The sequence below is a fragment of the Pongo abelii genome, chromosome X, assembly GCF_028885655.2.
Source record: "Pongo abelii isolate AG06213 chromosome X, NHGRI_mPonAbe1-v2.0_pri, whole genome shotgun sequence".
Taxonomy (NCBI): Eukaryota; Metazoa; Chordata; class Mammalia; order Primates; family Hominidae; genus Pongo; species Pongo abelii.
In genome coordinates this window covers 138,246,363-138,511,484 of record NC_072008.2, presented here as the reverse complement: position 1 = coordinate 138,511,484, position 265,122 = coordinate 138,246,363, and the positions used below count along the sequence as shown (strand labels likewise).

At 37.6% G+C, this 265,122-nt stretch overlaps 1 protein-coding gene across 10 annotated transcripts; it reads left to right on the top strand.

Moving 5' to 3' along the window:
- The first annotated feature begins 41,393 nt into the window (after positions 1 to 41,393).
- On the top strand, positions 41,394 to 163,942 carry MBNL3 (muscleblind like splicing regulator 3). 10 transcript variants are annotated; one of them, XM_054545071.2, is made up of 11 exons: positions 41,998 to 42,574; positions 54,745 to 54,842; positions 95,978 to 96,857; positions 130,042 to 130,206; positions 143,719 to 143,910; positions 144,973 to 145,209; positions 149,200 to 149,350; positions 151,342 to 151,377; positions 153,755 to 153,849; positions 154,595 to 154,668; positions 156,361 to 163,942. In XM_054545071.2, the coding sequence occupies exons 3-10, from the start codon at positions 96,681 to 96,683 to the stop codon at positions 154,649 to 154,651; spliced, it is 1,110 nt and encodes a 369-aa protein (XP_054401046.1). In that variant the 5' UTR covers positions 41,998 to 42,574; positions 54,745 to 54,842; positions 95,978 to 96,680; the 3' UTR covers positions 154,652 to 154,668; positions 156,361 to 163,942. The 10 variants fall into 10 exon arrangements, with proteins under 10 accessions (XP_054401048.1, XP_054401052.1, XP_054401047.1 ...); XM_054545072.1 differs by lacking the exons at positions 41,998 to 42,574; positions 54,745 to 54,842 and adding an exon at positions 41,400 to 41,610; XM_054545070.2 differs by lacking the exon at positions 54,745 to 54,842.
- Positions 163,943 to 265,122: the final 101,180 nt, after the last annotated feature.

Genomic DNA, 265,122 nt, shown 5'->3' with positions numbered 1-265,122 from the left:
GACACAGTAAGGTCAGTTGACAACACATTGATTTAGTGAATCAATTTTGAACTTGCATTATTGGATCTATCCATAATTTTAATCCTTTACTTGGTTCACATCTACTCAGCTATGACACAAGCAGAAATGTAAACCAGTGACCATTTTACTTGAAGCACCTGGAATAATGGAAAAGAATACTGGATTTGGGTTTTAGTCGCAACCTCTTTAGTGATATAGGCAATTCACAGTTTCTCTGGGCTTCAGTTTCTCCCTCTAATAAAAAAATGAAGGTAGAGAGAACTTCTGAAATGATGGACTAAGCAGCTCAACAGATGCTCTTTCTAGCAAAACAATCATTGAGATGCTGAAAATTATATAAAACAATCATTTAACATGAATATTGTCCTAAGGGCATACAGCAAATGGAGAAACATTCACTCAAGTAAATTTACTAAATTTTGGTGAGAACAATGAAAGTCTTATCTACTCCTCCCAGCTTCATGTTATGGAAGCTCCCTGTCTGGGGCTATGATTTCACACCAAGAGGGTCAGGATGCTGATGTTTCTTATTACCCCAGCACCATGTTGCAGAAGGACTATTCTAGGCAGGGATGGCCAAGATAACTGGGTCTCCGACCAAGCCCCCTTGCCTTGTAGGATGGAAGCTCTACCCCAGGTGTGGCAAGCCAAGAATCCTGACCTGAATTATCTCTGCCCCAGGTTGCTCTTAGGGTGCAAATTCCACACCAGGAGGGGAAAGCTAAGAAGACCAGGGGTTTCCACCTTCCCTCCTGTACCAATCTCATAGAGTGTGTTTGTCACTCCAAAAAACTTGGTCCCTGGCCCTAGTTCTAGGCCAGTGTCATAGGGATTCATCCCAGGGAGAAAGTCAGGCCATAAGGGTGAAGAGCTCCACAGACTAAATATGAAACAGAGTATGAAAAACTCCATGCCTAAGAGTGTTATAGAAAACAGTGGCAATCTTGGTGGAGACCAGTTAAGAAGAAGTTGGTAACTCTATGACATGAGCAAAGTAGCCGAGCATCCGGAAGTTTAATAGAGAGAATCAGAGAAAGAGATAGTTAAGAAGAACCCTCCTAGCATCACAGTCAAATCTGTTGGGCTGGGAAAGCTGCGAGCATGTGATAGGTTGTACTCACTCAGGAGCAATCGGAACAGACCATGATGAAGACCTGAAAGCATTCCCCAAGCCACACACAGATCTCTCAACATAGAATGGAAGCCTCACTGGCATAAGGGGCTTAAACACACCTCTGACCAAATGCTAAACAATAAGCTGCTCTAACCCAAGAGCAACTCCCAAGAAACCAGGCCTAAAAATAATATCACAGTCATCCCTAGAAATCTATAAGACTAGGGGCATACCCAAGGCTGTGCTGTCTTAGGAACTGAGTGGAAACTTCTAAACTACTAGTTCCTGGCTGAATGTGGAGCCAAAAAATATAAACTTCCTGACAGATCACCATGACAGAAAGTCAACAAAGGAACAATGGACTTAAACTACACTCTAGAACAAAAGGACCTAAAAGATATTTATAGAACATTCTACCCAAGAAATGCAGAATATACATTCTGTTCATCAGTACATGGAATATTTTCCAAGATTGACCGTATGATAGGCCACAAAACAAGTCTCAATAAATTTAAGAAAATCAAAATATTATCAAGTATCTTCTCAGACCACAATGGAATAAAACTAGAAATTACTCCAAAATGAATCCCCAAAACTACACAAATACAAGGAAATTAAACAATCTACTCCTGAATGATTTTTGTGTTATCAATGATACCAAGATGGAAATTAAATATTTCTTTAAAATGAATGACAATAGACACAAGTTATTAAAACCGCTGAGATACAGCAAAAGCAGTGCTAAGAGGAAAGTTTATAGTGCTAAATGCCTACATCAAAAGGTCTTAAAGATTACAAATCTACAATCTAATGTCACACCTCAAGGAACTAGAGAAACAAGAACAAACTAAACCTGAACTTTAGCAGAACAAAAGAAATAACAAATACCAGAGCAGAACTAAATGAAATTGAAACAAGCAAGCAAAAAATACAAAAGATCAATGAAACAAAAAGCTTGTTCTTTGAAAACATAAACAAAATTGGTATACCATTAGGTAGATTCACCAAGATAAGCAAAGAGAAGATTCGAATAAACTCAATTAGAAATGAAACTGGAGACATTACAACCTACACAACAGGGCTTGTTTGAGACTGCTATGAACACCTCTATGTACATAAACTAGAAAACCTAGAGGAAATGGATAAATTCCTGGAAATACACAACCCTCCTATATGAAATCAGGAAGAAACAGAAATTCTGAACACACCAATAACAAGCAGTGAGATTGAATGGGTAATAATAATTTTTTTAAAAAGCCAAGGGCCAGATGGTTTCACAGCTGAAGTCTACCAGACGTTCAAAGAAGAATTGAAACCAATTCTACTGAAACTATTCCAAAACGTTGAGAAAAAGGGATTGCTCCCTAAATCATTCTATGAAGTCAGTATCACCCTGATACCAAAACCAGGAAAGGACTTAACAAAAAAAAGAAAGCTACAGATCAATATCCTTGATGAACATAGATGCAAAAATTCTCAACAAAATGCTAGCTAGCTGGATCCAACAGCATATGAAAAAGATAATATGCCATTATCAATTTTGTTTCATCCCAGGGATGCAGGGATGGTTTAACATACACAAGTCAAAAAATGTGATGCATCACATAAACAGAATTAAAAACAAAAACCATATAATCATCTCAATACATGCAGAAAAAGCATTTACTAAAATCCAGCATCCCTTTATGACAAAACAAACTAGGCATAGAAAGGACTTACCTCAAATTAAGAAAAGCCATATATGACAAACCCACAGCCAACATCAAACTGAATCGGGACAAGTTGAAAGCATTCCCCTTGAGAAACGGAACAATACAAGAATGCTCACTTTCATCACTTCTATTCAACATAATACCAGAAGTTCTAGCCAGAGCAATCAGGCAAGAGAAAGAAATAAAGGGGCATCCAAATCGGAAAAAAAGGAAGTCAAACTATCACTGTTCGCTGATGATATGATCGTATACCTAGATAACCATAAAGACTCTTCCAAAAGACTCCCAGATTTGATAAATAAATTCAATAAACTCTCGGGTTACAAAATCAAGGTAAACAAATCGATGGCACCATTATACAGCACCAATGATCAAGCTGAGAATCAAATAAAGAACTCAATCTCTTCTACAACTGCAAAACAAATAAAATATCTAGGAATATACTTAACCAAGGAGATGAAAGTTCTATAGAAGAGGAACTACAAAACACTGCTGAAAAAAAATCATACACGATACAAACAAATGGAAACACATCCTATGCTCATGGATTGCAATAATCAATATTATGAAAATGACCATACTCCCCAAAGCAATCTACAGATTCAATGCAATTCTGTTCAAAATACCAACATTGTTTTTCACAGAATTAGAAAAAAAAAATCCTAAAATTCATATGGAACCAAAAAAGAGCCCAAATTGCCAAATCAATCTTAAGCACAAAGAATAAATCTAGAGGCAGCACATTATTGGACATCAAGTTATACTACAAGGTTATAGTTACCAAAATAGCATGGTTCTGGTGGGAAAAAAAAAGTAGGCACATAGACCAATAGAACACAATAGAGAACCCCAAAATGAAGGCAAATACTTACAACTAACTGATCTTTGACAAAGCATACAAAAGCATAAATTGAGGAAAGTACACTCTATTTAATAAATGGTGCTGGGAAAACTGGCTAGTCACAAGTAGAAGAATGAAACTGGATCTCTGTCTCTCACCTTATAGAAAAGTTAACTCAAGGTGGATCAAAGACTTAAATCTAAGACATGAAACCATAAAAATACTAGAAGATAACATTGTAAAAACTCTTCTGGACATTGGCTTAGGCAAAGAATTCATGACTGACACCCCCAAAGCACATGCAACAGAAACAAAAATAAATAAATGGGACCGGATTAAATTAAATAGTTTCTGCACAGCAAAAGAAATAATCATCAGAGTAAACAGACAATCCACAGAATGGGAGAAAATATTTTCAAACTATGCATCTGAAAAAGGACTAGTATCCAGAATCTACAAGGAACTGAAACAAATCAGCAAGGAAAAAACAAAAAAACAAAAAAAACTAATAATCCCATCAAAAGTGGGCAAAGGACAGGAACAGACTTTTCTCAAAAGGAGATATTCAAGTGGACAGTAAACATATGAAAAATGCTTAACATCACTAATCATCAGGAAAATGCAAATTAAACCACAATGATATACCACCTTATTCTTGCAAAAAATCCCATTATTAAAAAGTAAAAACACAATAGATGTTGGCATGGATATGGTGAAAGAGGAATACTTATACACTGCTGGTGGGAATGTAAGTTAGTACAACCTCTATGGAAAACAGTATGGAAATTTCTTAAAGAACTAAAAGTAAATCTACCATTCAATTCAGCAGTCTCACTACTGGTTGTCTACCCAAAGGAAAATAAGTCATTATATCAAAGAGACACATGCACATGTATGTTTATTGCAGCACAATTTACAATTGCAAGGATATAGAACCAACCATTAAGTGCCCATTAACCAAAATGGATAAAGAAAATGTGATATATATACATCATGTAATAGTACTCAGTCATAAAAAGGACTGTAATAATGTCTTTTGCAGCAACTGGGATGAAACTCGAGGCCATTATTCTGAGTGAAGTAACTCAGGAATGGAAAACCAAATACTGTATGCTTCCATTTATAAGTGGAAGCTAAGCTGTGAGTATGCAAAGCATACATACAGAGTGATATAATGGACTTTGGAGACTCATAATGGGGAGGTTGGGAAGGGGTATGTGGGATTAAAAAAATACATATTGGATACAACGTACACTACTCAGGTGACAGGTGCACTAAAAACTCAGAATTTGCCCCTATATAATTCACCCTTGCAACCAAAAGCCACTTGTACACCAAAAGCTATTGAAATAACAAAATACTAAAAATAGAAGTTAAAAAATAAAAGTATAATTCAAATTTTAAAAAAATCACCAGAGGAATTCAACAGTAGGTTTGAGGTGGAGAAAAAAGAATCATTAAACTTGAACATAGATCAATAGTGCTTATGCAACTGAAGAACAGAGGGAAAAAAAGATGAAAAACAGATACTCAGAGAAATGTGAGACATCATTTCAGCCCACCAAACTGCTGTTATGTGTTGTGTTCGTCTGTGTTTTAACCATTTTCTTGCTGCTTTTATTTTATTCTGGTTATTCCTTTAAAACTTATGATGAAAATATAGTTACATTTCCTAATTTTCTAAAAGAGAAATGGTTAAAACACTGGTGCTTTTTAACAGGCTTAGAAGAGAAAGTATCGATAACTTTGTTACTTGTAGCCATGATTGCCTCATATATTTGCCAATTTGTCAACTAAAGGAGGAATCCACTGTGAGAAGAGCTAAACTGTAGATTTCTGAAGCTAGCATTTGATGGAAAATTTGCCAAAATTTAGTTCCTATTTTAAAATTTTAGGTAAGTCAGAAACTTAATTTTCACAGTATTTCTTATAAATTGCAATAGTTATTATGTATCTATTGGCACCTTTCCAGAAGTTATTTATCAATTATTTACCACTGAGAAAATAATAATAATCTAGACTTAACTGAAGAAAACAAAAGGAAAAGCATAAGAGGAGCAAATTATTTCTAGACTCCCCCTAAATCACTGCAGAGTCCTATTTTACTAGTGTGTGAGAGTACCAGTTGTGTTAAAATAGTCCTATTTTACTAGTGTGTGAGAGTACCAGTTGTGTTAAAGGCAGGCTGCCTAACAGCTCAGCCTCTCAAATTACTGACCAACGGATGGTCATTTTCAGAAATGGAACTGGAAACAAAATGGAAAACATTATGCTCCATTTCTTGTGTATAATCATTATCCAGTGTTACACGTAGACCACTATGTCCAGGTCTGGGGAAGATTCAGAAAAAGAAGAAATATTAGAGGGCGTCTTCATAATTTTACATAAGGGAAGTAGCAGAATGATATACAAAAGAGAAAAGTCTCCTTCAATGTGAGAAGAAAAGAGAAGGTATAAACATTTATATAAACCCAAGAAAGGCACTATGTTAAGTTGTATGGAGAGGGTTACCATTAAATTGTCACCAAATCCTGGAATATTCTAGGATCCTGTTCTAATGACTCCTCTTGAATCCTGGAGAAGGTGTTAGAATACATAAATTAAGATGTAGTAGCCAAATAAATGACAATCTGCATAGCATAGTGGTTAAGAATACAAACTCTAGAGTCAGACTGTCTGAGCTAAAAGCCTGGATTTACCACAAACTAGTTATACGATGTTGGGCAAGTTATCCTTCCTGAACTTCAGATGTCTTGTCTATAAAATGGGGACAGTAATAGTACCTACCTCAATAGGGTTGCTACAAAGATTAAATGAATTAATATTGCTGCACAATAAGAACTATAAAAGTGCTTGTAGAATTTTAAAAAATTTATACGAATGGTGATTTCACTTTTTCAGAGAACTTTAGGGCTCACATGTCACTTTTATAAGCATTAGCTCATTCAATCCTCCCACACACCCAGTGTGTGTGCATAATTAACCCAATTTTAGAGATGAATAAACTGATTTCTAAGTATTAATAATGATAACAATAGCTAAGGTGTATTAGGCATCTATATTGTATCCAACATTGTGTTAAGCCCTTACACAATTTTCTTTTTTTTTGTTTTTAAGTTTCATATTTTAGTTAATAGTGCTCATCAAACTGAATATTGATAAGCAGAGTGATGAGATGTATAAGGCAGATGGGAAGAAAACATGGAATTAGAGTTTTTAAATCCACAGGATATCATGATAAAGGGTTTTAAGCAGATACTTCGTAACTAGTGCCGTACTAATTTAGTTAGAAATTAAATCATGTTTTGGAATTGAAAGCCAAAGGCAAAAAGAGCTCTCCTGTGCTGAATGGCACTGCCCGAGTACAGGAATGGAAGGAGCATTCACTGCAGGAGGCCTCAGCACATCACTCGGTGGTGATGAAGCCACACAGCCAGTCAGGTATGGAGGAGGGCCCCCCCCCTGCCAGCATCAGGACCAGACCTCTGGGCATGGCTGATCCCAGTACTGGAATCTGAAGTGATGACAGGGACTTTCACCTCTGCTGGTTTGAAGTCTCTAACAATTTTCTTTTTAATGTGATATATAATATCTCTGTGAAGTAAGGACTTTCTTGCATACGTATATGTAACATACTTATATAATACAGATATATTATTACATATATACATATTAACATAAATACTATTCATTTGCGTATTATTATACAGATCGAACATCTGGAATTTGAAAATCTGAAATCCAACATGCTCTGAAATCCAAAACTTTTTGAGAACCAACACGACATTCAAAGGAAATGCTCATTGGAGCATGCTGGATTTTGGTTATTTTTATTTAAGACCCTGAACTTGTATAATGCAAATATTCCAAAATCAAGTTATAAATCTGAAGCACTTCTGGTCTCAAGCTTTTCAGATAAGGGATACTTAACCTGTATCTATCTTGGGGGACTACTTGAGAATAAATCATAGACATGATGCCCTTTTATCCCTAAATACTTTTGTGTGTATTTTCTGTAAACAAAGAAATTATCTGACATAACCACAGTCCAATGATCAAAACTGATAAATTACCATTGGTGCAATATTATTTCTCTACTCTACAGACTTCATTCAGATTTTTCTAATTGTCCCAGTAATGTCTTATATAGCAAATGAAATACAGAAACATGTGGTACATTCAATTGTCATATTTAGTTAGTCTCCCTTAACCTAAAATACAGTCTTTCTTTGTGTTTCAAGACACTGAAATTTCTGACGGTATCAACTAGTTATAGCATATCCCTCAGTTTTAGTTTGTCTGAGGTTTACTCATGATTATATTCAGGTTATACATTTTTTGTCAAGAATAACCCTCAAGTGACATTGGGTTCTTTGAGCATCGTATCAGGAGGCACATGATGGCCATTGGTGTCACTACTGGTGATGTTAATTTTGATCCTTGTTTAAAGTGATATCAGGGTTTTCTCATTGTGAAGTAGCTATTTTTCCCCTTTGTAATTAATAAGCTTCTTATGGGGGAGATATTTGGAAACTATATAAATATTCTGCTATTCCTCAAAATTCTACACACTAGATTTAGTAGATTCTTGCCAGAAACAATTATTACTATAATGGTTGCAAAATGATAAACTTCTAATTTCATAATTGCTTCTACATTTATTAGCTGGGTTTCTATTCCAAGAAGGACCTTTCCCTTCTACTTTTATTCCTTATTTATTACATCAGTGTGGACTCATGGATTTTTATTTTATTTTATGAGATAAAGTCCTTTACTATCATTTATTTAGAAGCTTAATTTGTTGCTGGGCATGGTGGCTCATGTCTGCAATCCCAGAGACTTGGGAGGCTAAAGTAGGAGGATTCTTGAGGCCAGGAGTTTGAGACAAGCCTCAGCAACATAGCAAGACCATGCCTCTAAAAATATAAAAATAAAAAATTAGCCTGGCATAATGGTATTCACCTGTAGTCCCAGTGCTATTCAGGAGGCTGATTTGAGAGGATGGCTTGGGCCCAGGAATTCGAGGTTGCAGTGAGCTATGATTGTGCCACTGTACTCCAGCCTGTTTAAAAAAAAAAAGAAAAGAAAAGAAGAAAAAGAAGCTCAAATTGTCCCTGATTTGGCCAAGTGGGTGCCCCTTAAAGCTGCCTCCTGCTTCATTTTGACATGCCCCCATCAAGCTTTGAACAGTTTCTTACTTTCTGGCATAGCAGGATATTCCAGATTCATCTCGTTCTTTTCCTGCCGCAGCCTTGCATTCAGCCATTTCTTCAAGGAGCCTTGATTCCTTTGAGTTTTTAGAAACCAAGATCTGAGTGCTAGGTGTGCCCATTGTTTCTTGGGTGTCATTGCTTTTAGACTCTCTCAGCTAGCAAAGAAAAAATTATATATATATATATATATCCATATACGCCAATATTTATTTACATATCTATCTCTAGGCTATATTTAAATCCATGATTTCACACTAATGCCTCCAAGTTCAGTCCAACACTACAGGATTTATTCTATTTTTTTTTCATCTTCCATATTTATAACTCCCTTCTCTGACAATAAGAAACCTAGCTTCCTTTATCCACAGTATATTTACTTATTTGGTCAATCCTAGGATACACAAAAAGTAATTTCAGTATCGCTCACCCACCCCTCTGAGAAATAAAAGCCTACAAAGTAGAGGTCAATATTGTTTTAGAGTTCTTTTTGTCTTTAGCCCCAAGGTCGTATTGTCCAAATGCTATGTTCAAAGGTTATTTGAGGGCGAGAAGAGTGACAGCCCAGCAGCCCAGCTTTGCAAAGTCTCTGGACGCAAAGGAAGAGCCCAAGAGGAGATCTGCGAGGTTCTCAGTTAAGCCTGCCCCTGCAAAAGTTGAAACAAAGCCAATAAATAAATAAATAAATAAATAAATAAATAAATAAAAAGCAGCAGGAAAGGATAAATCCTCAGAAAAAAGTGCAAACAAAAGGGAAAAGGGGAACAAAGGGCAAACAGGCTGCATAGGCTAACCGAGAAACTAAAGATTTACCTGCAGAACACCGAGAGCTAAAATGGAGGAGCATGTAGCCTCTGATGACGCAGGAAAGAAAGAAACCAAGTCTGGTTAATATGGAATAATTTTTATCAACTATTTTGAAGATGTAAGCTTTTTAGTAGCTCTAGACACATTTTTAAGAAGACAGGAATGCTACTTCATTTGCTGAGTGGAAATGGTTTTAAGAGGTGAAACCATTTGCTGGTAATTATTATTATTGTTATTATTATTATTAGGTACAATGAGAAAATAGTGAGACATTGAATTGTAGAAGGCATTCACTGCCTTGGGTACCAATTTAATATCCCATAGACTGGAGGTAGGCAGTTTTTGTATCCTGTAATACAAAGCATACTAAATGGCAACTTGGAGTCACAGTCATACATTTAATATGTCTTAAACACTTAAAATTACTTCTATTCTCATGTTGTTTTTCAGTAGGATTGTTTCTTAAAGAAAACCTCTCCCTGACCTCGGCTCTCCCTGTCAGAATTGTGTGCACTCGGTAATATATTTGATTGTGGTAGTTCAGATTTCCTAATTACTTTCTTATGTGCTGTGAAAGGTTGAAAATCTGTGTATGCTGGGCGCGGTGGCTCACGCCTGTAATCCCAGCACTTTGGGAGGCCGAGACGGGCGGATCACGAGGGCAGGAGATCGAGACCATCCTGGCTAACACAGTGAAACCCTGTCTCTACTAAAAATACAAAAAAATTAGCCGGGCGTGGTGGCAGGCACCTGTAGTCCCAGCTACTCGGGAGGCTGAGGCAGGAGAATGGCGTGAACTTGGGAGGCAGAGCTTGCAGTGAGCCGAGATTGCGCCACTGCACTCCAGCCTGGGCGAGACTCCATCTCAAAAAAAAAAAAAAGAAAGAAAAAAAGAAAATCTGTCTATGTAGTAGGTATTATATTGAATTTTGACTTAGTGGGACTTATAATGTAATACGTTTTTAAGCATTTGAAGTTATTGATAGTTGATATCCTCTTAGGAAAAATTGGCCTCTAAATGTCGAACTTGGAAATCATTGAAAAAACTATTTAGCCTCTAAATTTTAAACTGGAAAGTCACTGAAATAACTATTTAGGACAGAATTACAACTACCTAGCTTTTTAGATTTCAGTACATACATTGAAATTGGAAAAAAATTGTTCATAATGTCTGTATACTAATCTTGAAAACAACCAATAAAATCTCAAGTATGAAAGAAAAAAGTTATTTAAATTAGTTCTCTTTTTTCACTTTTCACTGTATTTATGTTATCCGTTTTAAGGTAAAGTTTAGTTCATTTGTTCTGTTTGTGTTCCATTTTAGTGTTTTCCCAACCTTTGTTGATTTTATTGATTTTCTTTTTTTGAGTATGTGAAACATTACCACAGTTCCAAAAGTTAGAAATGTTTAAAAAGTAATACTCAGAGAAATTTCAGATCCTCTACATTCTTATCTATCTTTTCCACCCTGTTCCCGCTCACATCTATAGGAAACAGATCTCATTAGTATCTAGTTTATACTTCTTGCATGTTTTATTTTTGCACAAATAAATAGATGCATGAAATTTTCTCATTTGCCCTTCTTAAACAAAATGTAGCACACTGCCTATGCAGTTTTGCACTTTGCTTTTGTTTCACCCAGCATTATAACCTGGAAATCACTCCACATCAGTTCATAGAGATCTTCCACATTCTTTTTTTAAAAATTATTTTTCATGACTGTATGCACATACTGTACTTTATTAAACCAATACAATATTTTGCAATTACAAAGAATACTGCAATGAATAACCTTGTGCAGATCTATTTTTGTCTTGGTGGAGGTGAATCTTCAGGGTAAAGTGGGATTACTACATCAAAAAGTAAATGCATGTGTAAGGTTTGTTTAGTATTGCCAAATTTCCCTTCACACAAGTTGTACAAATTTGTGTTCCAACCAGCAATGCATGAAAGTGACTGTTTACCTATAGCTTCACCAACCGATTTGTTTATTGTACTTTTTAGTCTTTACCAGTCTGATACATGAGAAATGGGCTCTCAGTGTACTTTTACTTTTATCCTGATCATTAGGAAAATTAAATATCACTTAATATATTTGAGGGCCATTTAAATTTTTGTGAATTGTTTATTAATGTCATTTACTTGTTTTGTATCAGGTTTTGGTCTTTTCTCTCAATTCTTAGGAGTTGTTTATATGTTAGCGATATCAGCCCTTTATTTATGATATATGTTGCAACTATTTTCTCCTAATTGTTTTGAATCTTGTTATGGTGTTACTTTTTTACATACATAAGTTTTTTTTAATGTAGTCAAATGTATCAATCTTTTCTTTTATTTCCTCTGCATTTTGGACCATAGTTAGAAATCTTTTCCCTATGCCCCAGTTAAGGATGAATTCATGTTTTTTTCTAGGACTTGTTTGCCTGCTTTTTTTTACATTGAGAGTCCTTATACACATATAATTTATCCTTATGCACAGTATAAAAATTGATCTCATTTTATCTTTTTCTAAATGGTTAACCAATTTTCTCAGATTCATTTATTAAAATTTTCATTTTTGTTGATAAGATGTCTCTTGAACTTCATTACATTGATGAAGATACTGAGGCTTAGAAAAGTTAAGCAATTTACCCAATGCCACATGGCTGATGGAGTAAGAGATGGCCCTCTCTGAGAAAGTGACATTCAAACTAGAACCTGAAAGGTGGGAAGGCTACTGCTATGTGAATATTTGAGGGACAGAACAGCCCAAGCAGGGGTGACAGCAAGTGCCAAGACTCTAAGGCAAGAACAAAATTGGCCAATACAGAAGAATAGTGTGGCTGAAAAGTGGTGAGTATGGAGAGAGGGTAGGAAATGATGAAGAGGTAGGGGAGATATAAACCATGAAAAGCCTTGGTGAGGATTTTGATTTTACTGTAAGTGCCATGAGGAATTTCTAGAAGATGTTTAAAGACACAAGTAGTGAGCTTTAATTTATGTTTTTAAATTACTAGTGTTGGCAGCCATTTGAAGAATGGAGTAAGGGTATACGACTTCTTAGCTCCTTAACGACAATTTAGAGCTAATAGCATGGTGAAGGCCTTAGAATTTCTAAGATTGGCTGGGTGCAGTGGCTCATGCTTGTAATCCCAGCACTTTGGGAAGCCAAGGCGGGTGGATGGCCTGAGCTCAGGGGTTCGAGACCAGCCTGGCCAACATAGTGAAACCCTGTCTCTACTAAAAATACAAAAATTAGCCGGGCATGGTGGCACATGCCTGTAATCCCAGCTACTCGGGAGGCGGAGGCAGGTGAGTCACTTGAACCCGAGAGTCGGATGTTGCAGTGAACCGAGATCGTGCCATTGCACTCCAGCCTGGGCGACAGAACAAGACTCCATCTCAAGAAAAAAAAAAAAAGTACATGACTGATAACGGAGATCAATTATGAACCTGCTGCAGAAGTCCAGGAGAGAGTTGGTGTCGTTTGCACTAGTATGGTAGCAGTAGAGGCAGAGAGAAATGGACAGATTTAGTAATCATCTAATGTAGTAAAATCTGGGGCAATAGAGAGCTTTGCCTTGGCAAATAGTGCATTATGCCCCACCATTTCTTCTAGCTGCAGTGGAACTGAATCCTAGAGTTATAGGAAGACAAACTGAAGACACTAGAACTATAAGAAATTTATTTTAGCTTCAAGTAGAAAATGGTAAATCCATACAATCATGTTCATGTTTGACACTTCATAATTTATGAAAATAAAATATGCTTAGCCTTCATTTAAGCAACATGAATATTAATTCACAGAATATAAGAAATATGAGGCTGGGTAAGCACTAGGATTCAACCAACAGCAAGTATCTCCAATAGTGATGTCAAGAGAATTTTAAGGAGAAAGCAGCAGTATCTTTTCATGATACTGTTTCAGAAGATTACGACTTGCCCCCAGACATTCCAGATTTCTCCATTTGCTGTTCTGGATGGAATGCTCATGAATATATCACTCCAGCCTGGATTTCTCTGAGCTCCAAACTCATATGTCTAACTGACTTCTTGGTGTCTTCACTTATATATCAAGGAGGCACCTTAAAACTACTATGATCACAATTGACATTATCTCTCCTTTCACACTTTGACCCTCTCAATCTTTTTTTCTCCCTCATTTGTACCTCCACCCATCCACCCATCAAGTAAAGCCAGAAACGTGGATATCATCTTTGATTCCTCTCTTTCCTTCAGCACCACCCCATCCAATCCTTCAGTAAATCCTCTAGTCTCTACCTTTAAAGTAGAACTTGAACCCTTTCACTTTTCTCTGCTACTACTGCCATAATCCTAGGCAATTCCATAATAATCTTTGGCCTGGACTTCTACAAAATCTCTTAATTAATCTGCCTATACCCAGCCATCTCTCTCCACCATCAATTCTATGCATTGACATAAGACATAAAATATATAAGACATAAATCTGAAAATGTATGTAAGATTGGACCACTCACCTACTTAAAATCCTTCAAAACTTTCCTATTACCGTTAGAACAGGGTTTCTCACCTCAGCAATACTGGTATTTCTTTATTGTGGGGAGGAGGGGCTGTCCTGTGCCCTATAAGATGCTTAGCAGCATCTCTGGCCTTTATCCACTACAGTAGCAGCCCACCCCAAGTTGTGACTATCAAAAATGTTTCTAGGCATTGCCAAATGTCCCTTTGGGGAGGTGGGGGAGCAAAATTACTACTCATTCATAACCACTAAATTAGAATAAACCCCAATATCTTACCATGGGCTATATAACCTTTCAAGAGCTGAACTCTGCTCACCTCTCTGATTTTAGTGTGTATCGTATCTCACTACACTCACTATATTCCAGCCACAGTAACCGTCTTTTTGTTCTGGGAATGTGCTCTAGCCTCAGGGTTTTTTCCTTTGCTTAGGCTAATCCCTCTTTTTGGAATGCTCTCCACAAACATGTCCCTGCCTCATACCACATTTGCTTATTTGACGTTTGTTCACTATTCAGATTTTAACTCAGTGAAATATTACTTGATTTCCTAGACCACTGAATTTCCCCATATGTACAATCTCAGGTACAGGTACACTTCCTTCCCTGGGCCATGTCAATGATGGATCACAATTGTATTTCCAGCACAGACTCTAGGGTTGGGTTCCTAGGTTCTAAACCCAGCTCCACCACATATTAGCTATGTGACTTTGGACAAGTCACTTGATTTATTGAAGACTTATTTTCCTCTTCTGTGAAAAAGGGGCCTTACTTCATTGGATTATTTTGAGGAATAAATGAATTACCTAATGGAAATTTTTTTACCAGCATACATACCTATCACATAATAATAACTCAATAAATGCTAGTTACTACTACTTCTGCTGTTGCTGCTGCCACTACTACTACTACCACTACTACTACTAGTACTACTACTACTACTATTACCAATTATTGTTATATTTGTATCAAGACAATGTGACCTTAGGTGGAAATTCAGCCATAGCTTTCCAATTATTTCCTTTTTGGCCCAAGAGGAGCAGCACTTTTCCCTTTAAAATATATGAACAGATTGTTCTTTTTGCTGATTTGATTTTTTTTCACCTTTAAGGGGTTATTTGAATGTTCTACTGTGAAGAGCAAAATAATAATATTCAGCCAATTCTGCATGGTCCTTTCTTGGTAAATAAACTGGTTTCTGCATTAGTCCATTTTCATGCTGCTGACAGATATACCTGAGACTGGGCAATTAACAAAAGAAAGAAGTTTAATGGAGTTACAGTTCCATGTGGCTGGGAAGGCCTCACAATCATGGCAGAAGGTGAAAGGCACATCTCACGTGGCAGAAGACAAGAGAAGAGAGCTCGTGCAGGGAAATTCCAGTTTTTAAAACAATCAGATCTTGTGAGACGCATTCAGTATCACCAGAACAGTACAGGAAAGACCCAACCCCATAATTCAATCACCTCCTACCAGGTTCCTCCCGCGACATGTGGGAATTGTGGGAGTTACAATTCAAGACGAGATTCGTGTGCGGCCAAACCGTACCAATTTCTTAGGTGTAACTTCTGATACTTAATGACTTTTCTCAGTGCTTGCCTACCTGCTGAACAGAAGAAAACAATTATGTAATGCTCACATAATCTCCTATTGCTTTTTAAACTCTTATTTTAAGTCATTTTAAACTGTCATTTTAATTATTATTATTTTAATCTTGAAAAGAAGAGGGTCTGCAGTAGACAGAATAAACACCCCCCTCCTCAAATATCTCCATGTCCTAATCCTCAGAACCTATGAGTATGTTGCCTTCCATGGCAAAAAAAAAAAAAAGACTTTGAAGATATGATTCAGTTGAGAATCTTGAGATGGGGAAATTATCCTGAATTATCCAGGTAGGTGCAACCACAGGGGTCCTTTTAAAGAGGGAAGGCAGTGTAAATACAGAAGGGGAGAGAGAGATTTGAAGCTACTCCACTGATTTTGAAGATGAATAAGGGGACCAGGAGGCAAGGAATTTAGTTGGTCTCTAGAAGCTGGAAAAGGCAGGAAACAGATTTCTTCCCTAGAGCTCCCACAAGGAACCAGTCCCAGGATGAAAGCAAGAATGAGGGGGAAAAAACAAGATTTCCTTGTTAACTCACTATTTTTACTTTTTTGTATTTATTGATATATAATTCACATACAATAAAATTCACCATTTTGAAGTGTACAGTTCAGTGGTTTTCATTATCTTAACAAGATTCCACAATCATTACTGTTATGTAATTCTAGAATATTTTCATCTCCCCAAAAAGAAACCCCATATTCATTAGCAGTCACAAACCATTTTCCCTCCTCCTACCCCTGGCAACCACTAATTTTTCTGTTTCCTAGGATTTGCTTATTATTCACATTTTATATTATTAGACTTATACAAAATGTGGTCTTTTGTGTCTGATTCTTTCACTTATAATTTCATAAGTTTAATCCATGTAACATATATCAGTACTTCTTTCATTTTATGGCTGAATAATATTCCATTGTATGGATAGTCCACATTTTGTTTCTCCACCACCAATTAAAGAGTGTTTGGGTTATTTCCACTTTGGGATATTTTTAAGAATAATGCTGCTATGAATATTGTGTGGGTAGAAGTTTTCCTTTCTCTTGGGTATATGCTATATACCTAGGAGTGGAATTAAGTCATATGGTAACTCTGTGTTTAACTTTTTCAGGAACTACTAGATTGTATTCCAAAGTAGCTGCACCATTTTATTCCCACTAGCTGTATATGAGGGTTCCAGTTTCTCCACATTCTAATGAACACTTGCTATTGTCTGTCTTTTTTATTGTACCCATCCTAATGAGTATGAAGTGATATTTTAATTGTGGCTTACATTTTCCTTATGGCCAATGATGCTGAACAACTTTTCATGACTATTTGTATATGTTCTTTGGAGAAATGTCTCCAAATGTCTGTTGCCAATTTTTAACTGAATTATTTGCCTTTTTGTTGTTAAGAGGTTTTAGTTCCTTATATAGTCTAGATATTAGACCCTTATTAGCTGTATGATTTCCATATTATTAGATATTTGCATATTATTAGATATATGATTTGCTATATGATTATGATTAGGTACAGGAATTGCATCACATAGATATGTGATATCTCTCATATATGCATATATGATTTTCATATTATTAGATATATGATTTGCATTTTCTTCCATTCTATAGGTTGTCTTTTTACTTTCATGACAGTGTCTTAAGAAGTGCAAAAGCTTCTAATTTTGATAAGGTAAAATTTTGCTATTTTTTCCTTGGGTGCTCATGCTTTAGGTGTCATATCTAAGAAACCATCGCTCAACCAAATTTCACCAAGATTTACACTTATGTTTTCTTCTAAGAGTTTTGTAACTTTAGCCGTTAAATACAGACCTTCGATCCATTTTGTGTTTTTAGTTAATTCTTGTATATGGTGAGAGATAAGGGCTCAACTTCATTCATGTGTGGATTTCTAGCTGTCCCAGAAAGATTACTTAAAAAGATTATTCATTCTCCCATTGAATTGAGTTAGCATCCTCGTCAAAAGACAATTTACCATTAATGTATAAGTTTACTTCTGAACACTCAATTCTATTCCATTGATCTATTTTTATGCCAGTACAAGATAGCCTTGATTACTGTAGCTATGTACTAACTTCTGAAATAGGAAGGTGTGAGACCTTCAACTTTAATCTTACGTTTCAGGATTGATCTGTCTTTTCTGTCACTCTTGTATTTCCATAGGACTTTTAGGATAAACTTGTCAATTTCTGCAATAAAAGGAAGCTGGGATTTTGTTAAACATCACATTGAATCTATAGATCTATTTGGGGAATGTTGCCATTTAACAATATTAAGTCGTTCTGTCTATGAAAATAGTGGGGTCTTTCCATTTTTTTTTTTTTTTTGCACCCATGCTGTTTATTGCTAAATGTAATAGTCTGATCGTGACGCTGAAAAAAAAATAATATATTTGTGTTCTGAGTAATGGAAAAATAAGGGACCAAGGAAATTGGAACATTATCATATCACAATGTGGATGCATACATTTTGGCTTAAGATATGTTAGTCACCATTTTTTAATTTAGGTTTTCTTTCATTCCTCTCAATGATTTTTTTCTTTAATTTTCAAGGTATACATTTTGCTTTTGTTAAATGTATTATTAGTGTAATTTCTTTTGAATCTATTTTCAATTGAATTGCTTTCTTAATATAACTTTCAGACTGTACATTGACAATATATCTAAATACAAGTGGTTATTTTTCCAATACAATATTATGTATTTAAGTGATACCAAGGGAGCTGTCTTTCCTCACACTATATATGTTCTATTACAGACTTCAAGGTAAGCCCTACTTCATGAGTATCTTTGGCCTTGGATAACATCTATGACATATTACCAAGTTATATTGTTCATACATATATTAATTGAATGACAAATAAGTGCCATGTACCGAGACTGAATACACGTATAGAAAAACTCATGGTGTCTACCCTCCAGGAGTAACATAAAGAGACTAGAAACACATAATGTGATATATTTTATGAGAAATTTGTCAAGATAATACAAAATATTGATTCATTACATATTACAATTAATTTTTGCATATTAATCTTGTATCCTACAAACGTGGTGAGCTCATTTACAAGTTCTAATAGTTTTCTTCTGAATTCCACAGTATTTTCTTATATAAGATCATACCATCTGCAAATATGGTTTTACTTCTTCCTTTCCAGTCTGGATGCATTTTACATCATTTTCTTACCTAATTGCTCTTGCTGGCACCTCCAGTACAATGTTGAATAGAAGCAGTGAGAGGCATCCTTATCTTGTGCCTGATATTACGGGGTAAGCTTTAAGTATTTCACCATTCAATATGATACTAACTGTGAGTTTCTCATAGCTGCCCTTTATCAGCATGAGAAGATTCCTTTCTATTCCTAGTTTATTGAGTATGTTTACATGAAAGAACATTGAATTTCATCAAATGCTTTTTCTGAATATATTGAGAGGATCATGTAAGTTTTCCCTTTATTCTATTAATATGGTATCTTACATTAATTGATTCTTTCATGTTGAAGCAACCTTGCATTACTGGAATAAGTCTTACTTAGTCATAGAATATAACATTTTTACATGCTGCTGTATTTTGTTTGCTAGTATTTTGTTGAGGACATTTACATCTATATTAAGAAGAGATATTACTCTATAGTTTGTTTCTTGTGATGCCTTTGTCCGACTTTGTTATCCGGGTAATACTGGCTTCATAGAATGAAATGATAAGTACACTCTCCCCTTTGAGGTTTTGGAAGAGTTTGTGAAGTATTGGTGTTAATTCTTTTTTTTTTCAGATGACTTGCATTTTACTGCTACACAATAATTATACATATTTATGGGGTTCATGTGATATTTTGATAGATGCATGCAATTTGTAATAATCAAATCAGGGCAATTGAAACATTCATCACCTCAAACATTTTTTTTGTGTGTGAGTCCATTCCAAGTATTTTTTTCTAGGTACTTTAAAATATACAGTAAATTATTGATGACTATAGTCTTTCTACTATGCTACTGAAAACTAAAACTTATTCTTTCTATCTAATTGTATTTTGTACCCATCAACGAACCTCTCTTCATCTTTCTCCCCACTCTAACCTCTGGTGAATACCATTCTGTTTTCCATGTCTATGAGATCAACGTTTTTAGCTTCCACATATGAGGGAGAACATGCGATATTTGTCTGTCTGCATCTGGCTTATTTCAGTTACATATCCTCCAGGCTCATCCGTGTCTTGCAAATGACGGATTTTATTATTTTTATGGCTGAATATTATTTCATTGTGTATATATACCACAGTTTTAAAAATCCATTTATCCATTGATGGACACTTAGGTTGATTTCATATCTTGGTTATTGTGTATAGTGCTGTGATAAACATGGGAGTGCAGATACATTCAATATACTGATTGCCTTTCTTTTGGATATATACCCAGCAGTGCAATTGCTGAATCATATGGTAACTCTACCTTTAGTTTTTCTTAGGAACCTCCATACTGTTTTTCACAATGGCCATGCTAATTTACATTTCCACCAACAGTGTATGAGAGTTTCTCTTTCTCAACATCCTCGCCAGCATCTGCTATTTTTTGTCTTTTTGATAATGGCCATTTTAACTGAAGTGAAATGCTATCTCATTGTGGTGTTGATTAGCATTTCACTGATGATTAGTGGTGTTGAGCATTTTTCATATACCTGTTGACTTTTTCTATTTCTTCTTTTGAGAAATGTCTGTTCACATCATTTGCCCATTTTAAAATTGGATTATTTTTTCTTTTTGCTGTTGAATTGCTTGAGTTCCTTATATATTGTGGTTATTAATCCCTTGTTAGATAGCCTGAAAATATTTTTTTCCCATTCTGTGGGTTGTCTCTTCAATTTGTTGTTTCCATGGCTGTGCAAAAGTGTTTTAGCTTGATGTGATCCCATTTGTCCATTTTTGTTTCTGTTGCCTCTGCTTTTAAAGTCTTACACTCAAAATCTGCCTACACCAATGTCCTGAAAAATTTTCCAATGTTTTCTTTCAGTAGTTTAATAGTTTCAGGTCTTACATTGGTCTTTAATCCACTTTGATTTGATTTTTATATATGGTAAGAGATAGGAATCTAGTTTCATTCTTCTGTGTATGGATAGCCAGTTATTCCAGCACCATTTATTGAAGACAGTCCTTTCCCCAATGTATGTTCTTGGTGCCCTTGTCAAAAATGAGTTGGCTGTAAATGAGTGGATTTATTTCTGGGTTCTCTATCATGTTCCATTGGTATGTGTGTCTTGTTTTTATGTATCATGCTGTTTTTGTTATTAAGGCTTTTTCTTTTTAGGCACTCAATGAAGATTCTTCTTATTAATATCAACAATAACGTGGATGCTTTATTCATTAAGCATCTATTATTTATGTGCCAGGGACTGTGCTGGCTTCTACATAAATTGCTGGGATTCCACACATATCTTTTCATGTCTAGAAGTCATGGAAAACTCCTTTACAAATAACTGCTTAATTAGGGCTTTGTGAATGAATGTGGATTACTGCTCTCATTTAATAGAGAGCAGAGACTTGCTCTGTGTCTGGGACAGGTCTTGTACAGGTGAGGGTGCCAGGGAAGAGTCAACCAGTGGCCCTAATTTGGTGATAGTTTCTATTTCCTTCTTCCCTCAATAAAACTCAGTTTCTTGAGTTTTCTCTGCTTTTTTGATACTTCATCTGTTGGCACTGTCAGGGAACATCTGGTATCTCAGAACTATAAGCATCATATGTACCCCTCACGTATATAAAACTCTTATGTACTCAAAACAATTAAAATTTAAAAAATCATTAGCATTCTTCCTCTCTCTGAATCATACTAACTTTGAGACTAATAGTAGGTTTTTATTTTTTTAATTTTTTTTTTTTTACTTTTAATTTTGTGGCTACATAGTAGGTGTATGTATTTATGGGATACACGAGATGTTTTGATACAGTCATGCAATGTGACATAATCACATCATGGAGAATGGGGTATCCATCCCCTCAAGCATTTATCCCTTGTTTTACAAACAATCCAATTACACTGTTTAGTTATTTTGAAATGTAAAATTAAGTTATTATTGACTGCAATCACCCTGTTGTGTTATCAAAATATAGCTTCAATGTATATTTTAAAACAAGATAGTATGATGCATCCAACTTTGTTTTTTTGTTCAGAGTTGCTTTGGCTATTGGGGTCTTTTGTGATTTCTAGGTATTTTGTTGTAGCTATTGTAAGTGGGATTGCTTTCTTGATTTCTTCTTTAAGATTGTTCACTCTTGGCATATAGAAATGCTACTGATTTTTGTATGTTTATTTTGTACGAGATTGATATGAATTATTCCTTAAACATGGGCGATTTCACCAGTGAAGCCATTTGGGGCTGGGCTTCTCTTTGTGGTATTTTTTTTATTACTAATTTGATTTATTTACTTGATATAATAATGTGTATTCATATTCTCTATTTTATCTTGAGTCAGTTTCTGTAGTTTGTGTCTTTTATGTATTTTTCTATTTCATCTATGTTACGTAAATTGTTGGCATACAATTTTTCATTGTATCCCCTTATAATCCTTTTTATTTCTTTAAAGTTAGTATTAATATCCAGCTTATAATGCTGATTTCAGTAATATGAGTCTTCTGTTTTTCTTCTTGGACAGTCTAGCTAAAAGTCTGTCAATTTTCTTTGTAATTGCAAAGAGCCAATTTTGAGTTTTGTTGGTTTTTTATATTATTTTCCTATTATCCATTGTATTAATTTCTGCTCTAATTTTTAATATATTATTCCATCTGTGTGCTTTGGGTTTAGTTTGCTCTTCCTTTTTAGTTTCTTAAGTTGAAAGGTTAGGTTACTTACTTTAGGTCTCTCTTTTTAAAAATAAAGATGTTTATGCTACAAATTTCCCTTTAAGCTCAGCTTTTGCTGCATTCCATAACTTTTTGTTTGTTGTACTTTCATTTACATTCATCTCAGGATACTTTTTCTTATGATTTCTTCATTCACTCATTATTTATTTAGTAATATGCTGTTTAATTTTTCATATATGTAGTTTTCCCAAATTTCCTTCTGTTATTGATTTCTATGTTCATTCCATTCCATTGTGGTCAGAGAACATACTCGCATGATTTCAATCATTTTTAATTTATCGAGTCTTGTTTTATATTTTAGTGTATGGTTTGTCCTGGAGAATGTTCCATGTGTGCTCGAGAAGATGTTCCATGTATTAGGCTGGTGCAAATCACTTTTGCACCAACCTATATTTTGCTGTTGTTGAGTGGCATGTTCTGTAGATGTCTTTCAAGTCTAGTTTGTTTACAGTGCTGTTAAAGTCTTCTGTTTCATTGTTGACTATCCATTATTATTCTGTTGATCTAACATAGTTATTCTATCCATTATGCCAGTGGGGTATTGAAAGCTCCTGCTGTTACTACTGAACTACCCATTTCTCACTTTAATTCTCTTAGTTTTGTTTTATGCATTTTTGGCTTTATTGTTAGGTGCACATATGTTTATAGTTGTCATATCTTCCTGAGGAATTGATCCATTTATCATTATGAAATGTCCCTTTTTTTCTTAGGAACAATTTTTTTTTTCTTAAAGGCTGTTTTGTCTGATTTTAGTGTAGTCATTTCAGCTCTCGTTTTGTTATCATTTGTGTGGTATACCTTTTTCCAGAACTCTGGAAATTATCCAAAGTTTTGTAGCAGTCCAGAGCTTTAAAAAAGTTAATCCTGAGAAATATTGTCAGTTTTTAAAATTGATTTTAAGAATAAAATTTCAGAGGTCTACTCTGCAATTTTTACTGATTTCATTGTTTGACTCATTCTTTTAGGACATTTAAGAGTTTTCCTAAGTATCTCGTTTTGAGAGACTTTTGTTACTGAGTTTTGATATGATTGCATTGTGACGAGAACATATTCAATCTGAGTAACTTTATTTTGTTAATTGATGGAAGTTTTTCTTTTAACTTGGAATTTTAGAATTAGAATAAACTATAATTAACTGAAGTTTAAATAAATGGCCTTTTAAATTTCATTCCTTGCTGAAAATATTTCATATATGTATGAAATATATAAATATATAAAAATATTTCATATATATGAAGTATATAAATATATATAAATATTTCATATATATATATAAATCAACTTTCATGGACCACTCAGGACATAGACACTAATGGATGCAAGAGAATATTTCTGTACTGGTTGAGGATTTTGCAGCGTTTAAGGGCCATCATTCAAATACAGGCTTTGGTGTCAAACTGGTCTGGATTCAAATATCAGTCCCATTACCACCATGTGACCTTGGACAAGTGACTTAATTTCATGTCCTTGGACAATTTAACATCACTAATCTTCCGTTTTGTCATCTATAGAATTAAAATATATTACAACTTTTACATGATTGTTGTCAGGTTTAAAAAAAATGACAGAGATCTAGAATGGCTGGAATGGAAGACATATGAAGGAATAGGGTGTAAAACATTAGCTGGGGCCAGATAAAAAAGAGATGAGCATGTGGAAAGTGCCTCATAAATCTTTATTCTTTTCCCTATTTCTTTATATAGCTATCACAGGAAAATTGCAGAAAACTGAGCTTATTGGGAAACTAAGACACACCAAATTGGCTGACTTTCACTTACATTTTGTTTTTGGTTTTGTTTGTTTGTTTCTTTGTTTTTAGTAGAGACAGGGTTTTGGCCAGGCTGGTCTCAAACTCCTGACCTCAAATGATCCGCCCACCTTGCCTCCCAAAGTGCTGCGATTGCAGGCATGAGCTACCGTGCCCAGCCACTTTATTGTTATTTTCTTCTCTCTGAAGGGTAATGACAACAACATTCCAGTAAGGTGAGACTTCTAGTTGGTTGAGTTCCAATTAATTGAGGTTTTTATCTATTATCAATAACTGGGAGGTGACTTTAAATGAGAAAAAACCTTGTGACTCTCTAAGTATGTAATTTTGAATGGAAAAGTGTTAAGACTAATCACTTACTCAAGGGTCTGTGAGAAATTCTTATTTAGCTTTTTATTTTGAGGGTCTCGAGTGGCATCAAGTATTACATTTCTAAAAGGAAATCCACCCAGTAAAATTTTGTTCAAGTGAACTCAAATTAAGCTTCCCAATTAATTCACTTAGTTTTCCTTTGATAAGTGTGTTTTGTGTTGAAATACTTGTATAAAAAGAATAACAAATATTAAGTTAATTTAGAGTAATTAGCAAAATGGTTCTTCCTTTGTTGGGTTTAAATGTGGTCCAATCTTTGAGGATTTAATCTTTTCTAGTAGGATCATTTGGTATTAAGATAGGGAAAAGTGAATCATTAGTAAAATTCAAGCCACTACATTCTGCTTTTAAATCTGTGTTCACCTTTCTACTCTTGTAATCTAAGCTCAACTGTTCATTCCTTTTATCTCCATCCTCTTCAAATCTTCTTCATGTTTTCCTTATAGATTAAAAGATGGGAATTTAAAGCACTAGTTTTATGTAGTGTGTAGATGTGTATAAATGCCTATATTTGTTTACGTACATACACATACACCTTATTCTTGAATGTGCACCTCGGGGTCTACAGAAGATATCCACATATCTCGATTGTTTATCACAACAGCCTTTTGAAGTCAGAGTTTGTAATACCCATTGTTAGAAATGGGGAAGTCTAGATTTTTTAATCCACTTTAAACTAAATTTTCTCCCCCCATACACACAATATTTAAATAACATTTCATAATTTAAATATAAATTAGTGCTGTCCCTTTTAGGGCTATACACTTACTTCAGTTTGGTTAATGACCCTCTTCTTTGGAAACTATCTTCTGAGCCCATTCTTACGACTCTCAGTGGTGCAAAAGTTTGGTCTCCTGAGAGTGGGTTTAATTTTTGGAAAGGACACCTTCTCTGGAAGCGAAGTCTAATGCAGTAGGGGGGCGACATTGGATCAAACTGAACAATGCTGTTTGTGTTCACTGACTAGGTGTGGATCTGAAGAAATGACTGTGCTTTTCTTTTACGACTCAGATACTGGCTCTAAAGACATTTCCCCAAGAGGAGTTCCAAAATGTGAAGTACTGGCAGTGAAAAGGCTACTTTTCAAAGACAAAGGTTACTTGGATGTTTCAAGTGCTGAGAGTTTCCTTCAAAGTAGTCTCATTGCGTTTTAGGCAAGCAGTGGTCATTACACAGTAGATCAGCTTGTTCCCTAATGATTTAAGTATAACTTCACTTTCACTGACCTCACCTTCTGTAAAACAAAGTCTTGAAGCACTTAGCAAGAGTCACTTATTTTTAAAAACCCTAGGCCTCGCTTAAATCACACTTGTTCCCTTCAGGCCCTCAGTAGGCATCACCCTAGAATCAAAGTGAAGAATGATTTGGATGTCCTGCTGATGTAGGAACCATCTTAGTGAAGAGAATTGCCTCTGTTGATTGGATTGAGGAATCCTAAAAGCTGGATAACTTATTCCAAATCTTTCAAATGTAAAGAGCTTGGATGCATGTGGGTTTTACTGCTCTGAAAGGAACTGTGACTCAGGTTAGGATTGAGAAACAAATGTAATCAGTGGCATTCAACATCCTTTTTATTCCGGGAGGTCACAATGTTAAAGAGACTTAAGACAAGGATCCCATAACTGAAGCATGCTGAGAAATACATAATAGGATTCAGGAGAAATCATCCTCAGGAGTGCTAAGAAATAATTACAGTTCTGTGGTGCCTTTCTTCTTTGCCACTGACATGCAGCCAACTCTTGGTGGCAGAGCATGCAGCCCACTTCCACACAGCACACTGCATAGCACAAGTGGAAAGAAGAGTAGGAAAACTTTCATTGCCTTCCCAATGTTTAGCCAAATTTTTATACTCCTGTGAAAAGACCCTGATGCTTCTCATTGTAATGCTTTGTCTGGAAAGAGCAAGTATCTGGTAATTGACCTTGGTTAGGGTTCTTGGAAGCTACAAACACAGGGCTGCCAACTTTGAATTTTTCCATTGCATTGTGCAATGGCATAGTCAGGGGGTTCTGTCCTTGGACGATTATGCAGTAGAGGAGCACACAAGTAATTCTTCAAGAATGTTCACTTGTGAATAGAGTTTGCTGCTGTGGCATATGCTTCCTTTAGAGACAAGGAGCACCGGCAGAGGAATGGTGCTGGCTACAGAGGGTGACCCTTAATGCATATTTTGACTTTTGATTTTTACAGCCAAGGCTGGACTGTTCCTTTTGGACTTTGATCTAAGCCTTAGTCATTCATTACACATTGTTATGAACCATCGGTTTTAATTACACTGCCTTTCTTTATACTCTCCTCCTTGGTCTGCCTTCCTAGGTCCATTAGAAACATTGTTTCATAGAAGCACTATTGAGAGAAAACAACAGTGCTTCCATATTTCCATATTTCCCTTCTTATGTGCCCCTTCTCTCTCTCTCTCTTTCTCTCTCTCACTCTCCCTCCCCTTTCCTATTTAGTGAAGCACCTGCATTACTCATATGTGAATGTTGGCCCTTTTATATTTCACAGAATAGCAGAAAGAAAAAACAATGACAATTTTGAAAAATGTACTACTTAAGTACACTCCATTTTTTAAAGTTGCTTTTTTCTCTGACCTATGTAAAATGTAAAGGTCTAAGCAGTATTATAGTCACACTCCCATTTAACTGTCACTCAAGCAATCAGAGCCTTCAAGCAACTGGCAGAAGTTGCAACTGCATGTGCAATCTGGGGAATCCTACACTGACAAGAAGGCCTGCACTCCAAAGCTGCCTGCCTAAGTCTTCAGACACATGGGGAAAGATGCTGAAGTTGCCTAGCAGTACTTCACATATGCTAATTGCAGCCATCAATGATTGTGGAAAGAGGGGACTCTGTGGCTAAGATTGGCTCCTTATGGCATATAATCAATTTGAGTGCATCTGGGGAAAAGGATGCAGGTTTGTATAAAAAGGGTTGTATTTACTAAGGAAATACCGTATCATATATGAGCTGTTTTTAATGAGCTGAAAAGAATTATTTTTATAATAAACAGTGACACAGTCTGGTGGAGAAATGCAAATGTCAATTTTTTTTTTTTTGCCTTAGAAAAGAGGAAAATAGATCTCATCATAGGATGAAGAAGACAAAGATGAGTAAAAATTGGGGGAGAGAGTGTACAAAATACAAGACATTTAAACCACTCATCTATAATTTCTCCAGTTCTTCTGAATCATTCTGTTATCTGTGCCTGAACCTATACAAACTGTGGTTTGAAGCACTGCTCCAGCCTGTAGTTTAGAAGTCTCAGAAGATATCTAGTCCAACTCATTTCACTCATGTATTCATTTATGCCTTCCTTCCTTCATTTATTCATCAAACATGTTTGAGTGCTCACTGCATTCGAGGTGATAGTAATACAAATATAAGTAAGATATAGTCCATGCTCTGAAAGAGTTCAAGGCCTATTGGAATAGTGCATTAGCAGACAGACTGGAAAGTGGAGAGGCTGAGTTGTGTTCAACACATAGTGGGAGCACAAAGGGGAGGATGATCACTTTTGCCAAAGTAAGTTAAAAAAAAATCATAATAGGGCCGGGTGCGGTGACTCATGCCTGTAATCCCAGCACTTTGGGAGGTCGGGGCAGGTGGATCACCTGAGGTTAGGAGTTCGAGACCAACCTGGCCAACATGGTGAAACCCCCATCTCTACTAAAAATACAAAAATCAGCCGGGTGTGGTGGCGCACACCTGTAGTCCCAGCTACTCGGAAGGCTGACGTAGGAGAATCACTTGAACCCAGAGGCAGAGGTTGCAGTGAGCCGAGATCATGCCACTGCATTCTGGCCTGGGCAACAAAGTGAGATCCTGTCTCAAAAAAAAAATCATAATAATTCACAGACCAGGTAACATCATTACTGATGAAGAAAATGAGGTCTGCAGAGGGAAAGTGAGCTGCCTAAAGTCTGTGTGGGAGGCAGAATTGGATACCACCTTGCCATTGCTATAAAGGCCTTTAGTATCACACCTCAGTACAGTAATAACAGGCCAGTCTTGCCCCCATAAATAGCAAAGGAAACCTGAACCATTTACTTAAAGAATTCCACAGAAACAAAATTATATTCTCCTATGGGACAAGGGAGGTTAGAGAGAATGATTAGAAAGATTTAGTGTTCCCTCCCTTTCCCTCCTCCTCTGGCTTATTCTGCTCAGCCAGAACCACCCAAAACAGCCTGGACTTTGGGTCCTCACGAGACTTTTTCCTAGTGGGTTGTTACCAGGACTGATGGTTTGTCTACAAGAGTGACGTCTTGGGGTTGGTAAAGGGCTGTATTTCTAATCATTTGTAACTAAGAGGTTAGATCAGTTAGCACATGTGTTATCCTCATTCAGGAGTGAAGGGAAGTCCACACTGCTGGGGCAGCCTTGCCAGTGAGCAGTTTTATTGCATAAAGAAAGAAGAATCTCCCTTTCTCCCCCATTAATCTGAATCTCATTTTCTAATAAGTCCACCTTCTGGAAATGTTACTGGAGATACTTACATGACCACCTTCAGGGGACTTCTTTATTAAGTCATAATCAGAGGGTTTTATTTGATAAGATTTGAACATGAAGAGAAACAGTAACAACAGACCAAATCTGGCAATCTGTCTTTATTATTATTTGTTAACAGTAAAGACAAGGATAAGGAATTATGATGTCACCTCTTTCCTTGATTATTTTAAGCATATTTGTGATAGAGGCCTACAACCCTTTTTGAGTTAAGATGTGTATATCAGAGGGAGTAAGATGATGAATGAGTTATCTAAGAATATGCAATAAATCGGTAATGCTAGAGGCAATGATACTGACTCTCAAGCTAGGATTTAACTTCTTTTGGGTCCCATTACAATCAGAAAGTAAATGTGTGCTATGTGTAAAATATGCAAAGGAATATTGTACCACAAAATTTTTACATGCTGTCATTTAAATGGGAATGTTAGCTACACAAAATGAAAGATTATAATAATGTTAATGGGTTTTTTTCTTCTTAGGCTTTATTCATTTATTTGGAAAACATATAGGGTTACACAGTTCTAAAACTTATAAAAGTTCTAAATTCATTCATCTTCATAACTACCTTTTGAGGTAGATACCATTATTATCCCCAATGTACATACAGATGTCAAACTGGTTTATTTTAAATTCGAATTTGTTAATAAAGGGAAGAAGCAGTTACACATTAACTTCCCATTATTATTCAAATTGAGGAGACCCACTTTTTTTTTCTTCGAAAGAAAATGATTAAGGCAAATTGCTAATTTCCATTTTTTCAGAGAAATCAATATTTACGGTATGCCCGTTATCCTGCCTTATCCTCAACCTCACCCTTCTCTTCATCAATGAAAATGTACTATTACTGGCTTTTGGAAGAACACAGTAACTACGGTATAATTACACGCTATCTCTCAGGAGCAAAGCAGACTTCGGGTCTGAATGTTATTTACAGCCCCACGTTTTCCTTCCCAAGACTTCTGCTGTCTTCTAGCTAATTTTAGCTGTGTGAAGGAGGAAGACTGATGGATCCAATTGCCAAAGCAGACAGAGTGTGGACATGCAGTGCCAGGTTCATGCCGTAACTGGTGATCACACCTCAGTAGAACCTTGCAACAGTTCTTGTAATCCCAGCTGGGCCTCGCCTGAGCAGAGACAGCAATTACGTGTAGTGGCTTTCAGATGTAAACAAATGTTCATGGGGAACTAACTTATAATCAGCCAAGTCATTTCATTTATGGCTTACATCAAATTGGAATGAAAGGCTCTGATCAGGGAAATCGAGCACATTCATTTACTATCTCAGCAAGTGTTTTTAGAACTTATGTACAATTCTTTCCCTTTAGGGATATGACTATTCAGTGTATTTAAGGCTTGAAAGCACTTTAGAAATAGAGTGTATCTTAAAAATAACTCTATACCTCCTTTTGTACTTAGCTCCAGTATACCAATGTACATTTGGCCATTTTCCATTACTGTTATTTATTATGACTCAGTGCCATATGCCTGGGAAGGGATAACATAGAAAATTATGTTTTTACAGGAATGTTGGTGGTGCCATGTTGTTTCTTTGTTTCTCAGTCTCTGTCTTTGTTTCTCTTTCTTTTATTAACTATGCTTCAGCAAATGCTTTAAAATGATGGTAGCTGAGAGAATTGCTTAGAAAATACAAAAACCATACTAAAACTTTATATAGAATGAGTTAAAAACCAGAATGTCTATTTCTTTCAGCCATTGGTTAGGTATGAAACAAAAACTGTTAAAATGCATGGGCAGATGTGGAAAATGTGAGTACATAAGACCAAATGATTCCAGAACTCTATGCCCTGCCATATACATTTCTTTCTCCTGGTTCTTGGAATCAGTACTGCCTCGCTATTTTCTTGAATACTATATGCTGCCTCTCTGCTCAGATCTACCCTTGCTTCTGCAGTGCCCATGACTATGCTCCAGCCATTTAGCAAGTACTCAAAACTTTAAGATCACTCAGTGTTTGAACTCAATACACAGAAGAAATGCTAGGTACTTTGGAAAGTGAAAATAAGCAAGTGAACTCCTCAAGAAGAGGTGTATGAACTAGTTTGAAAAACAAGATAATGTGCAGGAAGAATTCAAATCATTAGGCAAGCAGTCTGAAACTGGATATGAAGCAGGGAATCAAAGTAGGCGTGGACTGGGTAAGTTTCCTGGGGGATACAGGACTTCAAGGAGTCCTTGAAGAGAAGTCAAACTTGAGGTTTATGGAGGAGGTAGGAATTGTGCTAGGACTGAAGCATTTGGACCTGGGCTCAAGTCCTGCCTCCTTCTCATAATGGCTGTATAACCTTGGGAAGATTATTTTATTTACCACACACTTATACAACACTCCATATGTGGCAGGCACTGTTCTAAGTGCTTTGTAAATAGTAACTCACTTAAGCTTTATAATAATTCTATAAAGCAGGTACTATTATTATCCTCATTTTCCTCTAAGAGGAAACTAAGCAACAGAGAGGTTAACTAACTTGCCCAGGATCACATAGCTAATAAGTGACAGAGCAGGAGCCAAACCCAGGCAGCTAAGTCTACATTTAGCTACTATACTATGCTGCAAATTTCACAGCTTTTCTATTAGTTTTCCATTTATTGAACAAATAGAGGCAGGAATTCATTTGGGTCCTGTTGTGAAGAGTACATGTGATAAGGTCAGTGAAAGTGCCTGGTATAAAGAAGGCACTGGATAAAAAGCTGTTTTTCTCTTTCTCTCTTTTTTTTTTTCCTTTCTCTTGAAAACTCAGCTTTCTCCTGGTTCTTGGAATCAGTCCTGTCTTGCTATTTTCTTGAACACTATATGCTGCCTCTCTGCTCAGATCTCCTATCCTTGCTTCTGCAGTGCCCATGAATATGCTCCAGCCATTTTGTGAGTACTTTGTTTTTTTTTCCTTTTATTTGTTAATTGACTTATAACAATTGTAACTATTTCTGGGGTACATAGTGATGTTTCAATACACATATTGTACAGGATTGGATCAGGGTAATTAGCATATTCATCATCTTGAACATTTATCATTTACTTGTGTTGGGGACATTCAATATCCTCCTTCTAGGTATTTGTGAGTGCTTTCTTAGTACATGTTAAGTTCCCAGCCACAGGTGCCTACCTCACCCTATGGAGCGGGCCAACCTCTAAATTATAGCCCCTTCTAGTCAGTAGTTACTGAGCCAGACCTAGCTGTGTTCCACACAGGACATCCCTGTCCTGTCTTGGGGAGGGATGTGGAGGCATCTGTCTCTGTAGGCACTTATTCACTCAGTAGGTACTTAATACATATCTGTTGATTGTGTGTCTGGCCCTGTGCTAGGTGGTGTATGATACACATGAAAATAGGGAAATGAAAAACAATACAGGACAAAGGGAGTAGGAAAGACAGTAGGGCTGAGGAAGCTCTATGCTCCATCCGGGAGACCATGCAGCCCCTGGCTTTGCCCAGCTTTAGTCCCCAGTAGCCCTTAGGCTGCCTCCCAATGCTCTTTCCCTCTTATTTCCCTCCCAGCATCATTTAGCCATCCTTCGTCTGCTGGCTTCAGGGTCCAACTTCCAGAAGCTAAGTAATCTGATAAAAGTAATCTCTGCTAAAGTGTTCATCCAGCTAACAGGTTGATGTGTTATTCTTCCCAGGCAATTTGTTCATTTTGAGAGGGGTTTTTTGAAGACATTAAGGCATGATGGCAGGAAATTTTAGGTCTCATTGCAACCTAGAGAGGAAGAGAGTGCCCCCGCATGACCCAGGCTTTCAGGATTAGCCTCAGTCTGGTTTCTATGGCCATTTGCAAAATCTTCCTGGTGCCAAAGGCACTTCACTGTCTTATGGCTTTTACTATGCCTCAACCAAGTTTGGATCAAAGAGAAAATACATGATCCTTCTGTTTTTTTGTATTTGGAACACGTTTTCTTGGACTCATGAAGAAAATTCTCCTGATCGCAAGAGAAGCTGAGGAATGGGCTATTTGTACCTGGATAAAAATAGGCGGTACTCATGATCTGGTAGGCAGCCTTCTAAGTGCTTGACATATGTGATCTCATTTAATTCCCACTGCAAACCCCATGAAGTAAATACTATCATTATCTCACTTTTTGAACAAAGAACTGAGGCAGAGAGGGTAAGTAAGTTGTTCAAGGTCACACTGCTACCAAGTGAACTCATGAAGTGTAGCTCCAGGATCTATGCCCTTAATCACTATCCTATCTCTATCAGTGTCTCAGGTTCAAGTCTCCTTTTCCTTCATAGAATCAGCAGATAGATCAGACACAATTGGCTCATAGAGACTCATCATTAAGGCACACACTGTAATCCCATAGCAGGGGTATTGCAGCCATGCCCCATGTTTGGCAGAGCAGAAACAGGCCACTGACCTGGCACTCTGACCTTGCTCATAGGAGCTTAAGCTACTCTGAGGTTGATATCACCCTCTTCCCTTCTATGCTGCACAAGGTTGACAAAGGACTGCCTCTCAAGCCCTCCTTCTCCCACTCCATTCTATCCCAAAAAAGGAAGGAATGCTCAGCCCTGGGGGTTGCTCTGTAAGTTTGACAAAGAACAGCTGAAGTGTGACTAATCCTATTTTCTAAAAGTAAAAGGATGATTCCCCAAACTAACCTTCCAGTATGACTAGAGGTAAGCCAATCTCTTCTCAAGCTAACGTGCACACTATGCCTCCAAAGCTGCAATACCTTCCACATTCTCTCACTAATGGATCACTTACTGTGTGTTAGGTACTGTGTTAAATGCTTTCAAAACCTTGCCATATATTAATCCTACAATATATACTTCAAAAAGGTACTAGTATTATCTTCATTTTATTTGTGAGGAAGCTGAGAGAGAATAACTTGCCCAAGGTCACTGTACTACCTACCAATAGCGATATTTTTTAGCTTCTTGCCCATTCTCTGCATTTGTGCATTGCCATTCAGTTTCATCTCAGGTTCCATGATTAAAGGCACCCATTCATACTGATACTACATTCACAATATCTTGAATGCAAAATACGAGATCATAATTATTGCATCAACATATCTCATGAGAGTTAAAAGCATGTTTTAGCATAATTAAGAGGTAGATAGTTGAAAACTCAAAAATTGGCATAGCAGAGTTTCCCGTACATACAAATATAAATCTTTCATGTTTATGTTCATTGCTCTTCCTGTGATGATAAATCTAATGGAATTATGATATGTAGTACTTTCCACTTGACATAGTTTAGGGCCTTGAAGAAGCTTTTGATTTGGCCTTGCCCATGCATAAATAATTAAAAGACAATTCAATTTGAGTGCCCTTTATAACAGAATTTAAAAATAATGAATTCAGCTCATTCACTTTAAAAATGAACAAAAGCAATGTTTTATTCAACAGATAAAACAAATAAAATACATTCCTGTTCCACATTTTAACCATTCCAAGAACAGAGGCAGAAAAAAAAGCTAAGAAGGATAAAAGGGGGAAAAAAGGCGTAGTAAAAGGGGTGATAGAAGAAAAAAAGAAATACAGTTTGAACAGGGAGAAATGAAGAAAGAGACAAAGTGCCAGAAAAAATATTCATAGAGGGTAAAATAACAGATGTTGACAGATGCAGAGGAAGAGAAAAAGAAATGGCGCAAGGTGAAATAAATAGAAGTAGTTCATTTGAAATAGAGGTCTGATTCTCCCATTGAATTATTTATTTCTCCAATTCAGTAATGTTTTGTTAGACAGAATGCCAAAATAATAAAATAAATAAAATAATATCCCCGTTTTAACTTTTTAAAAAAGCAAATGAATATGCCTGGATGCAATCAAAGTGAAAAATATAATTTTGCATTTTAATCTTTTATTAACATTATTTTATGCAATTTTCTGGGTTTTTTATTACATAATTCAAATCATTTTATTGAATTAGTATATAGTAAATAGCTTAAGCATTCTATTATTTTTTAATATTTAGGTTATTTTAAGGATTATTTTTGTGTTCAAACTAAGGTTGCTTTTTTTCTTCATTCGAATTATTGGTTTAGGATAATTTGCAGGATTAGAATCCCTGGGCCCAAGACTATGAACATTTTTATAATTCTTGACTCTTTTTGCAATGCTATTAGCAACTTGAATAAATCTTTTCTTCCAGAGCCTGTATAGTATTGGGTTTTGTAAACTATTAGTTTGGGCAATTGAATTAGTATCAAATGGTGCCTCCTACTTTGAACTATATATATTTCTTTTAGCGTGATGATGTTCTTTGACCATTTGTCCCTTGGGATCTTGGGGATCTTCTAGATTTGTAGTATTTCTGAATACACTTTAGATGGTATTAATTTATCTCTGACCATCCTAAGCATTTCCACCATTTAATCTGTTTTGATCCTGATTTTACATTGTTGTTTTATGTTGTACTCTCTGACCAGTCTTCGTAATGTTTTCTATTACTTCAAAACTTAAAAAAATCCCCATAGTTGATTTAAACAGTCTAGTCTCATGGTTAGTCTGTTCCTTCTAGTTTTTAAATTTTTCTTTAAATATTTAAGTTTTTAGCTTATGTAGAAAGAATTGTTATATATGGTAAGAGATAAAAGCTTATGTTAATTCCTCTCCATATCCATGACCAGTTACCTCACGTGAATTTATTAAATAATGAGTGTTTTCCCCATTGTTTAGTTATGCTTTGTACATCAAACATTCAATTCTTACATTTACTAGGGCTTTTCCCTGGTCTCAAGGTCCCATTTACTGATTTTTTTATTTGCATCAGAATTCTGCTATTTTAACTAGTGTTAGCTTATAATACATTCTAGTATTTGGGAATTGTTTTAGACTTTTGCTTTTCTAGGACAGTCATGTACAATTGTTATTGTATCATTTTTGAGATAATGGATATCTTCATGTGAATTGTCTACATTTATAAATCGACCTGTGAAGAAATGTCATGTTCATACTGTTGGTCATTACATTTAGAAACACAGTATGACTTTACATTTATTCAAATTTTTCTTTATTTCTGCCATTAAGGTTTTATATTATTTCTTTTTCTCACAACTCTTCTGTATATTGACTTATTTCCAAATATTTTAATGATTTTGCTTTTTATTTTTGTTTTGAGACAAGGTCTTGCTCTGTTACCCAGGCTGAAATGCAGCGTTGCAATGATGGCTCACTGCAGCCTCGAGAACTCTAGTAATGTCTAATCTCTTTCAGTTAATTCTGTGGATTTTCTAGGTATACAGCAATATTGTCTAAACATTTTCTATCTTTGATTTTTAGAGTATTGAAAATACTCTGTATGATATTATAATGGTAGATAATGTCATTATACGTTTGTCCAAACTCTTAGAATTTTTAACACCAACAGTGAATTCTAATGTAAACTGTTGGTTGAATGATAATTATGTGTCAATGTAGGCTCATCAATTGGATGTTAATAACTGGAGATGTTGTGCATGTGTTGGGGCCAGGCTATATGAGAAATCTCTTCACCTTTCAATTGGACTGTGGACCTAAAACTGATTTAAAAAAATAGTCTTGATTTAAAAATTCTCCATAGTTTCTTCCTTTCCAATATTTATTTCTAATCTATTTTTATATCTTATAGCCAAATCAAAGATTCGTCAGAAACACTAGACTTATAAATGATTAAAACACTTATTTTAGTCCAGCTTTTTGGAAAATAATGTTTTATCAATAGGTAGGTGGTTAGTTCTTTGTTTTTTGAGTACACATTTTTTATTATGTCAGAGACATAGTTCACTATTCCTGATGTTAACCGTAAACAGGAATTACATTTTATTAAATGCCTTTTTTGGCATTTATTAGGATAATCATATATTTTTCAATATATTGATAGTTGTTGAAATTATCTTTACATTTCTTGGATAAACAATACTTGATCAAGACAAAGCTATTTTAATATATGTCTGTATTGTATTCGTATAATTTTTGTTCAAATGCCCACATCAATGAGAGGCAGTGTGGCATACTAGATGGAGCAAGTGTTTGAGTTTAAATCCAACTGGACCTCACAGTAGCTTTACTCAGTACTGTGCAGTAGTTAAAACATGAGCCCTGTCATCAGAGAAAAATAGTGTAGAATCCTAGCTCTGCTACCTAATAACTTTTTTACTTTGAGCAAGCCTCAGTTTTCTTGTTTTTATGGGGACATAAAAATAATTACCTTATAAGGATTGTTATGAGAATTAAATGAGTTAATTTGTGAAAAATACTTAGTACAGTGCCTAGAGTAGTTCTACATTAAATGGTTACTGTTACAATTATCGTATTCCTAAGTGGGAATAGGGCTTACTTTTCTTTTTTATATCATGCTTCCATTTTTGAATTATTCTTACCTTTTTGTATCATTTTATCTGTATCATTCTTAGCACATTTCCCTCTGAGGGCAATTTTAAGAAATATACCATACTTTTCAATAATCAAGGATAATTTGTATAATATGTTCTAAAAAGGCTTGGAAGAGAATTCACCTTGTAAATCCATCAGGCCCAGGTGTGCTTTGAAGGATTTTTTAAAAAATATTTGTCCTGTTTCCTTCTGTATTTATTAGAATATGTCCAAATAATTCTGACAATTTTGTCCATGTGAAAAAAAAACACTGAGTTTCAGAAATTTTCTTTGCAACCTGAGAGTTGTTGATCAATTTATCATCTATGCTTGCAATTTGTTTCTGCATTCAACTAGTTACTAAATTGCCTTATAGTTTCTTCTGTAAGAATACAGTCTATAACATTTTACAGAGGGGTTACCTTGGGAGCCAACATTTACTTGATTGTTTAAACCCTTTTAACAACCAGATTCTGCTTTCTTCCCGTTTATTTAGTAGGAACCTTTGTGTTGAACCCCAAAGTCCAAATTCCCAACTCTGAATGAAAAAGACTCTTCAGGAATGAATGAATAATCAGTGTCTTTAGCTCTTGAACCACCCTTAAACGGCCAGAGGCCTCTGTATGGAATGACCACAAATACTGCTGTGGGGCTGGAGTCTGTGGAGCCATCGCTAGAACACAGCAGTAGCAAATAATACTCTTGTTGATAGGCTAGTGAGAATAATTCCACAAGTTCAAAACAGAAAAACATGTTTGACCTTTTGTCCATAGCACGGCCTTGCATGTATGTCCAATAGTACACGTTGACTGTCTGCTTCAAAGAATAATAAATGAGTTATGTGGCTTAGCAGAGGAGTAAAAGGATAATTCTGATCGAATATGTTGAAAGTTCAAAAACTTCTCAAGACCCTGGTTCGCTCATATATGCGTGAGTTTAACTTTTCACCTATGCGACATCTTTAAAAACACAGCAACATTTGTTTGGTGGTGGAGTACAATAATCCTTTCATTATTAAACCATCACACAACTTTTAGAATTCTTTCCTACATCAAAGTTAATTATATTTATTGGAAAACATGCTACTTGAGAGGTTACTACATCCTTACCCAGAATCCTAGCCTTACATTTGTGTAAGTGTCCATCTCAAGCGTTAAGACATAGAGCAGAGAAAGCATGTCCCCTAGGTTTGTTGAAATGTTTGCTTACACACCTGCATTTGACTGGGTAGGAGACAAGGACGGGACTTTCTTCTTCTTCTTCTCCTTTTTCCCTTCTTCTTCTTCTTCTTCTATTATTATTATTACTATTATTATTATTATTTGAGACAGAGTCTCACTCTGTTGCCCCAGCTGGAGTGCAGTGGCATGATCTCAGGCTCAAGCGATCCTCCTGCCTCAGCCTCCTGAGTAACTGGGACTACAGGTGCGTGCCACCATGCCCAGCTAATTTTTGTATTTTTAGTAGAGATGGGGTTTCACCATGTTGGTGAGGCTGGTCTGGAACTCCTGACCTCAAGTGATCCACCCACCTTGGCCTCCCAAAGTGCTGGGATTACAGGCGTGAGCCACTCCACCCAGCCAGGGACTTAATTTTTCAATCCGAGTTGCAAGACACTGACTTTTGAAGATCCATCAGGACAGTGGTTCTCAGGTGATCTCAAAACGCAATGGGGGAACAGGTATATGTATTCTGAGACTATAATGTACATATATTATTGTAAGAATTCATCTTGCATATCAGTCAGTACACGACCCTATTTTTCCTGGGTCGTGCCACCAATTATGCCTAAAGAGAAGAACAGAAGAGAAAATGTTGGCTAGCTCTAACTACTCTACTAAAATGGAAAGAAAGTAATTCCAAGGTAAGTCCTCCCCAGAGAGCAAATGGGCCTTTTTAAAATGCCGAGGGGAGGGAATAGCAATTTCTTAGGGCCTTTGACAACATTCCCCAGTGGCCTGGTGGCATGGAAATTTGCCTAGCTTCATTTGTGGAGGTCATGCCACCCTGGATAAAAGGAAGGCAGTTTACCAGGCTAAAATTTGTTTATAAGGTTTCTTTCCCCTCCAGTGTGGGAAAGAGAGAATAATAAAGTCTCATTTGCAAATTTCACTGGCCAGAAATTAAAAGCAAGAGACAATGTTGAAGCTATAGTATCCCCAAAAATAGCAAATTGACCTATTTATGCCTTAAATTTAAGACAAAACAATTATTTCAGCAGTTCAATAAGATTGAGCCAGTTTTTGTGTTATTAGCAAAACCCCGAATGTCCCACAGGAGATGTGGCTTGCAATGGTGGACAGAGGTAAGAGAACTGGTGTTGACCCAAGTTACGTTTAATAATAAAGACTCCTTTGTTGACTCACTGTGATAACAGTTCCTCATTTGTTAGATCATTGGGTATAAAGTTATGTAACTCAGCCATGCCCTTCTCTCTAGCTGACTGTGGTAGCCAACACTGCCTACTTTTTGCTGTGGTAGATCTTGGGACTGCCAAACCCACTTCCTGTATGTCAGACACATTTGACTTTTACAGCAGTTCAGGCAGTTCGGCAAATTTGAAGGAAGGTGGGAAGAGGTGGTTAGGAAAGAGTCTTTTCCCCCTTTTCTCAAATAACTAGAAACTCCTACTCTCTTGACTTATGCTAGGTTTCTACCCAGTATAACAAAGTATCGGACACCATCCCTGCGCATTGTCCCAATGACTTTCACGATACTTGCCAAAACCATCCGGGGTTTTCTCAATTATTTGAAGGGCAGTTTGTACCCAGTCTTCTCCCAACCATTACCATCCTACTTTATTATCTTGCACTTAACAAACAGATCGATTTCTTGCCTAAAATTAGCTGGAGAATTCTATTTGGATCAGTCCATCAGAATTAAAAAGTATAATTAGCCTGAGAATTCACTCCACTTTTCAACCTAACTGCTGCTTAAATATCTCCTGCAATGTTTTGCACTTTGTGCAGAGCATGTACAACTCTGTCTCTGGGTGAAGTAGTTGATTACAGGAAAGCAGCCATGAATTGCTATGAGCTTGTCACTGACGATCCTGCATATGTGTGCGTTATCAACTACAATTGTCTTCGTAAAATTAAATAAAAGCACGCATTTATTATTGTGGGGCTCCAATTAAGGGACAGCTGGTGCTCCTATTACACTTGCATTAAATCGAAACTTGTAATTTCCCTGTGCAGATGCACACTTTTTAATCAAGATATAAAATTGCATTTGCTTTGTCCATTTTCCAAAGTATCTGGAACCTTACCTCAGGGTTCCTCTTATCCTGCAAACTCCGTGGAAGAAGGGGAACAGATTGCACTGATCAGCATTTCCCTGTCTGAAATTATTAGAGGGAAATAAACGATTGGGGCATTTATGAAAGATAAAACCCCCAAGAAGGCAGCTGGTGAGTATGAATGTATTTATTTAGCCTGTAGCGAGTGGACTTATTTATCGACTAAGATCAATTTTGAAAGGACCCATTTCGCCTCACCTGTCTGGGAAGTGTCTATGAGCGTCCCGCTGTGAACCACACTGCCTTTGTCACTGGCACTTCAGTTTGCCAGAAACTTTGCACCCCTACCCCAACCTCGCCTCTGGGGATGTGTGCCTGCTTCGTTTGTTTTCGCTTTTGTAAAATCTGAGCGTTATGATTTGTCCCCCTTTCCCTTCCTAATGAAATGACAAAGGGTCTGTGCAGCGGGGGCTGGGCCGCTGGGTTTGGGGGCGAGGCGCCACACCCCCTGAGAATAAAGCCCGCGCTGCACTCTCGGAGAACCAGGCACGAGTGAGCGAACCACACAAAGAATATATTTCGCGACGAAACAGCGCCCTACAGGAAGAAAGTGCCCGCACTCCGAGCGTGAGCCGCAGCGCGACTTTTTGGCGCTCTTCGGGAGCAGTGAGAGAGAGGCGGAGGCCAGAAAGTCCGGGGTGGGCGCGTGAGCCGGGGCGGCCCTTGGCCGCATTCCCGCCCGTCCCGCAGCGGCGCGCGGAGCCAGGTGAGGTTGGCGGCGGCGCCGCACTACCTGGCCGGGCGGGGCGGGGCCGGGCGGCCGCGTGCGCCGCTTCCGAGTCCGGCGCTCCGGATGCCCGCGCGCGGCTCCGCTGGCCCGCGGAGTTTCGCGGGAGTTTCCGTTTTGGCGCCTAAAGCCCCTCGCTGGCGCCGTTTCCCTCCGCGTGCCGCGTCTGTCCGGCGCGGGACGCACGGAGGCGCGGCCACGGCCCGGGCTGCCTGGGGTCGGCGGGGCTGCGCGAGGGGACGTCTGGCGTCCGGCGGAGGGCACTGGCCTGGGAGGAGGGCTCGCCTTTGGCAAAGGCCGGGCGGGGTTGGGACCGGGGTTGCTATGGTAGCTGCGAGCCCGGGCTGGAGCCCCACGCCCGCCCTCCGCGAGGGAGCTGGGGCGCTCCGAGGTGTGCTCCGAGTGGACTGAACCAAGAGCCTGGGAGGAGCGGGTAGGGCTGGCGCGTGGCCTTGTCCCCTCCTCCCACAGCCCGCCGGCCGGCCCCGGGAAGGGGCCCCGAGGAGCCCAGAAAAGAAAGTATTCTGGCCCCTGGAACCGAAAGGAGTCTTGCAAAAAGCACGAAGGGGTCAAGGGGGCAGAAGGGAGAGGGGGAACCGTCGCCTCCTTCCGAGAGTCCGCGTGCGCGTGTCTGTAGACTTGACATTTTATACCCCAGAGCGGCCGACTTGGAGCCGGGTTGCAAGTCCCAGCCCTGAAGTTCTGGAGGTGGGGCGGGCTTTAATTTGCTTATATCTAATGATTTCAGGAACCTCGCTTTAAAATGGCGGCATTCAGTATGCACCCCTGCTAAAGGCTCTCCCGGCACCGGGGCCACCTCGCGCAGCACTGCTTTTGCTTCTGCCGCTAACAGATGGCATGTGCCGCTGTCGCTGCCACTGCCCCTTCTGCTGCCGCTGAGAGCAGGGCCCCTTAGCCTCTGGGTTTGCGCTAGCAGCGTAAGGTAAGGCTGGAGATGAATTGGGATTTGTAAGAGAGGCTGCCTTCCTAGGACGCCGAGGAAATAATGGCTTTTAAACTTCATTTTACAAAATAGCAAACAGAAGGAAAAGTCATCCTGCAACTTTGTTGCGATTTTAGAGCTTTGATCATTTTCCTTCTCCTTTCCTCCTCCTCCTTTTTCTTCTTCTTTCTCTTCCTCCTCCTCTTACTTCCTTCCTTTCTTTTTTTCTACTTTCTTCTTTTTAATTTAAAGGAACTTTTTGCATGGCATATCATCAGCAAATGCTTTTTAACAACTAATTTCCCCATTTTCACGCGATATCGTGAGCAGTGCCACAGCTTCCTTGCAGAACCTTGTCTCTTCCTGCCCTGAGTCAACACATTTGGGCAGCTCGCTTTTACTACTGGGGTTTGAAGGGCATGAGAGTACATTTTAGGAGACTATTAAAAAGGGAACTTTAGTTTTTAACACTCACACAATAAGCTTTTATGGTAAGAAAACGAAATTAAACCCAGAAGAGTAATGAAAGTTGACATTTAAGTGATTCTTTGTTGTAGTTTCGTAATTAGGGTAATAGACCTACTGTGTGTTTTTCTGAGCACTCTTAGATAGCTAGCTAGCTAGCTAGCTAGCTAGCTAGATAGATGATAGATAAAACAGATAAATTAATTGTGGCTCTAATTAAAGTAATATGTTTTAAAGGAGTTATTTTCTCCTAGATGTTCTTACGTCGTTTGTAAATTGAGCTGGGATCCCCACAGCCTCTCTGTATTTGTGGGTAGACTTCATGGGAAAGAATCAATTAAAACAAAACTTGCAAGATTTAATTTTGAAATGATTGGTACTTTTTTTATTAAGCGGACTCCCTGCTTTAGTGAATAAACGTTTGGGTGATTACTGATATAATGTTTGAAAACAGATTGTTGGTATGTGGGAATGACTAAACATCCATGCTTGATACAATTTATCTGAATTTTGTTTTGTTTTGTTTCCCCCTCCAATGAAAGGTAAATAGATAATGAGGCTTATCAGACACCTTGGATTTTTCCTGATTATATTCCCATCTTCTCCTTGGCCCATGAAAATCTAATCCTGAATGTTTAACTACTTTTTAAAATAATTTTTAACTTGTTTCTAATGTGCGATACTTTTGGGGGATGCTTTCATATTTACCAACACTTCTTCAAATATAGCCTAAAATGGGCTTCTGCCCACAGCTCAGCTGATAATATTCTATCGCTGTTCACTCCTTCTCCCAAAGCAGTAGAAACTACTTGGTTGGCAGACGCTCTGCTACTAAATTTAGCAAGTGTGTGGAAAGGGAGAAAAATATTGTTTTGCCCTTATTAAAGCATGGTGCAGTTTTCTGCCCAGGTGCTATAGTCTATCTAGAAACAAACAATCAAACTGTTTACAATGGAATTACTATACAAAAAATTTTCAGCAGTTTTTCATATTATTATTGAAAGAAGTATGGGGGCAATTCATTGCTTCATGTCTAAAATGAGAGTTCCTGCAGGTAGAGCAATAAACACTTGCATTTTGGTAAAGGGAGGATGAGAAAAAGCAACTTCTCCCATTTTTAGTGATTATGGACTTAGATCCCAGTTCAGTACTGTTTGCTTCCGGATGTGCTACCTTGCTGCTAAAAGACCGGACCAAATGCATCCTTAAAAAAAAAAAAAAGAAGAAAGAAAGAAAAGTGAAAATACTAAACCTTGAGGCCAGACTAGACAAGCTACACTGGTGTCAGAGAAATTAGGAGGAAATTTTGCCAGTTAACATTCTGCTGCCTCATGCAGTGATGAGATTGGAGACCTTATATGAAAACATAAGTGAAGGAGTTTGTAAAAAAAAAAAAATGTTTTGAGAGATAATTGATATAGTGCTGGGCTAGAGGTGGTGACTGCATGTTTTGCTCTACTTCTAAGAGCTACTTCATTTCTCTAATTTCCTTTGCTACTTTAAGCAATCGTAATGACTCCCAGGACTATTATAAAGTACCTTTTTTTCCCTCAACTGTCCACTTCAGGCATTTCACAACAGCTGCTTTTTATGATTATGAGCTGGTAGCAAAGTACCTTTGGTATTCTCTTGCACCACCCTCTACCTAGATAATGCTTTGCACAAACTAGGTGCTTAATAAATGTTATATTAAAAAGAAAAATGAATAGCTTATAAACTCACAGCGGAATAGATTTTGGGTACAGCTTTTAATTTAAACGGAAGGCATTTTTGTGCACTCACAAGAACCTAAACATTCAAAGAAGATTAGAATGTACATTCCCCCTAGTTGTCTGCATTGTATTTGCTTCTAAAGGGTTCTCTTGCCTCTCATTGTACTTCCAGGCACTTGTATACTTCATGCTTTTGACCAGTAGGTGTATTATTATCTCTCCAGCTTCACTGTGATACTTCCCAGTATCACAGCAGCTTGGGAATAAAAAAGGTTTTGTCTTTTGAGTGATTGTATAGTACCACACATACTGGAACAGTGACAGTCTCTTGACTGTTGTGCAGATGTTGACAGTATAGTTAGTACAGTTTTGTTCTCCACCCAGCTGCCTTTATGTGTGAGGGAGGAGGGGAGGGAATGGAGTGAGAAGCTCTAAAATGATGAAGATTTATATTGACAACATTTTACTTTTATTCTGCTTATAGTACAATAAATTCAGGAAGGTGGCAGAATTTTTCTGTTTTCAAATAAATAATGTTGCCTGATAGGCTTACAAACAGGGATTGGGGCATAGCTGACAGTACATAAGTTATAGTACATTTTTGACAAGTAATTTCATCCTGTAATTAAAGTTAGATAATGGTCACTGCCATGTTAACACTATCAAGTGTCTGTAAGAGCATGAAGGCTACACTCACCTTTACTTCATCAAGGTCCTTCCATGCTGGTGAGTTTTCTTACGACATTGTCTACTAGGCAAAACAGATGGATTTTTCCTCATTCAAATGTATGTGATATCAAGAACATAGAAATCAGAAGTTGTGTTTGTGGGGTTTTTCTGCCTTTCTCTAGGTGTGATATAGCTCTCACTTCAAATATAGAAAGAAAACCCGAGCCTCAGCTAAAATGAGATGGACACTTTTCCTGAAAGAGAAGAAACTGTGTCTGGGAGCAAGTTGTTTAATTGTCAATTAACCAACCAGCAAACAAACATAAATTATAACTGAAAGAAAGCAATTAGATCTTTAATAATGTGGGCTTTTAGGTCTTAAGGATACCAGATGGTTCCATGACATTCTGTTCTTCCTAAATGGTTATCTATTGCCTCAAGATAGCCAAATGACAGTGTTGGAAAGACAACTTTGAGAATTAGGATAAATAAGGTATCAGTTGTCTTAATGGATGTTAACAACATCCACATGACCTGAAAGGGATAAGAAAATATTTTTTCAGACCATTGTAGTAAAAATGCATTATTAACTCATCATTTAGATCTGCTTGGTATTAGATTGAGTGACGTTGTTTTTAAAAGATTGATGGAGAAAACTATCCAATCTGGGAAGTAGGACCTTATCATTTTTATTTGAGAAATAACGGGACTTCCAAATTGCCTGGGCACACAAACACACGTACATGAGTGTGCAAATTAGTGGTCAATTCAAAACAATGTATACAGATGTGCATTGCTTTCTCACTGGAAGATTATAGAAAAATATCTGTTTTTACAGCATTCCTCCAATTCTAAGAATGAAATAAAAAAAGTTCACTGTAAACTATAATAAATATTTGATATAGTGATGTCGCTCTGAGGCTCAGGAAAAGAGCCAGGGCTCTGAATGTTCAACTCCAGGCAGTTAACTTTCAGGAAAAAAAAAAAAAAAAAAGATGCTTTGCTCAGAACTCAAGAGGAAGCAAGAATAAAAGGAGGCTTGATTTAAGTGTGTGTGTGTGTGTGTGTGTGTGTGTGTGTGTGTGTGTGTTCTCCCTTTGTATGCATATGGTGATTTTCAGGAAGCGCAAGCATAGGACTCAATTTGACATGCTTCCTAAAATATTATGTCAACTCTCAAGTTTTACTTGCATCAGCATTAAGTTGGCTCATGAGGAAAAGGAATGATTTGTTTTCTGATTTGAGGCAGGAGTTTTTTTTGTGCCCAGACAGTGAGTGAACTTGAAGGGCTTAGAAATAAAGGGCCTCCCATTGAGAAAAGGCAACCTGGACAGAAATGCAGGGGATTGGCAGTAGAGACTAGAGGTCATTTGATCTCTTTAAGCCATGGGAGCATCCTGGAGTCTGATAGTTGGCTGGATTTTGTTTTCCATTTAGGATCATTCAAATTAGCTTAAAATTGTCCACATTGGATTCTTGAATCCTGAGCTTCTTGGCATTGCCTTCAACTGGTGTGGAAAATTGAGAAAGGTTTCTTCAGGCTTACTCAGGTTTCCTTGAATGTACCAGTAACTATTCATTAAGCAGAGGTTATTGGGTCTCTTTACCTCATATCCCTAATGCCTGGTAAATAGTAGGTTCTCAGTAAAAGTTTGTTAAATAAATGAAAGACTAGATTAATCTTTCTAACTTGTTTTTGCATGTTACGAACATTCTTCCATGTAGCATTATTTCTGTTTTTTATTGACAAAAGAAAAATCAACACCAATAAGCAGACTTAACACTAGATTGAATGACTGTTCTGCTAGAGGCCACAGTAGCAACTCAAGTCCAGGGAGATGCAAGCAATGCCAGCTTTGGGGCTGAGACCTTGAGGACTAGCCTGAAAGCCAGCTGCTACTTTTCTTTCACCTGTAGTTGCATTTAGAATACCTCCCCCACATCCCAGGGATATCAGTCTTCATTACAAAGAAATGTTTACATAGAAACTGTTCTTTAACTGTTTCACCAGATTAAAAATAAAAAAAAATGAGAAATACTGTGACTCTGATGCCTCCTGTCATGTATAGTTTAGGAAGTGATGAAGTTACAGACAAAATCCAAAAAGGACACTGGGAGCTGTCTCATTTTCAGTCAGATGTTGATTGCCTATTTAGAGGCTGGATTTGCATAGGTTTTTACTTACCAAGATACAGGTATGAATAGCGCCTCTTTTTATTGTGTCCAGAAAGCAAAGTCCACACAGTAGAAGAGACAAGAGCTGTCATTTCAGATCCACCACAGTCATCTTTTGTGTCCAGAGGATAATCAGTCTTTAGGTTCAGCGCTTGCAATTTCTCCTTATGTGGCAGTACAAAGTAACCAAACAGGAGGTTATGTTGGAGAGTGGCATGGGAGGAGTGGTCTGTTAGCAAAATGAGAGAGTGAAAGAACCAGAGAGCTTACATTTCACCTTTTGTTTTGTAGTACTCAGCTTCTATGCAGGAAAGCAAAACAACACAAAACAAAAGCACCCTGTAGAATATTAACTGGACATGTATCTCATGAAATAATTCCTCACTTAATTTACCAATGGGGAAAATGGGATTGTCACAATATATAATATTAAGGTGGTTGCTTTAAGGTTGGATTCATATACTATACACTGGTTTTTCTGAGTTCCATTTAAAATATGTAATGACAAATTCAACAAGACCCATGGCACAGAGGTGGAGATCACATTTAACCTCAGTACCCAAGTGAAGAGTTTGTATTTGTCTTCTGAAAAGTAGGCGCTTGATAATGGCCCAGTTGGGGGTGCTGTTTTGTTAAAGCGTACATTGATATTTTAAAAATTGTTTGCTGTCTGTGATCCATGAGGATCCTGAAGAAAGGATGGGGGCATTTCTTTCAGAAGTGATTTTGAGAAAAAATTAAAATCCCAACTCCTTTATGTCAGCATTTTCCCCCAAGTAATTGGACAACATGAAGAGAAACCTTATTAGCTCACCCAGATATATGAAGTGAAACATAGTACATGTTATAGAGTTACATTTTATATTTAAGGACTTCCAAATAAAATCATTAGGGAGGGACTGGGGTACCATGCCTGTGTAATCTGATATGTTTCATGAATACCTATAGCAGCGGCCTCAGCTGCAGACAGAGGCTGTGTCAATATGCACTCTGCTCGCTTTCTGAAGCCAGGGTCAAGGCCAGACTCAGATTGACAGGCTCCCCAAGGGAGGGCCTTTTTTGAGAAAGACCTTGGATTTTGGCGGGACTTTTTTGTGGTGTACTTTATATGTTTACATTTATTAAATTAACATTGTAATGCAAATGAAAATGTGGGGTCAAAATACATAACCTGATCTGGAGATAGTGTTAAACATCTGCATCTGAGGCAGTTTGTGAATTTGAGGCCTTAGGTAAATGGTCATCACGACATTTAGACATGACATCAGAACCAGGGAGGAGACCAGTATTAGCAGTGAAGGGCTCCATGTCTGCCTCTAAACTTAAGTTCAGGGTAGGTCCCACTCGCCATAGAAGATGAGTTGAAAATCACTGTTACCCATCTAAATGAAGAGGAAGGGCTAAAGCCTGTGGATTGACCAGAGGGAGGATCTGGGAGTTCTTTTTACAAATTTATATGTATATTTTTAATTGACACTTAATAATTGTAATATTTACGGGGTAGAGTGTGATATTTCAATACATGCATACAATATGTAATGATCAAATCAGGTTATTTAGCATATCCATCACCTCAAACATTTGTCATTTCTTTGTGTTGGGAACTTTCAAAATCCTCTCTTCTAGCTATTTGAAAACATAAACTAAATTGTTATTATCGTCACCCCACAGTGCTGTAAAGCACTACAGTTTATTCCTCCTATGTAGCTATAGTTTTGTGTCCATTAACCAGCCTTTGGCTATTCCCCAACCCCCACCCTTCCCAGGCTCTAGTTATCACTGTTTTACTCACTGCTTCTATGAGATCAACTCTTTCAGCTTCCACATATGAGTGAGAACATGCAGTATTTGTATTTCTGTGCCTGGTTTATTTCATGTAACATAATGTCCTCCAGGCTCATCCATGTTTTGGTGGGACTTTTGACTGACTCGCAGGTTGCCCCTCTACCCCATGTTTAATCACCTGGTTTTGCTGGGGAATTCATATAGATACACTGAGATTCAGTGCAGCAACAATACCAGGGCAGAATGCTTTTGCTTTCTTACTGAAACTCCCCCTCCAAAGCTCTTTTGTGATTGAAAAGTTGATAGGCTAGAAAGATGTGTCCTAGGGCTTGGCATTTCACAGTGCTGAAAAAAAGATGAGAGTACCTCCATATTTTGTGAAGAGTGTGATCATCATCATCATATCATCATAAAAGGATCTAAAATGTGATTTGATTTAGAGAACTCTTATACATGCACATACTTTGAACTTGCGCAAGTCATTTTGTGGGATGACGACGATGATGATGATGATGATGATGAGAGAAACTCTAAGAAGCTAGATTTCTGGGATATTGTAGTCTCCAGCTCTGTCATTTACTAATCAGGCACATGAAAATTGTGGTTCTGAATATTTATCCTAAATTAACGGGAAACAGCTAGGCAACCTAAGATCTGATTTTAAATGCTTTTACAAATGTGGGCTTTTATTCCAATATTCATTAAAATGCAGTGGTTCAAGTGACTGAATCTGTAACCTGTGTTAAGTGAATGTTTTTTGGATAAAAGTTACATTTTTCACTTTCAAGCCTAGATCATATAATAGGCCTCCTTGTTGCCTTGTGTCTATCCCCAAAGAAATCTCTGTAATAGTTTTAGCCATCTAAGAAAACAGTTCAGACAGAGGCACTCAGAAACGGTGACAAGCAATGACAGGAAATGCTGGTTGCACTGGGCTCCTTCATAACTTAGTGAGGCCACAGCTGGCTGATTTGCTTGTAACTTCCTGTTTGGGGGCTATTTGAGTCAAAAGTAGCTGTGTTTTCCATATAGAGTTTTTTTTTTTCTTTATTCTGTAAGGCCACAATAAATCTGTCACTGGGCTGCATGTTTTGTATATTTTATGAACTGTATCATGTGGTTTGAGTTTAATTTGGGAGGCAGTGCTTTTACAATCAAGGTCCCTCCCCCCCCACACGTGCAGCTTTGTGGTCTGGGATTGCATGGGCCTTCGAAAGTTTATGGCTTTATTTACACAATAGTGATTGCTGAGGAGGGCATTTCCTGCCAGCTAATGACTGGTTGGAAGGACCAACAGTCCAAATCCATGGAAAGAGGACCATTCATTAAATGCCAGGAAGCAACCAGGCTGCTTTTCTCATGAAGCAGTGGGGAGAAAGTGAAACCACATTCTGCCCTTTGAAGAGCCCAGAGCACCATGGGCAGAGCTGGGTATGGATGTGGTGCCTCCTCATCCATATGGAGAATGGAGCTACTTTTCCTAACAGGGACAAACTACTTCTTTCCCATAGGTTGCCAAATCGGACCTTTGATAGGAGGGCATTTCCTATAGGTCGATGGTCCAATAGAGACTGGCCAAATAAAGTTGAGGGCCCTGAACTTGCCATTAATGTCTGCCAGATAATTCTTAACTCAGAGGTGTTACAGCTACTTGAAAACCTTTAAGATCACATGATTGAGTTTCCTAATTGGTTGAATAACTGATCATTAGTAAAGTGGACAAAAACTTGGAAAGGCATGGAAAGAATGGTTTGTTTTCAGGGTCAGTTTAGCAGGTTACAGATATTTTGCTTTGATCTCCTAATATAATCAAGATAAATAATATACATGAAGAGTGCTTTGCCTTTTGTGGAAGTACCATTGAGGGCTGTAATAGTAATCATTTAACCCATGACATTTCCAGGAAACAGTTTTGTCCTCAGTATAATTCTTGCCTGCTATAAAGCAGCTGAGGTGTGAAGAGTTTGGCATTGATTTAGAGCAAAAACAGAATAAGATCGAGGCTGGGTTCACATCCAGGAATCCCTGACTTCCTGGCCTGCCCTTCACTCCCTTAGCTTCCTAAGCCTTCAATTTGCTAAAAAGTTAAATGTTTATAAAAGACAAACATCTGTTCTGAGTTCTTTGGTAGGTACCTCCATATAAAGGAGGCTATGTGACAGCGCCCCCCACCCCCAACTCCCCTGATGCCACGGCTTGGCTTGGTCCTTTATTTTGAAATTTAAATTTCTTTCATATCTTCCAAATTTGGTGGGGGGATGGCAGGGGTGGGCTGAATCTCTGAAATAGAGGCAATCATTGATGGCCAGACACCTGCATTTCTTCATGGGATTGAGTAATATGTTACATGCAGAACAAACCAAATATTAAGTTTCATTTTTGAGTCTGGCAAATGTCATTACATGCTTTTTAAATATTCAGTAATCCAGGGATTGCTGGTCATTACCAGTTCACAAAAGTGAAAGGGTTTTCTGAAGTTTAAAATGTTCCACAAATAAACCGTATACTCATTACTGTTATTATTATTAGATGATAAACAAAAAAGTGGCTGATGAACGAAAAAATATATATTTCAAAATATGAATTTAATTTTTGAGCATTTTTGAGTTTGAATGTTAAGGTACACTAAAATTTTGAAAGCTCAGATGAAAGACCGTATTCGATTTAGAAACTGGTTTGCACTAAGAACAAACAGCGTTTTTTGTAAGTAGATTGGCCTGAATATTTACAAACATTTATAATTAGCAACACAGCTGTATGTATGTATGTATGGGTTTATTTATTTATTTTTATTTTTGGAGTTGAAGTCTCACTCTTTTGCCCAGGCTAGAGTGCAGTGGTACAATCTCAGCTCACTGCAACCTCTGCCTCCTAGGTTCAAGCGATTCTCCTGCCTCAGCCTCCCAAGTAGCTGGGATTATGGGCACCCACCACCATACCATGCTAATTTTTGTATTTTTAGTAGAGATGGGGTTTCACCATGTTGGCCAGGCTGGTCTTGAACTCCTGCCTCAGGTGATCTGCCTGCCTTGGCCTCCCAAAGTGCTGGGATTACAGGCGTGAGCCACCGTGCCGGGCCTGGACGTTATTATTTTGTTTAGCAAAACCTTTCTTTATAGGTAATCTAAAATACATATTTCAAGCTGGTTCAGGTTCAGTTATCACAATCTGAACTAGCGGTGTCAAAATTAATATGGGTTTACTCTACTGTATTTGGAGCCAACAGCATTACCTTGTGGTATTAGAAAAGCCTATTTATTCTATCATTGTAATTTTCAAGTGGTAGGCAACAACTCATTAGTGCATAATGAAATCCATTTAGTAGGTTGTGACTAGCATTTCTATTAAACAGAATTGCATTAAACAGACAGTAAGAAAATATCAACATGTGTCATGTAGTAAGATTAGATATTTTGGGTGAGACTGTTATTTCAAATCCATGCACATATTACTGAGTTAGGATGTAAAGTGTGTTTCTTACCATTTGTTGCTGTCAGAAAGGTTTAAAAGTCAGTGTTTTAGTGGATGTTATTTCTGTGTCAGAAATATTTTTCCTCTCTTTTTTGAAGGGAAGATGGTCAAGGGATGCTGCGGGCTTTCGTGATAACATACCTAGTGCTGTTGGTTCAGTACCCTGATAGTTATGTGTCTGCTTTTCAAACTGAACAGTAAGATATTGCTATAGATGTGCTATAAGATTTAATGTCCAAGGTATTTTGCCATCCTGAAGGCAGAAACTTTATATATTATGTATTTACTAAGTGGTATTGCTAGAACATTAGGACACTGAAAATAAAACTGTTTGGGAACAAAAGCCAAAAAAGGATGTTTAACAACGACAACAACAACAAAATGACAACTAAAAATCTTGGGACAATTAGGTGTGAGGTGCCTCGAATGGCAAAAGAATTATCCAAAAATTTTAAATGTTGGAAGAAAATCAAGCTCATTTTACTGAGTTAAATATAAGTTAAAGGGCTCAAAAATTGTTTTTGATTTTCATAAATCAAAAATGGTCATAGCAAGAGAGAATGTGTTTGCAAGAAGAAAACAAGCTGATTCATAAATAAATATAAATGTTTATGCTGGAAAAAAACCTGTGGGTGTCTGTTTTTTCTGCGGTGAACAAAGGCACACTTTAAAATGAATTTTAAAATTGTAAATGAGGCATAAGCTGAAAGTCTGTTAAATATACCTAAAATATTAATGGGAATGATTACAGAAATAAAGAAGAAAATAGCCACATAGTCTTTCCAATCACTTTTTTTGTACTAATGAGTATTGAGCCTAGTAGTAGGAAAAAATAAGATTTACTCACATGAACAGATAAGAGATTAACTACTGAATGCAACCCATTAGGAGAAGTCTGGCCTTAGAAGTCTGGCCAATTTGTGCATATTCCTTAGAATTAAATAATTGTCAGGGGGAGGAAAATATTGCCTTCTGGGGGTACTATTGCATCTCCAGTAGGATCATGAGGAGTTTGTCTTCACCCTCACCTCTCCTGCAGTTCCCTCCCGTTGTCATTAAATCTCTTTCTGCCTGGGACATATTGAATTCATTCCCAAAGGTCTCTTCCTGTGGACATCCTTCAGAGCCTTAAAGCACTGTTGCTTCCTCAGCTTTGCGACTTGACATGCAATAAGGCTTTATAGATATTTAAATGTTAAACTGAAGTTACTGCTCTGAAAATGTAATGTCAGCTTCTTATGAGTTAGTGACTAAACTCTGTCATTGTGAGTTTGTATCTCCCTCCTCAGATATAGTACATTTAAAGATTAAGGATAGAAAAAGACTTACACATCTACTGATTGTGTGATTAGCAATCGATTTATGAAATGAGATATAAAACAAATTAAGGACCATAATAAAGGGTTACATCATCACTAACAAAACCCGTTATATACATTATTTTGTTTATGACAATAAAAACTAAAAAATGTTGAAGGGTGAAATTGCATACATGCTCTGATCCTGAGAGTTAAAGGTTTTAATTCTTTCTTATTCTGATGTTAAAGCTTTTTAGAAAGCAGTAATACATATTTTGGGGGGTTATAGGATACCTTTGCCTATAAGCATCTGTTTCACTGTAAACATTTACAGAGTAGTATACAGTCAGTTGAATAAGGTGTGGGGGGTTTGAGTGTGAGTTATTCAGGATTTTCAGCTGTAACAAGCATGTAGTTGACTGTTTTAGGCAAACAAAATCAGTCATTGTTTTGGGTGTCAGCTGCCTTTATCACGTTAGCCTTCTGGGATTTATTTGTTATGGGATGCTTGACAAATTAATAGTGATAAGCAAAAGCTCTGTGAGAGGGAGTGCTCAAGCCAACTAAACACCAACTTATCATTCATTTCATGCAGCATTCTAACTTTCATCAGGCTGTCTGGGAAATATGACGTTTTATGTAATATTACATTTGAAACTTTAAGGTATACACGGAACTCAAGACCTTTGACAGGTGAGTTTGTTTTGTTTATTGTAAGTGGAAATTTCCTTCAGTAGGCAATGAGACTGTCAAGGCAAACTTTCTTGTAGAATGGAGGAGGAGGAAGGAAGGAGAGAAAGAGCTTCATGGTTTCCTAACATTTTGTTTGGGGAATTCCTTATACCACATTCCTCATTTTCATGAAATCCGAAAGAAGGTTGAAATGCTGTATTGCTGTTAGCAGAGTTTTCCCTGAACTAGTAAGTGAGGGAAACCCCTTGTTCCCAAGAATTGCAACAATTAGCACTCTCAGGAAGCCTGCAATGATTTGGACATAAGGAAAACAAAATATATACACCTTCTATGTACTCACAACATTTAAAAAAATAAAAATAAATATAATCATATTGAAAAAAACACTTGATCATCTCGGATCCAGGAGAGGAGCTCTGGCTCATATTATTCCTCGTGTTGGATAATCATTAAAACAGAAGAAAATAAAACCCTCTTGAAATGGCAGGTTTTTTAAGTGAAAATAAGTAGGGTTTCCTTGGATCCCTATAAGGAGACTCTTGTGAAGCACGCATCCAGACTTCTGAGACTTTATACTTTTTGCTTTCTAGAGCAGGAAAGACTTAAGAAATAGGAAGTCAGAAAATACAGTAAAAATCTATGGGTTCTGTGCTGTTAAGGGTCCCTTTCTGATTGCCTTGGTGTGAATAATGGTATAGAATTTAACCATGTAAGATGTTAGAGGCCTGAGACTTCCCTTGACATTTCCTTATGCTGGCAGGCCCAGGCAGTTTGACTTTGGCTCTTGTAGCACTTGGGTGGCAGGAGAAACAGTGTTTACAACCACCTTCACCTCCAGGAATGTATTATACTTTTAAATCAATCTTAGTATCTGTAGGCAGGAGTTTATATATAGGAATAAAATTTGAACCCCCATTTTCACACCCAATAAAAACGTCCTGTAATAGGTGTTTATTCAGAGTCAACTGACATTTATTGAACAATTACTGTGTGCCAGATGCTCTGCTAGGTACTTTCATTTTGTTATGACAGTTTTTTTAAGTTATGAAATATAGTTGGTTCTAGCCAGGCAAATACTGTCTTTGGCATCTAATAGATATCAGGCTAAAAATTGCATCCTCAAGTCCCTGCTCACTTTTTATATAAAACACACCCCCCAACACACAATCATTTCTTCTCTGTCTTGCTTCATCATTTGGGAACCATCTAATGGCCCATGGCCTGCCTCTTCCATCTGTGAAGATATTTATTTCATTATAAATCAAGCCAACACTAATCTGTTACCCGTCTTGATGTAGCAAAAGGCTGCTTTCACTATTTGATGGATGGTGCTACAGTAGGATAGGAGAAACAGAGGAAGAGGCTTGAGAGGTGGATGAAGAGTGAGGGGTCAGGAGTGTGAAATGATGTGGAGTTAAGTGCTAGTGAAAGCCATGTAGAAAAATCTAGAACAAAATTGGATTAAACTTGTCCAGAATGCAGAGAAAATAACAGGGCAAGTCGTTGGAAGTTAATCCCTCACCCCTAGGAGTGGCCAGGACAGCCCAAGTTGAGCAACACAGGAGGATTTTTTTGTTATAGAAGCAAAGGGCAAAGAAAGTCTCTAAAAGGAGGGAGCAATCAACAAATACCATAGGAATTATGTAAGTTGAGGCCACTGGTTTTGGCATTGAAAAGGTTGTTGGTGATTTTTGAGAGCCAAGAAGCTGGTTTCCAGTGGGTTGAGGAGTAAGTAAAAAGTTGGAAAGTGAAAGTGGTAATGATGACTTTTTTCAGATATATGATGATGAAGGATGAGATATGTTGGAACTTAAAAAGGAAATTGCATCAAAGGAAGGAAGGGTTTTCTTATTAGGATAGAGATGACTTAGATGTGCTTACTGGCTGATGAGAAGGAAGCAGAAGAGAATATTGAAAATGTCTGTCAAGCATGGAATATGTTCTGAGTGGCTACCCTACTTGCCCAACATTTCTGTTAATATGCACACTATTAATTGTGCAGTCTGATCAAGTAATTCATGCAGAACTCTGGTGAGCCTGAATTTTCGGTCCTCTTTATTCTTTTTGCCTTTAAGGTAGAGGATTAGGGTTGTCATAAAAGAACTGGGATAGGTGCAACCAAAAACAAAAAAGGAGGAGGGGGAAAGATGGTGGAATTCAGCCAAAATAACAGATAGGATTATTTTTAAATGGCTTCAGAGGCAAGACAGTGCTACTGAAATAGTGAAAATGTGACTGACATCTTTTTACAGCACATGCTCAATGAAAATGAAAGAGAGGGTTGGGGAAAGCTATAAAAATGAGAATTCAAATATAACTATAGAGGATATACTTTTGCTCTGATCTGCCTTTACAGTAGGATTCAGTGTTTTTCATAAATTTGGAAATTTACCATAGACATTACTTCCCTTATATTGCATCTGACAACTTCAGTTTTTCATGGATTTTATATTTCAACTTGTAAAAATAATTTAAAAAAACCCATGTCTGGTTCAATTCCCCTCAATTTAATCACCATCCCCTTTCTCCCATCTAGAAGAATATATTTATTTCCTCTTTTCTTAGAAGCTTATGATTATTGGTAGAAAATATCTCTACCTTCTCTACCTTAAGCTTTGAATTTAATGTCTAGGTTGATTCTAGTCAAACAAAAGGTGTTGCTGCTCTGAGATTCTGCAAATTTCTTTTTACTCTGAAGCGGAAAACGATGCAAATTTTCAATGCAAATACATTGAAAAACTTAAATCTTTGAAGTTATATTGTAGAGATACTAATGATCTAAACCAGCATTTTCAAAACTGTTTATTTTGCCACATGTTCTAGGATAAAAAAGATATATTAGGTGGAATGCCTGAGAATTGAGGTTGAAACAAATACCACATTCTGAGAATTAAATTGCATTAAGGCTACATTCCTAAAAATATATATAAACATATATATATATGGGTTTTTTTGTGTGCGTGTGTGTGTGTGCGTGTGTTTATTCTTCTAAATTTCAGCTCTTAGCTTTTTATGCTGCATTTCAAGTTACTGTGCAAATATTACTTGTTGATAAGAATTTAAGAATACTCTATCAATAGGAATCAAAGTAGATTAACGGCATCTTCATGCCAAGAGAACACATTGCACAAAATCAACAGGACTTTAGATTAAAATATTTCCCCCAATGCTAGAGAAAAATGTTTCTTAAATGCATTTCTAAAATGAATACAGGAATTTTGCTTTTAATTTTTTGTTTATGGTTTCTAGTATACATTCTTTATCATTTTATACTGGAGAAAATAGATTTTTATAGTATCCTATACAGAGAAGCAAATCAAATGGCTTTACATTTAGATTATGGAGGATATGGTTTTACTTTGTTGAAGTAAAAATATTCAGCAGGTTTAAATTCTGAAATAATAGCATGAATGAGCTTATTAAGCCTGTGATCAACGATTTGCAACTGTTTGCTTGATAATTGGAAGGATTGCAAAGGAAGGCAAGTTTATATGGTTGGTTTAAATTAAGGCTATTGTTTTGAGGGAATCAGCCAGCCCTGTAATCAAGTTGTGAACTCAGTGCATCTCTGAACTAATTAATTTAGTGTAATATCCCCTCAAAGTCCATGTTCTGTGTTACCAATTAGCTACACCTCATAGGAATCTTAGTCCCTCTTTCAGGATCTGCTCTCTGGTTTAATATTATGATGATTATTTACTGGATTCAGTTAAGAAATTCAATTTGCAAACAGATCCTTTTTGGGTTTGGATAGTATCAATAATCAACATTCTTAGAATCCTTTTCCTCTGTAAAATAGTATTTTTAACAAGTTTTACACAATGAAATTAAGAGAATTAAAATGGGAAACCTATAGAAAAGGTGTATTTTCCTCAAAAGTTTTTACTGCGTTATCTTTTGGGGGTTATGTGTCTGTATGATTAATATTACAATAAATACCAAAGAAATGACGACTTGTTTGTTGAGCTTAAAGTGGAAAAATTCCAGCAAGGAAGACACAAGTGAGTGATGAGAGAGTATTTCCAAACATATCCCTCTTAAAATGTCTTAAAATGGCTTTTCAGTAAAAAGCCTCCATATCTGCCCAGCTGCATTTTAGTTGAGAGAGAGAAACATTTACTTTAGGATGCTAAGTACCTTGCCTTATTCAAAGATAGAGAAGCCTAGTTTGAAGGACTTGTGATCTTCGAGAGGTATTCACTTCTTCCAATTCAAATTCCAATCAATTTCTCTTGTGTCTGTACATCATCAGAACTCCCTTTTGTCTGAAAGTGTAAGCTCACATTTAGCTCTTTAGCCCCAGTTCCTGGTGCAGCATCAATGTTCCTAAATATCCACATTGACATCCAAACTTTTGTATCCTCTTTTCTTGGCAGGAATTTGATTCTTCTAATACTCAAATTGAAAATTGTTCCCTTAACATGTGTAGAGCAGTTGGCACAAAGGGGAAGGGGGCTAATTTATCTGACTCTAGTCAATAAGCCTACACAATTTCACATGAAAAAAGCAAATCTACAAAATACATGGAGAAAAGTTCAGTATACCAGTTGTGTGTGATGTCTGCAGTTAACCTTCTATAGCATATCAATGCTGGCATCCTCCCAAAGCAATCTTAGCCCAGGAAATCACTATACTTATAATCTTGGAAAATTGCTTCAGCAACAAAATATATTAGATAGCAAGTCTTCTTTTTGTTTGCAAAGTGTATTTACAGACTACATATGTATTATGACTTTATAACAGGGCATCCTAAGTGCTAAATATCTTCCCTTCCCCCCTGCAGCATGTACACACACAAATAAACATAGGAACATCTTTAACTTATATTTAAACCACAGTTATGTAGTAGCTTGCAGTTATATTGTATTTTTATTTACTTTTATTTTACAAAAAGGAGGTCTCACTCTGTGGCCCAGGCTGCAGTGCCAGTGGCACGATCATAGCTCACTGTAGTCTCAAACTCCTGGGGTCAAGCAATCCTCCCACCTCAGCCTCTTGAGTAGCTAGCTGGCACCAGAGGCATGTGCCACCATGCTTGGCTAGTTAAAAATAATTTTTTTTATAGACAGGGTCTGCTGTATTGCCCAGGCTGGTCTTGAACTCCTGGGCTCAAGTGATCCTTCTGCCTCAGCCTCCCAAAGTGTTGGGATTACAGGCGTGAGTCACTGCACCTGGCCCAGTTATATTATAGATGTGTAGCAGTTGTGAAAATTTTTCAATTGTGTTTTCCCTCATAATAACTGACCTAAAATAAATCATTTAATCATATCTTTTTATTTTAATGTAATATTAATTGATAGCCAGTTTTTAGTTTCAGAGTGGGTCTAACTGTAGAACTATCCACTAGGGAGAAAAAATGGAAAATAATTGATATCATATTAAGAAGTGGCGGGAAGAGGTGATGTAATTTTGTACTTTTTTCTAACAGTAACAGCTACTTACTCTGTGCTAGTCTCTGTGGTAAGCACTTTGCACATGTTATCTCATCTAATCCTCACAGCAACCTGTGAATTTAGTGTTCTTATTTATCTCCTTTTTACAGATGGGGAACATGGGGCTCAGAGAGAGGAAGCAGCATGCCAAAGGACATTCTGCTAGTAAACAGTAGCATCAAAACTTGAACTTAATGCTCTAACATTGGTCTATGCCTATAATCCCCATGGTTATATTATGGAAATATAAAAAAAGGTTTGATTGGGAACTTGAGTTTGCTGCTTGTCTCTTCCACAGTGTATTAGCCATCTAGGATTGGGCACTGGATAAAGATAGTGCTGCTTGAATGAAGTAACATCGGGAACCACCAGATGCAACAGACATTACAATTCACTTCCAAATTATAGGATTATAAACTGTTAGAAGTGGAGGGGGGAAAGCATCATTTGATTAATAATACATTTGTACAGAATAAGACTGTTCGGCACAATATTGTCAGTAATAGCAACCCTAAATGTTTCAGACTTTTAAAAGTTGTATTATGGTGGGATTTACTATTATTTACCAGAGGTAGTTCCTGATATTTTTCTAGGAATGTCTCATTTAGGAGACTTTAATGTAAACTGTTAAATGTCTAGAGGAACTATAGCATTTTTGAAATTACAGCTTGATTTTTCCCTGATATTTGGCTCCCTAGGACTTTCCTATTTCACTCTCTTTTTCATCCCCCTTTCAGTTTTTTTGTTTTTGTGGTTTTTTTTTGTTTTTGCATTTGTTATTCATTCAACATACTTCATTGAGCACATATTATGAGTCAGCCATGTTTCTAGGTGCTGAGGATATAACTGATCATGTAAGTAATTAATTTTAGTGTTAATGTAAGTGAATTAGACATTTTTTCTATAAATTGAGCCTCACAAAGCATTACCTTTATTGCCTTAGATGTCCTTCTTTAGCCTAATCATGTTGTTTTAAAATTGTACTGATTTAGTCACAAAGGCGAAAAGTGGAAATAGCCCAAATGTCCACCAACTAATGAACAGGTAAGCAAAACGTGGCATACCCATACAACGGAATAATATTCAGGAATAGAAAGGAATGGAATACATGCTACAACATGGACGAACCTTAAAAACATTGTATTAAATGAAAAAAGGCAGACACAAAAGGCTACCTACGATATGATTCAATTTATATGAAATGTCCAGAAAAGGCGAATTCAGGGACAAGAAAGCAGATTAGTGTTAGTGGCTGCTTAGGGAAGAAGGGGTGGGAGCACAGCCTAAGAGGAATGGGGTTTCTTTGGTGGGGGAGTAAAAGTGTTATAAAATTGACTGTAGTGATGGTTGCAGATATTATTAAATAATACTAAAAATCACTGAATTAATACTTTTTCAAAGGGTGAATTTTATGGTATGTGAATTTTATTGCAATAAAGCTGTTATTAAGAATTGTACTGACTTAGATATGATATATGTTATATTATTCCCATTTTAGAATTACAAATTTAATCAATAGCTAAATTGAGGGGATTGTGGATATATTTTTAAACAGAGGCAATGGATTGGAATAGCTTTGGATTCCACTTATTCTTTGATCTTTATGGGAACAGTCGATTTCTTACCTGAAGACCCACATCAACTATCTCTGTTCTTACAGATGCCTTCCTTTTTGGTCCCACTATTTACTGGGCACTTGGCCATGCTGCCTTACATGTGGACCAAATCATTGCCTTCCCAACATCTAGCACAATGTCTTCCATATGACAGATGCTCACGACTTCCATTGGTTTAACATGTACTTGTTGACAACTTATTTGTATGTAGTATTGAGCCAGACACTGGAGATGAAGATGTGTCCTCAAGGAGCTCACAGTCAGCCAGACAGCTAAGCAGGAGTTACACTACAGTGTGACAAATGTTGAGGTGGAGATGGGCAGACATGTTTGATGGGGATGCTGAAACCCTAAGTATAGTTCTGTGTCTGGATCTAGTTCATTCACTTATCTGATATGCATACCCCATCCACGGTATTCTTCTCTATATTTGAACACATCCAATAACAAGATGCTCACTTTTTACTAACACAGTGAAATTAAATTGCATTTTTCTAATCTACCAAATGCCCATATATTTTGACATCAAATCCATACAGTACAATTACATAGTTTGTAAATAAAACTTAAATAGAGCTGTTAACATTCCTTGGCACCTCCAGAAATGATACTATATTGTAATAGAACTTTGAGTAATCTTTATTATTTTATAGAAAATACTTGGATTTTTAATGTGCCAAAATCTCTGGTAACAAACATGTATAAATTTTAGATTATGTTTATATACTTTTGTGCCCATTAGAGGCAGTACAGAGTGGTGACTGACAGTAAGCATTTTGGAACATGCCTGAATTTGATCCTGGCTCTTCCACTTATCTGCTGCGTAATCTTGAACCAAGTTACTTAGCCTCTCTGTGTCTCAGTTTCCTCATCTGTGAAATGGGTACAGTAATGGAACCTGCCTTACAGGATAGTTATGAGCAGTAAATGAATTAATATATATGAGTATGCTAAAAATAGTGCCTTGCACATGGAAAACACGTGCATATTCTCTGTTGTTATATTTTCAATTCAACTGAAATGCTATGTTTTATTAGTCTGGTCTTCATAAATCATACACACTCACCGTTAAATGACATTCAAGTCATTGGAAATTGAATGTTCCTTTTACAGGGACCTATAGTTTTTGAGTGTTCTCACACCAAAAGCCAACTAGATTTTCTGGTATCTGTACTTGAAAATAAGAGGTCACGGTTGACATTCCTTTCTGCTCCTTTTGCGTGGTCACAGAGTTTTATAATGTCACATGCCTATCTCCTATCAGTTAGCTTGATAAAATCTCTATAGCTCACACATTATTTCATGCCAAAGGATCAGTGCTTTTAAAATGTTTGATGCATAGTTACAAATCCACAGGAAATAAAGCATAAACAGGGTTGGATTTACACTTCTTGACTGCACTGATGCCATTCTGTTTGCCAGTCTTGTGATTTACAAGGGCATTTTATTTTAGTCAGCCAGTAGCATCATTGGCCAATATGCTGTCTAGGGACCACAATTCAGTGGTGACTTGCAGTCTCCCTTGCTGATAAATGTTTTTGGCAGTGTTTGGGAGTTCTGCTTGGTCAAAAATTGACACATACAAAGTAATTTAGAATAATAACAAATTAACATTGAGATTATTGTTTTTGTCTTAGTGCAGATGCAGGTTACTAATAACCTTTCATCTTTCAATATTGCTTCATATTTATTATTTCCGGTACAGTGATGATATATAGTCATTTTCAGGATTAAGCAGAAGTATAAACATTGAAAATGGCCTAAAAGAGGGATGGAGCTAGTTTGGCACAGAAAAACAGAAGCCTGTTGGGACAAGATGCTATACTATGTGCGATTTAGTCTAGGGTTTACAGGAGATTCACTTTGCACTTTTAACCTTTTGGGACCAAGTTGTTAACAATGTCTCATTGCACTTAGATCACAATTTTATCTTTGCCATTAAATGTAAATATATTGCTGTTAAATGTAGACATATTACTGTTGTATCCACAAGAAAGTTTCCTCAGCACCAGTAAGAAAATGAGTTAATGATAGTTCTTATATGTATTATCATTATTAATTTTTAATCAGAACTTCCCTTAAATAAAATGCACAAGTTGGTAAGTTTACAAACTTACCAACAAATAGTCTTTATAACCTGCTGTAATTATCTCTAGAAATTTTAATGTGTTCAGTGACTAATTCTCCAGAGCTTTTACTAAGATAAATAAACAGAAACAGCAATAACCAGTTTCCTTGTATTTCCTAATTATTGGCATGCCTTTTAGTCATATTTTAGACTTAAGGAGGGCTGTGTCTCTCTCTAGGCATGCAAACTATGCTTTCTCCTAGTTGGCTTCCTGGAAAATCTAATCCTCCCTCTTGCTCAATGACTCAAGTCCAACTAAGCTCTTGTATATCGCTTCAGTTTGTGCATATAATGTCAAGGGATTTGAATGTGTGGTAGTAGTCTGATAGTATGCATGTGTATGGCCATATAGTGTTGAATAGTATTGAATATTTATTGAAATACTTCCTTACTGGTTGGTAAATAGATACTGCCTACAGTACCCTTTCCAATGCTCACTCCCTGACAACCCCCCATGATTCAGCAACAAATATGGCAACACTTGGCAGAACACCATCAGTCTTGATTTGCCTGTGACCATGCTATAAGAATTGTTTAACATTTTGAGTGTCATTCCTGGCTCATGGTTTACCATGAGGTCAGCCCCCTGCCTCACCGACCAGGCCATTGGTGCTCTGTGACATTCACAGCCTTTTGCCGAACAGTTTTTCCCAGATTGCTTCCTAAACATCAGCTAGACTTCTGAGAGAAGAGCTGTATCCCATAAAGAAATGGCATACTACTTCCAGACCTCAGCTTCTAACAGACACTATAGATCTCATGAAGTCCAGGCCCTTTTAAAGCATTTAAAACATACTCATAGGGAACCTCCCAAGGCCCTCTCTAAGACCACTCAAGAGCCCATGTCATTTATATTTTAAGACCCAAATCTTAAAGACTCTTGATTCAATACCTTACACAAAGCAATTGTTTGCTACAGTTTATTTGATTGAATGTAACTTTGCAAACCACAGAAATTTAATCAATGTGTTTGTGGGGGAATTAATAGAGGCAGAGGCATAGTGAAGTCATGGCCAATAAATAGCTGCCAGTGAGGAAGAAGATAGACAAACTGTAAAAAGTGGAAATGAAGACACCAAAAACACAGGCATTTGGGGCCGTTTAACAAAGTGCCCAATATATCCTTCAAGGCATTACTAAAGTTTCTTTCTAATGATAACCTAGAATTATCAGAAAAAGCATTACTTTTTTCACTGTCTTATGTCTAAGGGGGAACAACGTTTTACAAATCACTTCAGAAATATTTCCAAAGATTGATTAAAAGAGACAAATATTAATTTATAAGGGTTTTTTGTTTTTTGAAATTTTATTCTTATTGATCTCCTTGCCTGACATTTTTCCAATAAATGAAGTGTTGTAATAAGAACTGTATGTGAACTTAGGGACTTTTGTAGTATATGATGGGTTTGCAATATTAATCAAAATTATTTGTCATATAAATTATCACAGTGAGAAAATTATTTTGGGACCAGTGTCAGCATCGTAAGTAAGTATCTGCTCTCAGTGAAAATACTTCCAAACTCATAGAGTTTGTTTGTGAGGTAAAAGAACACATAATATTAATCTTCTTAGTCTCTTTTTTCAAAGAAATATGATTGAAGAATTATTAGATATCTCAGTGATAACAGTATAAGGGAGCCTGTTCAGGAAATGTCTAAAATGAACTGGTGTCACCATTGAATGTTTACATGTACACCTTTTACTTTTTTATAAATATGCATTTGTATTTGGAGGGAAAATTATTTTTCTGTCATCAATATCATATATGCTTCAAAATATTTGTGCATTATTTAAAAATAGAAATGTGGACTAAAAGAAGAACAAAGATGAAGAACACTAACTTTTTAAGGTTCAATTTACCAGTGTAACTTTTAAAAAATATCAATAATACTTGCTTATCATATGAGGATTTTCAAGTGCTGTGTGAATGTGAATGCTCACAATACCCTGTGCTATAATACAGAGAAGATAATATTATACAGATATAAATGTTACTTGTGTGTGCCAACAACCACATGTATTGTTTCCAGAATCATAGCTTTTAAAGTTAAGTTTAGCTTTGTACCATTCATAGTGTAATGAGCAACAAATATTCCAATTTATTTAAAAGTATTACCACTACCATAACAAAATAAATACATAGCAGCTTACAGCTTACAAGATGTGCCCTAGAGTTTTCTATGTTCAAATGTGCACACACACAGTAATTTACCTGAGGTAAGCTTTTTGATAGCCTGTATATTAGAATCCTATGTATGCTAATATATTTTTGAAAACCTACTATGTGCTTAGCACCAAAAAGTCCATTTTACTTCCCTTTTCTAAAAGTTTTTATTATTTATTTATTTACTTTGAGATGGAGTCCTGCTCTGTCACCCAAGCTGTAGTGCAATGGAGCAATCTCAGCTCACTGCAACCTCTGCCTCCCGGGTTCAAGTGATTCTCCTGCCTCAGCCTCCCAAGTAGCTGGGATAACACATGTATGCCACCATGCCCAGCTAATTTTTATTTCTATTTTTAGTAGAGATGAGGGTTTAACCATGTTGGCCAGGCTGGTCTCGAACTCCTGATCTCAAGTGATCCACGTGCCTTGGCCTCCCAAAGTGCAGGATTACAGGTGTGAGCCACCGCACCCGGCCAGATGGTTTTTAAAACAAGCTCTTCTTACCTCTCCTTAGCATATAAAATGTATTTGGATAGTCAATACAATAAGACATTTGTGTGGTTACATCTTTAGTTGATACAGCACCATTCCACTTACCACTAATGGTCTTGCTGATTTTTCTATTGGCCCGAATAAGCTCGTAAAGAAATGGTATATGGAATTAATGTTTTTTTGGTGTTTTAAGTTTCACTTCTGAGTTCCCACCTAGATGTGAAAACCAAGAGCCCCTTCATTCTTTACTGTTATTTTATCAACCTTTGCAATTGTGAGGAGAAGATATTCTTGATTTTAACTTAGCATCATATTTATTTACATTGTATGATCACATTATTTCTTTTCACTGAGGGCTACTGATAACATTTTCTCAGGTGCATTGAAATATTAAGTAGAACCCAACTGTCTGAAACCCACAGTCGACAGAAGTTTTATTTGTATTTGATTATTAGGAAAAATTTGAATTTACCAAGGATTCAATGTTAAGAAAAGTATAACCACGTTCTTTAGTAATGAGAGAAAGTTTTAATTCCGTTTATGATATGCTGTTTACCAAGACAAAAACAAGGACTTGTATTTTGAAATGGTTTCTATCAAAAGTGGTTTTTAGTAACCACAATTAAAAAAGTAATTCAGTATTTTCATTAAATGAATCTATTTCATATTTCTATTGATTTCCGACAATATTGTGCTTTATCTTTTCATAAAACAGAGGAAGAAAAGCTATTTTTCTCATACATCCATTTTTTATGTTCATAATCTCATGCCACATTATTCTCCCCTAACTCCTTAAAAATTGCAGACAAATTTTTTAGGGACAGTGATGGCTTAACCTTTGTTAACTTTGGCACATACACAGATCATGTTTGTTTGATAGATTATAAATGAGAAATCTATTTATTTCTAAATCTTACACAGTGATAGGAATTGCTATGCAATTGATTCAGTTCTAATAATCTGTATATCTTAAATACCACAGAATGAGAAAAAGCAGTCATTGAAAAGGCGTGGTTTTAGTAATTTCTTAACATTTTATGGGATACATTTTTTTTTTTAATTGTGTGCGAAACTCCTTAACTAGCCACTATGCTTGCAATTCTGTTATCTGCCACTAGGTGGTGCGTGGTTGTAAGTTGTAACCATCTGGGCTTGCCATGTGTGGATAACAATGAGAATAGGTTTATAGTACACAACTGAATTCTATTTTTTAATGAAAATTAATGATTAAAATGGTCAATGTAAATATTCTTTTTGTTTGTTTGTTTTTTGAGACGGGGTATCGCTCTGTCACCCAGGCTGGAGTGCAGTGGTGTGATCTCTGCTCACTGCAAGCTCTGCCCTGCCCGGGTTCAAGTGATTCTCCTGCCTCAGCCTCCGGAGTAGCTGGGACTACAGTCGTGAGCCACCATCCCCAACTAATTTTTGTATTTTTAGTAGGGACGGAGTTTCACCATGTTGGTCAGGCTGGTCTCGAACTCCTGACCTCAGATGATCCACCCACCTCGGCCTCCCAAAGTGCTGAGATTACAGGCATCAGCCACCGTGCCCCGCCTCAATATAAATATTCATTCAGCTTCCAAGTATAGTCAGATTGGTATGCATTTTTAAATAAATGAGAGTGCATAATTATGAGTACTTTTCTTTCACCAAACTTTAAATGTTTTAAATCACCTCATGTGCTTTCTTTAGTTTTTCTTCAAAGGAGAACTTGATTCTTTATGTTATTCAAAATTTTTTGTTTATTAAAAAGCTCTGGGCCCTATGCATATGGACAACTTCCTGTGGCTCTTTGCTTATAGCTTTCTCTTCTGTTGCCCTAGTTAATTGTTTTGCTGCTAGTTCTAAGTGCCCTAAATAACTAAAGTCTGGTTTAGTTGGGTTTCAGGTGAAGTGTTAAGCTCTAGCAATTTTATATAGGAAAGAACTGTGTCACGTACTGAATACAGTGTGTCAGTAGTTTTAGCTCCTTTTTGACCATTGGACATAAGATTCCACACCTATGTCCAAAAATAACAACACACACACACACACATGCATGCACACACACACACATAGTGCAGGTGTACTCACCCCTCCACACACACTGGTTTATAACAGTATAGTATACGTATGTAGACATGTGGCTGTGTCTTTCCTTACTCTCTGAAAAAGTCCTGCAGTGGTCTCTCTTCCACCAACTAGCTTCCAGCTTGTCACTCATTCTAACTTGTGCTTTCTTTTGGACTTTGATGCTTGGATTGGTATAAAAACTAATTTGCATCAAATAGTGAAATTACCTGTGAACTTCTCTAGCAGATTCCCAGCACTTTTACAGTCTGCTTTGCAAAAGGAGGCCAATAGTCTATTTCTACTGAATTTTTGAAAACATTTATTTCAACTTCCCATTCAAATAAATAGAATGGTTTTTAAGTAGAGACATAGTTGCTTTAGTTCTTTGACCACACGTATTATCATGCCATGAAAATTGGGAGTTTAACTGTAAAGAGAAACAGGAGAGAGAGGGAGGGAGAGGGAGAGAGAGATTGAGATAGGGAAAGAGATTGAGATTTAAACTTTCTCCAAAATGTAGAACAAAATATTCAACTCCAGTTATGAGAACTGAGCTCTTGTGTTGGCTCTGTCACCCTTTGTGACTGTGTCATTTATCCTCTGTAGTCCTATTGTCTTCTCTGAAAAATGAGGGAGTTGGCCTACAAAGAGACTTAGACTCCCACACATTAATAATGGGAGACTTTAACACCCCACTGTCAACATTGGACAGATCAACGAGACAGAAAGTCAACAAGGATACTCAGGAATTGAACTCAGCTCTGCATCAAGCAGACCTAATAGACATCTACAGAACTCTCCACCCCAAATCAACAGAATATACATTTTTTTCAGCACCACACCACACCTATTCCAAAATTGACCACATACTTGGAAGTAAAGCTCTCCTCAGCAAATGTAAAAGAACAGAAATTATAACAAACTATCTCTCAGATCACAGTGCAATCAAACTAGAACTCAGGATTAAGAATCTCACTCAAAACCGCTCAACTACATGGAAACTGAACAACCTGCTCCTGAATGACTACTGGGTACATAACAAAATGAAGGCAGAAATAAAGATGTTCTTTGAAACCAATGAGAACCAAGACACAACATACCAGAATCTCTGGGATGCATTCAAAGCAGTGTGTAGAGGGAAATTTATAGCACTAAACACCCACAAGAGAAAGCAGGAAAGATCCAAAATTGCCACCCTAACATCACAATTAAAAGAACTAGAAAAGCAAGAGCAAACACATTCAAAAGCTAGCAGAAGGCAAGAAATAACAAAAATCAGAGCAGAACTGAAGGAAATAGAGACACAAAAAACCCTTCAAAAAATCAATGAATCCAGGAGCTGGTTTTTTGAAAGGATCAACAAAATTGATAGACCGCTAGCAAGATTAATAAAGAAAAAAAGAGAGAAGAATCAAATAGATGCAATAAAAAAATGATAAAGGGGATATCACCACCGATCCCACAGAAATACAAACTACCATCAGAGAATACTACAAACACCTCTACGCAAATAAACTAGAAAATCTAGAAGAAATGGATAAATTCCTCAACACATACACCCTCCCAAGACTAAACCAGGAAGAAGTTGAATCTCTGAATAGACCAATAACAGGAGCTGAAATTGTGGCAATAATCAATAGCTTACCAACCAAAAAAAGTCCAGGACCAGATGGATTCACAGCCGAATTCTACCAGAGGTACAAGGAGGAACTGGTACCATTCCTTCTGAAACTATTCCAATCAATAGAAAAAGAGGGAATCCTCCCTAACTCATTTTATGAGGCCAGCATCATCCTGATACCAAAGCCTGGCAGAGACACAACAAAAAAAGAAAATTTTAGACCAATATCCTTGATGAACATTGATGCAAAAATCCTCGATAAAATACTGGCAAACAGAATCCAGCAGCACATCAAAAAGCTTATCCACCATGATCAAGTGGGCTTCATCCCTGGGATGCAAGGCTGGTTCAATATACGCAAATCAATAAATGTAATCCAGCATATAAACAGAACCAAAGACAAAAACCACATGATTATCTCAATAGATGCAGAAAAGGCCTTTGACAAAATTCAACAACGCTTCATGCTAAAAACTCTCAATAAATTAGGTATTGATGGGACATATCTCAAAATAATAAGAGCTATCTATGACAAACCCACAGCCAATATCATACTGAATGGGCAAAAACTGGAAGCATTCCCTTTGAAAACTGGCACAAGACAAGGATGCCCTCTCTCACCACTTCTATTCAACATAGTGTTGGAAGTTCTGGCCAGGGCAATTAGGCAGGAGAAGGAAATAAAGGGTATTCAATTAGGTAAAGAGGAAGTCAAATTGTCCCTGTTTGCAGATGACATGATTGTATATCTAGAAAACCCCATTGTCTCAGCCCAAAATCTCCTTAAGCTGATAAGCAACTTCAGCAAAGTCTCAGGATATAAAATCAATGTACAAAAATCACAAGCATTCTTATACATCAATAACAGACAAACAGTGAGCCAAATCATGAGTGAACTCCCATTCACAATTGCTTCAAAGAGAATAAAATACCTAGGAATCCAACTTACAAGGGATGTGAAGGACCTCTTCAAGGAGAACTACAAACCACTGCTCAAGGAAATAAAAGAGGATACAAAGAAATGGAAGAACATTCCATGCTCATGGGTAGGAAGAATCAATATCGTGAAAATGGCCATCCTTCCCAAGGTAATTTACAGATTCAGTGCCATCCCCATCAAGCTACCAATGACTTTCTTCACAGAACTGGAAAAAACTAAAGTTCATATGGAACCAAAAAAGAGCCCGCATCGCCAAGTCAATCCTAAGCCAAAAGAACAAAGCTGGAGGCATCACACTACCTGACTTCAAACTATACTACAAGGCTACAGTAACCAAAACAGCATGGTACTGGTACCAAAACAGAGATATAGATCAATGGAACAGAACAGAGCCGTCAGAAATAATGCCACATATCTACAACTATCTGATCTTTGACAAACCTGAGAAAAACAAGCAATGGGGAAAGGATTTCCTATTTAATAAATGGTGCTGGGAAAACTGGCTAGCCATATGTAGAAAGCTGAAACTGGATCCCTTCCTTACACCTTATACAAAAATCAATTCAAGATGGATTAAAGACTTAAATGTTAGACCTAAAACCATAAAAACCCTAGAAGAAAACCTAGGCATTACCATTCAGGACATAGGCATGAGCAAGGACTTCATGTCTAAAACACCAAAAGCAATGGCAACAAAAGCCAAAATTGACAAATGGGATCTAATTAAACTAAAGAGCTTCTGCACAGCAAAAGAAACTACCATCAGAGTGAACAGGCAACCTACAAAATGGGAGAAAATTTTCGCAACCTACTCATCTGACAAAGGGCTAATATCCAGAATCTACAATGAACTCCAACAAATTTACAAGAAAAAAACAAACAACCCCATCAAAAAGTGGGCGAAGGACATGAACAGACACTTCTCAAAAGAAGACATTTATGCAGCCAAAAAACACATGAAAAAATGCTCACCATCACTGGCCATCAGAGAAATGCAAATCAAAACCACAATGAGATACCATCTCACACCAGTTAGAATGGCAATCATTCAAAAGTCAGGAAACAACAGGTGCTGGAGAGGATGTGGAGAAATAGGAACACTTTTACACTGTTGGTGGGACTGTAAACTGGTTCAACCCTTGTGGAAGTCAGTGTGGCGATTCCTCAGGGATCTAGAACTAGAAATACCATTTGATCCAGCCATCCCATTACTGGGTATATACCCAAAGGACTATAAATCATGCTGCTATAAAGACACATGCACACGTATGTTTATTGTGGCACTATTCACAATAGCAAAGACTTGGAACCAACCGAAATGTCCAACAATGATAGACTGGATTAAGAAAATGTGGCACATATACACCATGGAATACTATGCAGCCATAAAAAATGATGAGTTCATGTCCTTTGTAGGGACGTGGATGAAATTGGAAATCATAATTCTCAGTAAACTATCGCAAGAACAAAAAACCAAACACTGCATATTCTCACTCATAGGTGGGAATTGAACAATGAGAACACATGGACACAGGAAGGGGAACATCACACTTCGGGGACTGTTGTGGGGTGGGGGGAGGGGGGAGGGATAGCACTGGGAGATATACCTAATGCTAGATGATGAGTTAGTGGGTGCAGCGCACCAGCATGGCACATGTATACATATGTCACTTACCTGCACATTGCACACATGTACCATAAAACCTAAAGTATAATACTAATAATAATAAAATAAAAATAAAAATAAAAAAAAGAAAACATTTATTTCAACTTCCCATTCAAATAAATAGAATGGTTTTTAAGTAGAGACATAGTTGCTTTAGTTCTTTGACCACACGTATTATCATGCCATGAAAATTGGGAGTTTAACTGTAAAGAGAAACAGGAGAGAGAGGGAGGGAGAGGGAGAGAGAGATTGAGATTGGGAAAGAGATTGAGATTTAAACTTTCTCCAAAATGTAGAACAAAATATTCAACTCCAGTTATGAGAACTGAGCTCTTGTGTTGGCTCTGTCACCCTTTGTGACTGTGTCATTTATCCTCTGTAGTCCTATTGTCTTCTCTGAAAAATGAGGGAGTTGGCCTGTAGATCATCACTGCCCACATTGTGAGTCTGTAACTCAGGCTTTCAAATTAAAGCAAAAATGTGGGGGAATGCATAGTTTCAGGTCTTCTTGCATTCATGATTGAACTACTCAACTTCGTATAAAAAGCACAGATTCCTATGTACAATAGAAATATGTAGGTTCATTATTTTTATTTTTATTTCTTGCATTTTCTGAATCATCTGCTATCAATGTAGTGCTTTGCACTTGGGATATCTTGTTAGATATACCATATTCCCATTCATGCTAAAGGAAAATAGGAACCTTGCAATGATTATTTTTTTGTTTACATAGATACAGTCATTGTGATCTAGAAGAAATACTGCCATTGGATAAGAGAGTGCATTCTAAGAGGGCAAAGCTTGTCATTTTATATTCTTTTTAAATAAAAAGCAAGTGAAATTCAGAACTTAATCATATGATGCCTCTAATAGTTTTGGGGTGTGAGATTATCTCCCCAACTAGATTATAAGCTCATTGAGAGAAGAAACTATCTTGTATGCATTTTGTGTCACCCAAAAACCAAATGCAGTGCTATGTACCTAGAATACAGGTTAGAAATGCACTTCCTCTCTGATACTATAAGTTATTGACTCATGGTATCTTAGCCTTGTGTGATCATTTGGGGGTTTCTAGCCCAACTTCCCAGCCACTGTGACAGAAATCCAGTGAAGAGGAGTGTACCACCCAGAAAAGCATTTCAAAACACTTTTGGAGAGCTCAAGCTGTGAGAAGGCTCTTCACTGTGTTGAGCTAAAGTGTATCTCTCTGTACCTGTTACCTGTAGATATTTCTGGAAAAACAGAAAGCAAGTGAAACATTTGTCTTTATTTTTTTTCTTGTTCATCTGTGTTCATCTCCAGAATTTATCATTTTGTAAGTATTTATATAAGGACCTTGATGGCTTCAGAGCAAATACATAACATCATTTTTTAAAAATTGAGTCATTGCAGCCATAAAAAGGAACAAAATAATGTCTTTTGAAGCCACTTGGATGGAGCTGGAGGCCATGATTCTAAGTGAAGTAACTCAAGAATGCAAAACCAAATACCATATGTTCTTACTTGTAAGTGGGAGCTAAGCTATGAGGACACAAAGACATACAGAGTGATATAATGGATTTTGGGGACTCATGGTGGGAGATTGAGAGGCGAGAGTGAGGGATAAAAGACTACATATTGGGCACATGGTACACTTCTCAGGTAATGGGTGCACCAAAATCTCCGAATTTACCGCTATAGAATTCATCCATGTAACCAAAAACCACTTGTACCTCAAAGGTTGTTGAAATAAAAAGTAATAATAATTTAAAAAATTGAGCCACTATAAAGTAATGGAATGAGGTTTGTCAGATTTCTATTTCTACACTGAATGAGATAAGTTCAGGTGATTTATTTCAGAAGCACTTAATTAGTATTTACTGTGCCAGACAGTATTCTAAGTCCTTTACAAATATTAACTAATTTCAATCTACAAAACAACCCTAGGAGATAGATACTATTACTGCCACCATGTTATAGATGAGGAAACTGAAGTACAGATTATTTAGGTAACTTGCCCAGGGTTTTCAATTAGTCAGTAAGAAGTAGAATGATGATCAAGGCCTTCTGGCTCCAGAATCCTATTCTTAACCACTATGCTGTGCTGGGATAACTGTTACGGGTTTCAAAAAAATCTAGGACATTTAATTTTGTTTCTCTTGTTCTCTTAAGTAAGAACCTAGTTGTTTAAAGTTTCCAATTTTTCATGAGAACTTTACTTATTTAAAAATTAATCTTAAAAGATCTGGAAAAGATACTGCTTTCATTTGTTCTGTTTGTGCCATCTTGAAGCACTCTACCTTTATTTATTTTGATTATATAAAACTTTTGCCTGTTTAATTAATTGACATTGCTACTATCTGGGTAAGTTTTACTATAGTCTCTAAGGATGCTGTTACATCAGCTCTGTTTTCTATCCCTTGGGCAACTGTTAACTTTTTTCCATCTAGGTCCCTTGCACTCTCCCACACTTTATTTAAAGCTTCAACTTGTCTGAAGTCAATCCTAAAACACCAAATAAATAGTATAATTTGCTCATTTTTAACATTTTCTTTGAATTCCTAACAACCCATTTACCATATCTGTCATTAACTAGGATCTTGGCTTTATTGAGTGCCTACCTCACACCAAGCATTTGCACATCTGTCATATGACTTATTCCTGCTAGGAAACTGAGATACTGAGTTTAAATATCTTGACAGAGGTTCAAATTCAGGTCTTTGTGATTCTAAACCTTATTCTGTAGTGTATACAACAACACACTTTCTTCACTTCTGTGGGTCTGGTCTTAGTTTCCTCACCTGCAAAAGGGAAAAAAATATATAAAAAGTAGACTGAGAGCCTATTAAGTGTTAGGCACCAGGCTAGGTTCTGCTCTGAAGGGGTTCACAGAAATAGACAAATTTAATGGGTTCATGGTGACGATGTCTGTTTGAACAGTGTTTTGTTTTGTTTGTTTGTTTTTTTTTTTTTGGTAGTCTTTCTGAAAGTTTTTATTTTACTTCAGAATTGAGCAGCTAAAGTAGCATCTGTGAATCTTGAATCTATCCATGGAGGAGCGGTCGGGATGGTTTAGTAGATGAACATTGAAGCAAAGGCCCCTATTAGGTTGGTACAAAAGTAATTGCTGTTTTTCCCATTACTTTTAACATTTACATTACTGTTTACATCTTTGTCATTTCACAGCTTTCTTTTTTTTATTATTATTATTATTATACTTTAGGTTTTATGGTACATGTACGCAATGTGCAGGTTAGTTACATATGTATACATGTACCATGCTGGTGCGCTGCACCCACTAACTCGTCATCTAGCATTAGGTATATCTCCCAGTGCTATCCCTCCCCCCTCCCCCCACCCCACAACAGTCCCCAAAGTGTGATGTTCCCCTTCTTGTGTCCATGTGTTCTCATTGTTCAATTCCCACCTATGAGTGAGAATATGCGGTGTTTTGAGTACCCATTGATCCCTTTTACTTGGTGTAAATCAAAAGCTGGCTCTCGCGGAATGAGTAGGATTTCTCCCATTCTAAGGAAGCACATTCCATAATCCTATAAGACCTTTAAATATATTTTTAAAAATCAAATTTATGTTGTACTCTTCTTTCTATACACAGGTTTATTAAGTATGTGGCATGGAAATTATAGTTTGTTAGACTATTAAAGTTCATGAGAACAGGAACCATGTCCACTGCCTTGTACTAGTACTTAATATATATTTGGAAAACAAATGAAAGAAAAAATAGTTGTAAATATGCAGACTCTCACACAACTGACAATTTGAAGTTTTGTTTAATAAGTAACTACTATATAGTGCACACCACCTTTATTATTTATACAAATTTCAACTCAGCTAGTATTTATTGAGAATCTAGTATGCCAAGTACTATAGTAGGAGAGGTAATATTCAATTCAAATTAATGTTGTACTTGAATTCAGTCATTGAATCTAGGGGAGTTTTAATAGAATGATTGATAGAAGCCATATTTTAGTACATGCTGGAGTGATTAAGGGTGAAGAAGAGGAGGTATCAGGTAGAAGAAGATATTTCAACCATGAAGGCTTTGGAAGCCTTCCTCTAGAGGGAGGCTGAGTTGAAGTTTAGGAAAGTCACATGGATGTTTGTTGGGGAGACAAAATTACAGCTCAAGTGATAGTGGGAAGAGGCCTGAGAAACATGGTCAAGGGATAGATGGGTTCTGCTGTGGTTTGGATGTGGTTTGTCCCTGCCAAGACTCATCTTCAAATTTAATTGCCAAGGTAATGGTATTGAGAAGCAGTGGGGCCTTTAAGAAGTGTTTATGTCATGGGAATTCCACCCTCACAAATAGATTAATGCAGTTCTAGTAAGACTGGGTTTGTTCTCATGAGAGTATGTTGTTATAAAGTGGGCCAACCACTTTGTCCCCCTTTCTTTCACATGTGTCTACTTGTTCTTCCACTTCCCACTATGAGTTGAAGCAGCACAAAGCCCACGCCAGAAGGACTGCCTAATCTTGGACTTTCCTACCTTCAGAACCATGAGCCGAAATAAATTTATTTTCTTTATAAATTACCCAGTCTCAGATATTCCTTTATAGCAACAGAAGATGGACCAGTTCCTAGTGATGATATGGTTTGGCCTATTCTTCAGTAACCTTGTGGGCCTACACATAAGTTTTTTTTTTTTTTTTTTTTTAATGAAGGGTATATAACATCAGGATTCCTAAAATCATATCACTTATCCACTAAGACATTTTTTGAAATTTGTTTGAAATTTTGAAAATAAAATGCAAACATGAGGGACTGTGGCTTATCCATGTTTGTACCTTCAACATCTAGTTGTGTGGCCCTGAGTTAGTTCTAAGTGTTTGTTTAGCGAATAAATTTATAAAAGGTTAATTATGGATAACTGCTATTGATATACATTGAATAAATGGATATAAGCCATCTACCCTAAAAAAAGGTTTAGAGGCCTACATTTCCCTGCCTGAAGGTAATGAGCTAGACTTGATCTTTCAGAGTTATTTCCAAGTCTAGAATTCTCAAAATTCTTACCCTTTACTGAATGAATCTTATTTGACTTTTGACAAACCTGAAAACATGAGTTGTGTTGTTTCCGTAATTACTAATATGAAAGCTGCTTTGTTGTTTGAGGCTTGAGTATCTTCAGTGGAACAATTGTTTAGTAGTACATGTAATAGATAATACCATCCATATTAGACCCTGGGAATTTCAGCCTAGTTTTATGTCAGTGTGAGTTGAAGAAGTTTGTATTTGCTGAGAACCTTTATGATCTTTTATAGGATTATACTGTTATTTTAAATATAATGAAGGCATTTTGGTTCCCTTTCTGTATATGGAATTATATGGCTGTCAGATTTAATAGTTTAAGCCATTCAGTACTTAGTGACATAGATGATATCTACATCACATGATTCCTACCTACAGTATAGGAATCCATCAGCTTTGATGGACTTTCCCTTCACCTCAGTATAAATGTAAATGCCCTCTTTAAATTACTATTTAAGCCACCACTCCTCCTCCTCCGTCTCCTCCTTTTTCACCTCCTTCTTTTTTGCCTAGCCATTTAAGCTGAGTCGATTTTTGAGATAATTCTTAATCTATAGGTATCTTCTTACTTTCCATATATGTTGGTACTTAACAACATATATGTACAGACTTGCTTGCTTGTTTGACTTCAGTATTTCCCTTGAGTTTTATTTTCAAATCCCTGTTTTATTTGTAGGCTCTTACTCAGATCTTGTCCTGAAAACCTCTTGTGGTGAAATCTTTTTTTAAAAAAATTTGCCTTCTTTTTATGACTTGCACACTCCAGATTTTGATATAGTAAATTTACAAGTTAGCAACAGAGTTGAATTTGTGAAGGTACTGACAATCTTGTTGTAGTATTATAGCTTCCTAGTTTTTTCATAATTTCCAAATCTTGGTTCAGAGATTTCACTTTGATTTGGATAGCCATTTTTTTGTTAGAAAAATTTTATTTTTAGAGCAAGGACCTTCTGTGCCCAAGGGCTTTTATGCTTCCCTTCTGCCAGCTGGTTGCCAGATTTCTGGACCACATGTTCTTTTGAATGATGATTTTAAACCCACTATGTCAAGCAGTTTCTAACTTATTTGCCAGATGTGTATGAAAACATATACCTTCCAAATTATAAGCAATTCAGGATGCTCTGGCTTCCATGGGTAGGGAGTAGTAAGCTTTCTTATTGTAATTTCAGGAATCTAGGGTGGGGGAGATGGGAACTTGGAGATTTTTTATTGGTGTTTATGACTCTTACGATTTCTGAGAAATTTAAATATTGAAAAACTCAATACAATGATTTGGTGACAAGTCTAGAATTAAAATTTGTGAAAGACTGGTTTGGTTTTTAAATGAAATTTTAATGTTGCTCTTTAAAAATATGTACCTCATAGGATATTGGGGATGATTAAATGAGAAAATGAATATAAAATGCCTAGCACAGTGTCTGGCACAGAATAAGAGCTCCATACATGTTAACTATTATTAATATCTATTACTTAATAATCAATAGATTGACCTTGGAAGATACAAATACCTATTAGTTAATAACAAAGATTGGCTTTAGAATACATCATATGATATGCTCAGCAAAGCAAATTTATCTTCCTCATTGTGTTCTAGTGGTTATTTGTGAATCCTAAACTCACTCTTAGAATTCTTACTTAATACAATTCCCAGTATCCCAGTTGATTAGAAATTAATATAGAAAATATTTTGTGTAGACACAGTTTATCCAGACCAGAGGATAACAGGAGAAATGGGCTCACAGAGGTAGACACAGGAAAAAGAGAGGACAAACCAAATTATTTGTTTAACAGAAGAAATGTGCCAGATCTCACGAGTTTTGGCTTGCAACAGACTGTGGCCAGGAGGGTCAGATGGTTACAAACAGGTAAACTAAATCTGATTCTAACAGGTTTTAGAAAGTAGAGAGGATCAGGTAGATTGTGTTAGAAAAGCTGAATCCAAAGTTTGGACAACCTGTAGTAGAGAGGCAATTGAAACAAAGCCATGTGTGCAAAGAAGATGTTCTCTGAAACTGAACAAGGGTGTCACGGCAGTTGTGTTGAAATTAATGGAAGACACAGGCCCACAGAGGTCAATGAATCTTTATAACCTCAGAAGCAAGGGATTGCCTTTCTCCAGGGATTTAAAGCTACAGAAGATGCCCTTCTGGTTTTCAGTAGTGTGAAAATGCCTCCATAGCCAGGAATTAAGTTCCAACATGAATATGAGCTGTCAATAAAACAAACTAAATGAACCGGGACAATTGGGTTAAACTTTTGGGACTCTGCCTACCCATTCTGATCACAGATTGCCAAGATATCAGATAAGATGAAATTACAGCGTGAGCTCTTCATGTGTACACTAAAAATTTTAGGCATTTTATCCAAGTAAATGAATCCTTCTGGGCCTCTGTTCAAGGTTGAAGTAATTAGTAGGTTACTTTGTCCCTCACTGGTTTTGATAACTCTATTATGAGCCCATTTTATTTGGAACATTTTCATATTTGATGTATACTTGATTGTCCAGATCCCTTTTTGATATCCAAAACATGGATTTAAATCGCATGCCTTGCAAAAGTTGGCACAGAAGTTGTTTCCCCATTTATTGAGGCAAATCAGAGTTGAAACTGATAGATTTCATAGCATTGTTTTTATTGAAGATGAGTATTAGATTATGGGGGTAAGGTGTTGCTTTCCAACCTCATGGTATAATTAAACCAATCTCCTTTCCAGCTCCCCTCTACTTTGGGGGTTCTATAATCTTTCTTTTGAGATTTGTTGAGATTGACCTTGGAAGATGGAAGAGAACTATTCCATCTGGGCCAGGAAGATGACTTTATAATGACTGTATTATATTTACACAACTTTCTTTAGTGTTAACAAGGACATTGACTACTTGGCCAACATTCAATTAAAAAATGTTTAAAAGCAAGCATATTTTGCAGTTCCTCTAAATTTTTCCATAAAGAAAGGCCCACAATTTCCAGTAAAGCATAAATCACTTTGGAATATCAAGAGAAAAATGAAAATTTTTATTTTAGAACCTTTTAAAGAAGGATACCCTCAGGCCTGTGTAAAGATTGGGAAATGTAGAGCTTAAGATTCTATCCTGTCTGTGCTCCCAGCATTTCACTCATAACTTTTTACTAAAGCAGCCAACTTTCCAATGAACTCTAGGCATTTGGTTTGTAGATATGTATTTCAGTCGTGTGTGATGTGAATGTGAAATAATGCTTCTAGAAACAGTAAGTTCAGATACAAAGGGTTAGAGCTCTTGTGTATACTTTCCTAGAAAATTCACTTTCCCAGAAAACTCCCTTCAAGGCTACTGGAGGGATTGGCATTGGTCTTTGAAATCAGGGTACATTTGGGACTCTCCCAACATTTTCAGCCACAAAGTTTTTTCTCTTATAAGTGCTCCTGATAAGGAGAGGGTACTTAGTATGGAGATTGAGAATCTGTTGTTTTTATTCATTTGTTTATTTATTTATTTATTTATTTATTTATTTATTTTTTAAGTTTTTTTAAATTATACTTTAAGTTTTAGGGTACATGTGCACAATGTGCAGGTTAGTTACATATGTATACATGTGCCATGCTGGTGTGCTGCACCCATTAACTTGCCATTTAGCATTAGGTATATCTCCTAATGTTATCCCTCCCCCCTCCCCCCACCCCACAACAGTTCCCAGAGTGTGATGTTCCCCTTCCTGTGTCCATGTGTTCTCATTGTTCAATTCCCATCTATGAGTGAGAACATGCGGTGTTTGGTTTTTTGTCCTTGCGATAGTTTACTGAGAATGAGAATCTGAATTTATTGGCTATAACGCCAGTGATGAACTCAGGTAAGGAAGCCCTCACGGGATGCCTATTAGGTATAGTAGTGAATCCCTTTATGACATTATATCACATGGATGCTACCTTAGTTTACCTCTCTGCCAAATAATTATCCTTATGTGACCCTCATGTTTGACTAGAGAATTACTTGAGCTGTTTATAAGTATTTAAAGGATGAATAAACATTTAGTGATAGCTTTTGATATGTGTGTGTGTGTGTGTGTATGTGTATGTGTGTGTGTGTGTGTGTGTGTTGGTATGGGGAGGTGAACAGTGAATGTTCAACCAAATCTTATCAGTGAATATCTTGGCCACCAAAATTTAATTTGATTCAATTCAATATGTACTTTGGGAGAACCATGAACACTCTTTTTTCTTTTTCTTTTTGAGACAGAATTTCCCTCTGTTGCCCAGGCTAGAGTGTAATGGCATGATCTCTGTTCACTGCAACCTCTGCCTCCCAGGCTCAAGCGATTCTCGTGCTTCAGCCTCCTGAGTAGCTGGGATTACAGGCATGTGCCACCATGCCCAGATAATTTTTATATTTTTAGTGAAGACGGGGTTTCACCATGTTGGCCAAGCTGGTCTCGAACTCCTGACCTCAAGTGATCTGCCCGCCTCAGTCTCCCAAAGTGCTAGGATGACAGATGTGAGCCACCATGACCGTCCACATAAACACTTTCAGACCACTGGTTTGAAAGGGGTGCTGGTTAAAGCCCTATAGCAGGAATTTACAGGATGCCATTATACCCAAAAAGTTATTGTTCAAATTTAGTTCCTGGTATGAGCTTATTATTTAGCAAAATGTAACTGGAAAAAACCATCCTAGTTGAAAGTTCAACTACATTTTTAAAAGGAATTTCTATTATAGAGATAAAGATTGAAAAGTATTTGAGTCAGTTCAGAAAATAGGAATGCTGCTATGTGTCCTTAATGACTGGGGTCATTGATAAATGATGGGTAGGTAGCAAAATGCAAACAAGAAGCTGTAATTTTCTGTTTCCCAACCTTTTTATATTGGCCGGTCTTGAAATACTCTCTATCTTGTCCTCACGGAGCCTGTGAAGTAGAGAAAAACACTCTGACCTTTATCTACTTTCGCTTCACCTTTTGTTCTTTCACAGTACGTTGAATGCATGAACTTTACTCTGACTCTGTGCTGTGGGCTCCTTAAGTAAACCAATTTTCCAGGAGCAGATCATTAACATTCTACATTTATGGCCTGTAAAATCCTGCTCTGCTTCAAGTCTATGAGAGAGGCTCCTTCTTCTATAACAAATATATACTCCTTAGGTCACTTTCCAGGTTCTTCGGAAACCACCCACACATTATTTCTCTTCCCCAGTATAAACCTACCATCCTAACCAGCCCATGTATGCTCACCATCCTACACACGCCAGGTGCCCAATCTGATCTTCCAGCCCTTATTCATGCTGCTTCCCTTTTCAGAAATACTATCTGCCTCTCTTGCCTTCATCTAGATTCTTCTCATTCTTTAAGGCCCAGCTCCCCTTTCTTCTTGAAAACTCCTTTGACTACTCCAGATTTAGTGATGTTCTGTTCTCTGAACTGTCATCAGATTTGTTGTTAATGTTACCAAATTTTGTTCTTAATTGTCTGCATTGTTTGCAGACATATCATATATGTTGTTCTTACCTCCCCAACTAAATTAGGGGCTTCTTGAGTGCAGAGGCAGCGCCTTAAGGTTATACTAATTCCCAAGAAGCACGTGATACAGGTCTGTGCAGGTAGTTGGTATACAAAACATATTTGTTGATTGATTGGTATTTTCCTATATTAATATTTTTAAAGGTTTTACTTGCATTGATATTAAATATTTGTTGATTGGATAAAATGAATGATGGAATATATTTCTTTGTTTATTTTCTGCCCCTCTGGCCAGTCCTCACCTGCTACCACTCACTTGAATGTACAAGTCAAAGGACAGGGCTTTTGTGTTGTTCACCTTTGTTTCCCCAGGACCTAGATCAGGGCCTGGGCCATAGTGGATGCCTGATAAATGTCTGCTGAGTGAATTGTCAGCAAAATCACCCCGTATATATTAAATGGAATCAGTATTGGGACCCATTTAGTACTTCATTCATCTCAAATGCTTGAGTATTATAGGATTGGAAGTGCCAAATGTGTCAAGTTCCTGTTGTCTTCAAGTTGAAATCTAGTTTTTGGTGAAAGAAGACCTTTTAATGGCACTGGGATTTCTGTCACATGCACATACGCAAGCACTTAATGAGTGTGATTTAATAACAACTATGTTTAGGATCCAGGTTTTCAGTAGTTTTATATTAAATTGGGCTAGTTTAACATATTTAAGTGGTGGATTCTGGGTGTAGAGCAAGATGGTAGAATAGGAACAGCTTTGGACTGCAGCTCCCAGCGAGATAAACATAGAAGACAGGTGATTTCTGCATTTCCAACTGAGGTACCCAGCTCATCTCACTGGGACTGGTTAGACAGTGGGTGCAGCCCATGGAGGGCAAGCTGAAGCAGAGTGGGGCGTCGTCTCACTCGGGAAGCACAGAGGGTCAGGGAACTCCCTCCCCTAGCCAAGGGAAGCTGTGAGGGACTGTGCTGTGAGGCACAGTGCATTCAGGCCCAGATATTATGCTTTTTCCATGGTCTTTGCAACCCGCAGACCAGGAGATTCCCTTGGGTGCCTACCCCACCAGGGCCCTGGGTTTCAAACACAAAACTGGGCAGCCATTTGGGGAGACACTGAGCTAGCTGCAGGAGTTTTTTTCATACCCCAGTGGCACCTGGAACACCAGTGAGACAGAGCCGTTCACTTCTCTGGAAAGGGGGCTGAAGCCAGGGAGCCAAGTGGTCTAGCTCAGCGGACCCCACCCCTGCAGAGCCCAGCAAGGTAAGATACACTGGCTTGAAATTCTCGCTGCAGGCACAGCAGTCTGAAGTCGACCTGGGATGCTCCAGCTTGGTGAGGGGAGGGGTGTCCACCATTACTGAGGCTTGAGTAGGCAGTTTTTCCCCACAGTGTAAACAAAGCCACCTCAAAGTTCGAACTGTGTGGAGCCCACCATGGCTCAGCAAAGCCACTGTACCCAGGCTGCCTCTCTAGATTCCTCCTCTCCGGGCAGGGCATCTCTGAAAGAAAGGCAGCAGCCCCAGTCAGGGGCTTATAGATAAAACTCCTATCTCCCTGGGACAGAGCACCTGGTGGAAGGGGAGGCTGTGGGCACAGCTTCAACAGACTTAAATGTTCCTGCCTGCTGACTCTGAAGAGAGCAGCAGATCTCCCAGCACAGTGCTTGAGCTCTGCTAAGGGACAGACTGCCTCCTCAAGTGGGGCCCTGACCCCCATGCCTCCTGACTGGGAGAAACCTCCCAGCAGGGGTTGACAGATACCTCATACAAGAGAGCTCTGGCTGGCATCTGGTGGGTGTCACTCTGGGACGAAGCTTCCAGAGGAAGGAGCAGGCAGCACTCTTTGGTGTTCTGCAGTCTCTGCTGGTGATACCCAGGCAAACAGGGACTGAACTGGACCTCCAGTAAACTCCAACAGACATGCAGCAGAGAGGCCTGACTGTTAGAAGGAAAACTAACAAACAGAAAAGAATGGCATCAACATCAACAAAAAGGACATCCACACAAAAACCCCATCCAAAGGTCACCAGCATCAAACACCAAAGGTAGATAAAGCCATGAAGATGAAGAAAAACCAGCACAAAAAGGCTGAAAATTCCAAAAACTAGAACGCCTCTTCTCCTCCAAAGGATCACAACTCACCAGCAAAGGAACAAAACCGGACGAAGAATGAGTTTGACGAATTGACAGAAGTAGGCTTCAGAAGGTGGGTAATAACAAACTCCTCCAAGCTAACGGAGCACGTTCTAACCCAATGCAAGGAAGGTAAGAATCTTGAAAAAAGGTTAGAGGTATTGCTAACTAGAATAACCAGTTTAGAGAAGAACATAAATGATCTGATGGAGCTGAAAAACACAGCACGAGAACTTTGTGAAGCATACAAAAGTATCAATAGCTGAATTGATCAGGCAGAAGAAAGGATATCAGAGATTGAAGATCAACTTAATGAAATAAAGTGTGAAGACAAGATTAGAGAAAAAAGAATGAAAAGAAACGAACAAAGCCCCCAAAGAAATATGGGACTATGTGAAAAGACCAAACTTAAGTTTGATTGGTGTAACTGAAAGTGATGGGGAGAATGGAACCAAGCTGGAAAACACTGTTCAGGATATTATCCAGGAGAACTTCCTCAACCTAGCAAGACAGGCCAACATTCAAATTCAGGAAATACAGAGAACACCACAAAGATACTCCTTAAGAAGACTAACCCCAACACACATAACCGTCAGATTCACCAAGGTTGAAATGAAGGAAAAAATGTTAAGGGCAGCCAAAGAGAAAGGTCGGGTTACCCACAAAGGGAAGCCTATCAGACTAACAGTGGATCTCTCTGCAGAAACCCTACAAGCCAGAAGGGCGGGGGGTGGGGGGAGCAATATTCAGCATTCTTAAAGAAAAAAATTTACAACCCAGAATTTCATATCCAGCCAAACTAAGCTTCATAAATGAAGGAGAAATAAAATCCTTTCCAGACAAGCAAATGCTGAGAGATTTTGTCACCACCTGGCCTCCCTTACAAGAGCTCCTGAAGGAAGCACTAAAATATGGAAAGGAAAAACCGGTACCAGCCACTGCAACAGCATACCAAATTGTAAAGACCCATCGACACTATGAAGAAACTGCATCAACTAATGGGCAAAATAACCAGCTAGCATCATAATGACCATATAAAATTCATACATAACAATATTAACCTTAAATGTAAATGGGCTAAATGCCCTAAATAAAAGACACAGACTGGCAAATTGGATAAAGAGTCAGGACCCATCAGTGTGCTGTATTCAGGAGACCCATCTCATGTGCAGAGACACACATAGGATCAAAATAAAGGAATGGAGGAATATTTACCAAGCAAATGGAAAGCAAAAAAAAAAGAAAAGCAGGGGTTGCAATCCTAGTCTCTGATAAAAGAGATTTTAAACCAACAAAGATCAAAAGAGATAAAGAAGGGCATTACATGATGGTAAAGGGATCAAGGCAACAAGAAGAGCTAACTATCCTAAATATATATACACCCAATAAAGGAGCACCCAGATTCATAAAGCAAGTTCTTAGAGACCTACAAAGAGACTTAGACTCTGACACAATAATAGTGGGAGACTTTAACATCCCACTGTCAATATTAGACAGATCAATGAGACAGAAAATTAACAAGGATATTCAGGACTTGAACTCAGCTCTGGACCAAATGGACCTAATAAACATCTACAGAACTCTCCACCCCAAATCAACAGAATATACATTCTTCTCAGAAACACATCACACTTATGCTAAAATTGACCACATAATTGGAAGTAAAACACTCCTCAGCAAATGCAAAAGAAAGGAAATCATAACAGTCTCTCAGACCACAATGCAATCAAATGAGAACTCAGGATTAAGAAACTCACTCAAAGCTGCACAACTACATGGAAACTGAGCAACCTCCTCCAGAATGACTACAGGATAAATAATGAAATTAAAGCAGACATAAAAAAGTCCTTTGAAACCAATGAGAACAAAGACACAATGTACCAGAATCTCTGGGACACAGCTAAAGCAGTGTTTAGAGGGAAATTTATAGCACTAAATGCCCACAGGAGAAAGTGGGAAAGATCTGAAATTGACACCCTAACATCACAATTACAAGAACTCGAGATGCAAGAGCAAACAAACTCAAAAGCTAGCAGAAGACAAGTAATAACTAAGATCAGAGCAGAACTAAAGGAGCTAGAGACACAAAAAACCCTTCAAAAAAATCAATGAATCTAGGAGCTGGATTTTGAAAAGATTAACAAAAGAGATAGGACACTAGCCAGACTAATAAAGAAGAAAAGGGAGAAGAATCAAATACACACAATAAAAAATGATAAGGGGGATATCACCACCGATCCCACAGAAATACAAACTACCATCAGAGAATACTATAAACACCTCTATGCAAATCAAATAGAAAATCTAGAAGAAATGGATAACTTCCTGGACACATGCACCCTCCCAAGACTAAACCAGGAAGAAGTCGAATCCCTGAATAGACCAATAACAAATTCTGAAATTGAGGCAGTATTTAATAGCCTGCCAACCCCGAAAAGCCCAGGACCAGACGGATTCACAGCCAATATTCTACCAGGGGTACAAAGAGGAGCTGGTACCATTCCTTCTGAAACTATTCCAAACAATAGAAAAAGAGGGACTAATATTCTCAGTAAAATACTGGCAAACCTAATCCAGCAGCACATCAAAAAGCTTATCCACCATGATCAAGTCAGCTTCATCCCTGGGATGCAAGGCTATTTCAACATACACAAATCAATAAACATAATCCATAACATAAACAGAACCGATGACAAAAACCACATGATTATCTCAATAGATGTAGAAAAGGCCTTTGATAAAATTCAACACCACTTCATGCTAAAAACTCTCAATAAACTAGGTATTTATGGAACATATCTCAAAATAATAAGAGTTATTTATGAGAAACGCACAGCCAATATCATACTGAATGGTCAAAAACTGGAAGCATTCCTTTTGAAAACCAGCACAAGACAAGGATGTCCTCTCTCATCACTCCTATTCAACATAGTATTGGAAGTTCTGGCCAGGGCAATCAGGCAAGAGAAAGAAATAAAGTGTATTCAGATAGGAAGAGAGGAAGTTAAATTGTCCCTTTGCAGGTGACGTGATTGTATATTTAGAAAATCCCATCATCTCAGCCCAAAATCCCCTTAAGCTGATAAGCAGCTTCAGCAGAGTCTCAGGATACAAAATCAATGTGCAAAAATCGCAAGCATTCCTATCCACCAATAACAGACAAACAGAGGCAAATCATGAGTGAACTCCCATTCACAATTGCTACAAAGAGAATAAAATACCTAGGAATCGAACTCACAAGGGATGTGAAGGACCTCTTCAAGGAGAACTACAAACCACTGCTCAAGGAAATAAGAGAGGACACAAACAAATGGAAAAACATTCCATGCCCATGGATGGGAAGAATCAATATCATGAAAATGGCCATACTGCCCAAAGTAATTTATAGATTCAATGCTATCCCCATCAAGCTACCAATGACTTTCTTCACAGAATTGGAAAAAACTACTTTAAATTTCATATGGAACCAAAAAAGAACCCGCATAGCCAAGACAATCCCAAACAAAAAGAACAAAGCTGGAGGCATCACGCTACCTGACTTCAAGCTATACTACAAGGTTACAGTAACCAAAACAGCATGGTACTGGTACCAAAACAAATATATAGACCAATGGAACAGAACAGAGGCCTCAGAAATAACACCATACATCTACAAACATCTGATCTTTGACAAACCTGACAAAAACAAGCAATGGGGAAAGGATTCCCTATTTAATAAGTGGTATTGAGAAAACTGGCTAGCCATATGCAGAAAACTGAAACTGGACCCCTTCCTTACACCTTATACAAAAAATAACTCAAGGTGGATTAAAGACTTAAACATAAGACCTATAAAAACCCTAGAAGAAAACCTAGGCAATACCATTCAGGACATAGGCATGGGCAAAAACTTCATGACTAAAACACCAAAAGCAATGGTGACAAAAGCCAAAACTGACAAATGGGAGCTAATTAAAGAGCTTCTGCACAGCAAAAGAAACTCTCATCAGAGTGAACAGGCGACCTACAGAATGGGAGAAAATTTTTGCAATTTATCCATTTGACAAAAGGGCTAATATCCAGAATCTACAAGGAACTTAAACAAATTTACAAGAAAAAACAACCCCATCAAAAGTGGGTGAAGGATATGAACAGACACTTCTCAAAAGAAGACATTTCTGTGATCAACAAACATATGAAAAAACACTCATCCTCACTGGTCATTAGACAAATGCAAATCAAAACCACAATGAGATACCATCTCCAGACACTGGAGAGGATGTGGAGAAATAGGAATGCTTTTTCACTGTTGGTGGGTGTGTAAATTAGTTCAACCATTGTGGAAGACAGTGTGACGATTCCTCAAGGATCTAGAACCAGAAATACCATTTGACCCAGCAATCCCATTACTGGGTATATACCCAAAGTATTATAAATCTTTCTGCTATAAAGACACATGCACATGTATGTTTATTGTAGCACGATTCACAATAGCAACGACTTGGAACCAACCCAAATGCTCATCAATGATAGATTGGATAAAGAAATTGTGGCACATAATACACCATGGAATACTATGCAGCCATAAAAAAGGATGAGTTCACGTCCTTTGCAGGGACATGGATGAAGATGGAAACCATCATTCTCAGCAAACTAACACAGGAACAGAAAACTAAACACTGCATATTCTCACTCATAAGTGGGAGTTGAACAATGAGAACATATGGACACAGGGAGGGGAAGATTACACACCACAGCCTGTTGGAGGGTGGGGAGCTAAGGGAGGGATAGCATTAGGAGAAATACCTAATGTAGATGACGGGTTGATGGGTGCAGCAAACTACCATGGCACGTGTATACCTATGTGACAAACCTGCACGTTCTGCACATGTATCCCAGAACTTAAAGTACAATTAAAAAATAATAATGATAATAAAACTTTAAATGGCATTCATTAGCAAGTTCTTGTACTATTTAAAAATGGACACATCTTTTTTAAAAAGATGTGCCAGTAACATTATTTTATCCATTGCTAAAGTGGTTTTCAAAAGAGACACTGTTGCACCTATTTTTTCCTTTTATGATTACATGTATGAACTGAGTTGGGGTGTTTAATTGTTTTGCAAAATAGAATAAGTTGACTTACCTGCTTTTTGAAAAAAGACATATGGAATTTACTATCCCAGGAGTATTATGAAAAAATGCAGCAAAGCTTTAAAAAAACGTTAATGAAAAAATTCTGTAGGCAAAATATCCTTATTTTTTACAACTATTTTTTTTTTCTGGACAGAAGACTTGGTTTTCCATAGGATGCCTATGAAATCATGGTTTCCATCTGCTGTGCTGAGCACCTCTTATATTCCTTACAGAATGTGTGGTGGTGGACCACTAACAAAAACACGTGAGGGAAATAGAACTTGAAGCAAATTTGAAAACTTGAAGGCTTTTAAATCTTGTCAGCCATCCAATTCAAGCAGTGTATGGCAGGTGTGTCACATATTTGTAGAGCCAAAATAAATGACCACAAGAAATTCAGAAGTAATACAGATGTAAGGAAAGCTTAAAATGGAAAGAAAGAAAACATTGTTTTCATTGTTTACTCAGGGGTTGATAAATGCATTTAAAGGAAGACCTCTTTAGTGATTGGTTTAGGTGCCAAATATCTTTGTGATCTTCTGGACCTGGCACTGGCAGTGTTCTTCTTGTTATGTGCTGGTTTGTGGAGGGAAGGCAAAAGAAAGTAGGAGACAAGGAAAGTATAGGAAAACTGGGGCAAAAGTAGCTGATGGCAGTGGCCTTGCAAACAGCTCTAGACAAGTTACTGTTTCCATTAGATTAGAAGAAAACATGTCTTTCTTCTCGTTTTACTTTCAAGATAACTTCCATGAGAAAAAATGTGAATTCTTAAAAATAATAAAATCTGCAGTTCTTTTTTTTCAAAGGTTGCACTTAATAGAGAATCTGTTATGTATGTAATTTTAAAATATAAGTTTTTACATTTTCCTTACGTTGTGTCTTGTCTAGGACTCTTATAGATGAGCATCAATTCAAAGTCAAAATTAACTATTTTATTTTCATGGAAGAATACTTATGAAAGGTTTCTTCCTGTGGATCAGAGAGAAATCTCCCCCACCCTTACTCCCACCACCAGTTCGGTTTCATCATACCTATTATTGAGCAAAAACATTCCAAAGATGAACATACTTCCAAAGACACAAACAGAAATCATCTGGGAATTTCATATTTTTATATGATCTTGTTGCTATCAAATGGACAGGAATAGGTCATTCTTTGTGGAGAATGAATGCACTATATATGAAGAATCCTAGATATTGTCATCCCAATTTGAAGGCTAGGATTGTGAGAAAATATTCAACTTCACAGGTCCAATCGATTCACAACTAACAGAGGTGGCCAAAGCTCAGCTAGCCTAGAGGATGCCCAACTGACAAAACTCTTTTCTAGTGTCATACAACAGAAGGGTTAATGTTAAATTACTATTTAATCTTTATAGTTTTCAAAACAAAAAACCTGGGGAATGCTACTCAAACCCCCAGTGACAAGATAGAGCCAGCAATGCTGAGAAAGACATGATCTCTATGCTCAAGGAGTTTAAATCTAATAAGGGAGAAAAGGTTAAGGGGCCCAGTCAGCAAGCACGAGGAAGAATATGATAGATGCCATAAGAGTAACACAGTATTGTGGTATGGTTAAGTGGGCAGGGGGGACTCTGGAGTCAGGCTGCTTGAGTTTGAACCATGGCTTGATCACCTGCTAGCTTCATGAAGTTGTGCAAGTTAAATTACTCAACCTTTCTCCACCCTCATTTCCTCATCTGTAAAATGAGAACAGTAGTTGCCCTCTCCAAGAGAAATCTGGGGAGCAATAAGTCTCAATGTAATTCCAAGGTATTCCTCTTGATGACTTAACTTCTATGCAGTAGTGTTTGAGTGTGCGTTTAAGAGTATTCTTAAATCATAGTGCTTGGTGTATCATTCATGGTGAGTTAGAGGTTTGTGCTGAAGTCAGAATTCCTAGTGTTTACTTCCAGCTCTTCATAAATTCTAATACTTATTTCATTTCCTTGTACATCAAGTTACTTCTCTATTTAAATGAGCATAGCATGTTCCACGAGAGCAAGGACCTTATCAGTCTTGTTCAGTAACTAGAACAATGCCTGGCACATAGTAGATGCTAGATAAATGTTGGTTGAGCACAACTTACGGAGATTATGAAAATGTTGATACATCAGGCATGAATGTAATTCTGAGAACGAACCATAAGTACTCTACAAAAATGACAGGTTTCTCTTGTTTAAGATTCCCAACAGAGATAAGCAATGCTATCTATGACATTTCTCATCTAGAATCTGTGCATGAGACTTGGAGTCAGAAGATCTTGCCTGGAGTCATGGCTCTACCACCAGGCTTTGTAACTTTGAATAAGTAATTTAACCTCTGTGAGCTTCATTTCAGTCATCAGTGTTTTGGGTTATCACTCATGCTTTAGAATATTTTTGAGAGATCGAAACATCAATGAAATACAAGCACTTGTAAACCTGCAAGTACAATAAAGTACAAATGCACTAAGAAATGGTAACTTTTCATGTTCTGCTTTAGAGGACTATAAATCTTAAGAAGCAGAACTGTATTCCTATTACTTAAGTCTAAGGAAGTGAAGATAAAGCTATATTATCCCCAAAACAAAATTGATCTTAAGAATACAGAGAAAACTGACACTTCTCCCTGTCTTTTATACATAGACAAACAGAGCTGCATGAGAGAACTTCTCCCCATCTTTGCGCTAGCTCCCTTGAGTGTTGCACTTAGTTTCTTCTGAGTCAGCCCCTAAAATAGTTCCAGTCTGAAGGAAGACATGTGGTGGCTAGAACTGCTTTGAAGAATTGGCCAGGGCTTCATCATAGGTTACAGGCCAAAATTTTTAAAAAGAAAAAGAAAAAAGAAAATTCCTTCTTCCCCTATCTCTGAATAAAATGCATGGCCAGAAGCCAATTCTTTTTTGCATTTTTCATTTGTAAAAGTTCAGAATTCACATGTATCATTTATTATGTTTCTATATTTGATGGACCTCTGTAGAAAAAGTCTCCAGACCCTCACTGTTTATGTTTTGAGCAGATCTTATATAGATAGATAGATCTTTTTTTGTCATTTTCCTTCCAAATGTGTTCAGGCAGACTATATGATTGGGTTGTGGGATTAGGTTGGAATATCATACTCTTTCAGAGTACTTTTCATAATACATTAAGTCGGTTACAGTGTGGAAATGAATTTACTCTTGAAATTCAACTTAGTAACACTACTGAGAAAAATCTCTGGCTAAGGAGAAACTCAGAAAGCTTGGAATAGCTAATCCCATCACTAGTCAGGCTGTTTTTGATTGTCATGTCTCTTTAGACTTTTTAAAAAATATATAACAGCTTTATTGGGATGTAATTCACATACTACCCAATTCATCTATTTAAAGTGTACAATTCAGTGAATGGGTTATGGTATTTCAAAAATCATGCAATCATCACCACTATCTAATTCCAGAACATTTTCATCACCCCCCAAAGGAGACTCTGTACCCATTAAGCAGTCATTCACCCTTATCCCCTCTTCCCAACCCCTGGCAACCACTAATCTACCTTCTGTCTCTGTAGATTTGGCTACTCTGAACGTTTCATATAAATGGAATCATACAATATGTGGCCTTTTGTGACAGAGTTCTTTCGCTTAACATAATGTTTTCAAGGTTCAACCTTCTGGTAGCATGCATCAGTCCTTCATTCCTATTTGTGGCCAAATAACATTCCATTGTGTGGATATACCACATTTTGTTTATCCATTCATCTGGTAATGGACACTTAGGTTATTTCCACTTTTGGCTATTATGAATAGTGTTGCTATGAACATTCATGTACAAGGATTTGTAGGAGGATTTCTTTATCACTTATTTTCAGATACTTTGGGTATATACTGAGTTGTGGAAGTGAGGAACTGTCAGTTTGCCACAGCAACTGCACCATTTCATATTCCCAGCCACAATGTATGAGGATTCAAATTTCTCCAATTTTTCTGTCTTTCAAAATTATAGTTAGACTAATGAGAGTGGTTATCACATTGTGATTTTGTTTTGCATTTCTATCATCAGGTTATTTTTAAAATATTTTTTCCTAGAAGTCATTTGCCTGCAACTTCAACCCTCTAGAACATGCTCCTGCATGTAACTTGATGCAGAAGGGCCCGCATAGAAGTAAGAGCAGTCATAGAACTTCTGCAAGAAAGCTCTGCATCTTGTTCCATAGGCCCCTCATTCAGTGGGTAACTAATTGTTATTCAACATTCATGACTGGCTATTAGGTTTTTTTGGAAGAGAGCTGGAAAATTCACTGTGGTAGATATTGTGACAGAGAAGTGACAGTGGATATGACAATTAACAGTCTGCCACTTAAAGAGGAGAACTATTATACTTCCTAATACATTAATGGTCCCAAGTCTTTAATTAGAGGCCAAATTATGTTTGATATTTTTTAAGAAGGCAAAGTTACATAGAATATATTTTAGAATGATTTCCATGAAGAATGACTCAGAGAAAAACATGTTTTGCTCTTGAGTAGATAAGCTTGCTTGAATTTTCTAGGTACTTAATTTCTCAATGATATTTGAAAAGCTAAGCGATACTTAATTTCATCTTGAATATGGAAAAGACAAAGAGAAGATTTAGATTTTGTGAAGTTGTTGAAAATATTGTCGAAAAAATTAAATGAAATATTTTTAAGAACTTTAATCTCACTTTTTGATGAAGTTAACAGTTATTTGATTTTTCTAATACTCAGAGCTCACTTTTGCATTAGTGCTATTTCAGTATGTGTTTATGGCATATGCCAGTAAATTAACCTTTCCTGTATCTTCTCAGCTGTTGCTAGAAATTGTAGCTGGTTCACACTGAGTTAAACTGCATACTTTAAAGCTGCATAATATTTAATCTATTTCATTAAACAGCACATTCTGTCTCACTTGTTTGTATATGCTGAAACCTTCTTCTGAGTTGCTCCAATTTCCCTTCATAGAGACTAAGGAGCCTACACAGAAAAAACAACAACAACAACAACAACAAACACACAAAAAAAACCAATATCTTTTCAAATGACTTTTTTCTTTATCTGAAGCATATTTTACATTTCCATCCTCCACCCCACCTCATGTGAGGTTGTTGCCCAGTCGTACTACAACAGTAAATCTAAGCAGTTGCTTGCTTTTACTATACAGTTTTATACTGGGAAATGCCCTTTTTATTGACAATGGCTGACTGTACTATGTTGCACTGTCAGTATCTAGATGCTTCCTGTTTTAAATAGGATATAGTTACTTCTGTTCCAAATCTAGAGTTTGAAACGGAAGCATTGTATTATTTTAGCTAATTTTATTTATTTTTTTCTTGCAGGTTCTGAAAAGTGCCTTTTCTGAAAACTCTGCTGCTTGGATTCTACTCTAGAGCTGTCTCTTTATAAACCCGTCTCCCTACCATACCATTCCCTGCCCTCTCCACCTCCCTGCCGAACCTGGTGTGCTTGTAGTTTACTGTCAGCAGCTGGTCCATTTCTTTTTTCTGTGATTCTCAATTTTCTTAGTCATTTTCCCTCCACTTGATTTTGCAACAAAACTTTTTTTGGGTTCTAACATCCTTCCCAATCTTATTATTTAAAGCTAATAAATAGGGAGAAAAACTTTTCTCCCCCTGATCTGAGACCATTCCACAAATCGAAGGGCAGCCAGCAGCATATGTTTTTTGCAAGAATAATTGAAAACATCAACTGCAGAGCACAGAATTCTTTTGAAAGTCTGCCGGTTATTTAACATAAATTCGGCAAAGGAACAAAATAAAGCATTCATTATCTTAACAGTTGGCTTCTTAGGAGTTGGTCTCTAATTTGATTTTTAGTTATTCTGATAGTTTTTATGATTGGCTTTTTGTTTGACTAGACCAGATTTGACTTTAATGAAAACCTAAGTGTTAACAAATAGACATTTCACCAAAGCAACCTGTTATCTCTTCACACTTAGTTTGAATTCATTTTTAATCCTTTAATAGTCCACAGTAATATTGTCCTAAAGAGGGTACATTGGATTTTAATTTTGCTTTCAATATGACGGCTGTCAATGTTGCCCTGATTCGTGATACCAAGTGGCTGACTTTAGAAGTCTGTAGAGAATTTCAGAGAGGAACTTGCTCTCGAGCTGATGCAGATTGCAAGTTTGCCCATCCACCAAGAGTTTGCCATGTGGAAAATGGTCGTGTGGTGGCCTGTTTTGATTCTCTAAAGGTGAGTCCCATCTGAATGCACATAATTTAAATTTGTTGATTTCTATGTTTTTTGAAATATGATGTGCTTTGAAATGAGTAAAATTAATAATAGCATGAAAGTGATAAATTTTGTTTTTTTAACAAAAAGACAGAATGTCAAGATAGAAGGTCTTAAAGTCAGAATGTCTTAACGACAAAATGTCTTAAGTCTTTGTGTTTGTAGAGCTAAGCCAAGTCTAAAGCTCATTCCACCAAAGACCACTTACCACTTACCAAAACAGATATACTTAAAGAATAAAAATTGAAGAATTTTTGTAGGAGTGAGGGATTGTAGCCTTGCTATCGTTTACTTTTTTGTATATGATTTAGATGTTACAGTGATCATAATCCTCATGTAACCTAGAGAAGCCCTTCACTGAATTATAGTATATTACCCATAGTACCAAAATGCACTTAGGAGGGACTAGTCAGCTTTCAGAGGATAACTAAAGTCAGACTGAGGGAGTATAAGGTTTCCAGAAGGAAAATTATGGCATTTTGAAGCATCTCAAAGTATATTTTGAACCTTTAACTTAAACATATTGCTACAAAACTAGGTTCACTTAATTTTCCTCCTGGACAGGTGATTGACCAATTTCAGATTTGTGAGTATATTTTGTAAGGAAAGTCCTATTACTAAGGTCATCAAGCCTGAGTATTACATACTAGATTATAAACAAAATATGAGGCCAGATGAGGTATTATATAGGACAGGATGTATATGATTGCGGAAAAAGAAAATGCACTGATTTTCATGTTTTATTCATAGTTATCCTTAAATTAAGGATAAAAAGTACAAATTAAAACATAGAAGCAATAAATTGTAATGGATTTCTGGTTTAATTAATAAGATTTGCTACAATGCATTTGAGATTTTTTTCAAAATATGTCAAAATGAATTAAGCTTAACAAGAACCTTTTCAGTTTCTTGATATTGTTTTACCCTCATCGTGACCAATTTTACCTCATTAACATTTTTATTTATGGCTGCATTGGCTAACAGAGATGTATCCCTTCGTGTGATGGTTTCCTCAGGAAACATTTTCTTAAGTGATATACAGGTTAAGTATCTCTTATCTGAAATGCTTGAGACTGAAAGTGTTTTCGATTTTTTGGATTTTAGAATATTTGCATATCCATAAAGAGATATCTTGAGGATGGGACTCCAGTCTAAACATGAAATTCATTTACATTTTATATACACTTTTTACACATAGTCTGAAGGTAATTTTATACAATATTTTAAATAATTTTGTGCATGAAACAAAGTTGTGTACATTCAGCTATCAGAAAACAAAAGTGTCATTATCTCAGCCACCCATGTGACATCATGTTGGCACTTAAAAAGTTGAGGCTTTTGGAGCATTTTATACTTCAGGTTTTTGGATTAGAGATGCTTAACCTGTAGTACTTAAGGAATTACTTTTACTTATTTTGTGATTACTAGTTTTTATTTTTTTTTTTCAGACCATTCCATTTTAAGAATAGAAACTTGTTATTGTAAAGATAAAGGTAATTCCTACCATTGAAAATCTCTGAATTGCTTTTATTTGTGGTAGACATTATGACTAAAGAACTTATTTTGTTTTCTTCATTTTGGTTTCATTTAAGTTTCATCTACAATTATTTTGTGTATTATTTAAATCTGCTGCTACAGGATTGGGCAGTTCCTTGAAGTGGAAAAGCGTGCTGAGTTAGTTGGGGGAAAAATGAGGTATCTTTCATCTGGTCCATATATAGGGTCAGGAACTGCAGTAGGAACTTTGCATTGTTGTTTCAGGAGATCTAGGGTACAGTCCCAGCCTCACTACTGTATCTGACCTTGGGCAACTTAACCTCACAATCCTTGAGTAACTTCATCTGTAACAGATAGGTAGTATCTTCTGTACCTACCTTCTGTGATTATTGTGGAGATTGCAGTAAGCTAGTACAAATGGAAAACCATATATCACTATAAAAGTGAATTAAATAAAAGGTTTTCTGCCTATCAACTAAATGTTTGTTGTAGGCATTCTTTAATAAAGTTCTATTTAGTTAGGGCTTATTATTTAAAATTACAAACTCATGTTCCAAATGTACATGACCAAATCTAGTTGCTGTGTGTTATTAGTTGTTCAAGCTAAGTATAACTGTTTTTATGGTTACTCTGATATAGAGTTCCTTGCAGGCTTTGTAAATTCTATCTTTCCAAACATCATAGAATGTGAAAGGAGATATGTGATCTTCCTAATCATTAATAAACTCAGGTCAGTAATTCCATTTAAAGGCAAAAGAGTGCCATAAACTAAACATTTCGAAGAAAAGTACTAGGGAAGGTGACTGTTTACAAAATGCGTGCTGCATTACAACTTTAGAGTTTGGAAAGTGTTTAATTCAGAGACAAAATAGATAATAGTCGTGAATATTAATAAGCCACTTAATTATTTAAATAAGTTGTCTACTCACTGTATCTAGTGTTTTTAAAGTAATGTTTGCATCATGTTAATATCCTGATGACCAGTCACACAGGGTAAAGATGATTTACATAATCCTTACATTCTCATATTTTAGTGAAAACCTTAATATTTCAAATATATAAAGCCTTTCAAACAATTATTTAATTTGCCATTTAGATAGCACATTAAACAAAGTTCCATGTCTGCACAAGAGCTTTGTAGTTCTTATCCATGACATGCATGAAAGTTAAATTAAGTTGAGGGTAATTGACCTATGTGCATTGTGCTAGTATCATATCTATAATATACAAATAACATACCTCAGTGGTTACTGCAGCATTTCCTACTTCTCCTGAGTTTTTATAATTGAAACACTGTTGAACTTCATCTGTGTACTATTTCTTCTCTCATGAGTGATTAAATAACTGAAGCAATCATTTGATGAGTTTTGGGCTGCTGCTTTTGTTTTTGTTTTGTTTTGTTGTTGTTGTTGTGTAAGAATTCTATTAGTACTAGCTACTCTACCAGATGATGGTTATTGCCTTAATAACAGGTACAACAGATACAATGTTCTAACTCACCTCATAATGAGGGAATGTTATGAAAATAAGAAGGGAAAATTGGATGGCTGATTGTGTATTGTGCTGAAGTGCTGTGCCTATCAATCCATGAATATTGAGTGCTCAGTGATGAAGGCAGCACTATCTTCAAATGGAAATCTAGTGTAGTCCATGGATTAATTTCCAGCTACATAGAATGGTCTCATATCATGTTGGTATGCAGCTGTTTTTGACTCTGTTGCCTTGTGGACTTGGCATAATCTGTCTCCAAAGTTCTCTTCAAAGTATCGCTTAATCAATTCTATGCCAATTTCTTGATATTACAGTTTGCCATTGATCTAGGTTGGTATTTTTAGTGAATGTTCCTTGGATTTAACGAAGGGTCATCATTTTTAAAACGAAATCAATCTTTGTGATTGTTTTCATAGCCAAGTTATTCTGCTTCAGCAATATCATTTATTTATTTATTTATTTATTTTTTTAAATTTTTTTTCTTTTATTATTATTATTATTATTATCATTATTATACTTTAGGTTTTATGGTACATGTGCGCACCTTTCCCTTTATACTTGAAGCAATGTGTTATCAGTCACTTTTTATCCAGGACGGATATAAATGTTGTCATTATTTCATTATGATAGATCAACACGCATCACATCTGCCCACCCCTCTTACCACTTTGGGTAGTTTTGTGCCAAGAATTTCCTGGTAAAGGCCATAGCAGCAGACATAGTTAGAGGATACTCAAGCTAACCTATATACATTTCTTAAAAAATGGGAACTGGGTAAGAAATGCACATAAAACGGTCACATGCCATGTCTTCAAAATCACATATGATCACAAGAAAAATAATATTTTGACAAGTGAAACCTGTTGTATAAGCATATGGATATGAATCTATCCTTGTAGGTCAAACTGGCCCAAGTTACCAGTATATTCTGCAATAGCACCACTAGTCACAGCAGTTTTCATTAGTTTAAAATTTGACTGTTTTTGACTGAATACTTACTCATCCCTATTTGCCAAGGGAAAGTTTACCAAAAACTAGACGCCTAGCAACGCAATCCCAAGGGTCACTGGATTATGCAAGACTTAGCACCATTTATCAGTTCCATCAGAGAGGTCTATCTACACTATAAAGACACATAAGCAGCAGCTGTCATCTTGAGAGTCAAGGAAAATAACATTTTATTTAAGGATCTCTATTTTCTATGATGCTAACCTTTAAAGGGAAGTATCTTTGACTGGTAAAAGTCAATGCTATTTTGGACATTTCAAAAACCTCTTTTGAAAGGAAAATAGAATTACAATTATAGGTTGGTGCAGAAGTAATTGTGTTTTTTGCTATGAAAGCAATGGCAAAAACTGCAATTACTTCTGCACTGACCTAATGGTACCCCAACAAATACATATTGATAGTTCAGCCTCGCCTTTTAAACATTTTATTTTGAAATATTAATAATTTTAGGCTTACAGAAAAGTTACAAAAGTGATACAGGAAATTCCTGTATACTTTTTATCCAGATTCCACTAATGTCAACAACTTACATGCCATGCATTGCACAGTTATCAAAACCAGGGAATTATCACTGGTACAAGATTCTTAAGTAAACTAGAGACCTTATTTGAATGTCACCAATTTTCTTCCTAATGTTATTTTTCTGTTCCAGGATCCAATCTAGGATCCCACATGGCATTTATTCCTTATATCTCCTTAGTCTCCTCCAACCTGTGACACTTTCCCAGTCTTTCCTTGTCTTTCATGACCATGACACTTAGGATGAATACTGGTCAGTTATTCTGTAAAATACATCTCAGCTTGTGCTGGTTGAATGTTTTCTCATGATTAGACTGAGATCATGTGGTTTGGGCAAATAAAAAAGAAACCCACGCACAGAAATGATGTGCATGACATCTGAGGGTATGTGATATTGGTATATCTTAATCATTATGTTAACTTTAATCAGTTGGTTAAGGTGGCATCTACTGGGTTTCTCCACTGTAATATGACCAGTTTTTCTTTTATAAAAACTGATAACTATGTCCCCCATTTATTCATCATCCCCTACAATATGCCATTGATCGTAATGGGCATCCCAATGTCCTAGATGTTAAAAAGTGAACAAGTGTTCATCTTAGAAGTGATTGGTAATGTACTTCTATAGTTATGGTTGATTAAGAAAGAGAGCAAGGGAAAATGGACCAAGAGCATGACAGAGAAAATAGCAGCAACAAGCCACTGGAAAGACAGAACACTGGAGAGTGAGAAGTCCTAGAAGTGGTGTGATATGTGTGTGCCTATCATATACTACTGCAGAGTGTGACAGCTGTCCCCTTCTGGTTCACGGCCTTGGGACTTAGCCGTGAACCAGGAACAGTCCCTGCCTCCATGGTGCGGACATTCTCATTGGGAGTTGGAGGAGGAGCAGGTAAAAAATAATTAAATATTCAGGATAACAATATATTGTCAGGTGTGAGGAAAGGGCGCAGAGAATGGCAGGGGCAGCTGTTTTAGCTACAGTGGCCAGGAGGCCTCCAATGAGGTGACCTTTGAGCAGAGGCATGCAGGAGATGAGGGGACAGTAATGAGGATTTCTAAGAACATTCCAGGCAAAGAGAATGGCGACAGCTAAGGCCCTGAAGCTGGCGGCGGCCTGGTGTGTGTGAGGAAACTCAAGGTCCCCAGCATGGCTGGAGCAGAGCCATGAAGCAGGAGGGCAGTGGGAGATGAGGGCAGGGAGGTCCCGGGGGTGGAGAGATCAGGTGGGGCTCTGTGTATCATGCTGAGGACTTTGGATTCTGTTCCAGGAGCTGGAAAGGTTGACATAATCGGGGGAAAGCAAGCCCACACAAAGCAGAGGTGTCTAGTCTTTATATTTTTAAATGGAAAAAAAAATAATTTCCATGAAGACAAATAACTCCTGTTTATAGGTGAAGTAGAAGTCAAATGGTGCCCCATCCCTATTCTTCATTCCCTTATTTCTGTGACTTGTACCTCTACACCATTTCATACCCCAGTGATGGGGGATTAACAATAAAGAAATCTCATGTGAGGACAGAGTTAATATAGCAGGTTTGGTGGCTTACTCTTTGTATGTCTCCAAGGGAAACCTTAACTATCCCCTGGGAATGTGGCCATCATTCATTTTGTCACTGATTGGTTATTGTGTTATATACACCTGGAACAATGGACCATGCCATAACAGCTTGTCAGGGTTGCTTTGCTCAAGATCAAGATTGATGACTGATTCATTGTTAGGGTCCTGGATTACAGTTGCCATGGCCAGTTGGTAGCAGGCTGTGCATATGTGACCAGGACCCATCTGCACCTCAGACCTTGAGACTAGAACTGGGCTTCTCAGGGTGAAGACATTCCATACATGCCTCTGTAGTTTGCTGCTAGAGAGACTCCTTGTGGGTGTGGCTTCGAACTAGGAAGAACATTGGAAGCTTGTGCTGGGCTTTTCTTGACTCTACTGATATGTATATTTTTCCTGTTACTTTTCCTCTGTATTCCATGCTGTAATAAATTTTAGTTGCGAGTGTAAGTTGCTCTTGAGTCCATGAGTCCTGGCAAATGTCAAAGAAGCTTTTCTGTACGTTGTTATTTTTCATACATTATTTGCTTGATTTTTTTACATTTTTCTGTTTTTTATGAGAAGGGCTTGTTCATTTTGTTTCTGTTTTTTAAAGTTTAATTTTTGAATGGATATTTTCATAATTCAAAAATTTAGAAAAACAGTCATCAACTGATGAGTACATCAACAAAATATGGTATATACATATAATGTAATATTACTCAGCCACAAAAAGGAACAAAGTACTGATCCATGCTACAACATGGATGAACCTTAAAAACATGATGTTAAGTGAAAGAAGCCAGACATAAAAGGTCACATATTGTGTGATTCCATTTATATGAAACATCAAGAGTTGGCAAATCCATAGAGACAGAAAGCAGATTAGTGGTTGCCAGGGTCTTGTGAAGGGCAGTAGATGGGTGAGTGAGGGGTGAGGGGTATGGGAATTAACTACTAATGGGTACATGGTTTTTTTTTTTTTTAGGGGTGATGAAAATGTCCTGGAATTAGTGGTGATAGTTACACAACTTTGTATATAAATATGTTAAAAACTCCTGATGTGTAGACTTTAAAAGGGTGAGTTTTATGATTTGTGAATTATACTCAATGAAAAAGTTTAAGAAAATTCAACTATAGTAGAGTATGCGGTGAAGTTTTCTCCTCATCTCTTTTCCCCAGTTAATCAGTTGACCTCCAAACTGATATTTTGGTTTTCCCTTTCCCATAGATATTATATATATACATATGAGCAAATATATCCATACTTATTTTCCATTTTCACACAAATAGTAGCATACTGTTTTCCTCCTTGCTGTTTTTGAGTTTAAAATATTAACAGTAAAAAGATGGGAAAAGCTATGTCATGCTGACACTAATAAAAAGAAGCCTGGAGGTGCTATATTTATAATAAAGATAAAAAGAATTGCACACAAGTACAGGATTCTAGTTAGTAAATCTGTTCCTCACAGGCATATGTAAGTATGTAGATACTGAGGTTGAACAAATAAATGTATATAGAGTAGATAATGAGAGCCTATTTTCTCACTGTCAGAGGAAAAAAGTTAAAAATAAAAAGGGAAGGTTAGGATGAATACCGTGGTGTGGATTAGAAAGGACACATGAGTATGTATACAGATAGATACAGGAATAGATATTGATCTGTGTATATGCATGGGTTATTATGTATGCTTTCCTTTCCTAGCTCTGTCTTGGGAGGCCCTAGAAGCAATTAACACCCCAACAGCAACGAGCATATTTAGTACCCACATCTTTGTGTCTAATATCATTCTCCAATAAAGGAACTAGGGATCTTTGGAATAATGGCTGATTCTGGACAGAAGCAGGGAAAATACAAGATGAGACTGTAATGTCTTTTGGTGTAAGAATGTAAGAAAGTGCTAGAAAAAGGGTGGGAGCATGACAAGACAGCATAGTAGCCAGTCTGAAGGAGCTCCCAATGGCTGAAATTAGAATAACTTGAGCAAGAAACTAAATGATGATAGTATTGAATTATAGCTCATAGAATAAAATAGATGCCCGTGAGTCCATAGTTTACAAAAAATATTGAATAAATGGAGAAGTTGGGGAGAAGGGACAGGTCCTCTTTACAGAAGAATTCCAATTAATAAATGGAGAACAAATGAAGGAAACACAAAATCACTAGTAGGCAAATGCCATGGTAATAATGGTTGCCGGCAAGATCCACTGATATATGCTGAAATCAGTGGGTAAAAGTTGGAGGAGAAACAATATTTTCGTTGTCCCAAAGTATTTCTCCCAGGATATTTATCAATTAAAAGTGAAAAATAGACCAGGCATGGTGGCTCACTCATGTCTTTAATCCCAGCACTTTGGGAGGCTGAGGTGGGAGGATCTCTTGAGGCCAGGAGTTTGAGACCAGCCTGGGCAATATAGCGAGACCCTGTCTATACAAAACATTTTTAAAAAAATTAACTGGGCATAATGGTGCATGCCTGTAGTCCCAGCTACTCAGGAGGCAGAGGATCGCTTGAGCCTGGGAGATTGAGGCTGCAGTGAGCAGTGATTGTGCCACTGCACTCCGGCCTGGGCAACACAGCAAGACCATGTTTCTAAAATAAATAAATAAAGGGAAAATAGTCACTTTACAGTGGAGAAACCCAGCAGATGCCACTTTAACCAGGTGTTTAAGGTTAACATAATGAGTGATAAGATATATTAATATCACATACCCTCGGATAGGATACACACCATTTCTGTGATGTTCCTGCCAAAAAGACATGGTCTCGGTCTAATCATGAGAAAACATTCAACAAACACAAAGTGAGAGGCAGAATAAATGACCAGTACTCATCTAAAATGTCATGGTCATGAAAGACAAGGAAAGACTGAGAAAGTGTCACAGATTGGAGGAGACTAAGGAGAAGTGAGGAATAAATGCCATGTGGGAACCTGGATTGGATCCTAGAACAGAAGAACATTAGGAAGAAAACTGGTGACATTCAAATAAGATCTCTTGTTAAGAGTCTTGTACCAGTGTTAATTTCCTGGTTTTGGTAATTGTGTTATGGTTATGTAAGTTTTTAACAGTAGGGGAATCTGGGTGAAGGGTATACAGGGACTCCAGGTATTATTTTTGCAATTTTTTGTAAGTTCAAAATTATTTCAAAATGAAGTATTTGAAAAGTTAGCTTTTTTAGTCTGTCCTTTGAGGCTCAGAAATATTGTGGGGTATTGTTTCTTTTCATTTTTATTCTTAAAAAAAAACTTTGAGTATGGGGATGAGAAAACTCTAAAATCTATGTCGTGACTGATCATGAGATTGCCCCCGCCAAAAGCTCGATGATTCAGATAACTTAATAGTTAAGAAAGCGCTCATACATATAAAAGCACTTCACAAACCTAGCAAACGAAGAATTTTGGCTGTAGAAGGAAGAACGTTCAGTTCAAAATTGTTGCCATTTACAGCTGGGCAAACTGGTGATCCATTGAGGGAGAGTGACTTGACCTGGTTCACATATGCAGTTATCAAAAGAGCTTGATGACTCCAGCGTTCTTCCAATCATTATTCAGTCTTCTTTCCTGTGAAGGAGAAGGAAATGGAGAGAACATCAATTAGGCTACTGCTTTAGTAAACCAAAAGCATCCAGCTCTTATCACAGTCATGCTGCTCCACATGACATTGGGACTGTCTGTGAAGTTTTCTGGTTCTCCTTTACTTTTTGCACTTAAAAGTAAGGCGTGGATAAGCCAACTTTTCCTTTGCTAATCCCTCCCTCTTTTATTGTTTCTGATTCATGATAATTTAGATTAAGGCTTTATTAACCTTCATATTTAGTTCATGGACAATTATTTGGATAACTTGTTTTGAAAATAAGGCAGAAGAGAAGAATTTTTAGACAAAGTTACCTAACTTTGTGATACTAAACTTTGCTTAATTGCTGAGTGTCAAAACACTGAGCTGTCTCTGCTCCCTTGTCCATCCTCCTCCCCAAACACCGCATTGTTGAGTTTTCTGACCAGAACTGGGGATTATAACTGTGGCTGTGTATCACATCTTCACTGCATAAAACTCATTGATGTCTGATTCTGTTATATACTCATTAGTACGATGCCCTGGCCAGCTAGGAAGAAACCTGTCAAAATCAGCTGAAATATTGCAGTAGCAATTCAGCCTTATTATGGGTCAAGTATTTTATACAATAATTTGGAATCTAATCCAACTTATTTAAAGTGTTGTTTTATGGGATCGTAGCTCAAAATCATCTCTTCCTGGCCAAGTTGTAATTGGGCATCTGGTGAGAAAAGACCTGGGCTAGGGCCAGGCATGTATTCCCCAACTACTATTTGATGATACCATTAATACTGACCCTTTGCTACAGGAACTCCATTAAGTAGGAGAGATTTGGAAATTTGAAATTTGAAAACTATTGTATTTCAACTCTTTTGTCTAGAAGAAACTCTTAGATGTTAGGGTAATATACATCTGATCCTACTTGGTTAGTAAATAATCTCTTCATGTAGCATAGCTGAAATGAAGTCTTTTTCTCTATATCAGATTTTTTCGAAATGTGGATACAAGGTACTTCTGTGCATCCGGAAATAGCAATTAGTTCTTCTAGGAACATGACATTATTCATAGAACATTGTTTACCTACTGTTCTTTTTGCCTTTGCAGATGACCTTTCTGCATGTACCATCCTTGAGGTGACCCTTGTTTTCCTCTATCTCAGTGTGTCACTTGGTCCCTGACTTATGGGGTTATATATTCCAGAGGAATCTTAGCTGTCTGCTATTTTCTGTAAATACTCTTTTTTTTCTTCAATGTTTATTCTGCTACATAATCAGTCTTCAGTTTCTTAAATTTATGGTTTTTTTTTTAAATTTTTGATGTCTAATCCAGATTTGCAGTCCTGCTTGGGTTTTCAATGTTTTTATTTCTGTGCCTTCAATTCTCACCCCAGGGTCAAGTTTTACTGCTAGATGTCATTACAAGTTTATCTCACATTTTTTGCCATTTTTCTTGATATTGTTTTCTTTAAAGTCAGTAAACAATTCCATTTGTTTTTCATCCTTTTATTTTCTAAATGATCTCCAGTATTTGGATTGAACCATGTTGTATCTAGAGATAGAGTAAATCATTTTTCGGTATCTTGTTTATGATGAGTTTATGTAAAATTGCTTAATGTCATGTCTAATCTGTTATTTAGTTAAGTAGATATGGCTACAGAATCTATCTGTTAGAAACAGTTTTGCAGCTATAACTCGGTCATAGGCGTTTAAATGTATGCCTTAAATTGGATTTTTGTCTATCATAAATAAGCTTTTTTCTGTTGAAGCTCAAATTTTTTTTTAACCCACTGGAAATTGGTAGAAAATAAATTAGGCTTTGCTTCTACCTATATTCTTATGAGTAGATAGTGGACAATGAAGGCAGTTTCCACATTGAAAACTGTACAAAAATTTGAAAATGTAAAGTCCACAGTAATATAAATGTATTACATATGACAAATTCCCTTTAATTCCATTAAATATGACAAAAAACAAGACATATCCTATGTATCAGCCATGATTTGTTAGCTAACGGAATGGTAGTAATGTTCTAATTTCTGTCTTAGCATGCAAAAATGCAAACAGAAAACCTTTTTCTGTGACTTTAAACTCTTTAACCATCTTTTATATGCATCTAAATACAGTGAGTAGATGACAATGTAGTATCAACAATCTCTTAGCTCCAAATACTTTTTAGAGAACTCATTTTTAAAAACCACATTGTTTTAAGACCACATTGTCACACTGTCTTAATATCTTTGTTCATCTTCCTATTTGTGAAAGATAGTAAAACAGAAGTAACAATTTGAGGATTTTTAATAGCTCCATGTACTCTGTGTTCTTGTTTTAAATATTTCACAAATACCTATCCTAGGAGTTGTTCCACTTAACAAACTTAATTTTTTCCAGCTTTTATAAAAATGTAATCTCTAGAGTTTCTGCAATTTCCTGGTTATTTTACTTTTTTTACTAACCAAAAAAAGTGTTCTATATAGAACGAAATTCAGTCTTAACTTCAGTATTACTAACAAATTTTAAAACCATAGCCATCTTTAATCTCCCAGTACCCCACTGTAGGAAGAATTTGACTTTGGAATATTGTCTCATTTTTCAAAGGAGCCTGAGAAGTAGTTTTGGAAAATGCCTTTTTCTTGGGTGAACTGTAGATGTAACCACTGAAAATATCTGAAATGAAACATTCTATCAGCAAGTGGCATAAACATTGAAAATGCTGCCTTGTCACACATAACAGTTCTAACAAGGGCTCCTTATGTCATGGGAATCCTACTACCTCTGTTTATCTTCATATGAGAGCAAGCAGCAGCACTGAATTTGTGAGACTATTTGGTTGTGGTTTCCTAGAAGGATTTGTATAAATGTCAGGGGTTATTTAATGCTGAAATTCCTGTTAAATCCATTAAGAATTGTATGTACATTCAATTCCCCAAAGAAATGATTCATTCAACAAACATTTATTGCAACCTCTTACTTGTTAGGCACTGGGCTCAGTAATGTGGAGAATACAAAGTTAGGAAAGATGTGGTTCTTGCCTGACCTTTTAGTAAGAGGTTACTTGTGTTATATGCCATAAGCCAGATACAAACTAACAGCTAAAACAGTCTAAGGGCACAGGTAGGGACTGGGATTATATTCAGCATTGGTGGTTGAAGATGCAGTCATGGGAGAGACACTGTTTGAGGTGTTCTTTGAAGAAGCAATAGGAAGGTATTCCAGGCAGAGGGGATAACCTGAGCAAAGATAGAGGGGGAAAACTGTGATACGTTTGGGGAGTTGAATGTTAAGTCAGAATGGCTGACGCATAAGAAATGACACCATCAGCTTGTGCAAAAAAAGATAGAAAAAAAGAGACTGGCAAGAGGAAGTACCTCTTAGAAAGTTGTTGAAGTACTGAAGGTATGAAATATTAAGGTTTTAATTTAGATGGTGGCGGTGGGAAGGGAAAACTAGCGATGGAATTGAGATTCAGATGAAGCCAACATGGTTAAGTAGAAAACAGTGGATATTTCCCTCCAGCCTACTGACCTTGTGCTCATCTTAACATCAGATTTCTTTGAAGTTGCAGTGAAAGTCTGCCATACTTTTTGTTTTGTTTTGCATTAGATGCTATCTTGTCCACCATCATATCTTTTGTGCCTAGTACATGTTAGGACTTGGAAAAATATTTGTTGAATGAAACATGAGATTGTTGAAACACTTTGAAAGAGGGAGAATAAATATGGGCTCAACTGAGAGGTACACAGAGATCTCTTCATCTGCAGCTGTACTTTCACTCCCAGTTCAGTTTTTACTCAAATATAGATGAAAATTGTATACACCCATGTGCCAACTTTCCTCACTCAACCACATTTTAACCTAGATTTGATGGCCTGCAAATTGCTGATATTTGCAAATTTAATTCCATCCCTTAGCATTATAGAAATGATAGTTGGCTAAATGATGTTGGATACTCTCCAACTGTTACATTTTGAGTGCTTTTACCTTATATACAGATTTTTTTTAAAAAAATTACCTGGCCATTGTTAAGTGTTATTTTTAAAATAATTAGTGTGATTATGTAGTAATAGTCTAGCATTTTTTGTCTTAAAATGTTTGAAGTTGAATTTTACAGCAGATGGGTAGCTTGCAAATCAAGGTATTCTTGGAAGCATAATGAGTGCTAATAAGGTGATTCTGAATCAAGTACGAGCTCATAATCTTCAAAAAGGGATTTTGTGGAAAAAGGTGACTGTCTAGTTCAAAAATATATATATTTAAAGTTTCATAAAGAACTCTTGTTCTAAATACACAATGACATTTTGAAAGTCCAAAAAGTTTGAACATAGAAAGACAAAGAAATATTATAATAGAGAGGGTCCATGAATTGACACTTCAAAAAAACCCCACAATAACTGTAATTTAGTCCAAGCAATATGCTTTTAAAAGAAATAGGAAAAATAATAAGAAAGTAATTTCAATATGGAAGTTTAAGAAAGGATCTCTAGGCTTATGTACTATATCTTGGAGTTTGTACAGTCAGCCCAGTCTCTTAGACTTTCTCCATGTTCATCTCCATTCCTGAATAATGATTGCTGGTTTTCTGAACAGGCGATCCTGAGATCTTGGTGCAGTCCTCAATAACCAAGGTATGATTCGGGTTTGGACAACTGACTCTGCTTTCAAAAACAGGGAAGGTGTCTGGAACATTTGAGAAAAGTGTTTCAACAACAACAACAACAAAACCTTAAAATGATTTTTAAATATTTAGCAGCATTCAGCTGGTGTCAACATTTGGCAATGATTTCCATAATTGTGACTAGCATATTTTAATAGGCAACTGACAGATAAAACAGAACCAAGACTGTCTCCCCCTTTTTCCAAATTCTTGAGGCCTCACTTTAGTGGCATGTGACATTTACTTCATCTTTGAAATGATAAAACATTTAAACATGTTTCACTTATTTCGCCCCAAATTTTCCTATTGTCCCACTAAAGAAATACCTTTAAAAAGTGACATTGCTTCCAAGTCAGAGATTTAAAAAAAAAAAAAAAAAAAAAAAAACAGAAGGAAAGAAGGAAGGAGGAAACGAGGGAGGGGGAGTGAGTGAAGAAAGAAATTAAGAGACACCCATTGAGAAAGGCTTTTCATTCTGAAATACTTCAGCTCCAATAATAATGTATTTGTAACAAAAACATAAGGAAAGTGTAATGAATAGAGTAACATACTCATGAAAAGAGGGTAATATAGGAGAGTGGGATTCCTCCACCCCCAAGAGAGAATTGTTTGTGCCATTTTTATCGCATATTTTTCATTATAAACTCCTCTGCTTTCGTTGAAGCAAAAATGAATAGCTGTGATTAATTATGGCCCAGAGAAGTTTCATTCTCCCCATGGAACTTGCTCTTCCTCATTTTCAACAGCACCACTAAACATGCACCACTAGTTGCCTTTGATCTCCCTACTGTTCACAACCTCCAAGCAGGCGTCAAGTCCTAGGTCCCCCACCAGCACAACTACTCATGCCTCTGTAGTTATGGGAGAGAGAAGATTTGTAAACTCTTTGTGGGCAGTTTCCATGGCATAATCTTCTTCATTTCTTCCACAGTATCTAGCACAGTTTTTACTTTTATGCAGGAGAGGTATTAAACAGTATGTCTTCTTTTATCAGGCTACAGGAGCAAATGCAATTCAGTACATTTTCCTATTTAGTGTGGTTGCCAGAAAGCTCACAGCTACCTTTTGGGCCCAGCTGCAGCAATTAACCTTAGTCTAGAATTTTGAAGTTTTTGATACAATTATCTCCATTGTTCTACCTTCCCCATTATATCAGTCTTTACAGTTACTGTAATAATCTTACTTCAAAAATATCTTTCCTGAAGGTCATTTTGAAGCCTTTTGGGAAGAATGTAATTATCTAAGTAGTAAGAGAGCAAGTCAACAAGAGAAGGGGCTAATTCCATTTCTGCATTTCTTATTTGCAGCTTATAAGGCTATCTGAGTGATTTTCATTTGGACATGTTAATGTATTCCAGGCATTCCAGTATGGTTAACTGGGGGCCTTAGTTTAAAATGGGCTTCCAGTGATACTCAGAAGTAAACCAAATGCAGCTGGGGCTACTCGTAAAACAGAAAGGAATAAATAACAAATACTTGAAACTCCTTAGACGTTTACTTTCTTTCATTAGGAAAAAAGGAGAAAGGGTTGTATGAGATGTGTTTTTTCCTTACTTCCTCGCTGCAGGGTGCAATTGATGAACTTGTATTCAGTGCTTGTTTTGAGGTTTAGTAATCTATTGATACTTCAGCTTTTGATCATCTGTGCTGAAATGCTGTGGTCAGCATTAAATTGTTTGCCTAATCAATGTGGAAAGTATTTTCCTCCTTTTAGCTTGTCTTTTTCTAGGTATCTTTTTTTTAGGGGTGAGGAGAAGCGGTAATGTTCTCAAATGATTGGGATTTCTGTAGTGAGTAAAGGTGTGAGTTTATTGGAGAGCTGAGGGGCAGTTTTTAAAGAATCCTTTATTCGTTCAAATTTGGGTACACAGAAAACATTTAGAAAACACTTTGGAAATGTTTATACAGCAAATGTAAGCAACATACAATACAGAGCTCTCATATACATACTTACCATCATAACTAATAGCCCTACTTTGTAAACAGAAAGTGAATATGTTTCCTAGGAGTAGTAGAATAGATTTTGAGAAGGCCAATCCTTCATGACCTAGACCGGCCTTCTTTTACGTGGCTGCTAACATCATTACTCATGTCAGAGATGTAGAATGAAGGTGTCCAAATTTCTTCAGTATAACCTTTTGGAAACTGAATTATCAGTACCATAATAAAATGTGTAGCAAATAACTAAATCCATTATCGGATAGGACAACATTCCCTTAGAGCAGGGGTTCTCAAAAGTGTGGCAGACTAGCAACATCAACTTCACCTGGACACATTTAGAAATGTAAATTATCACCTCACCCACACCTACTGAATCAGAAACTCTGTGGGGAGGCCTGGCACTTTGTGTTTCAAGAAACTCTGCTGGTAATTCTGGCAAACACTGAAGTTTGGGAACCATTAGTTTAGAGAAAACCATAATTGGTTTAGCAGGGTGTCAATTAAGGATGATGTTTCAAAGCTTCATAATTCTAAGGATTCTGTGTTGTTCCTCTAATGCCTCCTCCTTCCTCACCACTTGTTCAAACGGCCCTTTCTTGATATATATTCAGATCTGTTGGAAGGGAAATGATGTCTATTCTGGAAGACTTAATGTTTCTTTGGGAGACCTATTATATTTTCCCTCCAAGGAGCATCACAATGCTTTTTAGCTGAGAAAAGGCTCTGAGAGGTATTGCATGAAAGACAGTTTAGTTCTGTTAACTGCGTGTTAGTGCAGTTTAGTTCTGTTTAACCCAACAATTTCTCTAAATCCTTTGATCACAGAAGCCTATCTTTGTGGAGCATAGAGAAACTTATGGAATGCTACATAACAGGTGACTGGGCAAGAATCATGCTGGTGTCTAAATGTGTGGAACCCAAAAGAAATGAAGTTATTTTAATTATTTGACTATTATAACCCTTTGAAAGGATTAGTGACTTTTTTGTACCCCAAAAGGTGTATTGTAGGTGTTGCTAGCTGCCACACGTGGACCTTCAAATTTTCATATGTAGCAACTGTGAGAACAAAAGTGTGTGGTGTGTATATGTATACACACACACACACACATAGTATATTCAGGCATTTCACATTTATATGAGTCAATCTTCCATAAGGTTAGCCTATTAAAATGAAAAATAAGAAAAATGAAAAATTAGCTCAAACATTTATAAACAGTTTTCTAACGAGATTCAATTTTATTATTTTACCAATTTATTTAAATGATATTTAAAATCACTTCGCTACAATTTTTTTTTAAATATTTTAAGCACCATTAACATCTTTTATAGTCTCTTATTTGGCTTTGTCTTTCTAACTTACCAGGAAAAAATGACTCGCCTGGTTTCTTGTTATCATTTTAATATATGTTATAAGTAAAATATAACAGTACCCATGGCAAAATTAGAATAAAAATAGTACCAAGTAGAGTGTGATGCTCTATGCTTTTTTATATAATACAAATGACTTTGAATGTTTCATTCATTATGATTTTAAAGTGGATGTTCGTTACGCTAAATCTTAAAGAAGCTTGTGATGGTAAAAGAGTGTCTCTTGACTAGATAAACTAGTCTCCTAAGTGGGCACTGGCTTATTACCACTTGAAAAGAAGCAATAATTCTTTTTTTTTTTTTTTTTTTTTTTTTTAAAAATACCAACTTTCCTCCATTTATTAATCTATTCCAAGGGATATGAAGAGAGGCAAAAGAGCCCTGAGAATATATTTTCCTTCATAATTTAGGGAAACAAACAATGAGGCAATTCAAAGATCAAGATGAGATTTACATACTGTATAAAACCTTCACCCATGAAAGACTTTTAAGTGCACAGAATCGCATATTTTGATTGCTGATTTTATACATCTCTGTTAAGGATAAAAATAAAACATAGTTATTTATGAGGATGAGATTAAAGCTTGGATATGCTTTTTTATCCTCTGCCTTTTCACCTAGAATACTACTAAGTTTTGGGAACAGTGACTGTTTGATAATAATATCCAGTTCTAATAAGAGAAGTGTCCTCAGTTTCCTAACATTATACGTATATAAATTCCCTCCCTAGGCACATAGTAATTTATATTACTCATATAATTGGTAATTACTCTATGATAATATATTACCTCTTTTAGGGAAGTAGAATGATTTAAAGTAGTTATAATCTGTCAAAGTTATTATACTTAATTCTCGGGAAATATTTTAGTTCTGTTGTAAAGAAGTAATAAAGAAAAATATATTTTTTACATTTTGTACTGATTTTACTTCCAAAACAGACTAAATTTTACTTTGTTCCTTTTTTCTTTCAAAGCACCTGGAAAGTATGTAGGGGCAGGAATTATTTCTAGAGAAGTTAACACGATTGGAGAATAATTTACCGATGATCTAAAACTAATTAGAATTAAGGGCACTTGAATCTCAGCTTAGCAATCTTTCTAATAAAATACTGTGTTCCTATTGAAACTTAAATTCATTTCTTCTTGGGAACAAATACATTAGAGGACAAAGTATGAACAGCCTGTGACCTGCTTCCAAAACAGTTGATTCATATAACATATACTTTTGGATTCTGCATTCTCAGTTGTCTAGTCACTTTTTATTTTTTCTGAGACAGGGTCTCACTCTGTTGCCCAGGCTGGAGTGCACTGGCAAGATCATGGTGAGAGACAGGACTAGCTGGATTTCCTAGGCCGACTAATAATCCCTAAGCCTTGCTGGGAAAGTGACCGCATCCACCTTTAAACACGGGGCTTGCAACTTAGCTCACACCAGATCAATCAGGTAGTAAAGAGGGCTCACTAAAATGCTAATTAGGCAAAAACAGGAGGTAAAAAAAAAAAAAAAATTGCCAATCATCTATCGCCTGAGAGCACAGGGGGAGGGACAATGATGGGGATATAAACCCAGGCATTCCAGCCGGCAATGGCAACCCCCTTTGGGTCCCCTCCCATTTTATGGAAGCTCTGTTTTCACTCTATTAAATCTTGCTCTTGCACACTCTTCTGGTCCATATTTGTTACCGCTTGAGCTGAGCTTTCACTTGCCATCCACCACTGCTGTTTGCCGCCCTCACAGACCCGCTGCTGACTTCCACCCCTCCAGATCCGGCAGGGTGTCCTCTGCGCTCCTGATCCAGCGAGGCGCCCATTGCCGCTCCCGATCAGGCTAAAGGCTTGCCATTGTTCCTGCATGGCTAGTGCCCAGATTCGTCCTAATTGGGCTGAACACTAGTCGCTGGGTTCCACGGTTCTCTTCTGTGACCCATGGCTTCTGTTAGAACTATAAGACTCACTGTGTAGCCCAAGATTCCATTCCTTGGAATCCATGAGGCCAAGAACCCCAGGTCAGAGAACAAGAGGCTTGCCACCATCTTGGAAGCAGCCGGCCACCATCTTAGGAGCTCTAAGAACAAGGACCCCCGGTAACAATGGCTCACTGCAGCCTCAGCCTCCCGGGCTCAGGTGATCTTCTCATTTTAAAAAGCTGTGGAGAAACCTAAATGATAAATCACAGAATAGAATTGATGTGTTTATTTTATTGGCATGTTTACATGATGCAGCCACATATTAATTTGTATTTGAAACCCTTTAGTTTTATTTTGTGAATAATGTTTGCTTAACCAAAAATAAACTGACAATAAAGAAAAGAAAAGAAAGAAACATAACTTGTATATTTGAAGCACTGAAAAAGTCAAACCCTAGTGCCTAGGGCCGCAGATCATCACCTCCACTTTGCAGTATCTCAAAATATATCTACTTTACGGTCATTTAACTAAAACCTCCTCTGAAACTGAGCTTTCGGTGGGGTAGTCTTTTGTGAAATGGTGTGTGCAGTTCATGTGCGTTCTCATTTGCCTTTGTCCTTAGGGGAATGAAATGCTTCAGAAGAACGCTTTGTACCATTTTGTGTTAAGGTTGATCTTTTCTCATCATTTGGAGACTTTCTCTGCTTTGTGATAGTGTCGAACCTACAGCACTCCCTTGTCATCTGAGTAAACTTGCTTCTGAATGGCACTGTGGTGTTTTTAAAAGATTCTTCTCTTAGGGAGGTGATGATAGTCATGAAGTTCACAGACCACCTCTTTTGTTGAGTCCTACTTCTATCAGTTCTCAATCTCCATGGGATGTTGCTGGACTGTTACTTTTGTCAAGTCATGGCCGTTTATGCTTAAGCCCTCATGACCCAACTCCTGATAACTGGACATTGCTTCTCCCAAACCAACTAGCAAAATGCTACTGTGCAAACATTTACTAAAAAGCTATGTTAACAGATAACATGTTTATGCTGATTGTTCTGCTTCAGGAATTATGGAAGGTTATTTCTAACATTTGGTTACCTAGGGCCAGGTATAGTGGCCCTCACCTATAATCCCTAGCACTTTGGGAGGCTGAGGTAGGTGGATCGCTTGAGCCCAGGAGTTCTAGACCATCCTGTGCAACACGGGGAAACCCCATCGTTACAAAAAATACAAAAATTAGCTGGGCATGGTGGGAGGATTACCTCAGCCTGGGGAAGTTGAGGTTACAATGAGCTATGATGGTGCCACTGCACTCCAGCCTGGGCAACAGAGTGAGACTCTATCTTAAAAAACAAAACAAACAAACAAAAATAAACACATTCAATTGCCTTGTCTTATTCATTCTCAAGTCATCCAAAATCCCTGGGTTTTGAATAAAATAAATTTGCCATAAAATTGGGCTAGTAACTAGTGTCTGGACATACCTAACAGCCAGTTGATATGCAGTCTTTGTTATAATCTTAGAGGGAAAGTGGTAGCCCAGACAGTATAAATATTTGAACCAGCTCATTCCTCTATTTAGAACTATCACAGTATTATGAAGCACAGTATCTTGATTGAGTATGAGCTCTGGACACAGAGCACATAGGTTCAAATCCCAGCTCTGCTACTTATTAGTTATGTCAGCTTGGGCATGCGTCTTCACTTCTCAGTGCCCCCGTTTCCTCAATTGTGAAGATTAAATGAGTTAATGCGCATAAAGCACTTTGAACAATGCCTGGCATGTGGTAAATCCACAATAAAGTTAGCCATTAATATTAAGGTGGACATGGTGTGAAGAAATGGAAACCAGTTTACAGTATTCTAAAAATCTCTCAAATTAGTTTTGTTTTTATAACTAGTTTTGTTTTTAAAATTAGTTTATGTTTTATGACTACTTTCATGATATTAATAGAAAATATAATTTTACAGGGGCCTCAACCTGGTGTCTAAATGTGTATCAACAATTGTCTCATGCCAAGTAACATGAGCTAAAGCTGTATATACAATATCTGCAGCTTATTCATAAGTGATCTGAATTAGTTAACATCAAAAGGATCATTTGACCTTATATGCAAGAGTCTAGTATACCAAGTCTGCAAAACATGAAACAATGTAAAACCAAATTAATAGTCTAGTTATCTTTAGTAGAAAAATGAGTGTAAAAGATTAGCACACTGATGTTTTACACTATCTAGTTTCTTTCACTCTATCCACTTTGTCAAAATCTTTGAGAATGGAATTTGATTTACCTTATATAACAGACATAAACTGACTTATTTTTTTTTTTCAGAAAGACATGTTTTCTGAAGTTTTCTTATTTTATCTTGATTTTGAGGGAAAGCACAATGGAGCTAGAGGAGATTTATTTTATTTATTTTTCTTCACCAAAATAAGGATTCCGCTAATTAAAAGGCACTGACTAGAATATCACCATGGCCTGAATGACCCCAGAAATCTTTTTGTGCTTAATATAAAGGATGCACATTTTTAATGAACACTACATCCTTAGACATGTACTGCTCTTCTAATAAGTCTTGTTCCAGCTGTTTAAATTGACTAAGGGAGTACAGTTCATAGATTTTGAAGCTAACTAATTAACTCTCTGTTCTTTGCTTTATTTTTTTCTTGTTTTGGGTGTGGAGACATGCATCCTTTGGCAGTGGTCATATTTCAACTTCTTCTCTGTAAGGCCATGAGACATTTATGGTTGAGGCATTGATTTATTTTAAAGCAAAAAGCCTCCCTTTATCACTATTTTCTTTAACCCCATTTCTAGTTACATTGTTTGTGGAGGGCCTTGTTTAGTTCTTTAAATATTGGGAACAGTTTCATCATCATTAAATATTAACTGCTCACTGGAAGCAGAAGCTGAGCTTAATTAAGGTTGCAGTATTTACTAAATTAGACTGGGAGAGAAACATTTTAAGACACACACATATATGAAAGAGAGAGAGAGAGAGAGAGAGAAAAATAAATATTTTAAAGTAATCTCAGCAGTTTCATTAGAGCTTTGTCAATTGTGTTCACATATCTGAAACATTTCATCCCAAATGAAAGTTACATTTTGGATGAAACTTAACATACTTGGTAGATATTCAGGCCAGGCAGAATAGATCTTTATTTTTAGAAGAGAAAGCATTTGTATCAATACCTTGTTTTCATGTCTGTAGAACAAAAACAAACAGTAAGTTGGCCTAATTTTCAGATGCTTTTTCAAAGAATCACTTGGCTAAAAATGCCACTTAAATACACGATACATTTAGAGTTTGGAATTTTCCTGGGCATATGCCTGATACTCTAAATTACATACAATTATATTTTATTTGTAATTAATAATTATTATGGGAACATAATAGTTGTGCATATTTGTGGGATACATGTGATATTTTGATACAGGCATACAATGTGTAATGATCAAATCAGGGTAATTGGGATATCTATCACCTCAAACCTTTATCATTTCTTTGTGTTAGGAACATTCCAATCCTACTCTTTTAGTTATTTTAAAATATACAATAAATTGTTATTAACTATAGTCACCCTATTGTGCTACTGAATACTAGACCTTATTCCTTCTACCTAACTGTATTTTGTACCCATTAACCATCCCCTCTTTGTAAACCCCTTCTCACTACCCTTTGCAGCCTCTGGCAACGATCATTCCACTCTATCTCCATGAGTTGAGTGGTTTTTTTTGTTTTGTTTTGTTTTGTTTTGTTTTTTAGCTCTCGCATATTAGTGAGAAACGTGCAGTATTGATCTTTCTGTGCCTGGCGTATTTCACTTAACATAATGTTCTCCACTTCCAATCATGCTGTTGCAAATGACAGGATTTTGTTTTTCTTTATGGTTGAATAATATTCAATTGTGTATATGTACCACATGTTCTTTATCCATTCTTCCATTGATGGAAACTTAAATTGATTCCATATCTGGGCCATTGTGAATAATGCTGCAATAAACACAGGGGTGCATCTCTTTGAAATACTGTTTTCCTTTAGGATAGATACCCAGCAGTGGGATTGCTGGATCATATCCTAGTTCTATTTTTAGTTTTTTGGAGAACCTCCATACTGTTTTTTTTTTTATATATATAGTGGCTGTGCTAATTTACATTCTCACCAACAGTTGCCTACTTTCCTACAATTTTAATAACAAGTTAGCACAAACGTTTCAATAGAACTTTTGGTGATGAAATATATATTTTCCCTAACAAAATATAAACTTAGTCCATGCCTCAAAAGTATTTTAATCACAGTCCATGTCACCAAGTAAAAACTTTCTGCATGGAAATTCCATTTTTGGTGTTAGGTTGGTAGTAGGATAGGAGTGTGAGGAAAATGCTTATTCTGAAGTGGAGACATTTGATCTCATTGGGGGATTGAAACATAATTTCACACTGATTAATTCACCCTGTAAACAATCATTTTGGTACCATGTTTTACATTTCTTTATCTGAAAGAAGATTCATGTTTCACAAAAGAGGAACTGATTTTCATCTTTGTACCGCTAATTTCAAAATGCAGAGGTAAATCAATAGCTATATCTACCCTTTATATAAAGTTTGAGTGGAGAGATATGTGGCTGGTTATAAAGACATAATTATTTAATTTATTCTGAGCAGCACACTGAGCCCTGCAAAGATATTGTTTAAATCTGAACAATAATCAGTGCCTTTCTCACCTTATACTCTTCATATACATTTGTAAGATATTTTTGCAAATTAAATTCTTCTTTGAAACTTTTCATTTTATTTAGAGACAGGAAATTTAATTTTGCCAAGTGGAAACCCCAAGGTTTAAGGTTAGTGCAAAACTAAAACCATTTGGAATTGAGGAGATTGCCCAATACCTTCTGACTTCCCAGGTTTCAGTACAGCGAAAACTCACTTGAGACCCTTAAGTCATGGAAAGCCTAAAATAATTAGCATGGTTTCAAGGGGCAGAAGTCACAATGTAGGAAAGCCAGTTAGGCAGAGAAGGCTTGACGTTCTTATTTCAGAAGTTCCTTGACTAAAGCCTTCAAATGAAAGAAGAAAGCCATGGCAACCATTTGGAAAGATCTGACGAAACTTACAGCTTTGAAAAGGGGTGTTGGGAAGATGATTGTGGGATGTTACTTTGCAATCATAGGAAAATATCCATCTTGTTAGATTTGGGAGATCAGGGATGGGCAAAAATGGCATTTCAGCAGAAGAGCCATTTTTGGGGAGTTCACTCTATTTTTCTATTTAAGAGAAATCAAAATGAAAATACTAAGGAAAACTAACTTGACCTGTAAAACACCATACAACTTGGTTTAAGCTTTAGTTTCTTTACCTGTAGAATGAGGAAGCTGGATTAGATCAGTATTTTCCTAAGGGTATACTAAAAAGAGATGTTAACGGAAATATGATGAAAAAAGGGGGGATGGTTTGTGAGTTAAACAATGTTGGGAAATGCTGGGTTAACAAAGGTAACCAGGTTTCTTTACTTTAGGACATGTGAGAGACTTTATCATACTCTTGTGTATTGTCAGCCTACAAGAGAGGAATATAAAGTGACATTTCTTATACCCGATTGACCAGTGAACCCAGCGTTTGAGGTTCCTCTCTTGGGATTTGTTGTCTGTGGTACACACTCTGGCAAATGCTGGACTAAATGATCTCTAAGAGCCTTTCCAGCTTTACTATTTGATCTTTCTATGATATGCCCATAAACATATAAACTTCCCCAGAGCAGTACAATTTTACTATTTCTGACCTTATTAATTCTTAATCTTTGATCATTCCAATGAAAGAGTCTGCATTCTTAATGAAAAAATAAATTTAGGACTGTGTCTAGCAATTGCTTAAATGTTCACAATTGTAATGTGAGGCTATTATGGATTGCCATTTTTCTTGAATATATTATTTGGTTCATTAGAATTAGCCATACCTCTCTACTTTGTGCTCTCTTTTAATGTGAGTAATCAAGGATTGACTGAAAAACATATCTATGGAAATAATGGCTATTCATCTGCATGCTGTGAATCTGTACCTTTATAGCGCTTATGTGTGCATATAGAAACATGATGCTAAGTAGTTATTTCCCTGCACTTTAATTATTGACTTTTACTCGAATTTGAGTATTCCAAAGACAGGGCTGAAGAAAAAAAAAAAAAGATTAACCACCCCTCACCTCTGCACACATAAATAAAAACCTTAAAAAACTTAAAAGCCTCATCTTTATGTAACACCTCATATACTCAAAAATCTGTTCTGTAAATTCGGAGTTATGGGTTAGGCAGGTGTTGGTCACACACCATCCCCCTCTTCATCCTAGCCTAAAGGGGGAGCTCCAGTGGACATCGAGGGTATTTAAATATACTGTTGCGCCACCGGTGGGTGGGAAGGTGGAGTGGCTGCCAGGGTAGCGAGCCGTGTGAAGCTTTTGGTGGGAGGAGCTATGGATCAAAAATTGCTGTCTCCAACAGTCAACTTCCTTAAATTTCCTTGCAGCTGATCAGGTAAGCTGGGGCTGAGAGTGTCTTCTACTTTACTCTGGGCAAATGAAGGCCTGGGAGAGCCTGGGCTGATTCCATGGAGAGGGCTTCTAAGAATCTTAAGGTAAAGAGGTAAAATGGGTTTTCAAGGATTTGCCTTTATTGAGCTCAACTTATCAAGGCAGAAGAACAGAGTGGGAGAGGGCTGCCAGATAACATATTGTATGGGGCATACTTATACTAAAAAATTTTTTTTCACTGTTTATCTGAAATTCAAATTTACCTGGGAGTCCTGCATATTTATTTGATAAACCTGGCATCTCTAGAGAGGATCCTAAGCAGAAGCCCTAGCTGGGGAATAAAGGGGGCAAGCAGCTGGTACCCTCTTTGTCCTGGCTTCTAAATCGTTGTGGCAAGTGAGTGGATGGGGTGTCCAGAAAAAGGAGGTAAAGAAGCCTAGGAGCAGGAGATTTGACTAATGGGTCAGAGAGAAACACCTCCTTATGTTCTTTCTTAATGAAGTCCATGTAGAAGGAGCTTTTTGAAGTTATATGATTTTCTGTGTGTTTTATTTCTTGGAGTAACAAATTCAGTACCATTACTTTTTCTCTCCCTTTTTTTCCATTCTTGATGACATTTTATGTTGGCAGCTATCAGCTGCTCTAAAGACAGCGTCTAGGAATACTTTGCATCAGGAATGCCTTCTAACTTTTGATAACTTGGTACCAATGTGCTTCGTTGTGTTTGGGTTTTAATTTTATTCTGGTTGGCTGGTTTGTAAATAGATGATGCATTTTTGAAGAGCTTATAATTGACCAGTCATTCAGTTAATATTTTTCTACAGTGATGGACGGTATTCGATGAGAACCGAGGTAAAAAGTGTGTAAGTGGGGTGGAATAGGGCAGGAAGTAGATTTGGGTTATTAGTGAGGCAGGCTTGCTTTCACTGTGAACAGCTTCTGGGATTTTTTAGTGTTATTTGCTGTTCAAAAAATTTCTAAGAAAAAGATCAAGCTCATGATCATTTGGAAATAAATGTTTAATGTAAACAAAGCTAAGCATGGGTCATGAAGGAAAGCCGCAAATATTTTTCTTGTAAGAAGGCATATGCATTAGAGAGCCACAAGAAGGCCCCACCTGCTGTGATTTTCCTAAAGCCACCTTTGTCTTAGTAGCTTCAGGGAATTTGACTTGCGGCTTGTTCAGAGAAATTCAGGATGGGGGGTGGGGCAGTTGGAGAACGCAGTTTTTTTCTAAACTGACCCTGGAAATGCAGGGCCCTCCTGGGCAGGCCCAGGTGCTGATTAGATATGGATCTGCTGCTGGCTCCTTTATTCGTCCGGTGGGGCCCTATATCCTGAGGGCCTTTGTGGCCAGAGACCCCTTGGAATCAGACCAGAGTTTGTGTCTGTGGGTCTCATGGATTCATGTCACTTCTGGTTAAGTTATACTAAATTACTAGGATGTTTCAGCCGTAATGGTCACATATTCCTCAGGGTCTATATTCATAGGAAAAAAAAAAAGTTAGGAACTAGCTATTTTCTGGACCTGAATAGAATAACGGTTCATTTGAAACAGACAACCAGGAGCAGCCTCAGTCATGTGTTGACTATTGTTCTCTTCTTGGAGGGAGAAGAAAGAACTTATGAAAGAAAATAGCAAGAGAAACACTTGGGCTTCTAAGGCAGACTTAGTGTTATGCCCTATAAAATTATTCTCACAAAGTTCAACAAACGTTTACGGTGGGGCGACTATTCATCAGGCACACACACATCCCTGGAGATTGAAAGTGGAGGAAGATGTAGATCTGCCGTTATACAGGCTCAAAGTCTAATAGAGGAGACAAGCATGCAAACAATTTATCGATGTATACAGCGATAAGAGCTACGATAAAACTGAGTACAAGGTGCAGTTGGAAGCACAAAGGAGGGAGAGATAAATGGGGACAGGAATGGGGAGATGGTTCCAGGAAAATCTTTACAGAGGAAAAGTGATTTGAACTGAGAATCCGTATTGGGTAGTGAAAGTCTGGAAACTTGGCTTGTGTGCTTACTGAGCAGCTTATGAATTAGGACAAGTCACCTCACCCCTTTGGCCTTCACATTCTCTGTAAGATAAAGGTGCACAAGATGTTCCCTACAATCCGATTCAGTCCTAAACTGTTTCCATCCTGGGAATCAAATTATCTTAGTGGGCTATTTCAGAACAAAAGTGTGATTGTTGAGCCCAGTACTCCCTTTGTCACTGGGAGATCAAAATGTAAAAGTTCTGTGGGGGCAGATAGGCAAGAAAATTCTTCTGCTCTCACCCCAGCTTCTCGCTTATTCAAACTTGTTATCTGGTTCGCACCAAAGTCATTGCCCTGTCTATGTGTGTATGGGATGCGTCAAGAAAACAGAGTTGGGACAGCATGAAGAAGGTGGGTACAGTGCTGGGTGCAATGGTTGGGGGTACTTGGCTGGCCCTCTCCATGGGGGTCAACGTTCAGCCTCATTAATTTTGCCTTCATTATATTTAAGAAATGGTTTATTAAAGACTTTTCCCTCTAAATTTCTTGCCTGCATCTCACATTTAACTTAAAAGTTGTATGCAGAATTTTAAGGCTGCTCTTTGTGCATTTATATCAATATTTATAGATGATACAATATTTGGAGGAGAAAATGATGCAGGTTATCCATTTTTGTAAAGACAGAATTCTAAGAGGAAGAAAGTGGGAAATTTGCCAGTAGAATGCTGATATCTGGCTAATAACTCGTTGTATGTTGATCTTGACTCAGGTTTTTCCTAGCTTTAATAAATCTGTGATGCTTGCAGGAACTAGCCAAACTGGTACATATGATTTGTAATTCTGAAATCACTGTTACTTCCTCTGAGAAGCCATGTCTATGCATGTAAGTATGTTACGGTGGGGCACTATCATCAGAATTATTTCATTTAATCCATGATGATTAAAATGGAATAACAACATTTTTCTTCATAGAACAAATCATCTGTTGGGTGCCTTGGTTTAACATTTAACTTTTAACTGTTGGCAGTCTAGCAGATCAGTGAGATTATGTATTTGAAATAATCCAGTTATAATTGTATTTGAGAGAAGATATTTAGGATTTTTTTTCTCTCTAACTCCGTATGTATTTGAAGAAGCAAGTCATTCTGCAAACAGCTGTTTCTCTTAAGATACTGTGGCTGACAAAGGGTAATTTGCAGCCTCCCAGGTTCCTTTTCTTATTCTGATGTATGGTAGGGCTTTTTCTCATGAACATGAAGTACATTTCACAGGGTTTTTCTACCACCCAGTGCATGGGAAGTCTTGTGACAGACTCTGACTCTCATAACTCCCTAGACATAGGTGGGATTTGAATCTCTACAATAAGACTTTTCTCTTTTAGTCAAAGGCTTTGTATTCATTTGGGAGAAGCCTGAAGGTAGGAAGAAGGCAATAGATTGAATTTGGGAGGCTTTATAAATGTTCTGCAACGTATCCCTTTGTCTGTCATCAACTTCTTGATGCAGATGTACTTCAGAAATGTCGTCGGCTATTTTCTCCCCCTGCTTGCTGCTTTTTGAGTGCATTTTTCAAAGACAGTCGATGGGAAAGGGGAGCTGGAAGATTCATATGATTCATAGGTGTAGTAGCACTTATTTCAGCAGAGAATCGCTTTCCTATTGAATCACTTTGCTATTTTCTTAACTCGGTAACACAGTGAAAGACCAGATGAGAATGACATGTTTTTTAAGTCCAAAAGGAAATGGAAAAGGAGGGAAATTGAGGCAAGCATAAATGAGCTTGCACTCTAATCGCTTCAACGTTTCTTTAATTTTGAGTGTGTATGGGAGGGGGAGAGAGAGAGAGTTGATTTTCATGTCTTGACTCCCCTTAGCTGCTGATTTTAGTATGTAGCCTGCTCTGCCAGAGGATGGTGACATTTACAGAGTCATTTAAGACATGCTCTGATACTTTGCACTAGTGTGAGCCAACTCTGAACCTGTGGGTCTAGATCGGAAGAAGGAGGGCTTGGGACACCATTGACTTGGCTAGGGAAACGTGAAGGGTGATTTTTCAGAGCCAAGATGGCTGTTGGGCTATCACACCAAACTGTTATAGACCCAATGTGATAGGGTACCTTGTGGCCCATTCAGAGTGCTTAGGTGGCCTACAGAAATCGTTGGAACTTTCCTAGTACAGAGTCATTGATTTTCCAAAGGACAGAAACAATAGATGATTACCTACTCCACTGGGACAGTCCCTCCCTAATCCCCACACCATCCCAACCTTACATGCTTTACCAAAGCCTTAATTCTATACAAGGATTAAAAAACAAGTGTTAACAGATGTAAAAAACCAAGTTTGTTCTCTCCCAAACACCAATTAAAGTGTTTTGGCCTATAATTACGTTTGGGCCTCTTGAAGAATGAACGCTATGTAGAGGAGATTTATTATCACCAAGTGTTGTGCGTATAAATATATTATCCTGAGTTCTAAAGTCATTTTGAAAAAACAGGGGCATAGTTTTCTTTTGAAATGTTGTATTCCACGGATAATATAGATATTAAATTACTTGGTCTCCTCATCTATTGTTTGGATAGAGAATACAGATTTTTATTTTATTTTATAAGCCTTCTGGAACACAAGTAGCAGTCTCTGGTAAGATGGTGTTGCTATGCATTTGCGTTGTTATAGAATTAAATTATAGATTCGGTCATTCAAAATAGAAGCTTTATAAATCAAGTAAAATCTCATAACTAAGATGAATAAGTTTCTTTAAATCTCATGCTGCCTCATATTCCATACTTTAGTTTTATAGCCCAACTTGATATAATTTTTTAAAGTGTAATTCTCTTTTCTATTTCTGTGTACTGTTTTTGCTTTGCTAAACTGTCATTATTTCCCAAGAAAAAGCTTAAGATAAGTTACTTTATGTAAAGGATAGTGATATAAAAGCACAAAGGCATGTTCACTTCTTTATCTGTATATTGGCAGGAAATGTGCCAAATACAGTGTGTTCTCTCCCTCCCTTTCTTCTTCTCTCTCTGATTACATTCAATGTAGATGATATTAAAACTCAATTGTAACAAATGGTGAAATTCCAATTATTCTTTTTTCTTTCTTTTCTTTAACTTATTTCATGTTTGGAATTCCTGAATATGAAAGATAGTCTTCATTATATAGTTGTTTTGGAGTTAAAAATTGTGTTCCATTCTTGTGTATGCTAATTGTCTAAACAAGCTATCTAGGTGGCTCTGTAATCCTTAAGCAATGCTGCTGAGCTGCATAATTTATTTTCCCCACTACTGCTGTCTAACTACCCCAAAGCATAGGAATTAGAGTGGTGGCCCTAACTGGGAGTATGCAGCAAGATGAAAAATAGTCAAATGAGAAGGAAGGTCAGTAATAAGTTATTTAGACCTGGTTAGGCAGCAGGGTCTCCAAACGCAGCTGCAATTGGTAAAAAAAAAAAAAAAAACAAAAAAACTGAAATTCAGAAGAGAGGTCAGGGGTAGAGATAGAGATTTAAGATCCGAGCAATTGTACAAATAGATGGAACTTTGAAACAACTTAGTCTCTCCAGGGAAAAGAGATTAGAGAGGAGAGCAAGAGGATTTAGAACAGGGCCTTGGGGAAATCTTTAATGTTAGGGTGTGGGAGGAGGAAGAGAAACCCTGAAGTAGAAGTATAAACTAGCATGCTTGGCTGTGGAAGTCACCAAGTGCCACCCCCTCCATCAGCTGTTAATTCTGAGCCAGATCACCTCAGTTATGTAGATGGAGAGTGGAGAATCTAGGAACTGAAGATCCTTGTGACTTTCTGCCTTGCTTCACATTGGTGGGTGTAAAAAGAAGCTTATGGTCTCTCTTAGGGGTACATTTATGGGGAAAAGACCCCAATTATTGTGATTTAGCACACACAGCGGTCTGCTTACACTCATTATATATGTTGAAATTGCGTAGCTATTCCTAGGCTACTTTTAAGAATTTAGGAGGATTAGATTAATGTGATTCTTAACTCATACTACCAATAAATTATTCTTTCTCCAAGATTTGCATAGAAATATAAAAGTACATAAAACTAAGATAGTATTTGATTTTGTAAATCACTTTAATTTAATTAAATGTAAATTGAGCAATGAGAAAAACAAAAAGACAAACTTGACAGAAAACAATGATGTCTTTTAATTTCTTACACTGACTTTTAAGTTATACTCAGCTTCTTGCCAGAGGAGGTAAAACAATAGAGCCACCTTGCCCTAGTGATCTAATATTTAAAAAGAGCAGTTGCAGTGCATCTGGGTTTGCATTATACGTAGCTCTAGAAAAGTTTTGAAGGACACATCTTGATTCTCAGTGAAATTATAGGAATATTTTAATAACAACATAACTAAACAATGGAGAAGCCATTGCATAAACTGTGTAGGCATCATAAATAAGGAAAATGCACATAGCATGTGTTGAATGAAAACACTCGGTGAACAAACTCATTTTTCTCTCGGGAATTCAGGTGGCCTAGCAGCTTGCACTCTTTGGTCCAAAAACAAAGTTGCCCTTTTGCTCCCCACCTTCCCCTCCCTCAATAACCTCACTTACCGTAAAGAATCTTAGCATCTGTGGGAAATAGAATTGTTTGCAGTTGTGCTTTCTTAAAAGGTTTATGGTGGACCTAGTGATCCAAATAAGAGAGAATCATTAGCTTCTTTGTATACTGCTCATGAGTTCAACACAGTAATAGGTCACATTGTGACAATGTGATCAACAACTAGTCCAGTGACATCCTTTGCTGCTGCATAGTAAACACCATAATCAGCAGCCATGCCAACATTTAGGTGACACCAAAAGCATGTTTGATTCCACGGAACTGACATACTGTCCTGTCTTGAAAGTGCTTAACATCAGTAAAAAACATTCAATTAGCTGAGGATCCAAAATACACTTTGGTCTCCATCATGCAAGTCATCTAGGGCCATTGTCTCCGGAACCTAAAGAACAAAATGGCTGCCGGGCATAGGGATTTTTTATTTCATTAACAGACTGTCAGTGAATTTCAGGGTGTTTCTCGCCTTATATGGATTCAAGATGAAGAGTTTTGGAGCTTAGATTGTCCCCAGATAATGGAGTCCAAAATTTATCTATTTGTGTATAGTTTTAATTTAATGTTTTCCCTATTCTTCATTGTTAGGGTCGGTGTACTCGAGAGAACTGCAAGTACCTTCACCCCCCTCCACACTTAAAAACGCAGCTGGAGATTAATGGGCGGAACAATCTGATTCAACAGAAGACTGCCGCAGCCATGTTCGCCCAGCAGATGCAGCTTATGCTCCAAAACGCTCAAATGTCATCACTTGTAAGTCGCAGCTATATTTTGAAAATTGCCGATAAAGATCAACAGTGGAATAACCTGGCAGGGACTTGGGGGAATTAGTTGCAACAGGATTTAGGACACAAACTAATATGTTCATTGACACTACAGAGCTGTGCACTTGAAGGGAGCAGTCAGGTGCGTTGCATTGAAAACCTGGCTGCATTTATGCATGAGTTCACTTTATAAAAGAATATGGATAAAGGAGCAGGGGCATTTTAAGATAAGGAGAGTTGATTATTATTACATGGAAACCTTTGAATTCTAGGACATTAATTCAAACAAATTTTCTTGTTCTTTGATGGGGGTTTTGTTGCTTTTTTTTTTTTTTTTTTTTGGTGAGACAGAGTTTCACTCTTGTTGCCCAGGCTGGAGTGCAATGGTGCGATCTAGGCTCATTGCAACCTCTGCCTCCCGGGTTCAAGCAATTCTCCTGCCTCAGCCTCCCAAGTAGCTGGTATTACAGGTGCCCGCCATCACGCCCAGCTAATTTTTTTGTGTATTTTTAGTAGACACGGTGTTTCACCATGTCCAGGCTGGTCTCAAACGCCTGACGTCAGGTGATCCACCTGTCTCGGCCTCCCAAAGTGCTGGAATTACAGGCGTGAGCCCGGCCTGTTGTTGCTTTTAAATAAACTTTTTATTTTGAAATAATTTTAGATCTACAGAAAAGTTACAAAGGTATTAATAGTACAAAGAGTTCCTATATTACCTTTCACCCAGTTCTCCCCGCTGTTAACATCTTATATTACCCTGGTAGATTTGTCAAAAGCAATAAACTGGAATCGCACATCATTACTATTAACTAAACTCCAGACTTTATTCAGATTTCCCCAGGTTTTCTATTAATGTAATCTTTCTATTCCAGTGTCTGATTCAGGGTACCACAGTGCATTCATTTGAATTTTGCCTCCCCTGTCTTCTCTGCTCTGTGACCATTTCTCAGTTTTTCCCAATTTCCCATGATCTTGATGGTGGCTTTCCCTTAACTTAGCTACAGGGTTTCCCTAAGCAGAAATCAGTAAGATTATGTCATTCTAGACAAATATCTACTATTTTGTGACTTGTAAGTTTAAATGGATCCTTTATAAAGTAATTAAGCTATATCTGTTCATATTGTTCTATTGAAAATTCATCTTGTCCCTATGCCTTAAAATATAAACTTTCATTTTGCTTTTACACCTCTTAGGGGGAATTGAAAACTGTCCCTTTTCTGCTATAGTTCTTCAGGCCTCACATTTAGCTCAGTGGTGCCTCATTCTAATTCCAGCTGGCCTACTTCCTTTAAACTATTAACAGGATAAATTTGAAAGTCCTGTTTTACCTTTATTTGTTACCCATTTAATCAGTGATACAATGAACATATTGAAAGTTGAAATATGTATATAGTATTTAGATGCAATGAAAATGGGGGAGGACAATCAGCTGTCAGTAAAGCCTATCTCATTATAAAGTTGATTCTCAGAATTCAAGGATATCTGTGTTGATATGGAACCCTTTAATGAGTACATCTTTATGGATAAATGCAAAAACAGGTGGGAGAGGCAATGATGAATCATTAAAGGTTTGCACCATACTCTTTTTCCAGAATGTCTAGACAGATTTAAGTAAAATAAATAGATGTCATGTTCTGTACTATTAGTTTACCGAAAAGTTTTGCCTTGGAACTCAGATTAATTATGTTGGTAAATTAGTTCCTAGAAGGTGAACTCCTCAAAGCTCCTCTTTGACCCTCAGTAATTCTTTACATCGTTGAACTCCTTGCGCAAACGCTTTTTCTGGGCTTTCACATACTGACGTATCTCAGTCCCTCCCTACTTCTAAGGGCAGAGGGAAGATAAAGTCTTTTGGATACTGAAAATTGTTATGAACAAAACCACAGAGAAGTGAACATGCTTGGTAAGTCCAGAAAATGTGAGTGGGTGGGGAATAAAGCAAGGCAGCTTTTATTTTTTTCTCCCAGCTTTATTGAGGTATAATTAACAAATAAAATTGTGTGTATTTTAAAGTGTACAGCGTGTGATGATTTGTTAGACGTATGTATTGTGAAATGAGATGACATGGATGAACCTGGCAGGCATTATGTCAAGTGAAATAAGCCAGACAGAGAAAAAACAAATACTATATGATCTCACTCATATGTGGAACCTTGAAAAAACTGAATGCATAGAAACAGAGAGTAGAAGGGTAGTTGCCAGGGGATGTGGGTGGGAGGGGATGGAGGAAGATGTTGGTCAAAGGTATAGCAAGGGAGATTTTAACTCACAATTATTACTCTCAGCTTCTCATGGGAATGTCTCAATTTCAAACTGAGCAAAGAATAGGAAGCAGATTTCATTATCAGACACCTGAGCCCAGTGTTTCCTACAGAGCTGGAGCATTTATCTTTTCAAAGGTCGAGGGATAGCTTCAGGGTACTAGTGAAATGCCTTGTTTCAGGGAATCAGAGAGCAAGAAGTGGGGTAAAGTAGGGGTACAGAGGGAAGCCGTTCTATTCAGCCTCTGCTAGAGCCTCTCCATTCCAAGTCTCAACCCTTCAAGTGTTATTGATCATGCTGGCTCACACTGGAGAATAGGGAGTAGCTTTTTTGAGAACCCAATAGGAAATCCATTGTGCTTTCCAGCCTCTTCACTTGTGCTTTCTAATTCAATTCTCCATGCTTTCTATGTTAGAATATGTTACCCTATCTTTTCTTCAATGAGGGTAATTTCAGATTTCAGATGACGGAAGATGACTGCTATGATTCACAGGAGTACAATTTATTTTATAGAATGTTACAAGATACAAGGCATTACTTAGAAGAAGACCCAAGGGAACAATTGGAAATGGCTTCTCTACCTTGTAGATTATCTAATGATAGCTGTTATGATGTGATGAGCCGATAAATGATTAATTCCTGCAGTTATTATGTGTACAAAAATCTAACTCCGAGATGGTTGATATGTTCCTCTTCTATGGTGTAAGGAAGCCACTTTGTAGACATGGTGTAATTGAGCTAGTGTGAGCAATTTTAAGTAACATTTACCAGTCTGATTTGGAAAAAAATTTTCTTTATTGTGGATCTTGATATTATTACAGAAGTAATATATGATTTTACTTAATTTCTCTGGTACCTACTCTCCCTCAAACAACTCTCTATCCCTTTTAATCACCCCTACCCAATAATCTGATTCTTGTCTCTAAGATAGTCATGCTTTTGTTTAAGAAATTTCCAGTCCTGATATTTGTAAGGTTGCATATTAAGACCCATTTGTGTCACTGGCTTGAACTTCATGTCTTTCCACAAAGAATACTTTGATCTGTTTCTAGGATACCAGAAGAGCACATCTGCCTTTGCAGAATTGAATATGGTTTGCTTATTATACGCCCCTAGATAAAGGGAATGTCAACCTAAATGCGATGGTACCTAGAGAACAGATTCTGTTGAGTGTGACTGAACAATGAATAAAAGCCACACCTAGTCAATTTGGGTGGAATGCTTGCTGGAGCAGGCAAGTTTGTTCACTCTGTTAAACAGGTCTGAATTGACATTTGCCAGTATAAAAGTCCATCTCTGAAAGCTTTTTTTTTTGGCTTTATTAAGGAAGTTCAGCAGGTGAAACAAAAGGTGTGACTCCCTAGTATTTTTCAATGCAGTTTAAGAGAGATTGTTCCTGATGTTCCCAGCAAAAAAGTATAAGTTGAAGTATCCTCTTGCCATAATCATGAGGCAAATACAACCACTGTTGAAGAATATTAGAAAGAGTAGGCACAGTGGATTACCCTGAGGCAAAGCTAATGTTTTAAAATTTTGGTTTTACAATTAGAAATTTTAGTTATGAGGAAAGATTCTCACTACTGGATGTGGTGTATACATTTATAAAGTGAATATGATATAACAGGCTGTTAAAATGTTTTATTTGGACATTTTGCATATCTATACCTGTCCATATCCAAACTAAAGGAATACCTGGGAAATTCCCCTAGTTTCTCTCTTTGAATGTGGTGATTCACATGGAAACAGATCCTGACACACAGGTGAACTTGACTCAATAGAGTGTATTCATTTGATTATTTATATAGAGATTGTTGATTCAGCACATTTGAGGTTGCATTGGGATGTGCCAAGTCCTCAGGTTCTGTTGTATGCTATTCATGGCTGGCATTCCTGTGGCTAAGTTATCGAGTTCCAAACCATGAAGGCCATAAACAAGGCTTCCTCTCTAGGTTTTCCTTTATCTCAAATTGAATCATCTGATAGCTGCCTGGATCCCTCTCCACCTTTTTACATCATTTTCATAATTCTATTTACCAAATATATTTCTCATAAACAGGCTTATATGTTTATCTAACATTAATATAGTAAGGAACGAAGGTGATGTAATGCTTCAGAACCAAGAGAAAAAAAAATAATAGAAAGTTCAAATAGGTACGAGGAAGGGAGATATACTAATTAATGAATATTATTTTTAGACTCATGTTTTTAATGTTGTTTTTTTCTCTTTTACTAAAGGGCTACAAGGTATTATATTACTTGGGTTTATATTACTTATAAACTTAGGACTAGAACAATTTTAAGTGACTAGAGATAAAATTGGAAAATATTTATTTACTTTAAAATTTTTTTTTTTTGAGACACGGTGTCACTCTGTGGACCAGGCTAGAGTGCAGTGGCATGATCATAGCTCAATGTAGCTGCAGACTTGTGGGGCCAAGTCATCATCCTGCCCCATCCTCCTGAGTAGCCGGGACTACAGGTGCACATCACCATGCACAGTAATGTTTTTTAAAAATTTTTTGAATAGAAATAGAAATGTGATGTCACTATGTTGCCCAGTCTGGTACTGGTTTCCCAGCCTCAAGCAATCCTCCTGCTTTGACCTCCCAAAGTGCTGGCATGTCTGGCCTACTTTTTAGTTTTTGTAAGTCAGTCATTAAATGATATAGTACTTGAAAACAAGAGGACAAATATTCATATTAGACTTATAGTTTTTTAGTTCACATAAATTTAGTTTATTGACTGAAATATTTATGCTATAAAAAAGAGTAGTTTTGTCATGGCTCTTTTATTAACAATTATTATTTTAAAAGGTGGCCCAGACATTGTGTAGGTTTAATAGAAAAGAAAATTATGTCCATATTCTAAATTACCAGTCTCATGGTCAGTACAGAAATTATAACATTTTAATGAAGGTTCTGCAGCAGGTTTTTCAGTTCACCTACTCATGTAATGACGAATGATGGCATTTAGTTCTTTCATCTTGATGTGGTGACATTACATGTTTTGTAAAATGATTTTTGCAAAATTTTCAAGTCAGGAAAGACAGGCATTATGTAATTATAAGGTTAATATGCTCTTAATATAATTACAACAGTCATGATCATGTGAACTTCCGCATTGAGGTTGACCAAATCACATCACAGAAGTGCCTGGAGTGCTACCATGCCATGATCTTCTGGATTTTACTACATTTTCTGAAAGATTAGACAAAATTTTACTTTTAGGTGTATCAACTGAAGCCTGCTGTAATCTGTTTGTTCAACTAACATTGTTTTTTTTTTTTTTTTTTTTTTTTTTTAGAGTGGCAGTCAAGTTTATATCATTGTTTTAAGGTGGACTTATCCTGAGACTAACATGAGGGGTTTAGGGATGCTCATTTGCGTGGTTTCCTTCTAAAACCCTGAGAGGGGTCCTAGCAACGTGTTTAAAATGTGTTTGTAAAATTTGCAAAATATATTTGTGTGTTTCATTCTTAAGGCTCCACTTCCCCACCCAGTGGTCTAAGCTTCAGACCCCACATATCCTAGATTTGCTCCTCATTGCAATTGCTGGTCCAAAGTAGAGTAGTTATTCGGGCCTTTTGCTAATAAGACTGTGTATGTCACATAGCTTAAAGCTTCTTTTACGTTAAAACAAAATAAATCCCCTAGCAGTCCCTTTGCTGCTTTGCCCCATGTCTGTTAATAGACACTGTGAAATCTGCTTTTTTCAAAAGTTGAATGAAAATGCTACACTTTTGCAGCCAAACAGAGGACACTTGTACATGATATCTTCTGTAGTCCCCAGTTTCTTTGATAGTCACAAATCTCAACATTCTCCCTTTATCATCCTTTATATATTCCCATGAGATAAATTACATGTAACCTCCTCTATTTTGTGTCCTTCTCCTCTGGGGCTGGTTAGCTCAGTTAGTTGGAGCCTGGTGCTAATGAGACCATGGTGGCCTGTGAGCTTCACTGTTCGTGGTCACAGTGTAAGCTACAGCCAGCTACCTTGAGATTGCTTGCTGTTGATCACAAATGAGGCAAAGGCTGGGAGTTTGGTGGGCTCTGTGAATTTTTTTTTTTTTTTTTTTTTTTTTTTTTTACCTGCAGGTTGGTATGGCTCAGTAATTTGTGAATGAGAGGAGACCTTATATAAAAACCTGTGGTTGCCCCACCACCTGATAATTAAAGTGGTACCCCCAAGCATTTCTAATTTGCCTTAATATCCTGTAATCATCTGTTAAGTATTAATTTACACCCTTCTTTCCATAGTCTTCTCTCTTGAACCACTCTGGATACCAGTCACATTAGCAATTCATTAATCACCTGGATTATACACATTGTGAATTACTTTGTGTATAAAAAAGTGTGAATTACTTTGTGTATTACAGTGTATAAAAAATTACTTTTTGTACACTTTGTAATAAAGTTACATATTTTTATCTATAGTATCACTAAATCACTTTTTTTTAGAACTCTTAATTAGGTACCTTCTAGTATGGATTTAGCCACTCCAATTTTAAAAATACATACACATATGGGATTCATGTATGTACATATGTACATATGTATGTATAAAATACCCTGTGCTTTTCATACTGTTTGATCTAGCAATTCATATCTTTATCAAAAGACAGTTTAGGACTAGCCATCTGCTTAAAGTCTTCCTCAGTGGAGAGCAAGACTGAAGGATTTGTTCAATTTCTTTGCCACCATTTTTGAAACTACTTTTACTTCTTTTTGCACTCTGATTTTTAAATTGGGTTGATCTATTTAGTAAATCAAAAATTAATTAATGGTTTAGGAATCCCTTTTTATTCAATTCAGTAAGTATTTATCGAGCATATACTCTGTGACAGGTATTTAAATGAGTAAAGGGTGGATAAAAAGATGATCAAGAAACAGACTCTACCCTCTAGGAATTCGTTATGTAACAAAAGTAAGATGTTGGATGAATATTTTCTGGTCCCCTTAATTTCTGATTTGTACCTGATTCTTCATATTTTTGTAGCTTTGGGCCTTTCTTTTTCTGACATAGAATTATCTTTCTATTAGCCATGCAAGGTTCTGTTTTGGTTTGTGTTGTTTTGATGGTGGTGGTGGTGGTGGTTGTGGTTGGTCAAACCCCTGATAATTTTAAACTTTTAGCCTACCTATTTATCTAACTTTCACTGACATGTTCATAAATAGTCTCCAGGTTTCCTGTGGGTTCCTTGCTTTGCTCAATTCTTCCTATTTATCTCCCAAAAACCCACATTTTGTTTATACCCTTTGTTAAAACTAGATAACCACTTAATTCTTTGAACTACTTCAATGAGGTATGATTGACACACAAAAGCTGCACATGTTCAATGTATACAAATTGATGACTTTGGAGACAAACAGATGCTCATGATACTATTACTACAATCCATGCCACAAACTTGATTTTTTAAAAAATAATCTTTGTTTCCTACTAGAATACTAAAGTTAATTGAATTGCCATTATTATTACACGGTGGTCACCAACAAATTTTTAGGTCAATTCCTGTTCACCTTCTCGGGAACAATGTCAAAGTTACCCTGCTTATGAAGTGTCAATCATTTGCTCTCTTCCTAGGTGAGGTGCTGATCTGTGTTTAGGTACTCCTTTATGATTCCTGGCCTACTGTTGTATTTCTCCTCCCAGCAAATATGGGTAGCTCTGAACCATGACTTGTGTTCTCATTTGTGTTATTCTTTATACCTCTTATACTCACAATCACCTATTGATCTTTCAACTAACCTGCCTGCCTTCAATGGTTCCTCTTACTTGGAGACTTCTCTGATTAATAAGATCAGAAAATCCAGGTCTAGGTGAGAACAATGGTTCACTTTTGACCCTTGAACTTTTTTTTTCTTAGCTCTCTCTAGAGCCACGGAGACTTATTCATTAACAAGTACGATTAGTACTTAAACACCACTATCAGCTTGCATCTGTTTATAAAGTTAACTCTCAATTATTGAGAAACTAATTAACTAGTCTGGAGGTTATGTGGGTCTCCTGCAGCCTGCATTTTGGCCACTTCAGTCCCCGCAGAACATTACTCAAGGAGTGTGGAAATGACCAAGCAAATACTGTGAAAGAGAGATTATTCAATTGTACTCTGTGTGAAAGTGAAGTCGGATGGAAACTAAAATTATGGATTTCAGTGCATTTTGGGATTATCTAAAGATAGAAATATGCATGATGACTGTAAAAGGAGCTTCCTTTTATATTATATAAATGCTTGCAAATGAGCAATAAAATGAAGATATCATGATGCTAGTAAAATTTAAGAGTGCTATTTTTCTTGTATTAAAATTGGGTCAACAAATTGTTACCAAATGTTTACCCTTCTGTAAAAGAAAATATCTAGTCATTCAACTCTAGACAGGAACTCAGAGATGGAAGGCCCCGATTATTCTATTGACCTTAGGCCAGGATTTTGAAATATTTTACATTCATCCAACAATAATTGTAACTGATCTTGGATATTTTTGAGGTAACTACAAATAGATCTAGGCTATTGAGGAGACACAAAGATTGATTTGGAATAACAGTTAATTTTCATTTATTTATACTAGCTTGAGAAATAACCTGTTAAGTCACTGTTCCTAAAGTGTGTGTAAACTAGACATTTATTTGAGGCATAGTTTTGCATTGAATTGCATTGCCTCAGAATCCTTTAAGAGCAATCTGTGGTGGCTCTTAAAATTTTTACCTTTACAGGATTCCAACTACTATTTCCCCATTCTTAGTCACGGAGTAGTGATTTTTCTATAGACAAATAGTTAAAAATCCTAATATTAGTAACTATGTAAAAGAACATTTTAGTGAATACCTTAGTATTGGTTTACAAAGCCAAACATTTTCAATTTGTGGAATCTTGCTACAAATACTAAATTCACATATATATATATTTGTGTATATGTGTATATGTATATATATGTATATACATATATATGCACATATATATACACATATATATGCGTATATATATACACATATATATATATATATATATATTTGGTGCTTTACTCCTGAAAGTGTTGGAGAATTTCATTTTTTGAAATCATTTAGAACCAAGGTCAGTGAACTTTCTTGTGAATGGCTAAATATAAATATTTTAGGCTGTGAGGTTCAAGATGCAAAGTTGAGGGTATTATATAGGTACTTATATAACAAGAGAAGAAACAAATATCTACAATTTTTTGTAATACAGCTCTACTAATGAGCACAATGAAATTTGTGGATGGACGCTGGAATAAGAGTTTCTTATAATTTTCATGTTTCACTAAATATTATTCTCTTATTTTTTTCTATCATTTAAAACTGTAAAAAACATTCTTAGATTGCTGGCCATACAAAAACACAGGCAGGCTGAATTTGGCTTATGGGCCCTAGTTTGCAGAGCCTTACTCTAGAACAGAGATTCTTAACCAGTAAGTAGTTCATAACCCCACACCAGGAGTGAGTGTCGTGGGGTCCTTGAACTTGCTGAGATCACAAGCAACATTTTTTGCATACATGAATTTTTCTGTGGACAGAGTCTGCAGCCTTCATCTGACTCTTGGAGAAGTCCTGGACTCAAAAAAGATTAGGAGCCACTGTTATCTAGATATTTCGTTAATTTTTAGGACACATTTCCTGAGTGCCTGATAGTTCCTAAGCACTCTGCAAGTCACTGGGAACTCATGGGAATTTCTACTGTAGGAGCTAATACTGCTAGAGACATGGGGATAAATAGTTGTCAGGTGATCTTATTCATAAAGTCTGTTGTCACCACCATTCTTGCTGGTTGACAACACTCAGAAAGATGAAAATTTACACCTGGTTAGGGGAGAGACAGCCGTCTCTTTTCAAGTATTTAGTAAATAATTTAGGTTGGAATTTAAATATCTGAAACATTTAAGTGTTCAGACCATTTCAGGCTGTAAAGATAAATCAGAGTCAGTATATTTAAAACCTTTTCCTTTACAATAAAAATTAACCCACAGATAGGTTCATGTTAGCTCAACTGACATCAAGGGCTGAGATATATATAGAGACAGGATTAAAGTTGCTTATTAAAGCTGAGCTTCTGAGCTTGCAGGCTGCTTGACTTAACTCATGGCTGTTAGTCAACGCTAAGCCCTTGAATGTTCAAATTCATGAAATGGAGTAGTTACCCTGGGGCAGAGGTGGTGGTGAGAAAACAGAAATGTCCAACTGAAAATAAATAAGCCACTCAGGAGTTCCTGCCTCTGCCCCAGTATTGAGAATGGGATAGCTTGCTTCTTCTCAATAAACAGCGCTATAGAATGCATTTCATACTCAAGGAGGAAATAGTTATAAGAGCTAGGATACTAATTTTAAGATCTAAAGATAGCATAGTTTGTGGTGAAACCTTAGAAAAATCTAAATACTTTCAGTAAGCCCTTTACATTTTTTTTTTTTCTTTTATTGTAATTATTATTATTATTATTATTATTATACTTTAGGTTTTATGGTACATGTGCCCAATGTGCAGTAAGTTACATATGTATACATGTGCCATGCTGGTGCACTGCACCCACCAACTCGTCATCTAGCATTAGGTATATCTCCCAATGTTATCCCTCCCCCCTCCCCCCAACCCACAACAGTCCCTGAAGTGTGATGTTCCCCTTCCTGTGTCCATGTGTTCTCATTGTTAGACTAATCATTAATTTATAGCCTTTTTTTCCATACACTTGGAGCATATAACAAACCTAAGAAAGTTTAAAAGTATTCCAAAAAAAGCAGAATTTAGCTAGGAGAATTTCCCTGGTGAGTCACCTCAAAAAAGAAAAGAAAAAATTACAGAAGTAAAAAGCTACCATAAACAGAAAGCATTGCTTTCACATACATTAGGCTTCAATATTGTTGATTGATCAGCATTTATTAGTGATTAATAACTTTTTAATCTGGAAAATTCACCCACCTCCAGGTCTTTCTTTCAGTTCAAAAATTAATAGATGCAATAATGGTCCTGCTCATTTTTGTAAAAGGCAAAAGCAAAAAGTATGCAGGAGAATGGGCTGGTGACTTCAGTGAGAAATTTACCAGGAAAGTCAGAGACAACAAAAAGTCAAGTGAGGAGCACTATCGTGTGCTTCAAAAATGGAGTTTTTCTCATCAGAGATTCTTGGTGATCTTGAGACAACTATGAATCATTACATTGATAAAGTCTGCCTTATTGCGGAAGCATGCCTGGGTGGCTGTTTCCAGAAGATTTCCTTCTCATTGTATAAAATAATGTCACATCAGCTAGTTCCTGAGCTTCACATCTCATTCCATGACAAGTATCCCGTATTCCTGTAGTCTATTACATCATAAGAACTAGTTAGACTGGGTCAGCCCTTGGCTATTTGCCCCCAGACTTTAGAGTCCTTCTCCTGACTACACCATCATCTTTCCTGGCACCTGGCGTTCCCTTTCCGCTTAAGGCTCTTGGCAACCATGTCTTTTCTACTCACCCTCGTGAGTCTTGCCAGTTTTTTGGTGCCAGATTCTTCCTGCCCTTCCTAATGTCCCAATCAGCTAATTTGATAAACTCATCTAGGGTAGAATGCTAATGGGGGAGTGCTTCCTTCTAAGCTGAATATGGTTTATAACAGGGTCTTCTTGGAATGCTGTGTAGGTGACAATTTCAAGTCTGTATGGGGGTGAGGCAATGAGTATATATTGTCCTTCACTTTATATTCCACAATTTGTATTTAGACTTGTTTCTATTAATGTGACTTAGCAGGTGTGGGCACAGTTTGGCAAATGCAACAGATTCGGGGTTTTTTTCAAGTGAAAAAATTTTATAAATCAAGAAGGAACACATGCAATTAGTAATACACAGTGAGACACCACCAGTTTCACAATAACTAACTTTGTAGAGTCATTATTAGAAATATACTACATTTAGTCATGATTTATTATTCATTCATTAAGCTTTTAAAATGTATCATTGAGTATATCTGTCAACCAGTCATTCACTAAGTGTTGGGTACTATAGGGGAGACGAGAACTATCAAAGGAATAAAACCACATTGACAAGAAAAGATACCCACATGTGGAACAAACTGGAAAACAGCAAAGTGATAAATAATATGGCAACAGATAATAAAGGAAATACACATATTAAACTTTTTGAGTCCAGGATCTTTGAAAATAGAAAAAGCAGTAATAGCTTTTTGCATTTCTGAGGCTTTTTTTTTTTTTTACAAGTTACACTCTAGTTTGCGTACCATATAATCCTGTTATCTTATCTCTTCCTGCCTAACAGGGATTCTTGTAGCATTTCTAGTGCCTTCTTTTGAACTATGAATATCATCTGGCCCCCTGGATAAAGACAAGGCTAGGCAAGTCAGATTAGCTTGTGAAACAGGACCTCTAGGATGACTACAGTAAACAATAATTTCTTGTACACTTAAAAATAACTAAAAGAGTATAATTAGAGTGTTTGTGACACCAAGGAATGATAAATGCTTGAGGTGATAGATACTCCATTTACCCTGATGTGATTATTACACATAGTATGCCTGTATCAAAATATCTCATGTACCCTATAAATATAGATACCTACTATGTACACATAAAAATTAAAAAAACAGGACCTCTTATTTAAAAAAATAACAAAATATAATGGACCATACTAAACTCATTTTAGGTAGATATTAAAGCACTCACTTTTTCTAATTTATCACTTTCTTCCTCAACTCCTTGCTGGGTTCCATAATTGTCAGTGGGCCAGGAAGACAGAAGCACAGCCAGTATTTGGTAGTACAGGTGGGGCCTGTGGTAGGACAGGCAGCCTTACAGCCAAGCAGTATTGATGGTGAAGAGGAAGGAGGAAGGAAAGGGACTGAACGCAAAGGCCATGCCTGTGTAAGGAAACAAAGAAGATTGTCCATATGTGTAATGTCATTGGTGGCATGGTTTTTAGGGAATAAAGAAAGAGTTGGAGGAAACACATTTGGAACAGACTCTAGCAGTGAGATTTAATTTGGCTAATTCATGACTGTTAAAATCATGTGGCTTATTTTATGAGCTTACCAATAAAGTTATTACTTAAAGAGATTTGTTGGTTTAAAAGCAACTCCTCTATGGGAATTAGTATGAGGCTAAAAATAAATCAGAAGAAAACAATGGTAAATTTTGATGTGGCGTAAGTAATTTTGATGTTTCTGAAAGAATGCCTCTTTGTGTAATGACAGGAAGAATCTTTACCTCTAACATCTTTTTTTCTCTTTTAAACATACAGGGTTCTTTTCCTATGACTCCATCACTTCCAGCTAATCCTCCCATGGCTTTCAGTCCTTACATACCACATCCTGGGATGGGCCTCGTTCCTGCAGAACTTGTACCAAATACACCTGTTCTGATTCCTGGAAACCCACCTCTTGCAATGCCAGGAGCTGTTGGCCCAAAACTGATGCGTTCAGATAAACTGGAGGTATTTGTGAAGATATATATAAATACCTGTAGAATAGATATTAATCTTACACATAAAGCAGTATTCTCAGAGCCCAATGTGTTGTGTTTTAAATAAGAGAACCCAAATTTCTTAGCTTATAGGGTTGTTAAACATTTTAGTACTGCAATCATACCTTGTTATAAAGTGCATTGATTCACCTGTATGGTAGGTCAAACAATATGTTAAGTGTACCCAGCCATAGACTGTGCGATGGCACAGGAAGCCTCTGTGGGAATGTTCCTTTTACCTAGGCTCCAGCTTTAAGAAACAGATTACTGTATTTGTTAATGAGTCTCTACTTGCTAGAATAATCAAAGTGGGAAAAGAGTAGACAATATAACTCTCTATGATTGCAGAATGTAAAGCTATATGAACACAGAAGGTAAATTAGTCTCATAGTGCCTCAACTTTTTTCTCCATTTTGAGAGTGATGTGCTAGGCAATAAATACCCCCGATGCCTAAGAAAAGAAAATCTGAAAGAAATTTCAAACAGCTTTTTGATTTATTGAAGTCCTTCATTCTTCTATTGTTATTCTTTGTACATTGAAATAACTAGTCTTTTCCTTACAAAGTCAGCTCCATTTGCAGCCCCTTAAATGCCTAGTAATGTATTGTAATAGAATCTGATTGTATATATAATTCAGTTATGGTTCACAAGTTGACTTTGGAAAACCAGTGCATTACAGTGTGATAAAGACTCATCTTGGACTTAAAAAAACACTAATTATGCTTAAGGCTGTGTATTAACTGGAGAATTAAAACTGATTTTCAGTAATACTTTTTTAAAACATTTTTATTTCAATGTAAGGACAACCTCCTTTTGGGGAGAATAGAATTTTTTTCTGGGAATAGAAATTCTGTCTGTTTATATCTCATAGTGAATATGGCTTTACATTATTCTTTATCTTTTTAGATTTGTTCATACATAATATATTCAATGTATATATAATTACTGTTACATTCACTAGCAAAATAAAAAAAAACAGTCAGCTTCCAGTCATCAGTGTGATGCGTGTGTATGTGCATGTGTGTGTTCTAAGGTTTGCCGAGAATTTCAGCGTGGAAATTGTACCCGTGGGGAGAATGATTGCCGCTATGCTCACCCTACTGATGCTTCCATGATTGAAGCGAGTGATAATACTGTGACAATCTGCATGGATTACATCAAAGGTCGATGCTCGCGGGAGAAATGCAAGTACTTTCATCCTCCTGCACACTTGCAAGCCAAACTCAAGGCAGCTCATCACCAGATGAACCATTCAGCTGCCTCTGCCATGGTAAGAAAAGGCCTGCACTTGTGGCCTGTTTCAGAGTAAATGCTTTGTATATTCCTCAATTTGTCTAATATCCTGTAACCATAATCATGGATGGTCATGAGAGGACCTTAATATGAACAGTCAAGGTTATAAGCTGGAAAAGAAAGAACCTATTTATTCTACTTTATTTACTAAGATTTTCTAAAGATAATTATTTAAAAGCCTTACTAATGCTTTTAACCTACTGTGCTCTTTCTCCCATTTTCAGAGTAAGGGTAAATTGTATAATTTAAACAGTAAGTTATTTTTGAGTGCTTTTATAGTTTCACTACCCTCAATATCCTACAAAGTTGCCTCTGCTCTGTGAGCCACTTTCATGGGCACTTTGCTACTGACATCCTTAATGCCTTTCAAAAACACAGCACTTAAAAGATAGGATATTAAGTAGGTTGTCATTTCCTAAAGGTTAAGGCCACTTTTCCTCTCTAGAGGCACAGTATCAAGGACAGCAGCCTACTTAGTGTGGGGGGAAATTTTTACGTGGTTGGGAGCAGAGGCCTGACTTTGGGTTTTTGTTGTTGTTGTTTTGTTTTGTTTTGTTTTGCGGGGCTGGTTGTGTGTTTTTTGTTGTTGTTGTTTGTTTTGAGATGGAGTCTCACTCTGTTGCCCAGGCTAGGGTGCAGTGGCGTGATATCAGCTCACTGTAACCTCCACCTCCCAGGTTCAAGCAATTCTCTAGCCTTAGCCTCCTGAGTAGCTGGGACTAGAGGCGTGCACCACTGCTTCTGGCTAATTTTTGTAGTTTTTATAGAGACCGGGTTTCACCATGTTGGCCAGGCTGGTCTTGAACTTCTGATCTCAGGTGATCCTCCTGCCTCAACCTCCCAAAGTGCTGGGATTACAGGCATGAGCCACCGTGCGCAGCCCAGAGTCCTGACTTTTAAGTTGCTGTAGAAAGTCAGTTTTGGGGGAACAGTTAGTGCTGCTTAGTAATACTGAAAGGTAGGAAGCAGGAAAAATATTTGTGTAACACTGCAGTGTGATCGCTGAGAACCAGGAATTCTCATGACTTAAGTTTGCCACAGCTGTCCATTGTTTTGATGTGCTGCTTGCTATGTCTTTCTTTTTCTCCCTGGACCCTTCCTTGTGTAATAAGGCATAACAGCCCCAATAAAGGACAAAACCCACAGGAAACCTCATGTTCCCTGGGTGTGGAAAAAGCACTGACATGACCCTGAAGCCCAGGAGATGCACTGTGAGCTAAATCTCCTCACAAACATTCATAGTTTGGACTCCCATGACAGAGACTTTGCCTATTCACAACAGAGAGACACTTATTTTCAAACATCCCTATTAAGAAGGTTTTCCTCATACTGAGTTGAAACTTATCTTGCTGCAACTGGAACTTCACAAAAGAAGTCAGTCCCTATTCCAAGTGAGAGTGACTGTCATGTCTCCTGTCTAAGCCAAATACTGCAAATTTCTCCCACTTTTCCTAGTAGTTTATGGTTTCAAGGACACAGTACCATTTTTGGACTGGCTCCAGTTTTTGTCAGAACTGAACTCATTCCATCATGAAGGATCTGAGCACCAAAGTAGAACAAACTTACTTTCTCTCTTGATCTGAACAACATAATCTGTTAATGAATGTTAAAAAAGACTTTACCAAATTCTTTTTGTCTTAAATGCTTTTGAATGGGATAATTATAAGCTATGAAAATAGCTTCATATGCATCTGTCCATTTCTGATTATTTGAGTGTGTTTGATAGAATGCATAGGTTACAAGTCAGCCTCAAATTTCCATGTAGAGAGCTAAATATTATATCATAGGCCTTCAATTGTTACTTGTGAATATCAATATAAAATTCCCTTTTAAGTAACTGATCACAGCAGGGTCTTAGCAGTGAGATCAAGTTGGCCCATAGGAATTTGATAGAGGTAAGATTAAATAAGGGAGGCCTTCATGAAGAAATTCAAGCTTTTTATATTTTTAAGGATTCATAGTGGACATGCTTTATAAAAGAGACATTTTTACCTTGTTCATGTATATAGCTCAGGTTGAGTTCACAGAAAGCAGCTTGTATTTAAAAAAAAAAAAAAGAGAGACATAAAGGGTTGATAGTTCATCCACAGTCTCACACCTCTTCAGCAGGTTTATGAGTTTAATAGTACAACACCACCCAACTGGAACTGGGCACTGACCCATCAGGATAAACCCCAGCCATAAACAAGCAGTACTACCTTACCAGCATCTACCTGTTAAATGTTCATCTAGGTTTCACCCCAATTTGTAGTTTACTAGGGAACATAACTGGTTCTGATGATCACACCATGCTGCCAACTTTCAAGAGAAGGGGACACTCCCCATTTATACCAAAGGGAAATCTTTTTAACAACCAGATAAGTAGGTCTTCTGTGTTAGTTAAAATGTTCAGCAAAACCATTTTCTCCCAGTGGTAATAAAAGGCATTCGAAATGATAGATTTTGTTTTATGGTTTATGATTTTAGTCCTGACCTTTGCCATCTGGTCTGCTGGGATAAATTTGGAAATTTTATATCTCCAAAGTTACTCAGTTTATTTTATCTCACTCTTCTAGCATGCTTTTCTTTATTTAGGTGAAATGAAAAGCAGATCTGTCACAGTGTGTGCACTGACAGTAGAGTTCCCAAAAGAAAATAGAGATACCTTGAGAACTTTGTTATCCACAGGAACGAGGTCATGGCATTACCCTTTTGGACACATGGTAGGATAGTTACTCAACACAAGCATTCCTGTTTCCTTAAGAATTTGGAGCATACCTAATTGTTGTTGCTGGGACATGTTTTTTAAGTAACGTGTAATTTGCTGAGAAAAAAAAATGTAAAGTAATGTTAAACTTCTCCAAGGAATCTGATCCAGGGGCAAGTTTCACTGAGTATTATAAGCACAGTGGGGATTTTGAAAGAACTGTAGACATGAAAGGATGGTTTAAAAATGCTAATAGGTTTTAGAATTAAACCTTACAAGAACTTAACAAAGCAAATTGTACATACCGAAATGGACAGCAAGCCTCTATAAATAAGAACTGCATATATTTTGCTAACTATCTACATAGTACCTGGGTGAGGTAGGTCGTGGGGGAGGAAATATTCATTTGCTTTTTCCTTACATGTTAGTTAGGAAATATATAATTATAGGACTTGAACCTGAAGTCTTCGTATAAATTGGATTTTATTTTACGGGGTGACAGTGTCAGACTCTGATCTACCAACATCTGTTTTATCACCTATATGCCATTTATGTCCTAGATCTGTATCGGAGTTTTAACAGGCAGAAATTTCTTTCCTGCTATATCTGTTGCTTCTGCTAATCTCATTTTTATAGATTCATAGATGAGTATCCCTGAGATATTAATTATAAATGATTGTTTACTGTAGTAGCTTTCTGTCATATCCTGCTCAAATGAGGTCTAAATTAGTGAAGTTGAAAACCTTTTTTTTTTTTTGCATTTTTTTTCTGTTTTGCACTACTGCTCATGTAGTGGATTACCTTTTTTTTTTTTTTCCTTGAGACAGGCTCTCACTCTGTCACTCAGGCTGGGGTGCAGTGGTGTGGTCTCAGCTCACTGCAGTCTTGACGTCCTGGGCTCAAGCAATCCTCCCACCTCAGCCTCCCAAGTAGCTGGGACCACAGGCATGCACCACCATGCCTGGCTACTTTTTCTGTTTTTTTCAGAGATGGGGTTTTGCCATATTGCCCAGTCTGGTCTCAAACTCCTAAGCTCAAACAATCCGCTGGTCTCAGCCTCCCAAAGTGCTGGGATTACAGGCCTGAGCCACTGTACACGGCCGTGAACCCCCTTATCTCCGCATTTGGTTACCTTGCTGTGGGGCCACTGCTTATCCAGTGTCTTGCCCAATGGATACCCTTATGGAGGATTCCCAGGAAATACCTTATATCACTGGTGCTTGCTTGGTTTGAGTACATGTGTTACTTTCTCTAGTACTAGTACCATCTCTCCCCCAACAGGCCCTGCAGCCTGGTACACTGCAACTGATACCAAAGAGATCAGCACTGGAAAAGCCCAATGGTGCCACCCCGGTCTTTAATCCCACTGTTTTCCACTGCCAACAGGCTCTGACTAACCTGCAGCTCCCACAGCCGGCATTTATCCCTGCAGGTGAGAACACAGCTCTAGGCACTGCAGCGAGTTTGGTGATGTTGTGAATGTATACAATGCAAAACAGCTTTCAAAGAGCTTGTATAGGAGGACTGTCGACATGTATTTTGATTAAAAATAAAACAAGGAAGTTATGCTTATCTGCTAGTATCTAGAACTACTTGTTTTTCTATAATTCATGAAAATTCATGGTTTGAAATCAAACTAGGAAAAAGTATCAACATTTTTCTTTTTAGCATTTCTTGGTTTTTGCTTATGATTAATTCACTTGGTTCAGTCTCAAACTAATTCCTTGACTCTCAGGTATCACTGTCACAGACAGTAGAGTGCTGTCAAAAAAAAGGAAAAAACTCCCAGCTTTGATATTATGGAAATGCGTTGTCAATATGTCTTTGATATGCCAAAGGTAGTTAAAATAAAACTACCCTAAGTGCATAATATAATATAATATAGATTAAACAGATAGTTTTAGCCTGTAATTCCTGAATCAGTTAATATAAAATACATAGCAGTTTATATTTTCTGACATTTTGCAGCATATTTTGTTATCTCCTACATTCAGCTATATTTAATAGCCTGTTTTACATGAAATTGAATAGAAAATGTTAAGCCAGAAATTTGTTCAATTAGATATCATATACTGGGGGGAAACTAATTTTCTTCTGGTGGTTTAGTAGTTTAAGAATGAGCATATAGTCTCTTAGGAATAAATTGAAAATTCTAACCATTGAGAGTACAGCAGTTTGGTTTTTTTTTCCTTTTTTTTTTTTTTGACACAATGCTAAATGCCCAAGATTGGAAACTATTTTTAAATGAAAATAACATATGTTTAAAAAAATAATTTAGAAATCCTTGTTAATACCTGGACTTGAGAAAACTTATTGGTTAACTAGTAAATTAATCAGTTAATTAATTTTGAAAGGTACCGTAAAACACCAGTCTTTATTTTTTTTTTAATACCAGTCTTTAATTACTAGCCACAGCAGTCCTTCATGCCATCATTTAAAAATATACAATTTGTATACATTTATATGATAGTTTCTGAGAGGAAATATGGAATTCTTCAGCACTTTCTTACATCCCTTATAATAAGTAACTACTGATATCTAATAATTTAGATATTTTCTCCCAACCTAAGAAAAAAACAAATAATGTCTACAGAGTAAAAGAGAAAAGCAGTATGAGTTGACATGACTTTATTCCTAGCATTTTTTTCTTCAAAAATTGTGGTAATTTACCTACACATTAGATCACTCTACCTTGGCTACTTCCAATTTGTATTATAGCTATGGAATGAATTCAGTAGCCCTGGAAGTCTAGTCAAGGTGGTTGAATATAATAAAATGTATGCTGTTCATCATAGTTTTTCTTAATACTACAGTTACTTTGTTTCCAAGTTTGAATTTTTTGCCAGATTTGGCCAACTTAAAATCTAGTTTCATAAGCAAAAATGTCAGAAAAATTCCCTTCCCCTTAATTAGTGGCAACATAAAAGCCTGTCCAGCTAAGAGGTCTCTCTTAATGGAACCTCTTTGCCATATATTCATAGTCAAGTCCTACTGACTATGAGACAGTGGAGGAGACAGTGTTAACAGATTAATACTCTAAATAGAAATACGGACACCAGATACGAGATTCTGGAGCATATTTAGAAAATGATATGTGTAATAAATTAAAATTCTTTTATTATAAAAATTATTTAGGATGTATTTGTCCACCATTAATATGTAATTTAAGTGAGTTAATTCTTTTAAAGAAAAATTATAGCTCATTTTGTACCTAAGAATCCAAGAATTATTTTGATTACCTGGGTTTGTGACCTTAAAACTAATCTGTAATTGTAAACATGGGAGATTGTTGGACTTGCATGTGCTGAGTAATTGATATTGCAAAGAAATAATCTTTCTGTTAAAATGTATTTCTATCAGTAAATCCTTAATAATCAAATATCTCTTTTCTTTACTTTCCACGCTTTTCTGCATGGTGTACAGGGCCAATACTGTGCATGGCACCCGCTTCAAATATTGGTAGGTTTTCTACAAAAATTATCAACATTTTCTAATCTGAAAAAATGTGTTTTTCTGTTGTGACTATGAAAGATGAATGACTGAAAGATGTGGCTGGAAATTTTCTGAGTATGTTAAGGTTTAACATGGTGCTTTCTGTTTTATGTCTTTGTAGCATCAAAATAGTCCTACTTTCTCAAGTCCTAGTTGGTTGCCACTGTGGCCAAATACTGGCCCTGTCATTTCTCTATTTCTACCCTAACAACAGCAACTGAAATATTAAAAAAAGTTTCTTTTTCAATACTTGAAACTAGCCAGACTGGGCAGTTTTGTTCTTTGCTTAACATGTATTATTTAAAAATTGTAAAATACTTAAAATGTATAACTTGTAAAGTACAATGAAACAATTCCCACCTGAAAAAGTTATCTATACGACTTAAAGCATTCAATGTTCCCATGTTGCGAGAGGATGAGTTCAGCAAAGCCAGAGGATTCTGCAGTGTTCTGTAATGAATCCTGTAGTGTTCTAGCCTGAAGCACTATTGGCACAGAAGCTAGGCACAACAGAATCATTTCAAAATGACTCTTTGAGTATTATGTGATTTTTAACAAGCAGTTGCACACAGATCCTTTTGTTAGCCACTAACACAATATGATAGCCATCTCTAAACCGTTTTATACAGCACTAATACTGAAGAGCATGAGAAAGGAATGGGGAGTTCACAGCTCCTACAGTCCTCATGGGCACAAGGAACAGACCAGGAGAAAATAGCTCTGTTCTATGCAAGGAGAAATGATCCCACCCCGTCCCACTCTACCATCTCACATCAATCCAGGCCATCCCATCCCTTTTGAGAGTTTGCAACAAATTGACCTTTGTCACCTTGGTGGACCAGAGTAGATGCAGTGCCCCAAAAGCACTACTAACAAGCTTCTTGAGAATAAAGTTCAAAATGACAACCACATAGTAGCAGCACTCACTAACATAGCGAGATCTGAACCCTGGGAATGGAGGTGAGTCCCCTGTTACTGAGGGTTTGACTGTCTTCTGTAGGAATTAATAAACATTTCCATTAATACCAACAGGAGCACAATATGTATACCTTTGAATTATAATGTGTACAATTAGAACAGACTTCTGCAAGTTTGAGAAATGTGTCTTTGCCTTCATGTTTTGTGACAGTTTTCTTGAAGATGCTCTCTTGTCCTTTCACCTTCAGAGCTTTGCTTAGGAATGCAAACTGCATTCTTTAGTGGGTCTGCTTCCTGTACAATTGCTGTACTCCCAAAGGGAAAACAAGAGTGTTTTTAGAATTGGCATATGAGACAACAGGGATGGCTCTGGGTAATGGGTAACTAGAGATAAGTGGAAGGGATAACTATGGAGTTTCTGTTAATCACCATTTGGGGTACATTTTCAGTTTCTATGACATTGCACATGTTAATTTTTCTCTGGCCATTCATTTTCTCTGTAGACTTTCAGAAAATCTGAATTTAATTGATGTAGACATGATAAATTATTACATATGCATGCTTGCCATTCACACATTGCCATTCACACATTAATTCCCTGGTTTGCTTTCTGAAATGAGCTAGACATCAGAAAGCACCCAAAACGCTTTCTAAATGAGATAGAAACCAGAAAAGGCAAAGATAAAACGTCCTGCAAGAGATTTCACAGCTGCTAACCATTGTAGCTATAATAGTTGCTGTGAAGACAAGATTTACTGTGAAGTACTCCATGTATTTGTTTGATAAATGGCCAAAGTTTCCCAGAGGTGTACTTAAAAACCTGCATGCATAGTTCACTGTATTCTTCATATCTGCCCCCCACCACATACCAACCAGTCTACCTACCATGTCTTTGCATGCAGATCAGGTAAGTATACATATAACTGTCTATTTGCACCTGCAAATCTAGTGACGGCATTCATGTCCATAGGTCAGTGAACCTAAATTCCAATTTATGATTCCTTAACTCCATTTTGAATGCGCAGTCCAGTTACTTGTCTGCTTAACTAGCTTCAGATAGATAGCCCTTGTAACATTGGATTTTTGTTTTCATATGCATTCATTATAGCCCCTTCTGAAAATTTAGCCTTTTGAGTAAACTACAATGGGATTCTGCTCAAAAACTTACTAAATGTTGAGAATGGTTCCATTTTCCATATTGGTAACTATAATTGGCTTTCCCCTTTTCTCTTTTTAATTTTCCCCCCTTCCATGCTGTGTTGTTTTGCACTGACTGTGATTGCATGAACACCCTGATGTATTCGTCGTTATGATGTCACATGGCTTGTTGCTGTGATACCTACCACACCTCATTCCATCGTAAATGTCATGGTTGCATAAATCCTCTACCCTCCCGTGTGTTGCTTCTATGGTTTTCAACTGAAAGTGCCCATGATGCACGGTGCTACACCTACCACTGTGTCTGCAGCAACAACACCTGCCACCAGCGTTCCCTTCGCTGCACCAACTACAGGCAATCAGGTTTGGCCATTTATTTAAGCTGTTCAGGTCGAGATAACTACAATGTTTTGGTAATGCACAGTATATGCTTTTTGGATTGGTGAGATTCTTATGTGTTTCTTAAGCCATTGTCACATTTAGAATTTTTATTTTTGTGTATATTCTAGAATGCTATATATGCTTTGCTATTCATCCCAAGATGAATCAGAGGAGTTTTGCTCATTTTTAATTGGTTACCAGATGTTGGTCTTGATATTCTATATTTAATTACTGGTAACACACCAATCCTTAAATGTATATACTTAATATTACTTAAATGCTTCCTCATTGGTCAAGAGAATTTATTTCACTGCCATTTTTGATTATTGTGTTTAAACTTTGGCTTAGTACAGTCATCACCTTTACCTTCAGATCCACTGGAGAGAAAACAAAATATCACATTTCTTTCCAAGACATAGATATCCTTATCATTTCGCAGTGATTGCATCAGAAGTTCCTTCTCATATGGACATTAGATGTGCTTGTTGTTTTGATTTTTATTTGCTTTAGGTATTTCTAGGCAGAGTTCACAAGGCAAATTATAAGTTTGGGTGGAGTCTTGAAATTATAAGGACATACATACAATAATTATTATATAGTATTAGGGCCATTTTGCCTTATTAAAGTGGGAACCATGCTTATAGACTAAAAGATCCACATATATAACAACATAAACAGAATTCTCTCAAGAAACTATTTTAATCTAAAATCTTTTTTACTACTATAGATACCCCAGTTATCAATAGATGAACTGAATAGCAGCATGTTTGTTTCACAGATGTAGACGTTCCCAGTAGAACAGTAAGTTTCTTTAAGTATTAATATAAATAATATTTATAGGCTACATATTTTATTTACACAATTGCACTTCTAAAAGGCTTTGGTAAATATTTTCATTCATAGACATTGCTTGTGATGTAGAGCTTGATTTACACATTATAAATTTTCCAAATTGAAATGTGAGCACAAATATGCAATATTTTTTATATGGCAATGACAGCTGGTACTGTATTTTCTCAATGAGCTAACACATTCTTAAATGTTTTCCTATTATTAAAGGAATATATGATTTGTTAGCCAGAGGCACAGATTACTTTTGAGTTGTAATTCTTTAACCATTTTATAGCTTCATTATTTTTTTGAAGATCAAACAAGAATTTTCAGGATTGGACTGATATTATTATGTTAAACACAGTAAGCACTATGCTTGTCATGTGACATTGTATTGAATTTTGAGTGACATAATTTAGTAACTGAGTCATTATTTTCATTCCAATCATGTCTCTTTTTTAAAATTTTTGTTGTTGTGGGATTTTTTTTTCTCCTTCACCCTCAATCTCCTCTTTGCCTGGTGCCCATCATGGCACACACTTTTTTGAGCAATCATTCACTTAAGAACATGTGACTTCTGAAGCCACTTAAGACTCCTAGGTATTTTAATTAATTCTAGGGACTTACTAAAATAGTGTACCAACTCTGAATTGCATACCTTCGTCATCGAAAGTTTGAAGTTCTCACACCTGGAGTGTGTCATTTGGTTGAAGGAGGCAGCAGTTCTATTCCCTAGTGAACTAGTTCCCCAGACCCCAGCTAGCCCTTCTTTCCTGCTGAGGATACACGGGCTTAGAACACTAAGTGTTCTGGACAGAGCAGATAGCCGACTAGACATTAAATAAATAGGTCTCCTCAATCATAACGAAGGATTTTAAAAGGCACCTTTGAGCACATGGGATAACTGAAGGAGCTATAAATTGTAATTGTTTCCATAGGTGTCATTTGGGATAGTGGCAACTTGGGAATAGCACTAAACATGATAATGTAGGTTTTGCCAACACTTGCGCAAATTTCATGGGCTGCTTTACGTCAAGGTAACCACAAGTTGTCAAATTAACTTTCCAACAGAGCATGTTAGGGAAGAGTGATTCCTTCTTGCTTGATTTTGTTAGAAATGTAGAGATATTTGGCAGAACATAATCACTTCAATATGTAATAGGTGCTAAAAATTTCTCTAAAGTTCAAAAATGTAATTTTGTACAATACAATACCCAGATTTCACAGGTAGGCTATTTCTGCATGACTCTAAAACATTCAGAGAAAAAGTTGAAAGTGTATTTAATATTTGCATATTTCAAAATGTTCGGTATCAAACATGTTTTCTCAGTATATGCCTGTTGAAATGTGGACACATGGGTGTATGTTCAACAAAAAGTATTGGCATTGAGTAGATAGATAATGCCTTAAACATTGGAGTGCATCTCTGTTAGGACAGTTCTCCACATTAGTACTCAAAGGGTATCATAGACTATCATAGATATATGGTTCTTTCATGATCATTCTCAAAAGCCCCATTTCAATCTGAAATTCAGATTGGAGATATTTTGGCACTGTTAACAGACAGAACTGGAACAAAACCCACCACACTCTCCTGACTCTTCGTTCAATAACCTTTCAATATTTCTCACTCTTTCTTTCTTTCTTTTTTTTCCATTTCAGCTGAAATTCTGAACAGCAGAGTTATGGAGTATCAGAATCTTTCCATGGAAACCTCCATATGGCCTATCTATATATATTCTCGTATGTCTTATTCTACCAACACAACAATAAGCGTGTTGCAGTCAATGTATTAAGCAAAGCAAACCTGCCAGCCAGCAAATTCAAATAAAAAATAAAGCATTAAAAATCAATGGAGATGTTAAAACAACATGAATAGAAAACTAATAACTACCATCCATCCTATTTGAATTATCAAGCAGAACATGACCATAAAATTTGGTAACTTGTTACATTACTCTTTGTGATTTTCTAATAACCATGCTAAGTGTACTTCCACAGTGAGCTTTTGGCTTACTATATACATTCTTGGTGGATAAATTGTTCATCTGTTTTTGAAGTGTTACCTTACTATTTTGTTTACAAGATAGTCTATTGGGTTGATTCAGGATGTAACAAATATATTCAGTACCATTTCTTGTGTTGTATTGTGTTGTGCTGTGTTAGGTTTTTACATACTGTAGTGTTTTGCTGTATATGTGTGGTGTTTGATTTCAACTAAAGTGTTATTAGTGGGGAACAGAAGTATATGTGCTTAAAAACATGACAGGTTCATGCAAATATGCTCTCTTTCTTTAGAATATTTCTGTAGATTTCTTGGGACTGACATTTAAAACGCCTCACTTTTGAATGTGCACAAAACCTGCTCATTAACATGCATGTGTATAATTTGTACCTGCAGATCTGATGTTGCATAATACAATCAAATTGCTAGATTTTTTAAAGAGAGAAATCATTACCTGCACAAAGCAGAGAACTTCATAAAACATTAACCCCTAATTCATTCTTCTTAAATAGCTTGGCAAATAAGACTTTACCTTTAAATGAATTTCTCAGCATTTATACTAAAAATTATGTAAAGTGCCCATTAGATTTTTTGTGTGTGTGGCTTGAGAATCCTATCTCCTAAGTTGAGTGTCTAAAACTGAGCCATTTGTCATCTTCAGCTGAGAAACTGGTACTTGGGAGCTTAAAAATATGCTAATTACAAGTTATAAATCAAACAGAGATGGGGGCATGGAGATAGTTTTTACGTACTGGAGGAAAGTGTGTAAAACCATGGCAATGTCACCTTTTACACAAATGCCATTTTCCAAATGCAAATGGCTCATGCTCTTTAGACTACTCTTTGAATAACAAGTAAGATGCAATCTAGCAAAAGTCAGTCAGGGTGAAAGAGAATTGGTTACAAATGAGGACTTTCCTCCCCAAATGGACAGTCTTCTCTGTTGATCACAGAGGGAGCCTGAGTGCAGGCTTGGAGAAATGGCTAGGACAGGGAACAGGGAAGCACTTGCAGTTATTCCTTGATTTATTCAAAAGAACTGGGAAAGACGGTTGTAGTTGTCTTTAGCTTCGGTTCAACTGAGTTTCGTTTTGTTAAACAGTTCAGTGAAGGAGAAAGCACCTGTGATATATGGCAAGTGTCCCCCTGCCCAAACTTTAACATCAGACCCTCTCAAATCATAACCAAGCCTCTTTTATGCTTATTTGGATTCGTTTGCCTTTGTATATGTTTGAAAATGACAATAGAGCGGGTTTTATCACCCTTTGAATGAGACAGAGTGGCTGTACTCCACAGAGCTCAGCTGAATTCACATTACTAATATTTATGAAAGAATTTTACAACCAAATAATTCCTGTGGTGTGTGACATATCTCATCCACTCTACTCATTTATTAATGTTATCATACAGTGGTGGAAACATGTGACATTTTACATCAAGTAATAGATTTAATATTTTCTAGTAAATAGGTATTCTTCCACCAGAAAGTATAAAACCATCATATATATATATATATATAATTGTTTTTCTCCTTCATGAAAATGACAAGTAAAAAGCAAATCTGATTGAGGATACCTTAAGCTGGCTAGAAGTGTTTGAATCACAGAACAATGGAATTAGCAAAATCCTTTTCATAGTTGACAGAACTGAATCCAGGGGCATATGACTTGCCCAAGGCTACCTTAGCCATTGTGGGACCCAGAAATATCTCCTGCTTCCCATTGTTCCTCCTTTTCACATTGTTTTTGCTTCAGAACATTTGATGCTCTCTTCCAAAGCAGACCCATTTGGCTCAGAATACAAGAGAGCAAAATTAGCTTTCTGGGAATTGATACTCTGTTGATCTTAATTATCCAACCAAATCCTGATCAACAGTGCTTTCTAAACAGCCTTGCTTGTATTGAGCCATTGTCAGCTGTTAACAATGTTGCGTGGAATTAGAGATCAAGAGTTGTCCTGACCTTTACCTATGGACTGTTTGAACCAGTTAATTTCTGTTTCTGAAATCTTAACATTGCTATAGAAGAAAGTAGTGTATGCCTTTTTGAAATTCATCATGTATGGAACTGAGTTCTGTATGATCTGTCCCAGTGCCTCTCCAGAAGGGCAGATCTGATTACATGAATCCAGGAGGGATGCACCTGAGCTAGTCTGGGTATATTCCTTAAAGGAGACAAGAACTTTTTTGTGCAAAATGAACTTTTGTGTAGTTTTGACATCTGCATGCAGTGAACTATCTCACTTAACTTTTTCAACTTGGGGCAAAGATATACATAAACCATAGATAATAGACCTAGAGTACAGCTGTTTTCATGTTGCGTTAAGCACTGGAAGACATTAACAATGACTTAAAGTAAAAGGTTCAGTGAGGGGTATTTAGGGCCATTGTATTTTTGGTGCCACAATTTTCTACATTGTTGGCATTTTAAAAGTTGTTTTCTAAATGAACTTAAAGAAAGAAAGCTCAAAGCCCTAAAGTTTTGATCAAATTCAATAGATTTTTGAGAAAAAAATACAATTTTAAGATAGCACTCTTTAAACTAGATGTGCAATGACTTATTCAAATTATCTTTATTCAAGGAAAGAAAAGAAGAAAGATAAGTCATTAGACTATAAATTTCCATTTAAAAAGACAAGTCACAAAACTAATCAGTGACTCTAAACAAAAATTTACTGGATGAATTGTATATATAAAATTCTAATCACTTATGATTCTTAGTTAACATTTTATAAGCTTTGTATTTTACAGGGGCCTCTTTTTATTTATCCAAATTTATTGTTTTTGTCCATTTTTCTCAGCCTTTTGCAAAAAATATGCAAGAGTGCTGAAACTTGGATAAAACGGGTCATGTATACAGAGAAAATAATCTAAAAGTTATCTTTAAGAGGGTTTTAGTAGTGTCAACTTCTTAAAAAAGTACTATGTGACCATAACATACGTATATTTTAAAGAGGGATTAAGATTAAATTAAAATAAATGGATTCATAAAATTGCTATTTAAATACAGTATTTACTTTTGTAATTGGAGCATGATTCCACAACCAGCTGTGGCATTTCATTTCACTTTTCTAGATCAGAGACTTTAATTTGTAGTTAATCATGATGTGGAAAGTCATCTTCTCTCTACTCCATCAATTTTTTTCATCCATTTTTGAACATGCTGAAGCACTTTGATCTTGCCATAAGTGTTGTCCTATACCACTAGGCGGTGTTCACTAATGGGAGGGCCTCAGCTCACCTGCTCTCCAATTTGGGAAAAAGCAAGTACCTCCTCCCTACCATCAGCAGAAACTGAATGAAATTAATCTTTGCAACTTGAATCTGTTTTAAGTAGCATTACCAATAAGCATAGTGATGTCTGAATAAGGAATGACATTTACATTACATTTTATTAAATAAGAGAGAAAGTTAATATGCTACTTGAAATGTTATTTGGTTCTTTGTCCCCCTCTTTGCAGAGTATAGATAAGGATGCTCTTAGGTAAAATGCAGCCACAAGTTTTCCGAGTTCGTTTAGTCTGTAGGGTAGGCTATGAGGTACAGAATGATTAGAAACTGAAATCCTCATTATTTTTCTCTCAAATACATTTCACATACATTGAAACAGAAATAGGCAAAATTTATGAGGGAAATCTGATTTCCCAATTCTGATGAATAGATATACTAAGACAGTAGCCTTGTTTAACCAGTGCCTGTAGAAGGCACTAGAATAAATAGCATGTCCAAGAGTATAACAACTTTTTTTGTAAATTTAGTTGCTAGCCTAATCAAGCTGTAAATATAACTCAATTGGTACCATATTTTCATTTTTCTTATTGTTCATCTTTAAGGTTTCATTTTATTGCTTTTTTGTAGCTCTAAGTAACTAATCAATTTAATTTCGAAGGAAAGTTAAAGTTTAAGCTTTTACTGCATGGATTCTGCCCGCCTAGCTAGGTTCTAAACTGACACTGAAGTATGACAAGATACAGATTATAGTCCAAAACTATCCTTTACAGTTCACAATTTAAGAACAAATTTAACTTTATATGCAAATAATAATTGTTATCTAATTATATTTAGTTGTTGCTTTGGCAACAAAATTACAACATGGCTACCTTTAGACATTTGTGTATGTGAACATTTTACTTGTAAACTATAGGTGATTTGTGACAGTATGAGCGTGTAGAAAATACAGCTCAAAACTATGAAAACAGACATGGTTGAGTTCTTTTTTAATCCCAAAGGCCCATATATAAAAGCTGAATTTGTGTCCTTGTGTGACTTTTTGTGAAAAAGTTTGTAACACATGGATTCTAGAATCAGGCTTTATAGTTTATAGAATTTGTTGTGTGGATAGGGTTATTCCACAGTATTTAGACTTCAAAACACAATCATTGCATTGTTAATACATTACCTAACTTTTTTTAATAACTTAATTCAAAATTACCCCATTCAAGTGGCATAGCTGTAGCTGCAAAAATTCTGTTTTCTGGAATTACATAGCTATATAAGGATTAATGCATGACTAAAGCCTCTTTTGAAATTAATTCATATTTTTAAAACTATACATAAAGATACTGTGGAATGACCCCTTAACAGTGTTTAAGAAACATATGCTGCAGTTAATTGTCTCAGTTAGGGTGCGGATGTGTGAGACACACCTTTTTTGCACTTATGTACATAGTCCATGAAAGCAATCCTTGGAGCTTTTTTTAAATGTAAGAAGTCTGTGATAATAGTGGAAAAGTTAGTAAGAGAGAGTTATTTCTAAGGCTTTGAAAAGGAGGGTGTTTTTGCTCTAAGACTTAACTAAAGCATAATGTTGCTTTGCTGTTATGGAGGCTTTCTAGTTTGCTACAGGTCACCAAAAGAGAAGGCTAGTAACAGGTAACAGGTCAGCCTCAGCTAACAGCACTGAACAAGAGTAGAATAACTTCATCTTTTAACAAGATCATTAGCAAAGATTGTTTGCTTTTTAAATTAATCCCCACTATAAACACACACACACGTGCAAACACACACACACACCAGGCAGTTTCTAGAACAATTTTTCCTTTTTCAGTGGTTGTAAGCAGTGAAATACCTCATGTATTACAAGATAGATATTACTGTTATGATAGAATCAGATTTCATCTTTCACAGAAAGTGATCAGCTGATATATGTGTCAGTTAAAATGTTTATCAATTAATAGGTATTTAAGTGACAAATTGTTAATGTTGACCACTGTTCCTCCTTTAAGATCCAGTAACCAAAACCAAATCGGTAACCATTGAAAGATGATATTTAACAGTTAAGGATGGCCAGCATGGGGCAGTTCATTCCTTTCAACAAAGGAAAAAAAAATGCTCCTGGCACAACTTTATAACTGGCTGTATTTACATTATACCTGTTCAGTGGAAGCTGTTTTCTGACCTACCTTTACCAGATTACAAAGTAGTTAACTGTGCCACTTCAGCCTCCCACTGTTTTGTTTTAACTAAACAGAAGAGAACCAGCCAAAATCTTACGTAACACAGGAGCTGGAAGACAATGTTTCAATCTGACCATCTCTGCCAATTTTAGCTCCCACACCACCTACAGATAGCCAGTTAACTTTCTTTATGCCCCCAGGCAATGAGGCCTAGAAGAGGTCAAGGTTAGAAAGGTTAAGCATTTGATCACCCACAGGTACTTTTAGTACCTACAGAAGGAGCCCATCCTGGGGTTGGTGGAGTTGGTATTGCTACTCGTTTTGATAGTTCTCATTTACAGAGAAAGAAAAATAAGCCAAAGCTAGAAAGCAATCCAAGCCTTACAGTTGTCCGATACCTCAGGGCCAGTTGGCTAGAATTTTCTTTTCCCTCAGCCCATAATCACTTAGAGTTAGCCATACGACAAACAGCCTGACAATCTGACCAGCATTTCCATTGATATAAAATGTAAGCATTCCTTCATTCTGTAGTTAGGAACTCCAGCCTTATCTCCAACATAATTTCCCAGTTTAACCTATGTACTGATATGGACATTTCTTTGTGAATATGCCAGATTCAAGAATGTATTTTTCTAAGGTCAATAGAGATACATTTTAAGTCAGGAAAAATCACCTATAAATTAGTAAGAATAACCATAAAAGCATCACAAAAGATACCCCATGAATAGATGGCATGGTGTGCATGCTGACAGCCACAGGGACATACTCTGGAGTTTCAACATAGAGGCTGTGTTTCAATAAGTAAGACAAATTAGGGAATTAATTAAAACAAATTGATGTAACTGAGGCCCCCCCCCCAAAAAAGCCCTCTATTACTAACCTCAAGAAAGTATTTAGTTTGACCGATTTGTGCAGTTTCCAGCCCTTCTACTTGTTCTTGCCTGTAAGAGAATCACTAATACTCAAAAGCTGGATTATTGAAGAGAAATTTTATCTTTAAATAGAATCCATCCACAATTATGGTATATGTAAAAAAAAATGTATGACTATGAAATAAGTCGCAGCTCTTTGCAGATATTGCAAAATCCTTGCTAGGCATCTACATCATATTAGTTTTTAAAAAAATACCTCTGTAACAAGACCTAAAAGTAACCTAACTATTAAGCAGTGCTTTTTTCTCTGAAAACACACAACCTAAAGATTTATCTGTCATAAAACTGCATGGTTCCAGAGCTTTATTTCTGTGTAGAGATGCTATTTGTTAGTGATGGAAACAAATTATTTTGTTGCTATGTCTTTTGTGTCTAGCAGTTGAGAGAATGATATGACCATCATATCACTGGATTATGGGAATGAATGCCCTTTTCAAAATAAGTTTCTTTTTAATATTATTGTTGCTGCTTTAACAGAAAATGAGCCATTTGTCCCCATGCTCCCAAATTACAATGATTTAAATTAAAAAACTTTTGAAGGATTTTCCTAAATATATTCTTTTTTAAAGCGCTAACTTTGTGCATTCATATAACAACAATTTGGAATAATGTGAAAAATGGAGGCACATAATTTGGGTGGAAAATGGTGATTAAAAATATATATAAGAAAATTATTAGCCATGTGTAGCATATTTAAATAATGACCAGAATATTTCATGAGAACCAACTCTTCCCATAGTATTTTTCCTCCAAAATGCAATAGCTCATTCCCTCAACTGCAGACGCTTTGATTTTTTTTCAAGTTATAGTGCTGTAGTGCTTGTTTATGTTTAAAAGTGCACATTATGCAGCTCATTTTAGTATGCTACTTCTATGTTTATTTTTTGTTCTTCCAATAAAATGCGTAAACTTCTTGGTTATGTCTTTTTTTATGAATCCATATTCACACATTAGGAGTTCACTTCAAGGCTATTCACGTTCTAGTATATTAATCCTAATATTTAGTAATTCTAAAATGAAATTTAAATTTCTGATTTGGCTCAATGTTATATTTCATACATAGAGTAAATTTATTTCCAAATATACCATCAGTATTTTGAATTATGTAGATAATATATCCATTGTGTTAGACCTATTACTCCTATAAGATTGAAGTTACTAACACAAGAAAAACACTTCTATTTTAATAAAAGAAAACTTAAAATTTTGAGAGAATGCTTACTAGTTTCTCTTGTGCCTCAGAAATCCTGAGGCATATTCTAAGATACATTATTAGAAGTTTCTCTTTCCCAGTTATTCATGTCTATCCTACATCCCTAGTGTAACATATGAAACCAGTGTTGTTTATTTCATACTTTCCAGATGGGCATCAATCATTTCATAACAATGAGATGCATGAATTTTTCCATTAAAATGTTTTCTCTCACTTAAAATTGGTTATCTTCAACAAATGGCACAGTAATAAAAGGATGATCATTTTTGTTCTTTAAGAAAGTAAATGTAATTTGGTAATACTTTATTCTGCCTTATTTCAAAATGCTTCAAAAATGCAAATCTGGAACTTCTCTGCATTGACCACTGTTCTGGAGTCGGGCTGATAGAAAACTGCGGTGAAGAGAGTTTAGATCAGAGGCTGTGGCAGAGCAAAGTATTACTGATGTGTCTTAACAGTGAAGAGGGTCAGGGAGGAGGTTGGGTCCTTGTCAAGTGTCAGCTGCCCTATACATAGTTCTCTTGCCCCTTGTGCCCTGTTTTACTATTTCTAAGGTGGTTCCCATGATGGCATTTCTTGATAAGCCCACTTTGAGCCGTTTAATGTTTTGTAGGTGTTTCTGTGAGTCTGATAATACCAGCACTAAAAACAGTTCAGTATATAGACATTTACAAGAGGTCTTAGGCCTCTTCAGCATTCAGTTAATGTCTTTCTCTTTGAGGCTGCTGAATGTTAGGTAAGAATTCAAGGCAAGCATTCCCGACCATCATCAAATTGGAGACTTGGTGTTTCTATTGGCTGGAAGAAAGTTGACCCACAGGCAAAACCAGATGTAAACCAAGTTTGTCTTGGGTACTTTTCAAATTCTTTTCACAGCATCCTTTTCTCATCCCTCATGGTGGCCTCTGGCCCTGGAAAATCCTCATGATAGCAACTTATCAGGCCTGCTTCCTCTGATAGATCTGGACTTTTCCCCTTAAGTGCTTTCCTGTTGGGTTTCTCAGACTATGGAGAACTGCTCATAGTTGAGATCTAAGAGACAAATTACCCTACGGTGTTCAAGAATGGCCGTATTTAATATACTGCCTGTCCTGGAAGTGTTCACATTTAAAAAGGCATGACTTTGCAATGGGCAAATATCAGACACCTACATGCATAGATAAAGGAAATATGTTTTACTTAAGCAAACTTCTAGGCATTGAATCTCAGTGTTTAGGCGCAGAGATGGAATTCCTATAAGCAATGCAGTCATTCACCACCTCAGGAAGGCCAAAAAATGAAGACTCTTGTGATTTTGTTATTATCAGGAAAGATCTGATATGATAATGAACCTAAAATACTGACTAGATAGTGAACATCCTAAAATTCCACTGAACAGAATCCATTCCCATGGTCATCATCTGCAGAGGGCATGATACAGTGACAGGCCTGAAGTATGATTATAATTCTGGAGTAATTTAAAGCCTGTATTTGTTAAACTTTAACAGATGGACACACATTCTCTGATTTTCTACTTGGCTCTCTCCTGTACTAGAAATGCGCATTTAACTAAACCTTCCCAGCTTTTCTGTTCAGTGCCTGACTTACCCTACTCCCTTAGGCAGGAGGACAGTGGGTGTCTGGGGAATAAAAGCCAAGCGCTCCAAACAGAGGATTTTGGATACAAAGGGCAGCCACCAGGAAATAGGGTGAGCTTTGTGAGAGGGACAGACTGATTCCCATCTGTACAAACATGTCCAAAGCAAAAGCACAGCATTCTAAAGTGGATGCAGAAATTAGTATACAATGGCAGTTCTGGTCAGTGCAGCCCAGCATTTTTCTGTTGTGCATGGAAAGAACACAGTGAAAAGGCAGGCAGGGCATCCAGTGCAAAGTGCAACAGACATAGACACACAAATCCAGTTTTCCTGATGAGAGAGGGAGCTATCTCTTCATAAGTGATGCAATGCAATGCAGGCATGTGCAAGTACAAGGAAAGATTGATTTTTTAAAAATCATAGTGTAACTGGATGAATACCAGCAACAGCACCTGCTAAAGCAAACAGCCTGCTCATTAAAAACTGGACTTGAGGGAATGGAGAAAGAATCTGAGGAGCCTGCAGTCAGCATGCTTGTAGAGACTTTATGGCTACAGAAGATGATGATCAACCCATAGAGGTTCAATGTAGTTCTCAAGAAGAGGGTGGGAAAGCATAAAATGGGGACTAAGACTTTGCCTTTAACCTTCATGACATGAAGAATTTAATGACTCTTTGTTGGAAAAAATGGCAGTTATGAGATCATTGTATCCGTGTTAATTATATATATTTCTATATATATAGTAAGTGGTTATTGATGTGCCTTTGTTAACCATTTAACTATTTAATAAATGTGTGTGTAGTTTATTCAAAGTGTTTCAGTCCTTCTCAATTTCTATGAAAAAGTCCCAAGTTAAATCCACTTACGGGTAGTTATACTAGGAAAACTTGCACCCATAAGAATCCCTGCAAACAGTGGTCATAATTTGGGGCTCACAGAAAGGGCTGCCAATGAAAGCCAAGTGGCATTTGTTCTAACAATCACACCCCATTTTCACAATTCATATACAAAACCTCAGTGATAAGCAAGTGTTTACCATAAACTGAGCTACAAGCCAGCGGTAGAGAACACTCTAATAAGCAACTCCTTTCTTCTGATGGACACCATCAGAAATACTAAAGAAGCCTGGAATCTCAGTGTCATTGGGATGAAATTCTGGATCCAGAGGAACACCCAAACCACGCAGCAACAATATCCAAGGAGTGTCAGGCATCCCAACATGTTGTCCTCTACTCTCCACATTCTGGAGAAATGTTCTTATGGAGGAAAAAAAATACAGCTCTAGATATTGTTAGGGTGGCTGAGGGAAAAGTCAGTCCAAGAATAACTTTTTTAATAATAACAGACTAAAAAATAATTGGAAAATTATGATTGTGAATGTATTCAGTGCTGCGCCATTTGACCCTTCTCCTTTCTGCTCCATCATCCACATTACTGCCAGAGTCATTTTCCTAAAGTCAGATGGTGGATTATTTCGATTCCTGATTAAAATCTTCACAGCTCCTCAATGTCTATGGAATAGTCTACGCTCTGACATAGCACTCTTTCGTGCTCTGCCCTTGGGCGTGCCCTTCACCTTTCCCCTCTGCCTTCTGTAATGTGTTATAAAAGCAAGCCAAAGGTGAACAGTGGTTAAACAGTAAAAACAGATTTTATTCAGGACTATTGCCATTTGGGAAAAGAGACCTCAGTATTGAACGGGGTTCAATTCTAAATACAACAAGGAAAAGTGGGAATTTATAGCCAAGGAGTAGGGTAGGGGACAGTGGATGGAAGATTACTAAGAGGAAGCATCAGATATAAGGGGCAGGGTGGGGTGGGGGGTGGATTCCGGCTAACTTGACCTAACAGGATTCTTGCTGAAGACAGGTCAGGGTGAAAAGACATCAACTGGGAGTTGGTAGAGGATGAGAAACCTGATCAGATATCAAGGGTGGGCTTCTGGCTAAACCAACTTGGCAAGATTCTTGCTAAAATTGAGCAATGCAAAGACAAACATGGAAGTGTAAACATTGAGGCCAAGTTGGGAAGAGGACTCAGAGGAATCTGACTAAAGTTTAATCAAGGAAAAGCTTCATCACTGTACATTCCAGGCAAGTTAAAGCACTGTTGGGGAAATGTAATAAAACAACAGATCTTCTCCCAATCCAGAAATCTTCTCCAGAAAGGTAGTAAAGAAAGAAAACCCTCTTATTATTGAACAAACATTAAACCAGAATGTGATGTACATCACAGGTAACTTGCTAAGAGAATGCAAAGACAGAAAGGAATCTCACCCCCAATATAGCCAAGCAGATACAACCCATTACATGTATGTTCCCAATATAAGTAATGACTAGTCCTTGAGCAAGAGGATTTGAGAGCACCTTTTGTCACACAAAATTTTGTCCTAACTTTATGGTGATAATTGGAGAAGTCACTTGTGTTGGCTTTATCTGAAGAAGAAACAAATTTTCTCATCTATTTTAAGCAGGAGGTAGTTTTGAAAACTGGAGCAAGGCCCATGAAAGTTAGGCTCTTACCCTCCTATGGGAACTAGGGGATAGGGATGCTACCTCCCTTGATGTTTGCATTTCAAAAAGATAGCTCCTAGGAGTTGTAAGACTGGAAGAAAGGCTTACTTATTTAGCTATTAAAAATATTTGCATAAAAAAGACTTGCAAAGGACAGAGAAAGAAATTTTAAAAGAAAACGGAAGGGGGTAGTATAGAAAGAAGTCTCTTCCCTTATGTTCAACAGGGAAAATTAAGCTTCTTATTTTTAACTTGTATCTGCCCTTACACTGCTTTCTGTTTCCCAGATACACACCATAGGTTCCCATGTCTCTGCCTTTTCGTCTCAACTTGGAACATCTTTTCTTCTTCTTCTTCTTCCTCTTCTTTGCAAACCCATCCTATGTTGACATGGTTTGGCTGTGTCCCTACCCAAATCTCATCTTGAATTGTAGTTCCCATAATCCCCACATGTCCTGGGAGGGACCCAGTGGGAAGTAATTGAATCACTGGGGGCGGGTTTTTCCTGTGCTGTTCTCGTGATAGTGAATAAATCTCACGCAATCTGATGGTTTTATAAAGAGCACTTCCCCTGCACATGTCTCTTGCTTGCTGCCATGTAAGACATACTTTGCTCCTTCTCCACCATCTGTCATGATTGTGAGACCTCCCCAGCCATGTGGAACTGTGAGTCCTTTAAACCTCTTTCTTTTATAAATTACCCTGTCTCAGGTATGTCTTTATTAGCAGCATGAGGATGGACTAGTACATATGTATGTATCAACTAGCACTCCCTGAGGTCTTCTCTGGCCTCACCTGCTACACTGAGATGCAGCTAATATTTCTTTAGTGCTTACCAGGTGATCTCAAAGCTCAATTCTCACATCCTCTATAGTGCTTCTAACATTGTCTCTGTGCCTTTTTCATTAAATCTAGTTTCTCAAGAGCAAGAACCAGGTCTCGTTGATTTTAGTATCCTTTATGATACTTGGAACAGTAGCCATACAGTACAAATGCAATAAAAACTTGGGGGAGAAGGCTGGGCACGGTGGCTCACGCCTGTGGTCCCAGCACTTTGGGAGGCCAAGGCAGGCGGATCACGAGGTCAGGAGATCGAGACCTTCCTGGCTAACACAGTAAAACCCCGTCTCTAATAAAAATACACAAAATTAGCCAGGCGTGGTGGCGGGCGCCTGTGGTCCCAGCTACTCAGGAGGCTGAGGCAAGAGAATGGTGTGACCCCGGGAGGCGGAGCTTGCAGTGAGCCGGGATTGTGCCACTGCACTCCAGCCTGGGCGATAAAGCGAGACTCTGTCTCAAAAAAAAAAAAAAAAAAAAAAAAAACTTGGGGGAGAAATAACTGACAAGTTAACTTTTATTAACTAACACTTTTATTGTAATGAAGAAAGAAAATCCATTCAAATAAAAGGGATTCATGTAATGATATAGAAAAATTTCAGTTTCCAGTTACAGGAAGAACAACTGGGCCTCATGAAATTGAAAAGTTATCAGATGGCTTGTTTCTCCCCTCTCTTTCTCCCTGCCTTGATCTCTCTGTGTCTGTCTGTCTGTGTCTCTCTGCTCCATTCTCCTGCTTCTGTGTGCAAACCAGCTTTCTCTGCTTACTTATAAGCACTGATAATAACTTATCAGTGATTGATCAGGACTACTCCCAGAATGGCAGCCTTGTACCAAGAGTCTTCATGAGTGATAGCCAACCTGAGAAGCACCTGCAAGGCTTATGAAACAAAGATTGCTGGGGACCCACCCCACAATTTCTGATTCAGCAGCTATGATATGAGGTATGAGAATCTGCATTTCTAACGTTCTCAGATGGTTGATTCTAATGATCTGGGGACTACAGTTTGAAAACCATTGATTGATATGAACTTCAAGCTTGACTCCCCACAGAGAATTGACTCAGTCATGGGTTCCAATGCCTGAGTCTCATGAGAGAGAATCTGATTGGCCCAATTTGAGTCAGATGCTATCTCTGTTGCACTCAGTTGTGGCCAAGAGGTTGGAGTCACATGGTACATATGACATGTTGTCTCTTTGAAGCTGTGGGTTGGGAAACTTTCCCAAGAAGGTAGATCTCTAGTACAGTCACTGCCATGGCTATTTTTAAAGCCATTAGATTTTCTACACAGAATTAGTTCCTTGGTTCATGTGGCTCAATTCTCCATAGCCAATAGAGCTGATGGGAAAATAATAACCATCTATTGGGCATCACCAGCCAGTCATCTCAAATTGAATCAAAACTTTATGTTCAGCCCTAAAATCATAATCTTCCTGGGCCAGGCACAGTGGCTCATGCCTGTAATCCCAGCACTTTGGGAGGCCGAGGCGGGCAGATCATGAGGTCAGGGGATCGAGACCATCCTGGCTAACATGTTGAAACCCTGTCTCTACTAACAATACAAAAAATTAGCCGGGCGTGGTGGCAGGCGCCTGTAGTCCCAGCTACTCGGGAGGCTGAAGCAGGAGAATGGCATGAACCTGGGAGGCAGAGCTTGTGGTGAGCTGAAATTTTGCCACTGCACTCCAGCCTGGGTGATAGAGCAAGACTCCGTCTCAAAAAAAATAAAAAATCATAATCTTCCCTCTCAAATATGCTGCTCTCCAGCCAGTAGTGCAAGTCAGAAACTTATTTGACTCTTCCTCCTTTACCCCAATCTATAAACTTTTGTCAATTCTATTTCCTAATTATTTTCTCTATCCCTACTACACCTGGTTAGTTTAACTTTACACCCTACCTCCAGTGATTTTTTTTTCTAAATCTGTTCTTCACATGACTTTCAGAGTGATCTAGCTAAAGCAGCTTCTCAACCTTAGCTCTCAGGACAGTTGTGTTGGGCATGGGACAGCTGGAGCCTGGGCCTGTTGTCTTCAGCAGCATGCAGCTGCAAGTCTACCTCACCCAGAGTGCCACACAAAACTTATCATGCTGCATATACTAAGATGTGATATGAAAAGAGATTGTGAAGCTTGGATCTAAAGCACAACTTTGACTACGCACCTCCTCTGCTTAAAAACTTTCAATGACACACCATGGGTCTTGGGACAAAGCCTAAATACATCTTACAATAGCCTATAACATCTGGCATGATCCAGTCTCTGTCTAACTCTCCAGCCTCATCTCTTGACATTACTTGCCGCGGACTTGCTTCAACAAGCACACGCTTCAACAGCACACACTCTGCTGTTTCATGCCTACAAGTCTTTGCCTGTGATTTTCTTTCTGCGTGGAATGTCCACGCTCCCCGTTTTTGCCTGGCTACCATCATTTGAGGATCTGTTTAAGTACCATATCCCCCAAGAAAACTTCCACATCTGCTCCACACCTCCATTAATGTACTCCTTTTTGAAACTCCCATTATACCTTGAGCACATGTCACTGGATTTACCACACTGTATTAAAATATTTTTTCTGCTTCTCCCACTATCCTGTGAGTTTTTTTGAGTAGAAGGTATATGTCTTATCGGTTGCTCTATTTCCAGCAACTAGTGTAGCGATTAGAAAGTAGTATCATACAACTCAATAGCAACAACAAAACCCAGCTGGAAGATGAGCAAAGACTTGAACAGATATTTCTTCAAAGGTATGCAAATGGCCAATAAGCACATGAAAAGACATTCAACAACATTAGGTAAAGGCAAATCAAATCACAATGAGATACCACTTCATAACCACTAGGATCACTATAATTTTTGAAAACCCAGAGAGGAGGAGCCAAGATGGCCGAATAGGAACAGCTCCGGTCTACAGCTCCCAGCGCGAGCGACGCAGAAGACGGGTGATTTCTGCATTTCCATCTGAGGTACCGTGTTCATCTCACTAGGGAGTGCCAGACAGTGGGCGCAGGTCAGTGGGTGAGCGCACCGTGCGCCAGCCGAAGCAGGGGCGAGGCATTGCCTCACTCGGGAAGCGCAAGGGGTCAGGGAGTTCCCCTTCCAGGGGTGACAGACGGCACCTGGAAAATCGGGCCACTCCCACCCGAATACTGTGCTTTTCCGACGGGCTTAGGAAACGGTGCCCCAGGAGAGTATAGCCCGCACCTGGATCAGAGGGTCCTACGCCCACGGAGTCTCGCTGATTGCTAGCACAGCAGTCTGAGATCAAACAGCAAGTCGGCAGCGAGGCTGGGGGAGGGGCGCCTGCCATTGCCCAGGCTCGCTTAGGTAAACAAAGCAGCCGGGAAGCTTGAACTGGGTGGAGCCCACCACAGCTCAAGGAGGCCTGCCTGCCTCTGTAGGCTCCACCTCTGGGGGCAGGGCACAGACAAACAAAAAGACAGCAGTAACCTCTGCAGACTTAAATGTCCCTGTCTGACAGCTGTGAGGAGAGCAGTGGTTCTCCCAGCACGCAGCTGGAGATCTGAGAACGGGCTGACTGCCTCCTCAAGTTGGTCCCTGACCCCTGACCCCCGAGCAGCCTAACTGGGAGGCACCCCCCAGCAGGGGCAGACTGACACCTCACACGGCCGGCCAGGTACTCCAACATACCTGCAGCTGAGGGTTCTGTCTCTTAGAAGGAAAACTAACAGAAAGGTCATCCACACCAAAAACCCATCTGTACATCACCATCATCAAAGACCAAAAGTAGATAAAACCACAAAGATGGGGAAAAAACAGAGCAGAAAAACTGGAAACTCTAAAAACCAGAGTACCTCTCCTCCTCCAAAGGAACGCAGTTCCTCACCAGCAACGGAACAAAGCTGGACGGAGAATGACTTTGACGAGCTGAGAGAAGAAGGCTTCAGACGATCAAATTACTCTGAGCTACAGGAGGATATTCAAACCAAAGGCAAAGAAGTTGAAAACTTTGAAAAAAATTTAGAAGAATGTATAACTAGAATAACCAATACAGAGAAGTGCTTAAAGGAGCTGATGGAGCTGAAAACCAAGGCTCGAGAACTACGTGAAGAATGCAGAAGCCTCAGGAGCTGATGCGATCAAATGGAAGAAAGGGTATCAGCCCTAGAAGATGAAATGAATGAAATGAAGCGAGAAGGGAAGTTTAGAGACAAAAGAATAAAAAGAAACGAGCAAAGCCTCCAAGAAATGTGGGACTATGTGAAAAGACCAAATCTACGTCTGATTGGTGTACCTGAAAGTGACGGGGAGAATGGAAACAAGTTGGAAAACACTCTGCAGGATATTATCCAGGAGAACTTCCCCAATCTAGCAAGGCAGGCCAACATTCAGATTCAGGAAATACAGAGAACGCCACAAAGATACTCCTCGAGAAGAGCAACTCCAAGACACATAATTGTCAGATTCACCAAAGTTGAAATGAAGGAAAAAATGTTAAGGGCAGCCAGAGAGAAAGGTCGGGTTACCCTCAAAGGGAAGCCCATCAGACTAACAGCGGATCTCTCGGCAGAAACCCTACAAGCCAGAAGAGAGTGGGGGCCAATATTCAACATTCTTAAAGAAAAGAATTTTCAACCCAGAATTTCATATCCTGCCAAACTAAGCTTCATAAGTGAAGGAGAAATAAAATACTTTACAGACAAGCAAATGCTGAGAGATTTTGTCACCACCAGGCCTGCCCTAAAAGAGCTCCTGAAGGAAGCGCTAAACATGGAAAGGCACAACCGGTACCAGCCACTGCAAAATCATACCGAATTGTAAAGACCATCGAGACTAGGAAGAGACTGCATCAACTAACGAGCAAAATATCCAGCTAACATCATAATGACAGGATCAAATGCACACATAACAATATTAACTTTAAATGTAAATGGACTAAATGCTCCAATTAAAAGACACAGACTGGCAAATTGGATAAAGACTCAAGACCCATCAGTGTGCTGTATTCAGGAAACCCATCTCACGTGCAGAGACACACATAGGCTCAAAATAAAAGGATGGACGAAGATCTACCAAGCAAATGGAAAACAAAAAAAGGCAGGGGTTGCAATCCTAGTCTCTGATAAAACAGACTTTAAACCAACAAAGATCAAAAGAGACAAAGAAGGCCATTACATAATGGTAAAGGGATTAATTCAACAAGAAGAGCTAACTATCCTAAATATATATGCACCCAATACAGGAGCACCCAGATTCATAAAGCAAGTCCTGACTGACCTACAAAGAGACTTAGACTCCCACACATTAATAATGGGAGACTTTAACACCCCACTGTCAACATTAGACAGATCAACGAGACAGAAAGTCAACAAGGATACCCAGGAATTGAACTCAGCTCTGCACCAAGCGGACCTAATAGACATCTACAGAACTCTCCACCCCAAATCAACAGAATATACATTTTTTTCAGCACCACACCACACATATTCCAAAATTGACCATATACTTGGAAGTAAAGCTCTCCTCAATAAATGTAAAAGAACAGAAATTGTAACAAACTGTCTCTCAGATCACAGTGCAATCAAGCTAGAACTCAGGATTAAGAATCTCACTCAAAACTGCTCAACTACGTGGAAACTGAACAACCTGCTCCTGAATGACTACTGGGTACATAATGAAATGAAGGCAGAAATAAAGATGTTCTTTGAAACCAACGAGAACCAAGACACAACATACCAGAATCTCTGGGATGCATTCAAAGCAGTGTGTAGAGGGAAATTTATAGCACTAAATGCCCACAAGAGAAAGCAGGAAAGATCCAAAATTGACACCCTAACATCACAATTAAAAGAACTAGAAAAGCAAGAGCAAACACATTCAAAAGCTAGCAGAAGGCAAGAAATAACTAAAATCAGAGCAGAACTGAAGGAAATAGAGACACAAAAAACCCTTCAAAAAATAAATGAATCCAGGAGCTGGTTTTTTGAAAGGATCAACAAAATTGATAGACCGCTAGCAAGATTAATAAAGAAAAAAAGAGAGAAGAATCAAATAGATGCAATAAAAAATGATAAAGGGGATATCACCACCGATCCCACAGAAATACAAACTACCATCAGAGAATATTACAAACACCTCTATGCAAATAAACTAGAAAATCTAGAAGAAATGGATAAATTCCTCAACACATACACCCTCCCAAGACTAAACCAGGAAGAAGTTGAATCTCTGAATAGACCAATAACAGGAGCTGAAATTGTGGCAATAATCAATAGCTTACCAACCAAAAAAAGTCCAGGACCAGATGGGTTCACAGCCGAATTCTACCAGAGGTACAAGGGGGAGCTGGTACCATTCCTTCTGAAACTATTCCAATCAATAGAAAAAGAGGGAATCCTCCCTAACTCATTTTATGAGGCCAGCATCATCCTGATACCAAAGCCGGGCAGAGACACAACAAAAAAAGAGAATTTTAGACCAATATCCCTGATGAACATTGATGCAAAAATCCTCAATAAAATACTGGCAAACAGAATCCAGCAGCACATCAAAAAGCTTATCCACCATGATCAAGTGGGCTTCATCCCTGGGATGCAAGGCTGGTTCAATATACGCAAATCAATAAATGTAATCCAGCATATAAACAGAACCAAAGACAAAAACCACATGATTATCTCAATAGATGCAGAATAGGCCTTTGACAAAATTCAACAACGCTTCATGCTAAAAACTCTCAATAAATTAGGAATTGATGGGACGTATCTCAAAATAATAAGAGCTATTTATGACAAACCCACAGCCAATATCATACTGAATGGGCAAAAACTGGAAGCATTCCCTTTGAAAACTGGCACAAGACAGGGATGCCCTCTCTCACCACTTCTATTCAACATAGTGTTGGAAGTTCTGGCCAGGGCAATTAGGCAGGAGAAGGAAATCAAGGGTATTCAATTAGGAAAAGAGGAAGTCAAATTGTCCCTCTTTGCAGATGACATGATAGTATATTTAGAAAACCCCATTGTCTCAGCCCAAAATCTCCTTAAGCTGATAAGCAACTTCAGCAAAGTCTCAGGATACAAAATCAATGTGCAAAAATCACAAGCATTCTTATACATCAATAACAGACAAACAGAGAGCCAAATCATGAGTGAACTCCCATTCACAATTGCTTCAAAGAGAATAAAATACCTAGGAATCCAACTTACAAGGGATGTGAAAGACCTCTTCAAGGAGAACTACAAACCACTGCTCAAGGAAATAAAAGAGGATACAAACAAATGGAAGAACATTCCATGCTCATGGGTAGGAAGAATCAATATCATGAAAATGGCCATCCTTCCCAAGGTAATTTACAGATTCAATGCCATCCCCATCAAGCTACCAATGACTTTCTTCACAGAATTGGAAAAAACTACTTTAAAGTTCATATGGAACTAAAAAAGAGCCCGCATCGCCAAGTCAATCCTAAGCCAAAAGAACAAAGGTGGAGGCATCACACTACCTGACTTCAAACTATACTACAAGGCTACAGTAACCAAAACAGCATGGTACTGTTACCAAAACAGAGATATAGATCAATGGAACAGAACAGAGCCGTCAGAAATAATGCCACATATCTACAAGTATCTGATCTTTGACAAACCTGACAAAAACAAGAAATGGGGAAAGGATTCCCTATTTAATAAATGGTGCTGGGAAAACTGGTTAGCCATATGTAGAAAGCTGAAACTGGATCCCTTCCTTACACCGTATACAAAAATCAATTCAAGATGGATTAAAGGCTTAAATGTTAGACCTAAAACCATAAAAACCCTAGAAGAAAACCTAGGCATTACCATTCAGGACATAGGCATGGGCAAGGACTTCATGTCTAAAACACCAAAAGCAATGGCAACAAAAGCCAAAATTGACAAATGGGATCTAATTAAACTCAAGAGCTTCTGCACAGCAAAAGAAACTACCATCAGAGTGAACAGGCAACCTACAAAATGGGAGAAAATTTTCACAACCTACTCATCTGACAAAGGGCTAATATCCAGAATCTACAATGAACTCCAACAAATTTACAAGAAAAAAACAAACAACCCCATCAAAAAGTGGGCGAAGGACATGAACAGACACTTCTCAAAAGAAGACATTTATGCAGCCAAAAGACACATGAGAAAATGCTCACCATCACTGGCCATCAGAGAAATGCAAATCAAAACCACAATGAGATACCATCTCACACCAGTTAGAATGGCAATCATTAAAAAGTCAGGAAACAACAGGTGCTGGAGAGGATGTGGAGAAATAGGAACACTTTTACACTGTTGGTGGGACTGTAAACTGGTTCAACCCTTGTGGAAGTCAGTGTGGCGATTCCTCAGGGATCTAGAACTAGAAATTCCATTCGACCCAGCCATCCCATTACTGGATATATACCCAAAGGACTATAAATCATGCTGCTATAAAGACACATGCACACGTATGTTTATTGCGGCATTATTCACAATAGCAAAGACTTGGAACCAACCCAAATGTCCAACAATGATAGACTGGATTAAGAAAATGTGGCACATATACACCATGGAATACTATGCAGCCATAAAAAATGATGAGTTCAGGTCCTTTGTAGGGACATGGATGAAATTGGAAATCATCATTCTCAGTAAACTATCGCAAGAACAAAAAACCAAACACCGCATATTCTCACTCATAGGTGGGAATTGAACAATGAGAACACATGGACACAGGAAGGGGAACATCACACTTCGGGGACTGTTGTGGGGTGGGGGAGGGGGGAGGGATAGCATTGGGAGATATACCTAATGCTAGATGATGAGTTGGTGGGTGCAGCACACCAGCATGGCACATGTATACATATGTAACTTACCTGCACATTGCGCACATGTACCATAAAACCTAAAGTATAATAATAATAATAATAATAATAATAAAAGAAAAAAAAAAAAAGAAAACCCAGAATGTAACAGGTGGTGAGGATGTAAAAATTGGAACCCTTAGTGCTTTGCTGTTAAGTGTGTAAGATGATACAGCCACTGTGGAAAACAGTTTGGTTGTTCCTCAAAAAGTTAAACATAGAATTACCATATGAATCAACAATTTCAGTCCTAGGAATATACTCAAAAGAACTGAAAGCAAGATCTTAAACAGACATTTGTACACCCACGTTCACAGCAGCATAATCCACAAGGGCTAAAATGTGGAAGCAACTGAAGTGTCCAAAAACAGATACATGAATAAGGAAAATATAATATATGCATAGAATATTATTCAGCCTTAAAAAGGAAGGACATTCTGACATGTGTTATAATATGGATGAACTTTGAGGACATTATGTGAAATAAGCCATTTCCAGAAAGACAAATACTGCACAATTACACTTAAATGAGGTATCTAGAATTCATAGAAACAGAAAGGAGAATAGAGGTTGTCAGGGACTAGAGGGAGGTGGAATAGGTAGTGTTTAATGGGGTGTGATATGGTTTGGCTCTGTGTCCCAACCCAAATCTCATATTGAATTGTAATCCCCACGTGTTGGGGGAGGGGGCTGGTAGGAGGGGATTGGATCATGGGGGTGGTTTCTAATGGTTTAGCACTATCACTCTAGTGCTATCTCGTGATGGAATTCTCATGAGATATGGTTGTTTAAAAGTGCATAGCACTTCACCTTTCATTCTCTCTCTCCTGCCCTGCCATGGTAAGACGTGCTTGCTTCCCCTTCAGCTTCCGCCATGATGGTAAGCTTCCTGAGGCCTCCCAATCATGCTTCCTGTACAGCCTGTGGAACTGTGCATCAATTAAACCTCTTTTCTTCATAAATTACCCAGTCACAGGCAGTCCTTTATAGTAGTGTGAGAACGGCGTAATACAGGGTATTATAGAGTTTTAGCCTTACAAGATGAAAAGAGTTCTGGAGGTGAATGGTAATGATGGTTGCACAATGAGAATGTACTTAATACCACTTAACTGTACACTTAAAAATAGTTAAGATGGTAAATTTTATGTTATGTATATTTCACCACAATTACAAAAATAAAAGCAGATGACTCTGCTGCTTCTATGCTAAGCTTGGACACAAGAATTCCACTTCCAAGACAGGGAGACACAGTTCTGGGGATCAGTCTCACTCATTGTGCTACCCAGACATTTCCTTCTCAGGTTCTGCCATATCCCCCAGAGCACTGAGAAGGTACAGGATACACAACAAGATAGAAATAGGTTCCTAACTGAACTCCCTTCCTTCTATCTGGTCTTTTACATCGCTCAGGAAGTTTTTCAAATCTCTTTCCCATTTTGCCTTTTCTGTGGTTTCCATCCCCATGCCTTCATCTCTATCCCTGCCCCCACTCCTAGGACTATCCAGAATAATTCCCTAAATAAGGCAATGCTTTAAAAACCAGCCAGCCAACCAACAAACAGCAACAACAAACAGGATGGGAGTTAGGTTCTCATATCTGATTCAAAAGCACATACACAAGGGAAAATAAAGTCTTGATTACCCACATGATATGGGAGGGGAAAATACCTACAGCAATGAGGAAAAAATATACCCTACTGTCATTAAATGATTCTTAGCATGAGCAGAACGGGAGGTGGCACATTGTAAGACTATGAGGGTCTACTTGTCAGGGTACGTCTGGTTGTAAGTGAAACACTTCAAAATAATGCTGGTTTAAGAAAAGAAGACATATATTAGGTCAAAGAGTTGACAGATCCTGAGTGGTTTGATTTCAGGCATAGCTGTATGCTGGCACTCAAGCTGTGAGGATAGAAATCTGCCTCTTTTTATCAGCTGTAACTTCTGTGTTTATCACTGAAAGGTCCACCTTTGCATCCATGCAGAAATAATCCAGAAAATAGATACTTGTTCCCAGTTGTTCCAATATAAGTCCTAGGGCTGATTCATACAGTTCTAGCCAGATGCTAATATCAGTTTGGGTCACACACCCATTCCTGAAGCCAGAAAATAGAACATTCTCATTGGCCAGGCTTGAGTTTATGTGCCTACTCTTTGAACCAGGCAGTGGGAAGTCACCACTCAAATCTTGTGGATTGAAAATGAGAGGGAGAGGGGGAAGGAGAAGAGGGAGAATGCAAGAGCTGGTTCCTTGAAGGAAAACCATAGTGTTTTCCCAGAACAATCAGAATGTATGTTGGATAGACAAAAACAACACATGAACACTATATTCCACTATTTGATAGCCTGCCGATTTACAAAAGCTCTTTGACTAATATAATTATATCATATACAGATGAAAGTGTACTTGTGCCCTCTATACGGAGACAACCCAAGTACATATACCCTAAGGGTATCCTTTTTTTTTTTTTTTTTGACAGAGTCTTGCTCTGTCACCCAGGGTGGAGTGCAGTGGCACGATTTCGGCTCACCGCAGCCTCTGCCTTCCGGGTTCCAGCGATTCTCCCGCCTCAGCCTTCCGGGTAGCTGGGAATACAGGCGGATGCCACAATGCCCAACTAATTTTTGTAGTTTTAGTAGAGACAGGGTTTCACCATGTTGGCCAGGCTAGTCTCAAACTCCTGACCTCAGGTGAACTGCCCGTCTCGGCCTCCCAAAGTGCTGGGATTATAGGCATGAGCCACCGCGCCTGGCCAGGGTATCCAATTTTAAGTGCAAGATCTTTTAGTGATTTACAGTCATCTTGGATACGTCTTGATGTAGCTCCCCATGGTCTCACATTTATGGGTACATGATATTCGACTCCATCTAAAATATCCAATGTCCAATATTAGAGGGAAAACAGGATGAACTAAATAAAACCTCCAATTTGGAAGTATGATTCCATTTATACATCATTCTGGAAAAACGAAAACCATGCAGCAGAAGTCAGATCAGTGGTTGTCATGGGTAGGTGCAGGGGTTGACTAAAAAGGGGCAACACGAGGGAATTTTGGGGGGTGATAAAACTGTTCTATTTCTTAAATCTGGTGTTTGTGGTTATATGACTTTGCATTTGCCAAAACACATAGAACAATACACCACAAAGAATAAAATGTATTATACATAAACCCAAATAAGTCAATAAAAACTTCCTCCTTTGGCTTTTGTGACAACATTTCTCATTTTCCTCCTTAATTTTATCACTTATCCTCCTCTACTCAGAGAATATATGAAGATCTTCAGGTTTTAGCCCAAGGCCACCATATATATATATATATATGATATAAATTCTACACTATACTCAAAGACAATCTAATCCATTTCCACGATACACATCTCTAGCCAAGACACTTCTGACCTTCAGAGCTTCTGATACACTTCAATGTCTTATAAGCATGTCAAACCCCACATGTTTAAAACAGAACTTAGTACTATGTCTTCACCTTTAGCCATGCTTCTATCCCAATCTTCTCTATCTTAATAAATGATATCATTATCTACTTATTTGCTTAAGGCAGAAAACTGGGAGTCATACTTGGTGTTCCCCTTTTCTTCACTTCCCACATCCAATCCTACCTCTTAAATTTATGTTAATCCTTACTCTAGTCCAAGCAGTTATTATACAATCCAGTTTCAACACCTTCCCTTTTTCTGTATTCTAACATCATTCTAAGCACTCTGGATTTCCTTCAATTCATAGAAAGCACTATGCCTTTGGGTCTTTGCCCATACAGTTCTTTCTTTCTGTAATACTTTTTTGTACCTCATCCCCCTCAGACTTAGCTAGATCTTAGCCTTCAAGTCTCAATGTAAGTCTCACTCTCTTAGGAGGCCTTCTTTGATTTCCTAAACTAGGTTAGGTACACTTGCTATCTACTTCCATATTGCTTTTATCATAACAGTGAATCCACAATTACTTCTTTCATATTTTACTCCTCTGCTACAATCTAAGCTTCATGAGGGCAGGACTATGTCTGTGTCATTTTCTCTCATCCTCAGTACCCAACACTTGACAAGCAATGCTTGCTAAAGATGGAGACAGGTAAGTGAAGTTAGAAGTTTATACTACAGATCCAGAGGCATGTGTGGACACCAAATGCATACTCGGACCTCTTTTGGAGGTATGTGATTCCACTCCTCTGCACTTTCTTCAGTTTGTTTTCCACCATCCTTAGGATGCTCATCTAACACTGACTCTCCCCACTCTGAGTTAGTGAGGGAGAAGCTTTCAAAAGTGATGGAAGGCTGCCACCCTGGGTTAGAGGGAAATGTATAGAGGTGTGGTAGGTTCTCTTGTCTTTTTTGGGCTTGTACACACTCCAACCACCTAGATGATCAACTGTTACTGATGCCTGGGAGAGATCAACAGGATCCAAAATTTTCCTCAAAATTACTTAGAAAAAATATAATGCATGGGACACGGTTTTGACAGTAGCTGACTAGTCCTGGCCTTCAGTGCCCTTTTCTCATCTGGTGACAGAAGTGCAACATTAGGAACAGAGTTTTGCCTGAAAACATGAAGAAGCATAACCAACACATTCATAGCTTTTCCAGTGCATCGATGTGGTCCCAATCAGTCTGTAAATACTTCGATGCCAGAGATAATGTTTTACCCTTTGTTAATCCTCACATTGCTAGTAACTCAACAAATTGATTGAATCAGCCTAAGAGCTATGTACAGATCTGATTTGCAACAGACATCTGAAATTTTAACATTACCCAGTATAGAATACACTAATCTGGTAGACCTTAATAATTATTCATAATTATAATGAAATGTTTATGGATCTATATTCTCATTTTATTGTAAACACAATTATTAGTCTTAATTTTTTGGTAGATGCAACATTTACTGAGTACAATGACGTCTTGAGAGGAAGACATATTTTTGTAAGTAAATACAATGAATTTTTATCTTTGTACCTACTGATGTAAATGCTGTTGCTGAACTGTACTCCTGTGTACATTCTTTATTTTTCTTTTTGTTTTTCATGTATCCTGTATTCTTGGAGTAGATATTAGACATCTTTCCATAGGGACATCATTTAGTGTGTATGTGTATATATGCATTATATTTAACTTTTGTCCCCAATACCTTGTATTTTATGGCTCACAGTTGAACATATATTGTCCACATTATGCCCTTATGAGTTGATTATTGCTTATTGATTGTTCATACATAACACCTCTATTTTATTGTCCTATTTTTCAAATTCTTAGTCTCATATCTAAGTCTTCCTTTTCTTTTACCTTTCCTTCATTCATTTTCATCATCATTGCTTCATTTTCATTTTGTAGTTTATTTTCCCTCACATCAGGTTTTTGTTGTTGTTGTTGTTGTTTTCGAGACAGAGTCACGCTCTGTCGCCCAGGCTGGAGTGCAGTGGCATAACCTCAGCTAACTACAACCTCTGCCTCCTGGGTTCCAGCGATTCTCCTGCCTCAGCCTCCCAAGTAGCTGGCTAATTTTTTGTGTTTTTAGTAGAGATGGGGTTTTGTCATGTTGGCCAGGCTGGTCTCAAACTCCTGGCCTCTAGCAATCCACCCACCTCGGTCTCCCAAAGTGCTGGGATTACAGGTGTGAGCCACTGTGCGTGGCCTCACATCAGTATTTTTTATATGGTCACAGTTCTATCACACAAATCAGTCATGTTGAAGTTCTAAAAACACTGAACTCATTTTTAAGTTGTAAACATAATAGAACACACAAACATAAAATTTACCATCATGACCATTTTAAATGTACAGTTCACTAAGTATATTCACATATTTTGTGCAACCAATCTCCAGCACATTTTCATCTTGTAAAACTAAAACCATCCCCATTAAACAACTCCCGATTTACCAACTCCCCCCAGTCCCTGGTAACCACCATTCTGTTTTCTTTTTCTGTGAATTTGGCTACTCTTAATAATGCATATAAATAAAATCATACAATATTTGTCTTTTTGTGATTGCCTTATTTAACTTTAATGTCCTAAGGGTTCATTCACATTACAGCATGTGCCAGAATTTCCTTCTTTTTAAGGCTGAATAATATTCTATTACATGTATATCCACATTTTGTTTATCCATTCATTCCACTGATGGACATGTGGGTTGCCTCTACCTTTTGGCTTTTATGAATAATGCTGCTATGAAAACGGAAATACAAACATTAAACCTTTTATTAAATACTTAAATAGATAAATATTAATGGATAAAATTTCTTAGAAACCATGTTATATAATGTATTTGATTTGAAATTAAAGTACTTAAGATTACATATTGTAGAAATTCTAAGCTTAATTGCAGAAAATGATTGGGAAAATAAATGCTCAGGAATGCCTATAATTATCACCTGTGTGTATCAAAATTTACAAATTAATAGACATAATTTTTCACATATCACCAGATACCCATATGTTCATTAGCTGCCTTGATTACATGAAAATTATGCCCATTTGAACCCTGATGAAATATGCCTAGGCTTTATGAACACACACACATACACACACACACACACAGACACACACACACAAATACACACACATGCTTGCACAGAATCAAGTGGAAAAGGGGAGGGACTAATCCCAGTTTGGGAGCTCTGAATTATTAGAACAGGCAGGCTTCAGTAACTGAAGGAGCTTTCCTTAGAAAACTTATGAAGGAGAGCTTGAAACTAATGGTCAGGTTCCTGGAAAACTAAGATTAGAATCATAAAAAAAGGCTAGGCCTTTATTCCCAAACAAAGGAATAAAGGAATCAATGGATCTGGTAAATCAAAATGAGACTCCCAGGCCAAAAATAGAGGGGAATGAAGTTTGGGGCACCAATAATATAATTGAATGAGTAAAATGATGAAGTATTTCAACAAATACTTATTTAAACATTCAATGGTTATTTTACAACTGCAAGATGCAATATCTGAAATTAAGAATTCATTGGATAGTTTTTTTTTTTGAGATGGAGTCTTGCTCTGTTGCCCAGGCTGGAGTGCAGTGGCATGATCTTGGCTCACTGTAACCTCTGCCTCCTGGGTTCAAGTGATTCTCCTGCCTTAGCCTCCCTAGTAGCTGGGATTACAGACATATGCCACCATGCCTGGCTAATTTTTGTATTTTACGTAGAGATGGGGTTTCACCAGGCTGGTCTCAAACTCCTGACATTAGTTGATCCGCCCTCCTCGGCCTCCCAAAGTGCTGGGATTACAGGCATGAGCCACCGCACCCAGCTCATTGGATAGATTTAATAGCAGAAGATAGTATCAGTCAACTGGAAGACAGGCCTATTGACAGGTCAATAGAAAATTTAAACTGAACCTCAAGAGAAAAATGAATGTAAAAATCAAAACAGCACATAAGAGAAATGTGGGATACAGACAAAGGTCTAGCATGTATGTAATTAGAGTCCCAGAAGAAGAGAAAAAGGAGAATGGAATGGAAGAAATAATGAATGGAAATTTTCTAAATGTGATGAAAAACATCAACTCACAGATTCAAAAAGCTCAGTGAACGACAAGCAGAATAAATATGAAGAAAAACAATTTATATACATCATAGTCAAGCTGCTCAAATCAAAGTTAAAGTGAAAATCCCAAAAGTGCCCAAAGGAATAAAACACATTGTCCTGAGAAGAACAATATAAGAAGATAGCTAACTTATCCACAGAAACTATGGAAAGCAGATGACCATAAAATGACATCTTTAAAGTGCCAAAAAGAGCAAAAGAAAAACAGAAACATGTACAACCTAGAATTCTACACCCAATATTTCAAAAATCACTGAAAAAAGACATTCTCAGACAAAAGCAGAAATGAATTTTTGCTAGTATTAGAAAAAAATACTAAAGGAAGTTCTGGAAAGCTGAAAGAAAATTACTCCTTGGAACTTCAAGAAAGAATGAATAGCACAGGAAAGGCTAAATAATTTGGTCATTATCAAAAATTATTGACTATTTAAAACAAAAACAATAATAAAGTTTTATGGGGTTAAATGTAAAATATATCTTGTGATAACTGAAAGGGTGTGAAGGGTGACTAGGTTTAACTCCTGTAAGGTTCTTGCATGGTTCCGAATGGAGAAAAAGTATTACTTTAAGGTGAACTTCATTAAGCTACACATGTATTTTGAAATTTTTAGGATGACTTCTAAAAGAACAATAAAAAAGTATAATATAAAGACTAATAGAGGAGATAAATGGAATAATAAATGCCTTATTAAAACAAAGAAAGTAGAAAAAGAGGAATAAAGAAATGAAGAATAGATGGGACAAATAGAAAATAAACAGCAAAATTGTAGACTTAAGACAAACTATACTGATAATTGCATTAAATTTAAATAGACTAAACACCAAAAATAATGAAACGATGAAAATAACTGAATTGACAGACTTGATTTTAAAAATAGACCCCAATTATGTCTACAAGGAGCAAGAAACACACTTTAAATGTTAAAACAGAAATAGGTTGAAAGTAAAAATATAAAAAAAGATACACCATGTAAACACTAACCAAAAGAAAGCTTGTGTGACTGTATTAATATTAGACAAACTATACTTTAAGGAAAGATACAGGAAATATTTCATAATTCTAAAAGGCTCAATTCAGCAAGAAGATATAGTTCTATGTATGTACCTAATAACATAGCATTTATGTATGCATGTACATGTGTATGTATCTATTTAGACAGCTGCTGGAGAATGTGTAATTTTTTTTTAATATTTTATTTTTATTTTATTTTATTTTACTTTATTTTATTTTTTTCTGTTTTATTATTATTATTATTATACTTTAGGCTGTATGGTACATGTGTGCAATGTGCAGGTAAGTTACATATGTATACATGTGCCATGCTGGTGCGCTGCACCCACCAACTCATCATCTAGCATTAGGTGTATCTCCCAATGCTATCCCTCCCACCTCCCCCCACCCCACAACAGTGCCCGAAGTGTGATGTTCCCCTTCCTGTGTCCATGTGTTCTCATTGTTCAATTCCCACCTATGAGTGAGAATATGCGGTGTTTGGTTTTTTGTTCTTGCGATAGTTTACTGAGAATGATGATTTCCAATTTCATCCATGTCCCTACAAAGGACCTGAACTCATCATTTTTTATGGCTGCATAGTATTCCATGGTGTATATGTGCCACATTTTCTTAATCCAGTCTATCATTGTTGGACATTTGGGTTGGTTCCAAGTCTTTGCTATTGTGAATAATGCTGCAATAAACATACGTGTGCATGTGTCTTTATAGCAGCATGATTTATAGTCCTTTGGGTATATACCCAGTAATGGGATGGCTGGGTCGAATGGAATTTGTAGTTCTAGATCCCTGAGGAATCGCCACACTGACTTCCACAAGGGTTGAACTAGTTTACAGTCCCACCAACAGTGTAAAAGTGAAGTTGAAAACTTTGAAAAAAATTTAGAAGAATGTATAACTAGAATAACCAATACAGAGAAGTGCTTAAAGAAGCTGATGGAGCTGAAAACCAAGGCTCGAGAACTACGTGAAGAATGCAGAAGCCTCAGGAGCCGATGCGATCAAATGGAAGAAAGGGTATCAGCCCTGGAAGATGAAATGAATGAAATGAAGCGAGAAGGGAAGTTTAGAGAAAAAAGAATAAAAAGAAACTAGCAAAGCCTCCAAGAAATGTGGGACTATGTGAAAAGACCAAATCTACGTCTGATTGGTGTACCTGAAAGTGACGGGGAGAATGGAAACAAGTTGGAAGACACTCTGCAGGATATTATCCAGGAGAACTTCCCCAATCTAGCAAGGCAGGCCAACATTCAGATTCAGGAAATACAGAGAACGCCACAAAGATACTCCTCGAGAAGAGCAACTCCAAGACACATAATTGTCAGATTCACCAAAGTTGAAATGAAGGAAAAAATGTTAAGGGCAGCCAGAGAGAAAGGTCAGGTTACCATCAAAGGGAAGCCCATCAGACTAACAGCGGATCTCTCGGCAGAAACCCTACAAAGCAGAAGAGAGTGGGGGCCAATATTCAACATTCTTAAAGAAAAGAATTTTCAACCCAGAATTTCATATCCTGCCAAACTAAGCTTCATAAGTGAAGGAGAAATAAAATACTTTACAGACAAGCAAATGCTGAGAGATTTTGTCACCACCAGGCCTGCCCTAAAAGAGCTCCTGAGGGAAGTGCTAAACATGGAAAGGCACAACCGGTACCAGCCACTGCAAAATCATACCGAATTGTAAAGACCATCGAGACTAGGAAGAGACTGCATCAACTAACGAGCAAGATAACCAGCTAACATCATAATGACAGGATCAAATTCACACATAACAATATTAACTTTAAATGTAAATGGACTAAATGCTCCAATTAAAAGACACAAACTGGCAAATTGGATAAAGACTCAAGACCCATCAGTGTGCTGTATTCAGGAAACCCATCTCACGTGCAGAGACACACATAGGCTCAAAATAAAAGGATGGACGAAGATCTACCAAGCAAATGGAAAACAAAAAAAGGCAGGGGTTGCAATCCTAGTCTCTGATAAAACAGACTTTAAACCAACAAAGATCAAAAGAGACAAAGAAGGCCATTACATAATGGTAAAGGGATTAATTCAACAAGAAGAGCTAACTATCCTAAATATATATGCACCCAATACAGGAGCACCCAGATTCATAAAGCAAGTCCTGACCGACCTACAAAGAGACTTAGACTCCCACACATTAATAATGGGAGACTTTAACACCCCACTGTCAACATTAGACAGATCAATGAGACAGAAAGTCAACAAGGATACCCAGGAATTGAACTCAGCTCTGCACCAAGCGGACCTAATAGACATCTACAGAACTCTCCACCCCAAATCAACAGAATATACATTTTTTTCAGCACCACACCACACCTATTCCAAAATTGACCATATACTTGGAAGTAAAGCTCTCCTCAATAAATGTAAAAGAACAGAAATTGTAACAAACTGTCTCTCAGATCACAGTGCAATCAAGCTAGAACTCAGGATTAAGAATCTCACTCAAAACCGCTCAACTACGTGGAAACTGAACAACCTGCTCCTGAATGACTACTGGGTACATAACGAAATGAAGGCAGAAATAAAGATGTTCTTTGAAACCAACGAGAACCAAGACACAACATACCAGAATCTCTGGGATGCATTCAAAGCAGTGTGTAGAGGGAAATTTATAGCACTAAATGCCCACAAGAGAAAGCAGGAAAGATCCAAAATTGACACCCTAACATCACAATTAAGAGAATGTGTAATTTGTATCAACTGGCCAGAGACTGCTCAGTCATGGTTCTTAAATTTAGATCCTCATTTAAGAATTTCTGTCTCTTTTGAAGAGTCTCCATCTGTGACAAATGAGCTTGGGTAATGATACAGGGGTAATTTACTCCTTGTTCCTGGCCTGTATTCTAACGGACAGCCCTTTGTAATAGAGAATAAAGAATTTAATAAGCTAATAATTATTAAATTTATTAAGGAAAGGAATATAGGTCAGTAAGAAGTGTTTGGGATGGAGCTAAGGAATCACATCCCCCAATTCGCACCTCCCCTGGTCCCAGTCTGATTTACCAGCGTTTCCTACTTTCTCTAACTTTAACAGGAGAAATAGACATTGAATATTTGCAGTAACTCTCAGCCATCTTAAATTCTTAAGTGCAGCAAGATATAGCCTAGTTTAAGAAAGTTTTGTGCCCTTTCCTTTCTGCTTACACATGGGCCAGTTTGACCAGAGTTTGTATCCATGCAGATACTAACTAGAGGCTACAAAAAGTAGCAATCACATCATAATCTTGAACATTTTCTAGCTCCAGACCAATAGGTACATGATACTAATCTAACCAATAGGTACAAGTTTCAGTAAAAACAGTTTAACCAGATGGTATGCAAGTTTATAATAAAGAGTGCCAGCTTCCTGGTTGGAGATGAGGGGATCCTCTTGCCCTGTAGCCGATTTCAGTGAAGCCAATTTTGTATTTAGGTCTGCCACTTCTTTTTTTTCTTTTTGAAATGGAGTCTGGCTCTGTCGCCCAGGCTCTCATGCAGTGGCGTAATCTTGGCTCACTGCAACCTCCACCTCCTGGGTTCAAGCAATTCTCCTGCCCCAGCCTCCCAAGTAACTGGGACTACAGATGTGCACCACCACACCCAGCTAACTTCTGTATTTCTAGTAGGGAGAGGGTTTCACCATGTTGGCCAGGCTGGTCTCAAACTCCTGGCCTCAGGTGATCCGCCTGCCTTGGCCTTCCAAAGTGTTGGGATTACAGGTGTGAGCCACTGCACCCAGCCTAGGTCTGCCACTTTCTAGACACCAGTTTTGCTTCCAATTTTGCTTTAGCCAGGACTCTTTCAGATGCAGGCAACAACAACCCATGTTGAAATAGCTTTAGCGGCAAAGGGATACATTGGCCCACACAACTGGAAAGTCCAAGGGCAGATCTGGCAGAGTTGGACCCAGGGGCTCAACAATGTCATCTGAGTTCTCTTTTCATTTCTTAGCTCTGTTCATCTCTATGTGCTGTTTATTTCTTAGGTTCTCCACATTGGCAGGAAAGATGGTTGCTGGTAGTTCCCAGTCTATATTTGTGTAACTAAAAACTCAAAAGGTAGATGGATATTTTTCCCCCAGAATACTTATAGAAAATCTCAGGAAAGAACTCTGATTGGCTCTGCTTGGTTCATGAGCTATTCTTTGTACAAATCACTGTGACTACTGGGGATGCAGAACAAAGATCAGTCTAGTCTGGGTAAGATGTCCATCCCTATGTCCATGAGAGAAATGTATCATTTGTTAGAGGAAAAAAAAAAAAAAAAAAACCTATATAAGGTAATGACAGAGGGATAGTTCCTAAAACAAGGTGCTATTGGGCAATCAAAGAGGTATCATGTTTACTATAGACTTTGACCCTTATATGTTTTTCTGCTTGCAAAATAATACACGTTCACTGTAAAAAATTCAAAATTTGCAGGAATGCAGTCTAGCATTTTGGTGAAAAGCATGTCTCGGAAATCAGATAAATCTGGGCTTGAAAGACATTTTAATTTTGTAATTGTGGGTAAGATATTTCACTTTTCTCATCCTTAGTTTTCTCATTTGTAAATAGGGCAAAACAGTAATACTGACTTCATATGCTATTTATAAGAATGAAATATGGTAATGCATGAAAGTGCTAAGAGCACCATCTTCTTATAATAAAGGCATATACCAAATATGCATGTAAAAATAAAAGCATGTAATAAACGTTAAATAAAATGATTCACAATATAGAATATCCAAGTCATCAATATTTTCATCTGATCCCAACTTCAGCCCACCAAACTGCTATCACACTGACATATAATTCTCCATATTTTTTGTCTTGTACTGATGCATGCTCCTTTTGTTCCTTAAGTAATCACAGGATAGTACCATACATACTATTTTGAAGCCTACTTTTTAATCTGCAATTCTCCTCTCTTTTTACAACAGTAGAGATTATGTCACTGCTCCCATGTGAGGCAATCACTATTTATACCTTTACATCCTCCACCTTCCTGCCTTCTAGGGAACCTTATACTATCAACCATCCATTCCATCTCTGGTACCATCAACCTCTTTCTTTCACCATGAAATTTCTCAACACTACTTGTGCCTCATTAAGTCCCTTCTTTATTTAAAAACCCTTCCCTAGACCCCACCACCCTTTCCAGTTACCCTCTTGTCTCTCTTCTCCCATTTATAGATATACTTCTTTAAAAATTTGTCTATTTTTTCTATCCATTTTGTCAAACAGCTCAACCAACTCCAATCTGTCCTCTACTCCTCTAACAAAGTAGCTTTTTGAAAGTCATCAATGACCTCCTTGTTACCAACTCAAGGGGACACTTTATGATCCTTATCCTATTTGACCTCTCAGCAGCACTTGACCCTGTTAATCTTTCCTCCATCTAGAAAACTTCTCCCTTGACTTTTGTAAAACCACATTCTACTGTTTTTCCTTCTATCTCTCTGGTCCATGCTTCAGAGTTTTTGCAGATCCATTCTCTTCTTTCTGGGCTTCAATCTTGGAGTTCCTCAAGGTTCTGCCCTAGTATAACTCCTCCTATACTTCCCATACTCACTCCCTAGGTGATCTAATTCACATTCATAGCTTCCATTACATCTAAATGTCAATGACTTCCCAATGAAATCTCTAGCCTACATGTCACCTGTAAGATCTGCTTGACACATCATATTTGATATCTTCCTTATCATTATTATTATTATTAGTAGTAGTAGTAGTAGTAGTAAGAGATGAGGTCTCGCTATATTGCCCAGCCAGGGCTTGAACTCCTAGCCTCAAGCAATCCTCCCACCTCAGCTTCCCAAAGTGCTGGGATTAGAGGCATGAGCCACTGTGCCTGCCCCAATTTGATATCTTGAAGACCCTTTAACTTCTCACCTCCACACATCTAATCCTCTTTCAGTGTCCAGTGTTATTGAATGGTACCCCACCTACTCAATTCCTCAAGCCAAAAATCCTAAGTATCATCCTTGACTCTTCCTTGTCTTTCAACTCCCCTATATTGAATATATTACAAATTTCAGTTAATTTCACTATTTAAATATCACTAAAATCTATCGAATTGTCTTCATGTCTTCCGCTATCACCCTAGACTGATCTTACTTAAAGTACTAGACAAATCCCCCTATCTGTTGCCCTGAATCTTCTCTGATGCCCCTGTAATACAGGCTCTGAACTGCAGCCAGAGTCTTCTTTTCAAAAACAAATCTGATTGTATTGCCCATTTCTTTAAAAAAGAAAAATACTTCAGTGACTTTACATTGCTCCTAACATAAAGACTAAAGTTTATAATGTGGTTTCCAAACTTTTACGGTTTGGCTTTTACCATACTCTCCAGGCTCATGTCTTACTATTCCTCATCTTATTATCAGAGTTTATTCACAAAGATGTGCTCCATCCTACAAAAGGGCTTGTGATGATCCTTAATGATATCTGCTACTCTTTTGTCTAACTCCTTCCCAACTTTCACACAGCAGAGTAAGTGTGAGTTACCTGTCCCATTCTACTACTTCCTGTTCTACTTAATATTTCTTTGTTATATGTTCTTATGGGACTTTTATTCCATTTTCATTTGGACTGGTATTTCATTAAGGACTCCGTAATTTAGTCTTTATTATTGTATGATTATTATTTTTTCATCATTTTTCCTGAGCTGAACTCATTTCATTTCTTGCTAGGTTTTTTTGGTCCATTTATGTTCTTTGGTTTTGTATTTCTCAATGAAGGTGTTTTTTCATATCTCTGAAAGCTTTTCTGAAGAGAAAGAAACATAGACATATAATTTACTTCAAAGTATTTTCAATTCTATTTCATTTCATGTTTTTTGGGGAATAATTTTTACCATCAGAAATCCTTTGATTAATATATTCTTGTTTCTTACAGTAGTTTCTTATGGACATGGTCAGTCTTTTTTCTATTTCTATTAAATTTATGGACAGGATTCCTAGTTAAAGAATGCTCTTCTGTCAGTTCTTCCCTCTACTATGAAGTTTCTTTTATCAATGGTGGTGTTGGTGCAAGGGAGTGAGGGAGGTGTTGCTGTGTCTTTTTTCCCTTATTTTCTTCTTATTTCCCTCTTTCACTACACAGCCTCATCTCTAAAGGGTACTGACACTTCTCTATATATCTAGTTCTCCCACAGGAGCATGTGAGGCTGCCCCTTCTGGTCCCACACACATTCAAGCCCTTTTCTTGCAATCGGTGGTTTGAACTGCCAAATCCCAACCTGTGTTCAATATTTTGTCAATGTTGAATGCTCACATTCTAGGGGTGACTTTTATTTGTGCCTCATCTAAGTCCTCTGATCACATCAACACTTTTTGAAGGTGCCTCTTAAACCTCCCCACTCCCATTTTCTGCATCCACAAGCTTGCAACAGCAAGTGGACAGCAAGAGGTGTGTTGGAATTAGTTCTCTTTTTATCCTTGAGGGTCACTTTAAGGTTGGAGTGTTTGCTGTTTCTTAGAAATGCTGAATGCATGCATCACGTATGCTTATATACATATTTCTTGGTGATTTTAAGAGTTTTTGAAAGGTGGGTATGGGAGAGATTCAAAATAAGGCAGCCATCCTTGTTTTTTAAACCTGCTTTCCTTTCAAAAAATAGTTTTGTCACATGTTTGTTTCCCTAAAGATTATATTGCCTGGAATTGCTTATATTGAACTTTATTAAAATGCTATCATTCTACATATATTCTTAGAATTGCATTTTCACTCATGATTTCTAATATTTATCCATGTTGTTGTATAACCTTAGTCCATGTGTTTTTACTGCTGCATAGTATCCTATTGCATTTATTATTTATAACACTATTGACAGACATATAGATTATTTCTTATTTTTGTTACTACAATCAGTGCTACCGTAAACAATTTTGCACATGTTTCTTGATGCACATGAACAAGAATTTCTCTGGGGCTCACTGTTCAATATGGTAGGCAGTAGCTACATGTCACTATTGAGCATTTGAAATGGGCAGGTAAGAACTGAGATGTGCTATAAATGTAAAATACACACTGGATTTTAAAGACTTACCATGAAAAGGTAATGTAAAATATCTCATGGATAATTTTGATATTGATTACATGTTGAAATCATAATGTACTGGATATATTGGTTAAATTAAATATAAAAATGAATATCACCTTTTTTCTTTGTACTTTATATTACTTCAAGAATGTTCAAAATTACATATTAGGCCTGCATTTAGGGATCATATCACATTCCTATTGGAATTTGCTGCTCTAGGGTATAAATCTAGGAATAGAATTTCTGGGTAGATTATGCGAATCTTCACTCTAACGATAAAGCCAGATTTGTCTTCAAAGAGATTGTGCTGTGCTGATTGATATGATCAACATTACTGTACAAGAATTCCTATTGATCCACATTCTCTCCAATACTTAGTATTGTCAGACAATTTAATCACTGTCAATCAAATGAGTGTAAAATGGTACCTCATTGTGTTCTCAATTTTCATCTTCTGGATTATTAATGAGATTGAGAAAATTTTTGTATTTTTAAATTGGCATTCATGTTCCTGCATGAAATGCCTGTTTTGTCTTTCTTCTCCCTCTCCTTCCCACTAGATCATTTTGATTTTCATATTGATTTGTAGAAATACATATGATATTTAAGACACTAAAACTTTGTCTGCTGTATGTATTTCAAATATCCTTTCTCTGTTTATGGTTTGCATTGTCACTGTCTTTTTGCTACATTTTTATAAACCACAGTTCTTAATTTTAAATGTAGTCAAATTTATCAAACTTTGTTTTTTATGATTTATGCTTTTTTTGTCTTGAGTCTAAGCTAGCCCAAGGTCACAAAGACATTCTCTTATAGTTCCTTCTAAAAGTGTTAGAAGATGAATATGAAATTCATAGACATGTAATATATTTTCATTTATTTAGGCCTTCTTTAATGTCTTTAATGAAGGTTCATAAATTTCTCCACGGATGTCTTGCACATGTTTTATTATATTCATTCTCAAGTACCTTAATAGTTTTCTAGCTATAAGAAATGTTATCTTTTAACAAAAAGCTATGCTTTTTGTGTGTTGCTAGAATATATAAATGCAATTACATTTTTATGCGGATCATATTGTGAGCCATATTGATAAACCATATTATAATTTGTAATAATTTTACATAGATTCTTTTTTGTTTTCTGTGTAAGAAATAATATGACTTGCAAATAAAGACCATTTAATTTTGTCCTTTTTAAAAATTTCAACTTTTACTTTAAGGTTGGTGGTACATGTGCAAGTTTGTTACATGAATAAATTGTGTGATGCTCAGGTTTGGGGTATGAATAATCGCTTCAGCCAGATAGTAAGCACAGTACCAACTAGTTTTTCAACTGTCACCCCATCCTTCCTTTCTCCCTCTAGTAGTCTTCAGTGTCTGTTGTTGCCATCTTTATATCCTTGTGTACTCAATGTTTAGCTCCCACTTATAAGTCAGAAAATGCTGTATTTGGTTTTCTGCTCCTGCATTAATTTGTTAGGAAAATCACCTCCAGCTGCATCCATGTTACTGCAAAGGACATGATTTCATTCTTTTTTATGGCTGTATGGTATCCCATGGTGTATAGATACCACATTTTCTTTATCCAGTCCACCATTGATGGGCATCTAGGTTGATTCTGTGTCTTTGCTATTGTGAATAGTGCTGTGATGAACATACAAATGCGTAAGTCTTTTGGGTAGAAGAATTTGTTTTCCTTTGTTATGTATCCTGTAATGGGATTGCTGGGTTGGATGGTAGTTCTGTTTTAAGTTCTTTGAGAAATCTCCAAACTGCTTTCCACAGTGGCTGAACTAATTTATATTTCCACCAACAGTGTATAAGTGTTCCGTTTTCTCTACAACTTCACCAATATCTTTTGTTTCTTGACTTATTAATTATAGCCATTCTGACTAGTGACAGATAGTATCCCATTGTGGTTTTGATTTGCAGTTCTCTAATGATTAGTGATGTTGAGCATTTTTTTTCATATGTTTGTTACCTGCACGTATACCTTTCTTTGAGTTTTCGTGTCCTTTGCCTTCTTTTTAATGGAGTTGTTTTTTGCTTGCTGATTTGTTTAAATTCCTTATAGATTCTGCATATTAGACCTTTGTCAGGTGTATAGTTTGTGAATATTTTCTCCCATTCTGTAGGTTGTCTGTTTACTCTGTTAATAGTTTCTTTTGCTGTGCAGAAACTCTTCAGTTTAATTAGGTCCCACTTATCAATTTTTGGTTTTGTTGCAATTGTTTTTGAGGACTTAGTCACAAATTCTTTGCCAATGCCAATGGACAGAATGGTGTTTCTTATGTTTTCTTCTAGAATTTTTCTAGTTTTAGGTCTTCCATTTAAGCCTTTAATCCATCTGAGTTAATTTTTGTATATGGTGAAAGTTAGCGGCCTAGTTACATTCTTCTGCATATGGCTAACCAGTTATCCCAGCACCATGTATTGAACAGAGAGTCCTTTCCTGATTGCTTGTGTTTGTTGACCTTTGAAAATCAGATGGTTGTAGGTGTTCAGCATTATTTCTGGGTTCGCCATCTTGTTCCATTGGTCTATTGTGTCTATTTTTATACGAGTACCATGTTGTTCTGGTTATCGTAGCCTCATAGCATAGTTTGAAGTCAGGTAGTGTGATGCCTTTGGCTTTGTTCTTTTTGCTTAGGATTGCTTTGGCTGTTTGAGCTCTTTTTTGGTTCCCTATAAATGTTAGAATAGTTTTTTCTATTTCTGGGGAAAATTTGTAGTCTGGTAGGAATAGCGTTCAGTCTGTATATCGCTTTGGGCGGTATGGCCATTTTAACTATATTGATTCTTCCAGTCCATGAGCATGGAATGTTTTTCCATTTGTTTTTGTCCTCTATGATTTTTTTCATCAGTGTTTTGTGGTTCTCCTTGTAGAGATCTTTCACCTCTTGGTTAGATGTATTCCTAGGTTTTTTTCTTTTTTTTTGGGTGGCTATTATAGATGAGATTGTGTTCTTGATTCAATTTGGGTAGCTTCACACTTTAGTCCTTAATCCATTTGGTTTTATTTAGCTGTAGGGTGTGAAACGATGGTTTTATTTCACTTTCCATATACATAACCAATTGTTCCAGTTCCATTTATTGAACAACTAAACCTTCCTTACACAGAGATTTCAATGCTTCTGTTACATACTAAGATTCTATATGCACATTTCTGTTTCTGGGTTCTCTATTACTTTACATTGATTATTTTATTTGTCCCTTCATTTAATAAAAGACGCTGGCTTGATTGGCCTAGATTTAAAATAAATTTCAAAGCAAGTAGGGCAGATTCCTTTGACCTTCTTTTTCACAAGTGTCGTGTCTGTTTTTGGCCTATTGCTCTTACATATAAATTTTGAATTGGCTTATTAGAATATGGTTTTGGGAGTTTTTATCAGAATTGCATACAATCTATAAACATTTTTGGAGATAATTGACATATGTAAAATGTTAAGCCTTCATATACATGAAGAGAAAATATCTCTGCATTAATTCTCTGTTATTTCTTTAATGTCTTCAGAAAAACATTTACAATTTTCTCCATAGGTGTTTTGCACATTTTTTACACATTTACACCTAGGTACTTGATGATATTCTTGATATGGTAAGTGGTATATTTTGTTCAACTTATATTTTCAAAATGTTTATTGCTGGTAGATACAAATGAAATTAGGTTATGTACATTGCTCATATAGTTAGCCATATTGCAAACACTATTTATATATGTAATAATTTGTGCATTCCTTTAGGTTTTCTGTGTAGAAAATTGTATCAATTGCTAACAAGAGTACTTTTGTTTCCATGTTCTTCATTCATCTGTCTTTAATTATAATTTCTTATCTTACTACATGGGCTAGAAACTGGAATACAAAAGTGATCAGGGGTGGTGATAATAGTCAGCCTTACTTTGTTTCTTATTTTAATCTGAATTTTTCTTACTTTCTCTCCCATAAAAAAAGAAATGTTTGCTGTAGATTTTTGCTTGGGACCTCAAATAACTTTTGGAAGTTCCCTTCTATTCCTAGATTGCTGAAATTCTGTGTCACAAAAGGGTGCTTAATTTAAAAAAAAAAATTTATGGAAAGTTTATTCAAATCCTTTTTAACATAACTCCTTTTGAGATATAAATCAGAAAATATATAATTCCCTCTATTAATTCAATGGTTTATAGAATATTTACTGAGTTGTGCAACTATTGCCACTACCTAATTTTAGAACATTCTTGTTATTCCAAAAAGCAACTCTGTACCCATTAGCAGTCATTGCCCATTGGATCCATTTCCCAGTCCCTAGCAAATGCTAATTTAGTTTCATTCTGTATGAATGAATTTGGTTATTCTCAACATCACGTATAAATGGCATGATACAATATGTAGTCTTTCATGACTGGCTTCTTTAGCTTGTTATAATTTTTTTCAAGTTTATCCATGTTGCAGCATATATCAGTTCAGTTCTCCATTCCTTTTGATGCCTATATAATATTCCATTGGGTGGATATACAACATTATGTTTATCAACTCATCAATTCATGGATAGTTTGGTTGTTTCCATTTTATGGCTATTATGAATAATGCTGCTATGAAATATTTGTGTAAAAATATTTGTGTGAGGAGATGATTTCATTTCTCTTGTGTATATAATTAGAAGTGAGATTGCTGGATCATATGCTAACTCTACATTTAACCATTTAAGGAGTTTCCAGAGTCTTTTCCAAAGCAGCTGCATCATTTTACATTCTCACCAGCAATTTAAGAGGATTCCAATTTCTCCACATCCTTGCTAACACCTGTTATTGTCTTTTATTATTATTATTAACATTGCCATTCTATTGGGTATTAGGTTGGCTCTCATTGTGGTTTTGACTTGTATTTCTCTAATTATTAGAGATGTTGAGAATCCTTTCATGTACTTATTGGTTGTTTCAATATTTTCTTTGAAGAAATGTCTGTTCAGTTCCTTGGTCCATTTTTAAGCTGATTTATTTCCTTTTAATGTTTAGTTATAAGAAATGTTTACATATTCTGAACACACATCTTATCAGATACATTATTTGTAAATATTTTCTCTTATTCTGTGTTTGCCTTTACTTTATTGATGGTATTATTTGAAGCAATAAGTTTTTAATTTTGATGAAGTCCAATTTAACTATTTCTTTCTTTTGACATTGTGCTTTTGGTGCTGCAGCTAAGAAACTATTGCCTAACCCAGGTCACAATGATTTACTTCTGTGTTTTCATCGATAAGTTTTATAATTTTAGCTCTTACATTTAAGTCATCAGTCTATGCTTCTACTTTTGACATATTTGTGTCTTTGAATTTAAAGTATTTCTTGTAGATAGCATATTGACAAATCATGTTTTATTTATCCAGTCTATGAATTTCTATATGTTGTTTGCATATCTACAACTATCTGATCTTTGACAAACCTGAGAAAAACAGGCAATGGGGAAAGGATTCCCTATTTAATAAATGGTGCTGGGAAAACTGGCTAGCCATATGTAGAAAGCTGAAACTGGATCCCTTCCTTACACCTTATACAAAAATTAATTCAAGATGGATAAAAGACTTAAACGTTAGACCTAAAACCATAAAAACCCTAAAAGAAAACCTAGGCATTACCATTCAGGACACAGGCATGGGCAAGGACTTCATGTCTAAAACACCAAAAGCAATGGCAACAAAAGCCAAAATTGACAAATGGGATCTAATTAAACTAAAGAGCTTCTGCACAGTAAAAGAAACTACCATCAGAGTGAACGGGCAACCTACAAAATGGGAGAAAATTTTCGCAACCTACTCATCTGACAAAGGGCTAATATCCAGAATCTACAATGAACTCAAACAAATTTACAAGGAAAAAACAAACAACCCCATCAAAAAGTGGGCGAAGGACATGAACAGACACTTCTCAAAAGAAGACATTTATGCAGCCAAAAAACACATGAAAAAATGCTCACCATCACTGGCCATCAGAGAAATGCAAATCAAAACCACAATGAGATACCATCTCACACCAGTTAGAATGGCAATCATTCAAAAGTCAGGAAACAACAGGTGCTGGAGAGGATGTGGAGAAATAGGAACACTTTTACACTGTTGGTGGGACTGTAAACTGGTTCAACCCTTGTGGAAGTCAGTGTGGCGATTCCTCAGGGATCTAGAACTAGAAATACCATTTGACCCAGCCATCCCATTACTGGGTATATACCCAAAGGACTATAAATCATGCTGCTATAAAGACACATGCACACGTATGTTTATTGTGGCACTATTCACAATAGCAAAGACTTGGAACCAACCCAAATGTCCAACAATGATAGACTGGATTAAGAAATGTGGCACATATACACCATGGAATACTATGCAGCCATAAAAAAGGATGAGTTCATGTCCTTTGTAGGGACATGGATGAAGTTGGAAATCATCATTCTCAGTAAACTATCGCAAGAACAAAAAACCAAACACTGCATATTCTCACTCATAGGTGGGAATTGAACAATGAGAACGCATGGACACAGGAAGGGGAACATCACACTCTGGGGACTGTTGTGGGGTGGGGGGAGGGGGGAGGCATAGCTTTAGGAGATATACCTAATGCTAAATGACGAGTTAATGGGTGCAGCACACCAGCATGGCACATGTATACATATGTAACAACCTGCACATTGTGCACATGTACCCTAAAACTTAAAGTATAATAATAATAAAATAAAATAAAAAACAAAACAAAAAAACAAACAAAAAAAACAATAGATCAGCTGAGGTCAGGAGTTTGAGACCAGCCTGGCCAACATGGTGAAACCCCATCTCTACTAAGAATACAAAATTTAGCCGGGCACGATGGTGGGTGTCTGTAATCCCAGCTACTCTGGAGGCTGAAGCAGGAGAATCGCTTGAGCCCAGGAGGCGGAGGTTGCAGTGAGCCAAGATGTCGCCACTGCACTCCAGCCTGGGCAACAGAGTGAGACTCTGTCTCAAAAAAACAAAAGAAAACAAAACATAAAAAACAAAAAAAGCACACATATTAAGCATATAGTTTAATTATTTTTGATAAATATATACACATATTGCTGAAAACACAGCCATGTGCACATCCCCCCACCAACACATCAATCCCCACCACCAACTGTGGGGAATGCAGTCAGCAGATTACATCCACTGTCAGCTTCTTCAGGTTCTTTCTCAGATACAGAGAACCACCATGTTCCAGGTCACAAACTTCCTAAGGCAGGCCATACCCAGTGACCTAGCAAAGCCAGAATATAAAGACTCAGGTATTTCTGCCTGATGTGGGACACTGTTATTGGCAATACTTCATATTGACAGAGGTTTTACTGTTCCTATGTCATAGTTCAACAACTTCCACTCCCTAATATGGCTTTCTCTCTCTTCCTTCACAGGTATTGATCCCTAATAAACAACTTTTGCCTCCAATTCAGCATCTTCTTCTGAAAAACTTAACACGTAACAGTTATGTAATGAGTACCATAACCAACAAATAGATAATTTCCAACAGAAAACTCTTTCATTCCCCTTCCCAGTCAGTACCCTTCCCTTCTACCCATACCATCTCTAGATAATTGCTATCACTATAGATTAAATTTGCATTTCCTGGAGCTACATATAAATGGATTCATAAAATATGTATAATTTTGTGTCTGGCTATCTTGATCACCATAAACTTCCAAAGATTCACCCATGTCATTATGTGTGTCGTAAGTTAATTTCTTTTTTAGTGCTAAACAATATTCCATTGTATGTATATACTATAACTTGTTTTATTTGCTCACCCTTTGATGGACACTTAGTTTGCTGATAGTTCAATAAAACTGCTATAAATGTTTAAGTTTAAGTTTTTCATGGACATATGCTTTCCTTTCTCTTGAGTAAATCACTTAATAGCGATTCTTTTCTTTTCTATTCTTTTCTTTTCTCTTCTTTGAGACAGAGTCTTGCTTTGTCGCCCAGGCTGGAGTGCAGTGGTGCACTGCAACCTCTGCATCCCGGATTCATGTGATTCTCCTGCCTCAGCCTCCCAAGTAGCTGGGATTACAGGCGTGCACCACCACGCCTGGCTAATTTTTGTATTTTTAGTAGAGAAGGGGTTTTGCCATGTTGGCCAGGCTGGTGTCAAACTCCTGATCCATGCGATCTTCCCTCCTTGGCCTCCCAAAGTTCTGGGATTACAGGCATGAGCCACTACTCCTGGTCTTAGTGACTATTTTCAAAGTGGTTGCTGTACCCTTCTCCAATGTGACAAGCAATGTATTTGCATTCTAGTTGCTCCACATCTTCACCAACACCAAGTACTGTCAGTCATTTTCAATTTTACCTATCTTAATGAGTGTGTAGTGCTATGACTCTGCTGTTTTAATTTGCATTTCCTTGATGCCCAGTGATTTTGAATATCTTTCATTTGCTTATTGACCATTTATACAACTTTTTTTGCAAAATGTTTGAATATTTTTATCCATTTTAAGTAGATTGTTTATCTTTTTGTAATCAAATTTTAAGTCTTTATATATTCTGGATATAATTCCTTCATTAGATATATGCAGTGTGAATATTTTCATCTCTAACTTTCCTTGACATTCTTGTGTCAAGATTCAGATTCAATCACAATACATATATTGAAGAAAGAGTTACCAAATTGTAATTCAACTTCATTTGTCAAATAATGGTTGAATTGCAATTAGAGGTTGCATATGGATATAACAGTTCAGCAAAAATCAAAGCATTCTGTATGATTCAGTTGGCTATATGGAACTAATGATAAAGAATACTGTATATTATTTATTTTTGGTAAATTGTGTATCTTTTATATCAGTAAAATTTGTAATAAACTATGTACATATATATACACAATGCTCTGTGTGTATGTGTGTGTGTGTGTGTGTGTGTGTGTGTGTGTGTGTAGAGCCAGTTACATTTTTTAATTGAATTCTAAGTTTTTAAATTTTATATATATTTAGAGGGTACAAGTACAAATTTTTTACATGCATGTATTATGTAGTGGTGAAGTCTGGATTTCAGTGTACCCATCACCTGAATAATGAACACGGTGTCCAATGGGTAATTTTTCAACTCTCACCCCGGTCCCATCCTCCCACCTTTTGTAGCCTCCAGTGTTCTGTTAGTCCACTCTGCATGTCCATGTGTACCCATTGTTTAGCTCCCACTTATGAGTGAGGACATGCAGTATTTGACTTTCTGAATTATTTGTTAGGATAATGGTCACCAGTTTCACCCATGTTGCTGCAAAAGACATGACTTCATTCTTTTTATGGTTGAGTAGTATTCCATAGTGTGTGTGCGTGTGTGTGTGTATACATAATATTTTCTTTATCTAATCATCCATTGATGGACTTAGGTTGATTCAATGTCTTTGCTATTGTGAATAGTGCTGTGAAAAACATACTAGTGCAGGTATCTTTGTGATATAATGATTTCTTTCCCTTTGGATAGGTACTCAGTAGTGGGATTGCTGAATTGAATGATGGTTCTGTTTTTAGTTCTTTGAGAAATTTCTATACTCTTTTCCATAAAGGCTGTACTAATTTACATTCCCACCAACAGTGTATAAGCATTCCCCTTTATCCACATCCTCACAAACATCTGTCGTTTTTTGACTTTTTAATAATAGACATTCTGACGGCCATCAGATTTCTCATTGTGATTTTAATTTGCATTTCTCTGATGATTAGTGATGTTAAACATTTTTTTCATATGTTCATTGACCACTTGAATGTCTTCTTTTGAAAAATATCTGTTCATATCCTTTGTCCCCTTTTTAATGGGGCTATTTGTTTTGATCAGACGGGATTTCTCCCAAAGATGCAAGATAGTGCAGCATATGCAAATCAATAAATGTGATAATCACACAAAAAGAGTTAAAGACAAAAACCATATAATCATCTTAATAGATGCAGAAAAAGCATTCAATAAAATTCAGCATCGCTTTGTGATAAAAATCCTCAACAAACTGGTATAAAAGAAACATACCTCAACATAATATATGCAATATTTGACGAACCCAAAGCCAACATCATACTTAACCAGAAAAAGTTGAAAGCATTCTCTGTAAGAACTGGAGCAAGATAAGGATGCTCATTTTCACCACTGTTATTCAACACAGTACTAGAAGTCCTTGCCAGAGCAATCAACAAGAGGAAAAAAAAAAGACATCTAAATTGGAAAAGATGAAGTCAAATTATCCTTATTCACCAATGATATGATCTGATATCTTGAAAACACTACAGACTCCACCAAAAAACTCTTCGTTTTGGTAAATGAATTCAGTAAAGTTTCAGGATACAAAATTAACTACAGAAATCAGTAACATTTCTGTACACCAATAATGATCCAGCCAAGGACCAAATCATAAAATACATAAAAAACATAAAATACCTAGGAATATGTTTAACCAAGAAGGTGAAATATCTCTCTAAGCAGAGCTATAAAACTGATGAAAGAAATCGTAGATGATACAAATGGAAAAACAGCCCATGCTTATGGATGGAAATAATTAATATTGTTAAAATGGCCATCTTGCCCAAAGCAATCTGCAGATTTAGTGCAATCCCTATCAAATTACTGATGTCATTTCTCACGGAATTAGAAAAAGCAATTCCAAAATTCATATGGAACGAAAAACAGCCCAAATAGCCAAAGCAATGTTAAGCAAAAAAGAAAAAAATCTGGAGGCATCACATATCCTCACTTCAAATTATACTACAAGGCTATAGCATGATATTGATAACAAAATAGACACATACCTCAATGGGACAGAATAAACAACTCAGAATACCTATAACCAACTAATCTTTGACAAAGTCAACAAAATATACACTGGGAAAAGGATACCCTATTCAATAAATGGTGCTAGGAAAATAGGCTAGTCATATGCAGAAGAATGAAACTAGACCCCCACCTCTTACCATATACAAAACTAATTCAAGATGAATTAAAGACCTAAATGTGAGACCCAAAACTATAGTGGGCAAAGGATATGAACAGACACTTCTCAAAAGAAGATATTTATGCATCCAACAGACACATGAAAAAATGCTCATCATCACTGGCCATCAGAGAAATGCAAATCAAAATCACAATGAGATACCATCTCACACCAGTTAGAATGGCAATCATTCAAAAGTCAGGAAACAACAGGTGCTGGAGAGGATGTGGAGAAATAGGAACACTTTTACACTGTTGGTGGGACTGTAAACTAGTTCAACCATTGTGGAAGACAGTGTGGCGATTCCTCAAGGATCTAGAATTAGAAATACCATTTGACCCAGCCATCCCATTACTGGGTATATACCCAAAGGATTATAAATCATGCTGCTATAAAGGCACATGCACATGTATGTTTATTGCGGCACTATTCATGATAGCAATGACTTGGAACCAACCCAAATGTCTATCAATGATAGACTGTATTAAGAAAATGTGGCACATTTACACCATGGAATACTATGTAGCCATAAAAAAGGATGAGTTCATGTCCTTTGCAGGGACATGGATGAAGCTGGAAACCATCATTCTCAGTAAACTATCACAAGGACAAAAAACCAAACACCACATGTTCTCACTCACAGGTGGGAATTGAACAATGAGAACACTTGGACACAGGAAGGGGAACATCACACTCTGGGGACTGTTGTGGGGTGGGGGAAGCAGGGAGGGAAAGCATTAGGAGATATACCTAATGTAAATGACAAGTTAATGGGTGCAGCACACCAACATGGCACATGTATACATATGTAACAAACATGCACGTTGTGCACATGTACCCTAGAACTTAAAGTATAATTTAAAAAATCCTAGAAAACACTCTCTGGACATTGGCCTAGGCAAATGATTTATGATCAAGTCCTCAAAAGCAAACTCAACAAAAACAAAAATAGACAAATGGGACTTAGTTAACCTGAAAAGCTTGTGCACAGCAAGGAAACAATCAACAGAGTAAACTGACCACGTACAGAATGGGAAAAAATATTTGCAAACTATTCATTCGATAGAGGGCTAATATTCAGCATCTACAAGCAACTCAAATGAATAACCTAAGACATTTTTGCCTACCCCAAGGTTACAAAGATTCCAAAGTTTTCCTCTAAAAATTTCTTTTAGCTTTTATGTGTTTGTCCATCATCCATTTCAAGTAAATATTTGCATGTAGTGAGAGGTAAAGATTGAGTTTCAACTTTTTCCTCAGTTCTTAAAAAGATCATCCTTTCCCCACTACTCTTCTTAGACCAGAAATTAACTAAAAAGTTGTTCTGAAACAATAGGGTCGCTCAGAGCCTCTAGATGCCATATTACTGGATTACTATTATTTACTTACTGAGTTCCCTATTACTGGACATTTTCCTTGCTCTCAATGTATGGCTAGAAAAAAATACTTCATACATACATACATACACGTGTGTGTGTGTATGTGTGTGTATTATACTTGTGAAAGTATTTTTTTAAGGAAAGTTTCTTAGCTGAGGCAATGCTGAATCAAAGGATGTCCACAATTAAAATTTCAGTAAGTTTTGCCAGATTGCCTCCCAAAGAGTTTGTATCCATTTACAGCAATAGAAACATTGAAGCTACAAATTACTGTGATTTATCCTAGAGAAGAAACAGAAATTAAAATCAGTTATGGCATAGATATGAAACGTTCTCCAATTCCAAGTGCTCTAAAGAAGTAGATTTAGAGAAGAACTACTGGAACTAATAATTCTTATAATTATTAATACTTGCCAACCTTCCAAACTGAGGTTATTATTAGGTAGTGCTTACTCATTTGTAGGGAAAGATGCTTTTGAGGAAGACACCAAAATTATCTCTCAAGAATGGCAGGTGTTAGATGTAGAAAAGAAGAATCTAATTGCCTTTGGGTCCCATGCTCGAGGTAACATCCTGTTACAAATACATTTCCAGCGCATTTGTAACAGAGACAAATTTCTTGGGGACATTGGCTAAGATGTTTAGGAGTATGGAGAGATGCAGTTGCAGGCTGGTCATATTTTCCTTGATAGTTATTACAGGAGGCAGAGGTTTCTGCCTAGGGGTTTGAAATAGAAAAAGTATTACTAAATATCCTTCAAAGAATCCATAAATAAGTTATTGAAAACTCAAACACCTATAGGGCAAGACAGGTATTAAAAAGAAATGAAGTGTATTGCTTGCAAGAAGGCTGAAAACTGTGGCAATCTGGAGCGTGCCTGCTCCCTTCTAAATGGAGAATTTGCTACTTTAGTCAATTATTGTCATGAGCTAATCAGGGCCCAGTGTTGTTAGAGATGCTGAAAATCTAGAGTTTATGAAAAATATTATTATTTTTAAATGCTGACAATGGATTCAAATCTTTTAAAACACTGAGAAGGCTATATCTTCCCCCTTTGAACCACCATTTTTTTTTTTACTTTTGCCATAGATAATGGGAGTCTGTATATGACGGCATTCTTCAAAGTTCATGGACAGTAGAAGTAAATGATAGAAAAAAATTATTAATTGTATTTCTTAACATAAACTTTATCAAGTTCAAGCAGTTTTGTGAGGGATGATCCAAGTCATTTAGTCCATCCCTAAAGAACTGAAGACCCTGGGAATTTAATCATGTCAATGTGGTCTTGTTTACATTACTATATGAAGAAAAATGGGTGCCCTTTAAAGACTTTTTAAGATTAGGAAACAAAAAGAATTCAGAAGGAGCCAAATCAGGACTGTAAGGTGGATGCCTAATGATTTCCCATTGAAATTTTCACAAAATTGTCCTTGTTTGATGAGAGGTATGAACAGGAGCATTGTCATGGTGGAGAAGGACTCTCTAGTGAACCTTTCCTGGTCATTTTTGTGCTAGAGCTTTGGCTAACTTTCTCAAAGCACGTTTATAATAAGCAGATATTATTGTTCTTTGGTCCTCCAGAAAGTCAGCAAGCAAAAGCAAAATGCCTTGAGCATCCCACAAAATTGTTGCCACGACCTTTGCTCTTGATGGATCTGCTTTTGTTTCAACTGGACCACTTCCACCTCTTGGTAACCATTACTTTGATTGTGCTTTGTTTTCAAGATCACAAGACATGGTAAAGCCATGTTTCATCTCCTGTTACAGTTGGTTTGGAGAAATGCTTTAGGATCTTGAACCCACTTGTTTAAAATTTATACCGAAAGTTCTGCTCTTGTTTGCAGCTGATATAGGTGCAGTGGTTTTGGCACCCACCAAGTAGAAAGTTTGCTCAACTTTAATTTTTCAGTCAGAATTTTGTAAGCTGAACCATTTGAGATGTCTGTGGTGTTGGCTATTGTTTCTGGTATTAATCATTGATCCTTTTCAATTAAGGCAAGAACAAATACATTTTTTTTCCACACAAATTGATGGAATGGTTTGCCACTGTGGGCTTCATCTTCAACATTGTCTTCTCCCTTCTTAAAATGAGTGATCCATTTGCAAACCGCCAGTTTTTTTGAGGGGGGGCTTGTCCCCATAAATTTTTGTAAAGCATTAGTGATTTCTCCATTCTTCCACCCAAGCTTCACCATAAATTTGATGTTTGTTTTTGCTTTACTTTTAGCAGGATTCATGTTGCTCTGAGAGGGGCTCTTTTCAAACTGATGACTTATACTTCTTAGCACCTCAAACTAGATCCTGTTCAGACGTGTTGTAACATGTTAATATGAGCTTATTTTGGCACAAAAAGAAATTGAAATCCTTGCACAGTTTTTTTCGTAATACTCATTATTATGAACTTTCTGAAGACCCCTCATATTAGGTTGAGATTGGGTTCCACCCAAACTCAGCGTAAGTTCCATATACCTGCAAAATGAAAGTGTCTGCCTCCCAACCTCTTCCAACTAAAAGCAAAACTACTTAAGGAAGAAGAGAAATGAAAAGAGGGACAACCAAAGTAGCAGAGACAGCCATAGAAAGTCTCGAAAGGGCCTTTGTGGTGAAAGAAGAGCAGAAACTTGCATGAAAGAGGTATACCCTGGCAGGGGCTTCTCCTTCTCCTCTTACAACAAGTTTGGAGGTGGGCAGCTCAGAGTTGGTTTAATTACTCAAGGTCAGTCCTCACTCCAGTCTTCCTTTTCTGCCTTTCTTACTATTTGGCTTTTTTTCCTATGGGTTTGAGAGTAATCATAGCTCCAGGAACTGCATCCATGTTTGAGGCAGGGAAAAGGGGTAAAGAGCAAAGGCAAAATCCATATGATACGTGAGTCTCCACCTTCTTAGAAAACAGTTTTCCCTGTAGTCTTATCTATTAGACTTCTACTTACGTTTAACTAGCCAGAACCCTGAAACATGGTCACCCCTAAGCCACAGGGGAGACTGTCCTGCATAAATAATTCTGTTAAGAAAAAAGGGGGAAATGGATATAGAGAAGTCATGAGCCAAGTACACAGGGCAAGTAATTCTGGGGCAAGCCCGCTGTTACATTGTTCTTATGATAATGTTTGTTCTCTATAGGCTGGATGCATCTGAAACCAGAATTTACCCCTGGAGTTTCGGAAGCTATGATGTATCTGGGGGAGGTCAAAACAACAGAAAAGCATGAGGTCCGCATCTCCCTGGCCCTCAAAAAAGTAGGCTGAGACCATAAATATCCCTTTTCTCTTCAGTTTGGACTTGACGGCCTTTATGAAGAGATGGCAAAATAATCAGTATGAGATCAACTCATACAGTGAAATGGACTTTGCCGATATTGTCCTTTGCCATATTTTAGCCCAGGATGTTGGTCCCTTAGGCTCAGCACTATAAAGCAGGAGTAGATCATGGGAACCACAGTCTGTGTCTATCATGAATTCAGGGAATGACTGTGAGTCAAAATTCAACACTGAGGGAGTTGTTTATGAATTGGACCAGGAAAAAAATTAGTTTATGAAAAACACTGTCCATTTTGATCCAGCTCCTGCCATTTGAGCAGGGTAGAGCATACCTCTAAACTAGGAGTCCTATCAGGGCTACCTCTACCATGGTTTAAAATACAAACAAACAAAAACAGTAATATAGGGATGGATGAGCCCCAAGTGAAACTTTGTCTTGGTTGACTTCTACTGCCTATTCAGTCTGGCACTTTAGAAATCTGATTCAATCATTCCTTCCATCATTTTTTTCATTAATTGGTTCATTCAGCAAATATTTGAGTAGTTACTCTATATCATGAAGCTGGATGCAGGGTAGCTATTGAAGTTAATAACTATTGAAGGAATGCTCTCAAAGTCATCATTTAAAAGGCGGAGATCTTGGGTAAAAGTGGGAACTTTACAGGAATGATAAAAATGTTATGGGGAGAGACTACAGCAAGGTCTTTGTAGGGGCCTGAATTAAAAACCTACATTAGAAACTAGAGGATAGCAGGGACAGCCAAAGTTACTCCTATTTTTGTAAGGGGCCATCTGGCAGAAATATGGAAGGGGATTTAGAGATCAAAGAGCAATTCACAGAAAAAAATATTCAACAAGACCTCTGGAAAGAGGAAGAAATGGCGGATTGTGGAGTCAAAAAGTCAAAACATCCTGTACTGTGGTTCCAGGGAAGAAAGGTTGGAAATAGTATTCCCAGAATAGCATGAAGATGTGCCACTAAAATGTCTCTTCACACAGTTCATGATGAAATTGTCCTACATTACTCAAAATCGAAGATTCTCTTGGGAATGGGGGTGGAGAGCAAGAGTTTAAGAACTGTGGTCTCTTGAATGCTAGATAATCTGTATTTGGCAAGGAAATCTGAAATCACTGCAGTATGGTAATTGTTCTCCAACTTTGAAAGTGATAAAGTAGAACACTGAAAATGAAACCAAAGCATGAGGGCAAGAGCAAAAGCTACAGAGAGCGACGATTCATGACAGGAAGAGTCTCTTAGGGTATAAGGGCAAATGAGATGCCTAGGTTGAGAGAAGAGTTTGTAGTTTTAGTAACCAAAATGTGTGAGGCTCAGAGCCAAACATCACTGAGTTTGTCTTAAAGTCTTTGACTATTCCTGAATCTAGACAGGCAGTCTGTATTTGTTGATTATTTACCTTTATACACAAAAGGATACATCACACATCATCCACACAAAAACATCTATACATACAACATTTGAACATTTTTTATCACTTTAATCCATTTTCCCATTTGGGTTTCAGTATTTGTGTGCCAGGCTTAATGAAAACTTTTTCTGGAGTCAATTCTATGGAAGCCCTGTGGCAAATCTTTCAAAATCTATTTCTCAAGGTCCTCCAACAAGATAGAAGGAGAATGGGGTTTTCATTCTTCTTTACTTTATGACTGCTTAGCTCTTTTGGATCCACTTTTGCTCTGAGAAGAATATGAAATAGAAATTGTTAAGCCCTTAAGAGTTTCAATGTAATAAATCCTCTCAAAACAAAAGGCTATTCCACAAATAAGTTGGTTTTTTTTTTTTTTTTTGAGATGGGTCTTGCTCTGTTGCCCAGGCTGGAGTGTGGTGGCATGATCACAACTCACTGTAGCCTCGACCTCTTGAGCTCAAACGATCCTCTCACCTCAGCTTCCCAAGTAACTGGGACTACAGGCATGCATCACCACACCTGGCTAAGTTAAAAAAAATTTTGGTAGAGATAGGGTCTTGCTATGTTGCCCAGGTTGGTCTTGAACTCCTGGCCTCAAGCAATCCTCCCACCTTATCCTCCCAATGCACTGGGATTACAGGCATTAGCCACTTGCGCCAAGCCCACAAACGTTACTGCTTTAAGATGTTGAAGCTAAAACAAGGTTGAGGAGAAGGGGAGGATCAGGACATTTCAGAACCAATGTATTGTTTTGTAGGCTTCACTCTTGGAAGAAAACAACGAAAGGAACTCAATTTACAATGACCTTCTTTGTTTCCTTCTTGAAGGAATATTATTGTTAAGTTTGGTGAGTAGACACTTGCTAGGTAGTACATATACGGAATTGAAGCAATAAAGTATTTAGGTGCTCAGGGACTGCAGCCATCCCAATCTACACACACACCATGCATGTACTACCTACAAGGCTATGAGCAAAGACCCAACAGGACCCACTGACTTATTTTTTACTGGCTGTCACTCTAATCCCATCTCACACTGATACAAACTCACAACCCTCATGTTGCTACTGGCCTTTTGGATTTTTCCATCAGTATTGACTTTATTATTTGATGCTCCCCATATTGCTTCAGATAGGATACTCCCATTCTAACTTGGGTCCCCCAGAAACCAACTCCCAAAAGTATCGACCTCCACATAGCTGAGCCCCCTTAGTGTACACCTACAGGAGAGCCTCCATCAACTCTCCTTTTCTGTAGGTGTACAGTAAGGAGAAAGGGGTGGGGTTCAGACAGCCAGCTACTCAGGAGCCACAGGAACTGAGGCTAGCAAGTAAATGTAGCAGGCATGAAAACTGTTGGGCCTATACAGTATCCCATTAAACTTCCTGCCCAGAGGATCACTTTGTAGGGTGGAAAAATAATTAGGAGTGGGCAAGATTTCATCATCTACTTGCTCCTGCTAGAGCCCAGGGCTGCCCCATCTATCAGTAGCAACTTGTAGTATGGGTCACTTGGTCTTGGGAAACTAAGAGGAGTCAGGCCACTGTTCATCCTCATGTGTCCACAGGGTGCTGGTGTAGAGTGCAGAAAGGTAGGCCTTATCACCTTTTCTTATCTTCTCTGTCATCAGTCATCCTATCAAAGGACCCAGATTTCACCATGATGGATACAAAAAGCCCATTTTTTTCTGAGAAGGGCTTTTATGTGTTTACAGGCAATCTGTTGTTATATCTATCACTGGTGGTGAGTGTTAAGGGTAGAAAAAATTGCAGTAGTGTTGATAGCAATAATTCTATTTACGTTTTTCCTTTGTTGGTTTTAAAACATGAATCAAATATACCTTGTAAATAGGAGAAAATTGTAATAATGCTGTTGAGTACAAATATTACTGCTATGGTAACTGTAAACACACACTGATGATAGATATTTTTTAATGTAGTGGTATATTGGTATTGAATTTTAGCGCTATGACTAAAACCCAGGAAAACAAATTTAATAAAAATATAGCTGTCAGCAGTTTTATGTATTAAAATGTAGGGTCTAGTAAACAGGATGGATCAAAGGCTTCTGACTTTAACTGATGGTGAAACACAAAGATTAAGCAATGATACCTCCAAATGTCTGGGGGCTTAGAGAAGAGGCAAAAGCACAATGGATAATCTCTTACAGGTACAGTCAGCAGGAAGGTTCACATCAAAGAAACACCAAGGTAAACAAGGGAAACGGGATTACAAGAAGAGAGGCCCTGAGCCCCCATGGTTACTCTGAAAGTAGCAAAAGGTCACAGACTGATAACCCTTTCTAGATATAGTTGGCAGGTGGATATAGAGATTAAAGAAAGGAGGATTCTTAATGTAATAGGTGGGTGATGTCAAATAGAACTACCAAAAAAAAAAAAAGGCAAAATAGTATATCTGACTAAGCCTCCGCCAATTAAATTCAGAAATATTCAACTTAACAATAGTCATCCTTTATAGAATCAGCACATGTGCCAGGCCTAATTTCAGGTGCTCTATTTACTTTCATTATTATCTATTATCTCTCATTCTCATACAACTTTGTCGGGTATTTTTCCCCCATTTTAATATGTGTTCTAAAATGTCAATTGGAGAGATACACCCTCCTCCGAAGGAGGTTGTGATTATAAATAACAAAATAAAAATCAAATTTGTGTAGATACAGTTGAGGAAACTGAGATTCAGGGAGGTGGTGCCACTTCACCAGGACTCAACAACTAGAAAGTGACAGAGTATAATAGAAACAAGTCTGTCTGAAACTAAAGCCTGGTTCTTTGTACTCAACAATGGAAATCTCTCCTCCACCTGGCTTACAGGGTGAGTAGAAGCCCAGACTGCCTTACTCACTACTTTCTCCCCCACTTTGCATTCAGCTATTGAATCTCGGATTGTTCTTAACATATCTAGGTGAGAGGTGCTAAAACAGGTGCTGCAAGGAATCCATGGTTCACCCTGATGGCCTGAGATTCAATCTACCCTTAGTGTTCTGTCATTCCCTAGAGCACTGCTTCTCAATCAGGAATTTTGCCTCCAAGGGGTTATGTGGTCATGTCTGAACACATTTTCAGTTGTCACAACTAGGGGAATTCTATTGGCATCTAGTGGATAGAGGTCAGGTTTGCACTCAGCACTCTACAATGCACAGGACAGCTCCCCACAACAAGGAATGATTCAGCTCCAAACATTAACAGTGCCAAGGTTGAGAAACTCTGTTTTTTAAGGAGTCTACCCATTGCTGTGCAATGTTTATGGACTGTTATATTTTCCATTGCTACTGCTAATACAAACTGCCACTGAGCCTTCCAATATGCTGCCACCATCAAAATTCCAAATGGCCATTCCCTCTGAGAAGTATTTCCAGGGATGCTGTCATATGCACTGACTCTAGCTGACCCTCTTGGTGTTCCTCAAAATGATGGCACTAGGTTATTAATGTATGTGTGGGAAAGCCTCCAGCAATAATTTGCCCATTATTTTTGTGATGCCCTAATGTAAAGCTTACGTTTATATGGGGCAATGCTGGACATAAGTATCCCTGTCCTCCATCTTGGATATTGTGCCCTACTTTCCCAGAGAAATGAAATTCAGCTTCCAAATGAAATTTTCAGAATCATACTCCTTTCTTCTCCATAGACATTCCTGTCTTAACATTCTCAGCTGGATCTTTGGGTTATGGGTCAATAGATTTAGCTCTGTGCATATCAGCCTCCCATTTCCCCTCCTCCTTTTTGGAGTCTTTGTTACCATCTAAAGGCTAAAATGTTGATCTCAACATCTAAATGTTGGACCTGGACCTTTAAAAATGTTGGACTTCAACTAAGGTACTTGAAAATCTCCTAGGGCTTGCCTGTTTGTGTCCCTTCAAAATTCCTGTTGAAACTTACTCTCCAATGCAACAGTATTAAAAGGTGGGGCCTTTAGGAGGTAATTAGGCCATGAGGGCTCCAACTTCATAGATGGGATTAGTGCCCTTATGAAAAGGCTTGAAAGAGTGAGTTTATCCCTTTTGCTTTTCTGCCTCTTCCACCATACGAGCACACAGCATTCATCTCTTCCATCTCTTCTGCCATGTGAAGACACAGTTTATCTCTTCTACCTTTCCGTCAAGTGAGAATACAATGAGAAGGCATCAACTTGGGTTCTTAAGTCTCACTGCCCAGGGGAGTGTCAAGTTTCTGCTCCATGTATTCCGATGCAGCACTCTTCAGTCTCTCCAGATGTGGCTCAAGTGAGCCCGGCTGCAGCTCGGGCTACCTCTCCAGGAGGCACATGGGGTAAACTTCCATAGCATCCACGTGGTGCTAACTCTGCAGGCACACAGAGTCCAAGAGCTGTGGGGGTAAGACTACATTCACCTAGATTTCAAAGGATTCCCTGGAAAGCTTAAGGGCCAAGGCAGAGAAATGCCACAGGGGCAGAGGCACCAGAGAGTTTCCACTAAAGCAATGCTCAGTGGTGCCTAGTGGGCCACTACAGAGAGTCCCCACTAGGGCAATGTCCATTGGATCCATGGGAGCAGGGGTGACCCCAGGAACCCAGAACTCTAGAGCTAGGGCCACCAGCATGCAACTGTAGACTGGGAGAGCCACAGGCACAAGACTCTACTTGGGAGAGCTTCAGTATGGCTGTGCCAAGCAAAGCCATGGGAGCAAGGTTGCCTGGAGCCTTGGGAACCCAACTCCTACCCCAGTGTGTCCAGAGGGCAGGACATGGAATAAAGGAAGATTACTCTCCAGCCTTAAGATTGAATATTGTTTGCTCTGTTGGAGGTTGGACTTACTCAGGACCTATTATCCCTTTCTTCTTTCTTCTTTTTGGAATGAAAATGTTTAACCTGCACCTGTCCCACCATTCTATTTTGGAAGCATGTGACTTGTTTGATTTCACAGGCTTACAGCTAGAAAGGGAATTTGCTTCGGGATGAATCATACTTTCGGTCTCTCACCCATATCTGATTTAGACAATATTTGGACGAGATTTTGGACTTAGACTTTAAAGTTGGTGCTGTAATAAGTTAAAATTTCTAGGCCTATTGGGAAGGAATATTTGTATATTTTAACATAAATTTGGGGGGGGAAGGGCAGGAGTGGAATGCTGTGGATTGAATGTCTATGTTCCTACAAAATTCATGTTGAAACTTAATTCCCAGTGCAATTCTATAAAGAGGTAGGTGCATTTAGAAGGCAATTAGGCTATAAGGGCTCCACACTCATGGGTGGCAATAATGCTCTTATAATAAGAGCTCAATGGAACGTATTTATCACTTTTGCTCTTCTGCCCCTTCTACCACGTGAGGACATAGTGTTTGTCCCTTCTCACTTCCTTCATGTGCGGATGCAGTGGGAAGGGGTCACCTTGAAAGCAGAGAGCAAACCCTTACCAGATATCGAACTGGCCAGCGCCAGTTGGTCTTGGACTTCCCAGCCTTCAGAACTGTGAGAAATAAATTTCTATTGTTTATAAATTACTCAGTCTCAGGTATTTTGTTATAGCAGCACAAACAGACTAAGATGGCATCCTAATAGCACTATGTATTTCAAAGGATGAAAAGAATTTCAGTTAAGATACCCAGAATGATATCTCAAAAAGGAGAGATGAAGAAACTAAGGCTACAAAGAGGAAAATGACTTGCTCAAGGACAAAAGCTAATTTCCACAGAGTCACACCTGAAGGCCACTAATTTTACTACCATACCACTGTGACTCTACTAATGCCAAAATACATATACAAAATAAAGTAATGTTTTGTGTCATGAACTTTTGGACAATGATGGAGCACTTATATGATGGTGGTCCCATAAGATTATAGTACTTTTTAAAAAAATTATACTTTAAGTTCTGGTGCAGAACTTAAAACTGGTGCAGAATGTGCAGTTTTGTTACACAGGTATACACGTGCCATGGTGGTTTGCTGCACCCATCAACCCATCACCTACATTAGGTATTTCTCCTAATGTTATCCCTCCCCTAGCCCCCCATCCCCCGATAGGCCCTGGTGTGTGATGATCCCCTCCCTACATCCATGTGTTCTCATTGTTCAACTCCCACTTATGAGTGAGAATATGTGGTGTTTGGTTTTCTGCTCTTTCGATAGTTTGCTGAGAATGATGGTTTCCAGCTTCATTCATGTCCCTGCAAAGGACATGAACTCATCCTTTTTTATGGCTGCATAGTATTCCATGGTGTATATGTGCCACATTTTCTTTATCCAGTCTATCATTGATGGACATTTGGGTTGGTTCCAAGTCTTTGCCATTGTGAATAGTGCCACAATAAACATATGTGTGCATGGGTCTATATAGTAGAATGATTAATAATCCTTTGCTTATATGCCCAGTAATGGGATTGCTGGGTCAAATGGTATTTCTAGTTCTAGATCCTTGAGGAATCACCACACTGTCTTCCACAATGGTTGAACTAATTTATACTCCTACCAACAGTGTAAAAGCATTTCTAGTTCTTCACATCCTCTCTAGCATCTGTTGTTTCCTTTTTAATGATCACCATTCTAACTGGCGTGACATGGTGTCTCATTGTGGTTTTTTCATTTGTCTAATGACCAGTGATGATGAGCATTTTTTCACATGTCTGTTGGCTGCATAAATGTCTTCTTTTCAGAAGTGTTTGTTCATATCCTTTGCCCACTTTTTGATGGGATTGTTTTTTTCTTGTACATTTGTTTAAGTTCTTTGTAGATTCTAGATATTAGCCCTTTGTCAGATGGATAGATTGCAAAAATTTTCCCCCATTCTGTAGGTTGCCTGTTCAGTCTGATGATAATTTCTTTTGCTGTGCAGAAGCTCTTTACTTTAATTAGATCCCATTTGTCAATTTTGGCTCTTGTTGCCATGGCTTTTGGTGTTTTAGACATGAAGTCACTGCCCATGCCTATGTCCTGAATGGTATTGCCCAGGTTTTCTTCTAGGATTTTTATGGTCCTAGGTCTTATGTCCTAGTCTCTGATCCACCATGAGTTGATTTTTGTATAAGGTGTAAGGAATGGGTCCAGTTTCAGTTTTCTGCATATGGCTAGCCAGTTTTCCCAACACCATTTATTAAATAGGGGATCCTTTCCCCATTGCTTGTTTTTCTCAGGTTTGTCAAAGATCAGATGGCTGTAGATGTGTAGTGTTATTCCTGAGGCCTCTGTTCTGTTCTGTTGGTCTATATATCTGTTCTGGTACCAGTACCATGCTGTTTTGTTTACTGTAGCCTTGTAGTATAGTTTGAAGTCAGGTAGCGTGATGCCTCCAGCTTTGTTCTTTTGGCTTAGGATTGACTTGGCAATGTGGGCTCTTTTTTGGTTCCATATGAACTTTAAAGCAGTTTTTTCCAATTCTGTGAAGAAAGTCATTGGTAGCTTGATGGGGATGGCATTGAATCTATAAATTACCTTGGGCAGTATGGCCATTTTCATGAAATTGATTCTTCCTACCCATGAGCATGGAACGTTCTTCCATTTGTTTGTATCCTCTTTTATTTCGTTGAGCAGTGGTTTCTAGTTCTCCTTGAAGAGGTCCTTCACATCCCTTGTAAGTTGGATCCCTAGGTATTTTATTCTCTTTGAAGCAATTGTGAATGGGAGTTCACTCATGATTTGGCTCTCTGTTTGTCTGTTATTGGTGTATAGGAATGCTTGTGATTTTTGTACATTGATTTTGTATCCTGAGACTTTGCTGAAGTTGCTTATCAGCTTAAGGAGATTTTGGGCTGAGACAATGGGGTTTTCTAAATATACAATCATGTCATCTGCTAACAGAGACAATTTGACTTCCTCTCTTCCTATTTTCTTCCTTTCTCTTGCTTGATTGCCCTGGCCAGAACTTCCAATACTATGTTGAATTGGAGTGGTGAGAGAGGATATCCTTGTCTTGTGCTGGTTTTCAAAGGGAATGCTTCCAGTTTTTGCCCATTCAGTATGATATTGGCTGTGGGTTTGTCATAAATAACTCTTATTATTTTTGAGATACATTCCATTGATACCTAGTTTATTGAGAGTTTTTAGCATGAAGGGGTGTCAAATTTTGTCAAAGGCCTTTTGTACATCTATCGAGATAATCATGTGGTTTTTGTCATTGGTTCTGTTTATATGATGGATTGCGTTTATTGATTTGCATATGTTGAACCAGCCTTGCATCCCAGGAATGAAGCCAACTTGATCATGGTGGATACGCTTTTTGATGTGCTGCTGGATTCGGTTTGCCAGTATTTTATTGAGAATTTTTGCATCGATGTTCATCAGGGATATTGGCCTGAAAATTTCTTTTTCTGTTGTGTCTCTGCCAGGTTTTGGTATCAGGATAATGCTGGCCTCATAAAATGAGTTAGGGAGGATTCCCTCTTTTTGTATTGTTTGGGTTTCAGAAGGAATGGTACCAGCTCCTCTTTGTACCTCTGGTAGAATTTGGCTGTCAATCCGTCTGGTCCTGGGCTTTTCTTGGTTGGTAAGCTATTAATTAATGACTCAATTTCAGAACTTGTCATTAGTTTATTTAGGGATTTGATTTCTTTCTGGTTTAGACTTGGGAGGGTGTATGTGTCCAGGAATTTATCCATTTCTTCTAGATTTTCTAGTTTATTTGCATAGAGGAGTTTATAGTATTCTCTGATGGTAGTTTGTATTTCTGTGGGATCAGTGGTGATATCCCCTATATCATTTTTTACTGCATCTATTTGATTCATCTCTCTTTTCTTCTTTATTAGTGTGGATAGTTGTCTATCTATTTTGTTGATCTTTTCAAAAAATGAGCTCCTGGATTCATTGATTTTTTGAAGGGTTTTTCGTGTCTCTAGCGCCTTCAGTTCTGCTCTGATCTTAGTTATTTCTTGTCTTCTGCTAGATTTTGAATGTGTTTGCTCTTGCTTCTCTAGTTCTTTTAATTTTGATGTTAGGGTGTCAATTTTAGATCTTTCCTGCTTTCTCTTGTGGGTATTTAGTGCTATAAATTTCCCTCTACACACTGGTTTAAATGTGTCCCAGCAATTCTGGTACATTGTGTCTTCATTCTCATTGGTTTCAAAGAACTTATTTATGTCTGCCTTAATTTCGTTATTTACCAGTAGACATTCAGGAGCAGGTTGTTCAGTTTCCATGTAGTTGTGAGGTTTTGAGTGAGTTTCTTAATCCTGAGTTTTCATTTGATTGCACTGTGGTCTGAGAGACTGTTTGTTATGATTTCCATTAATCTTCATTTGCTGAGGAGTGTTTCACTTCCAATTATGTGGTCAATTTCAGAATAAGTGTGATGAGGTGCTGAGAAGAATGTATATTCTGTTGATTGGTGTGGAGAGTTCTATAGATGTCTATTAGGTCTGCTTGGTCCAGAGCTGAGTTCAAGTCCTGAATATCCTTGTTAATTTTCTGTCTCGTTGATCTAATATTGACAGTGGGGTGTTAAAGTCTCCCACTATTATTGTGTGGGAGTCTAAGTCTCTTTGTAGTTCTCTAAGAACTTGCTTTATTAATCTGGGTGCTCCTGTATTGGGTGCATATGTATTTAGGATAGTTAGCTCTTCTTGCTGCATTGATCCCTTTACCATTATGTAATGCCCTTCCTTGTCTAGTAAGGTACTTTTGCTGTACCTTTTATATGTTTAGATACAGAAATACCTACCATTGTGTTGCAATTACCTACAGTATTCAGTGCAGTATCACGCTGTACAGGTTTGTAGCCTAGGAGCAAGAGACTCTACCATACATCCTAGGTTTGTAGTAGGCTATACCATCTAGGTTTGTATAAGCACACTCTATGTTTTTTGCACAGTGAGAAAATTGTCTGACAAAGTTAATTAAGTGATACGTGAATGCATGTGTAGAATGATTCTTCAGACATCTTGAAGCACTTTATATGATTTAAAAATACTTTCACTTCAAATATGAGGCATGAAAATACTAATGATATTCTAAGTATTATTATCATCTCTATGAGACAGTCTCAGAGACATGATGAGACTTGCAGAGCTGAAAACAGAATCCAGGTATACAGACCCCTTTCTAGTGCAACACAGAAATCAGAATGTTGGTTTTCAGTGTGAGGCTGACAGACATGAATAATACACATGCAATTAAGTCATGTCAAAACCCAATCAAAGGATTCAGGCAGTTACCTACGTAATAAAGACAGAAACACAAGATTTGAGCTGAATTAGCCAGATTATCAGTCAAACTGATTCATTTTGACCTAAGATAATATACCAGCATGAGAACTTCTCTACAGACATTATTTATGATGTCTACATGGAAGCCCTGAAGCTATTGCAAAAATCTGCAGTAGCCAGGTATAGATATCATTTCCTAGCTATATATAGGAGACTCTTCCTTCTATAATGCTCAAAAAGGGGATGTCACTATGTCTCAGAGATCAATGAAGCTCAGGGGAATACTTCTCAGTCTAGCGAGTGTATCCAGTTTGAGAGGATTAGGCATTTCCAAGTAATTTTCTGATCATAACTCTATTGTACAAAAATAAGCTATTATAATTTTATACTCCCAAATACTTACTAAATACTTACTATGTGTTGCAGTGTGTTATAAGTGGTGCTTATATTGGAAGTCTGCAGTGGGCGGGGGTGGGGGTGGTGTGGGGAGGATGATAAACAAAACACAATCTCTATACTCTAGGAGCTTACAAAGCAGTGGGGGGACTGAGAGTAATAGTGTGACTTGGATTTACACAGACATTAAGAGTACATGTTAGTCCTTTCATCTGGAACACTCTTCCCTCCCGTCTCTCCTAGCAATTATCGCTTCTACTAATAAATCTTCTGTATCTGGATTTCTCCAGCAGACTTCTTGTCCTTCCACTGTGTGTGATTACATGGTCCAGTCGGCATCCTTCTGCCACAATAGTATTAATATCACAATGTATAGTCTCCACCCTCAACAAAATATGAGCTTTAAAGAAAAGGGACTTTGTATTTCTATATCCTCAGGGCCTAGCACAGTGCCTGGAACATGGAAAGTGCTCATTATATGATCGTTTAATTCCTAAATGAGTGAATGAAGGAATTCATAAATGTGCCCTGGAGAGCAAAGGAAAGAGAGATTGTTTCTGGCAGGGGTATACTAAACGTTGCATCAAGGAGATAGCATACGCTGGGTCTTGAAGAGTGAATATGATTTGGACATGAGCAAAGGCACAGAGACCAGAAAGAGCCAGGTCAGAAATGTGCTTTAAAATTTTTTTAAAAATAATACTTTGAGAGGCTTTGGATTCTATCATGGTGGAGTACTTAGTACCAAACTTGTTGCCCTATTATACACGTTTAGAAAACTGGACAAAATACGTGAAACAACTATTTTTAGGCACAGAATGTGATCCATCATGGAATATAACAGTTGAGGTGAGCCCTACTTCCTTGTCCATACTGCAAGAAGAGGAAACTTGAGCAGAGCACAGCAGACACCGAATTCAGGAGACAGAGACTAGAGTTTACGGAAGCTGAGGTGAGTGGAATTTCTTGACAAGAGCACAGGAGAGGAAGACGATATGCAGGAAAAGACCTTCAGAAATCTGTATAGGCATAACCCTGAGTTCTGCTTATGAATCATCCACATAAATACATATGGTGAAATGCCATGTTTCAAAACAAAGGCAACTACCAGGATGCTGTGAGCTGAAAAATTTACAGAGTTCACGCAAGTGTAGGAGATATTTAAGTTCCAGCCAGATAAAGGAGAGAGAACTTGTTGAATACCCAGGGAATCAGGTAGAGTCTTATGAAGGAACACAGTTTTTTATTAGGGATAAGCAAGCAGTGGGTAAAGTATGCAATAGATCTGCTATAACAAAACTTCAAAATGAGACTCAAAACTATAATAATGAACTGGCTAGAGTAACATAACTGCCTACTAGGCAAAGCCCAACATTTTCTTAAGGAAGACAACCAAGTGCAGACACTCAGCAACATACTATTCTCAATTAAAAAGTATTAGACATACAAGAAAAAGGAAAATGTTACCCACGACTAGGAGAGAAGTCAGTCAATAGAAATAAAACAAAAAAAAAAATGAGAGAGCTAATGAAATTAGTAGACAATAACATTAAAATGGCTATTTTAAGAATGCTCAAAAAAATAAACGAAAACTTATAAACATAATGAGGGAAGATATAAAAAAGAAATGCAACTTCTAAATCTGAAAAATACAATATGTAATATGAAAAGTAATCATAAATTGAAGTGTGCTGTTGAAAGGTTTGTACTTTAATAGCAAATTAGACACTTCAGAAGAAAATACCAGTGCCTTGATGACATAGCAAGAGAATCTAACTACAATGAAACATAAAAAGAAAAAAAGTGCCAAACAGTAACAACAAAGAATAGAGATTTGTGGCACAATATTAAGCAATCTAATCTACGTGTAACTGAAGTCCCAAAAAGAAGCAACAGGAGAAGGTGGAAAATGTATTTGATGAAATAACAGCACATTTTTTCTAAATTTCATGAAAAGCATAAACCCACAGATCCAAGAATCCCAGTGAACTCATGAAGGATAAATACCAAGCAAACAACACAAAGACACATCATAATAAAATTGCCAAAAAGTCATGATTAAGGAAAATATCTCAGTAGTAGCCAGAGGAAAAAAAGACACATAAGATACCAGAGAAAGAAGATAAGAATGACTGCAGACTTCTCAGCACTAACAATGCAAGCCAGATAGGAACTCATCTTTAAGTTTCAAATATACTTCAAGAATATGTTCTTCAAGAATAAAAGCAAAACGAATGCTATTTCTTTTTTTTAATTATACTTTAAGTTTGAGGGTACATGTGCACAATGTGCAGGTTTGTTACATATATATACATGTGCCATGTTGGTGTGCTGCACCCATTAACTCATCATTTAACATTAGGTATATCTCCTAATGCTATCCCTCCCCCCTCCCCCAACCCCACAACAGGCCCCAGTGTGTGATGTTCCCCTTCCTGTGTCCATGTATTCTCATTGTTCAATTCCCACCTATGAGTGAGAACATGTGGTATTTGGCTTTTTGTCCTTGCGATAGTTTGCTGAGAATGATGGTTTCCAGCTTCATCCATGTCCCTATAAAGGACATGAACTCATCATTTTTTATGGCTGCATAGTATTCCATGGTATATATGTGCCACATTTTCTTAATCCAGTCTATCATTGTTGGACATTTGGGTTGGTTACAAATCTTTGCTATTGTGAATAGTGCCATAATAAACATATGTGTGCATGTGTCTTTATAGCAGCATGGTTTATAATCCTTTGGGTATATATCCAGTAATGGGATGGCTGGGTCAAATGGTATTTCTAGTTCTAGATCCCTGAGGAATCGCCACACTGACTTCCACAATGGTTGAACTGGTTTACAGTCCCACCAACAGTGTAAAAGTGTTCCTATTTCTCCACATCCTCTCCAGCATCTGTTGTGTCCTGACTTTTTAATGACCACCATTCTAATTGGTGTGAGATGGTATCTCATTGTGGTTTTGATTTGCATTTCTCTGATGGCCAGTGATGATGAGCATTTTTTCTTGTGTCTGTTGGCTGCATAAATGTCTTCTTTTGAGAAGTGTCTGTTCATATCCTTCACCCACTTTTTGATGGGGTTCTTTGTTTTTTTCTTGTAAATTTGTTGGAGTTCATTGTAGATTCTGGATATTAGCCCTTTGTCAGATGAGTAGATTGCAATAATTTTCTCCCATTCTGTAGGCTGCCTGTTCACTCTGATGGTAGTTTCTTTTGCTGTGCAGAAGCTCTTTACTTTAATTAGATCCTATTTGTCAATTTTGACTTCTGTTGCCATTGCTTTTGGTGTTTTAGACATGAAGTCCTTGCCCATGCCTGTGTCCTGAATGGTATTGCCTAGGTTTTTTTCTAGGGTTTTTACGGTTTTAGGTCTAACATTTAAATCTTTAATCCATCTTGAATTAATTTTAGTATAAGGTGTAAGGAAGGGATCCAGTTTCAGCTTTCTCCATATGGCTAGCCAGTTTTCCCAGCACCATTTATTAAATAGGGAATCCTTTCCCCATTTGTTGTTTTTGTCAGGTTTGTCACAGATCAGATGGTTGTAGATATGTGGCATTATTTCTGATGGCTCTGTTCTGTTCCATTGGTCTATATCTCTGTTTTGGTACCAGTACCATGCTGTTTTGGTTACTGTAGCCTTGTAGTATAGTTTGAAGTCAGGTAGTGTGATGCCTCCAGCTTTGTTCTTTTGGCTTAGGATTGACTTGGAAATGCAGGCTCTTTTTTGTTTCCATATGAACTTTAAAGTGTTTTTTTCCAATTCTGTGAAGAAAGTCATTGGTAGCTTGATGGGGATGGCATTGAATCTGTAAATTACCTTGGGCAGTATGGCCATTTTCACGATATTGATTCTTCCTACCCATGAGCATGGAATGTTCTTCCATTTGTTTGTATCTTCTTTTATTTCGTTGAGCAGTGGTTTGTAGTTCTCCTTGAAGAGGTCCTTCACATCCCTTGTAAGTTGGATTCCTAGGTATTTTATTCTCTGTGAAGCAATTGTGAATGGGAGTTCACTCATGATTTGGCTCTCTGTTTGTCTGTTATTGGTGTATAGGAATTCTTGTGATTTTTGCACATTGATTTTGTATCCTGAGAATTTGCTGAATTTGCTTATCAGCTTAAGGAGATTTTGAGCTGAGACGATGGGGTTTTCTAGATATACAATCATGTCATCTGCAAACAGGGACAATTTGACTTTCTCTTTTCCTAATTGAATACCCTTGATTTCCTTCTCCTGCCTGATTGCCCTGGCCAGAACTTCCAACACTATGTTGAATAGGAGTGGTGAGAGAGGCCATCCCTGTCTTGTACCAGTTTTCAAAGGGAATGCTTCCAGTTTTTGCCCATTCAGTATGATATTGGCTGTGGGTTTGTCATAGATAGCTCTTATTATTTTGAGATACGTCCCATCAATACTTAATTTATTGAGACTTTTTAGCATGAAGGGCTGTTGAATTTTGTCAAAGGCCTTTTCTGCATCTATTGAGATAATCATGTGGTTTTTGTCATTGGTTCTGTTTATATGCTGGATTACATTTGTTGCTTTGTGTATGTTGAACCAGCCTTGCATCCCAGGGATGAAGACCACTTGATCATGGTGGATAAGTTTTTTGATGTGCTGCTGGATTCGGTTTTCCAGTATTTTATTGAGGATTTTTGCATCGCCGTTCATCTAAGCTTCATAAGTGAAGGAGAAATAAAATACTTTACAGACAAGCAAATGCTGAGAGATTTTGTCACCACGAGGCTGCCCTAAAAGAGCTCCTGAAGGAAGCACTAAACATGGAAAGGAACAACCGGTACCAGCCACTGCAAAAATATGCCAAATTATAAAGACCATCAAGGCTAGGAAGAAACTGCATCAACTAACGAGCAAAATAACCACCTAACATCATAATGACAGGATCAAATTCACACATAATAATATTAACCTTAAATGTAAATGGGCTAAATGCTCCAATTAAAAGACACAAACTGGCAAATTAGATAAAGAGTCAAGACCCTTCAGTGTGCTGTATCCAGGAAACCCATCTCATGTGCAGAGACACACATAGGCTCAAAATAAAGGGATGGAGGAAGATCTACCAAGCAAATGGAAAACAAAAAAAGGCAGGGGTTGCAATCCTAGTCTCTGATAAAACAGACTTTAAAACAACAAAGATCAAAAGAGACAAAGAAGGCCATTACAAAATGGTAAAGGGATCAATTCAACAAGAAGAACTAACTATCCTAAATTTATATGCACCCAATACATGAGCACCCAGATTCATAAAGCAAGTCGTTAGTAACCTACAAAGAGACTTAGACTCCCACACAATAATAATGGGAGACGTTAACACCCCACTGTCAACATTAGACAGATCAACGAGACAGAAAGTTAACAAGGATATCCAGGAATTGAACTCAGCTCTGCACCAAGTGGACCTAATAGACATCTACAGAGCTCTCCACCCCAAATCAACAGAATATACATTCTTCTCAGCACCACACCACACCTATTCCAAAATTCACCACATAGTTGGAAGTAAAGCACTCCTCAGCAAATGTAAAAGAACAGAAATTATAACAAACTGTCTCTCAGACCAAAGTGCAATCAAACTAGAACTCAGGATTAAGAAACTCACTCAAAACTGCTCAACTACATGGAAACTGAACAACCTGCTCCTGAATGACTACTCGGTACATAATGAAATGAAGGCAGAAATAAAGATGTTCTTTGAAACCAACGAGAACAAAGACACAACATACCAGAATCTCTGGGACACATTCAAAGCAGTGTGTAGAGGGAAATTTATAGCACTAAATGCCCACAAGAGAAAGCAGGAGAGATCTAAAATTGACACCCTAACATCACAATTAAAAGAACTAGAGAAGCAAGAGCAATCACATTCAAAAGCTAGCAGAAGGCAAGAAATAACTAAAATCAGAGCAGAACTGAAGGAAATAGAGACACAAAAAAACCTTCAAAAAATCAATGAATCTAGGAGCTGGATTTTTGAAAAGATCAACAAAATTGATAGACCGCTAGCAAGACTAATAAAGAAGAAAAGAGAGAAGAATCAAATAGATGCAGTAAAAAATGATAAAGGGGATATCACCACCGATCCCACAGAAATACAAACTACCATCAGAGAATACTATAAACACCTCTATGCAAATAAACTAGAATACTGGAAGAAATGGATAAATTCCTCGACACATACACCCTCCCAAGACTAACCAGGAAGAAGTTGAATCTCTGAATAGACCAATAACAGGCTCTCAAATTGAGGCAATAATTAATAGCTTACCAACCAAAAAAAGTCCAGGACCAGACAGATTCACAGCTGAATTCTACAAGAGGTACAAGGAGGAGCTGGTACCATTCTTTCTGAAACTATTCCAATCAACAGAAAAAGAGGGAATCCTCTCTAACTCATTTTATGAGGCCAGCATCATCCTGATACCAAAGCCTGGCAGAGACACAACAAAAACAGAGAATTTTAGACCAATATCCCTGATGAATACTATTTCTTAACAAGCAAAAGCTAACAGACTTCATGCCAATAGACCTGTAATACAGGGATATTAAAGGAAGTCCTTCAGCCTAAAGGTGAGTTATACCAGATAGAAATTGGGACCTAAACAAAGGAATAAAGAGCTCCAGAATGGAAAATATGTGGGCAGATTTTTTTTTTAACTAAGTTCAGGGGTACAAGTGTAGGTTTGTTACATAGGTAAACTTGTGCCATGGGTTTCTGTTGTACAGATGATTTCATCACCCAGATATTAAGCTTAGTACTTATTAGTTATTTTTCCTGATCCTCTCCCTCTTCCCACCCCCTGTCCTCTGAAAGGTGCCAGTGTGTGTTGTTCCCGTCTATGTGGCCATGTGTTCTCATCATTTAGCACACACTTATAAGCAAGAACATGTAGTATTTTCTGTTCCTGTGTTAGTTTGCTAAGGATAATGGATTAAACTAAAGAGCTTCTGTGGGCAGATATTTTTAAACTGTTTTCTCATTTTAAATTTCTCTAAAAGATAATTAACTTCAGTGGCTCATGCCTGTAATCCCAGCACTTTGGGAGGCCAAGGCAGGTGGATCACAAGGTCAGGAGTTCGAGACCAGCCTGGCCAACATGGTGAAACCCTGTGTCTACTAAAAATACAAAAATCAGCCGGGCGTGGTGGCGGGCACTTGTAATCCCACCTACTCGGGAGGCTGAGGCAGGAGAATGGCTTGAAACCGGAAGGCAGAGCTTGCAGTGAGTTGAGATCATGCCACTGTATTCCAGCCTGGGGGAAAGAGTGAAACTCCATCTCAAAAAAAAAAAAAAAAGTAACTAACTTTAAAGCAAAAATAATAATAATGTATATCATGTAGTTCAGAAACATGTAAATGTAAAATTTATGTCAACAATATTGCAAAGGGCAGAGAAGTGGAAAATATATTGCTCTAAGGTTCTTTTATGTGAACCGATACAGCATTATTTGAAAAGAAAATCTAATAAGTTAAAGATGCAGATGGTAAATCTTACAGCAATCCCTAAAATAAAAACAAAGAGGTATATGTAACAGACCCATAATGGAACTTATGAATAGAATCCTAGGAAACAATTAGTAAATGTCAGGGCTGAGAAATCATCATTCTTGTAGAGTTATGGTAGATCCTTCCATTCAATGGCTCTTTAGAGGCCTCCTTGATGTCTTTTGGAGCCTTCACCATGAATTACTCTTAAGACCTTTCTTCTTGCCAATACTGAGTTCTTAATAGCAAGTTATTGGCACATCATTACACTAAAAGCTCCATCTTCACTAGGAATGAGGGAGAAGAAATAGAGTTTAAAGAAATGAAAAACACCCTCCTATATTTATTTCCCCAGCCTGGATCTCCCCTTTGAATTCTTAGACTCATGTATACAATGACCTACCCAATATTTAAGGACCTACTCGTTCCTCAAACTTAACATGTCCCAAACCCAGTTCTTTATTTTAAAAATTTTATTGTTAAATAAAATATACCATATACACAGTTTATTTCTGAGGTGATGAAAGTGTTCTAAAATTGATTGTGGTGATGGTTACCAAACTCTGTGAATATACTAAAAACCACTGAATTACATATTTTAAATGTGCGAATTGTATAGTATGTGCCTGGCTTCTTTCACTTAGTATGTTTTCAAGGTTTATTCATGTTGTAGCATCCATCAGTACTTTGTTCCTTTTTATAGCTGTATAATATTCCATTGTATAGATATACCACATTTTATCCATTCAATTGTTGATGGACATTTCAGTCATTTCCACAATTTGGCTATTATTAATAATGCTGATATGAATAGTACTTAAAATAAAATACAAACTTTATGCCCTTGACTTCAGGCCCAATCCTGGTTAATGCTTAATTATCCTACCTCTTCTCTATGATCACAGTTGCTCACTGCCCTTCAGTCACATTGACTTCCTTTTCATTCTCACCTCAGGACCTTTATATTTGTTGTTTACTCTGTCTGGAATGTTCTTCCCCAGACCTGCATATAGCTGGATCCTTTTTATGATTCAGACCTCTGCTCAAATGTTTCCTCATTGGGAAGGTCTTCAGTAAGCACCCTAGCTATAACATCCTCCCTTTTCAGTCACTCTCCTTTATAGTAGTAGGTCTCATTCTCTTCATATAATTTATTATGATTACTATTATTGGTTGTACCATGTACTTATTTATTATCTGTCTTTCCCAACTAGAATATAAAATCCACAAGAGTAGTGCCTTTATGTGTGTTATTTTTGCTGCACCCACAGGGATTTGAACAGTGTCTGGACTCATAGTAAGTCCTCAGTAAATAACTGGTAAATGAAGACTTCCAGTGGACAGTTAGTTACATAACTTCAGAAGAAGGGTCAGAGGTGCAGACAAAAGTTCAGAAATATCAGCAGAAAGATGGTAGCATACTTCCTTGATATTAAGCAATTTCTAAAATAAAATGCAGTGAACTTTTATAAAGCTATTATTAAATCAATGTCTTAAAATACATGATTTCTTAAAATCATGGAAAGATGGTACTTGAAGTACAAAGAGGGAGAAGAAATGATGGCCAGAGGTAAAATCTTGGTGAACATATATTCAAGGATTAAGGTGGAAGGTTACCTGGGGAATTGAGGCATGCTTCTTAAGACCCCAAACTTTTCTTTTTTAATTGAAATGAACCTAATGAAGATTTCTTAGATGAATTATGCAGTTGTCTGTCTTCTCTAAACATCACTGAACTTTTTCTGGATGAGTGAAGGAACTAAAAATGAAAATTTGGAGAGAGGGTAGCAGGGCTAGAAGGCAGAAGTGGCTACTGACCACTGGACACTAAATTTCTTGGCTTTCAGGTGTAGCTGTAGGCCTCCTCTGTTGGGGAATAGTATTGCTTTTCTTATCCTTCTTGAAGAAAAAGATAACAAAATGTCAGTAAAATGGGGTGGGGGGAGGTTGCCCAGATGGTCGTGAAGGTTGAGGTTTGGATGGTGACAGGATTTTGTTTTGCTCTCAGAACTCCTCTGCCATTAACAACTTCCCTACAACAAGCCCCAGCCTCACTTTCATGTGTCTGTTCCCTCTGGACCTCCATTTTCAGAGCAGAAGGTGAGCCCACAATGTTACTTGGGAAGCAAGACAAGCCTGAATAACTTACTGTTTATTTCCTATTAAGTCTCTTCAGGCTGACTTAGAGGGAAGTTTGAGGCTGAGAGTTGGAAAAACAAGTCAGCAGTTAAATACTTGGCGAACTCAAGGAAAACATTTTGCACATGACCTGAAAGAGTTCTCCTCACTCCAGGGAAAACTTTACCTTACTCCAGGGAAAGCTTTACCTTTGGGTCTGAAAGCCATTCCCAGAGGCTTTTTTCAAGCCCTGGAAAACTAAAGAGAATTTTAAATAATATAAAACATAAAACTATTATTCAGTGTTCTGTTTTATGGGGGGAGGGATGGAGTCTCGCTCTGTCACCCAGGCTAAAGTACAGTGGTGCAATCTTGGCTCACTGCAACCTCTGCCTCCTGGGCTAAAGTGATTCTCATGCCTCAACCTCCTGAGTAGCTGGGATTACAGGTGTGCGCTACCATGCCCGACTAATTTTTGTATTTTTGGTAGAGATGGGGTCTCACCATGTTGGCCAGGCTGGTCTCGAACTCCTGACCTCAAGTGATCTGTCTGCCTCGGCCTCCCAAAGTGCTGGGATTACAGGCCACCATGCCTGGCTGCAGTGTTCTTTTTCATCTTCTTCTCTCTCAAGCCAAAGTTCAGTTGTAGGAAGTGCTTCTGTGACCAGGGTCCATTGTTAGCTGTTGTTCTCATCCCCAGCAATGACTAGGTTTGGGAGAAACTGTTTGAGCCTCTGTGCCAGAGCTAGCAGTCACCCACACTGGGGAACTCCACATTTGGACCCCAGAGGGTACAGATTAGAACCCTCTGGATGGGTAAGATAACCAGGTTATCTCGGGATTTAAAATCCTCATTGGAATTCAGGCAGGTATTGGAACACATCAAATCTCTTTAAACCATTAAGTTACCACCTAGTGCCCACTTCCGAGGCTGGAAGAAGATCAGCTTCCAGAGTATCTAACTTCCAACTGAAGAGGAGCTACAAAGTAGGGAGCCAAAACCTGACTCCACATAAATCACTGGCATTCAAGTATCCTGGGGCACAATAAAAAAGGAAGCTATAATACAAAAAGGAATAGTTATGTCTATGGCTCACAGGAGACACTGCTCTGTCTAAAAGTATTCAAATCCAAATCTTTAAAACTGTGCTGTCCAAGTAAGCTCTGTGGACAGGCACTGGTTAGCCCCTGGGCCACTAGTTTGCAACCTCTGACTGAAATCTGCAATATTGCAATGAATGCCTTTTAAATGGAAAAATTAGAGGCATAATGATGAGCACAGGAAGAAGCATGCTTTGCAGTGATGGTCTCCCTATTATTCCTCAATGCACACCATGTAGGTCATCACCTCCTCACAATGCTGATCCTCACATTAGGCACTCACCAGCTCCTGGTAGGCATCCTCTGGGACCTAGCTCCCAATGCAAATGTATTTCCTCCTTTGGAGAGAAATAGAATATCTAACTCTAGAGAAGTGAAGGGTGCTCTCATCAGCTGCTTTAATTATATTCACAGAATGGATTGCACACTTGTCTTGACAAGAAATCAAGCAAACAAAAATGCAACTGTTGGCAAACTGGACCCACCCCATGAGTTATGCCAGACACTCGAGCACATGCACCAGGAAGCAAGAGACAACTTTCTTCTCCCAAAATGCTTCATGACTTTCTTTGTCATAGGTAGTCAGCACCTGGTTTGGTTTCAGGAAATGTTGCATAGAATGTCAGGATTGGCAGGGCTATTAGTAACAATGTAGTTCAGCCTCCCATATTCTAGATAGAGAAATTTAGATACATAGAGGGCAAGTGATTTGTCTAAGGTCGGATACAAACACAGAGCCAAGGTGTATGCTCTCTTTTTACTTTTTGAATATCAGAACTTTCAAGATCCTTAGCAACGCAGCCTACCTTTCCCCTCATTTACTGAGGCCCAGGAATCAAAAGAGATTTGTCCAAGGTCACACAACTAAATAATGGCTCAACTAGGCCTCCTAAACCCCAGGAACTTATTCTTTCCTCTATAGTTTGTTAAATTGTTTTGGAGACAAAGTCTTGTTCTGTTACCCAGGTTGGAGTGCAGTGGCGTGATCATAGCTCACTGCAGCCTTGACCTCCTGGGCCCAAGTGATCCTCCTACCTCAGCCTCATAACTAGTTGGGTCTACAGGCCAGCACCACCATGCCTGGCTAATTTTTTAAAAAATATTGTAGATACAGGTTCTTAATCTGTTGGCCAGGCTGGTCTTGAACCCCTGGCCTCAAATATCCTCCTGCTTCAGCCTCCCGAAGTGCTGGGATTACAGGCATGAGCCACTGTGCCTGGCCAATGATGGTCTGTTTTAATGATGTAACTCAACTCTGCATCCCTTATATTGACAAACATACATCAGGAGATTGAGAATGGAAGGAGGAAGAGGCTTGGGGTACGTAGGGGGTGAGGGGAAGGTACCCGAGAGTCACTTGCTGCTCTCTGATTCTTTGGGTGATAGGCCCTACTTTTTCAAGTGGTGCAAGATTTTCATTTTGTGTGCTTAAAGGAACAGATCTCAGAATAAAACTAGCTACCCAAGAACAGTGTGGCCACAACATGCACAAAATGAATACATGGCCATTTTATCACAACTTTTGAGCTGCTCCCTACACTTCCTGCTATGTTTCCTCTGCCCATAGATAGCACAGAGAGGCATTCAGGCATTGAACGTATCAGGGAAGCCACCAGGAAGAGGAGGAAAAGAGAAACGCATATGTGGGACTAGATAAACATTAACGTTCTAGGGAAGTCTGATGAGGATATCTGAATAGAGCTTATTCTGGAAGTACCAAAAGCAGCCCCCACTGATAGCATCTAGCCCACTATTCTTGGCTGATATTGAACACTACTCCTGGCCATGTATCCATTTTGTGTATGTCACGGCCACATTGTTTCTGAGTAGCTGGTTTTATTTTGAGATCTGTTTATTTAGGTACACAAAATGAAAATCTTGCACCACTTAAAAAGGCAGAGCCTATCACCCAAAGAATAAGATTTACTTCCAACAGAGCCAAAGCCTGAGCAGCAAGCTCTCCCTTGTCTAGAATCTAGCACAGAGCAATTCAGTTGCACTCCATTTTCATGTGCATTCTGCTTCATATTCAGGGAGTTCTGAGGAACAAAGACCAGATTAGCAGTATTAGTGAGATCCCTAAAAATGATTAAAAACAGAGCCTTTGCAAATGAGAATGAAGACGTACATCTTCCATCTTACAGCCAGTCCCACCCCTCATCCCACCAACACTTTAAGACTAAGGTGGCTTGCTCGCTCAAATAAACAATGTGGAAAGAAAGTAATGTTTAAGACAAATGTGTTAGCCATCAATGATAACATTTCAGGTTCTGCGCTCTTTATGGAGAGATATTTAGGGGGTTGGAAATCATGTTTGATACTTCTCTGATCATACCAATGTGGAAACCCCCATGTCACGTCGTCACTCTTATAACATGGTACATTTTGATTTAGGTAACACCACGATTATTTTGCAAAACACCTTGAAATGATATGCAAGAATAGCCCATTTCTAACTAGTAGTCCATCATAAACACACTCAGATTTCAGAGGGTATTACAAAAGGGTTACTCACTTTACCTATTGGTTTTCCTTTCAGTCCAATCAAACCTCATGTCTGATGACAGCCCCTGGTCTCCCTCCTCTCCCTTCTACCATGTTCCAGCCCCTTCCTGTAGGTTTTCCAAATGGGCTGGAATCTTGATTGTGATAAAGGCCGGAGATTCTTCATCCTGGCAGACGGGAGGTGATGATGATGGATCTTTCCATCCAATGGCTTCTTACAGTCTCTTTTAGCATAGAGAAACCATATGACCTTTCTTCTTGCTTATATTAAACATCATTAATAGTAAAACTTTGATGTCATTATGTGAAAAATTTGCTCCCAGCCTGGGCAACAAAGTGAGACCCTATCTCTACAAAAAATTTTAAAAAATTAGCCGGATGTGGTGGCACATGACGCTGGTCCCAGCTACATGGGAGGCTGGGGTGGGAAGATCGCTTGAGCCCAGGAGATCAAGGCTGCAGTGAACCATCACCATGCCACTGCCCTCCAGCCTGGAAAACAAAGCAAGACCCTGTCTCAAAAAAACAAACAAAAAACAAACAAACAAAAATCTTGAATCCCCCCACCCCCCTGCCCCAGAAATAAGGAGAAGAAATGAAAAGAGTTAAAGGAATGAAGAATCCTGTCCTGCTATACTTATATTAAAGTTATTCGTCTTTCCTACTGTATTAGGCCATGTATGCATTGCTATAAAGAAATACATGAGACTGGGCAATTTATAAAGAAAAAGGTTTAATTGGCTTATGATTCTGCAGGCTATACAGGAAGCATGGTCCTGGTATCTGTTCAGCTTTTGAGGAGGCATAAGGGAGTGTTCAATCATGGCAAAAGGTATAACAGGAATAGGCAGTTCACATGGTGAAAGCAGGAACAACAGAGAAAGAGAAAACAGTAGGGTCGGGGGAGTAGGTGCCACACACTTTTAAATGACCCCATCTCATGTGAACTCAGAGCAAGAGCTCACTTATCACCAAGGAGAAGGCCCAAGACATTCATGAGGGATCCACCCCCATAATCCAAACACCTCCCACAAGATCCCACCTCCAACATTGGAGATTACATTTCAACATGAGATTTGGATAGGAACAAATATCCAAACTATATTACCTACATACATAGGTTCCTAGAGGGCAAGGATCACGTATACAGTAGTGAGAGCATTAGTAGCTCAACAATATTTGGGCAGAGAACAAATAAGTAAATGAATGAATATTCCATGAACTCCCTTCTTTGTTAAGGCTGCCTATAAGGAAATTCATTTGTGCAAATGGGTTGAGAAGACTTCCCTCAAAAATAGAATGGAGTTAAGGTTTGCCCTCCATGAAATCTTTGGATATGGAAATGGTGGTTTTTCAGGGCCTGCATTTCAAGTCCATCCAAGCCCATATCTGACTTCTGCATGACTTTTTTTTTTTTTTTTTTTTTTTTTTTGAGACGGAGTCTCGCTCTGTCGCCCAGGCTAGAGTGCAGTGGCGTGATCTAGGCTCACTGCAAGCTCCGCCTCCCAGGTTCACGCCATTCTCCTGCCTCAGTCTTCTGAGTAACTGGGACTCAATAGATGCAGAAAAGGCCTTTGACAAAATTCAACAACCCTTCATGCTAAAAACTCTCAATAAATTAGGTATTGATGGGACATATCTCAAAATAATAAGAGCTATCTATGACAAACCCACAGCCAATATCATACTGAATGGGCAAAAACTGGAAGCATTCTCTTTGAAAACTGGTACAAGACAGGGATGGCCTCTCTCACCACTCCTATTCAACATAGTGTTGGAAGTTCTGGCCCCGGCAATCAGGCAGGAGAAGGAAATAAAGGGTATTCAATTAGGAAAAGAGGAAGTCAAATTGTCCCTGTTTGCAGATGACATGATTGTATATCTAGAAAACCCCATCGTCTCAGCCCAAAATCTCCTTAAGCTGATAGGCAACTTCAGCAAAGTCTCAGGATACAAAATCAATGTGCAAAAATCACAAGCATTCTTATACACCAATAACAGACAACAGAGAGCCAAATCATGAGTGGACTCCCATTCACAATTGCTTCACAGAGAATAAAATACCTAGGAATCCAACTTACAAGGGATGTGAAGGACCTCTTCAAGGAGAACTACAAACCACTGCTCAGTGAAATAAAAGAGGATACAAACAAATGGAAGAACATTCCATGCTCATGGGTAGGAAGAATCAATATCATGAAAATGGCCATACTGCCCAAGATAATTTATAGATTCAATGCCATCCCCATCAAGCTACCAATGACTTTCTTCACAGAATTGGAAAAAACTACTTTAAAGTTCATATGGAACCAAAAAAAGAGCCCACATTGCCAAGTCAATCCTAAGCCAAAAGAACGAAGCTGGAGGCATCACACTACCTGACTTCAAACTATACTGCAAGGCTACAATAACCAAAACAGCATGGTACTGGTACCAAAACAGAGATATGGACCAATGGAACAGAATAGAGCCCTCAGAAATAATGCCACATATCTACAACCATCTGATCTGTGACAAACCTGACAAAAACAACAAATGGGGAAAGGATTCCCTATTTAATAAATGGTGTTGAGAAAACTGGCTAGTCATATGTAGAAAGCTGAAACTGGATCCCTTCCTTACACCTTATACAAAAATTAATTCAAGATGGATTAAAGACTTAAATGTTAGACCTAAAACCATAAAAACCCTAAAAGAAAACCTAGACAATACCATTCAGGACACAGGCATAGGCAAGGACTTCATGTCTAAAACACCAAAAGCAATGGCAACAAAAGTCAAAATTGACAAATGGGATCTAATTAAAGTAAAGAGCTTCTGCACAGCAAAAGAAACTACCATCAGAGCGAACAGGCAACCTACAGAATGGGGGAAAATTATTGCAATCTACTCATCTGACAAAGGGCTAATATCCAGAATCTACAATGAACTCAAACAAATTTACAAGGAAAAAACAAACAACCCCATCAAAAAGTGGGTGAAGGATATGAACAGACACTTCTCAAAAGAAGATATTTATGCAGCCAACAGACACATGAAAAAATGCTCATCATCACTGGTCATCAGAGAAATGCAAATCAAAACCACAATGAGATACCATCTCACACCAGTTAGAATGGCGATCATTCAAAAGTCAGGAAACAACAGGTGCTGGAGAGGATGTGGAGAAATAGGAACACTTTTACACTGTTGGTGGGACTGTAAACTAGTTCAACCATTGTGGAAGTCAGTGTGGCGATTCCTCAAGGATCTAGAACTAGAAATACCATTTGACCCAGCCATCCCATTACTGGGTATATACCCAAAGGCTTATAAACCATGCTGCTATAAAGACATGCACATGTATGTTTATTGCGGCACTATTCACAATAGCAAAGATATGGAATCAACCCAAATGTCCAACAATGATAGACTGGATTAAGAAAATGTGGCACATATACACCATGGAATACTATGCAGCCATAAAAAAGGATGAGTTCATGTCCTTTATAGGGACATGGATGAAGCTGGAAACCATCATTCTCAGTAAACTATGGCAAGGACAAAAAGCCAAATACCGCATGTTCTCACTCATAGGTGGGAATTGAACAATGAGAACACATGGACACAGGATGGGGAACATCACACACCGGGGCCTGTTGTGGGGTGGGGGGAGCGGGGAGGGATAGCATTAGGAGATATACCTAATGTGAAATGATGAGTTAATGGGTGCAGCACACCAACATGGCACATGTATACGTATGTAATAAACCTGCACGTTGTGCACATGCACCCTAAAACTTAAAGTATAATAAACAAAAAAAAAGAAATACCATTAAAGAACTCTTGTGATTATATTGTGTACCCCCTGACAATCCAAATTATCTCTCCACCTTAAGGTCATTAACTTAATCACACTTGCAAAATCCCTTTTGCCTCTAACGTAACATGTTCACTGATTCTAGGCATTAGGACATGGACATTTTGTGGGGGGGCATTATTCTGCCTATCATACCAAATCAATATCACTGCCTTTCCTGATTGTCCTGAAGCTCCATAATCTCTTTATTTGAAAACAAATTATTGCATAAGAGTGGGTACCGCTCCCTTTAACACCTGTTATTCTTTAATTAGCTCATATCTGTATACTTACTCATCCATTCCTTCATTTTACTAGTATTTATTGCCTTGGATATCTTCTCTGTGCTAGTGATTGTGCTGGGTACTGGGAAAAAAGTCATGACATTTGTCTTTCAGAAGCTCACTGTTTAGTGAGGAAGAGTAATATATAAACAGAGAAACACAAGAAGATGTTTAGTGAGCACTGACAGAAATATGTGCAGGATATTGTTATGTTCAAAGGAGAGCATAGTTAGTTCCATCCAAATTATGGCCTCATACACAAAGTAGTCTGAGCTAGATGAGCAATTTTTGGCTAAGCAGAAAGGTAAACTGGAGAGAATATTCCAATTAAAGGGAACAGTGAGTTAGTACCTATTTATCTTTTCCCATTAGCTGTTTGTATGCCCTTTAGGGTCAGAGATTCTGTGTTATTTCTCTTCCGTATATCATCTGAGATTGAGTACACACTGGGAATATAGAAGACATTGAATAAAAATTTATGAGTCAATGAATTCTGAAGGTGACAGCAGTCCTTCTGACCATGATAGAGTAAATGGCAGCCAATTTGACCTTCTGCATAAATAACTATAAAAGTAGACAAAATATATAAAACAACTCTTGTCAAACATTGGGCAACAAAAAGTGGAGAAATTTGATCCCTTAGAGATGGAAAATAAATAAGGTAGGTCTTGTGATTACCTCAGCCTTCTGACTGAATGTACTTCCCACACCATTTGCACAGGGAGGGTAAACACAAGCAGAACATGGTACTCTTGATGAGTTAAGAAGGCAAAAATTAGGGTTCATTGAGGCTGACAAAGCTGGAATTTGTGAGACAGAGTACCAGAGGAAAGGGTGCTATGCAGAGACAAAGCCCAAGAAAACTTCTTGGGGTCCCCTTGAGTCTTTTGCTGAATATTAAGCTGCATATGCATATGGTGAAACTCCACAAGGCCAGGCAAGGAACAACTACTAGGGAACTGTAATTGGAATAATTCCCAAACTGACATTTACCAGGACGCATTTGAATTCTGACGTGCCAAAGTGAAGAAGCCACAGTGAACACTGGAACCTTCAGTAAACAATGAAAGGGTCATGCATTCATAGTGGGTTAAATCAGCGCTTATCTAGAGGTTATACTAGACCCACCTGAACGAAACTTAAAAATAAGACTTGAAAGAATCAAAGTGATCCACAAGTAACTTAGCTTCCTGTCAGAACAAACTTCAACTTTCTTTGCAGAAACATAGCAAAATCTAGACTCTGAACAATGTAATATTCATGATGTCTAGCACTCAATTACTAACATGAAGAAGGCAGGAAAATGTGATCCAGAGCCAGGAGAAAATTCAATCCATATAAACACACTCATAAATGACAGGAATGATAGAATTAGCAGACAATTACTTTTAGAAAGCTATTATAAATATAACTATGGAAATATTGGAAGGAAAACATGAGCATAAAGAGAAGAGAAATGGAAGATATGAGGAAAAACATATAAAACAAAGAGTGATAACAGCGAGATGTCAGAATAGGAATCCCTGGACCCTTCTTCCCCTCACAGACACATTGATTCAGCAATAATTCACAGAAAATTACCTTTAGGAAAAATCCAGAAATTAAATGACAGTATCTTGCAACCTGGGCAAATGTGAAACCAGACTCACAGAAGCCAGTAGAGAGATTCGGGACACCCTCTCATTGAAATCCCTACTTCTGGCACAGCAACATATGAGAGGGAAGAGACCTTCAAACTCCTAGCTTCTCCCAAGGGAGGTTAAAGAGTTGGTTTGCATGTCAAGCACCACAACTTTTCTGAGGGGGCTCACTAGAGGACTGTTTTCCTACTTGCCAGTCTTAGAGCTCTGACAGGCCCAGCATAATCTGTCACCTGTGGGAGAACAGAGATGGTGGCTTGGGCTGGTAGATGCCATAGCTCCTTTCCTCCTATCAGCACAGAGCAAGGGAATTTTAAAAAACAGGTTTCAGCTTTCCCCTGAGAAGAAAAAGAGTTGAATGGACTGGAAAACAGAATTGAATGGAGCATCCAACAATCCAGCTTTCTGGGAGTTTCCAAGGAACCAACTGCATTTACACTTGTTGCACTACACTGATAGGATTCAACATACCCTATATGCTTGGGGACTACAAAGCACAAAAAGCAGGTTGGACTAGCATGAAGGTTTGAGGGACCCCCAGAATCTCTGGCAATACTGATTGGTGGAGGTCTTCTTTTGTATAAGGCTAGTCTGTGAAGACTAAGAGAGGTGGCTGCTTTGCATAATGTGCAGACACAACACAGAGAGTCAAGGAAAATAAAGGATTAGGCAAAGAAGTTCCAAACAAAGGAACAAGATAACTTTTCAGAAACTGTAGAGTTATATAATTTACCTGACCAAGAATTCAAAACATTGTCGTAAAGATGCTCTTGAGGCCAAAAGAACTATATATGAACATAGTGAGAATTTCAACAAACAGATAGAAAATATTAGAACTACCAAACCAAAATCATAGAGCTAAAGAACAAAATAACTGAACTGAAAAATTCACTCATGAAGTTCAACAGCAGACTAGATCAAAGGAAAAGATCAGGGCCAGGCTGGGTGGCTCACGCCTGTATTCCCAGCAGAATGGGAGGCCGAGACAGGCAGATCACTTGAGGTCAGGAGTTCGAGACCAGCCTGGTCAACATGGTGAAACCTTGTCTCTACTACAAATACAAAAATTAGCTGGGCGTGGTGGCAAGTGCCTGTGATCCCAGCTACTCAGGAGGCTGAAGCAGGAGAATTTTAGGGGGAAACTGGATATCCACATGCAAAATGATGAAATTAGACCCTTAACTTATACCATGCAAAATAATCAATTCAAAATGGTTAAATACTTAAATGTAAGACCAAAGACTGTAAAACTCTTAGAAAAAAAACAAGAGAAGATCTTCATGACATAGATCTTTGCAGTGATTTCATGGATATGACACTAAAAGCACAGGCAACCAAAGCAAAAATAGACAAATAGTACTACAGCAAACCAAAAAGTTTCCAAACAGCAAGGGAAAAAATCATCAGAGTAAAAAGCAACCTATGGAATGGGAGAAAATACTTGCAAACCATCCATCTGATAAGGGGTTAATCTCCAAAATATCCAAGAAACTCCTACAACTCAATAGCAAAAAAGAGAAAACAAACAAACAAAAAACTAATAGCTTGATTTAAAAATGGGCAAAGCACCTGAATAGACATTTATCCAAAGGAGATATACAAATGACCAACAGGTATATGAAAAAAAATGGTCATCATCACTAATCATCAGGGAAATGTAAATGAAAACCATATTACCTCACACCTGTTAGGATGGCTATGACCCAAAAAATACACCACTGATGGGAATGAAAATGGTGCATACACTGTGGAAAGTGGTATGGAAGTTCCGTAAAAAATTAAAAATAGAACTACCATATGACCCAGCAGTCCCACTTCTGGGTATTTATCTATTGAAATCAGGACCTCAGCACTCCTATGTTCATTGCAGCATTATTCACAATAACCAAGATGTGGAAACAATCTAAATGTCCGTTAATAAATGAATGAACAGAGAAAATGTGGTAAATATAGGCATACACACACACACACACACACACACACGTGAATATTATTTGGCCTTAAAAAAGAAGGAAATGATATGGGACAGAGTTGATGAAACTTGATGGCATTATGGTAAGTGAAATAAGTCAGTCACAGAAAGACAAATATTGCATGATTCCACATATATGTGGTATCTAAAATAGTTTAATAGAATCAAAGAACAGAATAATGGTTGTGAGGGGATTGGGGAGTGAAAAACTGGGAGTTACTAATCAATTGGCATAAAGCTTCAGTTGAGCAAGATGAATAAGCTCTAGAGATCTGCTGTACCTTTAATGTTGTGCCTGTAAGTCAACGAAAATGTTTCTACACTTCAAAATTTAAGAAAGTAGATCTCATGTTAAGTGTTATTGCCACAATAAAATAAAAATAAATTAAAAAAAAATCTAAAGGAGAAAAGAAACTCTATAACAAATATCTTTGGTTTATGTACATTTTACTTAATCTCAAGTAGAATGACATATCCAACTTTTGATCAGTTTGGAAGTCTAATACTGACTACATAAACTATTACAGGAGTATTTTGCTTGCTTTGCTGATTTTAAAGTAAATGGTAAAATACTGCAGATTTATGGTATAAAATATTGATAAAAAAGCATGTTGTATCTACTATGCTCAATAAGTAACTGATTTAAGGTTTGAAAACCAATAAGTTATCAACTCCTATCATATAATAAATAATCAACACCTTCTGAAAGATACAAAAAGTCATTTTAAACTAAAAATAATTGAGTGTTTAGAGTTGCAAAGTACAATATCTAAAGTGAAAATGTACTGAATAGGCTTAACATCAGACTCGATGCTATAAAAGAAAAGACCCGTGTACTTCAAGGTGACAGCAGCTAAGAATGGTATGGTCTCCATTACCTTTTGGCCACCTGAGCTATGGTGGGAAGGCACACCTGGAATTCTGATTCTGGTCATTCCATTCTCCCTCCTATAATTTAAATCAGTTCTAGCTCTGTCCTTCTCAAGATGTGGAGGGAATCTTCTTAGATTCTTGGGTAAGTGTTAAACACTGCCACCAGTGTCACACTGATGTGATTCACAAAGCAACGCGTCACACTTCCAAGGTTTTCCATTCATCTGGAAACCACTTATCAATAATGCACAAAGTCCCAGACATAGTGCTAGACACTGAGGGTAGGAAAATAAGTAAGAATTGTCACTTTTTCATGGCAGAGATAGGGGTACACAGATTGGTAAAATACAGAGTAGCAAATTTGTTCAACATATGTTCACTGAACTCTTACTCTGTGCCAGTCATTGCTAGTTGGAGATGAAACAACAGTTTCTGTCTTCCATTTGCTTTGAGTTCAGGTTTTCTACAGATGTGGTTAAAAGCTTGAGTCAAAGAATAATAATGTTTACCTTTTATAGAGAGAGGCAGATTTGGCATATGTGGGGGTTTGTTTACATGAATGGACTAATTCTTGAATTAACGTACTTATTAACTTGATGAGGGCGCCACACATCTATTGGTCCATGAAAATGAACTGTGGACATCCACTGATGTCCAAGAAAATTTGCTTGTTCCTGGTATGCTTCTACTGAGACCCAGTTTCATCCTATTCTATGAATCTTGATTGTATCCTTCATTTATCACCCTTCTCCTGCTGAACTGTGGACATCCACTGATGTCCAAGAAAATTTGCTTGTTCCTGATATGCTTCTACTGAGACCCAGTTTCATTCTATTCTACGAATCTTGATTGTATCCTTCGTTTATCACCCTTCTCCTACTATTCCAACTAGTCTATCCTGTTCTTTAATTTTGTATTCACTCCAAGACTTTTAGTTTGAATTTATCCTACCAGTCCCTAAAGATCCAAGCTCTATAGTTGTCCATCACATCCACTGTGAGGACTGGTGGGTAGGAACAAAAATTTTCATAGACATATATCATTGTCTGTTTGGAAATTGTCTAGGTCATCTCACATCTGTACATATTGTTTCTCAAGACTTTATAAAAGGCAGGTGACTTTATATCTCCTAGTAAGTTTGATGACATGTGTCACTATAATCTATACCCATTCAGTTTTGTCTCTTACTAAATGGCTTGTCTAGATACATTTGAGAAGTTGGTCAGAGTTTAGCCTGTGTGGAAGCATGAAGGTTGAGCACGAACTGGTGCTAGTGTTTACACTAGCATACTATGTGAAGAATGAGCCAGGATGAGATAATGGGAAAGTTATGTATTTTGGAAAGCAGGTCGTTGAGTGACCAAAACCAATTATTAAGACAAAGTTCAAAAGTAAAGATTGGTTGCTCAGCTGGGAGTTATGAAAGAGACAGAGATGGACTCAAAAAGGAAGATTCTAGCATATGGAATAAGGTAGAACATCAAAATGGTACATGAACCGGGGTAGATTTACCACATAGCTAATTAATCTTAAAGCTTCTGGGCCCTTTTCAAGCAACCTTTCCAAGGCCCTGGGAATTACTATAGCACTAGTCATGTTTTTGTAAAATTTGCAGAAGTAAAATAGTTTAACTTGAGTTAGTTAAGACTACAGTTTTCCATTTCAACTTCCCCTTCCATCATACTTCCCCTAGTGTTGGGTGGTGATGGAATAGCCATGGGAAATCTTAGGATCCTCATGACCTACTTAGATCCAGTGAAACCCCCTGGTAATTTTCTAAGTATGTCCTGTTAAAAGGAAGGAAATTAGGGAAATCTAGGGGAAAATGTCAAACTCTGAACTACTATGATGAAGTTCTTTGGGGAGGAGACACCAAACTATACTCTGGGGAAGCTGTCAAGGGCCTCCAGTCAAGTGAGACATGAGTTTGCGAATATGAAGGGACAAAGACAGTGGCCATTAGGGAGAAGATTAAGAGGGAAAACAGATCCTGGATAGAGACAGAGAATATCCCTGTTCTGTATGTGTCCTTGGTGGAGCCCATGGATGCAGAGGGTTTTCAGCTAAATGAACTATATGGGACAAGCTTGAGAGGAAGCATAATGAAGAAGCTGAGATGTTGTTAGAAGAGCTTTCCTGAAGATGGACCTCTGCTTCTGATTAAGATGAGTATCAGGGACCAGATTTCATCTCCCACTTGAAATGACCAAAAAGTTAGAAAAAAATATATGATACAACACTTTTCATGAGTGTATATCAGGCAATGAAGAGCACTAATCCCTGGGGTATGAAAAACGAATGCAGTAAACCTAGGAAGGGGAAACCCAGGTAGAGTCTGACAGACTTCTTGAGCTGAAGAGATGGAGCTGATAATCTGGGGTGACTAAGGAGGCTGGAGTTCAGAACAGAATACCAGGAGAGGGCTGCATAGAGAGGAAACTTGAGAAATCTATAGAGGGTTCCTCACAAGCATTCAGCTGAGTACTAAACTGCACATGTGAGAAAACTACTGATATTGAGGGAAGAACCACCCAAAAGGATCAGAAGAAACTGCACTTAGCATTCATACAAGGCTAGGAGTAGTGCCTGTTCCCAACCAGCCACATTGGAAAACCTCATAATTCTAGGGCATTGGATAGAGTACTCAGGAAGGCCTTGCCTCAGTTATAAAGACTATTTAGCCATAGACTGAACATTCTTTCAGACCTGCCTAATAGATTATAAAAGCTAGCCTTGAAAGGATCAAAATATTTTTGAGTAACTTAACTGCATCCCAGAACGAAGGTCTATAATATTTATTAGAAATACAAGAACATCTAGCATACAATGAGGTAAAAGTCACAATGTCTGGCATCCAATAAAAGATTATCAGTGTGCAAAGAAGAAGGAAAGAATGATCCATAATGAGGAGAATAACTATATTAGAATTAGCAGAGAAAAGGACATTGCAATAGTTACTGTAACTGTATTTCATATATTCAAAAAGTTGAGTGAAGATATGAGTGGTATAAAAAAGACCAAATTGATTATAAACCAGGGGTTGTGTGTTTTTACAATTTTAAAAAATAAAATAAGCCAGGTGCAGTGGTTCACACCTGTAATCCCAACACTTTAGGAGGCCGAGGCAGGCAGATCACTTGAGATCAGGAGTTTGAGACCAGCCTGGCCAACATGGTGAAATGCTGTCTCTACTAAAAATACAAAAATAAGCTAGGTGTGGTGGTGCATGCCTGTAATCCCAGCTACTCAGGAGGCTGAGGCAGGAGAATAGCTTGAACCCCGGAGGCAGAGGTTGCAGTGAGCCAAGGTCGTGCCACTGCACTCTAGCCTGGGCGACAGAGTAAGACTCTGTCTCTAAATAAATAAATAAATAAATTTTTAAAAGACCAAATTGAACTTCTAGAGATGAAAAATACAATGTCTAATATGAAAAATACACTGGATAGAATGGCAGAGTACACATTGCAGAAGAGATTAGTGAACATGAAGATATATTAATAGAAACTGTACCAAGTGAAACAGAAAGAAAAAAATTAAATAAATAGAACATCAATGAGCTTAGGAAAACAACAAGTGGCTTAATACACATGTAATCAGATCCCCTGAGGTGGGGGGAGGAGGGGCAGAAAAAATATATTAAGGAATAATAGCTGAGAATTTTCCAAATTTGATGAAAACTATAAACCCACAGATCCAAGCAGCTCAATTAACCCCAAGCCCAGGAAATATGAAGAATAGTAGAATCGGGCACATCATAGTCAAGTTGTCCAAAACCAGTGACAAAGAAAAACTCTTTAAAGTAGCCAGATAAAAGAGATATCTTATGTTCAGAAGAACATATATATAGATGACAGCAGATTGGAAATTATGCAAATGGTAAGACAGTGGAGCAACACCTTGCTAGAGGTTTGGAAATAAATCTATTAAAAATTCAGGGGGCTTCTACCTCAGTGAAATGTTTAGGGGCTAAGTGGAGTAGGGCATGTGGAAGAATCCCTGCGAAGGTGAAAAACAGATTGTTGCATCTTTCTCCTCCAAAAAGGAGGCACATCGCCTGGTGGGCCTCTTTGGATTTCAACATATTCCTTATTTGAGTGTATTACTCCCGCCCATTTACTGAGTGACCCAAAAAGCTGCTAGTTTTGAGTAGGGCCCAGAACAAGGTCCAGGCTGGTATGCAAGCTGCTCTGCCAATTGGGCTACGTGATCCAGCAGATCCAATGGTACCTGAAGGGTCAGTGGCAGATAGGAATGTAGTTTGGAACCCATGTCAGGCCCCATAGGTGAACTGCTACACAAGGCTCTTAGGATTTTTGAGTAAAATCTTACCACCCTCAGCAAATAACCACTCTTTGGAGAAAGAGCTGTTTGTCTGCTACTGGGCCTTAGTAGAGACTGAATGCTTAACCACAGGCCACCACATTACCATGTGACCTAAACTGACCATTATCTGACCCACCAAGCCATAAAACTGGGCATGCACCAAAATACTTCATCATTAAATGAAAGAGATATTATTCTTGATTGGTCTGAGCAGGACCTGAGAGCACAAATAAGTTACACGAAGAAGTGGCCTAAATGCCCACGATCCTCATTCCTGCTACACTATCTTCTGTCTGTAAGCTTGCAGCTATGGCCTCATGGGGGAGTTTCCTATGATCAGGTCATGGAGGAAGAGAGGACCCAGACCTGCTTTACAGATGATTCTGCATGATATACAGGCACTACCCAAAAGTGGACAGCTGCAGGACTACAGCCCCTCTCTGAAACATCCCTAAAGGACACTGATGAAGGGAAATATTCCCAGTAGGCAGAACTTGAAAAAGTGCACTTGTCATTCACTTTGTTTGGAAGAAAAAATGGCTAGACATTATTATATACTAATTCATGGTCTGTGGCCAATAGTTTAGCTGGATGGTCAGAGACTTGAAGGGAACATAATTGGAACATTGATGAGAAAGAAATTTGGGGAAGAGGTATGGGATAGATCTCCATGAATGGGTAAAAAAAAAAATGAAGATATTTGTGAATGCTTATCAAAAGGTGACTTCAGCAGAGGATTTTAATAATCAAGTGGATAGAATCACCCATTTATGGATACTAGTCTCTTTCCCAGCCACCTCTATCATTGCTCAATGGGCTCATAAACAAAGTGACCATGGTGGCAGGAATGGAGGTTAGGCATGGAATCAGCAACATGAACTTCTACTCAACAAGGCCAACTTGGCTATGGCCATGGCGGGGTGTCCAATCTGCCAGCAGCAGAGACCAACACTGAATCCCTGATACAGTGGCAGGCTGATTACATTGGGCCACTTCCATCATGGAAGTTTTGTCCGTACTTGAATAGACACTTACTATGGATAAGGATTTGCCTTCCCTGAACACAATTATTCTTTCAAAACTACCCTCTGTGGACTTACAGAATGCCCTATTTACCATCATAGTATTCCACACAGCATTGCTTCTGATAAAGGAACTCACTTCACTGCAAACTGGCTTTTTTAAAACTCTGTTACAGCACCAGCCAGCTGGCAATACCTTGTAGGGCAAGGGGAAAGTTCTCCAGAAGGCTGTATATGCTCTGAATCGGCATCTTCAGATGGGGCTGTTTCTCCCATAGCTAGGATTCATGGGTCCAACAATTAAGGGGTGGCAATAGGAGTGGTACCACTCACCATCACCCCTAGTGATTCACTAGCAAAATTTCAACTGCCTCTTTTCATGAATTTATGGTCTGCTGGCCAAGAAGTCTTAGTTCCAAAGGGAGGAATGCTCCCGCCAGAAGACACGACAATGATTCCATTGAATTGAAAGTTAAGGCTGCTGCCTGGCCACTTTGAGCTCCTCATGCCTCTGAATCAACAGGAGGCAAGGAAGGGAGTTACTGTGCTGGCTGAGTTGATCGATCCTGAATACCAAGGAGAAATTGAACTATAACTCCACAATGTAGGTAAGAAAGAATATGTCTGGAATACAGAGGATCCCTTAAGATGCATCTTAGTATTTCCACGCCCTGTGATTAAGGTAAATGGAAAAGACAACAAACCAATCCAGGCAAGACTACTAATGGCCCAGACCCTTCAGGAATGAAGGTTTGGGTCATGCCTCCAGGTAAAGAACCACAACCAGCTGAGGTGTTTGCTGAAGACAAAGAAGATGCAGAATGGGTAGTAGAAGAAGGTAGTCATAAATTTCAACTACAACCATGTGAACAGTTACAGAAATGAAGACTGTAATTGTCAGAGTATTTCCTTATTTCCCAATGACCCCTACCCCCAGTGGCCCATTAGGCGGCTCCATAATATTCAGGCCTAGATAATCTCTAAGGTCCTTGTGAAGGACAAGAACACCATGTATTGAGTACCTACTGTGTCAGGTTGTATACTAAGCAGAGGCTAAGAGGAAAGATATAGCATCCTGTGGGGACGAGAAGACAGCAAATGGCAGGAAGAAAGCCACATGGAAGGTGCTGAGGCAGAGGTATCCACTGTATCCTGGTAGAAAGACCTCAAGCCATTTGGGAGTATAAAGGGAGAGTTGAGAAGGGGAAAGGGTGGCATTGCTTAGCTTTGAAATGTGGCTGGCCAAGATGCTTGGGCACTGATGTGCTCTTGACAATCTGAAAGGGCTCTTGGATTGTTCCTACGTTCAGACTGCTTTTAAAGAGCTGTTTTGTATGGAGGCCTCTTTCATTTGCATGAAGTCATGCTCACCTCCTATAGGTGTTTCTCAGCTGTCAAGAGCTCTCCAAACTTTCTGGAAAGCCTTGTGACAAAGGAAGTTGTGGGATGCGGAGACCAGGTGCTCAGACTCCCAAGAGTGGGTGGAGAATGGAAATAAAGTGAATGAAATGGGTTTAGGATTGGAGAATGTCCAGGTCACTCTTGGTTGAATCACTAGGGAAAAGCTGTAGTGGAAATAAGCCCCAGACTGATTTTTCAGCTCTACTTCATCTCCCTTCTGCGGGGCTGGCAAGGTGAGACTAATGGGGAAAAGCACAGCAGAGCAAAGAGGCTACTTCTTGGGGAATCAAACATAGCGGAAAGTTACCACCATAAATAGAAAATAGATTGAAAGCATTTGAAAGTTTCTGTTCAGCATTACCAGGAATTAGCCTGGCATTTAAGAGCCTGTACAGTACAGTCCCAGCCTATCACTGAGTCTTATCTTTTGCTTCTTATTGACCCCTACCCTCTACTTGTCAGGCCTACTTATTAGGCCTTGATCCCTGAATAATAATAATCTTTGAATTTCTCATCTCCCAGCTTCACCTCCACCTCCACCCCTCCACCCCCACCCATTGCCTTGTTTTCTCTTAGAGCTGTTGTTCCTCTGAATCCCTGTACCACTTGCCTACATCAGCATTTTTTCTTAGACTACCTTATCACACAATGCATTTATTCTTTTTCATTACGTAAAAGCCTATATTCCCACCTAGATTCTAAGTACCTTGAGAACAGGCACCATGTCCTATACCTCCTGTCTCCCTCCCCTTCCTCTGTTGTGCTACATCCACAATTAATGGATCAAAAATAATCTTCTGGTCGTTTTGTTGATTATTACAAGTATGTCATGAGATTGTCTCATAGGATTCTGCCTTGAATTTTTATATGGCCTTGAACAAGTTTCTGCTCCTGTCTTTGCCTCAGTTTCTCTATCTGTAAATGATTGGGTTGGACTCAATGACATCTAAGAGTTCTTCAAGCTTTGATAGCAGATGATTCTACAAGTCCATCCTCAAAAAGAGGAAAGAGAATCGATCCAACTTACTAACAAAGCTGGGAAAGGAGGAAATACATTTGCATAAAAAATGAAACCAAACAACAAACAACAGCTCAAGGGGGAACAAAAGGGAATCTAAGGAATCTGAGGGCTAGGAACTTGTGTGAGAATTGAGGTAGAGGAAAACGCTAACACTCTTAAAGAACAGGCTTTTCCAGCCCTGAGTGTTTTACAAACATGAATTTTCTTCTATCATGGAGAAAGAGATCCAGCTAAGTCTAGCGCTTGTGTTAGCAACTGGTTGCAATGGCCTAAAAGCAGAATAATCAAATGAAACTCCCTACCACTCAGCAGTCAGGCACTCATGAATGCCTAGACCGAGTTAACAAAGTTCCCAGACACTGCCATCTAGTGGCAGTTCAGAAACATTTGTGGCAATTCATCCTTGCATTCTCTGATGGAGCTGTCAGCATTTTGGAGAAACATGAACCAACACAAGGATGAAATATTGGGCTGGTGAAGAATGAAAAAGTCCCCCGAGGGAAAGCTCGATAAGGAAACTAGGAGAGACAAAGATAGAGAAGGACAAAGACAAGGCGAAAGCAAGTGAGACAGAGCAAGACACAGTTATTCATGAAGCTAGGTAAAACTTTCACTGAAAATGGGGTAGGGAGGGGGAATTAACACAATCACTCACCCTTGCCCAGCATCTCAATCATAGCTTTAGAGAGATGGTGGTGGGAGCAGCTTCTGATATGCTTTATGTGCTTTTCTCCTCTCTTGTTCTCAATTTCTTCCCCAACTCACACTCTTTTACCTTGTCCGTATGTTCCTTCCCACATGACCTCTCCATACCCAACTCCCTAAAAACAAAAACAAAAATAAAACAACAATAACGAAAGACCTTCTTGGGGTTGTAGATAAGTATTAGAGACTATGGATGATCACACGTTTGTTTTTAAAAAGAGTAATACCAAAGACGTCTACAGGTCTCCGGATACATCTCTACCTAAATATAAATGTGAAAGATCTTTTGTCCCATTACGTTTGCAGTGTTTTCTTGCTCCTGAGCTCCAGACCTACATTTCCAATTGCTTATGGGGCATGTTCATTTGGATATCCCCTGACTTTTCAACATTAAAATTTTCCCCAAACTGTCCCCCTCCTCACTTCTCCCCATACCCTGTCTCCATCCTTTGCTCCTCATTTGTCTGGTCCTTCAATCTCCCTAATGATTGAGACCACAAATCAGTCTCCCTCACCCTCAATATGCTCTAATTCTCCCTGGCATTAAGTCTTTGAGACTTCCTTCAAAATTATATCTCTAAGATATCTCTTATTTTCTGTTTCTACATACACTGTGCTGGATCTGACCTCATAACCTCTCAACTGGAAAACTGAAATGGTTGTGGTTTCAGCATTTGTTATAGATGCCCAATTCATCCACTTTTCTTCATCTGCATTAGCAACAACCCAGTCACAGCCTCCATCACCTCTCTCACCTGTGCTACGTCAATCATCTTTTGATTGGTCTCTCCACCTTCAAACTTGTCCAACAAAGGATGTCCTCCATAAATAAGCATACCTTGAAGATATTGTGGATTTGCTTTCAGACCACTGCCATAAAGCAAATATTGCAATAAAGTGAGCAACATAATGCTTTTGGTTGCTGAGTGCATATAAAAGTTACATTTCGAAGTTCTAGCCGCAGCAATCGGGCAAGAGAAAGAAATAAAGGGCATCCCAATTGGAAAAGAGGAAATCGAACTATCTCTGTTTTCTGATTATATGATCTTATATCTAGAATACCCTAAAAACTCCTCCAAAAGACTTTTAGATCTGATAAATGAACTCAGTAAAGTCCCAGGCTACAATATCAATATAGACAAGTGAGCAGTACTGCTATGCACCAACAACGACCAAACTGAATGCCAAATCAAGACTCAATTCCTTTTACAGTAGCTGCAAAAAATAAAATACCCAAGAATATACCTAACCAAGGAGGTGAAACATCTCTCTAAGAAGTATTACAAAACACAGCTGCAAGAAATTGTACATGACACAAACAAATGGAAATACATCCCATGCTCATGCACTGGAAGAATCAATATGATGAAAATGACCATACTGCTCAAAGCAACCTACAGATTCAATGCAATTCCTATCAAAATACCAACATCATTTTTTCACAGAATTAGAAAAAGCCCCTAAATTCATATGGAACCAGAAAAGAGTCCAAATAGCCAAAGCAATCCTAAGCAGAAAAACAAATCTTGAGGCATCACATTACCTGACTTCAAATTATACTACAAGGCTATAGTAACCAAAACAGCATAGTATTGGTAAAAAGGTAGACACGTAACTGATGGAACAGAATAGAGGTCTCAGGAATAAAGCCACATCATACAACCAACTGATCTTTGACAAAGCATACAAAAGCATAAATTAGGGAAAAGATATCCTATTCAATAAATGGTGCTGGGAAAATTGGATAGCTACATGTAGAAGAATAAAACCAGATCCCTATCTCTTACCATGTACGAAATTTAACTCAAGATGGATCTAAGAACTGATACCATTAAAAATCTAGAAGAAAACATAGGAAAAGCTCTTCTGAACATTGGCCTAGGCAAATAATTTATGACTAAGACCCCAAAAGCAAATGCGACAAAAACAAAATGAATAAATGGGACCTAATTAAACTAAAAAGCTTCTGCACAGCAAAAGAAATAATTATCAGATAGAAGCGGTTCCAAGATGGCCAAATAGGAACAGCTCCAGTTTACAGCTCCCAGCATGAGCGATGCAGAAGACAGATGATTTCTGCATTTCCAACTGAGGTACCAGGTTCATCTCACTGGGGACTTTTAGACAGTGGGTGCAGGACAGTGGGTGCAGTGCACCGAGCATGAGCCTAAGTAGGGTGAGGCAACCCCTCACCTGGGAAGGGCAAGGGGTCAGGGAATTCCCTTTCCTAGCCAAGGAAAGGGGCGACAGATGGCACCTGGAAAATAGGGTCATTCCCACCCTAACACTGCACTTTTCTGACAGTCTTAGCAAACAGCACACCACGAGATTATATTCTGCGCCTGGCTCGGAGGGTCCTACACCCATGGAGCCTCACTCATTGCTAGCACGGCAGTCTGAGATCAAACTGCAAGGTGACAGTGAGGCTGGGGGAGGGGCGACCACCATTGCCAAGGCTTGAGTAGGTAAACAAAGTGGCTGGGAAGCTCGAACTGGGTGGAGCCCACCGCAGCTCAAGGAGGTCTACCTGCCTGCCTCTGTAGCCTCCACCTCTCGGGGCAGGGCACAGCCAAACAAAAGGCAGCAGAAACCTCTGCAGACTTAAATGTCCTTGTCTGACAGATTAGAAGACAATAGTGGTTCTCCCAGCATGCAGCTTGAGATTTGAGAATGGACAGACTGCCTCCTCAAGTGGGTCCCTGACCCCCGAGTAGCCTAACTGGGAGGCACCCCACAGTAGGGGCAGACTGACACCTCACAAAGCCGGGTACTCCTCTGAGACAAAACTTCCAGAGAAACGATCAGGCAGCAACATTTGCTGTTCACCGATATTCTCTGTTCTGCAGCCACTGCTGCTGATACCCAGGCAAACAGGGTCTGGAATGGACCTCTGGCAAACTCCAACAGACCTGCAGCTGAGGCTCCTGACTGCTAGAAGGAAAACTAATAAACAGGAAGGACATCCACACCAAAACCCCATCTGTACATCACCATCATCAAAGACCAAAGGTAGATAAAACCACAAAGATGGGGAAAAAATAGAGCAGAAAAACTGAAAATTCTAAAAATCAGAGCACCTCTCCTCCTCCAAAGGAACGCAGCTCCTCACCAGCAATGGAACAAAGCTGGATGGAGAATGACTTTGACGAGTTGAGAGAAGACGGCTTCAGATGATCAAATTTCTCCGAGCTAAAGGAGGAAGTTCGAACCCATGGCAAAGAAGTTAAAAACCTTGAAAAAAGATCAGATGAATGGCTAACTACAATAACCAACGCAGAGAACTCTTTAAAGGAACTGATGGAGCTGAAAACCACGGCACAAGAACTACGTGACAAATGCACAAGCCTCAGTAGCCGATTCGATCAACTGGAAGAAAGGATATCAGTGATGGCAGATCAAATGAAAGAAATGAAGTGAGAAGAGAAGTTTAGAGAAAAAAGAATAAAAAGAAAAGAACAAAGCCTCCAAGAAATGTGGGACTATGTGAAAAGACCAAATCTACGTCCGACTGGTGTACCTGAAAGTGACGGGGAGAATGGAACCAAGTTGGAAAACACTCTGCAGGATATTATCCAGGAGAACTTCCCCAATCTAGCAAGGCAGGCCAACATTCACATTCAGGAAATACAGAGAATGCCACAAAGATACTCCTCGAGAAGAGCAACTCCAAGGCACATAATTATCAGATTCACCAAAGTTGAAATGAAGGAAAAAATGTTAAGGGCAGCCAGAGAGAAAGGTCGGGTTACCCAGAAAGGGAAGCCCATCAGACTAACAGCGGATCTCTCGGCAGAAACTCTACAAGCCAGAAGAGACTGGGGGCCGATATTCAACATTCTTAAAGAAAAGAATTTTCAACACAGAATTTCATTTCCAGCCAAAATAAGCTTCATAAGTGAAGGAGAAATAAAATACTTTACAGACAAGCAAATGCTGAGAGATTTTATCACCACCAGGCCTGCCTTAAAAGAGCTCCTGAAGGAAGCACTAAACATGGAAAGGAACAACTCGTACCAGCCACTGCAAAAACATGCCAAATTGTAAAGACCATCGAGGCTAGGAAGAAACTGCATCAACTAACGAGCAAAATAACCAGCTAACATCATAATGACAGGATCAAATTCACACATAATAATATTAACCTTAAATGTAAATGGGCTAAATGCTCCAATTAAAAGACACAGACTGGTAAATTGGATAAAGAGTCAAGACCCATCAGTGTGTTGTATTCAGGAAACCCATCTCACGTGCAGAGGCTCAAAATAAAGGGATGGAGGAAGATCTACCAAGCAAATGGAAAACAAAAAAAGGCAGGGGTTGCAATCCTATTCTCTGATAAAACAGACTTTAAAACAACAAAGATCAAAAGAGACAAAGAAGGCCATTACATAATGGTAAAGGGATCAATTCAACAAGAACAGCTAACTATCCTAAATACATATGCACCCAATACAGGAGCACCCAGATTCATAAAGCAAGTCCTTAGAGACCTAGAAAGAGACTTAGACTCCCACACAATAATAATGGGAGACTTTAACACCCACTGTCAACATTAGACAGATCAATGAGACAGAAAGTTAACAAGGATACCCAGGAATTGAACTCAGCTCTGCACCAAGTAGACCTAATAGACATCTACAGAACTCTCCACCCTAAATCAACAGAATATACATTCTTCTCAGCACCACACTGCACTTATTCCAAAATTCACCACATAGTTGGAAGTAAAGCACTCCTCAGCACATGTAAAAAAACAGAAATTATAACAAACTGTCTCTCAGACCAAAGTGCAAACAAACTAGAACTCAGGATTAAGAAACTCACTCAAAACCGCTCAACTACATTGAAACTGAACAACCTGCTCCTGAATGACTACTGGGTACATAATGAAATGAAGGCAGAAATAAAGATGTTCTTTGAAACCAACGAGAACAAAGACACAACATACCAGAATCTCTGGGACACATTCAAAGCAGTGTGTAGAGGGAAATTTATAGCACTAAATGCCCACAAGAGAAAGCAGGAGAGATCTAAAATTGACACCCTAACATCACAATTAAAAGAACTAGAGAAGCAAGAGCAAACACATTCAAAAGCTAGCAGAAGGCAGGAAATAACTAAGATCAGAGCAGAACTGAAGGAGATAAGAGACACAAAAAACCCTTCAAAAAAAATCAGTGAATCTAGGAGCTGGATTTTTGAAAAGATCAACAAAATTGATAGACCACTAGCAAGACTAATAAAGAAGAAAAGAGAGAAGAACCAAATAGATGCAGTAAAAAACGAAAAAGGGGATATCACCACCGATCCCACAGAAATACAAACTACCATCAGAGAATATTATAAACACCTCTATGCAAATAAACTAGAAAATCTAGAAGAAATGGATAAATTCCTCAACACATACACCCTCCCAAGACTAAACTAGGAAGAAGTTGAATCTCTGAATAGACCAATAACAGGCTCTCAAATTGAGGCAATAATTAATAGTTTACCAACCAAAAAAAGTCCAGGACCAGATGAATTCACAGCCGAATTCTACCAGAGGTACAAGGAGGAGCTGGTACCACTCCTTCTGAAACTACTCCAATCAATACAAAAAGAGGGAATCCTCCCTAACTAATTTTATGAGGCCAGCATCCTCCTGATACCAAAGACTGGCAGAGACATAACAAAAAAAGAGAATTTTAGACCAATAGCCGTGATGAACATCGATGCAAAAATCCTCAATAAAATACTGGCAAACCAAATCCAGCAGCACATCAAAAAGCTTACCTACCATGATCAAGTGGGCTTCATCCTTGGGATGCAAAGCTGGTTCAACATACGAAAATCAATAAATGTAATCCAGCATATAAACAGATCCAAAGACAAAAACCACATGATTATCTCAATAGATGCAGAAAAGGCCTTTGACAAAATTCAACAACCCTTCATGCTAAAAACTCTCAATAAATTAGGTATTGATGGGACATATCTCAAAATAATAAGAGCTATCTATGACAAACCCACAGCCAATATCATACTGAATGGGCAAAAACTGGAAGCATTCCCTTTGAAAACTGGCACAAGACAGGGATGCCCTCTCTCACCACTCCTATTCAACATAGTGTTGGAAGTTCTGGCCAGGGCAATCAGGCAGGAGAAGGAAATAAAGGGTATTCAATTAGGAAAAGAGGAAGTTAAATTGTCCCTGTTTGCAGATGACATGATTGTATATCTAGAAAACCCCATCGTCTCAGCCCAAAATCTCCTTAAGCTGATAAGCAACTTCAGCAAAGTCTCAGGATACAAAATCAATGTGCAAAAATCACAAGCATTCTTATACACCAATAACAGACAAACAGAGAGCCAAATCATGAGTGGACTCCCATTCACAATAGCTTCAAAGAGAATAAAATACCTAGGAATCCAACTTACAAGGGATGTGAAGGACCTCTTCAAGGAGAACTACAAACCACTGCTCAACGAAATAAAAGAAGATACAAACAAATGGAAGAACATTCCATGCTTATGGGTAGGAAGAATCAATATCGTGAAAATGGCCATACTGCCCAAGGTAATTTATAGATTCAATGCCATCCCCATCAAGCTACCAATGACTTTCTTCACAGAACTGGAAAAAACTACTTTAAAGTTCATATGGAACCAAAAAAGAGCCCACATTGCCAAGTCAATCCTAAGCCAAAAGAACAAAGCTGGAGGCATCACGCTACCTGACTTCAAACTATACTACAAGGCTACAGTAACCAAAACAGCATGGTACTGGTACCAAAACAGAGATATAGACCAATGGAACAGAACAGAGCCCTCAGAAATAATACCACACATCTACAACTATCTGATCTTTGACAAACCTGGCAAAAACAAGAAATGGGGAAAGGATTCCCTATTTAATAAATGGTGGTGGGAAAACTGGCTAGCCATATGGAGAAAGCTGAAACTGGATCGCTTCCTTACACCTTATACATAAATTAATTCAAGATGGATTAAAGACTTATAGGTAAGTCCTAAAACCATAAAAACCCTAGAAGAAAACCTAGGCAATACCATTCAGGACACAGGCATGGGCAAGGAGTTCATGTCTAAAACACCAAAAGCAATGGCAACAAAATCCAAAATTGACAAATGGTATTTAATTAAACTAAAGAGCTTCAGCTCGGTCAAGGAAACTACCATCAGAGTGAACAGGCAACCTACAGAATGGGAGAAAATTTTTGCAATCTACTCATCTGACAAAGGGCTAATGTCCAGAATCTACAAAGAACTTAAACAAATTTACAAGAAAAAAAGAAACAACCCCATTAAAAATGGGAAAAGGATATGAACAGACACTTCTCAAAAGAAGACATCTATGCAGCCAACAGACACATGAAAAAATGCTCATCATCACTGGTCATCAGAGAAATGCAAATCAAAACCATAATGAGATACCATCTCACGCCAGTTAGAATGGCAATCATTACAAAGTCAGGAAACAACAGATGCTGGAGAGGATGTGGAGAAATAGCAACACTTTTACACTGTTGGTGGGACTGTAAACTAGTTCAACCATTGTGGAAGTCAGTGTGGCGATTCCTTAATGATCTAGAACTAGAAATACCACTTGACCCAGCAATCCCATTACTGGATATATACCCAAAAGATTATAAATCATGCTACTATAAAGGCACATGCACACGTATGTTTATTGTGGCACTATTCACAATAGCAAAGACTTGGAACCAACCCAGATGTCCAACAATGATAGACTGGATTAAGAAAATGTGGCACATATACACCATGGAATACTATGCAGCCATAAAAAATGATGAGTTCATGTCCTTTATAGAGACATGGATGAAGCTGGAAACCATCATTCTCAGCAAACGATTGCAAGGACAAATAACCAAACACCGCATGTTCTCACTCATAGGTGGGAATTGAACATTGAGAACACTTGGACACAAGAAGGGGAACATCACACACTGGGGCCTGTTGTGGGGTGGGGGGAGGGGGAAGGGAATGCATTAGGAGATATACCTAATGTAAATGACAAGTTAATGGGTGCAGCACACAACATGGCACATGTATACATATGTAACAAACCTGCAAGTTGTGCACATGTACCCTAAATCTTAAAGTATAATAAAAATAAATAACAAACCTGCACGTTGTGCACATGTACCCTAAAACTTAAAGTATAATAATAATAAAATTAAAAAACCATTATCAGATAACCCACAGAGTGGGAGAAAATATTTGCAAAGTATGCATCCAACAAAGAATTAATATCCAGAATTTACAAAAAAGAAAACCTCAAAAAAACAAAAAAAAAATAGTCCCACTAAAAAGTCAGCAAAGGACATGAATAGACATTTCTCCAAAGAAAAATATACAAATGGCCAAAAAACATATGAAAACAATGCTGAACACCACTAATCTTCAGGGAAATGCAAATTAAAACCACAATGAGAGACCACCTTACTCCAGCCAGAATGGCCATTATTAAAAAGTACAAAAAAAAAAGTTTGGTGTGGATGTGGTAAAAAAGGATCACTTATACACTGCTAATCAGAATGTAAGTTAATACAACCTCTATGGATAACAGTATGGAGATTTCTCAGAGAACAAAAAGTAGATCTACCATTCAATCCAGCAATCCCACTACTGGGTATTTACCCAAAGGAAAAGAAGTCACTATATCAAAAAGACACCAGCACACATGTGTTTATTGTAGCACAATTCACAATTGCAAAGATATAGAATCAACCTAAGTCCCCATCAATCAATGAGTTGATAAAGAAAATGCTGTATATATACACCATGGAATACTACTCAGCCATTTGAAAAGCACAAAATAATGCCCTTTGCAGCAACTTGAATGGAACTGGAGGCCATTAGTCTAACTCAGGAATCTATAATCGAATACCACATGTTCTCATTTAAAAATGGGAGCTAAGCTATGCGTAAGCAAAGGCATACAGAGTGGTATACCGGGCACTGGTGTCTCAGAAGGGGGAAGGGTGAGAGTGGAGTGAGGGAGAAAAAAATACCTATTGAGTACAATGTATACCATTCGAATACTCAGATGACAGGTACACTAAAATTCTAGACTTCACCACTGTATAATTCATCCATGTAACCAAAACTCGTGTGTATTCCTAAAGCTATTGAAATAAAAAAATTAAAAACAAAATCTTCAAAATTCAGCTGGACCTTCCAAATTGGTCCTTACTATACTTGCCAAGTACCATCTACTAATTTCCTTCCTTAACTGTCCTTCCTTTGAATGCTTTTCTTTTACTAAGTACAGGAAGTACATGCAAGTACAGTTCCCTGGGCTCAAGATGGATTATCAGGAAAATCAAACAAAATAGAAGCAAAGGAATCATACACAATGTATTTATCTTTACAATTACGTACAAATACTGAAATAGTGCAAGTATTTAAGAATTTATTGAGTTGTCTCCTGTCCGTGTGGCACTCTTGAAATAAATGGCAATTGGATCCTAGGTTATCCTTAAAAATAAAAGTTATGTTAACACCATACTGTAGTCTATTAAGTATGCAATAGCATTATGTCTACAAAACAATGTACATACCTTGATTTAAAAATACTTTATTGCCCAAAATGGTAGGGATCATCTGAGCCTTCAGGAAGTAGTCATCTTTTTGCTGGAGGAAGATCTGGCCTCAGTGTTGATGGCTGCTGACTGATTAGGGAGGTGGTTGTTGAAGGCTGGGTGGTTGTGGCAATTTCTTCAGAGAAGACAACAATGGAAGTTTGCAGCATTGACGGACGCTTCCTTTCATGAAAGATTTCTCTGTAGCATGCAAAGCTATTTGATAGCATTTTACTCACAGTGGAACTTCTTTCAAAATTGGAGTCAGTCTTTTCAAACCTTGCTACTGCTTTATCAACTAAGTTTATGGAATATTCTAAAACCTTTGTTGTCATTTCTACAGTGTTTACAGAATCTTCACCAGGAATAGGTACCATCTCAAGAAATAACTTTCTTTGCTCATTCATAAGAAGCAACTCCTATTTGCTGCATTTTTATCATGAGATTGCAGTGATGCAGTCACATGTTCAGGCTCCACTTCTAATTCTAGTTCTCTTGCTATTTCTACCACATCTATAGTTACTTCCTCTACTGAATTCTTGAGCTCTTTAAAATCATCCCTGAAGGTTGGACTCAACTTCTTCCAAAATCTTGTTAATGTTAATAATTTCGACCTCCTCACATGAATCATAAATGTTCTTAATGGCATCTAGAATGGTGAATCCTTTCCAGAGGTTTTTGATTTACTTTGCCCAGATCCGTCAGATGAATAAGTATCTATGGCAGCTATAGCCTTATGAAATGTATTTTTTAAATAATAAGACTTGAAAGTTGCTATTAATCTTTGATCCATGTGCTGCCGAGTGGATGTTATAATAGCAGTCATGAAAACAACATTAACCTCCTTGTATATCTCCATCAGAGCTCTTAGGTGAAAAGGTACATTGTGAATGAGTAGCAATATTTTGAAGTAATCTTTTTTTCTGAGCAACAAGTCTCAAACAGTGGGCTTAAAATAGTCAGTAATCCATGCTGTAAACAGACGTGCTTTCATCCAAGCTTTGTTGTTTCATTTATAGAGCCCAGGTAGATTTAGGTGATTTTTAAGGGCCACAGGATTTTTGGAATGTTAAATGAGTACTGGCTTCAAATTGAAGTCATCAGCTGCATTAGCCCCTAATAAGAGAGTTAGCCTGTCCTTTGAAGCTTTGAAGCCATGCATTGACTTCTCCACTCTAGTTATGAAACTCCTAGATGGCATCTTCTTCCAATAGAAAGCTGTTTCATCTACACTGATATTCTGTTGTTTAGTATAGCCACCCTCATCAATTATCTTAGGTAGATCTTCTGGATAACTTGCTGCAACTTCCATCAGAACTTGCTGCTTCACCTTGCACTTTTATGTTATGGAAATGACTTCTCTCCTTAAACCTCATGAATCAGCCTCTGCTAGCTTCCAACTTTTCTTGTGCAGCTTCCTTACCTCTCACAGCCTTCATGGAATTGAATTTAGTTAGGGCCTTACCCTGGATTGGGTTTTGGCTGAAGATAATGTTGTGGCTATATTGATCTATCCAGATCACTAAAACTTTTTCCATATCAGCAATAAGACTGTTTCTTATTTTTCATGTATTCACTGGAATAGCACTTCTAATGTCCTTCAGGAACATTTAATTGGAAGTTCTTGCCAGTGTAGTTAAGTATGTAAATAAATAAAATGCATCCAGATTGAAAAGAAAAAAGTAAAAATGTATTTATTTGCAGATTACATGACCCTGTATGTAGAAAATTCCAAGGAATCCATAAAAAAAGAACTAATAAGTAGTTTAGAAAAGTCAAAGGATGCTGCATAGTATTCCATGGTGTATATGTGCCACATTTTCTTAATCCAGTCTATCATTGTTGGACATTTGGCTTGGTTCTAAGTCTTTGCTATTGTGAATAGTGCTGCAGTAAACCTGCACATTGTGCACATGTACCCTAAAACTTAAAGTATAATAATAAAAAAAAAGTCAAAGGATGCAAGACCAGTATACAAAATTCAATTGTGTCTATATACTAGCAACAAACACTCAGAAATTAAAGTTTTGAAATGCCATTTACAATACCATCAAAAATGTGAAATACTTAGGGATAAATCTAACAAAAGATATGTGCACTGAAAATTATAATCGTTACTGAGACAAAATAAAGATCTAAATAAAGGAGACAGAATCCATGATCATGGATTGGAAGTCTCAATATTGTCAGGATGGCAATTATCCAAAATTGATGTATAATGTCAATTCAAGTCCTGTCAAAGCCACAGTAAGCTTTTGTGTAGAAATTGACAAGCTGATCCCAAAATTTACATAGAAATACAAAGGATATAGAATAGCCAAAACAACTTTGAAAAGGCAAAACTTCTTGGTTTTAAAACTTAGAAATCAGGACAGTTTAGTACTGTCACAAAGACAAAGAGATCAATGGGATAGAATTGATAGTCCATTTATGGTCAATTGATTTTTGACAAACATGGTAACACAAGCCAGTGCAGAAAGAATAGTCTTTTCAGCAAATGGTCTAGGAGAATTGGATATCCACATGCAAAAAGAGGAATTTAGATTATTAATGCACACCATATGAAAAAATTAATTAAAAATGGATTATAGACCTAAATGTATGGGCTAAAGCTATAAAACTTTTAGAAGATAATATAGGAAAAAAATCCTGTGACTTCAGATTAGGCAGAGTTCTTGGATGCAATGCCCAAAGCACTATCCATAAAATTAAAAATTGATAAATTATACTTCATCCAAATAAAAACTTTTGTGCTTCAAAGGATGCCATCAAGAAACTGAAAAGACAAATCACAGAGTGGGAGAAAAATTTGCAAATCATATATCTCATAAGAGCTTGCATCAAGAATATATAAAGAACTCATAACTCAATAAGTAAAAGACAAATAATCCAATTAAAAGTTGGACAAAGTATCTGAATAGACACTTCTCCAAAAAGACATATAAATGGCTAATAAGTACATGAAAAGATGCTCAACATCAGATTCATCAGGAAAATGCAAATCAAACGGACAACATGCCACATCACACCCACTAGAATAGGATGGCTTTAATCAAGAAGAAAGATAATAAGTATTGGCAAGGA

Excerpts from the sequence above, each read along its gene's own strand:
- MBNL3 (XM_054545072.1), top strand. The coding sequence starts at position 96,681 with ATGACGGCTGTCAATGTTGCCCTGATTCGTGATACCAAGTGGCTGACT. Across the intron at positions 130,207-143,718 it reads ACGCTCAAATGTCATCACTT|GGTTCTTTTCCTATGACTCC; the intron begins GTAAGTCGCAGC and ends TTAAACATACAG. Across the intron at positions 151,378-153,754 it reads GGCACCCGCTTCAAATATTG|TGCCCATGATGCACGGTGCT; the intron begins GTAGGTTTTCTA and ends TTCAACTGAAAG.